Raw genomic sequence first — 288,358 nt, forward strand, 5'->3', positions numbered from 1 at the left:
GCTATTACGGTTACAGAAGTCATCAAAAGAGAGTGCCTGGGGAATAGGAGTGGAGCTAGGCACGGCAGGGCCTGGATTCACCTCTACATCACCAGAGGAAAAGAGGAGGAGTAGGATAAGGGTATGGCTAAAAGCAATGAGAATTGGTCGTCTAGATCGTCTGGAACAGTTAGGCTCAAGTTAGTAATTGATGGTAGCTTTTAAATGCACTATTTCTACACTGATATAAGGCTGTAAAAAATAATTTTGAGAACTTTGAGGGCTTTCAGAGGATAAGATTCAACCTTGCACACTTTCACTTTTGGAATTTAGGCATACTGTTGTCACAGATGGGTTAGGAATAAGTCCGCTGAGTATCCAATCCTCTTGGTGGTGCAGATGTAATATAACACGATTTTGGTATTCACTTTGATTGTTGAGGCAAGACACACCATGCAGCAACAAAATGTATGCAATTTCCTGTTAATCCCATGTCATTTAATTTGCAATGATGTCCAGCTGAACAGAATCACATCCCCACTTGAACCCTACTTCTATTGATATGGAAAACATAAGCATTTACTGACAATGTTTATCCTAGTGCAGCTGTGATATTAGCAATGAGAATGATGGAAGCAGCATAGCGTGTGTTTTCCCCCAGACCATGGTCCAGTGTTTTGCTCAAGCAGGTACAACAATCAATGTGCTGGTAGAATTTAGGTAGCCTTGTTCTCAAATTAGCTTTGTTATTTGCTTTGTTCAACAGTTGTCTCTCCTGCAGGAGTTACAAGATAGAGATAAGACATAACCCCTCTCTTTTTTATCATGCTGTGATGTCACTCTCTCTGTTGTGAACTTAAAGCAGATTAACTTCATAGAGGTTAGATGAGGTCACCATGAAAAATTGAGTCTGTGTGTGGAGCTGATGTCAAAGATAATGGTAGCTGATAGCTGTCAATAACAGATTCTAGTGTACTTTCATTTTTTGCAAAGAAACATGCAAGCTGACAGCTGCCAATAACAGACTAGTATACTTTAAATTTGTACATAAAAGCATGTCGAAAATATGACCTTCGGTGGAAAAGGTCCCAAGAGTGGATATACATTTATATAATCAAGAAACGATCTATGACCTAAATAACTAATATTATTCACTAGCTAATTGTATCCATCGCTTATCAACTAGAACGCAATCTACACAAGAGTGCAAAAGATGCAGCCAGGCTGGAAGTGTAGTCTTCATCGCCTTGACTGTCAGTAGTGCCCCATGCCCCAAGGACCTGGCTCTACACAACAGGGGCTGGGCCTTTTTCTCCCATGCACCACGCCTTAAGAACTCCCTTTCTGACAATCTGAGAGCTGCTCAAACTGCCTTTTAAAGCAGGTCCTAAGCCTCATCTCTATTGGCTGTTCTAGCCTTCCTCTGATACTTTGTTGCTTTCATGAGATATATATATATATATATATATATATATATATATTTTTTTTTTTCTCAACTCCATATCCTCCAAAACAGCAGCCACCCATATGGATCCTCACAGAAGTGCTCAGGCCTGCATCATTCCCAAGAGCTTCTGTGTTTGAGACCATTGTTCGTGAGAGACATCAAAGCAACGGAGGAATTTTTTAGGTCATGGCCGATCAGACACAGCAGCCCAGATAGGGGTCATCCTCAAATGAAATCTGAGATCTGAGATTTGAGATTTGATCACAGCAAGTGTTGGGTTGCTTCCAAGTGACACATGCAGCATCACTGTGGGGTTCCACTTGACCGAGGGAGCAAACCAACCCTGTGGTTCAATGTATGAGGGAGAGGGAGTGAGAAATATTGAGAGAGAGGTTGACAGGAAGGGAGGGAGAAATATTGAGAGAGAGGTTGACAGAAAGGGAGGAAGGAGGGAGAGTTGAGGACATGCATCTAGCCTGCAAGCATTAGAGCAGTGGTGTCAAATTCATTTTGCACAGGGGGCTGCATTCGGTTTTCAATGAGGTCTTAAAAACATGCCCAATTATTGTTTTATTTAACATTGATGGTCCCTAGTTGTCTAGCTTTCATTTCAGTTATTATTAGCGAGCTGGATACAATAAAGTTTTAAATTGGTTTAATTTTATTCATTAAAAAAATATAATTCTAAAATAATATATATTTTATTTATTTTAACTCAAACCACCCGCAGGCCAGTTGGACCCCCTTGAAGGCCACATGTTTGACACACCTGCATTACAGAGAAAGGGAGAATGAAAGAGAAGGAGGGAGAGAGGGGGGGTATTAAAGTATGATAATTTCTTCTATAGATGTTAGTAGCCTATGAGAAACATTCTAGTGTCCAGTGAGGGTCTGACTACTGTACAAGTTCCTAACCGTTTGGGTTGAACACTTCCCTGGTCTAGAGCAGTTTCTCACCGTTTGGGCTGAACACTTCCCTGGCCTAGAGCAGTTTCTCACCGTTTGGACTGAACACTTCCTTGGTCTAGAGCAGTTTCTAACTGTTTGGACTGAACACTTCCCTGGTCTAGAGCAGTTTCTAACTGTTTGGACTGAAAACTTCCCTGGTCTAGAGCAGTTTCTAACTGTTTGGACTGAACACTTCCCTGGTCTAGTGCAGTTTCTAACTGTTTGGACTGAACACTTCTCTGGTCTAGAGCAGTTTCTCACCGTTTTGGCTGAACACTTCCCTGGTCTAGAGCAGTTTCTAACTGTTTGGACTGAACACTTCCCTGGTCTAGAGCAGTTTCTCACCATTTTGGCTGAACACTTCCCTGGTCTAGAGCAGTTTCTCACCGTTTTGGCTGAACACTTCCCTGGTCTAGAGCAGTTTCTCACCGTTTTGGCTGAACACTTCCCTGGTCTAGAGCAGTTTCTAACTGTTTGGACTGGACACTTCCCTGGTCTAGAGCAGTTTCTAACTGTTTGGACTGAACACTTCCCTGGTCTAGAGCTGTTTCTAACCGTTTGGACAGAACACTTCCCTGACGGGGGTATCATCGGATGGGGCCACAGTGTCTCCTGATCCCTCCTGTCTCAGCCTCCAGTATTACTGGTGCAGTAGTTTGTCGGGGGGCTAGGGTCAGTCTGTTATATCTGGAGTATTCTCCTGTCTTATCTGGTGTCCTGTGTGAATTTAAGTATGCTCTCTCTAATTCTCTCTTTCTTTTTCTCTCTCGGAGGACCATGCCTCAGGACTACCTGGCATGATGACTCCTTGTTGTCCCTAGTCCACCTGGCCGTGCTGCTGCTCCAGCTTCAACTGTTCTGCCTGCGGCTATGGAACCCTGACCTGTTCACTGTGATTACTATTATTTGACAATGCTGGTCATTTATGAGCATTTGAACATCTTGGCCATGTTCTGTTATAATCTCCACCTTGCACAGCCAGAAGAGGACTGGCCACCCCTCATAGCCTGGTTCCTCTCTAGATTTCTTCCTAGGTTTTGGCCTTTCTAGGGAGTTTTTCCGAGCCACCGTGCTTCTACACCTGAGCAGTTTCTAACCGTTTGGACTGAACACTTCCCTGGTCTAGAGCAGTGGTTGTAACACATACATAGACTAATAGTGGTTCTAAAGGGGACGTTTCAACCAGTAGCCTTTGAGATAACTTGTATGTGTCCCAAATGGCACCCTAATGCTTCTGTAGTGCTCTATGGGCCCCGGTAAAAACGTGTGTGTTGGGTCTCACCCGAATTGATGGATTTGCAGTGTCGTCCTTTGATCTACAGAGAAAGGTACTTGTCAAGGGAGTCATTTCAGGAGTCGACATTGCTATACTTAAGAATGTTCCTGGAGTGGACAATGCACTAAGGATGAATCATGTGGTAAATGGCAAGAAAGAGAAGAGTGTCTCTTGTTTTATTTTAAATTTTTATGTGTACTGTCCAGTGAGAGCCTTTGTATCCAAACATTTGCAATGTAACCACTGTAAAATGTTTGGACATGTATCAAGTGTCTGCAGAATGGGAAAACGTGAGATATTATTAGCATTTTATTAGGATCCCCTTAGCTGTTGTGAATGCAGCAGCTGCTCTTCCTGGGGTCAAAACATGAAACATGACATAATACAGAACATTAATAGACAAGACAAGAACCGCTCAAGGACAGAGCTTCATAAATGTAAAATGTCACACATAGCCAACATACCGGAGGCATTTATTATTTTACCTTTATTTAACCGGCAAGTCAGTTAAGAACAAATTCTTATTTAAAATGATGGCCTACACAGGCCAAACCCGGACCGATTGTGCGCCGCCTTACGGGACTCCCAATCACGGCTGGTTGTGATACAGCCTGGATTCAAACCATGGTGTCTGTAGTGACGTCTCTAGCACTAAGATGCAGTGTCTTAGACCGCTGCACCACTCAGGAGCCCAATTGTGCCGTGAAGTGTGGCTTTATCTGTTTTTTTAAACCAGATTTGCTGTTCACTTGAAAATCTGAGATGGAAGGGAGTTCCATTCAATATTGGCTCTACATAATATTGTATGCTTTCTTGGATTTGGGAACTGGGAAAAGACCCCTGGTGGCATGTCTGGTAGGGTAAGTGTGTGTGCCAGAGCTGTGTGTAAGTTGGCAATGCAAATGATTTGGAATTTAACACATTGTTTCTTATAAAAATAAGAAGGGATGCAGTCACTCGCTCATCTACTTTTAGCCAAGAGAGACTGGCATGCATACAGTAGTATTGATATTAGCCTTCTGATGACAGTGAAGAGCAAGACGTGCCTCTCTGTTCTGGGCCAGTTGCATTTTTTTCTAGGTCCGCACTGAAATCTAACAGTACAGCTCCCACCATCTTCTTATTATCAATTTATTTCAACCAATCATCAGGGATTTGTGTCAGTGCAGTACATACTGAGTACTCTTCTCTGTTAACATGCTAAAAGTGTTGTTAATTTTGTTTACAAAGAAATTGTATTGTAGCTGTTAAAAAAAATCCCAAAGTGTGCTAAGAGTCAGCAGCAAGCTGATTGGTTGGCTGTTAGAACCAGTAAAGGGTGCTTTACCATTCTTGGGTAACGGATTGACTACGGCTGCCCTTCAGGTCTGAAGACAAACATTTTCTCAGATAAAGAATTACAAATAGGAGTGGAAATGTGGTCCTCTACCATCCTCGGTATCAATAGTAGGTGGTTTCTCATTATTGAAGAACAGTTTTTCCACCTCACCAACTTTACAGAATTCAAAATGACAATGCTTTTCTTTCATGATTTAGTCTTTTATGTATGAATATGATGTCTCACAGCTTGTTGGCATTTCATGTCTAAGTTTGCCTACTTTACCAAATAAATAGTCATTCAAGTAATTGGCAACATCAAAAGGTTTTGTGATAAATGAGCCATCTGATTCAATGAAAAATGAAGTTGAATTAGTCTTTCTGCACATTTAAAGTATTCAAAAGCTTTTTCCATCATACTTTGTCATTTACCTTGGTTTCATAACACAATCTTATTATTGCTCAGTCTACTCACATAATTTCTCAATTGACAGTGACAACTGCTCCAATTTAGATCATTGTGGGAATGACTGACGTATTTTTTTATTTGTCATTTTGCAGATGCTCTTATGCAGAGCAACTTACAGTTAGTGCATTCATCTTAAGACAGCTAGGTGGAACAACCACATACCACAGTCATAGTATGTACATTATTCCTCAATAAAGTAGATATTGGCAAAGTCAGAGTTAGTTAGGGGGGGGGGGGGGTCAAATGTGTGTTAGATCATGATGGACTTATTTATTTTGGCGAAGTTAGGGAGGGGAAGTTCCTCTTGCTGCTCCATAGGGAAGTAACATGGTCTTGTAGTGGATGCGTGCTTCAATTGGAAGCCAGTGGAGTGTACGGAGGAGCAGGGTGACATGGGAGAAAAGTGTTGTAACTGTGGTGAAGACCATGAAGCTAAATCCTTGGAATACCCGAAAACAGTGACAGAAATTGAGGTTGCCAGGGCCTCCCGAGAGGCGCAGCGGTCTAAGAAACTGCATCGCAGTGCTAGAGGCGTCACTACAGATACAGGTTCGATCTTTGGCTGTGTCATAGCCGGCCACTACCGAGAGACCCATTAGGCGGCGCACAATTGGACCAGCGTCGTCCGGGTTAGGGGAGGCCTTGGCAGGCTGGGATGTCCTTGTCCGATTGTGTCAGGCTGGGATGTCCTTGTCCCATTGTGGCAGGCTGGGCTCATGCACCTTGACTTCGGTCGTCAGCTGTACGGTGTTTCCTCTGACACATTGGCTTCTGGGTTAAGCGAGCAATGTGTCAATAAGCAGCGCGGCTTGTCGGGTCGTGTTTCGGAGGACACACGGCTCTCGACCTTCGCCTCTCCCGAGTCCGTACGGGAGATCCAGAGATGGGACATGACTAACTACCATTGAGGAGAAAAAGGGGTACAAAAAAAAATAAAGATGTAAAAAATTGAGGTTGCCAAAGTCAGTTCAGAGAGTCTCGTAGGCGGATGCTGTTAAAAATGTTGATGGAACAAATGGCTCTGTAGGTCCCATGGTGGATGATGGGCTTACACCGCAGACAATAATTCAGAAAGTACTTTGAAACTCATTAATGGCATTGAAACTATACTTATAGTGTACTTGATCATTCACAATCAGTTTCATAAAAAAACAATGCTTCATCTTAAAAACAACTCCAAGTGCATTTTGAACGATTATACGAAATTACTATAAAATTGTATGAAATTGAAGTACACTTTTAATGAGTATGTTTAAGTGTAATGCTAGTGAACATATTGTATACTAAAAGACTGAAAAATAATGAATTTCAACTAAACTTTTAATGTGTTTTGAGGTGAAATTATAGTATATTTAAATATATACTGGAAAAATACATCTCGTAATTGAAGGATTTTATATTACAGTGCCCCTGGAAAGTATTCATGTCCCTTGACTTTTTCCACATTGTTGTATTACAGCTTGAATTTAAAATCGATGAAATTGTACATTTGTGTCACTGGCCTTCACATATACCCCATAATGTCAAAGTGGAATTATGTTTTTCAATAAAAAATGTTTACAAATTAATAAAAAATGAAAAGCTGAAATGTCTTGAGTCAAGTGTTCAACCCCTTTCTTATGTCAAGACTAAATAAGTTCTAGAGAAAATGTTTTGCTTAACAAGTCACATAATAAGTAGATGGCTCTCACTTTGAGAGTATGAGGGAGATATTAAATTACGCTTTGGATGGTGTATCAATACACTCAGTCACCATAAAGATACAGGCGTCCTTCCTAGGAAGGAAACCACTCAGGGATTTCACCATGAGGCCAATGGTGACTTTAAACCAGTTACAGAGTTTAATGGCTGTGATAGGAGAAAACTGAGGAAACTACTAGAAAACATCATAGTAGTTACTCCACAATACTAACCTAATTGATAGTGAAAAGAAGGAATATTCCAAAACATGCATCCTGTTTGCAAGAAGGCACTAAAGCGATACTGCAAATAAATTTGGCAAAGATATTAACTTGTTGTCCTGAATACAAAGTGTTATGTTTGGGACAAATCCAATACAACACATCACTGAGTACCACTGCAGAGATTGAAGAATTTTGAAAAGAATAATGGGCAAATGTTGCACAATCCAGGAGTGGAAAGCTCTTAGAGATGTACCCAGAAACATTGCTGTGGGAATTAGTTTGGGGGTGGGAATGCAGAAAAAAAACAATTGCCCGCACTTAAGATGTCTATATTGGTCACTAATACAGGACTAGTCACTAATACAGGACTAGTCACTAATACAGGACTAGTCACTAATACAAGACTAGTCACTAATACAGGACTAGTCACTAATACAGGACTAGTCACTAATACAGGACTAGTCACTAATACAGGACTAGTCACTAATACAGGACTAGTCACTAATACAGGACTAGTCACTAATACAGGACTAGTCACTAATACAGGACTAGTAACTAATACAGGACTAGTCACTAATACAGGACTAGTCACTAATACAGGACTAGTCACTAATACAGGACTAGTCACTAATACAGGACTAGTAACTAATACAGGACTAGTCACTAATACAGGACTAGTAACTAATACAGGACTAGTCACTAATACAGGACTAGTCACTAATACAGGACTAGTCACTAATACAGGACTAGTCACTAATACAGGACTAGTCACTAATACAGGACTAGTCACTAATACAGGACTAGTCACTAATACAGGACTAGTAACTAATACAGGACTAGTCACTAATACAGGACTAGTCACTAATACAGGACTAGTCACTAATACAGGACTAGTCACTAATACAGGACTAGTCACTAATACAGGACTAGTCACTAATACAGGACTAGTCACTAATACAGGACTAGTCACTAATACAGGACTAGTCACTAATACAGGACTAGTCACTAATACAGGACTAGTAACTAATACAGGACTAGTCACTAATACAGGACTAGTCACTAATACAGGACTAGTCACTAATACAGGACTAGTCACTAATACAGGACTAGTCACTAATACAGGACTAGTCACTAATACAGGACTAGTCACTAATACAGGACTAGTCACTAATACAGGACTAGTCACTAATACAGGACTAGTCACTAATACAGGACTAGTCACTAATACAGGACTAGTAACTAATACAGGACTAGTCACTAATACAGGACTAGTCACTAATACAGGACTAGTCACTAATACAGGACTAGTCACTAATACAGGACTAGTAACTAATACAGGACTAGTCACTAATACAGGACTAGTCACTAATACAGGACTAGTAACTAATACAGGACTAGTAACTAATACAGGACTAGTCACTAATACAGGACTAGTCACTAATACAGGACTAGTCACTAATACAGGACTAGTCACTAATACAGGACTAGTCACTAATACAGGACTAGTAACTAATACAGGACTAGTCACTAATACAGGACTAGTCACTAATACAGGACTAGTCACTAATACAGGACTAGTCACTAATACAGGACTAGTCACTAATACAGGACTAGTAACTAATACAGGACTAGTCACTAATACAGGACTAGTCACTACTACAGGACTAGTCACTAATACAGGACTAGTCACTAATACAGGACTAGTCACTAATACAGGACTAGTCACTAATACAGGACTAGTAACTACTACAGGACTAGTCACTACTACAGGACTAGTCACTACTACAGGACTAGTCACTACTACAGGACTAGTCACTACTACAGGACTAGTCACTAATACAGGACTAGTCACTAATACAGGACTAGTCACTACTACAGGACTAGTCACTACTACAGGACTAGTCACTAATACAGGACTAGTCACTAATACAGGACTAGTAACTAATACAGGACTAGTCACTACTACAGGACTAGTCACTAATACAGGACTAGTCACTAATACAGGACTAGTCACTACTACAGGACTAGTCACTAATACAGGACTAGTAACTAATACAGGACTAGTCACTAATACAGGACTAGTCACTAATACAGGACTAGTCACTAATACAGGACTAGTCACTACTACAGGACTAGTCACTAATACAGGACTAGTCACTAATACAGGACTAGTCACTAATACAGGACTAGTCACTAATACAGGACTAGTCACTAATACAGGACTAGTCACTAATACAGGACTAGTCACTAATACAGGACTAGTAACTAATACAGGACTAGTCACTAATACAGGACTAGTCACTAATACAGGACTAGTCACTAATACAGGACTAGTCACTAATACAGGACTAGTCACTAATACAGGACTAGTAACTAATACAGGACTAGTAACTAATACAGGACTAGTCACTAATACAGGACTAGTAACTAATACAGGACTAGTCACTAATACAGGACTAGTCACTAATACAGGACTAGTCACTAATACAGGACTAGTCACTACTACAGGACTAGTCACTAATACAGGACTAGTCACTACTACAGGACTAGTCACTAATACAGGACTAGTCACTAATACAGGACTAGTCACTACTACAGGACTAGTCACTAATACAGGACTAGTCACTAATACAGGACTAGTCACTAATACAGGACTAGTCACTACTACAGGACTAGTCACTAATACAGGACTAGTCACTAATACAGGACTAGTAACTAATACAGGACTAGTCACTAATACAGGACTAGTCACTAATACAGGACTAGTCACTACTACAGGACTAGTCACTAATACAGGACTAGTCACTAATACAGGACTAGTCACTAATACAGGACTAGTCACTAATACAGGACTAGTAACTAATACAGGACTAGTAACTAATACAGGACTAGTCACTAATACAGGACTAGTAACTAATACAGGACTAGTAACTAATACAGGACTAGTCACTAATACAGGACTAGTCACTAATACAGGACTAGTCACTAATACAGGACTAGTCACTAATACAGGACTAGTCACTAATACAGGACTAGTAACTAATACAGGACTAGTCACTAATACAGGACTAGTCCCTAATACAGGACTAGTCACTAATACAGGACTAGTCACTAATACAGGACTAGTCACTAATACAGGACTAGTAACTAATACAGGACTAGTCCCTAATACAGGACTAGTCACTAATACAGGACTAGTCCCTAATACAGGACTAGTCCCTAATACAGGACTAGTAACTAATACAGGACTAGTCACTACTACAGGACTAGTCACTAATACAGGACTAGTCACTAATACAGGACTAGTCACTACTACAGGACTAGTCACTAATACCGGACTAGTCACTAATACAGGACTAGTCACTAATACAGGACTAGTAACTAATACAGGACTAGTCCCTAATACAGGACTAGTCACTAATACAGGACTAGTCCCTAATACAGGACTAGTAACTAATACAGGACTAGTCACTACTACAGGACTAGTCACTAATACAGGACTAGTCACTAATACAGGACTAGTCACTAATACAGGACTAGTAACTAATACAGGACTAGTCCCTAATACAGGACTAGTCACTAATACAGGACTAGTCACTAATACAGGACTAGTAACTAATACAGGACTAGTCCCTAATACAGGACTAGTCACTAATACAGGACTAGTCCCTAATACAGGACTAGTCACTAATACAGGACTAGTCCCTAATACAGGACTAGTAACTAATACAGGACTAGTCACTAATACAGGACTAGTAACTAATACAGGACTAGTCACTAATACAGGACTAGTCACTAATACAGGACTAGTCACTAATACAGGACTAGTCACTAATACAGGACTAGTCACTAATACAGGACTAGTCACTAATACAGGACTAGTCACTAATACAGGACTAGTCACTAATACAGGACTAGTCCCTAATACAGGACTAGTAAAGGCCCAGTGCACTGTTTTTTGTTTGTTAAACTAGTGTTTTCCAGCATTTGTAACTTGAGTCTGATAATTATCTGTACAAAACAGATAATCTGATAATACTTGTGGGATATAAAAATACTTGCTTGATATGTTTTCTAGTTTCTTGAAATACTTTGCAAATGAAACTTAATTCTATGTGAAAACTGAAATGGTCTATTCATTCCTTTTCCTAGACACTCAAAGCAGAGATGCTGAATTTGTTTTGTGCCCATGTTACAGACTTCTATATTGGTTCGCTAATACTAGTAAAGGCCCAGTGTAGGGCTGTGGTGGTCATCATTTTAGACAGGTGTAAATAAACATGATATAAAGAAAATGGAGTCTATTTCAAAAGAACAGAAAAGCATTCTTTGAGTTGTCCTTATGTTAGGCCCTGATCTGGCTGTGCCATATGCCTGTGAGCTGCACTAGTTAATTTAGCAGACAACATTTGCTTAGAATTTCGTGGCATTATTCTATAGTATTTTATAATATGAAGAATACAATTGAACATAGCTGAATAAAATAGAAAGGCTATTTTCTCCAAACGATTTGAGGGAGCGCACACATGCGGCTATTCTGTGTTGAGCAGTTAAAGAAAGTTATTTATGTAACTTTAGTTGTCACACAAATGTTGGGCTATTTGTTTAGATTTTTAATACATTCTAAGCATGATGCGACTAATGATGATTTGAAAAAAGTTGAGTGAAAGGCATGAGCTCTGTTTTGTTTTTGTGTGCAGGCTGTACACACTTCATCAGTCTCTCACTCACAATTTGACAAGCAATTTGACAACCACGGCTGCATCCCCTTGGTGTGGACATAATGCCCCGTAAAAAAGCCATGCCTTTTGCGGCCAGTGGGCGTTGTGCCCTTCGACTGAATATAATAATAATTATAATTCCTTTCTCCAAACTGCATGAGGAAGTACCTGTCACTCACATGGCTCTCTGTCACGTGATTGGGTCTTTCTCACAGGCTACAAGTGAAGACAGACACATCGGGGATGCAACTTCTTATGTCCTTATCCAAGTCCGAGGAGCATATGAAAGATAAGGAACTGTCCACATTTACTTTTCGTCAGCCAACAAGATGAGTAGGCCTTACGAACAGCAAAAGCATTAGCCTATGTCAATCTACTATCCCCCATAGTACAAAAGTTGACCTATTCTATTCTGTGTGAGAAATAAACATTTCAAACATAGTCTGGGGCAGTTGTGGGATGCGATAGATCCCAAGTTAATACCATTGGTATAAAAAAATGTTTTAAGCAATGAGCCTGACGCAACAGGATGAGAATGTTTAGCTTAAACGCATGTAATGGTTTTATTATAAAGGTGCATTTTTATGGTGAGAATGATCTTCCTCAAACTTGAAACTCATGCTCTGCCAGTTAGGCTCTACTCCCATTGTAAAGCAGATTAATGTACTTCATTTTAAGAAGTTATTTGGCCACTTAAGTTGATTTAATTTAAAAATGGAAAAAGAGATTGAAAAAGAGATTGGAATATATACAAAAAAAGATGAAAAATACTAAAAGTAAACGAGAGGAACCACATCTGCACTGCTACACCATCCTGGAAATCAAATAATGTTTGACGAGAGTGCACAACAACAACAAACTTATCACGGCAACTGGTTTGATACATTCACCTCTGAAAGTAAATAATGTACATTCAATAATCTTGCTCTGATGTATCATCTAGAGAGTCCCGGTTTGTTTTGTTTGATAATATCCATTTTTAAAATTCAGATGTAGGAGCTGAGATCTACAGTTTGAACCCTTGCTGTGTCTGGCTCCACACCCACCCCACCATCTAGATGTGTAAAATTTAGTTTAATAAGCTAATGATCCATCATGTATGACATTCCTGGGAATGTGTAAACTTAAATTTTGTATTACCATATCATTTTTGTATGTTCTCTATAGTTATGTACTTGAAAATGTATCAATTTACCAATTCGGCATATTTGGGTAGACTTGATACAAAATATTATCCAGTATTGCAATGTTTCACTGGATCAATCTGAAACTTTGCACACACATTTGCCATCTAGTGGCAAAAATCTAAATTGCACCTAAACTGCAATATTACATTATGGCCTTTATCTTGCATTTCAAAGACGAAAAAAAAAAAAAATAATAATATACATGTTTTTTAGTTTGTATTATCTTTTAACAGATCTAATGTCTTATATTCTCCTACACTAATTTCACATTTCCACAAACTTCAAAGTGTTCCATTTCAAATGGTATCAAGAATATGCATATCCTTGTTTCAGGTCCAGAGCCATAGGCAGTATGTCATTTTAGGTGAAATTGTAGTAAAAGGGTCCGGATCCTTAAGAGGATTTATAAAGCCGCCGCCACACCTCTTTTGTTATCGTTTGAATTTTCCAAAATGTACTTATTGAATTTATTATTTATTTGAATCTACAGCAAATATGACCTGATTCTAATTTAATTTTAATTGAACCTTTATTTAACTAGGCAAGTCAATTAAGAACAAATTCTTATTTACAGTGACGGCCTAGGAACAGTGGGTTAACTGCCTTGTTCGGGGCAGAATGACAGATTTGTACCTTGTCAGCTCGGGCATTCGATCTAGCAACCTTTCGGTTACTGGCCCAACGCTCCAACCACTAGGCTACCTGCCACCCCTAATATTTCCAAATAGGACAGCAGAATCTACAGCAAGTATGAACCGATTCTAATATTTCCCACTAGGACAGCATTCTCTGGTTGAACTCAAATGCACCTGAGATGAAAAGCATGCTTTGCTTATGTTAAGCTACACAAAAAAAAAGTGATGTGCTTATTTGGAGTTAGGATTCTACCAACAGTGAACTACTGTGTGTTTTTGATTTTCCCAACAGGCTTACAACGAGCACACATGAAACAGTACAATGCCACTTCAATTGTCTCCTAACAACCTCGGTCATCAAGCCAATTTAGGGTATATTGTTAATTTCACTTGAGAGCTGTACCATGATGTTATCAGGCAGCTGGTCATGTGTATGCTTAAACTCGCTACATACAAATATAGAAAAAAATTAACACTAGGGAGCATGTGAAATGAGTCAGAACAATGCTTGGGATTTGCAACAGCTCAGAGCTGTTCTCATGCACGACGCAACACGGAATGCCTGGATACAGCCATTAGCTGTGGTATATTGGCCATATACCACAAACCCCTGAGGTGCCTTATTGCTATTATAAACGGGTTACCAACGTAATTACAGCAGTAAAAATAAATGTTTTGACAAACCTGTGGTATACGGTCTGATATGGCTGTCAGTCAATCAGCATTCAGGGCTCGAACCCCACAGTTAATAAAAAGGAACCGTTCACAGTAGAGGAAGAGGGGAAAGCAGCATCATTCTAACTCTACTAAGTCAGGACAAATATAGAGTCTTAAGAGGAAGTACACCATGTAAGAAAGAGCAACAGCTAACAATACAAACAGTCTTCCATTATATGTATTCTCATAGATCTCTATCTCCATGTCTTTGGGGCACAGACTGGCTCAAGAATGCACAAAGCGTAGGCATTTAAAAGCTAATAAGGTAGGATGACAAGAGATTCATTGAGCCTATAATTCAATGTTAAAATAGATGGTCCGATCACATGGATGTAATCACATTATAGTGCTGTGATCAAATGCCAGAGCAATAACAATCTCCCCTTGGCATCTGAGCATCATCTCAGGCCATCTGGACTGTTGCTCAATTGGCAGTCAGCTATCGTCATCACCCATGAACACGTACGCTCATAAACGCACACATAGGCAGACTTAAAATCACAGTAGAACATTAGAGAAGCATTAGCCATTTATGAAATCACAGTAGAGAACAAGTAAAGATAATTCAAATGTAACCATTAGCCATCTAATGAAATCAGAGCAGTCTTTTAACCACATCCTTCATGCATGCAAACAACTTCATTCACATGAGAAAGGATGTTGAAACGCTCTTTCAAGTATACAGGGTGTGTTTGATTTACCTTTTGAGCATCATCGAGGGCACACTGCCTGCCCTCCAGGACATTTACAACACCCGGTGCCACAGGAAGGCAAAGAAGATCATCAAAGACCGTATGCACCTAAACAACATCAAGAAGGCAGACAGCACAGGTGGTTCAAAGCTGGGGCAGAGAGACTGATGAACAGCTTCTATCTCCAGGCCATCAGACTGTTAAACAGTCATCACAAGCTGGGCTCTGCCCAGAATCCCTTCCCTGAACCTTAGTCACTGTTACTAGCTGGCTTTCTTGAAAGAGAGACATGGTCATTAAACACTGGACACTTAAATAAAGTTTACATACTATTTTACCAACTTCATATGTACTTACTGTATTCTAGTAATGGCTCATTCTATACATATAACTACTGATTAATACACACCTTTTCTATTCATATACCAACCACACACACAATTCACAAACATTTATATTTACACCACTGTTCAAAAGTTTGGGGTCACTTAGAAATGTCATTGTTTTGAAAGAAAAGCACATTTTTTGTCCATTAAAATAACATCAAATTGATCAGAAATACAGTGTAAACATTGTTAATGCTGTAAATGACTATTGTAGCTGGAAACGGCAGATTTTTAATGGAATATCTACATAGGCGTACAGAGGCCCATTATCAGCAACCATCCCTCCTGTGTTCCAATGGCACGTTGTATTAGCTACTCCAAGTTTATCATTTTAAAATACTAATTAATCATTAGAAAACAATTTTGCAATTATGTTAGCACAGCTGAAAACTGTTGTGCTGATTAAAGAAGCAATAAAACTGGCCGCCTTTACACTAGTTGAGTACCGATTACATGTTCAAAAGGGCAAGAAACAAAGTACTTTCTTCTGAAACACGTCTATTCTTGTTCTGAGAAATGAAGGCTATACCATGTGAGAAATTGCCAAGAAACTGAAGATCTCGTACAATGCTGTGTACTACTCCCATCACAGAACAGCGCAAACGGGCTCTAACCAGAATATAATAGAGTAGAAGGCCCTGGTGGACAACTGAGCAAGAGGACAAGTACAGTCGTGGCCAAAAGTTTTGAGAATGACACAAATACGGATTTCCACAAAGTTTGCTGCTTCAGTGTCTTTAGATAATTTTGTCAGATGTTACTATAGAATTCTGAAGTATAATTACAAGCATTTCATAAGTGTCAATTACAAAGAGTCCATATTTGCAGTGTTGACCCTTCTTTTTCAAGATCTCTGCAATCCGCCCTGGCATGCTGTCAATTTACTTCTGGGCCACATCCTGACTGATGGCAGCCCATTCTTGCATAATCAATGTTTGGAGTTTGTCAGAATTTGTGGGGTTTTGTTTGTCCAACCGCCTCTTGAGGATTGACCACAAGTTCTCAACGGGATTAAGGTCTGGGGAGTTTCCTGGCCATCGACCCAAAATATTGATGTTTTGTTCCCCGAGCCACTTAGTTATCACTTTTGCCTTATGGCAAGGTGCTCCATCATGCTGGAAAAGGCATTGTTCGTCACCAAACTGTTCCTGGATGGTTGGGAGAAGTTGTTCTCGGAGGATGTGTTGGTTGGTACCATTCATTATTCATGGCTATGCTCTTAGGCAAAATTGTGAATAAGCCCACTCCCTTGGCTGAGAAGCAACCCCACACATGAATGATCTCAGGATGCTTTACTGTTGGCATGACACAGGACTGAGGTAGCGCTCACCTCGTCTTCTCCGGACAAGCTTTTTTCCAGATGCCCCAAACAATCGGAAAGGGGATTCATAAGAGAAATGACTTTACCCCAGTCCTCAGTAGTCCAATCCCTGTACCTTTTGCAGAATAGCAGTCTGTCCCTGATGTTTTTCCTGGAGAGAAGTGGCTTATTTGCTGCCCTTCTTGACACCAGGCCATCCTACAAAAGTCTTTGCCTCACTGCGTGCAGATGCACTCACACCTGCCTGCTGCCATTCTTGAGCAAGCTCTGTACTGGTGCGGCCCCGATCCCGCAGCTGAATCAACTTTAGGAGGTGGTCCTGGCGTTTGCTGGACTTTCTTGGGCACCCTAAAGCCTTCTTCACAACAATTGAACTGCAATCCTTGAAGTTCTTGATAATCTGATAAATGGTTGATTTAGGTGCAATCTTACTGGCAGCAATATTCTTGCCTGTGAAGCCCTTTTTGTGCAAAGCAATGATGACGGCACGTGTTTCCTTGCAGGTAACCATGTTTGACAGAGGAAGAACAATGATTCCAAGCACCACCCTTCTTTTGAAGCTTCCAGTCTGTTATTAGAACTCAATCAGCATGACAGAGTGATCTCCAGCCCTGTCCTCGTCAACACTCACTGTGTGTTAACGAGAGAATCACTGACATGATGTCAGCTGGTCCTTTTGTGGCAGGGCTGAAATGCAGTGGAAATGTTTTTATGGGATTCAGTTAATTTGCATGGCAAAGAGGGAAATCGCAATTCATCTGATCACTTTTCATAACACTCTGGAGTATTTGCAAATTGCCATCATACAAACTGGGGCAGCAGACTTTGTGAAAATTAATATGTGTCATTCTAAAAACTTTTGGCCAAAACTGTACATTAGAGTCTAGTGTCTAGTTTGAAAAACAGAAAGAACATTTGTGAGACGCAGACCAAATGAAAAGATGCTGGAGGAGTGCTTGAGTGCCATCTGTCAAGCATGGTGGAGGCAATGTGATGGTCTGGGGGTGCTTTGGTGGTGGTAAAGTGGGAGATTTGTACAGGATAAAAGGGAAGAAGAAGGAAGGCTATCACTCCATTTCGCAAAGCCATGCAATACTATACCCTGTGGACAGTGCTTAATTGGAGGCAATTTCCTCCTACAACAGGACAATGACCCAAAGCACAGCGCCAAACTATGCAAGAACTATTTAGGGAAGAAGCAGTCAGCTGGTATACCGTCTATAATGGAGGAAAGTCACCGGATCTCAACCCTTGAGCTGTTGTGGGAGCAGTTTGACCGTATGGTATGTAAGAAGTGCCCATCAAACCAATCCAACTTGTGGGAGGTGCTTCAGGAAGCATGGGGTGAAATCTCTTCAGATTACTTCAACAAATTGACAACTAGAATGCCAAAGGTCTGCAAGGCTGTAATTGCTGCAAAAGGAGGATTCTTTGACGAAAGCAAAGTTCGAAGGACACAATTATTATAACAATTAAAAATCATTATTTATAACCTTGTTTACGTATAAAGGTGAATAAAGATGAATAGAGGTGAAATAAATACATAAATAAAAATGGCTCGACTATATTTCCTATTCATTTTGCAACTCATTTCATGTATGTTTTCATGGAAAACAAGGACATTTCTAAGTGACCCAAAACTTTTGAACGGTATTGTATATTTTTATTTATACATTTGCTAAAATTTCAACAAAAAAATCACTTCATCATTATGGGATGTTGTGTGTAGATAGATGAGGGATAACCGTAATACATTTTAGAATAAGGCTGTAAACGTAAACGTAAAATGTGGAAAAAATCAAGGGTTCTGAATACTTTCCGAAAACACCGTACGTATAGATTGCATTTTGATTACTGTTACAGTGCTATATGGGTTAATTTGATTACTGTTGCAGCGCTATATGGGTTAATTTGATTACTGTTACAGTGCTATATGGGTTAATTTGATTACTGTTGCAGCGCTATATGGGTTAATTTGATTACTGTTACAGTGCTATATGGGTTAATTTGATTACTGCTGCAGTGCTATATGGGTTAATTTGATTACTGTTACAGTGCTATATGGGTTAATTGGAATGGTGTTACAGTGCTATTTGAGTTAATTGGAATGGTGTTACAGTGCTATTTGAGTTAATTGGATTGGTGTTACAGTGCTATATGAGTTAATTGGATTGGTGTTACAGTGCTATTTGAGTTAATTGGATTGGTGTTACAGTGCTATTTGAGTTAATTGGAATGGTGTTACAGTGCTATTTGAGTTAATTGGAATGGTGTTAGTGATATTTGAGTTAATTGGATTGGTGTTACAGTGCTATTTGAGTTAATTGGATTGGTGTTACAGTGCTATTTGAGTTAATTGGATTGGTGTTACAGTGCTATTTGAGTTAATTGGATTGGTGTTACTGTGCTATTTGAGTTAATTGGATTGGTGTTACAGTGCTATTTGAGTTAATTGGATTGGTGTTACAGTGCTATTTGAGTTAATTGGATTGGTGTTACAGTGCTATTTGAGTTAATTGGATTCGTTCCGACATTACAATGTTTTTTAAATAAAAATGTATTCCATGTCTTTGTGTCCTTGGACTCTTGTCCGGAAGTGAAGTTCCTGCAATTCTATCAAGTTTCCCATGGGGGTTTTGTGCTGTGTGTTTAAATACTGTATTGTGGATGTAGCTCATTTAGTTACACTGCTTATACTCACCACATATTTATGGATATACTAGATTATTCTGTCAGTCTAATATATCTACTGCTGTACATATCATTCTTAGTATATCTTGTGTGAATTCATCCGGTGTATATATGTATAGATTGCATTTGGATTTATGTTACAGTGCTATTTGGGTTAGTTGGATTCGTTCCGACATTTCAAGATGTATTACTTTTAGTTTAAAAATATTATTTGTGTGCTTGTTAACATTTTACTGCATTGTTAGGAGCTAGTAACGTAAGCATGTCGCTGCTCCCTCTATCTGCGTATGCGGCCAATAAACTGATTTGGTTCGATTTTGATTTGGAAGGATGATGCTGCGTTGTGGAACCTGAAAGAATTTCCATGATATATGGTCAAAGTATGACATTTAAAACCATCAAGGCCCTGACAGTTAAAATCTGCTTAAATGGAGCTAAAATACACATAGAGCACAATATCCAGGCTAATACCATTGAAATGCAATGTTGAAAAATTATCCATGCAACTAACTACTGTTCCCATGTGAGGATTTTATGAATTCCTCTTTATCACTGTGTAGATTTCCATTCCCATTTAAACGTTCTAACGTGTCAAACCGAACAATGTTTTCAACTGTTTATTCATATTACATAATGTGAAGAAACCATTATTCAACATCATGGTCATGTTGCAGCAGTTCCTACCCTGGTTATAAGCCTTTATTGTTTACATGGGCACGTGGTAAGTGGATGAGGTGATTTTGGTCTAGTCTGGATACCCCTTTAAGCAACAGGAAAAGGAATAAATCCAATTAGCTATTCATATAATGGGATTATGCACACAAAACATTATCAGCCTTCATTATCAGGTACCAATATTCTGTGGGACGGTACATAGTACCTTGGATGTAAAACTCCCTCAATCTTAATCAGAGAGGATGGTGGTTGGGTATACATTTCTGTTACTCACTGATTGATGTACAATTCGTCATCCTGTTCGTTGTAAGTTATTATAAAGCTTATTTCTCACTTTGTAAGCAAAGGTCTTCAGTTGCATGGGAAAGCACTATATCTGTCTGCCTACGTCCTTATTGTCATTCCACCACCGCAGTGGTCTACCTTGCACCCTTGCCTCCTATACCAGAAATACATCACGTTGAGTGCCAATTGACTTAGTAGGTGGGACTAGACTCAAGAGGAAGTGGGTTTGAAACTGAGCCAAACAGTAAGAGTTAAGGGTACAGCAATGTGCCGTGTTACCTCACTGCTTCCACCCTAATCAGGTTGGAGCCTGAGCATGTAATCAAATTTTATCTAACCTACCTTAATATTAATAAAAGATTGATTGATTTAATCATTAATCCTAATGATATTGTGTACTGTAACCTTACCTCCCACTGATAAAAACAGCGCTGAAATCAGAGAACAAGGTTGAGCTGCTACCATATTACTACATGAAGTGCCGAGGGACTGGTGCCAGAAATGAGGGCTAGGAGTTGTTTCTGGTCTAGGCCTGTGTAGTGCATGGGTGGCTCCAGGGAGAGGCCTGCTAGGAGTTGTTTCTGGACTAGGCCTGTGTAGTGCATGGGTGGCTCCAGGGAGAGGCCTGCTAGGAGTTGTTTCTGGACTAGGCCTGTGTAGTGCATGGGTGGCTCCAGGGAGAGGCCTGCTAGATGTTTCTAGTCTAGGCCTGTGTAGTGCATGGGTGGCTCCAGGGAGAGGCCTGCTAGGAGTTGTTTCTGGTCTGGGCCTGTGTAGTGCATGGGTGGCTCCAGGGAGAGGCCTGCTATGAGATGTTTCTGGACTAGGCCTGTGTAGTGCATGGGTGGCTCCAGGGAGAGGCCTGCTAGGAGTTGTTTCTGGACTAGGCCTGTGTAGTGCATGGGTGGCTCCAGGGAGAGGCCTGCTAGGAGATGTTTCTAGTCTAGGCCTGTGTAGTGCATGGGTGGCTCCAGGGAGAGGCCTACTAGGAGTTGTTTCTGGTCTGGGCCTGTGTAGTGCATGGGTGGCTCCAGGGAGAGGCCTGCTAGGAGATGAAGCTCCCTCATGAATACGTCTAGCACTCCCAAGAAGAATGTATTACTACATGCATGCATAATACAACCACCCCTACTCAATGACCAAGCTGTCAGAGGAGGCAGGTCTAGGCACAGTGAGAATTCCCTGGTGCTACCACTGGTGTAATGTGACCATACAATTTTTTTTATACCTCAGTCCATCTGTAGCACATCCTGTTAGCTAGTTTCAGAAACCCCAGACCTAGGTATGCCAGAACATTCTTAATGTGGAAGGCAACTGGTCTGCCTAGGGAGACAAGCTGTTACCAAAAAATTACACATGTAGAGGTGAGATGCAGTCATAAAGTAAACAGCCTTTATTTGAAAACCACAACCCTGAACCCTCCACTACCATCACCCACCCATGAGTCAACACAACCCTGAACCCTCCACTACCATCACCCACCCAGGAGTCAACACAACCCTGAACCCTCCACTACCATCACTCACCCAGGAGTCAACACAACATCTGGGCTGCTATTACAAAAAGGGATATAGCTTTAAAAATGTAAGTGTTTTTGGTTACCATACAAAAGAATGTAGTTCAATGAAAAATGATTAATGTATCAATTAAATTACAGGTGAACATATGTAGGACCAAAGTGATAAATATGGTGATTAAAAATATTTGAAATGTTAGTTGGCTATCTTAGTGGCTGATTGACTAATGTCCTCTGTACAACTGATACCATTACAGGCGAGACAGTTCTTTAAAGGTATGTTTTCAACACTCTTGATTGATTACAATTGTAACACTTTCAGAGCACTTGTATTGCATGATAAAAGATAGCTATGCTAAACGTACCATATATTTCAAGTGGCAAACAATGACAGTACTTAGAGCTTACAGTGCATGTAAAAAATGTACATGCATCTGTACACACACTAACTAGCACAATACGTTGTTTTTTTAGGAGCTCAATGATAAGTAATGAATTATCATGTTGAAAATGCTTTTAGAGTTAAGGGGTCATACCTGTGGCGTAGGCCCCAGGCCAACCATCATATTACACTGACAATGTTTCTCATTTGTTGTTACCAGATTTTCCATTTGAGTAATGGTTACGGACAGAAATGGTTGATGAACAGATGGACACACAGTCATCATTTAGTTAGCGTGAAGAGAAAGGAACAGATTGACACTGCACATGACAGTATCTGTATGTAACTAATCACCAGGATACAAAGATCACAGTACACTGAGGGGTTAAATAAGGTTGTAAAAGCTAAACAACAATAGGCTGGAATAATCGCTTTTTGTTTCCTCATGACATTCCAGGTAGTTCCAACTCAACGACAATCTTCGTGTCCATGAGAATGACAGCCAAAGAAAATCAAGATAGCATCAAAAGGTAGCGCAATCCACTGTTGAAAAAACATTATTCAGATGGTTGCAGATGAGCGCAAGAGCAAGACGAGTGTGGGAAAATCTAGTGATATTTATTACATTCACTGTATGTGTTAGACTTGATGTTCATGAGATGGAGAGAGAGAAAGCGAGAAAGAGGGCGAGAGTGTGCGCGAGAGAGAGGACAAGGTCAACGATGTGAGCTACAGAAGGAGATAGAATCCTCTTTCTTTTACTCTTGTTCTAAGGAACTTAGCCTTAAAATGCTTTTGAAAAAATGGGCCTAGTTCAGTACAAGAAGTGTGCTGTGAAATCATCTCTCATTGAGAGAGGAATCTTCTGGTGTAAATGAGAAACAACACATGGCACAGCTTGAGGAAGAACATGGGGTGAGGAAAGAGGTGGAGAGAGGTGAAGAGGGTGGAGGAGGGGAGAGAGGGTTGAGGAGGGGGGAGCATATGTTAATCCTCACACAAACAATGCTGTTATTACTGAAATAAGATATACAGTATGATACGTGAAGACTAATAGGCAACAAACAGGAAACCATACACCTGTCTTGTGGCGGGTCGGTTGGTGTGTGTGGGTAGGTGTGTGTGTGGGGGTTGAATGAAACAACAGCTCCAAATGGCATCACTGTAAGATAAGGGCTGTGCTATGAGCAAAGCAACACTGACTGCATGGAAATCAGGAAGCACAGGGTGAGATCAATAAGAGAAAATAGTAAGTGGAAGATGTCAGAGGAGGCGGGGCTTGGCGTCTGTCTGCACCGTGGGGTGTAATGTAGTATAATATGCAGGTGCAGCAGCTGTAGTAATGGGTTATTTGGAGATGCATACAACATACAGAGATCCTGCCTGCCTGAAGTGGGCCATGAGGTGTTCTTTATGTCATTTCCTTTAAGTCATTTCCTTTAATTGTTTGTGATGCAATCATTCCTTTAAAAAAAAAAGTGAGTGAGTTACACAAAAATCTAATAAAATCCAGTGATCAACAAGTAGGCTAGTAAACGTAGCAAATCAAACAAGCATAAATAATTAGCATACGATAAAATGCCATTCAGAAAAAAACAACACATAGGGTTTTGCACCTGTAGTGAAGATTTTTTAAAAACTGTGCTTTTCTTGTGCTGTGCAAAAAAAATAAATCCCTTTTAGATTTTTGCAATGGTGTTAAAATAAAAGGGACACAGCAGGTAGGGCAGCCTGTAAGGGAACGCAGCAGGTAGGGCAGCCTGTAAGGGAACGCAGAAGGTAGGGCAGCCTGTAAACATGATAAACAAAACAAACGAACAATCAAAGGAGTTAAAGCATGCATGATGAAATGAGGAGGGCATTTGTTTATGAAAACCAAAACATCTTTATGGCTGTGTCCGAAATGCCACCCTAATTATTATATAGTGCACTACTATGGGCTACTACCCTATGGGCCCTGGTCAAAAGTGGTGCAAGGGGCCTTGCCTGCTGATATAGGGAATAGGGTGCCATTTGGGACGCATCACATCTGTGATTCAGGAGCTGTAACTAGCTCTACCAAAAAGTAGTCCTGCACTGCGGTAAATAACAAGGTTAATCACCGCTTAATATGCGCTCAATCTCCTCCAGTCTCTTCAAGGCGGCCGCCCGTTTCTTTTCTATGTCTTTAATCTCTTTTGTGGATTTGCTCTTAGTCCGCTGCTGCTTATCAGCCTGGCCATCGTCAAGAAGCTCTGACTGGATGTTGCCACTAAGGCTTTCTGCCGAGGAGGATTTCCGTACATTCTTCTTACTCCCGGCCCCAGCACTGCCAGTGGCTCCCCTCCCTTCCTCCTCTTCCTTTCCTCCTCCCCCTTTCTTTTCCTCCTTCATGGATGGCGTAGCTGCGCCCTCTGCTGACGCTGGGCTCAGCGGCTGCCCTGCCACGGACATGGCGGCCATCTTACCGCGCACGATGCCCAGGTGGCGACGCACATACTCCTCATGGGGTGCCAGGGCCAGCGTTTCCTCCAGGCACCGCTCCGCTCTCGGCAGGTCTCGCTCCTCAAAGTAGACCACACATAGGTTGTGTTTCCCCTGCACGTTGGTGGGGTCCATACTGAGGATTCTCTGGAAGCAGACCTTGGCCCCCTGGGTGTCCTTCTTGTGGTTCATCAGGATATCCCCCTTGAGAATCAAACCTTTAACATGCTCTGGATGGTGGCGTAGCAGCTCATCTAATACAGGCAGGGCATCCAGCTCCCGTCGGGACTGCGAGTAGAGCAGGGCCAGATTGAAGAGGGCGCTACGGAAGCCTGTCTGTAGACGGATGGCCTCCCTCATCCAGCGCTCGGCCGCAGTGTTCTCGTTGGCGTCCATGGCCAGCATGCCCAGGTTGAAATAGCCGTTGGCGTCATCTGGCTCCTCCTGGACGTAGGTCAGGAAACGACGATTGGCCTCCGGACGGAACCTGGGCTCACCTGTAGAGCACACACAGACGGCGCGCAAGCACACACACACACACACACACACACACACGTTAGGGTATTTGTTTATTTAACAACAATAATTGTTTTTGTAGCTGGAGGTAGGGGTGATTTGTTAATAAAGGCATTCCAATGGTTAGTAGTTAAAGGAGGGACACGCATTCAGCACATCAATATTTTCACATTTTTTACAGTATTTTATGTATTTGAATAATAAAAGTTCTAAATATGCTTCATAAGGGTGGGAACAAATACATTGTAAGTGGTTTTAATGGGGTTTTGCTCTTCTGATTGTTTTATACTGTTTAATCAAACTTTAACCAAAAATATGTTTCTGCATTTATCTATTTCTGCATATCCTTCACGCATTCGTTATCATTTCCACACTGTAAAACCTTTGTTTTGTCGTTTTATGCCTCTATTTTGTAAGAAAAGTTACTTTTCCTTTATCAGAATAATTATTCAATCAAATCAAATGTTATTTGTCACATACACATGGTTAGCAGATGTTAATGTGAGTGTAGCAAAACGCTTGTGCTTCTAGTTCCAACCATGCAGTAATATCTAACAAGGAATGAATAAGAACATATGGAAGAGCGATGGCCAAACGGCATAGGCAAGATGGAGTAGATGGTATACAGTATTTACATATGAGATGAGTAATGTGGGTATGTAAACATTATATACAGTGGCATTGTTTAAAGTGACTAGTGATACATTTATTACATGCAATTTTAAATTATTAAAGTGGCTAGAGATTTGAGTTAGTATGTTGGCAGCAGTCACTCAATGATGGCTGTCTAACAGTCTGATGGCCTTGAGAAAGAAGCCGTTCTTCAGTCTCTCGGTCTCAGCTTTGATGCACCTGTACTGACCGCGCCTTCTGGATGAAAGTGGGGTGAACAGGCAGTGTGTAGTTGGTGAGCAATGTCCATTAGGATGTAGAGCAACATCATTCCTAAACACCAGATTTATTCATACTGGGTCCATTCCACACTACAGTTGTCCTTGGTGGTTGTCCTTGATGATCTTTTTGGCCTTCCTGTGACATCGGGTGGTGTAGGTGTCCTGGAGGGCAGGTAGTTTGTCCCCAGTGATGCGTTGTGCAGACCTCACTACCCTCTGGAGAGCCTTTTGGTTGTGGGCAGAGCAGTTGTCGTACCAGGAGGTGAAACAGCCTGACAGGATGCTCTCGATTGAGCATCTGTAAACGTTTGTGAGTGTTTTTGGTGACAAGCCAAATTTCTTCAGCCTCCAGAGGTTGACGAGGCGATGTTGCGCCTTCTTCACCACTTTGTCTGTGTGGGTGGACCATTTCAGTTTGTCCGTGATGTGTACGCCGAGGAACTAAAAACTTCCCACCTTCTCCACTACTGTGCCGTCGATGTGGATAGGGGGGTGCTCCCTCCGCTGTTTCCTGAAGTCCACGATCATCTCCTTTGTTTTGTTGACGTTGAGTGTGAGGTTACTGTCCTGACACCACACTCCGAGGGCCCTCACCTCCTCCCTGAAGACTGTCTCTTCGTTGTTGGTAATCAAGCCTACCAGAAAATATAAAAAACGATCGGCCTATATCGAATCTCCATTGCTCTCTAAAATTTTTGAAAAAGCTGTTGCGCTGTAACTCACTGCCTTCCTGAAGACAAACAATGTATACGAAATGCTTCAGTCTGGTTTTAGATCCCATCATAGCACTGAGACTGCACTTGTGAAGGTAGTAAATTACCTTTTAAATGGTGTCAAAACCGAGGTTCTGCATCTGTCCTCGTGCTCCTAGACCTTAGTGCTGCTTTTGATACCATCGATCACCACATTCTTTTGGAGAGATTGGAAATCCAAATTGGTCTACACGGACAAGTTCTGGCCTGGTTTAGATCTTATCTGTCGGAAAGATATCACTTTGTCTCTGTAGATGGTTTGTTCTCTGACAAATCAACTGTAAATTTCAGTGTTCCTCAAGGTTCCGTTTTAGGACCACTATTGTTTTCACAATATATTTTACCTATTGGGGATGTCATTCGAAAACAATGTTAACTTTCACTGATATGCAGATGACACACAGCTGTACATTTCAATGAAACATGGTGAAGCCCCAAAATTGCCCTCCCTAGAAGCCTGTGTTTCAGACATAAGGAAGTGGATGGCTGCAAACGTTCTACTTTTAAACTCGGACAACAGAGATGCTTGTTCTAGGTCCCAAGAAACAAAGAGATCTTCTGTTGAATCTGACAATCTTGATGGTCGTACAGTCATCTCAAATAAAACTGAAGGACCTCTGTGTTACTCTGAACCCTAATCTCTCTTTTCACGAACATATCAAGACTGTTTCAAGGACAGCTTTTTCCATCTACGTAACATTGCAAAAATCAGAAACTTTCTGTCCAAAAATGATGCAGAAAAATTAATTCATGCTTTTGTTACTTCTAGGTTAGACTATTGCAATGCTCTACTTTCCGGCTACCCGGATAAAGCACTAAATAAACTTCAGTTAGTGCTAAATACAGCTGCTAGACTCCTGACTAGAACCAACAAATTTGGTCATATTAATCCAGTGCTAGCCTCCCTACACTGGCTTCCTGTTAACTTGTTGGGGATAGGGGGCAGTATTTTCACTTTGGATGAATTGCATGCCCATAGTGAACTGCATCCTACTCTGTCCTAGATTGCTATATATCTATATATCTATATATGCATATTATTATTACTATTGGATAGAAAACACTAAAGTTTCTAAAACTGTTTGAATTATGTCTGTGCGTATAACAGAACTCATAGGGCAGGCAATCTTCCAAACAGGAAGTGAAATTCTGAATGCGGGTCTAATTTTAAGTCATCGCCTCTTCACTTCCAAATAAGATATGGATCTGTTAGCACTTCCTACGCCTTCCACTAGACGTCCTCATTCAGTAGAACGTGGAATGGAGCCTCTGGTGTGAACTTTAACCGAATGGGAGGGGAATGAGTCACTGTCCTGGCAGAATGCAATTTCCCTGTTGCGCATTTGTCTGTTGATATCACCATCGTTCCATTTGGCTGCAGATGAAAACGTATGCTCCGGTTGGAACGTTATTGGATATATATGAAAATAACATCCTGAAGATGAATTCTCTACTTAGTTTGACCAGTTTATTCGACCTGGAATATATATTTTTGAAGTTTTCGTCCGAGTTCTCGTGGACCAGCGTTAGCTTTTGTGCTAGCAAATGCAGCTAATTGGACACTAGTATTGGACATTATGGAACAAAACAACGATTTACTGTGGAACTAGGATTCCTTGCACTGCATTCTGATGAATGATCATCAAAGGTAAGGGAATATTTATGATGTAATTTCGTATTTCTGTTGACTCCAACATGGCGGAGAAATATATTTCCGTCTGAGCGCCGTCTCAGATTATTGCATGGTAGGCTTTTTTCGTAAAGTTTAAAAAAAATCTGACACAGCGGTTGCATTAAGCACCAGTGTATCTTTAATTATATGTAGAACATGTATCTTTCGTCAAAGTTTATGATGAGTATTTCTGTTATCTGGCATAGCTCTCTGTAATTACTCCGTATATTTTGGAAGCATTTCTGAACATGGCGTCAATGTAAACCGAGATTTGTGGATATAAATATGCATATTATCGAATAAAACATACATGTATTGTGTAACATGTCATATGAGTGTCATCTGTTGAAGATTATCAAAGTGATTAATTTTATCTCTAATTCTGCTTTTGTGACTATCCTTGGCTGGGAAAAATGGCTGTGTTTTTTGTTTGTTGATTTGGTGGTGGTCTAACATAAATATATGTTGTGTTTTCGCTGTAAAACATTTTAAATATCGGACATGATGGGTAGATTAACAAGATGTTTATCATTCATTTGTTGTATTGGACTAATGTGTGAAAGTTAAATATTTCTAAAGAATATTTTTGAATTCCCCGCGCCACCTTTTCAGCTGAATGGGGGGGAGGGGGTTCCCCTAGGGAAGGCCTTGCCATAGCAGGTGGCAAGGGCTGATTTCAAGGTTTTACTGCTAACCTACAAAGCATTACATGGGCTTGCTCCTACCTATCTTTCCGATTTGGTCCTGCCGTACATACCTACATGTACGCTACGGTCACAAGACGCAGGCCTCCTAATTGTCCCTAGAATTTCTAAGCAAACAGCTGGAGGCAGGGCTTACTCATATAGAGCTCCATTTTAATGGAATGGTCTGCCTACCCATGTGAGAGACGCAGACTCGGTCTCAACCTTTAAGTCTTTATTGAAGACTCATCTCTTCAGTAGGTCCTATGAGTGTAGTCTGGCCCAGGAGTGTGAAGGTGAACGGAGAGGCTCTGGAGCAACGAACCGCGCTTGCTGTCTCTGCCTGGCCGGTTCCCCTCTCTCCACTGGGATTCTCTGCATCTAACCCTATTACAGGGGCTGAGTCACTGGCTTACTTGTGATCTTCCATGCCGTCCCTAGGAGGGGTGCGTCACTTGAGTGGGTTGAGTCACTGACGTGATCTTCCTGTCTGGGTTGGAGCCCCCCCTTGGGTTGTGCTGTGGCGGAGATCTTTGTGGGCTATACCCGGCCTTGTCTCAGGATGGTAAGTTGGTTGAAGATATCCCTCTAGTGGTGTGGGGGCTGTGCTTTGGCAAAGTGGGTGGGGTTATATCCTGTCTGTTTGGCCCTGTCCGAGGGTATCATCGGATGGGGCCACAGTGTCTCCTTTGACCCCTCCTGTTTCAGCCTCCAGTATTTATGCTGCAGTAGTTTTTGTCGGGGGGCTAGGGTCAGTCTGTTACATCTGGAGTATTTCTCCTGTGTGAATGAATTCCCTCCCTCCCTCTCTCTCTCCCTCCCGCGGGCCATGCCTCAGGACTACCTGGCATGATGACTCCTTGCGGTCCCCAGTCCACCTGGCCGTGCTGCTGCTCCAGTTTCTGTTCTGCCTGATACTCTCAATGATCGACTATGACAAGCCACCTGACATTTCCTCCTGAGGTGCTGACTTGTTGCACCCTCGACAACTACTGTGATTACTATTATTTGAACATGCTGGTCATTTATGAACGTTTGGACATCTTGGCCATTTTCTGTTATAATCTCCACCCGGCACAGCCAGAAGAGGACTGGCCACCCCTCATAGCCTGGTTCCTCTCTAGGTTTCTTCCTAGGTTTTGGCCTTTCTAGGGAGTTTTTCCTAGCCACGTGCTTCTACACCTGCATTGCTTGCTGTTTGGGATTTAGGCTGGGTTTCAGCTGATGTAAGAAGGGCTATATAAATACGTTTGATTTGAATGGAACATAGGACAAATATGCGCAAACATGACAGATATGGCAAACCTGCAACTCCATATTTGGAAGCGCTTAGGTCACCTGACTTTTGGCAGGGATTTGATGACAAGAAAAAGACAAGTTCTCACACGTAGACAAGTTCTCACAGTTACCACGGTAGAAAGCGTTTAGTATTAGAAGAAAAAAAGTTGATCCCATTGATGCTGTTGACCTGGATCACTGGTTGCTACGGAAAGAAGGGGGTGAGTGTAACCGGTGTGAAATGGGTAGCTAGTTAGCGATGCTCGTTAATAGCGTTTCAATCGGTGACGTCACTCGCTCTGAGACCTTGAAGTAGGTGTTTCTCTTGCCCTGCAAGGGCAGCCACTTTTGTGGAGCGATGGGTAACGATGCTTCGAGGGTGACTTGTTAATGTGTGCAGATGGTCCATGGTTCAAGCTCAGGTTGGGGCGAGGAGAGGAACGGAAGCAATACTGTTACAAAGTCTGATCCCATATCCTACACCTCCCCTCTACCTTTTGCATGCCTCTCCTGGGGAAACGGCTAGAGGCCTCAGGAATACTTATGTCTCCTTAATGTTCATCGTCTGTGCAACATGAGACAGTGGATGGATTATAATCACTTACAATGTATGACAAATCCTTCACAATTTAGTGGTGCTATCACACTGGCCAGCTAATTCAAATATTTTGGTGATAAATGGGTGTACACAGCAATAGTGTTGCAAACATAGCATAATCTAGGGCTAGGGTTTTGATTATTTACGTTGGACATACTATGGTTACACAACATGGTTAAAATATTATGGTTACCATACTATAATTTCTGCCACCTTGAAAGGCAAGCTTCAACATGGACAAATGAGAGGCTGCCAGAGATTTATGGAAATTGCTTTCTATGGGTACAAACCTTTTTCTACGACTACAAAATCACTTTCTACAATAACTTTTTTATTTTCGAGAACTTCTTGTCTACGCGTGAGAACTCAAATCCCTGACAAAAGTCAGGTGACCTAAGTGCTTCCAAATATGGAGTTGCAGGTTTACGCATCTCTCTCCTATGTGCAAATCTTTATGGCATTCATTTTATTTAAGGCCCTCGATTTACAAATACAAATCAAAAGGTGTTTGTTTGTGGAAAGTGATTTCCATTTGTGGATTGGTGATTTCCATTTGCGGAAAGTGATTTATATTTATGGATTGGTGATTTACATTTGCGAATACATTTGGCATGATATTGATCCCATACATTCGGGCTTCCTTGAGATCAGAAGGGCCGCACTGAACATTGATTATCTTTAAATCGCCATCAATTTCCTCTATCCATTGCTTTTGATGCTCCCTGACCATATAACTTTCTTTTGACTGTTAGCAAGTTAGGCAGAGTAAAGAGCGTATAAATGTAGGTTCATTATCATTTCTACACAAGTTCGATTTTGTTTTAGTAATTTCAATGTCGATTGAGCTAATGTTTACCCGAGAAAATTAAAAAAATTACACACTCCCCTACGTATTTATTTGGACAGCGAAGCTAAAACTTTCAAATGTTTAATATGAGGTGACAGTACAGAATGGCTCCATTTATTTGAGGGTATCGTCTGTTCAGAAATTAAAGCACTTTAAGCATCTAGTACCCCCATTTGAAGGTGTCACAAGTATTTGGACAAATTCACTTATAGTGTATTACATATAGTGTTTGGTCCCATATTCCTAGAACACAATGACTACATCAAGCTTGTGACTACAAACTTGTTGGATGCCTTTGCAGTTTGTTTTGGTTATGTTTAGGATTATGTTGTGCCTAATAGAAATGAATGGTAAATAATGCATTGAGTAAATTAGGAGTCACCTTTATTGTAAATAAGAATATGATCTGTTTCTCAAAACTTCTACATTAATGTGGGTGCTACAATGATTACAGATAATCATGAATGGATCCCGGAGCAAAAACCCTGTGCTATCCTGGAGCACAAGTACAAGACATTACAAGGCTGCTTCCGACTTTTCTACGACAGATGTCAGGAGCTGACACTGTTGTAGTCCATGTGGGGTCAAGCAACATTAGGAGGGCTAGCTCAGAACTTATGAAATTGGATTGTAAAGAACTGATTCTAGCACTAAGATTCCAAAAAGTGGCCAAATATTTCAGGTTGTACCATCGTTGGGCTGCGCGTATGAGATTCAGCAGGCTACTGACATTACACACCTGGCTAAAAGATTACTGTAGCTCTGTTGGAATCACTTTTACAGATAACTTTGACACCTTTTGGAAACAGAATGACAAAGTCCATCAAAATCGTCTTGGCTCATGGACTCATTTCAAGGCTGCGTTGACAGTTAATCCCTTCCATTGTGTCGCTGAGTAGTCATAATGCTGCAGCAAATGATCATTATCCAGGGGGCGTTGGCAGATAACGTAAGTAACTTAATTTGTGTCCCACTAACTGCCCTGAATGCCTCTACAGCTATTATATGGAGTAATTATGTGCCTATGAACCAGAGTTACAGTATACTGTTAGCACAGAGGTGGTGTGCCCTAGTAGGAAGTCACCCTGCACAAATATAAACAACATGAGCATGTCTACTTCTGATGAGCTTCCCACTAAAGCAATGAAAACAATAAAGCATCCTAGAAAAGTGATACAATTGCACACATTTTCATACAGCACCAGTCAAACATTTGGGCACAGATTGAAGGATTTGTATTTATTTGTTCTATTTTCTACATTGTAGAATAGAAGTGAAAACATCCAAACAATGAAATAACACATGGAATCATGTAGTAACCAAAAAAGTGTTAACTTCTTAAGGTATAGGGGGCAGCATTTTTACTTTTGGATAAATAGCGTGCCCAATTTCAACTTCCTGCTACTCATGCCAGGAATATAAGATATGCATATTATTAGTAGATTTGGATAGAAAACACTGAAGTTTCTAAAAATGTTTGAATCATGTCTGTGAGTATAACAGAACTTATGTAGCAGGCAAAACCCAGAGGACTAACCGTTCAGATTATTATATTTTTTTTTTTAGGTCTCTGTCTGTTCACTGAGTTCTCATTGGCAAATGCTATTTTGTAGGAACCTGTTTTCAGTTCCTACCGCTTCCACTGGATGTCACCAGTCTTTGGAATGTGGTTGAGGTTATTCATTTGTGCAATGAAGAAGTATGCCATCTAGGAACTGCGTAACACTGTTGAGAGTTGGCCAAGGCATGAAAAGTAGCGTTTGTTTCCTCTCGTCCTCTATTGAAAACAGATAGACCCGTATTCAATTTGATCGATTATTAACCTTTAAAAATACCTAAAGTTTTATTACAAAAGTAGTCTGAAATATTTTGGCAATGTTTATAGGCAACTTTTAAAATACTTTGTAGTGACATTGCGCATTTTGGAAGCTGTTTTTTTCTGGATCAAACGCGTCAAATAAATTGACATTTTGGATATATATGGACGGAATTAATTGAGCAAAAGGACCAATTGTGATGTTTATGGGACATATTGGAGTGCCAACAAAAAAAGCTCAAAGGTAAGGCATGTTTTATATTTTATTTCTGCATTTTGTGTAGCGCCTGCAGGGTTGAAATATGTGGAGGCCAGGTCATCTGATGCAGCACTCCATCACCCTCCTTATTGGTAAAATAGCCATTACACAGCCTGGAGGTGTGTTGGGTCATTGTCTTGTTTAAAAACAAAATGGCAGTTCCACAAAGCACAAACCAGATGGGACGGCGTATCACTGCAGAATGCTGTGGTAGCCATGCTGGTTAAGTGTGCATTGAATTCTAAATAAATCACAGACAGTGTCACTAGCAAAGCACCCCCACACCATCACACCTCCTCTTCCATGCTTCACGGTGGGAACCAAACATGCGGAGATCATCCATTCACCTACTCTGCGTCTCACAAAGACGGTGGTTGGAACCAAACATCTCAAATTTGGACTCCACCGGTCTAATGTCCATTGCTCATGTTTCTTGGCCAAGCAAGTCTCTTCTTCTTATTGGTGTCCTTTAGTAGTGGTTTCTTTGCAGCAATTTGACCATGAAGGCCTGATTCATGCAGTCTCCTCTGAAAAGTTGATGTTGAGATGTGTTTGTTACTTGAACTCTGTGAAACGTTTATTTGGGATGCAATTTCTGAGGCTGGTAACTCTAATGAACTTATCCTCTGCAGCAGAGGTAAGGCTGGGTCCTCCTTTCTGTGGTGGTCCTCCTGAGAGCCAGTTTCATCATAGTGTTTGACGGTTTTTGCGGGTGCACTTGAAGAAACTTTCAAAGTTCTTGAAATGTTCCGTATTGACTGACCTTTATGTCTTAAAGTAATGATGGACTGTCGTTTCTCTTTACTTATTTGAGCTGTTCTTGCCATGATATGGACTAGGTCCTTTACAAAAAAAGGGCCATCTTTTGTATACCACCCCTACCTTATCAATACACAACTGACTGGCTCAAACGCAGTAAGGAAAGAAATTCCGCAAATTAAGGGGGCACACCTGTTAATTGAAATGCATGCCTCATGAAGCTGGTTATACAGGACTAAGATGTAATCCTACTGCACCGGCTCCGACGCTCGTCGGATGTGGTAGGGCTTGAAAACTATTACTGACTACAAAGGGAAAACCAGTCGCAAGCTACCCAGTGACGCGAGCCTACCAGACGAGCTAAATTGCTCGCTTTGAGGCAAGCATCACTGAAACATGCATGAGAGCACCAGCTGTTCCAGACGTCTGTGTGATCACTCTCTATGTAACCGATGTGAGCAAGACCTTTAAACAGGTAAACATTCACAAAGGCGCGGGTCCAGACAAATAACCAAGACGTGTACTCAAAGCATGCTCGGACCAACTGGCAAGTGTCTTCACTGCCATTTAACCTCTCCCTGATCAAGTATGTAATACCTAAATGTTTCAAACAGACCACCGTAGTCCCTGTGCCCAATATAGCAAAGGTAACCTGCCTAAATGATTACCGCCTCTTAGCACTCATGTCGGTAGCCATTAAGTGCTTTGAAAGGCTGGTTATGGCTCACATCAACACGATCATGCCAGGAAACCTAGAACCACTCCAATTTGTAAACCGCCCCAAAAGATCCACAGATGACGCAATCTCAATCGCACTCAACACTGTCCTTTCCCAACTAGAAAAAAGAAACACCTATGTGAGAATGCTGTTCATTGACTACAGCTCAGCGTTCAACACCATAGCACCCACCAAGCTCATCACTAAGCTAAGGACCCTGGGACTAAACACCTCCCTCTGCAATTGGATCCTGGACTTCCTGACAGGCCAACCCCATGTGGTAAGGGATGATCATCAACATAAGTTTCCCTCAAGGGTGAGTTTTTAGCCCCCTCCTCTACTCCCTGTTCACCCACAACTGCATGGCCAAGCACGACTCCAACACCATCACTGTTGCTGACGACAACAGTGGGAGGCCTGATCACCGACAACAATGAGACAGCCTATAGGGAAAAGGTCAGAGACCTGGCAGTGTGGTGCCAGGACAACAACGTCTCCCTCAATGTGAGCACAAAGGAGCCTATCGTGGACTATAGGAAAAGGAGGGCCGAACAGGCCCCCATTAATATTGACGGGACTGAAGTGGAGCGGGCTTAGAGTTTCAAGTTCCTTGCTGTCCACATCACCAACAAACTATCAAACACACCAAGACAAGTAGTGAAGAGGGCACGACAACACCTTTTCCTCCCCAGGAGACAAAAGATTTGGCATGGGTCCCCAGATCCTCAAAAACGTTATACAGCTGCAACATCTTCAGCATCCTAAACGGTTGCATTACCGCATGGTATGGCAACTGCTCGGCATCTGACCGGAAGGCACTACAGAGGGTAGTGCATAAGGCCCAGTACATCACCGGGGACAAGCTTCCTGACATCCAGGAGAAAGGCCCCAAAAATTGTCAAAGACTCCAGTCATAGACTGTTCTCCCTGCTACCGCATGGCAAGCGGTACCGGAGCGCCAAGTCTAGGACCAAAAGGCTCCTTAACAGCTTCTACCCAAACCATAAGACTTCTGAACAGCTAACAAAATGGCTACCCAGACTATTCGCATTGCCCCCCTCTTCTACGCTGCTGCTACTCTCTGTTTATTATCTTTGCATAGTCACTAACTCTATCTACATGTACATATTACCTCAATTACCTTGACTAATCGGTGCCCCCGCGCATTGACTCTGTACCGATACCCGCTGTATATAGCCTCACTATTGTTATTTTACTGCTGCTCTTTAATTATTTGTTACTTTTATTTTTTTATACTTATTTTTCTTAAAACTGCATTGTTGGTTAAGGGCTTTGTAAGTAAGGATTTCACTGTAAGGACTACCTACACCTGTTGTATTCTGTGCATGTGACAAATTCAATTTGACTTCATGGTTAAATAAAGGTTAACTAAATAAACAACCTTCCCCACTGCTAAAAGCCCTGACTGAGCCAGGGTCGTATTCACTAAGAGCGAAACCAAAGCAAACGGGCTGAAACAGGAGGTGGGATCACCTGAACCTGTCCAATATGAAAGACTTGTTTTAATTTCTGTTACATAACATTTAGCTATGGTGCTTACTAATGAACACAACCCTGGGCTGATCAGCCTGAGTAGCTAAGTCACTCACCAGATTCCTGCATGAGCAGGGCAGAGTTGAAGAGTGCCAGTTTGTGGCGTGGGTTGAGCTCCAGGGCATGGTTAAAGTTCTTCAGGGCCTCTGAGGGCTCCTTCATCTCGATGTTGACGATAGCAAGGTTGTACCAGAGGTCAGCGTTGGTGCTGTCCAGCTCCAGGGCCCGCAGGTAGGCGTCCCTGGCCTCCAACGGCTTGTTCATCTTCAGCAGCAGCTCCCCTCTGGGTTTGGAGTTTGCACAGAAAGAAAGGAGAAATTAAGTCTCCATTTTGGTTCTGGGGGGTTGAAGCAGCAGGCGGGAGCATTTCTCAAGCCAAATCTAAGCTCACCTTCACGACTGACTATTAAATTGAAAGAAAAAAAATAGTAAGAACAATTCCAACATCTATCTATTGTTATCCCTTGCTCTTACCTGTTCTTGATTATGGTGATACTATTTATCAAAGTGCAGCTGCCTCTACTCTTAAACCCCTGGATACCGTTTTTCATAGTGCCCTTCGCTTTATCACAGGAGACAGTGTTATTACTCATCACTGCATTCTTTACCAAAAGGTGGGCTGAACCTCTTTGAACTAAGATCACATCATGACTCTCTTTTTGTTTACAAAGCCTGCACCACAAGCTTCCGACTTACTTAACTTCACTGTTAAGAAATAAAATGAGCCAGCCTTTAGTTTTCTTGCTCCACACGTTTGGAATGAGCTCCAAAATATATTTGTAATAGATGTGTTAGTGTCCCTAGGGCAGTTCAGGCAGCGGACAGAGGATTCTTATAAAGAAGAATGTGTTTGTTTTAGTTGACTGTGTTTTGTGTATATTTATGTTTGTCTGTGCAATACACACTACCGGACAAAAGTTCTAGAACACTTACTCATTCAAGGGTTTTTCTTTATTTTTACTATGTTCTACATTGTAGAATAATAGTGAAGACTTCAAACCTATGAAATAACACATATGGAATCATGTAATAACCAAAAATGTGTTAAATCAAAAAACATTTTATATTGGAGATTCTTCAAAGTAGCCACCCTTTCTTTGCCTTGATGACAGCTTTGCACACTCTTGGCATTCTCTAAACCAGCTTCATGAGGTTGAACGCATTTCAATGAACTTTTAAGAAGGCACACCTGTTAACTTGTGGAATTTCTTTCCGTCTTACTGTGTTTGAGCCAATCAACTGTGTTGTGACAAGGTAGGGGATATACAGACTATAGCCCTATTTGGTAAAATACCTAGTCCATATTATGCCAAGAACAGCTCAAATAATTAAAGAGACAAAGGTCAGTCAATACAGAAAATTTGAAGAAGTTTGAAAGTTCAGTCGCAAAAACCATCAAGCGTTATGATGAAACTGGCTTTCATGTGGACCCACAGGAATGGAAGACCCAGAATTAGCTTTGCTGCAGAGGATAAGTTCATTAGAGTTACCAGCCTCAGAAATTGCAGCCCAAATAAATGCTTCACAGAGTTAAAATAACAAACACATCTCAACAACTGTTCAGAGCGGGACTGTGTGGATCAGGCCTTCATGGTCAAATTGCTGCAAAGAAACCACTACTAAAGGACACCAATAAGAAGAAGAGACATGCTTGGGCCAAGAAACACGAGTAATGGACATTGGAGATTTTTGGTTCCAACTCCTGTGTCTTTGTGAGATGCGGTGTGGGCGAATGAATGATCTCCGCATGTGTATTTCTCACTGTAAAGCATGAAGGTGGTGGTGTTATGGTGTGGGGGTGCTTTGCTGATGACACTGTATGTGATTTATTTCAAATTCAAGGCACACTTAACCAGCATGGCTACCACAGTGTTCTGCAGCTATATGCCATCCCATCTGGTTTGGGATTAGTGGGACTATCATTTGTTTTTCAACAGGACAATGACCCAACTCAACTCCAGGCTGTGTAAGGGCCATTTTGCCTAGAAGGAGAGTGATGGAGTGCTGCATCAGATGCCCTGGCCTCCACAATCCCCCGACCTCAACCAAATTGAGATGGTTTGGAATGAGTCGGACCACAGAGTGAAGGAAAATAAGCCAAAAAGTGCTCAGCATGCGGGGGAACTCCTTCAAAACTGTTGGAAAAGCATTCCAGGTGAAGCTGGTTGAGAGAATGCCAAGAGTGTGCAAAATGTATGTTCTGAAATTGTATATGCAGGCCTCCCACGTAAGAGACACTGGTCTCAATGGTGGCTCCCTGATTAAATTAGGGTAATTAGGGTAAATTATACCCCCTAATTAGGGTAAATTATACCCCCTAATTCCCTATTTGAGATATCAAACATAACACTAAAATAGGTGGTCAATATCCTGACAAACTATAATAAATAAATGCACATTGAATGCACACAAGTGGAAGCTTCTTATCACCGTCAGAGAGACATAGGTGAAGGGCAAGAAGGGTGATAATTTAAACAACAACCCATTCACACTACAGTATATGGGAGAACAGAAGCATGCCCATTGCCCTGCCTCTGTCACCTCTAGGACAGCCCAGAGAGGAAGAGAAGTGGAAGAAACAATAACAAAAGGAGGAGAGGGACATTACCTCTTCTCCTGTGATTCCAAATAATTGTCAGTCTGTTTCTGGTGAAGACACCACAGGCGTGTCTATCTACTTGTGCTCTCCAAACTCCTTCCAGCGCTTTGTTCCCTTGTTGAAATGTTTTATTGTTGCTTTCACATGTTAAAAATGACATTTGCGAAATCAATATTATATTACAATAGTTGATAACGTTTCACCATGCCATTCCTTTACCGTTTATTGCAACGTTTAAGACATTTCTGATTCAAGTGAGATACAGGCTAAATTGCTACGTTTTCATTTGCCTTGGGCGGAATGTTTATAGTGACCATGAGCGTTTACAACACTCACGAGGTAGAAGTTCTGATTATTTTTATTACAGTAACATGTAGGCCTATTTGTGTGCTGTTTGGTCCTGAGAGTTTCTCCGTCTCTATTTTGCCACTGTGAACGTGAATAGATGTCGCTGGCCTGAGCACCAGAATAGGTGTGGCCAAATGTGGCCAAGTGCCCATTTTGGAATGTTCCCCTCAGTTCAAGTTTGACAACTCATTGGGGAGGCTGTGTCTGAGCCTAAGAGACCCCACCTATGCCTTGCAATAACGGTTAGGACAGGTTTTGCCTGAGGCTTTTTTTTTTTTGCTGGCATTTTAAAATCAGAGGTCTGTATATACAGTATACTGGACAAAATAGAAATGCAACCATTTCAAAGTTTTACTGAGTTGCAGTTCATTTAAGAAAATCAGTCAATTCAAATGAATGAATTAGGCCCTAATCTATGGATTTCACATGACTGCGCAGCCATGGGTCGGGCCTGGGAGGGCATAGGGCGAACCACTTCGTAGCCAGGCCCAGCCAATCAGAATAGTTTGTTTCCCAACAAACAGGCTTTATTACAGACATAAATACTCCTCAGCACTGTTCCCGCTATGATGCGCACTGGCGCACATTAGCCCGAGCAAAGCCCTGCGACTGCATAGCAGAAGAAATACTGTATCAGCCCAAGAAGAGAAGCACGAGATTGAACTTCACTCAAATTTGTAGAGTTTTCCCTGTTAGTTAACATTTTCAACGTTTTCCTCTACTGTGGCAATTGTGATCGAATCAACGCAATATTATCCACTTTCAATGCAACATACCAAAACAAGCTATCCAAGAGATTTTGTTGTAGGCATAACGCATCGGAGTAGGATTCTATTGCATTTGATTTATTTAACCTTTATTTAACTAGGCAAGTCAGTTAAGAATAAATTATTATTTACAATAACGGCCTAGGAACAGTGGCAGAACAATAGATTTTTACATTGTCAGCTTGGGGATTCGATCAAGCAATCTTTTGGTTGCTGGCCCAACGCTCTAATCACTAGGCTACCTGCCGCCCCAGTCCATACAGCTACCCGGGTTCTCAGTACATTGCGCAGACAGGAATAAACACACAGGACTCAGCCAGTACTCTACACAGACCAGTGCGGCATAACCAAATCTGAGCTGCAGTAGGCCTATATGCAAATAGACCATTGCCATATATGGATCTGTGCCATTTACTTTGATCTGGACTGTGTTTACAGCAGTGGACGTGAGTAGATGAGCTTGTTTTGAGATCAAAGCGAGTGCTGCATGTAGCCACGTGTGCACATTTTGTTCATATCCTTTAATAGTTAGTGATGCGTAAGATGGCACCAACAGACAGGACCAGGAATATGACTTTCCCAAATTGGATCCTTTGTTCGCACCCCCCAGGGCAATTGAAATTATCCCAGGGGCTAGTCTAAGACGCCGCCGGCGGAGAAGAAGTATTCAGAGGACTTCTAGTCCGACTCAGGAGGAGGGCACACCATCCACTGCTTCCGAGTATATTACTCGCTGATGTTCAGTCTTCGGACAATAAAATAGATGAACTCAGGGCGAGGATCTCCTTCCAGAGAGACATCAGAGACTAACATACTCTGTTTCACAGAATCATGGCTTTCACCTGATATACTGCCCCTGCCCATACAGCCATCTGGGTTCTCAGTACATCGCGCAGACAGGAATAAAGAACTCTCTGGGAAGAAGGGCAGTGGTGCATGTTGCATAATTAACCACTCATGGTGTGATTGTGATAATGTACAGAAACTCATGTCCTTTTGTTCACCCGACCAAGAAAACTTCAATCAAATGCCAACTGTATTACTGCCCAAGAGAATTCTCTTTGGGTTATAGACACAGACGTATATACTCCACCTCAAGCTGATAACACAACGCCCTCAAGGAACTACACTGCACTTGATGCAAACTAGAAACTACATATCCTTATCCTCCTACGTTTATTTTATCTGGGGATTATAAAGCAAATTTGAGGAAAACGCTACCGAAGTTCTCTCAACACATTGACTGTAGTACTAACGCTGAAAAAAAAAACGTGACCACTGCTATTCTCTCTTCCGGGATGCCTACAAGGCCCTCCCCGCCAAATCAAATCTTGACTCCATTTTGCTCCTCCCTTCCTATAGGCAGAAACTCAAACAGGAAGTACCCGTGCTAAGGCCTATTCAATGCTGGTCTGACCAATTGGAATCCATGCATCAAGATTGTTTTGATCATGCGGACTAGGATATGTTCCGGGTATCCTCGGAGAATAACAATGTACACAGGGACATGGTGACTGAGTTCATCAGGAAGTGTGTAGGGGATGTTGTTCCCGCTGTGGCTATTAAAACCTACCCAAACCAGAAAAAGTGGATAGATGGATGCATTCACGCTAAACTGAAAGCGCAAACCACCCCATTTAACCATGCAAGGTGACTGGGAATATGGCAGAATACAAACAGTGTAGTTATTCCCTCCCTAAGGCAATCAAACAGGCAAAATGTCAGTACAGAGACAGAGTGGAGTCACAATTCAACAGCTCAGACAAGAGATGTATGTGGCAGGGTCTACAGACAATCACGGATTACAAAGGGAAAACCAGGCACGTCGCGGACCCAGACGTCTTGCTCCTGTACAAGCTCCCGTAAACACTTCTTTGGCCTCTTTGATAACACAGTGCCCGCTCCCAAGGACCGTGGGCTCTCGTTCTCCGTGGCCGACGTGAGTAAGACATTTAAACATGTTAACCCTCGCAAGGCTGCCGACCCAGACAGTATCCCTAGCCGCATCCTCAGAGCATGGCTGGAGTGTTTACGGACAGATTCAATCTGTGGCGGCAGGGTAGCCTAGTGGTTAGAGCGTTGGACTAGTAACAGGAAGGTTGCAAGTCCAAACCCCCGAGCTGACAAGGTACAAATCTGTCGTTCTGCCCCTGAACAGGCAGTTCCCTAGGCCGTTTTGAATTTAAGAATTTGTTCTTAACTGACTTGCCTAGTTAAATAAAGGTAAAATAAAAATAAAATCTCTCCCTATCCCAGTCTGCTGTCTCCACATGCTTCAAGATGTTCACCATTGTTTCCTGTACCCAAGAAAGCAAAGGTAACTGAACTAAATTACTATTGCCCCGTAGCACTCACTTCTGTCATCATGAAATGCTTTGAGAGGCTAGTTAAGGATCATATCACCTCTACCTTAGACCCTAGACCCACTTCAATTTGCTTACCGCCCCAGTAGACCCACAGATGATGCAATCACCATTGCACTGCACACTCCCCTATCCCATCTGGACAAGGGGAAAATCTAAGTACGAATGCTGTTCATTGACTGGGTCCTGGACTTCCTGACGGGCCGCCTGAAGGTAGGAAGCAACACCTCCACTTCACTGATACTCAACAAAGGGGCCCCACAAGGGTGCATGCTCAGCCCACTCCTGTACTCCCTGTTCATCCATGACTGCATGGCCAACTCAATCATGAAGTTTGCAGACGACACAACCATAGTAGGACTGATTACCAAAAATGACAAGAGGAGGTGAGGGCCCTGGTGGAGCGGTGCCAGGAAAATAACCTGAGCTGGACCAGCATCGTCCGGGTTAGGGTAGGGTTTGGCCAGCTGGGATGTCCTTGTCCCATCGCGCTCTAGCAACTCCTGTGGTGGGCCGGGATCATGCACGCCGACACGTATGGTGTTTCCTCCGACACACTGGTGCGGCTGGCTTCCGAGTTAAGCGTGCACTGTGTCAAGAAGCAGTGCGGCTTGGAGGGGTTGTGTTTCGAGGACGCACGGCTCTCAACATTCACTTCTCCTGAATCCATACGGGAGTTGCAGCGATGGGACAAAACTAACTACCAATTGGACATGACGAAAATGGGGAGAAAAAAATTGTAATAATTTTTTAAAAAGTAACAAAAGAGCTGATTGTGGAATTCAGGAAAAAGCATCAACGGGGGCACACTGCCTTCCCTCCAGGATACCTACAGCACCCGATGTCACAGGAAGGCCAAAAAGATCAAGGACATCAACCACCCAAGCCACGGCCTGTTCACCTCGCTATCACCCAGAAGGCAAGGTGAGTACAAGTGCCTCAAAAGCAGGGACCGAGAGACTGAAAAACACTATCACTGGCCTACACACAATACACCATAATGTCAAAGTGGAATTATGTTTTTCAAAATGTTTACCAACTAATAAAAAATGAAAAGCTGAAATGTCTTGACTCATTAAGTATTCAACCCCTTTGTTATGGCAAGCCTAAATAAGTTCAGGAATAAAAATATGCCAAACAAGTCACATAATACATTGAATGGACTTTGAATGTGATTTTTTTATGAGTACCTCATCTCTATACCCCACACATACATTTATTTTTAATGTCACTCAGTCAAGCAGCGAATTTCAAACACAGATTCAACCACAAAGACAAGGGAGATTTTCCAATGCTTTGCAAAGATAGGCACCTATTGGTAGATGGGTAAAAAAAAAAAGAAGAAGCTAACATTGAATATCCCTTTGAGCATGGTGAAGTTATTCATTACACTGTGGATGGTGTATCAATACACCAAGTCAATACAAATATAACAATGTCTTTCCTAACTCAGTTGCCGGAGAGGAAGGACACCACTCAGTGATTTCACCATGAGGCCAATGGTGACTTTAATCGCTATGATAGGAGAAAACTGAGGATGGATTCATCCATTCATCCTGTTTGCAACAAGGCACTAAAGTAATAGAGCAAAAAATATTGCAAAACAATTAACTTTTTGTCTTCAATACAAAGTGTTATGTTTGGGGCAAATCCAAAACAACACATTATTGAATACCACTCTCCAATGTTATTAGTATGCTTGTAATTGTTAAGTACTAGGGAGATTTTCAGGATAAAAAATAAACGGAGCTACGCACAGGAAAAAATCCTAGTGGACAATCTGGTTCAGTCTGCTGGTTCAGTCTGCTTTCCGTGTGTTATTTCATAGTTGAGATCTTCACTATTATTCTACAATGTAGAAAAAAGTAAAAAATAAAGACAAATCCTGGAATGAGTAGGTGTCCAAAATTTTGACTGGTACTGTATGTATATAATAACCAAAAAAGTGTTAAACAAATCAAAACATATTTTAGATTCTTCAAAGTAAGCCACCCTTTGCCTTGATAACAGCTTTGCACACTCTTGGCATTCTCTCAACCAGCTTCAAATGGAATGCTTTTCCAATAGTCTTGAAGGAGTTCCCAAATATGCTGGTCACTTCTTATCCTTCCCTCTGCGGTCCAACACATCCCAAATTAAATCAAATTTATTTATATAGCCCTTCGTACATCAGCTGATGTACAGCATCAAAGTGCTGTACAGAAACCCAGCCTAAAACCCCAAACAGCAAGCAATGCAGGTGTAGAAACCATCTCAATTGGGTTGAGGTGGGGTGATTGTGCAGGTCATCTGATGCAGCATGCCATCACTCTCCATCTTGGTCAAATAGCCCTTACACAGCCTGAAAGTGTGTTGGATCATTGTCCTGTTAAAAAACAAATAATAGCACAAACCAGAGTTCGCCATGCTGGTTAAATGCGCCTTGAAATCAAAATAAATCACAGACAGAGTCACCAGCAAAGCACCCCCAAAACATCACACCTCCATGCTTTGCGGTGGGAACCACATGTGGAGATCATCCGTTCACATACTCTGCGTCTCACAAAGACTCGGCAGTTGGAACCAAAAATCTCAGATTTGGACTCATCAGACCAAAGGACAGATTTCCACCGGTCTAATGTCCATTGCTTGTGTTTCTTGGCCCAAGCATGTCTCTTCTTCTTATTGGTGTCCTTCAGTAATGGTTTCTTTGCAGCAATTCCACAGTTGAAGTCGGAAGTTCACATACACTTAGGTTGGAGTCATTAAAACTCGTTTTTAAACCACTCCACACATTTCTTATTAACAAACTATAGTTTTGGCAAGTCGGTTAGGACATCTACTTAGTGCATGACAAGTCATTTTTCCAACTATTGTTTACAGACAGATCATTTCACTTATAATTCATTGTATCACAATTCCAGTGGGTCAGAAGTTTACATACACTAAGTTGACTGTGCCTTTAAACAGCTTGGAAAATTACAGAAAAGGATGTCATCGCTTTAGAAGCTTCTGATTGGCTAATTGACATAATTTGAGTCAATTGGAGGTGTACCTGTGGATGTATTTCAAGGCATACCTTCAAACTCAGTGCCTATTTGCTTGACATCATGGGAAAATCAAAAGAAATCAGCCAAGACCTCAGAAAATAAATTGTAGACCTCCACAAGTCTGGTTTATCATTGGGAGCAATGATATGAAACGCCTGAAGGTACCGCGTTCATCTGTACAAACAATAGCACGCAAGTATAAACACCATGGGACCATGCAGCCGTCATACCGCTAAGGAAGGAGACGCGTTAGGTCTCCTAGAGATTAATGTACTTTCGTGCGAAAAGTGCAAATCAATCCCAGAACAACAGCAAGCAAAGGACCTTGTGAAGATGCTGGAGGAAACAGGTCCAAAAGTATATATATCCACAGTAAAACAAGTCCTATATCAACATAACCTGAAAGGCCACTCAGCAAGGAAGAAGTACCTGCTCCAAAACCACCATAAGAAAGCCAGACTACGGTTTGCAACTGCACATGGGGACAAAGGTCGTACTTTTTGGAGAAATGTCCTCTGGTCTGATGAAGCAAAAATAGAACTGTTTGGCCATAATGACCATCGTTATGTTTGGAGGAAAAAGAGGGAGGCTTGCAAGCCGAAGAACCCCAACCCAACCGTGAAGTAAGGGGGTGACAGCATCATGTTGTGGGGGTGCTTTGCTGCAGGAGGGACTGGTGCACTTCAAAGTAGATGGCTTCATGAGGAAGGAAAATTACGTGGATAAAATGAAGCAACATCTCAAGACATCAGTCAGGAAGTTGAAGCTTGGTTGCAAATGGGTCTTCCAAATGGACAATTACCCCAAGCATACCTCCAAAGTTGTGGCAAAATGGCTTAAGGACAACAAAGTCAAGGAATTGGAGTGGCCAACAAAGCCCTGACCTCAATCCTATAGAATATCTGTGGGCAGAACTAAAAAAGCATATGCGAGCAAGGAGGCCTACAAACCTGACTCAGTTACACCAGCTGTCAGGAGGAATGGGCCAAAATTCACCCAACTTATTGTGGGAAGCTTGTGGAAGGCTACCCGAAACATTTGACCCAAGTTAAACAATTTTAAAGGCAATGCTACCAAATACTAATTGAGTGTATGTAAACGTCTGACCCACTGGGAATGTGATTAAAGAAATAAAAGCTCAAATAAATAATTCTCTATTATTCTTCTGATATTTCACATTGTTAAAAAAAAGTGGTGATCCTGAATGACCTAGGACAGGGAATTTTTACTAGGATTAAATGTCAGGAATTGCAGAAAACTGAGTTGAAATGTATTTGGCTAAGGTGTATGTTAGCTTCCGACTTCAAATAAATGTATGTATGTATGTATGTATGAATGTATGTATGTATGTATGTATGTATGTGTGTGTGTGTTTGTATGTATGAATGTACACTGCTCAAAAAAATAAAGGGAACACTAAAATAACACATCCTAGATCTGAATGAATGAAATATTCTTATTAAATACTTTTTTCTTTACACCGTTGAATGTGCTGACAACAAAATCACACAAAAATGATCAATAGAAATCAAATTTATCAACCCATGGATGGAGGTCTGGATTTGGAGTCACACTCAAAATTAAAGTGGAAAACCACACTACAGGCTGATCCAACTTTGATGTAATGTCCTTAAAACAAGTCAAAATGAGGCTCAGAAGTGTGTGTGGCCTCCACGTGCCTGTATGACCTCTCTACAACGCCTGGGCATGCTCCTGATGAGGTGGCGGATGGTCTCCTGAAGGATCTCCTCCCAGACCTGGACTAAAGCATCCGCCAACTCCTGGACAGTCTGTGGTGCAATGGAGCGAGACATGATGTCCCAGATGTGCTCAATTGGATTCAGGTCTGGGGAACAGGCGGGCCAGTCCATAGCATCAATGCCTTCCTCTTGCAGGAACTGCTGACACACTCCAGCCACATGAGATTGTCTTGCATTAGGAGGAACCCATGGCCAACCGCACCAGCATATGGTCTCACAAGGGGTCTGAGGATCTCATCTCGGTACCTAATGGCAATTAGGCTACCTCTGGCGAGCACATGGAGGGCTGTGCGGCCCCCCAAAGAAATGCCACCGCACACCATGACTGACCCACCGCCAAACCGGTCATGCTGGAGGATGTTGCCGGCAGCAGAACGTTCTCCACGGCGCCTCCAGACTGTCACGTCTGTCACATGTGCTCAGTGTGAACCTGCGTTCATCTGTGAAGAGCACAGGGCGCCAGTGGCGAATTTGCCAATCTTGGTGTTCTCTGGCAAATGCCAAACGTCCTGCACGGTGTTGGGCTGTAAGCACAACCCCCACCTGTGGACGTCAGGCCCTCATACCACCCTCATGGAGTCTGTTTCTGACCATTTGAGCAGACACATGCACATTTGTGGCCTGCTGGAGGTCATTTTGCAGGGCTCTGGCAGTGCTCCTCCTGCTCCTCCTTGCACAAAGGCGGAGGTAGTGGTCCTGCTGCTGGGCTGTTGCCCTCCTATGGCCTCCTCCACGTCTCCTGATGTACTGGCCTGTCTCCTGGTAGCGCCTCCATGCTCTGGACACTATGCTGACAGACACAGCAAACCTTCTTGCCACAGCTCGCATTGATGTGCCATCCTGGATGAGCTGCACTACCTGAGAACTTGTGTGGGTTGTAGACGCCGTCTCATGCTACCACTAGAGTGAAAGCACCGCCAGCATTCAAAAGTGACCAAAACATCAGCCAGGAAGCATAGGAACTGAGAAGTGGTCTGTGGTTATCACCTCCAGAACCACTCCTTTATTGGGGGTGTCTTGCTAATTGCCTATAATTTCCACCTGTTGTCTATTCCATTTGCACAACAGCATGTGAAATTTATTGTCAATCAGTGTTGCTTCCTAAGTGGACAGTTATATTTCACAGAAGTGTGATTGACTTGGAGTTACATTGTGTTGTTTAAGTGTTCCCTTTATTTTTTTGAGCAGTGTATATACACACATATTATATGTATATATACACACATATATAAATATACATACACACATACACATACATATATATACACACTACCATTCAGAAGTTTGGGGTCACTTAGAAATGTCCTTATATTTGAAAGAAAATCCAATTTTTGGTCCATTAAAACAACATAAAATTGATCAGATATACAGTGTTGACAATTTTTAAAATTGTATTTATTTAATTTAACCTTTATTTAACCAGGAAGGGCTCATTGAGATTTAAAATATATTTTTCAAGAGCGTCCTAGCCAAGATAGGCAGCACCAAGTCATTACAAAAATTACAGACAAACAACATGAAAAACTACAAGTTCAAACTACATCTAGTAAAAACCATAGAATTCACAATAGTATAACAAAATCAAAAACAGCAAATTAAAAACATTGACAGGTCAGGGAATCAGTATCAAGATCATTCATCCGTGATTTAAAAATACCAATCGAGACAAGTTCTTCCAGTTTAAAACTCTTTTGTAAGGCGTTCCAAGACGATGGCGCAGAGTACATAAAAGCCCTTTTACCAAATTCATTTCGGACATTTGTAACAGTTAGCAGGATAAAGTCCAGCAAACGAATAGAGTACCCACCACATTTCTGACCAATAAAAATGCCCAAATTGTTGCTGGAAACAGCTGATTTTTACGGAATATCTATATGGGCGTACAGAGGCCCATTATCAGCAACCATCACTCCTGTGTTCCAATGGCATGTTGTGTTAGCTAATCCAAGTCCATCATTTTAAAAGGCTAACTGATCATTAGAAAACCCTTTTGCAATTATGTTAGCTGCTGAAGACTGTTTTTCTGATTAAAGAAGCAGTAAAACTGGCCTTTAGACTAGTTGAGTATCTGGAGCATCAGCATTTGTGGGTTTGATTACAGGCTCAAAATGGCCAGAAACAAAGCGCTTTCTTAGTCTATTCTTGTTCAGTGAAATTAAGGCTATTCAATGCGAGAAATTGCCAAGAAACTGAAGATCTCGTACAACGCTGTGTACTACTCCCTTCACAGAACAGCGCAAACTGGCTCTAACAAGAATGGGAAGAGTGGGAGGCCCCGGTGCACAACTGAGCAAGAGGATAAGTACATTAGAGTGTCGAGTTTGAGTCGCCTCTTCACTGTTGATGTTGAGACTGGTGTTTTGCGGATACTATTTAATGAAGCTGCCAGTCGAGGACTTGTGAGGCGTTTGTTTCTCAAACTAGATACTAATATACTTGTCCTCTTGCTCAGTTGTGCACCGGGGCCACCCACTCTTTCTATTCTGGTTAGAGCCAGTGCTGATAATGAGTCTCTGTAAGCCCATGTAGATATTCCATAAAAAATCTGCCGTTTCCAGCTACAACAGTCATTTACAACATTAATGTCTACACTGTATTTCTGATCAATTTCATGTTATTTTAATGGACAAAAAAAATCGTTTTTCTTTAAAAAACAAGGACCTTTTAAGTGACCCCAAACTTTTGAACGGTAGTGTATATAATTTTTTACAAATTGATACTTGAAGTAAAATAGCAATATAATATCTTACAAAAATATTATTGCGATACGCAACCATTGATTTCACCCCCCCCCTTTACCTACTGATATATAATGTTAGATAAGGGGCCTTGCCAGCTGATATATGGCTCTAGTAACGGGCCCTTACCTGCTGATATAGGCTTGTTTGAAGTCGGGCCTCATGCTGATGGCCTGTCTGTAGAGCTGGTCAGCCTCCTCCAGCCGTGAGTCGTTGGTACGGATCAGGTTGGCCAGGTTAATGTACACGTTCAGGTGGTTGGGCGCCACACGGGTGGCGTACTTCTTCCCTGGAATGATCTGGAAGAGCATAATCAATGATTATGCCCCTAATTTTAATTTGTTTATTTAACCTTTATTTAAATAGTCAAGTCAGTTAAGAACAAATTCTTATTTACAATAATGGCCTACCCCGGCCAAACCTGGACCACGCTGGGCCAATTGTGCGCCGCCCTATGGGACTCCCAATCATGGCCGGATGTGATACAGCCTGGATTCGAAACAGGGACTGTAGTGACAACTCTTAGACCGTTGCGCCACTCGGGAGCTCTGAGTTTACTATACATGTTTATTATACATGGACGGTATTAGATCACACTATACAACAAGTTTGCATTGTTTTGGTTAGCTCTGATAGGTAAGGGGTACTTGGACATTAGATATTCCAGGTTAACTTTAACCACCAGAGACTGTAGGGAATGTAGATCATGAGAGCCGTGTGAACACGTACTTAAATAAATAAAAACTTTTCACGAGCCTAACCAATGTTTCGGTATGTCCTTATTTTCTCAAGGAAAGCTAGGCAGAGAGAGACATTTTTAAAAAACCAACAGAAAAGAAAACTTAATGAGAAAACAAGTCCCACCATCTTGGAGGGCAAATAATGATTGAGCATATCTAGAATACCAATATAATTCAGATAGAACTTCAAAGTCACTGGAAACCTCTGATGTGGGCAATCTGCTCTGTCATGGCCAACATGGTGTCCCACATTACAGTGGGATTGTCAAGGAAACAAATTCTGTCATACATCTGTCATACATCTATACCCTCCCATTCAGAAAAGACAGTTCTACATTCCTACACTAGCCACACACATAGCTAGAGAGGTAGAAGATATATATTTTTTGTTTTCTTCTATTGAAGAAAACCATCTATCGAATCAGAGTTTACACAGTTTCTCAAATAAATCATGAGACCATGACAGACTGAGGCTAACAAAAGCTACGCTTTTCTATTCAATCAGTGTACATTTCCTCCATCGACAGGATCACAGAAGCTTATAAAACACGTACTAAAGCACCATATCGTTAAGTTTCATTCCATGGGGTTGTCGGTCGTTGGATTCCCAGACATAAGCGGAAATCTGGATATAAATAGTTAACTTATTTGGAAACCCAATAAATAAGAGCTATGATCAACATTAGTGTACTGTATCTAAGTGATTATCATTGGGCCCCACGCGGATATCCTGTTCAGGATCGTCAGCATGGGGCCATGGATACATGATAGCCATAGCCGCCTGCGTGCTTTAGCTGAAAAACCTCTTCAAAAGATACAACAAGGCCTCGCCTGTACTGTTTTGTGACGCTAACATTAAAGAAATCAGCCCCGCTGCTGATTCCCAAAATTGCAATTTGTTTTCAAAGCTGACCCATCGCAAGGGTAGTACAGATCAAATAAGTTTCCATAAATACTTTTTTTTTTACAAGTAGATTGGATCACCAAACTCGTTTCATGTTCATTTTTCATGAATGATAGAATAGTGGGAACTGGGCAGTTACAGAGAGACAGTAAAGAGGCACAGACAGAATGGCCGAGACAGGGCTTGAAGTCTGGAGTTGGCAGCGCTACCGCTAGGCCAGCCTGAGGCACTGCCATTTCCTTATTTTACTTAATTCCTGAGATAAACAACTTTTAGGGATTGGGGAGGGAAATCAGGTCAGCCTCCCATTGATCTCTAACAACATCAACTAATCATAAGAGGCGACAGAGCTGTATGTCTTAGCATTATTTTTTATTTACCTTTATTTAACTAGGCAAGTCAGTTAAGAACAAATTCTTATTTTCAATAATGGCCTAGGAATAGTGGGTTAACTGCCTTGTTCAGGGGCAGAACAACAGATTTTTTAGCTTGACAGCTCGGGGATTCGATCTTGCAACCTTTCGGTTACTAGTCCAACGCTCTAACCACTAGGCTACCCTAAGAATGTGTTCTTGACTTGACTATTTAAATAAAGGTGAGCATGACCTAAGACTATTAAACTGACTATAAAAATGATCAAGTCCTCAAGAGACCTTTAACTGATGATCAACTATCTGTAAAGTGAAGAAGAGCCCCTTTAGTAACGTCACTCCTAAGATGGAGGTTTGGGTAGGAAGTCAGATTGGTATCTAAAAAACATCATAAACTCATTAACATACCAGAGGTAAATTACTTGCAATGCTTAACATTAGACAGCTAAACATGATTTAATGACTAAAAAAACAATCAATTCATGCCAAAGGTAGGCTTTTCAAAAGGCAGGGGTCCTCAGGTGCTCCTTTAAGATTATCCTGGTGCTCAATGATCTATCAAGCTTTGACAGGACGACATTGTAAATTATAATTTGTTCATAACTGACTTGCCTGGATAAATAAAAGGGTTAAATAAATCATATAAATACAAAAGGGTGAATGTAGCTGACAACACAGAAAACACAACACGTAGAGGGATTTAGTTTAAAATCCTGGCCCTGGCACAATGAACAACACTGTTCCTCCCACTCGCTGCTGTTACCTCCCAGCTACCGATTCCTCTCGTCGTCATGTCCTTCAAAGGATGATGAAGGTGAAACAGTGGGAATAACAAACATGACTGATGTTTTCCCTCTTAAATACACCTGGGTGTGTGTGGCCTTGTCACATACCTGTGGCATGAGGGATTTGGCAACCAGGTAGGCGTCCTCAGCCTCCTTGGACTTATTCAGGTTCTTGTAGGTCCTTCCCACATTCATATGGGCTCCAATGTCATCTGCAGGGACATGCCACAGGAGAAGGTACATGGGTTAGCAAAGACAATTTCGCAGGGATATCAAGCCTGCGTGGGGATTAGGGATTAGGAGCATATGCAAAGCCAGTCAGGTGGTGGCTTGGCTGGACACTGGCAGTACATCTGATCTGATGGAGTTTAGCGGAACATTGTGTGTGTGCCAATTGGCACCCTACATTCAATATAGTGCACTACTTGTGGAATGCATCCATTCAATAGGACCACATAATACAGCTCTACTGTGGCGGCGGGTGGCTGTGGGGTTTAGGGTTTAACGAGCGGAGCAGCTTGTATGAGGCATTGACATGATTAAGATTGCCAACGCTACAGGGATGTCACAGGATATGTCATTAGGTTAAAATGGGCATTTAGATTAAGTATTTGCAAACTACACAGCCCTGTGAAAAAGTATTTGCCCCCTTTCTAATTGTCTCTACTTTAGCATATTTTTATAATGAATGTTATCAGATCTTCAACCAGCACCCAATGTTAGATAAAGGAAACCTGAGTGAACAAATAACACAACAATCATATACTTATTTAATCTATTTCATAAACAAAGTTATGCAACACCCAATGCTCGTGTGAAAAAGTAACTGCCCCCTTACACTCAATAACTGGTTGTGCCACTTTTAGCTGCAATGACTGCAACCAAATGCTTCCTGTAGTTGTTGATCAGTCTCAAATCGCTTTTTGGCAAACTTGAATAAACTTTTTGGATGACATGGGTCCCATTACGCATGGCGAAATTCAAACACTGCATTCCACAGTAAGAATCTCATACCAACGGTAAAGCATGATGGTGGTAGTGTGATGGTTTGGTGATGCTTTGCTGCCTCAGGACCTGGACGACTTGCCTTAATAGAAGGAACCATGAATTCTGCTCTGTATCAGAGAATTCTTTAGGAGAATGTCAGGCCATCTGTTTGTGTGCTAAAGCGCAGCTGGGTCTTGCAGCAAGACAATGATCCAAAACACACAATCAAGTCTAAAAAGCAACGAATTTGAAGTTTTTAAATGGTCTAGTCAAAGTCCAGACCTAATCCCAATTGAGATGTTGTGGCAGGATTTAAGATGAGCAGTCCATGCTTGAAACCCCACAAATGTAGCTGAGTTAAATCAGTTCTGCATGCAAGAGTTGGTCAGAATTCCTCCACAGCGATAAGAGACCGTTCAACAACTACAGGAAGCATTTGGTTGCAGTCATTGCAGCTAAAGGTGGTACAACCAGTTATTGAGTGCAAGGGGGTAATTCCTTTTTCACACAGGGAAATTGGGTGTTGCATAACTTTAATTAAATAAAATAAGTATACTTTTTTTTTGTTATTTGTAAACTAAATTATTATTATTTGGCCCTGCTGGTCATCTATGAACATTTGAACTTCTTGGCCATGTTCTGTTATAAACTCCACCTTGCACAGCCAGAAGAGGACTGGCCACCCCTCATAGCCTGGTTCCTCTCTAGGTTTCTTCCTAGGTTTTGGCCTTTCTAGGGAGTTTTTCCTAGCCACCGTGCTTCTACACCTGCATTTCTTGCTGTTTGGGGTATTAGGGTGGGTTTCTGTACAGCACTTTGATATATCAGCTGATGTAAGAAGGGCTATATAAATACATTTGATTTGATCATCATGGTTATGAAAAGCAGACTGATGCTGAAAGACTGGAAAAAGCAGGAAATTCTGATCGGCTTACAGAGATAATCTATGGAAACTATTGAGGGACAAAACTTCGCAAATATTTATAGCTCAACCAAGTTTCCTGCTCAATGACACGACCAGTGAACATGACATGTTGGTAGAGAGGGCTTACCTGGCAGTTTACATAGGGCAACACATTGAGTAAAAATAGATTAACCTACCAGTATATTATTATTTTTCCTCTGCCTGCACTGTCACAGAAGTGAAGTTCTATGAGGACAGCCAAGTCATAACGTCTTAGTTCTACAAAAGTTAACCATGTCACACGCTAACTTGTATGGCAGTCAACCCTGTCACCCTGTAGGGGAGAGTGGGGTAAGTTGAGCCAAAGGGTTTTTGTTGTGTAGTTAGATTAACAACTCTCTCCACATAAACTGACGGGAGGATTCATGAACACCTCTCCTCAGCCAGCAATAACATCTTACTGAACAATTCTTGGATCTGTCCCAAATTGCAACTTTTGACCACAGTCCTTTGAACTATATGGGGGAAAAGGGTGCTATTTGGAACAAATCCCTCATTTCCAAGGCAACATCTTAAAGAAATGCAACTCCTTTTTTTTCCTTCTCCAACATAAAAATATATTATCTGTAGCTGTATAAGCGATTAGCAAGGCTTTGCGTGATTCAATTGAAATATGACTGTTCTAGAGGAGCTCAGAAAATAAGTTCCTTTTCACACAAGTACATCACAATACAAGTACTTTACATTACAATGCAAGTAATGTGCATTATAATGCAACTAATTTTACATTACAAGTACTTTAAGCATTGTTTTTCATAATAACACCATTGAGCAGACTCAATTATATTATATTGATCAGAATCTTGCTATCTTGTCATCGTCTCATCTTCAACCACAGCCTTGAAGCCCACCAGAAAATAATGGGAGATGTCTTACCTGGTTGGACCCGGGTGGCCTGAAGGAAATATCTCAGAGCTTTTTCATAATTGTTTTGATTTTCCAGAGCATGACCAACATTATTCCATAGCTTGGCGTTGTTCTTGTTGACCTGAGGGGAGACAAGGCAATCAATCGAAGAAAAAAAACGGAGGAAAAACGAACAAGGAGAACAATCTTGGTGAGTTTACTGTAAGTTAGGCCAAGAATGAGGAGATGTGGGCGACATACTTTTAGGGCTGAGGTAAACAGTGTATATTCAGATTCCCAGTCCCAGTTTCTGTTGAAGGTCTTGACTGCGTGTGTGGCGAGGAGGACTCCAATCATCAGCCAGGAGATCTTCCTCAAGTGTCTGGTCAATTGAGGGAGAAAGAAAATAGAAAAATGGTGATTCTGTTAAAATACTGTAAAAGACAATAGAAAGCACAAAAAATACCCCACTCAAATTGATAAATGGTGTCTATTGATTAAATGTTTTATTTTATTGTGGCTACAGACAGTGAGGGCTGGTTTCCTGGACACAGATGAAGCATTGTCATGGACGATTGAACGTGCTTCTTTTTATTTTAATTGTATTATTTCACCTTTATTTAACCAGGTAGGCTAGTTGAGAACAAGTTCTCATTTACAACTGCGACCTGGCCAAGATAAAGCAAAGCAGTTCGACACATACAACACAGAGTTACACATGGAATAAACAAACATACAGTCAATAATACAGTAGAAAAAGTATATATACAGTGTGTGCAAATTAGGTAAGATAAGGGAGGTAAGCCAATAAATAGGCCATGGTGGGGAAGTAATTACAATTTAGCAATTAAACACTGGATTGGTAGATGTGCAGAAGATGAATGTGCAAGCAGATACTGGGGTGCAAAGGAGCAAGATAAATAAATAGAGTATGGGGATGAGGTAGTTGGATGGGCTATTTGCGGATGGGCTATGTACAGGTGCAGTGATCTGTGAGCTGCTCTGACAGCTGGTGCTTTAAGCTAGGGAGATATGCGTGTCTCCAGCTTCAGTGATTTTTGCAGTTCATTCCAGTCATTGGCAGCAGAGAACTGGAAGGAAAGGTGGCCAAAGAGGAATTGGCTTTGGGGGTGACCAATGAGATATACCTGTTGGAGTGCGTGGTATGGGTGGGTGCTGCTATGGTGACCAGTGAGCTGAGATAAGGCGGGTCTTTACCAAGCAAAGACTTGTAGATAACCTGGAGATAACCTGGGGTTTGGCGACGAGTATGAAGCGAGGGCCAGCCAACGAGAGAGTACTGTTCGCAGTAGTGGGTAGTGTATGGGGCTTTGGTGACAAAACAGATGGCACTGTGATAGACTGCATCCAATTTGTTGAGTAGAGTGTTGGAGGCTATTTTGTAAATTACATCGCCGAAGTTGAGGATCGGTAGGATGGTCAGTTTTACGAGGGTATGTTTGGCAGCATGAGTGAAGGATGCTTTGTTGCGAAATAGGAAGCCAATTCTAGATTTAATTTTGGATTGGAGATGCTGAATGTGAGTCTGGAAAAATAGTTTACAGTCTAACCAGACACCTAGGTATTTGTAGTTGTCCACATATTCTGTCAGAACCGTCCAGAATAGTGATGCTGGACGGGTGGGCAAGTGCGGGCAGCGATCAGTTGAAAAGCATGCATTTAGTTTGTCTTGCATTTAAGAGCAGTTGGAGGCCCCGGAAGGAGAATTGTATGGCATTGAAGCTCGTCTGGAGAATAGTTAACACAGTGTCCAAAGAAGGGCCAGAAGTATAGAGAATGGTGTTGTCTGCATAGAGGTGGATCAGAGAATCACCAGCAGCAAGAGAGACATCATTGATGTATACAGAGAAGAGAGTCCGCCCAAGAATTGAACCCTGTGGCACCCCATAGGGTAGTTGGTGAACCAGGCGAGGCAATCATTTGAGAAACCAAGGCTGTTTAGTCTGCCGATAAGAATGTGGTGATTGACAGATTCGAATGCATTGGCCAGTTGGATGAAAAGTTCTTAGTCCAACACTAGGTTTATTATCTGTGTCCGTAAACCATCCTTGAGAGTGGTCCATTTTTAAAGCACTTATTTTATGCTTGGGAGACATTTATTACCCCATTACACTCCATGCGAGTAAGTGTTGGAAGGGAACTACTATCTCCATTGGTACCAGATTTGTTTGTGCCGTCTTGCCAACTCCTTTGGTCATTGTTGGAAAGACCACACAAACAGATCTGGGAAGCAGGCTAACTACTGTAATACTCACCTCTTATGGGAAACAATCCTGAAGCCATGTGCCACGAGGACACAGAATCCCATACTGGGCACATAGAGCACCCTCTCTGCCACCACAAAGCCCACAGGGAAGAAGAGGTTTGAGGCTGGGATGAAGGGGAGAACAATCAAAGACAGGGCCTGGAGAAGGAAGAGGAGGAATACAGCCTTGAATGAGCCTACTTAAATACACGTATTGTTGTATTTTAATGTTCTTCTTATGAGTGCACTGGCACAGAGCAATGGGTTAACATAGATTTCAGCTGTTTGGATACGCAGTATATACACAGCACAGAGTAAACACACCATATCAGTTTAAGACTTTCCCTTACATGTTAGCATATCTACATGATAAATATGGCAAGATAGTTATGTGACCAATTCAGGCTGATGGGAGGACACCAGGATAAATCTGTTAGGAGTTACTTATCACTTCACACACCATATCAGTAGAGCACTCTAAATGAATGATTAAGCAAGGTAGAACTTTCCCAGCATGCATGTGACTCAATTCCTTCTCTCTTATCTGTTGCAATTACAGAGTCATTTTTGGAGGAAACCCAGTTTCAAAGCTTTGTACTGGTTGTGAACTAGGGAGGCAAACGAAGGTATAGAAAATAACTTGGCAGGGAATGCAACGCATGTTATGTTACTTTTATTGCCTTACAAAAAATAAAGAAGAAATGCTAATCCAGATTTAACAGAAGCACAGCAGTAGCATAGTAGGTAGGATTTACTATTGAGGCCTGGTCTAAGCCTCGAGGAAACAGAAGAGTAGGTGTGAAGTATGGAATTCAATGACTGTCGTGTTGAGTTCAGCAGTTTAAACTGAGATTGTGTGACTGTGAAATCCAGCAGTGTGCTGTGGTAAATTCTTAGTTCACGAGTGTTGTCAAACATAACGTCTGTAAGCTGTTTACCTGCTTGCAATATGATTTTAAGTGGCCCCCATTTGACACCTCAAAAACTAGCCTGTCAGATTATTCAAAAATAATATTTGATGTTGGAGAAGTACAAAAGGCCAAATGCTGTTCACAATGAAGCAATTGCTTCAGTGGACTCAGAACTTGTCATGGAGCTTTGAATTATGAGTTTGTAGAGGATTATGCCTATATTAGGATAAAACTGTAAAATAACAAATGTTCTATTGTGGTACAGTTTCAGACACAACCCAATAAGGCTGAGCCAAAATCACGCCCTTCATTTACAGATGAAGGTAAATTGCACAACTTTATAACCAGTTATTATGCTGTTACTATATATGCACTTCTGTATGATTTTATACACATTTTGTTTTTCTATCATTTTGATGTAAGCCTATTGCAGTGGTTGGTGATTTTCTTGCCACCCCAAAACTTTTTTTGTAAAAAAAAAAACCATTTTAATTCAATGTAATTCAAGGTATGAAATTATTGTTATTTTCAAAAACAAATCTCTTTTTAGACATAGTTCTGGTCAATTTGCAGTGTACAAATTATTAGAATTATGTTCCGGCCCACTGACCATGAGCTCCAACAAAAATCATCCCGCGGCTGAATCTAGTTGCCAACCTCTGGCCTATTCACAAGATATTCTTCAAGTTCCCCATGCGCCAGTCCGGCAGGCGGTACCCGGTGCATCAAGGCTCAGACAAAAATACTTCTAAACAGCTTCTATCCCCTGGCCATAAGGCTGTTAAATGGCTAACAACTACTGCTCTCCCGTTCCCACAGACTATCCAAACTGACTCTGTCCCCATCCACAGGTCTCTACCCACACCGATACAACCTACTCTGCAGCTAAAATGATTACTGATTAGTATTACTCCATTAAACTGCTGCTCATTAATTATTGATTGCTATAAACATTAGTATTTATCCTGCTACTGGTCACAATTCCTCACGTTTACATGTATATACACTGCTCAAAAAAATAAAGGGAACACTAAAATAACATCCATCCATCTGAATGAATGAAATATTCTTTTAAATACTTTTTTCTTTACATAGTTGAATGTGCTGACAAAAATCACACAAAAATGGAATTGCAAATTCGCCACTGGCGCCCTGTGCTTACAGCCCAACACCGTGCAGGACGTTTGGCATTTGCCAGAGAACACCAAGATTGGCAAATTCGCCACTGGCGCCCTGTGCTCTTCACAGATGAACGCAGGTTCACACTGAGCACATGTGACAGACGTGACAGAGTCTGGAGACACCGTGGAGAACGTTCTGCTGCCTGCAACATCCTCCAGCATGACCGGTTTGGCGGTGGGTCAGTCATGGTGTGGGCTGGCATTTCTTTGGGGGGCCGCACAGCCCTCCATGTGCTCGCAAGAGGTAGCCTGACTGCCATTAGGTACCGAGATGAGATCCTCAGACCCCTTGTAAGACCATATGCTGGTGCGGTTAGCCCTGGGTTCCTCCTAATGCAAGACAATGCTAGACCTCATGTGGCTGGAGTGTGTCAGCAGTTCCTGCAGGAGGAAGGCATTGATGCTATGGACTGGCCCACCCGTTCCCCAGACCTGAATCCAATTGAGCACATCTGGGACATCATATCTCGCTCCATCCACCACGCCACGTTGCACCACAGACTGTCCAGGAGTTGGCGGATGCTTTAGTCCAGGTCTGGGAGGAGATCCCTCAGGAGACCATCCACCACCTCATCAGGAGCATGCCCAGGCGTTGTAGGGAGGTCATACAGGCACGTGGAGGCCACACACACTACTGAGCCTCATTTTCACTTGTTTTAAGGACATTACATCAAAGTTGGATCAGCCTGTAGTGTGGTTTTCCACTTTAATTTTGAGTGTGATTCCAAATCCAGACCTCCATGGGTTGATAAATTTGATTTCCATTGATCATTTTTGTGTGATTTTGTTGTCAGCACATTCAATTATGTAAAGAAAAAAGTATTTAATAAGAATATTTCATTCATTCAGATCTAGGATGTGTTATTTTAGTGTTCCCTTTATTTTTTTGAGCAGTGTACATTTGACTAGTCATGCTTATCAGTCTGTGGGTTAATTGGCATCATTTGGGGAAATTAAATTGCCGCATGTTTAAGAGATAGTATATTCTTTCTATATCTTATCACACACATATAGCATACAGATACAGATACTTTGAGCAGAAAATATGTCGGACAGCGTGAGAGCTGCTGCTACAGAATCTCAAACGGCAACAGAAGGCAAACTTCATCAGCATGTCACACACCACTTTGCAATGAGCTGAAGGCTATGCATTAAGAAGAATATACTTAATTGTTTGAAACCTGAATGTTATAATACATATGAGGCATGTTTTACCTTGCATCAAAGTAGCCTATTAGATCTCCTCTCTTTCTAAATCTCAAACTGACATTTCGTCCACTTAAAACCGCTGGCATTTGCAGAGCCCTTTTGACAAAGGTGTTTTCCTGCTAATTGCATTATGGAAGGAACATCATTGCTGTGCTTATAATGTGAAGAAAAAACAGTTCATCAAAATGTTAAGCTAAACATTTTGATATGTTGCTTCACACTCATTGCTTTTTAACATACACAATATATATGCGACTCGTTTCAAGAAACTAGGCGTATGTCGCAAGTCACTACTTCACAGGAGAGGCATTTTAAATATTTTTTGGGGGCAGAAATGCCTTCTGGAACATGTGAACTTTCATGTGCTTTAATAACAAACTTGTTTTCCATCCATAAATATGAATAAAATTGTTAAAATTACGAGCATAATTTGTTTAGCCACGGAAAAAGCCAGGAAACTTCCCGCTAGCCATGATTGGCTGAGATAATGGATGGGCTGGACATGACGGGAGACGAGTTTGGATTGGTCTGCCATGTAGCATGCTTCCATTTATAACGTGAGCTGTTCAGTATGTGTTCACAATCCTTTCTACCGCACCATTTTTGAAAGATATAACAGCCATCGAGAACCACAAACGTTTTGTTACTTTTCTCAACAACGATTCCCTGAATTTAGCAGCAGCTGATAACAATAGTGACCCATCCACTTAGCTAGATGTGGCTGGGGTTGGTTATAGCATTTCCTTCACATGGAAGTGTGTCTGATAAGCATCATCTAATAATGATAAAATATTTATACAATTTGTTTATCTGGACACTTTCTGTTTTTGATATTGGTGCTATGCAAGTAACCACTTCACTGTACTGTTTACACCTTCTGTATCCTGTGCATGTGACAAACTTAGATTTTATTTGACAAAGCGTGTGTTTACCACATGGACTCACGTGAATCCTTAAAGAGATGGGTGGGGCTAAGGCTTAAGAGGGTGTGAACGATGCTGAATGGGTGTAGACAAAGAGCTACGGTATGTGCGGTATGTATGCGGTATGTGTTACAAAACATTCAAGGGCCATTTTCTCAAAAGCAGTGTATGATATAACATTTTCTAGCTCTTAGTCTCTACTTTTGTCCAATATAAAAAACACCAAATTGTGATACTTAAGACCGAATCGAGGCGGTCTGTCACATATACAAAAGACACACCTTCAAATGAGTGGATTCAGCTATTTCAGCCACACCGGTTGCAGACGTATATAAAATCGAGCACACAGACATGGAATCTCCATAGACAAACATTGGCAATAGAATGGCTTTACAGAAGAGCTTAAATTACTTTCAATGTGGCACCATCATAGGATGTCACCTTTCCAGGTCAGTTCGTCAAATTTCTGCCCTGCTAGAGCTGCCCCGGTAAACTGTAAGTGCTGTTATTGTAAGTAGATACATCTAGGAGCAACAACGGCTCAGCCGTAAAGTGGTAGGCCACACAAGCTTACAGAACGGGGCCGCCGAAGCCTGAATGCTGAAGCCTGTAAAAAAGTCTGTCCTTGGTTATAACACTCACTACAGAGTCCCAATCTGCCTCCAGAAGCAACATCAGAAAATAACTTTGTTGGAAACTTCAATGAGTTTCATGGTGGAGCAGCCTAAGATCACTGTACGCAAAATGCCAAGCATCTGCTGGAGTGGAGTAAAGCTCACCGACATTGGACTCTAGAGCAGTGGAAACGCGTTCTCTGGAGTGATGAATCACACTTCACCATCTGTCAGTCTGATGGCCTAATCTGAGTTTGACGGATGCCAGGAGAACGCTACCTGCCCAAATGTATAGTGCTAACTGTAAAGTTTAGTGAGGCGGAATAATGGTCTGGGGCTGTTTTTTATAGTTTGGGTTAAGCTCCTTAGTTCCAGTGACGGAACATCTTAACACTACAGCATATAGTGACACTGTAGACGATTCTGTACTTCAAACTTTGTGGCAAGTTTGGGGAAGTTCCTTTTTCAGCATGACAATGCCCTGGTGCACAAAGCGAGGTCCATACAGAAATTGTTTTTCCGAGGTCGGTGTGGAAGAACTTGACTTGCCTGCACAGAGCCCTGACCTCAACCCCATCAATCACCTTTGGGATGAATTGGAACACTGACTGCGAGCCAGGCCTAATTGCCCAACATCAGTCGCAGACCTCGCTTCCATTCAGCCACGAGCATTAGCAAGTCCCCGCAGCAATGTTTCAACATCTAGTGGAAAGCCGTCCTGTTGTTACAGCAGCAACATGGGGACCAACTCCATACTAATACCAATGATTTTGGAATGAGATGTTCGACGAGCAGGTGTCCACATACTTTTGGTCATGTAGCGTTTTTTAAAAATTATGTAGCCTAGGCCTACTGGTTGTAGGAATTTGGGATTTATCCACATCTGTCCCAGAGCCTGTTTGGAATAAGCTCTTTATTTATATGGTCCTAGTCGACAATTACCCTGAGTTATCCCCCCCTTCCTATGTGTTACAGTCATAATATGATATATATAACAAACAGCATGATTGCTTCGGCAGCGCTTCAGAGGGCCCAGGAAGACAGTTGGAGGGTGTGTGGACCTGCAGACACCTAGCTAAAAGAAGACACAGGGCCGGGCTGCGTGAAATAACGCAAGGTGTTTTTTTGTTGTTGTCTATTTTCACATACTCGGGGAGATCCAAGGGCCAGTCAACTTGGATGAAAGGGTTTGAAACAGCTACATTACAAAATATGCATTATGTAATAAACTCTCATTTAATGTTAACGGTTAACGCAGCATGACTTAGGGCTACACTCCTCATCTTCCATGGGTGGAAATAGAACATCATGTTGCTGTCATCACAGCAGGTGGCTACAAAGTCCAAATAGATGCCAGGTCCTATTAAAAAGGTATTTAAGACCTGAAGTAGACCTATAAATAATAACAACTGCCACATTTGTTTTCTTTAGTTTTTTGTTAATGTGGCTCATTTTCTTCTCTACCCATTTCCCCCCATCATGTTATATTTCCTTCCTTTTGGAATTTGTATTGGTGAACAACAAGCTTGGTAATTCCACCAATTCTTTGCTCATTGCAAAACAACAAGCTTGGAAATGCCACCAATCTGGAACATTAGTTAAGTAACTCTAGTAAGTGTTCCAAATTGAGAAGTCTGTAGTAGCCTAGAATCTACAACACCCCTGGGAACAATGGTGACCCATCATTCAGGGCCCCACCTGTTTTGAGACCTACCTGTTTTGCATGTAATTCTGTCATTATTTGGCATCACATGTCAGTTTAGCAAATGTAAAAAACAAAACAAATAATCCTTGAGTTAATAAAGCCTAGCTCAGTGCTATCTGTGGTGGAGGGACAGTCAGCGAAAGCACAGAGCTTAGGTGTTGTTAATCTTCTCTGGTTGCGCCATGATTGGCTCAGGGTTCTGTCACTCATTGGAACACTCAGTCACTGCAGAATCTACGGGAGAGCAAGGCAGTTCAAGCCCCCCTAGGGTGCTACCATAGATTTACAGTAAATGTCCATCCAAGAAGGCTCAAGGTCATTGGCCACAGATAAAACGATGTGAAATCACGTTCTCTCTCCCGTAGCTTTGATTGGACTGATGACCACTATATATCTCCCGTAGCTTTGATGTAAACATCATATTTTCTAAATCTTAGCTAGCAAACTAGATAAGCAGTCATCATGAATGACGTCGACAATCTACTCCCAAAGCTGACTCTCTCCCCTCTGTTCTCATCTTCCTAGATCAATCTGCTGCCGTCGACTCTGTGAACCATCAGATCCTCAGATCCTCAGGCTCTGCACACTCTAGAATTGCATCCTACCTTGCAGGCCGCTCTTACTATGCCTGTGATATGGTTGTCCCACCTAGCCATCTTAAGATGAATGCACTAACTGAAAGTCACTCTGAATAAGAGTCTGCTAAATGACTAAAATGTAAATGTGAGAAAACAACTCAAACGTTCATCGACCACTGGACATAAACAATACACACCAAGTCGGAAAATCTCAAATTAAAAAATGATCGATTTGGAAGGAAGCAGTGGCTAACTGCGAGAGTCGCAAATAAATAACTATTTTGCTTCCCCTGCCTGTTATTCAGTGGAGAGGGTGTGTGGTCCAAGTATGGGTTTAAGGACTTAAAACATCTGTCTGAAAAGGTCTCAAAACATGAGAATTGTGTATCACATGTAGACAATGCTGTTTAACACGGATAATTGGGAAATCAAACATTGTGGCTCAGCTACACACCGCATATAACGAGCCATCGACCTTTATAACTAACAAGCGGAGGAGAATAGGTATGTGCTTGACAGAATTACAGCATGCATTAAATTGTGTGGTTGAAAGAATAGGCTTATAGGTTATGTCTGTTTCTTAATCTAAATTATGGCTTTTATCCGTTTCTTCGTTCCCTTATGCCATAGTTTGTACATCTCCTTTGTTATATTGCTTATATACTGTAGATATATCTTATTCATAATTTTAGGCAATATTCCAATTATGCATTTCATTATTTTGCTCACTTTGTGTATTAATTAGCTCATGTGCTTTTCACCGCCAGGAGGAAGTCTATTCCCATTCAAATATTTTTGTTAAAACAAAACTTTCAGGAATAGGCCCATGTAATTTCAGTTCATAATGCGAGGGTTGTTTAGTTTGTGCAATGTGCTATCTGTGTCAGTATATTGTGGATCCTCATGATTGTATTTTCCATCCTTTATAGACCACATAATAGAACACTTCAAAATGGTAGGCTAACCACTGACTCTCACCCCCTCGCTCTGTCTCTCAACTTAAAGACTAAAGTTTAAGGTCTTAACATCTTTCTGAATTTATCTGAACTAAGATTTATTTAAATGTCTTTTGCTTTCCATTTCGTAAGTGCCGAACGAATAGGTCTACTTCGTTAGAGATCGTTGGCTTGCACTAGCTTATAACTAGAGCTAAGTGTTAATGACATATTAATACAAATATTATGAATTTACTGAACATAAATGTAATAAAGTTTGTGTATGGTTCAAAAGTCAAAACTCATGTTTTGTTATTATAGAAGGAGAATGTGGTTCTTATCGACTTACACAAATCCCCAAGGAATCAGCAGAAACCATGTTTATTTAAGCAAGTCAGCTATATCAGCTTTGGGTTTTAAAAAGGCAAGTAAATGAGGCGGAATGAACTGTTTCACTGCCAGACGAGGCCCCACTGATAGCCAGGTGTAGTGGTGGTAAGGTTTCACTCCATGGTGCTGAAGGAAAGCTCGGCTGCTGGGACAAGCTTTATGTAGGCCCTAACAGTTTGTGGGAACCGTTTTTCACCGCTTTCGTGAATTGAATGTATTGTTTAGCGTTGTGTAGTGTAGTGGCGTCGCTGGTATGCATCTAAAAATATTGGTTGAATTTGACCCACCAAGATTTACATGCTAAAATTGCCACTGCCTGGGAAGAAGGCAGTTGATTACCAGCATCCCTTGCAGACAACACAAAAGCTCATTCAAATTTCACACCTTAAAAGGGCTCGGTGGTTTCCCAGACCCAGATTAAGCGCTTTCAAATGGAGAAAGTGTTCAGGAGTGCAAGTGTAGCCTTATTAATCTGGGTCCCGGAACCCAGCCCATAAGGGACAATTCAGAGTTCTAGGCCTAATTCTATATTAGGATATCTCCGATGTTCTAGATTATCATGCAGCCTCAAGTGTAACAAAAACTGACATTTAATGTAATTAAATGTAATTAAATAATTTCCATTATTATCAGGACATACATTCTGAGTTCGGCAACAGTGGTGGACTCAAATAGTTTGGTTTGGAAGACACTACACGAAGAACAGAAACAATCCATCAATATAGCCAAAACAATGTTTCCTATTGGTCTAAAATAAGTAGGCTATGGGGGATTTCTGCAGTGGGGATAAAAAAAGAACAAAAAAACTCATAATAATAGCCAAACCAAATAGGATCTAAATGTAGTCTCATCATATCCTTAAGCTAGCTGTTGAGCTATGAGCTTTCTTTCTCTTAGAAATCAGAGTAACCATTTCTTCTACATTATTGTGATTTGTCGTGGGGAGGGTAGGGAGGGTAGGGTAAAAGCAACATTGTGAGCAAGTTCACTGACCCGTGTTGATTCGGAGAGAACACACTAAGGAAGAAGTCATTGGTCTGTTACTCTGTTACACTCCGTTCTATCACTTTCTCTTCCGCTATCTATGGGCACGCAGAGGATACAGTAGAGCAGATTCAGGGCAGGCATCCACACTGCTGAACTTTCCACTAAATTTCATTCAGGAGAGAACAGAAGTGGTGTAAGCCAGGCTGAGGATACAGAGAGATGCCATCTGTTGTGACAAAAGAGTAAAACAACATCCCAGGCTTCCATGGTATGTTGTACAGAATATGAATTGTCTTGACTTTATAAACACAGAAGGGTTAGGCTGTGTGTAAAGTAGATGGCACAGTGAGTGAAACTCAACGCCAAGAGGTCATCATTCACTCTACAAGTCGAACTTATTGGCCCAATGTGGGAATTTCCACAGTGATGTTTTGATGTCTTTGTCGTGACTGCAGTTAGGTTATTGTCAAGCAAATAACTGCCGGTCTTACGGTAATTGAGAAGTCTGTATAGCCTTCAAGCCACTGACGCAGACCTTGGGACCGTCTACATTTTAAAAAGTCTAATAAGTCAATTTAATATAGCCTACACAAATCACAATAAATCCATGATTTATTTTAGACAAGTCTACATAAACATGATATGAAGGAAATGTAGTCTATTTCAGAAGAAGAGAATAGCATACTCTGAGTTGTCCTTATGTTAGGTCCTGATCTGGCTATGCCATATGGCTGTGAGCTGCACTAGTTCATTTAGCAGACAACATTTGCTTAGAATTCTGTGGCATTATTTCGTATTATTTTATAGTATGAAGAATATAATTGAACATAGCTTGCTAAAATAGAAAGGATATATTCTGGCAACAATTTCAAAGGAAGTGCACACATGCGCACAGACGGTTATTTCAAACATGAACATATGCTTTATTCTGTGTTGAGCGGTTAACAAAGAAACTGGTCCTCCTATATGCTTAATTTAGAGGTATTTATGCAACTTTAGTTGTGATACAAACGTCGGGCAATATGATTGGATTTTTAATACATTCTAAGGCTGCATGATGGGATTCTAATGATGATTTGAAAAAAGTCGCAAGCTGCACACACTTCAGTCTCATTCACAATCTGACAAGCACTTGATAATATTCTCACCAGGTCTTGAATTTTCCCAGTGGCACCCCCTTGTGTAGCCGTAATGCCCCATAAAACAATCCATGCCTTTTGCGGCCAAAGTGGGTGTTGTGCCCTTCGGCTGAATATAATAATTATAATTCCCGGCTGCTGTGCTCTGAAGCACTTCTCACTCACATGGCTCTCAGATGTAGCCAATGCCCGTCATGTGATCGGGTTCCTTCTCACAGGCATTTCAGCTAAGAAGTAGGCTTCAAGGGAATGAAGACAGACACACTGGGGACGTTACTGCGCATATTGAACATGATAGAGCTGTCCACATTTAGCCTACTTTTAGTCAGCCAGCAAGATGAGTAGGCTTAACGAACAGCAAAAGCACTGTCCTATGTCAATCTATTATCCCCCATAGTAAAAAAGTTGGCCTATTCCTTCGGTACAATAAATAAATATACCAAACACTCTGGGACCGTTGTGGGATGGAATAGATCCCAAATGAATACAACCCCTAGCATGAAAAAAAAGTTTAAAAGCAATGAGACTGATGCAACAGATGAGAACTTTTAGCTTAAAATGTTGTGCCCGGGTTGTGCTGTGGCGGAGTTCTTTGTGGGCTATTCTCGGCCTGGTCTCAGGATGGTAAGTTGGTGGTTGAAGATATCCCTCTAGTGGTGTAGGGGCTGTGCTTTGGCAAAGTGGGTGGGGTTATATCCTGCCTGTTTGGTGCTGTCTGGGGGTATAGTCGGACAGGGCCACAGTGTCTCCCGACCCCTCCTGTCTCAGCCTCCAGTATTTATGCTGCAGTAGTTTATGTGTCGGGGGGGTAGGGTCAGTCTGCTTTATCTGGAATATTTCTCCTGTCTTATCCGGTGTCCTGTGTGAATTTAAGTATGCTATCTCCGATTCTCTCTTTCTTTCTCTCGGAAGACCTGAGCCCTAGGACCATGCCTCAGGACTACCTGGCCTGATGACTCCTTGCTGTCTCCAGTCCACCTGGACATGCTGCTGCTCCAGTTTCAACTGTTCTGCATGCGGCTATAGAACCCTGACCTGTTCACCGGACGTGCTACCTGTCCCAGACCTGCTGTTTTCAACTCTCTAGAGACAGCAGGAGCGGTAGAGATACTCTGAATGATCGGCTATGAAAAGCCAACTGACATTTACTCCTGAGGTGCTGGCCTGTTGCACCCTTGACAACCACTGTGATTATTATTATTATTATTATTTGGCCCTGCTGGTCACCTATGAACATTTGAACATCTTGGCCATGTTCTGTTATAATCTCCACCCGGCACAGCCAGAAGAGGACTGGCCACCCCTCATGGCCTGATTCCTCTCTAGGTTTCTTCCTAGCCACCGTGCTTCTACACCTGCATTGCTTGCTGTTTGGTGTTTTAGGCTGGGTTTATGTACAGCACTTTGTGACATCAGCTGATGTAAGTGCTTAATAAATAAATTTGATTTGATTCTTCACATTACAAATACAGCAGTGCACACAGGGCAGTAGGCTATAAGTGCAAATGTTCCAAAATGCAATCAATTAGCGGGAAAACACTTCTCGAAAGTGACGCTAAATGTGATTATGCATGTAATACTTTATTACAAAGGTGAATTTTTAATGGTGGAAATTATCTTCCCCAAACTTGAAACTCATGCACTGTGTATATTATGCCAGTTAGGTATCGGTTATAAAGCAGATTAATGTCCTTTAATTTGAAGAAGTTATTTGGCCACTTTGGTTGTGATACAAACCTAATCAAAACATATAGGCCTATGGGCTAGGCTACATGAGGTGTGATACTAACCTTATTAAAACATATAGGCCTACGGGCTAGGCTATATGAGGTGTGATACTAACCTTATTAAAACATATAGGCCTACGGGCTAGGCTACATGAGGTGTGATCCTAACCTAATCAAAACATATAGGCCTACGGGCTAGGCTACATGAGGTGTGACACAAACCTAATCAAAACATATAGGCCTATGGGCTAGGCTACATGAGGTGTGATCCTAACCTAATCAAAACATATAGGCCTATGGGCTAGGCTACATGAGGTGTGATACTAACCTAATAAAAACATATAGGCCTATGGGCTAGGCTATATGAGGTGTGATACTAACCTAATAAAAACATATAGGCCTATGGGCTAGGCTACATGAGGTGTGATACTAACCTAATAAAAACATATAGGCCTATGGGCTAGGCTACATGAGGTGTGATACTAACCTAATAAAAACATATAGGCCTATGGACTAGACTACATGAGGTGTGATACTAACCTAATAAAAACATATAGGCCTATGGGCTAGGCTACATGAGGTGTGATCCTAACCTAATCAAAACATATAGGCCTATGGGCTAGGCTACATGAGGTGTGATCCTAACCTAATAAAAACATATAGGCCTATGGGCTAGGCTACATGAGGTGTGATACTAACCTAATAAAAACATATAGGCCTATGGGCTAGGCTACATGAGGTGTGATACTAACCTAATCAAAACATATAGGCCTATGGGCTAGGCTACATGAGGTGTGATACTAACCTAATTAAAACATATAGGCCTATGGGCTAGGCTACATGAGGTGTGATACTAACCTAATAAAAACATATAGGCCTATGGGCTAGGCTACATGAGGTGTGATCCTAACCTAATCAAAACATATAGGCCTATGGGCTAGGCTACATGAGGTGTGATACTAACCTAATAAAAACATATAGGCCTATGGGCTAGGCAAAAAAAGGCATGCGCTGTTCCTTGACTTACTGCTCAAGCTGAGTATCATTCAAGGGATAGGCTAATATTGTCACCCACCAGACTACTCTAGATTTAATGTTCTTTACATACAGTGCACAAAATAATATATGTGTGAAATGAGTTTAGATTTAGAATGGACCATGATCATGCACCTGTCGGGGTATAGGGGTATTGTTGGAAAAAATACATGTATTTAAACAGCGAAAGGAGGATGCTTTTAATGTGGTTCATTTTCATGCCAGCCATGTAGGCCATACTCCTGTTGTAAAGCGAAGCAATGTGCTTAATATTAGGAAAGTTGATAGATAAATAAATATAGTAGCCTATAGAAAGCTGATGGGATCCTCTTTTTAATAGATGTCATCAAAACTCTGTTTTCTCACGCAATTGCATAGCCGATAGAAAGATTTCACAAAATGAGCTCATGGGCAATAATGAACTATTTGATTAGATTTCAGTACATTTGCATTGACGTCAGAGTGATTAGAGGGACAATAGAGTGCTGAGTACCAGGCAGTTAGAAAGTTTGGTGGGTTACTAATGATCAGCAGCATCAGAGCTTGGAGAAGCCTATTTACGTGACTAAACAGTCATGTGGAATTTGAATGCTGTTATGACCGCTGGTGTGGAGGTAATACGGTAAGCCGTAACAGCCCTAGTTACAACTGGTAACTTCAGGTCAGAAACAAACCATACTAGTGCAGAAAAATTCCACACCACAGATAATAATTTCCATGACAGCTGCCAAAAGCACATTGGACAATGCAACGTGTAATAGCAAAAGAAGAAAAATAAATGTATTTTGATCTGGCAAAACCACAACCACCAATAAAAAAAGGCAGCGAGATTCACTTATGCACGGTATCACAAGTCTTTATAAACCACAAACTCTAACTCCACTAACCATGAGGACGGTCTTGGCGGAAGAGTGTGAGTGGCGGAGGCTGTGAAAGGCCAGCAGGCCCAGCAGGCTGTAGAAGGCCAGGGTGGCCAGGTTCCTCAGGTCTAGAGGGCTTTCCACCAGAGGAATGGTACCCATGGTCCAATCACAGCAGAGCTCCGAGGGGTTCAGAAGGAGCCAGGCATTTAATGGCAGCAGGTAGTTGAAGGTCAGCTGCCGGGCCGGAGTCGGGCTGACAGCCGCGGGGTTGTCAAACCTGGAGAAGAGAGGGGAAATGATGTTAGGGACCATATAGGATGGAATCACAAGCTAGAATATAAAATACATTAAATCTGCTCGCCTAAATGGAGATGTTCTATTTCCGGTCCTTGTTAAAGGTAACAATCCTTAGTGGAAGTGCCTACTATTAGGCACATTATTCGTCAATTGTGGGAATTTATGAAAAAAACTAAATGTAGTACAACCGAGGCAAAAGGGTTATAAATGCTAATGGCTGCTAATCTGGTTTTATCCTGTAAGTGGCACTTCGTGCTCTTTTCAAGGAATGGGACCCAACTTCTTAAAGGCTCTAGGATCCATGTGTACAGGGGTGGTCTGCCAGTCAAAAGGACGACAACCCTACATGGGATGGGGAAGGTTTTTGTGGGAGGGAAAATGGAGGACAACTTAGAGCCAGCTGGAGCTACAGTATGCTTAGCAGGGCATCTATCAAGGTACAGCTTCGTGGATAACGGAAAGGCGTTGATTCTGGTGGTACTGGTAGATATGAATAAGTATCTCAAATTAGTGGCAAGGATAGTGGTAAGTACACTACATGACCAAAAGTATGTGGAAGCTTGTTCGTCGAACATCTCATTCCAAAATCATGGGCATTAATACAGAGTTGGCCCCCCCTTTGCTAATATAACAGCATCCGCTTTTCTGGGAAGGCTTTCCACTAGATGTTGGAACATTGCTTCCATTCAGCCACAAGAGCATTAGTAAGGTCGGGCACTGATGTGGGGCAATTAGGCCTGGCTCGCAGTCCGAGTTTCAATTCATCCCAAAGGTGTTTGATGGGGTTGAGGTCAGGGCTCTGTACAGGGCAGTCAAATTATTACACACCAATCTCAAACCATTTCTGTATGAACCTTGCGTTGTGCACGGAACTAAGGGGCTTAGCCCGAATCATGAAAAACAGCCCCAAACCATTATTCCTCCTCCATCAAACTTCACAGTTGGCATTGTGCATACGGGCAGGTAGCGTTCTCCTGGCATCCACCATACCCAGATTAGTCCGTTGGACTATCAGATGGGAATTTGGGGCAGAAATTTGACGAACTGGCTTGTTGGAAAGGTGGCATCCTATGACGGTGCAACATTGAAAGGCACTGAGCTTTTCAGTAAGGCCATTCTACTGCCAATGTTTGTCTATGGACATTGCATGGCTGTGTGCTCGATTAAATACCTGTCAGCAACGGGTGTGGCTGAAATAGTTGAATCCACTAATTTGAAGAGATTCTGAATATTATGGACACTTTGGAATTGACTGATATTTGGAGGCTTAAAAACCCAGATCTCGTAATATATAATTGGAGGAGGCTTAATCAAGCTAGTCAGATTTATTATTTTCTCATATCCTTTTCAATGGTGGCAAAAGTAAAGAAAAGTATTGATTGAGGAAATATGATCATCAACTTATATACCTCCATATATCTATGACAGACTTTCCACGAGGAAGGGGGCATTGGAAATTTAACTAAGGTTTATTGACTGACAGTACTTCCTTGGCAAAAACTAAAGAATTCATATAACTTTTTCTTGCACAATACAGGAACAGCAGACCCACTTATTCCATGGTATGGCTTTAAAATGTGCCTTTAGGGTCAATTCAATTACATTTCCATTGCAAAAACGGTATCGGTCAATGTAGACAAGACTTACAACAGAAATAGAAAATCTAACATTACAAAAAGCAAAACAATAGGACGTTATTGAGGAAAGATAGGGTTTCACTTATCTAAAACCAGCAAAGTTTTTCCTAAACCATTAAAATAGAAACGCAACCAAAAATAACCTACAGAAAATAGACTTAACAAAAATATAAAACGCACCACGCAACAATCAACAATTTTACTGAATTACAGTTCATAAGGAAATCCGTCAATTTAAATAAATAAATGAATAAATGAGAAATCTATGGATTTCACGACTGGGGAGGGGCGCAGCCATGGCTAGTCCTGGAAGGGCATAGGCACACCCACTTGGGAGCCAGGCCAACCCACTGGGGAGCCAGGTCCAGCCAATCAGAATGAGTCCCCCCCCACCCCAAAAGGGCTTCATTACAGACATAAATACACCTCAGTCTTATCAGTTGTCAGACGAGCCCACGGGTGAAGAAGCTGGATGGTCCTGGGCTGGCATGATTACACATGGTCTGCGGTTGTGAGGCCGGTTGGACATGTCGCTAAATTCTCAAAAACAAGGGAGGCGGCTTAGGGTAGAGAAATTAACATTAAATTCTCTGGCAACAGCTCTGGTGGACATTCCTGCAGTCAGCATGCCAATTGCATGATTCCTCAAAAGTTGAGACATCTGTGGCATTGTGTTGTGTGACAAAACTGCACATTTTAGAGTAACCTTTTAATGTCCCCAGCAAAAGGTGCACCTGTGTAATGATCATGTTGTTTAATATGCTATTTCTAAACTTTCTTGCCTAGCTAAAATGTTAGAATCGTTGATTCCTTCTCAGCTAAGAATTTTCTTATCTTTGAAATATGTTATAAATGTACATCAGTCAGTTTTAGACCAGGCCATAGCACTATCTCTGCTGTATCCCAAGTTATAAACAATGTGGTTAACTGTATGGATAAAAGGCAACATTGTGCTGCCCTCTTCATTGACCTTCCATACTGTTGATCACTCACTACTAATTCAGAGGCTTTCCTCAATTGGTCTAGATCAGGCTAAATTGTAACTGGTGTAAAAGTACTTGACAGATAGAACTGTGTATCTACTGATGGTATAACTACTGACCCCCTGCAGGGGTCAATACTTTGTCCTTCTTACGATTTACATTACCAATATTGACTAGTCTGTAAAAATGAAATGAATTGAATTCAGGTAAAACTAAGTATATATTGTTCTCTAGAGCACATACAAATAACTGACGATTTCAACATACAGTTGAAGTGGGAAGTTTACATACACTTAGGTTGGAGTCAATAAAACTCGCCTTTCAACCACTCCACAAATACTCCACACATACTTTTTCCAACAATTGTTTACAGACAGATTATTTCACTTTTAATTCACTATCACAATTCCAGTGGGTCAGAAGTTTAAATACACTAAGTTGACTGCACCTTTTAACAGCTTGCAAAATTCCAGAAAATTATGTTATGGCTTTACAAGCTTCTGATAGGCTAATCGACATAATTTGAGTCAATTGGAGGTGTACCTGTGAATGTATTTCAAGGCCTACCTTCAAACTCAGTGCCTCTTTGCTTGCCATCATGGGAAAATCAAAAGAAATCAGCCAAGACCTCAGAAAACAATTGTAGACCTCCACAAGTCTGGTTTATCCTTGGGAGGAATTTCAAAACGCCTGAAGGTACCACGTTCATCTGTACAAACAATAATACGCAATGGGACCATGGGACCACGCAGCCGTCATACCGCCCAGGAAATAGACACGCTCAGTCTCCTAGAGATTAATGTACTTTGGTGCGAAAAGTGCAAATCAATCCCAGAACAACAGCAAAGGACCTTGTGAAGATGCTGGAGGAAACAGGTACAAAAGTATCTATATCCACAGTAAAACAAGTCCTATATCAACATAACCTGAAAGGCCGCTCAGCAAGGAAAAAGCCACTACTCCAAAACCCCCATAAAAAAGCCAGACTACGGTTTGCAATTGCACATGGGGACAAAGATCGTACTTTTTGAAGAAATGTCCTCTGGTCTGACAAAACAAAAATAGAACTGTTTGGCCATAATGACCATCGTTATGTTGGAGGAAAAAAGGGGGAGGCTTGCAAGCCGAAAAACACCATCCCAACCATGAATCACGGGGGTGGCAGCATCATGCTGTAGGGGTGCTTTCCTACATGAGGGACTGGTGCACTTCACAAAATAGATGGCGTCATGAGGAAGGAAAATTGTGGATATATTGAAGCCAACATCAAGACATCAGTCAGAAAGTTAAAGCTTGGTTGCAAATGGGTCTTCCAAATGGACAATGACCCAAAGCATACCCACAAAGTTGTGGCAAAATGGCTTAAGGAAAACAAAGTCAAGGTATTGGAGTGGCCATCACAAAGCCCTGACCTCAATCCTATAGAACATTTGTGGGCAGAACTGAAAAAAACTTATGCGAGCAAGGAAGCCTACAAACCTGACTCCGTTACACCAGCTCTGTCAGGAGGAATGGGCCAAAATCCACCCAACTTATTGTTGGAAGCTTGTGGAAGGATACCCAAAACCTTAGACCCATTTTAAACGGCAATGCTACCAAATACTAATTGAGTGTATGTAAACTTCTGACCCACTGGGAATGTGATGAAAGAAATAAAAACCGAAATAAACCATTATCTCTACTATTATTCTGACATTTCACATTCTTAAAATAAAGTGTGGATCCTAACTGTCCCAAGTAAGGGATTTTTTTACTATGATTAAATGTCAGGAATTGTGAAAAACTGTGTTGAAATGTATCTGGCTGTGTATGTAAACTTCCGACTTCAACTGTATGTACTTTCGGATGGTGTCCAAATTTTGGTGTTCCTGCTTACAAATATTAGGGCATCTGGATAGATGAAAATCTGTATTTATTTTTTTTAAAGCATATTGATGAGTTAAGGTGAGAATAAAAATGGTTATCTTGTATAGAAATAGGCCATGCTTCTTGCTAAAATGTTTGTTTTTTATTACAATTTATTTATTACTATTTTATCTTTCATTATGTATTAATATTTTGAGGTGTGTCTTTTCTGTAATTTATATAATTCAGGGCTCATTTGTAAAATAAACCTTGGTGTCAGTATGTCTCCCTGATAAAATAACGGTTAAATATACATATTTTTTTTATTCTCCTACCTCAGATGACGATGAGTTTCGTGACATCCTTCTCCCCCAAAATAATGTTAAACTGTCTGCGACACACAAAACATTTTTGTTCAGGCCTAATTACATTGGATAATTAAAGTTGAAAATGGATTCCTTTCAGATAGGGAAAACCCCTGGCCTTGATGGCATTCAAATAGATATATCAAACTTTTTATGAACCATTTTAAGATCCATTATCATCATCATCATCATGATTTAATTACTCTTATATAAATGTCAAACTGCCGGACAAACAAAAAGAGGGGCGGATCTCTCTCCAACTGAAGCAGGAGCCAGGGGTGGCAGTACAAAAACCCAGTATCTTAAAAAAAAATTGAATACCCCTCACACTTCAATGTTGGGATGCTAAAATATTGGCAAACTGTATTGCTCACAGAATTAAAAAGATTGGGATGAAACATTTCACGTGTAATCAGACAGGATTCTTAAAAGGAAGATATATTGGAGACAGACAACTACAAGAAATAATTGAAAACTATGAAAATGCAGGGAAACCAGGTATAATCTTTATAGCAGATTTTGAGAAAGCTTTCGAGACAGTACATCTAGAATCTGTTCAAAAGTGCCTGGTTTTATACATTTTTTTACTTTGGAGAATCTCTCATAATATGGGTAAAAGTCATGTACAACAATACTTTGTCAAATAAAAAAACATTACTTCTCTGACAACTTTGAATTGTCAAGAGGATGACAACCTTAATTAAAAACCAGTTGAGTCTATGGGGGCGCTATTTCATTATTGGATAAAAAACGTTCCCGTTTTAAACGCAATATTTTGTCACGAAAAGATGCTCGACTATGCATATTATTGACAGTTTTGGAAAGAAAACACTCTGAAGTTTCAGAATCTGCAAAGATATTGTCTGTGAGTGCCCCAGAACTCATTCTACAGGCGAAACCAAGATGAAACGTCAAACAGGAAATGAGCAGAATTTCTGAAGCTCTGTTTTCTAATGTCTCCTTATATGGCTGTGAATGCGACAGGAATAAGCTTAGACCTTCTGCCGTTTCCCCAAGATGTCGGCAGCATTGTGACGTATTTGTAGGCATATCATTGGAAGATTGACCATAAGAGACTACATTTTCCAAGTGTCCGCCTGGTGTCCTGCGTCGAAATTGGTGCGCAACGCCAGGTGCAAGTATTTTTCCATTTGATAGAGAGGAGAAACCAGGCTTCCACGAACGATATATCATCAAAGAGATATGTGAAAAACACCTTGAGGATTGACTCTAAACAACGTTTGCCATGTTTTCAGTCGATATTATGGAGTTAATTTGGAAAAAAGTTTGCGTTTTGAGGACTGAATTTTCGTTTTTTTTTGGTAGCCTAATGTGATGTACAAAACGGAGCTATTTCTAATACACAAAGAATCTTTTTGGAAAAACTGAGCATTTGCTATCTAACTGAGAGTCTCCTCATTGAAAACATCCGAAGTTCTTCAAAGGTAAATTATTTTATTTGAAGGCTTTTCTTGTTTTTGTTGAAATGTTGCCTGCTGGATGCTAACGCTAATGCTAACGCTAAATGCTACGCTAGCTAGCTACTGTTACACAAATGATTGTTTTCCTATGGTTGAGAAGCATATTTTGAAAATGTGAGATGACAGTGTTGTTTACAAAAGGCTAAGCTTGAGAGATGGCATATTTATTTCATTTGTGATTTTCATGAATAGTTAACGTTGCGTTATGGTAATGAGCTTGAGTCTGTATTCACGATCCCGGATCCGGGATGGGGAGATCAGAGAGGTTTTAAGGGGCAAAACATTTATGATTAGAGACAAAAGTATTAAATGTACGCTGATGATTCATGTTCGAGTCATCAATCTTCAACCTTGAAGGGCATTAATGAGGACCTGGATAATTTCTCCAGTTTCTCTGGACGAAAACCCAACGATGATAAATGCTATATTTACATAAGTATTCAGAACCTTTACTCAGTACTTACTCAGTACTTTGTTGAAGCACCTTTGGCAGCTATTACAGTCTCGAGTCTTCTTGGGTATGATGCTACAAGCTTGGCACACCTGTATTTGGGTAGTCTCTCATTCTTCTCTGCAGATCCTCTCAAACTCTGTCAGGTTGGATGGGGAGCGTTGCTGCACAGCTATTCTCAGGTCTCTCCAGAGATGTTCAAGTCTGGGCTATGGCTGGGCCACTTGAGGACATTCAGAGACTTGTCCCGAAGCCACTCCTGCATTGTCTTGGCTGTGTGCTTAGGGTTGTTGTCCTGTCGGAAGGTGAACCTTCACCCTATATATCTCTTTGTACTTTGCTCCGTTCATATTTGCCTCAATCCTGACTAGTCTCCCAGTCCCTGCCGTTGAAAAACATCCCAACATCATGATGCTGCCACCAACATGCTTCACCGTAGGGAAGGTGCAAGGCTTCCTCCAGACGTGACGCAATGCTGTGTCGGAGCTCTACGAACAATTCCTTCGACCTCATGGCTTGGTATTTGCTCTGACATGCACTGTCAACTGCGGGACCTTATAGACAGGTGTGTGCCTTTCCAGATCATGTCAAATCAATTGAATTTACCACAGGTGGACTCCAAATCAAGTTGTAGAAACATCTCAAGGATGATCAATGGAAACAGGATGCACCTGAGTTCAATTTCGAAACTCATAGCAAAGGGTCTGATTACTTATGTAAATAAAATAGTTTCTAAAAACCTGTTTTCACTTTGTCATTATGGGGTATTGTGTGTAGATTGAGTAGTATTTTTATTTATTTAATCCATTTTAGAATAAGGTTGTAACGTAACAAAATGTGGAAGGGAAGAGATCTGAATACTTTGCGAATGCACTGTATATCAACAATCACACCAAGAGTCTAATTAAATCTGTCTTTTAAATCTGCAACGAACCGTGTGTGATTCGGGCAGACACACACCACACAGCTAGTGGGTAGGGTTAAGCTGCATTTATATTGGTATGACCTGGGCCAATTAAGTACCATCAATTATCTGTGAATTAGAGTTTGGAGCAGTGTGCCCATAAGTCAAATGCATTTTTGTCCAATTCCCCGAATCTGAATTCCTTGTCGAACTGACATGCTATCATGGTACATTTGCTTGCGCCATTGGGGACCACTGACGACACCGCTGAAAATAAGCTTGGATAAAGAGAGCAGCCCATGAGGAGGACAGGGAGGGGGAGGAGAAGTAGGAGGAGGAGGAGAGCAGGAGGCAGTGCCAGGAAGGGGGGGGGGGGAACCAAGGCAGTGCCAGGACAGTGAACTTAAAAGTGAATTCACTTGGCTGTCTGGTTAAACAATAAATCAGGTCTACAGAGCTACAGTGCCTTGCGAAAGTATTCGGCCCCCTTGAACTTTGTGACCTTTTGCCACATTTCAGGCTTCAAACATAAAGATATAAAACTGTATTTTTTTGTGAAGAATCAACAACAAGTGGGACACAATCATGAAGTGGAATGACATTTATTGGATATTTCAAACTTTTTTAACAAATGAAAAACTGAAAAATTGGGCGTGCAAAATTATTCAGCCCCTTTACTTTCAGTGCAGCAAACTCTCTCCAGAAGTTCAGTGAGGATCTCTGAATGATCCAATGTTGACCTAAATGACTAATGATGATAAATACAATCCACCTGTGTGTAATCAAGTCTCCGTATAAATGCACCTGCACTGTGATAGTCTCAGAGGTCCGTTAAAAGCGCAGAGAGCATCATGAAGAACAAGGAACACACCAGGCAGGTCCGAGATACTGTTGTGAAGAAGTTTAAAGCCGGATTTGGATACAAAAAGATTTCCCAAGCTTTAAACATCCCAAGGAGCACTGTGCAAGCGATAATATTGAAATGGAAGGAGTATCAGACCACTGCAAATCTAGCAAGACCTGGCCGTCCCTCTAAACTTTCAGCTCATACAAGGAGAAGACTGATCAGAGATGCAGCCAAGAGGCCCATGATCACTCTGGATGAACTGCAGAGATCTACAGCTGAGGTGGGAGACTCTGTCCATAGGACAACAATCAGTCGTATATTGCACAAATCTGGCCTTTATGGAAGAGTGGCAAGAAGAAAGCCATTTCTTAAAGATATCCATAAAAAGTGTTGTTTAAAGTTTGCCACAAGCCACCTGGGAGACACACCAAACATGTGGAAGAAGGTGCTCTGGTCAGATGAAACCAAAATTGAACTTTTTGGCAACAATGCAAAACGTTATGTTTGGCGTAAAAGCAACACAGCTCATCACCCTGAACACACCATCCCCACTGTCAAACATGGTGGTGGCAGCATCATGGTTTGGGCCTGCTTTTCTTCAGCAGGGACAGGGAAGATGGTTAACATTTATGGGAAGATGGATGGAGCCAAATACAGGACTATTCTGGAAGAAAACCTGATGGAGTCTGCAAAAAAATTGGGCGTGCAAAATTATTCAGCCCCCTTAAGTTAATACTTTGTAGCTCCACCTTTTGCTGCGATTACAGCTGTAAGTCGCTTGGGGTATGTCTCTATCAGTTTTGCACATTGAGAGACTGAAATTTTTTCCCATTCCTCCTTGCAAAACAACTCGAGCTCAGTGAGGTTGGATGGAGAGCATTTGTGAACAGCAGTTTTCAGTTCTTTCCACAGATTCTCGATTGGATTCAGGTCTGGACTTTGACTTGGCCATTCTAACACCTGGATATGTTTATTTTTGAACCATTCCATTGTAGATTTTGCTTTATGTTTTGGATCATTGTCTTGTTGGAAGACAAATCTCCGTCCCAGTCTCAGGTCTTTTGCAGACTCCGTCAGGTTTTCTTCCAGAATGGTCCTGTATTTGGCTCCATCCATCTTCCCATCAATTTTAACCATCTTCCCTGTCCCTGCTGAAGAAAAGCAGGCCCAAACCATGATGCTGCCACCACGTTTGACAGTGGGGATGGTGTGTTCAGCTGTGTTGCTTTTACGCCAAACATAACGTTTTGCATTGTTGCCAAAAAGTTCAATTTTGGTTTCATCTGACCAGAGCACCTTCTTCCACATGTTTGGTGTGTCTCCCAGGTGGCTTGTGGCAAACTTTAAACAACACTTTTTATGGATATCTTTAAGAAATGGCTTTCTTCTTGCCACTCTTCCATAAAGGCCAGATTTGTGCAATATACGACTGATTGTTGTCCTATGGACAGAGTCTCCCACCTCAGCTGTAGATCTCTGCAGTTCATCCAGAGTGATCATGGGCCTCTTGGCTGCATCTCTGATCAGTCTTCTCCTTGTATGAGCTGAAAGTTTAGAGGGACGGCCAGGTCTTGCTAGATTTGCAGTGGTCTGATACTCCTTCCATTTCAATATTATCGCTTGCACAGTGCTCCTTGGGATGTTTAAAGCTTGGGAAATCTTTTTGTATCCAAATCCGGCTTTAAACTTCTTCACAACAGTATCTCGGACCTGCCTGGTGTGTTCCTTGTTCTTCATGATGCTCTCTGCGCTTTTAACGGACCTCTGAGACTATCACAGTGCAGGTACATTTATACGGAGACTTGATTACACACAGGTGGATTGTATTTATCATCATTAGTCATTTAGGTCAACATTGGATCATTCAGATATCCTCACTGAACTTCTGGAGAGAGTTTGCTGCACTGAAAGTAAAGGGGCTGAATAATTTTGCACGCCCAATTTTTCAGTTTTTGATTTGTTAAAACATTTCGAAATATCCAATAAATGTCATTCCACTTCATGATTGTGTCCCACTTGTTGTTGATTCTTCAAAAAAATACAGTTTTATATCTTTATGTTTTAAGCCTGAAATGTGGCAAAAGGTCGCAAAGTTCAAGGGGGCCGAATACTTTCGCAAGGCACTGTACTTGCCTAAGCCTCCCCTCCACCCAAATCCAGACAGCAGATGTTCTGAAAGAGCTGCAAAACCTGGACCCCTACAAATCAGCTGGGCTAGACAATCTGGACACTCTGTCTAAAATGATCCTCCGCCATTGTTGCAACCCCTATTACCAGTCTGTTCAACCTCTCTATCGTATTGTCTAAGATCCCTAAAGACTGGAAAGCTGCCGCGGTCATCCCCCTCTTCAAAGGAGGTGACACTCTAGACCCAAACTGTTATAGACCTATATCCATCCTGCCTGCCTTTTTAAAGACTTCGAAAGCCAAGTTAATAGATCACTGACCATTTCGAATCCCACCGTACCTTCTCTGCTGTGCAATCCGGTTTCCGAGCTGGTCACCGTTGCACATCAACCACGCTCAAGGTGCTAAAGGATATCATAACCGCTATCAATAAAAACAGTACTGTGCATCAGTCTTCATCTACCTGGCCAAGGCTTTCAACTCTATCTATCACCGTATTCTTATCGGCAGACTCAATAGCCTTGGTTTCTCAAAAGACTGCCTCGTCTGGGTTCACCAACTACTTCTCAGACAGAGTTCAGTGTGTCAAATCGGAGGGCTTGCTGTCCGGACCTCTGGCAGTCTATGGGGGTACCACAGGGTTCAATTCTGGGGCCAACACCTTTCTCTGTATATATCAATGATGTTGCTCTTGCTGCAGGTCCTGGAGTGGCCTAGCCAGTCTCCAGATCTCAACCCCATAGAAAATCTTTGGAGGGAGTTGAAAGTCCGTGTTGCCCTGATCCACCTCCACACAGATGACACCATTCTGTATACATCTGTCCGTTCTTTGGACACTTAACTAACCTCCAAACAAGCTTTTTTTAACATTACGGAAAAAGCCTAACATTGCAATAATCTGAGACGGCGCTCAGACGTAACAATATTTATCCGCTATGTTGGAGTCAACAGAAATACAAAATTACAACATAAATATTCCCTTACCTTTGATGATCTTCCATCAGAATGTAGTGCAAGTAGTCCTAGTTCAACAATAAATAGTTTTGTTTCATAATGTTCAATTCTAGTGTCCAAGTAGCAGCATTTGCTACCACTTTCAGCTCAAATGCCCAAAAAATGACTTCAGGACCAGGATAACTTTGCATCAAAACTTCCAAATTACATATTACAGGTCGACGAAACTGGTCAAACTAAGTGCAGAATCAATCTTCAGGATGTTATAATCATACAGATCGAATAGCATTCCAACCGGACCATTCATGTTCATCTGGGGCTGATTGGAACAGCCGAAGCACTCGAACGCAAACGCGTCTCAAGCACATGGAAATATTTTTCGACACTTACTACTTTCCTTCCCATTAGGTCAAAGTTCACAGCAAATGCTCCATTACACTTTCTACTGAATAATAACAATATGCATATATTAGCAATTTAGGACAGATTTTGATGCAGTTCATTATGGGCACGCAATTCATCCAAAAGGGAAATACTGCCCCCTGGCCCCAAGAGGTTTGAAGAGGCTCCTCTGTCCTCCACTCGTTACCTGTATTAATGGCACCTGTTTAAACTTGTTATCAGTATAAAAGACACCTGTCCACAACCTCAAACAGTCACACTCCAAACTCCACTATGGCCAAGACCAAAGAGCTGTCAAAGGACACCAGAAACAAAATTGTAGACCTGCACCAGGCTGGGAAGACTGAATCTGCAACAGGTAAGCAGCTTGGTTTGAAGAAATCAACTGTGGGAGCAAATATTAGGAAATGGAAGACATACAAGACCACTGATAATCTCCCTCGATCTGGGGCTCTACGCAAGACCTCACCCCGTGGGGTCAAAATGATCACAAGAACGGTGAGCAAAAATCCCAGAACCACATGGGGACCTAGTGAATGACCTGCAGAGAGCTGGGACCAAAGTAACAAAGCCTACCATCAGTAACACACTACGCCGCCAGGGACTCAAATCCTGCAGTGCCAGACGTGTCCCCATGCTTAAGCCAGTACATGTCCAGGCCCATCTGAAGTTTGCTAGAGAGCATTTGGATGATCCAGAAGAAGATTGGGAGAATGTCATATGGTCAGATGAAACCAAAATATAACTTTTTGGTAAAAACTCAACTCGTCGTGTTTGGAGGACAAAGAATGCCGGGTTGCATCCAAAGAACACCATACCTACTGTGAAGCATGGGGGTGGAAACATCATGCTTTGGGGCTGTTTTTCTGCAAAGGGACCAGGACGACTGATCCGTGTAAAGGAAAGAATGAATGGGGCCATGTATCGTGAGATTTTGAGTGAAAACCTCCTTCCATCAGCAAGGGCATTGAATATGAAATGTGGCTGGGTCTTTCAGCATGACAATGATCCCAAATACACCGCCCAGGCAACGAAGGAGTGGCTTCGTAAGAAGCATTTCAAGGTCCTGGAGTGGCCTAGCCAGTCTCCAGATCTCAACCCCATAGAAAATCTTTGGAGGGAGTTGAAAGTCCGTGTTGCCCAGCAACAGCGCCAAATCATCACTGCTCTAGAGGAGATCTGCATGGAGGAATGGGCCAAAATACCAGCAACAGTGTGTGAAAACCTTGTGAATTACAGAAAACATTTGACCTCTGTCATTGCCAACAAAGGGTATATAACAAAGTATTGAGATAATCTTTTGTTATTGACTCAATACTTATTTTCCACCATCATTTGCAAATAAATTCATTAAAAATCCTACAATGTGATTTTCTGGATTTTTTTTCTTCTCATTTTGTCTGTCATAGTTGAAGTGTACCTACGATGAAAATTACAGGCCTCTCTCATCTTTTTAAGTGGGAGATCTTGCACAATTGGTGGCTGACTAAATACTTTTTTGCCCCACTGTAAATGGACATTTTGGATATATCGACGGAATAAAATCGAACAAGGACCATTTGTGATGTTTATGGGACATATTGGAGTGCCAACAAAAGAAGCTCGTCAAAGGCATGAATTATATTTTTATTTCTGCGTTTTATGCCGCGCCTGCAGGGTTGACATATGCTTTTATCTCTTTGTTTACGGAGGTGCTATCCTCAGATAATAGCATTGTTTGCTTTCTCCGAAAAGCCTTTTTGAAATCTGACATGTTGGCTGGATTCACAAGTGTAGCTTTAATTTGCTCTCATGCATGTGTGATTTAATGAAAGTTTAATTTTACAGTAATTTATTTGAATTTGGTGCTCTGCATTTTCCCTGGCTAGCATCCCACATATCCCAGAGAGGTTAAACGCTAGTAAAATGAAATGCATGCTTTTCAACCGTTCGCTGCCCGCACCCGCCCGACTAGTGTCACTACTCTGGACGGTTCTGACTTAGAATATGTGGACAACTACAAATACCTAGGTGTCTGGCTAGACTATAAACTCTACTTCCGGACTCATTAAACATCTCCAATCCAAAATAAAATCTAGAATCGGCTTCCTATTTTGCAACAAAGCCTCCTTCACTCATGCCGCCAAACATACCTTCGTAAAACTGACTATCCTACGGATCCTCGACTTCGGCGATGTCATTTACAAAATAGCTTCCAATACACTACTCAGCAAACTGGATGCAGTCTATCACAGTGCCATCTGTTTTGTTACTAAAGTCCCTTATACCACCCACCACTGCGACCTGTATGCGCTAGTCGGCTGTCCCTTGCTACATATTCGTAGCCAGACCCACTGGCTCCAGGTCATGTATAAGTCTATGCTAGGTAAAGCTCTGCCTTATCTCAGCTCACTGGTCACGATAACAACACGCGCTTCATAGCACGCGCTTCAGCAAGTATATCTCATTGGTCATCCCCATATTGTTTTTTACCTTTCTACTCTTTTGCACACCAGTATTTCTACTTGCACATCATCCTCTGCTCATCTATCACTCCAGTGTTAATTTGCTCAATTGTAATTACTCCGCTTCTATGGCCTATTTATTGCCTTACCTCATGCCATTTGCACACACAGTATATAGACTTTCTTTTAATTTCTATTGTGTAATTGACTGCACGCTTATTTATTCCATGTGTAACTCGTGTTGTTTGTGTCGCACTGCTTTGCTTTATCTTGGCCAGATTGCAGTTGTAAATCAGAACTTGTTCTCAACTAGCCTACCTGGTTAAACAACGGTGAAATAAAATAAAATAAACACTTTAAAATTCCCCGAGCGGCACCAGAACATCTAACTGTAATTAGTTTAATTGTTCAGTGATGTGCATTAAAACAAAAAGTGGATTTATTTAATTTGGTGGAGACTCGAGGAACCTCAAGGGTTAACCAACCCTGCGAATAGATTTGGTAAATCACGTCAGAAGCTTGTGTAGTAGAGTTTTGAAAACAAAAGGGAATAGTGAAGATCTCCGGGACTTTAAATGAGGACCAGCCGACCTTTTTAACTAGCTCATCAGTATGTTTTTTAAACATTAAATACTTGTCAATCCAAATGCCCAGATATATATAGGCTGGAACCCAATCAATGGGATAACCATTCAGTAAATAAATATGTAGTCTTATCTGAAAAATGTTTGCAGGAATTAGAGAACATATACTCAGTCTAGTCCACATTATACAGCTTTTGTAAGGAAACAAAGTCAGAATGCAGCTCTAACAATGCCTGGTCTACATTTGGGGCAATGGCATACATAACAGTATCGTCTGCATACAGATGAATATTACAAGAGATAGACCAATATTTTTGTAAATGGTAAAGAGAACAGGTCCCAATATTGACCTCTGGGGTAAACCTTTCAAAAATATCCAGGAAACTAGACTTAACACCATCAGAAATCAGTGTCCTGTGACAGATATTCTCAAAAAAATTGCAAGAAGCCTGATCCAGGCCTATTTAATTCAACTTTTGAATGTGAATGTGATGGTCAAGTGTCAAAGGCCTTGGAAAGGTCTATAAATAAGGCAGCACAATGATTTTTATGATAAGCAATTTAACACATCTAAAACAATAGTAGCAGCTGAAACAGTGCTATGTAAAACCGGTAGGGCTGTCCAACAAAAATAATAATCTTTGACGACAAAGTCTGTTCTTTCTTTCCAATTGAAATGTTTAAATGTTTTTTTTTCCATATATTGACACATCCTATATGTTTTAATCAAATCAATTATATTCACTGAGCTTGTTTGATGCTAAAGCACATGTTTTGATTAAATAATTAAGATACACAAATGACTAGAGGGAGTCCGACCAGCAATTGATTAGATTGTGCCGGGCTGTGCTCAGACTTGCTGGGCTGTTAAAAAAGACAGCGAGTGACTGTGACTAGCACCAGTTGTCTTTCTCCTCCCTGCTGCAGCGACCACCACAGAACATCAACAGTATTAAATCGCTCTCTTCGTGTTGCTGAAGCTGCAACATAATTACGGCCATTTCTGCCTGAAAAGTTAACAAAATACTTCATTTGTTTAGGAAAAACATTCCCTATTCCCTCAACCCTTGCTCGCTTTACATGACACACGTATGCATCGCATGCACGTGACAAAATACCTATTCGAACGGGACAGGTATTACTAGAGAACGTTGGTTCTGTAATTCTTACTCTAGAATGTCCATTATTCCATAGGACGAGTCGGACAGGATTAGTTTTTTCCAAACTGCCCCTTGTAATTTTGATTTTTTTCCCCAATAAATTGACAGTTGTCATGACGTTGGCCTGATGGGGGGGATGTTTATGACCACCATAAATATCTTTCACCTTTTCTCTCTCCCTACTCTACAGTGTGACTCTTGGAATGTCCTTTGTTAACATAGTCTTATAACATCAAAAGGGTGGGGAAAGTAACCATATTTCGGTAATCCAACCAGCTAAAAATATGCATTGGTATTTAAAGAATATGATGCCAGATCAGTTGTCATGAGACATTATTAATTAATGATAGGATGACAAACTGTATCTTGGAAAGTCTACACATTATACTTATCAGATTCACATGTAATTGTTGTGCAATTTAAATGTTTAAATATTAAACTATTTGTGAAAAGATGAAATGTAATTTAGCTTCTTAATAAGAGAACGGTTTGTCATAGAGTAAACTCTGCCAACTCAGTGGCTCCGCCCATGTGAACAGACAGTGGTTGTAAACTATGAAACACGGCCCTCTCTCCCAATCCTATACAAGCCCGTTGACGAAAATGTAACTTCCTGTTCCAAGGACTGGCAGTCCCCACGTTGAAAGGACAAAGACCACCTACAGAACTAAGCCAACATCAGCAAGAACCTAACGCAACTGGCATCGAATTTCAATGTGAAGGTGATGACCTACACGCCGGAAGGATGAATTAACTATACCAGCCAGAATATAGCATGAGCTTTAAGTATGGCAACTTGGTGTGAACTTTGAACTCTTATTTACTAAAGAAGCGCTACCTCCTCCGCCCGCTAAACGTGGGCTAGGAGAGGACGGACGGAGTATCCATTCTACCATGCTCCAGTTCACCACAAGACAGTCTACAGAGGACCAGAGATCCATGCTGGACTCCCGGCCTCCCATCTTCGACCAACAGATCGAAGCGCAGCTCAGAGTAAATATTAATTGCATTTTCCTTTTCCAAATGGGAGGTTATTTAGAATGCATAAGATACTGTATTTATGATAGGGTAGCTGCCTACGGCCCAATAGACATAGCTTCTCCCTTTATTCCTCAGTCTTCCCGCTCTTTCATTCAAACCCAACCCCCTTTTCTTTGTGTAACCAGCCGTCATGTCGGCTCGTCCACCAGGGACGTTTTCTTTATGACATAATTTGTAATCAATGTATGATCCATTCTGTGTAGATGTAATTCTGTGATTATTTAGTAAATAAATAACCCAATTTTGTATTGCTGATTCAACTTGTTAGCCAGGGTTCGTGAAGATAACCAAGAATTTACAACTTTCAGATGAGACTAAACAAGGTGACGATTAAATATTGACTGCTATTGATGTAAAATATTACTAGGTCTTTAAGAGTTTATTCGGAAGATAACAGCTCTATAAATATTATTTTGTGGTGCCCCAACTTTCTAGTTAATTACATTCACCTGATTAGCTTAATCAGGTAATATGAATTACAGAGAAATTATTTTTATAGAATAGCATGTCATATCACTTAATCCGGCATAGCCAAAGACACGACACAGTTATGACTCAAGCCTGGAAGTTTTTATTCTAGGCGTGAAGATACAGTATTGATGGGGCAAAACTGATAACTCTAGCTTGGTTCCCAAGTTTCTAAACCATACTTCCTATGATCATAATCATTAGGATATTTTAGAGATCCGCAGTATGTTCTAAATGACTCCCAGCCTTCAGACGTGAACTAAACAGTGCAATTGCACTTGAGATGCATTTTAAGGCTATGGATGAGAAAGTTAACCTATCATTTCCAAACATTTAGGTCAGTTGTATGCTGCTGCTTTGCAATCTATTAACAGCAAGGGTTGCATTAAATAGGCTCAATATTTTTTACTGATGCATTTGGTAATATTCAATTCATACGCACAAAACATGTGAAAGTTGATAGGCTACATGTAGGCTATTTAAACATAGATTATGCGCAGCACTTAGTTCAATTGATCAAATCAGTTATTGTTTTCTTGCGCTAAATGCGAGCAACACCTGTCAAACTCAGGCAGTTCTCTCAAAACACAAGGATGTCAATTCCCAGGGGACTAACATTATCAGAGGACATTGGAGTTCGCCAGAAAACGGTAGGTTATTTTTGCTGTTGTTACTCTTCTGCCATGTAAAAATTACTGCCAAATTACTGCCATGGGACAAAAATTACAGGTGTGACCTACAGCCGGACGTTGAAAATATGTCTAAGAGGTATTTTCGACGTTGAAGTTACATTCAAATTAGGATCTGAATGAAAAGGTGAAAAAGTATTTTCTGTATGTTTAAATTATTTATTTTCCAGGATGCTGAAAAAGCATCTTTTCCGGACGTTGAATAAAACTGATTTTCGGGACAATGAAATCAGGTTCATTTTCTGTTCTGATAAACAGTTGAAAATACTTATTTCCCTGATATTGAAAATACTTATTTTACAGATGTTATAAGCAGGCTCATTATTGGTTCTGAATGAAAGTTGAAAATATGTAATTTATAGACGTCTATGTTTGGGCCATTGCATTGGCTTTATTAGTCTGGATTCCAGTGAATAATCAATTTGGCTATTTAAGCTCTGAATATTAGCTACACAACTTTATCAGGAGTTATCGCTTGCATATTGGCAATGTGTTTACTCAGCGGCAATGCAGAAGTATTTTATTTTTCGCTATGAAACCACTGATCATGTCAATGGGGTAAAAACTCCTGGACAACAGTTGATTGTCCATTTTACTTTAACCTGTCCTGTTTTTAGGATATGTTGCTTTGTTAACATGACAGCTAATGTTTTTTATTTGATTGAACGGCGTTGAGGTTAGGCTACATAATTGGAGAATCCTGCATTATGTAAAATGTGTCTCTCATTACATTGTCATACAATTTATCTCCAGCCTGAAGGCTTCAGAAAAGGCCACATTCTTTCTACCATATCCTATATCGGCTACAGAATTTATGTTAGGTCATTTTTTCCACTGAATGTTGCGTCTCTACAACAGCAACCTGGAGAGGAGTGCTGGGAATGGACATGCAAAATATTTACGCCCCTGCCTTTGACAAAGTGTGCACTGCTTGTCAAAGGGCGGCATCAGCGCTCACCTAAAAAGCCCATATGCCACTGGTTGAGAGAAATGGTCATTGTTTTTCGGCAGAATTATGAGAGGTTTTATGTGTTGTTGGAGGTACGTAATGGTCAGTTTAGCTCAGGAAATGCCACCCTCGTCAATCTGCCGCCACAGGCAGCCGCCTAATCCTGCCAAATGAGCGGGCAGGCAGTGCCTATAGCATAATCACATCAATGAATTGGTTATAAACTCTGAACACCGTAACATGTTTTTTAATTTTATTTCACCTTTATTTAACCAGGTAGGCCAGTTGAGAACAAGTTCTCATTTACAACTGCAACCTGGCCAAGATAAAGCAAAGCAGTTTGACAAAAACAACAGAGTTACACATGGGATAAACAACGTACAGTCAATAACGCAACAGAAAAATCTATGTACAGTGTGTGGAAATGTAGAAGAGTAGGGAGGTAAGGCAAAAAATAGGCCATAGAGGCAAAATAATAACAATTTAGCATTGACACTGGAGTGATAGATGTACAGATGATGATGTGCAAGTAGAAATACTGGGGTGCAAAAGAGCAAGAGGATAAGTAACAATATGGGGATGAGGTAGTTGGGTGTGCTATTCACAGATTGGCTGTGTACAGTAAGCTGCTCTGACAGCTGATGCTTAAAAAGTTAGTGAGGGAGATAAGTCTCCAGCTTCAATGATTTTTGCAATTAGTTCCAGTCATTGACAGCAGAGAACTGGAAGGAAAGGCGACCAAAGGGAAGTGTTGGCTTTGGGGATGACCAGTGAAATAAACCTGCTGGAGCACGTGTTATGGGTGGGTGTTGCTATGGTGACCAGTGCGCTGAGATAAGGCAGGGCTTTACCTAGCCAAGAATTATAGATGACCTGGAGCCAGTGGGTTTGGCGACAAATATGTTGGGAGGGCCAGCCAACAAGAGCATATAGGTCGCAGTGGTGGGCAGTACATGGGGCTTTGGTGACAAAACAGATGGCACTGTGATAGACTACAGACAGTTTTCTAACTAGTGTGTTGGAGGCTATTTTGTAAATGACATCGCCGAAGTCAAGAATCGGTATGATAGTCAGTTTTACGAGTGTATGTTTGGCAGCATGAGTGAAGGAGCCTGTGTTGCGTCACATCGCTGACGTGGTCTTCCTGTCTGGGTTGGCGCCCCCCCTTGGGTTGTGCCGTGGCGGAGATATTTGTGGGCTATACTCGGCCATGTCTCAGGATGGTAAGTTGGAGGTTGAAGATATCCCTCTAGCGGTGTGGGGGCTGTGCTTTGGCAAAGTGGGTGGGGTTATAGCCTGCCTGTCTAGCCCTGTCCGGGTGTATCATCGAATGGGGCCACAGTGCCTCCTGACCCCTCTGGTCTCAGCCTCCAGTATTTATGCTGCAGTAGTTTGTGTCGGGGGGCTAGGGTCAGTCTGTTATATCTGGAGTATTTCTCTTGTCTTATCCGGTGTCCTGTGTGAATTTAAGTATGCTCTCTAATTCTCTCTCTCTTTCTTTATTTTTCTCTTGGAGGACCTGAGCCCTAGGACCATGCCTCAGGACAACCTGGTATGATGACTCCTTGCTGTCCCCAGTCCACCTGGCCGTGCTGCTGCTCCAGTTTCAACTGTTCTGCCTGCGGCTATGGAACCCTGACCTGTTCACCGGACGTGCTACCTGTCCCAGACCTGCTGATTTCAACTCTCTAGAGACAGCAGGAGTGGTAGAGATGCTCTGAATGGTCGTCTATGAAAAGCCAACTGACATTTACTCCTGAAGTGCTGACTTGTTGCACCCATGACAACTACTGTGATTATTATTATTTGACCATGCTGGTCATTTATGAACATTTGAACATATTGGCCATGTTCTGTTATAATCTCCACCCAGCATAGCCAGAAGAGGACTGACCACTCCTCATAGCCTGGTTCCTCTCTAGGTTTCTTCCTAGGTTCTGGCCTTTCTAAGGAGTTTTTCCTAGCCACCATGCTTCTACACCTGCATTGCTTGCTGTTTGGGGTTTAAGGCTGGGTTTCTGTACAGCACCTTGATATATCAGCTGATGTAAGAAGGGCTATATAAATCAATTTGATAAATATGAAAACAGAATATTTACAATATTTACGTAAGTATTCAGACACTACGCTAGGAGAATCGAAATTAAGCTCAGGTGCATCCTGTTTCCATTGATTAACCTTGATGTTTCTACAACATGATTTGAGTCCACTTGTGGTAAATTCACTTGATTGGACATGATTTGGAAAGGCACACAACTGTCTATATAACGTCCCACATTTGTCAGTGCATGTCAGAGCAAAAACCAAGCCATGAGGTCGAAGGAATTGTCCGTAGTACTTGAGACAGCATTGTGTCGAGGCACAGATCTGGGGAAGGGTACCAAAACATTTCTGCAGCATTAAAAAGGTACATAATAACACAGTGGCCTCCGTCATTCTTAAATGGAAGAAGTTTCAAACATTCCTAGAGCTGGGCACCCGGCCAAACTGAGCAATCGGGGGAGAAAGGCATTGGTAAGGGAAGTGACCAAGAACCCGATAGTCACTCTGACAGAGCTCCAGAGTTCCTCTGTGGAGATGGGAGAACCTTTCATAAGGACAACCATATGTGCTGCACTCCACCAATCAGGCCTCTATGGTAGAGTAGCCAGACGGAAGCCACTCCCCAGTAAAAGGCACATGACAGCCCGCTTGGAGTTTGCCTAAATGCACCTAAAGGACTGACCATGAGAAACTAGATTCTCTGGTCTGATGAAACCAAGATTTAACTCTTTGGCCTGAATGCCAAGTGTCACGTCTGGGTTAAACCTGGCACCATCCCTACGGTGAAGCATGGTGGTGGCAGCATGCTGTGGGGATGTTTTTCAGCGGCAGGGACTAGGAGACTAGTCAGGATCGAGGGAAAGATGTACAGAGATCCTTGATGAAAACCTGCTCCAGAGCACTCAGGACCTCAGACTGGGGAGAAGGTTCACCTTACAACAGCACAACGACCCTAAGCACACAGCCAAGACAACGCAGGAGTGGCTGAATGTTCTTGAGTGGCCCAGCCAGAGCCCACCACTTGAAACCGATCAAACATCTCTGGAGAGTAGAGGTCACCCGATTATGATTTTTCAACGCCGATACCGATTATTGGAGGACCAAAAAAGCAGATACCGATTAAAATCGGCCAATTTTTATTTATTTATTTGTAATAATGACAATTACAACAATACTGAATGAACACTTATTTGAACTTAATATCATACATCAATGAAATCAATTTAGCCTCAAATAAATAATGAAACATGTTCAATTTGGTTTAAATAATGCAAAAACAAAGTGTTGGAGAAGAAAGTAAAAGTGCAATTTGTGCTATGCAAGAAAGCTTACGTTTCAGTTCCTTGCTCAGAACATGAGAACATATGAAAGCTGGTGGTTCCTTTTAACATGTGTCCTCAATATTCCCAGCTAAGAAGTTCTAGGTTGTAGTTACTATAGGAATTATAGGACTATTTCCCTCTATACCATTTGTATTCCATTAACCTTTGATTATTGGATGTTCTTATAGGCACTTTAGAATTGCCAGTGTAACAGTAGAGCTTCCATCCCTCTCCTCGCTCCTCCCTGGGCTCGAACCAGCAACACAACGACAACATCCACCATCGAAGCAGTGTTACCCATGCAGAGCAAGGGGAACAACTACTAGAAGGCTCGGAGCGATTGACGTTTGAAACGCTATTAGCGCGCGCTAACTAACTAGCCATTTCACTTCGGTTATACCAGCCTCATCTCGGGAGTTGATAGGCTTGAAGTCATAAACAGCGCAGTGCTTGACGCACAACGAAGAGCTGCTGGCAAAACGCACGAAAGTGCTGCTTGAATGAATGTTTATGCGCCTGCTTCTGCCTACCATCGCTCAGTCAGATACTTAGATACTTTTATGCTTGTATGCTCAGTCAGATTATATGCAACGCAGGACACTCTAGATAATATCAACCATGTGTAGTTAACTAGTGATTATGATTGATTGATTTTTATAAGATAAGTTTAATGCTAGCTAGCAACTTACCTTGGCTTACTGCATTCGCGTAACACTCCTTGTGGAGTGCAACGAGAGGCAGGTCGTTATAGCGTTGGACTAGTTAACTGTAAGGTTGCAAGATTGGATCCCCCAAGCTGACAAGGTGAAAATCTGTCGTTCTGCCCCTGAACAAGGCAGTTACCCCAGCGTTCCTAGGTCGTCATTGAAAATAAGAATGTGTTCTTAACTGACTTGCCTAGTTAAATGAAGGTATATAAAAAAAAAGGCAAAAAAAAAAATACAGATTTCCGATTGTTATGAAAACTTGAAATCGTCCCTAATTAATCAGCCATACCGATTAATCGGTCGACTTCTACTGGAGAGACCTGAAAATAGCTGTGCAGTGATGCTCCCCATCCAACATTACAGAGCTTGAGAGGATCTGCATTGAAGAATGAAACTCCCCAAATACAGGTGCCAAGCTTGTAGCATCATACCCAAGATGATTCGAGTCTCTAATCACTGCCAAATGTGCTTCAACAAAGTACTGAGTAAAGGGTCTGAATACTTATGTAAATGTACCATTTCAGTTTTATTTTATACACCTGTAAAAAACTGTTTTTGCTTTATGGGATATTGTGCATAGATTGACGAGGGGACAAAACATTTAATAATGCTGTTAGTTCCTTCTCCAAGCTACAGGTATCGTCATATCGCGAAAACCCTAGTTGAAATGAAAATAAAGTATGCCAGTTTAGTGCATCATGCGCTACATTCTATTCTGAATTGACTAAAGGACTCCCTCCAGTGGAATGAGATACATTTTCAGAGACTACATTTTCAAACAGGTGGCAAGCTGAAGCAAAATGATTATTAATATCCCCACAAAATTCCATTTTGGTCTAGTATGGGACCAGAGGCTGACAAAACCTGCTGGGTAAACAAGGGGGTGGAGACTTGTTTCAAATATTTAACCACTTTCCAGAAATTAGCACCGGTCTCCGAAATACACAATTCAAGAAATATGTTGATTTTGCTTTTCTAACCAGACATCTATTTCTCAAATGTGTGAAGGACTGTCAGACATATAATCAGTCAGTCTAGCCTTAGACCAAGCTAAATGTATTTCCTGTAATTTCACAGGCAATTTATTTGTGAACTAAGGATTAGATCTCTTTTACCCTTAGCTTTTTGTACGGCACATGATTATCTGTAACAAAGTTATACAGGGAAATAAAACAATTGGGGGCCTGATCCAAGTCAGTGATAGCTGACAACCTACCAGTCACTCAACCCCAGTTAAGAGAAATGTTTCTCATAAAAATTCCCTAAATGTCTCTGTAATAATGCATAAGCGAGATGTAGGCATCTTACCATTTCTTATGCAAGCAATGGGACAATGGTCACAGAACTCAAATATCCCATTGGCTATAAACTTTTATAAACTTATAAGCATTTGTTGGGGTGAGTTGGTTTAATTATCAGCCAAGTTAGATTCAGCTCAGTACAAATATCTTTCAGTTGATCGGATTTAGCATAGTTAGACAGCAGGTCAGACAATTTACTAAGAGCATATAATGAGGCTTAGGGAGGGCAATAAATTCCCACTAGCATCAGATGGACATTATTACTAAGGCCCACATTCAGGACTAGACATCCAAATTGCTTAGATTTAAGTTGCTCTGTATGTACAGTATATGGCGACGCCCCCTTCTCTGTCAGACCTAAAAACATTGTAAGAGACGCATACATTGTCAGAGACGCATAGACTTCTTTAACCAAGGTTCAGTTATAAACAGAGTATCTGCATTGGTTTGAAATCAAACTTCTGCCATTTACGTCAACCAGCCCAATGACGCAGATGACAGATATTTCATGAGGACGTGGATTAAAACAAGAGTAAATGAGGGTTAGCTGTTGTGGGCAAGTACTGATATCCTATCATTGGCAGCAGTCATTTAGCTGTGGCGCCGTGGTATGGAAAAACCATTGTCGCCACGCCCCAAAAACATAGAACATGGAGAAATATTTCCGCTGAGGTCGATTTTGAAGATGCTGGAAGGGTCCACATTTACTTTGAAATATTCCTCTCGAAGCGCATTCCAGTTGTGAGTGCCAGAGTGAGGGAATTCCCAGAATGGAATATAAGCTGCAAAAATAGGCTAAATAAGCTGCAACACACGTTTACATTTTATATGGCCTATGTATGTTCTAATGGACGACAGCCTGAATTAATTAATGGTTGTTAAAAAGTGTACCTTCTTGATTATTTTTTTTTCTTCCAACCTGCAATGTAATTGTTCTGAACCACAAGCTGAAAATGTTTTCATTACACCCGCTACTCTACTAATGACTAGCCCAATAGGGTAAAAATGCAGATAGACAAGCCCATGCTTCAGCCTATTTATTTATAGCCATTACACTGCATCAGATGGGCTACAGTTGATAATGATTATTGCTAATAGCATACCATGCATAGGCTATATGCATGGTCCAATATGTTAAAATAATTTTTACAAACAATTTAACCAATATATTGTTTGCCTCATTTCTGGAAGTGGAAATTATATTTTAGATATCAGCATAATTGTATTTCCATTCATTTTGGAGTAGAATGCCGTTTTAATGTTCTACCCGTGGAGTCTGACTTCAGAAACCACTACTAAGAAGCGCTGTTTCAGAGACGGCCAGGGTGCCCTGATGAACAGCTATGGACCAGTCTGAAACCCCCTGGATGTGAGCCCCCTCCGTTTCAACTCCAAACTACCTCTATTGTAGCTTTCCCCCTGGGGCTGAATGCTCAAGCCATGAATGAACTACCCTGCCTGCCATGATTGTCTATTGACCCATTTGTCTTGTTTTCCAAAATTGCATGTCTTTTTTCCACGCTTAAAGCGATTTGAGAGTTTAAAAAAAGTGCTATAAAAGTTAAACTCTTAACACTACAATGGCTTCAGTATATATATTTTTTAGCCTTCACCACCTCCCATTGACCCTCGTTTGGTTCCAAAGAAAATAGCCTCTCATGACTGTGGCATTCATGATTCACATACCTCAGGACCACGAGATTTATGGAGTTATAGTCTACATGGCTCTAAGGAGGAGGCACCATTCAGACGTCATCAATAAGGGATAAACCAATGACTATTAGCTCACACACAAAGATGGTGATTATCCAAATATGCAGCATTATTATGTCTAGGAAATTGTTATTTTTCCGATAACACTAATTCAGCGATACAATCTGGAGACAGCCAGTGGATAAACTGCTCAAGAATTACAACAAAAAACGAATCTTTAGGAATGTTATTGACATGATGCCATTAAGTTGTTCCTGTCTGTGGATTGACAAGTTCTTCTGATGCAGTTGAGCCGGACACTCCCTGACCCTGTTAAGGTTTAAAACCTGGAACAAAAAACAATATTTCACATTCCACTGAGGAATTATACAATAACCATGGATTTAGTTTAAATCCCTGGATATCCTAAAAATATGTCTGCTACGTATCCACATTTTGTCTGTGCGTGTGCCTGGACTCCCGGAATCCAAATGTGTTCCATCATACCTGGCATGAGTAAGCAGGGGGTTGGATTAACCAATACATTCAACGACCACCGCACCGGCCTCCCTCGGTCACAGGACCACAATGACTGACTACTCTCTCGTCCACCACTCACGCTGCGATTGTACAGCCAACCACTGACCCCATGCATATTAACGTTAACATACACTGGACAGTTGTTACCTCTGTGCGGGGGTGGGGGTGCATTGCTATTAGCACAATGACATGCTATCTGTTCCCATAGACTTCCAGTCATTGAGCCAACAACCATCCATTTAAAAGCTTAGTCTAGGCACAGCTATTTTCAGGTCTCTCTAGAGATGTTCGATCGGGTTCAAGTCCGGGCTCTGGCTGAGCCACTCAAGGACATTCAGAGACTTGCCCCGAAGCCACTCCTGCGTGGTCTTCGCTTTGTGATTAGGGTTGTTGTCATGTTGAAAAGTGAACCTTCGCTCCAGTCGGAGGTCCTGAGCGCTCTTGGTGCAGTCTCAAAAACCATCAATCACTATGATGAAACTGGCTATCATGAGGGACACCACAGGAAAGGAAGACCCAGAGTTACCTCTGATACAGAGGATAAGTTCATTAGAGTTACCAGCCTCAGAAATCAGCAAATATCAGACACATTTTAACATCAACTGTTCAGAGGAGAAGCGTGAATCAGGCCTTAATAGCTGAATTGCTGCAAAGAAACCACTACTAAAGGAAACCAATAAGAAAAAGATACTTGCTTGGGCCAAGAAACATGAGCAATGGGCATTAGACAGGTGGAAATCTGTCCTTTGGTCTGGAGTCCAAATTTGAGATTTTTGGTTTCAACCGCTGTGTCTTTGTGAGACGCAGAGTAGGTGAACGGATGATCTCCGCATGTGTGGTTCCCACCATAAAGCATGGAGGAGGTGTTATGCTGTGGGGGTGCTTTACTGGTGACACTGTCTGATTTATTTAGAATTCAAGACACACTTAACCAGCATGCCTACCACAGCGATACGCCATCCCATCTGGTTTGCGCTTAGTGGGACTATCATTTGTTTTCCAACAGGACAATAACCCAACACACCTCCAGGCTGTGTAAGGGCCATTTGACCAAGAAGGAGAGTGATGAGCGCTGCATCAGATGACCTGGCCTCCACAATCACCCGACCTCAACCCAAATGAAATGGTTTGGGATCGCAGAGAGAAGGAAAAGCAGTCAAGTGCTCAGCATATGTGGAAACTCCTTTGAGACTGTTGGAAAAGCATTCCAGGTGACTACCTCATGAAGCTGGTTGAGAGAATGCAAAGCTGTCATCAAGGCAAAGGGTGGCTACCTTGATGAATCTAAAATATATTTTTTTATTTAACACTCGTTTGTTTACTACATGATACCCTATGTGCAATTTAATAGTTTTGATACCTTCACTATTATTCTACAGACGTAGAATTTACTATGTAGATAAAAGTAAATATAAAGAAAAACCCTTGAGTAGGTGTGTCCAAACTTTTGACTGGTACAGCAAATGGATGATTTATAAAGCCAGGCACATTTAACTATTGATTATAGACCCTTTTTATTTAGAGTTTCCTCTCTCCTCTCTTGTCTTAAACGATAAGACAAGGGCAGTTTTCTCATCTCCCCATTCTGCTGCTGCAACCGCCGCATTGTTCTCAACACCAATATACTGGTTAACTTTGCTATTAAGCACATGGTCTAAGAAAAGGCACTAATTCAACAGCGCACTATTGTGTTTCAGAACTGCGGACAGCAACCACTACGTAAAGCGGGAGGAAACGCATTTGTTACAAAATAATATAATTTTGGCATCTCGAGTGGTGCAGTGGTTTAAGGCACTGCATCCCAGTGCTTGAGGCGTCACTACAGACCCGGGTCGATCCCAGGCTGTGGGGTTTAGACGGTGTTTCCTTTGACACATTTGTATGGCTGGCTTCCGGGTTAAGCGAGCAGTGTGTTAAGAACCAGTGTGGCTTGGCAGGGTCGTGATTTTCAGAGGACACATGGCTCTCGACCTTCGCTTCTCCCGATTCCGATGGGACAAGACTAAGCAACCAAATTGGATATTACTATGTAATATAACCATTTACAATTTCAGTAGCACATATCTTAGACTGATAGAATGTGCCATCCCCACAGCCTCCACAATGTATTAGTCCACTCAGACAGGTGCGAATCAGACTGCTGTCTTGAACACAATTATATATATATTACACACACACTGTTCAAAAAAATAAAGGGAACACTTAAACAACACAATGTAATTCCAAGTCAATCACACTTCTGTGAAATCAAACTGTCCACTTAGGAAGCAACACTGATTGACAATAAATTTCACATGCTGTTGTGCAAATGAAATAGACAACAGGTGGAAATTATAGGCAATTAGCAAGACACCCCCAATAAAGGAGTGGTTCAAGGACATTACATCAAAGTTGGATCAGCCTGTAGTGTGGTTTTCCACTTTAATTTTGAGTGTGACTCCAAATCCAGACCTCCATGGGTTGATACATTTGATTTCCATTGAGCACATTCAACTATGTAAAGAGAAAAAGTATTTAATAAGAATATTTCACTCATTCAGATCTAGGATGTGTTATTTTAGTGCTCCCACAGTGAGTGAGTGAGTGAGTGAGTGAGTGAGTGAGTGAGTGAGTGTGCGTATATATATATATATATTTTTATGCTATTGCTCGACTAAAGAAATCTTGGTCGACCAACAGCCTATGGACCAAACAATCGGCCAGTCAACTAAATGGGGTCCTCCCTATTAGCTAGCTAATAAGGTATCTTACTTTACAAATTGAAGACCAAAGGTAAACGGCCCGTGAGTAGTTTTAGAATGGCCCACGACATGGTTTATGAATGAATGACAAATTAATGCAAAAAAACAACACTTTGAAACCTTTTCAGCGTGATTAGAATGAAACACTTCCTTCGTTGCGGAGGCAAAGTTTTGGCGCATTCCATGTATGAGGGGTTAAGAGGGAGCCTAAGATGATGCATCTCAATTGGTCTACCGGTTTTGGAGTGACAGGTCAGGCTCACCCAATGATCCAGTTTGTTTACATCCTAGCTAGATGTAGGTCCTGTAATTTCTGGACTTTTAAGCGCACCTGAATATAAACCGCACCCACTGAATTTAAAAAATATATGTATTTTGTACATAAATAAGCCACACATAACTCTAAGCCGCAGGTGCCTACCGGTACATTGAAACAAATGAACTTTACACAGCCTTTAAACGAAACACGGCTTGTAACAAAAATAAAAAAAATAGCAGTAAACAGTAGCCTACCAAGAAAGTCATTGGTCACCATCTTCCTCCTCCTGTGCACTGAAACCACTGAAGTCATCTCCTTCGGTGTCGGAGTTGAATAGCCTCAGAATTGCTTCATCCGATGTTGGATCGCTGCCCTCTTCAACACGCAGCAGTCCAGCCTTTCGAAACCCGTTGATGATAGTGGATTTTTTGACAATGCTCCATCCTGTCAGCAGCTCTATTTCCTTTTCCAACAGCCAGATCGATCGCCTTCAACTTGAAAGCTGCATCATATGCATTTCTCCGTGTCTTTGCCATGATGAGGGTGACAAAATGACTATCGTAATCAGAATGATGGGAAGTTTGAGCGCGCTCGATTTATGTCACATTATGTGACGGTGCTCAGTTTTTTGGCGGCATGAATCTTGTGAAAGCGGGAAAAATCCATAAATTAGCCGCGGCATTGTATAAACCGCGAGGTTCAAAGCCTGGGAAAAAAGTAGCGGCTTATAGTCCGGAAATTACGGTATGTAATATTAGACAGGATACAGTGCAATCGGATAACTTGCTAGTAACTGGTGACTGCCGGTGTGGCGGTAATAAGTTCAACGCAACAGCCCTAGTCAGTCCCAGTGGGCCACTGTGCCCTTTTTTAGCCTAAATGTAAAAGTAAAAGGAATCGAACATAGCTGTACTGGCCATCATTATAAGCTGCTAGCTGGGATATATAATTAGGATGAACCGTCATTCCAAAAATCGGTTGACCAATAGAATCATTACACCTCCCTCTAAACCCCTCATTACACCTCCCTCTAAACCCCTCATTACACCTCCCTCTAAACCCCTCATTACACCTCCCTCTAAACCCCTCATTACACCTCCCTCTAAACCCCTCATTACACCTCCCTCTAAACCCCTCATTACACCTCCCTCTAAACCCCTCATTACACCTCCCTCTAAACCCCTCATTACACCTCCCTCTAAACCCCTCATTACACCTCCCTCTAAACCCCTCATTACACCTCCCTCTAAACCCCTCATTACACCTCCCTCTAAACCCCTCATTACACCTCCCTCTAAACCCCTCATTACACCTCCCTCTAAACCCCTCATTACACCTCCCTCTAAACCCCTCATTACACCTCCCTCTAAACCCCACCTAAATGGAATGAACGTGCTAAAACTTTGCAACTGCAAAAAAAAGGCAGCGAAAGCAAAGGGCAGGGTAACGTAACCCAAAAATGTTTTGCATTAATTTACAATTCATTTGTACTTGCCTTTGCAATGCGTTTCTCACTATATCTAGGCCTACACTTTTAAGGTCGAACATTACACTGATTAGGTAATAGACTATGTCAACCTTCAAATGGTGGGGCTACCATGTGCAAAAAAATGGATTCTAACATAAACAAAAATATGCACACCATCTTTTCTGCCAAATTAGCAGCTCCACGCACCTGGTAAAAACAGGAAGCTGTGATTGGATGACCTGGACCCTGATGATGACCAGCAGCAAGGTGCTGATGATGAGGACGATGAGCTTGAGGAGCGTCTGCAGGACAGCATAGGGGAAACCATCTTTACCCCTCAGCACCTGGAGGAGTGTATCCAACAGCATGGGCAGTGTGAACTGAGAGAGGTGGGGGGAGAGAACAAGAGGTGGGGAGAGAACGAGAGGGAGATTGAGAGAAACAATTTAATTTTTTTATTTTACCTTTATTTAACTAGGCAAGTCAGTTAAGAACAAATTCTTATTTTCAATGACGGCCTAGGAACTAGTGGGTTAACTGCCTGTTCAGGGGCAGAACGACAGATTTGTCAGCTCGGGGGTTTGAACTTGCAGGTAACTAGGTTACTAGGACTAGTAACTAGGTTACTAGTCCAACGCTCTAACCACTAGGCTACCCTGGCGCCCCATTAAATGACTTATCTGTACACAGGATTCACAATGGTGTGGGAGAGGTCAGTTGTGTCGATTTTTCATTCTAGTCGACCTCCAGTTGAGAAACACTGATCAGTTAACAATGTTTTCTGGATACAAGGCCTAGCCTTGTCTGAATACTAAGCTTGAAGGCAAATCAACAGAGTGAAATCAAGCATTTAATCCAAACAGTGGCTGTTCTATGAAGTGCAAACAAATCCTCAACTAATATAACCAGATGGATCAAGATCCTTAAATATTTGGGGGCAAAAATAGACTAACGAGTTACATGATACAAACGCATCAGGGAGCCAAAGCCAAGACTCCTCTTTATATGCAAGCAGGAGCCTTATCGTTGATAAAGTGTCCGAGACGAGGGAGAGATGCCAAAACAGCTGCTCACCATCATTCCTTTTCAAGTAACCCTTTTGTAGTAAAAATGGGAGCTAGCCAGTATCATAAAAAAAAAAATCATCCAATAACTCAAATCCATTACTGGGTTTCGTAAGCGAGGGCGTGACCGTGCAGGGTGAGTAATTGTTGAAGCGATGGAGAGTGTTGCACTGTGGAGCGAGGTTACGGGCATGGCCTGCCTTAGCCGTTGTGCAATTTTGTCCAATCCCATTTTGTTGTCATTCTGATAAGGGTCATTGACGGTGTAAACATCCTGTTTTTGACCTAAATTACACTATGTTAATAAAGTATTACGTGTTTAATTGTAAGTGAGCGTTAAGCCTTCTTTTCAAAAGCTCGTATCATGTTATGATTGCACCTTGTTTCACATTGGTTGAGCGCCTACTTCCCCTCCAAAACGTACCCCTTGTGCAACAAACACCTCGTGGACACAGCAGATGGCGATGACTGTGATGCCTTGCTCCTTGCATAAAGTGGCTGCAGCCACCAGAACAACAGTCACAGCAATGGGAGTCCACACTAGAGAGAGAGAAAGAAAGGTTGAAAAAAATAAGGAAAATAGAGAATAGGATATTGCCAGGGGTCATATTCATACACACAATCATATTCTACAAAAATGTATGCATTTCCACACCACTTGATTTATGCCTTATTCTACCTCATTGCTGACTATACCAAATTCAGCCAGAATGATGCAAAACATCAGCTTGCTTCTTATTAGCGTTGCAAAGCTACCAGTAATTTACCAAATTTAACAAAATCGTCAGTCATTTTGGTAATTAACAGAAAATATGGCAATCTTTGGTCATTTATACTTGAAAAGCCATATATATATATATATATATATATATATATATATATATATATATATATATATATATATATATATATATATATATACATATACAGTGCCTTGCGAAAGTATTCGGCCCCTTGAACTTTGTGACATTTTGCCACATTTCAGGCTTCAAACATAAAGAAAGAGGTCCGTTAAAAGCGCAGAGAGCATCATGAAGAACAAGAAACACACCAGGCAGGTCCGAGATACTGTTGTGAAGAAGTTTAAAGCCGGATTTGGATACAAAAAGATTTCCCAAGCTTTAAACATCCCAAGGAGCACTGTGCAAGCGATAATATTGAAATGGAAGGAGTATCAGACCACTGCAAATCTACCAAGACCTGGCCGTCCCTCTAAACTTTCAGCTCATACAAGGAGAAGACTGATCAGAGATGCAGCCAAGAGGCCCATGATCACTCTGGTCAGATGAAACCAAAATTGAACTTTTTGGCAACAATGCAAAACGTTATGTTTGGCGTAAAAGCAACACAGCTCATCACCCTGAACACACCATCCCCACTGTCAAACATGGTGGTGGCAGCATCATGGTTTGGGCCTGCTTTTCTTCAGCAGGGACAGGGAAGATGGTTAAAATTGATGGGAAGATGGATGGAGCCAAATACAGGACCATTCTGGAAGAAAACCTGATGGAGTCTGCAAAAGACCTGAGACTGGGACGGAGATTTGTCTTCCAACAAGACAATGATCCAAAACAAAGCAAAATCTACAATGGAATGGTTCAAAAATAAACATATCCAGGTGTTAGAATGGCCAAGTCAAAGTCCAGACCTGAATCCAATCGAGAATATGTGGAAAGAACTGAAAACTGCTGTTCACAAATGCTCTCCATCCAACCTCACTGAGCTCGAGCTGTTTTGCAAGGAGGAATGGGAAAAAATTTCAGTCTCTCGATGTGCAAAACTGATAGAGACATACCCCAAGCGACTTACAGCTGTAATCGCAGCAAAAGGTGGCGCTACAAAGTATTAACTTAAGGGGGCTGAATAATTTTGCACGCCCAATTTTTCAGTTTTTGCTTTGTTAAAAAAGTTTGAAATATCCAATAAATGTCATTCCACTTCATGATTGTGTCCCACTTGTTGTTGATTCTTCACAAAAAAATACAGTTTTATATCTTTATGTTTGAAGCCTGAAATGTGGCAAAAGGTCGCAAAGTTCAAGGGGGCCGAATACTTTCGCAAGGCACTGTATATCAACATAACCTGAAAGGCCACACTAGGCAAGGAAGAAGCCACTGCTCCAAAACTGCCATAAAAAAAAGCCAGACTACAGTTTGCAACTGCACATGGTGACATAGATTGTACTTTTTGGAAAAATGTCCTCTGGTTTGATGAAACAAAAATATAACTTTTTGGCCATAATAACCATCGTTATGTTTGGAGGAAAAAGTGGGAGGCTTGCAAGCCGAAGAACACCATCCCAACCGTGAAGCATGGGGGTGGCAGCATCATGTTGTGGGGGTGCTTTGCTGCAGGAGGGACTGGTGCACTTCACAAAATAGATGGCATCATGAGGCAGGAAAATGGAGATAATGAAGCAACATCTCAAGACATCAGTCAGGAAGTTAAAGCTTGGTCGCAAATGGGTCTTCCAAATGGACAATGACCACAAGTATACTTCCAAAGTTGTGGCAAAATGGCTGAAGGAAAACAAAGTCAAGGTATTGGAGTGGCCATCACAAAGCTCTGACCTCAATCCTATAGAAAATTTGTGGGCAGAACTGAAGAAGTGTGTGCGTGCAAGGAGGCCTACAAACCTGACTCAGTTACACCAGCTCTGTCAGGAGGAATGGGCCAAAATTCACCAAACTTATTGTGGGAAGATTGTGGAAGGCTACCCGAAACGTTTGACCCAAGTTAAACAATTTAAAGGCAATGCTACCAAATACTAATTGAGTGCATGTAAACTCCTTGGGAAGTTTGGAATATAAAATAAATAACTGAAATAACTCACTACTATTATTCTGACATTTCACATTCTTAAAATAAAGTGGTGATCCTAACTGACCTAAGACAGGTAATGTTTACTAGGATTAAATGTCAGGAATTGTGAAAAATATTTTCCCTTCAGCACCTGGAGGAGCCAGAAGAGGACTGGTCACCCCACATAACCTGGTTCCTCTAGGTTTCTTCCTAGGTTTTGGCCTTTCTAGGGAGTTTTTCCTAGCCACCGTGCTTCTACACCTGCACTGCTTGCTGTATGGGGTTTTAGGCTGGGTTTCTGTACAGCACTTTGAGATATCAGCTGATGTACGAAGGGCTATATAAATACATTTGATTTGGAGGAGAGTACCCATTGACTTTTCACAACTGCCACCAGTTTCATGCAAAAACAGTAAAATATATATTTTTTAATATGTAAGTGTGTACAACAACAAAAATAAGTATTAATATTCCATGCTGAAACTCATTAAACACCAAACGGTATTCAGTAGGTTGATGGTTTATATTTAGGATTATGTTTTACAGCTTTTATAATTGTTTCATATATTTTTCATGTCCACACAGAGGGCCAGAGATGATTACAGATACCTGTAATAATCTGATGTGCCCAAAAGGGCCACTAGATGTCTTGTGAGACTACATAAAATGCTTGAAAGATACCACAATTCTGGTAGTTTATTGGTCAACTTCAAAAGTTTCCAATAATATACTCTCACTTGGCAACCGTACTTGTTAAACAGTGTAAACACACCTCCGCCTCATCACCAACTTCATCCTGCAGCCATCGTCTGCATTATGGGAGTCTATTGTCAACCAATCATTAGGGTGTTTTTGTTTGACTCGTGAACATGACGAAAGACAAATGACACAGGAACCAATTTGCCGCAATTTGTGTGTACAGTGGATATATGCTATTGGAAAACCAGTGGCCTACTTTCAGCTGTTGCATCTCCCCTGACTTCACTCTAAAACTTTCGTCTAATTTGTTGCTTTAGCCTTACCTTTCAAAATGCGCCCGTTGCTGCTTGTGGCAATGTCGTCTAGCTGAGTCTACGTATGAGATTGACTTCATAATTTAATGTGAAATGCCAGATTCAGAAGCTTGAAAACCCCATTAGATTTTAACCCCCATAAAAAACTTAAACTGAACATAATTCTGGATTGTTTATATTTTAGTTGGAGTCACTACATTTTTAGTTTCTATAACAGGTTTGTTTATTATTTTATTTCAGTTTACTAAATTGTTTATGATTCGCTTAAGTTTTAGTTCGTTAAAATAACCTTGGTGTCCTCAAATCATTCCTTGAGTTGATATCTACCTTGTTATTTTCCTTAACCAATTGACACATTCTTTCAGACACTTAACTTCCCCATTCTGACAGTTGTCCTCATGAGAACTGTAATCTTTCAGAAATCAAACCCTAAGATGATTCAATGGGAATTAATTGCATCTTCAAATGTAATCTTTCACAACGTGAAGCCTTTATCTATCAACACGGCCGCCTACACAAAGCCTGTAATAATAACGGTTGATCTGACATTCCGAATACTTCCAAGGTGTGCGGTGCAAAGCGAGACTTGGTGATGAATACTACCCCAACCGCCTATGAGGGTGCCATAACGAGTCAGGGCATGGGTCTTGTTGTCTTGTTGTTCTCTGAAGGCTCGCAACCAACAGGGGGAGGGGTACAGAAGACTCACTGAATAACAGGCTAGCAAGTAGGAGCATGCATCTCATTGTCCTGTTTTCCTCTGAAACCTGTGTGTGTGTGTGTCAAACAGGGGGACAGTATTGGTGGAGGTCTACAGTAAAAGTAGTTTCACCGATGGATTGGTCAGCTCCATTAGATCTGGTGTAGGCCAGGAACGCCGCCAGGAGGAAGATGGAGGACAGGAGCTCCGCTCTTCCTACGACACCCGTCACCTGTAAGAGGAACCAAAAGTAAAAAAGTTCAAAGTCAACATTTCTGGCACAAATATGTTATTCTCTCACCAATCAATCGAGGAGGTCCTCACTCCCCATGGCACCCATCACCTGTCAGTCCATGGTATCAGGGACCCTTTGGATGTCCCAACACCATCAAAATGTAAAATGGTTAGGGTAGGTGTTAAGGTTAGGTTAAGGATGTCCTAAGGAACCCGGAGAGCACAAAATGTACAGTCAGGGGGGTACAAAGTTAAAAGAAAATGTTCAATGTCAACATTTCCAGGACAAAGATAGTTTTCTCATGAATCATTCTGATCACTCAACAACCTTTAAAACACTTCCTCCTCAGTCTCCATGGAAGTTCACACCTCTCAACATGTCTACCAGGTATGCCTGGAATCTTCTGCAACCTGATTCTCCGTCCACCTAACTGTGAAAACCACAAGCTGTGTGAATCAGATCGCAGCAGAATCCAGGCTGTGAAAACAATCAAAAAGATGTCCGGCACCTAGCCTAGGCATCAGAGCCTAAAATCAACACCCGCCAAATGCAGGTAGATTTTGGCATTTGTATTTATTAGGGATCCCCATTAGCAGCAGCTACTCTTCCTAGAGTCCAAACACATTAAGGCACTTACATTACATATAAAATAGTACATCATATAACATTATTACACCACTACATATCTACAATACAAAATGTATAATACCAACAACAATATTACAATGTATGCATGTGTCTGTACCTTTGCGTGTCTCTTCACAGTCCCTGCTGTTCCATAAGGGTGTATTTTTACCAGTTAAAAAAAAAAAAAAAAAAAAAAAAAAAAAAAATCTGACTCTACTGCTTGCATCAGTTACCTAATGTTCCATGTTGTCATGGCTCTATGAAGTACTGTGCGCCTCCCATAGTCTGTTCTGCATTGGCAGGTAAGATGCCCATTTCACTAGCCACGTTGGGTGGTCAAGGTGTGAGCATTTCTCAAGTGAGAGCATTTCACTGGCAGTTGTGAATACAAATAGTCAAGTATGATCACATTTAAAATGCATTCGGAAAGTATTCAGCCCCATTTACATTTTGTTACGGTACATCCTTATTCTAAAATGTATTAAAATCTTCCTTCCCCCCTCAAATCTACACTCAATATCCCATAATTACAAAGAAAAAACAAGTTTAGAATTGTGCAAATTTATTATAAATACAAAAATGGAAATATGACATCTACATAAGCAGTCAGACCCTTTACTCAGTACTTTGTTGAAGCACATTTGGAGGTGATTACAGCCTCGAGTATTCTTGGGTATGACGCTACAAGCTTGGCACGCCTGTATTTGGGGAGTTTCTCCCATTCCTCTCTACAGATCCTCTCAATCTGTCAGGTTGGATAGGGAGCATCGTTGCACAGCTATTTTCAGGTCTCTCCTGAGATGTTCGATCGGTTTCAAGTCCGGGCTCTGGCTGGGCCACTCCAGGACATTTAGAGACTTGTCCCGAAGCCACTCCTGCGTTGTCATGGCTGTGTGCTTAAGGTCATTGTCCTGTTGGAAAGTGAACCTTCACCCCAGTCTGAGGTCCTGAGTGCTCTGGAGAATGTTTTTTTTCTCAAGGATCTCTCTGTACTTTACTCTGTTCATCTTTCCCTCGATCCTGGCTAGTCTCTCAGTCCCTACACCTGAAAAACATCCCCACAGCACAATGCTGCCAGCACCATGCTTCACCATAGGGATGGTGTCAAGTTTCCTCCAGACATGACACATGGCATACATGTTCCATCTTGGCTTCATTAGGTGCATTTTGGCAAACTCCAAGCGGGCTGTCATGTGCCTCTTACTGAGGAGTGGCTTTCGTCTTGCCACTCTACCATAAAGGCCTGAATGGTGGAGTGCTGCAGAGATGGTTGTCCTTCTGGAAGGTTCTCGCATCTCCACAGAGGATCTATGTAGCTCTGTCAGAGTGACCATCGGATTCTTGGTCACCTCCCTGACTAAGGCCCTTCTCCCCCGATTGTTCAGTTTGGCCGGCAGCCAGGAAGAGTCTTGGTAGTTCCAAACTTACTCCATTTAAGAACAATGGAGGCCACTGTGTTCTCAGGAACCTTCCATGCTTCAGAAATGTTTTGGTACCCTTCCCCAGATCTGTGCCTCGACACAATCCTGTCTCGGAGCTCTACGGACAATTCCTTCAACCTGATGGCTTGGTTTTTGCTCTGACATGCACCGTCAACTGTGGGACCTTATATAGACAGGTGTGTGTCTTTCCAAATCATGTCCAATCAATTGAATTTACCACAGGTGAACTCCAATGTTGTACAAACATCTCAAAGATGATCAACGGAAACAGGATGGACGGGAGATCAATTTCAAATCTCTTAGCAAAGGGTCTGAATAGTTAAGTACTTTTACATTTTTATATATTTGCAAAAATGTCTAAAAACCTCTTTCGGCTTTGTCATTATGGGGTATTGTGTGTAGAGGGCTGTGTGCTCTTGAAGAACTAAGTGAAAGACAGATTTTTAGAAGCACGGTTGTTACAGGCATAAAAGTTGGTCTAATTTACTTGAAACTAATGAGGAAATCAGTCAATGGAAATACATTCATTAGGCCCTAATCTATGGATTTCACATGACTGGGAAATCAGATACCCAGATACAGTACCTAAAAAAAAAAAAAAATGGGCCTCAGGATCTCATAACGGTATTTCTGTGCATTCAAATTGCCATCGATAAAATGCAATTGTGTTCATTGTCTCTAGTTTATGCCTGCCCATACTTTAACCTCACTGCAACCATGGGGCACTCTGTTCACAACGGTGACATCAGAAAAGCGCTTGCCCACACGATGCCAAACACGAGGTCAGCTGACCGTACTGACTAATTCTTTAATACGTCTGAGGTGGCTTACGGTAGAGAAAATGTTGATCACTGGCAACATCTCTGGTGGACATTACTGCAGTCAGCATGCCAACTGCACACTCCCTAAAAACTTGGCACAGTGTGTCGTGACAAAACTGCACATTTTAGAATGGCCTTTAATTGTCCAAAAGGCTCCTTAACCGCTTCTACCCCCAAGCCATAAGAATGCTGAACAATTAATCAAATGGTCATTGGACAATTTACATTGACCCCGCCTGCCTCCATTTGTTTTTTTACACTGCTGCTACTCGCTGTTTATTATCTATGCATAGTCACTTCACCCCTACCTACATGTACAAATTACCTAGACTAACCTGTACCCCCGCACATTGACTCGGTACCCCCTGTATATAGCACCGTTATTGTTAGTTTATTGTGTTACTTTTTATTAATTGGTTATATTTTAATTCAGTATAGAAAAACATTGTTTTAAAAACCTTAGAATGCACACTTCGGTTTCTTTGTGTTTTATTGGTGTAATTTTAGCAGCTGGTTCATTTTTCTTCTTTCCATCTACCTGCTACAGTGGCTGGTGGACTAAAATGTTTATTTTATGCCCTGCCAGGCATAAATCATGGAGGGAGACCACAGAGGTGGCTCGCAGTGGCTCTTGCAGTACAGGGGCCTCTAGCAGAAATATGTGAATGCTGACTGCCACCTTATGCGAGCACATGGAACTGCACGTTTTCTTTGCACAGGAGCGGCTGGGCTAGGAGATCCTCCACCATGAAGAGAGCATGTTGAGAAAACATTTGGAAACGCCTTGAGGTACTACCTGGACTTGTCCAATAAGAAACAGATGTGTGTTGCAAAATATTTTTGCTTTGCTGAAAGTGGTCCGGCTGAGGTTGACTCTCTTTCTATTTAGGATGTCATACAAATGTAGTTCAATCTAAATATGTTCACTATGTTGAGATACCAGACACAGATTCAGCACAAATACACTGAACTACACATTCAGAAAGACAGACACTAAGAGGCTCACAACAGTCTCTTTGTCAGTGTTGATCATGAAGGGGACCTTCAGTACATCAAATGAAAAACAAATGATCCGTTGAGAGAGAGATTCCACATCAAGATAACGTGATTGCATTGGTCGTCCAGGGGCTTCTTTTGGACTACGAGTGAAATGGGCCCTTTCAAAGGACTGTCAGGCTGCACTCAGCTGAAGGAGAGAACACCATGAGGAAGATGAGAAGCAGTTTGAGGGAGCACTGAGCTATGTAACATTACCACTCCCTTTACCAGAGCAGCAGAATGTTGTCTTTGTTCTTTTTCTATCCTGTTTTTCTGTTCTATTCTTCTAAGGCCTGTCTGGTCGCCGGTGCAACTCAATTGAATGGGGCAAAATGGGGGGGTAAAGGGGTTAAGTAAATAGGCGAGAGGAGAGAAGTTGTTGTTGAGGTAGACAGTAATGACATTGATGGGTTAAATTCGAGTTCATTCCCAATTCATGTATTGAAAAGCACATATCAAATGACCAATTCAGTAAAAACAAATTTTGTGAAGGAACTGACGGCAACTTCAGAATTCCAGTATTTTCATGTCACTAACTACATGCAGGTCTGTACAACTCATATACAACGCCTACTACATAAAGTTATGCAACTCTTGCTCGCCCTCTGTGCCATTGATCTTCTAAACTTGGTGGAAAGGACAAACTTTGGCATGGGAGCTTTCGGCCATGAACTTCTATGCTTCTGTTTAAATCTGTGCAACCCTTTCCTTTAGTTATTACAAAGCACACCCCGCCTAATAGTTGGGGTAAGGATTTGGGGAGAGTAAAGACCTTCCCACACTGTACATCTGATTCAGTCTTTTACAATTATTACATGTAACACTGCGCGATGTGACCATTTACAAAAATCGTAGCGCATTTATCGGAGTTGACACATTTGAGAAAATACACTGATTAAAAAAAAAATCTTCTTTGGGATAGGGGGCAGTATTTTCATGTCCAGATGAACAGTGTGCCCAGAGTAAACTGCCTGTCACTCAGGCCCAGAAGCTAGCATATGCATATAATTGGTAGATTTAGATAGAAAACACTCTAAAGTTTCTAAAACTGTTAAAAGTATGTCTGAGTATAACAGAACTGATATGGCAGGCAAACCCCAAGGAGCTCCTGATGTCCACCAGATGCAAACACTTTGATACAAAAAACAATTAAACACTTGAGTTTATCCATTTAAATTATTATACACAATTCTTGCCACCAAGAGAATGCTATATATATATATATATATATATATATATATATATATATATATATATATATATATATATATATATATATATAGGTCATACAACAATCTCAGCTCTGTAGATTTTGCTGCGAAGAGACAATCACTAGATCATTTATTCTGGCATTGCCCCTATGTAGCTCGTTTCTGGTCACTGTGTTAGGAATGGTAAAAAAAAATATGTATATATATAAAAATCACAAAATTCACTTAAAATTAACCATCCAAATAGCAGTGCTGGGCAATTTGGAAAGCCATAGTCAGTCAATAAATAATACTTGTAGGAAAGGTTTTCATCTTTTGCTCATATGAATATAAAAAGTACCATGCATGTGTATGCAAATGTATGTAGTAGAAAAGAAGATCTGTCCTCCGAAGAGGGGGGGTGGATGGGTTAATAAAAAGTCATGCTCCAGTGCATTTGTCTTGAGTTGGCACATCTGAGAATAAACCCTGATATGCTAAAATCTGAGTTACTCAGCCGTCCCTCAGGCACAGGGTGTATAGGGCTTTCCTCATGCTCTTGAGGAAGACTATAGTCAACGGTGACTGCAGTGGCCACAGGCAGAACATCACTACCGGTTTCCACTGATTTTGCTGCCAAATCGTAGAGGGTGAAGTATGAAGTTTTTTTTTCCTACACTCGTGTGGCAATGATGTAATCCAGATTTATTTTTAAATTCACTATGGGGTAAGGGCTTGAAAAGCGAGCTTGCAACAGTGACCCCAGTATGGGCAACAAAACCAGGACTTGCCCCCACATCGAAAGTGCAGTTTCTGGCCTTTTAATTGTACCAAACTTTCAATTTTGTTTGCGCTTTCTCCAGATTCTCAGAGGCAAAGTCACGCACCGGGTGAAATCTCTATTGAAAATCATTAACAGATTTGGTTTTGTATTTAAGGTGTTGACCTGCAACAAACTCTCTCAGCAAGCTCAAAAGAACTCAAACTCATTCTGACTAAAACCGCAAGATTCCTAAAGAACCACCCACACTGCAAACAGCACAAGAGGCACCCCTCCATCCCAATCTTTCTCAAACTCGAAGCAGTAAGATTTCAACATAGACTTCAAAGTTTGATTAAATCTCACAAAAGCACCTTGAGACTGAGTGGAAGGCACTAGAGGGGCAATAGGTAACACCCAACTGCTGTAGGACTTGCTTATATTTGAACCTTGGTCTGACTTCACAACCTGCGGATGTCCAAATATTTAAAATAATTTCACCAAGGCCTTAACAATACTAGGAGCCGTGATTTTCCTCAGTTTAATGTTCTCTGGGAAACGAGTGGCAGCGCACATGATGGTCAAGAGAAACTGATTGCCACTCTGCGTTGGGCAAATGACCAACACATTCCACCAGGACTCCGAAACGTCAGTCAAAAGCAGGAATAAGCTGCAGAGCTGCAACACGTACAGCTTGATTTGGTTTACCTGTCTTACGTCAAACAGTAAGCCACAACATCCTGATTCAGACCAAGCCAGAAGAAGTTATGCAAGATAGTCATAAGTCCTGTTGACCCCAAGATGGCCCGCCATACTACCATAGTGAGCCAACCTCAGTATCTCTTCTCGAAGTGTAACTGGAACAACAATTTGAGATACACTGGGCCACTCGTCTTGCCCAGAAGTGGCACGAGAAAGCCATTTCCTCACGAGAACACCATCTGTCAAAGTAACCCACAAAATACGAACCCCTCTGGATGAATCTCAGCAAGAAGATGGGAGACTGTTCAGCAATCAGCTGCTTCCTAGACATCAAACTGTCAACTTTAGGGATCCTCCTTTCTCTGGTCCTACAAACTCACTCACCTTTGGGGTTTTCAAATGAGAGGTCAACTCAGGAGGTTTATCGAAATCTGGAACACAAAGATGTCTCAGACAGATCGATCATGGTGGGATCGCTGACATCCTCAACACTAAACTTGCTCCCGGCAACTTTCTGAGACAAAGCACATGTAACGGCACACGCTGGGAACACTCTAGGGTAATTATCTGATAATCCATCAGGTTCCTCTACTCTGGGTTCCTTACAAACGACAGGATTTGGCACAACCTTCCCTCTATCCAAATTGTTTCTGAAAATGAATGAGACGCCCTCCTCTCCCTGTTAGACTAGGCCTCACTCCAAAGACAACGGAACCAGAAACAAGATCAGACGAGTTCCACCTTATGCAAAAGGAACTTCCATGCAACCCATTCCCACACCTTGTACTAACAAACTGTAACCAGCTGCTGAAGCATCAGACAAAGACAAAACACTCCCTGGGCTGCCCCAGTGTTTTGCAGTACCTTCACCGGCTGCATAACAGAATTGCCACTTGTTTTCAGAAAATCCTTATCTTTGGGCATTCTAGAAAAAAACAAATTAAATACCTGCAGTTAAATGCGTTACAAGATGAAGCAGATCGCCTTCTTCATTTCACCTGTCACATTATGAAGCTTAAAAAGTTCCACAGAACAGTTGAGCCAGTCATGGGTTTGAAAATAGCACAATGGGAGAAGGTGAGTCCAGCTGTGTATTGGCAGGTGTCATATTTATATTGAACATCTGTGTGTGTGTGTGTGTGGGGGGGGGGGGGTCCAAGAGTGATCAGGGGCATGCAACTATAGCTTTCCTTCAAAGAAAATACACAGAAGAAAAATATAAAACGCAACATGTAAAGTGTTCATCCCATGTTTAAAATGCTCTGAAATAAAAGATCCCAGAAATTCACTCACGTAAAAACATTTAAAATGTTGGGCACAAATTTGTTTACATCCCCGTTACTGAGCATTTATTTCTCCATTGCCAAGATAATCCATCTACCTGACAGGTGTAGTAAATATTAAAAAGCATGATCTTTGCGCAGGTGCACCATGTGCTGGAGACAAAAGGGCACTCTAAAATGTGCAGTCTAGTCAAACACCACAATGGCATAGTTTAGAGGGGGAGAGCAATTGGCATGCTGACTGCAGCAATGTCCATCAGAACTGTTGCCAGAGAATTGACAGTTAATATCTCCTCCATAAGCTGCTTCAGACATCGTTTTAGAGAATTTGGCAGTACATCCAACCGGCCTCACAAACTCAGACCACGTGTATGACGTTGTGTGAACAGAGAGCTCCATGGTGGCGGTGGGGTTGTGGAATGGGCAGGCATATTGTTGTGTCTAGAAAGCCAGCATCCCAGAGTCGCCTCTTCAATGGTGACGTTGAGACTGGTGTTTTGCGGGTACTATTTAATGAAGCTGCCAGTTGAGGACATGTGAGACGTCTGTTTCTCAAACTAGACACTAATGTACTTGTCCACTTGCTCAGTTGTGCACTGGGGCCTCCCACTCTTTCTATTCTGGCTAGAGCCCGTTTGCGTTGTTCTGTGAAGGGAGTAGTACACAGCGTTGTACGAGATCTTCAGTTTCTTTGCAATTTCTCGCATGGAATAGCCTTCATTCCCCAGGTAAAGAATAGACTGCTGAGTTTCAGAAGAAAGTTCTTTGTTTCTGGCCATTTTGAGCCTGTAATCAAACCCACAAATGCTGATGCTCCGGGACTCTCAACTAGTCTAAAGAAGGACAGTTGTATTGCTTCTTTAAATCAGGACAACATTTTTTAGCTGTGCTAACATAATTGAAAAAGGGTTTTCTAATGATCAATTAGCCTTTTAAAATGACAAACTTGGATTAGCTAACAACATGCCATTGGAACACAGGAGTGATGGTTGCTGATAATGGGCCTCTGTACACCTATGTATATATTTCATAAGAAAACCAGCCGTTTCCAGCTACAATAGTCATTTACAACATTAACAATGTCTACACTGTATTTCTGATCAATTTGATGTTATTTTAATGGACAAAAAAAGTGATTTTCTTTAAAAAACAAGGACATTTCTAAATGATCCCAAACTTTTGAAAGGTAGTGTACATTATTGCAACACAATCGACAAAAAATAGCTTTCATCTAATTTTCATTAGATAACAGAAGTGCAACGGTATTTGGATGGCAGCCACACAAATAAATTAGCTTACAATGAAAAGGCTGTTGTTGCAGAAACGATGCATGGTCATCATATTTCTAATGTTTTGGTCTATCAGTTTGGTCAACTGAAGCACAAAATGAGTCTGATGCCTAGCAGAAATGACAATAAGAAGCTTTTTAGATCTGCATTTACAAAATGCAGCAAGATTTCTCATGCATTCGATTTTTTTCCTACATGAAAAACACAGAATTCAAGAGAAACTTAGGGGTCATGTTAAACTTTATATCTAAGTAAGTGGCTGAAATATTAAGGTGACTGGGCATCATATTGTGTTAGCTTTCTGCCGTGTTTGAGAAGTCAAAGCGCTTTGGATGCGTTATCTATACAGCTGCCACTGCCATCTTGATTTCCTTGCGTTTTTCCTCCTCTTCATTCTCGGCAGTCTGCTGCTCCTCCCACTTCTCTGAGCAGAGCAGGCAGGCCCGTTGCCTTAACGACTTCAAAATCCACAGACACAGCATGTAAGCATGCTGATGGAGAGCCAGTACTGTTCTTCCTTCAGACTGGCATGGTTTCACGTATACTTGTAAAGGTCAAAACTCACCAATAATGAAATTCAGTGCCCCACAGTGCATTTGGCAAGTATTGAGACCCCTTAGCTTTTTCAAAACAATTTACATAGCCTTATTCCAAAATGTATTCAATTGTTTTTTCCCCTCATCAATCTACACAATATACCATAATGACAAATCTTCACAAAATAATTACTGAAATATCACATTTACACAAGTATTCAGACCCTTTACTCAGTACTTTGCTGAAGCACCATTGGCAGCGATTACAGCTTTGAGTCTTCTTGGGTATTACACACACCTGTATTTGCAGAGTTTCTCAATATTCTCTGTAGATCCTCTCAAGCACCGTCAGGTTGGATGGGGAGCGTCGATGCACAGCTATTTTCAGGTCTCTCCAGAGATGTTAGATTGGATTCAAGGCCGAGCTCCAGCTGGGTCACTCAAGCACACTCCGAGACTTGTCCCGAAGCCGCTCCTAAGTTGTCTTGTCTGTGTGCTTCGGGTCGTTGTGAACCTTCGCCCCTGAGCGCTCTGGGCAGGTTTTCATCAAGGATCTCACTGTACTTTACTCTGTTCATCTTTTCCTCGATCCTAACTAGTCTCCCAGTCTCTGCCACTGAAAAACATCCTCACAGCATGGCGTTGTCGCCACCATGCTTCACTGTAGGGATGGTGCCAGGTTTCCTCTAGACATGACGCTTGGCATTCAGGGCAAAGTTCAATCTTGGTTTCATCAGACCACAGATTCTTGTTTCTCATAGTCAGAGTACTTTAGGTGCCTTTTGGCAAGCGGGCTGTCATATGCCTTTTACTGAGGAGTGGCTTCCGTCTGGCCACTCTACCATAAAGACCTGATTGTCGGGGGGCTGAAGAGATGGGAGAACCATCTCCACAGAGGAACTCTGGAGCTCTGTCAGAGTGACCATCGGGTTCGTAGTCACCTCTCTGACCAAGGCACTTCTCCTCCAATTGCGCCGTTTGGCCAGGTGGCCAGCTCTAGAAAGTGCCTTGGTGGTCCCAAACTTCTTCTATTTAAGAATGATGAAGGCCACTGTGTTCTTGGGGATATTTTAATGCTGCAGAAATTGTTTGGTACCCTTCCCCAGATCTGTGCCTCGACACAATCCTGTCTCTGAGCTCTACGGACAAATCCTTCGAACTCATAACTTGGTTTTTGCTCTGACATGCACTCAACTGTGGGACCTTATATTTATTTAAGCTTTATTTAACTAGGCAAGTCATTTAAGAACAAACTCTTATTTACAATGATGGCCTACCATCATTATATAGACAGGTGTGTGCATTTCCAAATCATGTCCAATCAATTGAATTTACCACAGGTGGACTAATGTTGTAGAAACTCAATTAAAATCGCACAAAATCAAAGAACAAATCCTATATAGCCAACCCACCTCATGCTGCAACACTCCCTGGCTGAGGGCTGTGTGGTCTTGAAGAACTAAGTGAAAGACATTTTTAGAAGCGCTGCGGACAGGCATAAAAGTTGGCATAATTTACTTGAAACTAAAGTCTACTGAAGTGAGACTTTGTCCTTGTGGTTCTTGGCAATTTATACTGAAGCTAAATATAAAACAACTATTTCAAAGATTTTACGGAGTTACACTTCATGAGGAAATCAGTCAATTGAAATAAATTAGGCATTAATCTATGGATTTCACATGACTGGGAATACAGATACGCATCAGTTGGTCATCGATACAGTACCTTAAAAAAAATAAAATGGGCCTCAGGATCTCGTAACGAGATTTCTGTGCATTCAAATTCCATCGATAAACTGCAATTGTGTTAGTTGTCCGTAGCTTATGCCTGCCCATACTATAACCCCACCGCCACCACGGGGCACCTGTTCACCCGTTGACATCAGCAAACCTCTCGCCCACACGACCTCATACACGTGGTCTGCAGTTGTGAGGCTGGTTGGACGTACTGACAAATTCTCTAAAACGTTGTTTATGGTAGAGAAAGGAACATTTAGATCTCTGGCAAAATCTCTGGTGGACATTCCTGCAGTCAGCATACCAACTGCACGCTCCCTCAACTGTGACATAGTGTGTGACAAAACTGCACATTTGAGAGTGGCCCTTTTATTGTCCCTAGCGCAAGGTGCACCTGCGTAATGACCATGCTCTTTAATCAGCCTCTTACTATACCCCACACCTGTCAGGTGGATGCATCATCTTGGGAAAGAAATGCTCGCAACAGTGATGTAAACAAATTTGGGTACAAAATCTGAGAGAAATAGGCTTTGTGTGCATGGAAACTTTCTGGGATCTTTCATTTCAGATCATGAAAGATGGGACTAACACTTAACATGTTGCGTTTATATTTTAGTTCAGCTTAGTAATACATTTGTTTTTAAAACATTACAAAGCATGCTCATCTGTTTTTTGTGTGTTTTGTTGGTGTCTGGATACTGCCCACCCCTAGAAGGTAGTTTAATGTGTCAACACAAACTCATCTGCAAGGACTGAAGCTTTCTCAAGAGTGAGATCCTTGTGCTCATAAACGTAGGTAGCAACCCTTTCGTGAAGGCAATTCTTGAAATGCTAGAGAAATACGAGTGTCAAAGTCCTTAAGGTCCTTGACCTCTTGAGAACCACACGACCGATCAAAAATACATACTTGTTCCCTTGCTAAATCAACATGGCTTTGTGACTCTGTCTTTCGTAATTGACAGAACCATTGTCTGTATGCCTCTGGGACCAACTCGTAAGCCCGAAGGATAGCAGCTTTAACAGTGTCATAATCTGAACTCTGATCAAGAGATAAAGCAGCATACCCTTTCTGAACTTGTCCCACAAGAACACTTTGGAGGAGCAGTGACCAACGATCTTGCAGCCATTTTAGGAATGTGTCAATCCGCACAAATAAAATGTACATCTACCCCCTTTTCGTTGAAAGGTGGTACAAAGCCGGCTGTTCCGACCAACATCAAACTTTGAGGGAGCAAGATAGCCTGACATGATTTGGAGTACTTCCAGATCTATTTTAATCTAATGGCATGCACCCGATCTTCTTGTTCTATTCTGGCTGCACATTATCTTTCCCTTGTGTTCAAGCTCAAATTTCTGTTGTTCCCATTTTGTCTTTGGTTCTACCTCTCGCAGTTGCACGTCTATGGTGTGTACTCTACCACTCGTACGACCCTTTTCATCATCCTCCCTCTCCGGAAGGACTTTCTCCTTCACCAAAGCAAGATAGACCAAATGACTACAGCTTTCGAATCAGCAAGGGCCACTTTGATGTCATAATGCTTTGCAATGACGAGCAGATTCGCCTTCATACATTTATCTAGTATCTCCCATGTAGGGTTTTCCACAAATGCGTCCAACTTAAAACCTCTTATGGCTGCGATCCCCGTACAGGGATCAACATCAGGGGAAATTTCAGAGTGACAACTAAAAATACAACGTCGTAACATTAAACATTCTTGAAAATGCAAGTGTCTTACACCCTTCAAAAGATTAGGATCTTGGTAATCAAACTGCGTTTTCCGATTTAAAATAGCTATTACAGAGAACAAATACCATGCTTTTGTTTGAGAAGAGCAATCAACAACAAAAACATTTTCCGCCATGACAGTTTTTACACATTCACATCTGAAGGTAAAATTATGACTTACATTCTGATATCATGCTCTTATTTCTCTTCCTGAGGGTCCCAGTGATCAAATAAAGTGCCATTTTCTTTGATAAAATCAATTTTTTACCCTAAATCGAAACATTTTGTAACCCATTTGTGCCGTGAATTCCGTCTATTATTTTTTTACGGAGCATTCGACATAATTACACACGGTAAACAAATCGTTTATCTAGTCATGGTTGGTTTCAGTGCATTCCTCTGGATGTTTGCAACACAGCCAAACATCATTGTTTTTTTTGCGGGGAGTATTGACCGAAGTGAACTGATTTGAAGACAACGAGCAATGACTACCTTGCGCACCAATAATTTTAGCGAAGCTTCGTTGATTGACTGTATTTCTGCCCAATGACCACTGATCTTCTTTAAATCTAGCTGGGTAGATAGCCAATGAGCTGAGGTAAACGCCAGTATGTAATGGTTTTGGGTTGGACGACCATTCCTTGTATGTAAAGGCACGCGTAACGAACTCCATTCTCGCCTTGACTCTCAGAGGAGTTGCTGTGACGCTTGTTACGCGCAGCAGTATTTCGGAAAGTTGCATTTTCAATGATTTCATTGAAGACATCATGGCGAATAAATCAGGAAAAGCAAAGTCTAAAGTGAAAAAGTGAAAGTCAGACAGATTTTTTTGTTTGAGGAATCTTTGAGTGTTATGATTCAAACAGGAACTGAGGAGCTGTTTCTGCAAGGACAGGACGTACTTCTGAACGGGTAAGTGCTAATGCCGTTTTATGAAATGTAAATATATACACTGCTCAAAAAAATAAAGGGAACACTTAATCAACACAATGTAACTAAAATAACACATCCTAGATCTGAATGAATGAAATATTCTTATTAAATACTTTTTTCTTTACATAGTTGAATGTGCTGACAACAAAATCACACAAAAATGATCAATGGAAATCAAATTTATCAACCCATGGAGGTCTGGATTTGGAGTCACACTCAAAATTAAAGTGGAAAACCACACTACAGGCTGATCCAACTTTGATGTAATGTCCTTAAAACAAGTCAAAATGAGGCTCAGTAGTGTGTGTGGCCTCCACGTTCATGTATGACCTCCCTACAACGTCTGGGCATGCTCCTGATGAAGTGGCGGATGGTCTCCTGAGGGATGTCCTCCCAGACCTGGACTAAAGCATCCGCCAACTCCTGGACAGTCTGTGGTGGATGGAGCGAGACATGATGTCCCAGATGTGCTCAATTGGATTCAGGTCTGGGGAACGGGCGGGCCAGTCCATAGCATCAATGCCTTCCTCTTGCAGGAACTGCTGACACACTCCAGCCACATGAGGTCTAGCATTAGGAGGAACCCAGGGCCAACCGCACCAGCATATGGTCTCACAAGGCGTCTGAGGATCTCATCTCGGTACCTAATGGCAGTCAGGCTACCTCTGGCGAGCACATGGAGGGCTGTGCGGCCCCCCAAAGAAATGCCACCCCACACCATGACTGACCCACCGCCAAACCGGTCATGCTGGAGGATGTTGCAGGCAGCAGAACGTTCAGCAAACCTTCTTGCCACATCTCGCATTGATGTGCCATCCTGGATGAGCTGCACTACCTGAGCCACTTGTGTGGGTTGTAGACTCCGTCTCATGCTACCACTAGAGTGAAAGCACCGCCAGCATTCAAGTGACCAAAACATCAGCCAGGAAGCATAGGAACTGATAAGTGGTCTGTGGTTATCACCTGCAGAACCACTCCTTTATTGGGGGTGTCTTGCTAAATGCCTATAATTTCCACCTGTTGTCTATTCCATTTGCACAACAGCATGTGAAATTTATTGTCAATCAGTGTTGCTTCCTAAGTGGACAGTTATATTTCACAGAAGTGTGATTGACTTGGAGTTACATTGTGTTGATTAAGTTTTCCCTTTATTTTTTTGAGCAGTGTATAGCCTGTGTGTGTTTATGCAACTTTAAAAATGATTCCACCAATCTTATAACCCTCGGGGTGACAAACTACCACAAAAGTGTCTGTTGAACACTCAAATATATGGGCACAGCAGAGCCTCAGAGTAGGGAATTAGAGCGACTACCATACTCCTGGGAAACAAGATCCCGGGCGAGCCCCATTTTTGTTATATTCTCCAGCAAGAAAATCAAAAACAAAGAGTCACTGACTGTTTTAAGAGAGGTTCTGAAAGACACATGAGGGTGTCCACTGAAAGCAACAAAAACTGGAAATTAAAAGACACCCACTAAATTTGCACAAGAAGTGGCAAACAAAATAAAACACACCAAATGTAAAAACTGTCAGAAAAAAACAAAAAGTGGAGCGAAATGAAAAACAGGGACGATCAGATCAAGGATTGTTTTAGAACTCAAATGGGGACCGACAACTAAAGGTGTTCACCCTCCCTCCACATCTCTCAAGACAACTGGAGCACTGGCCAGACAACTGCAGCATAGGTGAAATGCCTTCTGACTAACGAGATGACAAACCAGCACAGGTGTAAAACATACTGACACCAATCGGTGCGCCTAACGTGTTAATGTCCAACCTTGAAATGTAAATGGAAAAAACCAAGGCCTGTAACTTCTACCCAGTCACACATTTATACTGACTCTACACACAATAATTTAGCCTAGTCACCTTACCCCTCTACATATAGTATTTACCTCTATCACTCCAGGATCTTTGCACATTGTAAATATGGTATTGCAACTGACCTTGTATATAGCTTCTTATTTTCTCGTTTTCCTTAGTTCCTATTTCTTGTGTGATTTGTTCTACCTTGTTATTTTTTGTGCTTCGCATTGATTACTGCATTTTGGGGTTTGGAGCTGGCAATAAAGGCATTTGACTGTACTTGTGCATGTGACATTAAAATTAAGATTATCCTAGATCTGTGCCAACAGTTGAGCAGACTTCCAGCCTTTGTGTGGACGGGGTGAACAGCAGAGTTAATCTGATCCTAGAACAACAGACTTACGGCCTCTGTGTGGATGGGGTGGACAGCGAACAGCAGGGCCGCAACCAGGCTGGAGGTCTTGTCCAAGAACAGACGGCAGAACCTCAGAAAAAGCACACACACCACAGAATGCAGCCCCACGTTGAGCAGGTGGTAGGATGCAGAACTCAGCTCACTGAAGAGATAGTTCAGACGGAAGGTGAGCACTGTCAGGGGCCGGTAGGATTTGTGGCTCCGCTCCTGTAATGAGACAAAGATATGACAGGGAGTTATTAGCTTCAAATGCATAAATACTGATTGAGGATAGTTGAGACATCAATTCAAAACGATTTTAGCGTTAGATACAAGTCAACCCTGCTGTCAACTACAAATTACTTTTCACTCTAGGAATGTAGTTCTGGTACCAGGTTCTGTCAGTGTCTAAGAAGAGATGAATTGACTAATCTTGAACATAGTATAGCAATTGGTTGTTAAAACCACCTTAAGCCAACATAGGGATAGAGGATGGTAATAAGAGCTAGAGAAAGCTCACACCACTTGTGGGTGTGATGTGCTGTAACGGACTCAAACAAGAGAACGAACATCTTGAACATCTCCTACAATACTTCAGGTTTGTGTACCAACACTAAAGGGGACCACGTGACGGCACTTTGTGGCACACTTGTGCTACCTAGGGAATAACGGTCAGGAAAATAGGGCTGTTGTGAATATAGGTGATTTTGTAGGAACTTGAAGTTCAACTCCTCTGACAATTGTTATGATGCGAAAAATCATAATCAGCAATATTGACAGCCATTGAATAATTGACCATAAAACATATTTGAAATTCTCTCAGCTCAAATTTAACTAATTCCTATTCACTTGTTCAAACGCATTTTTTGCTTGGGGAGCATAAACAAAGTATGACATGGTGCATGCAGAAGAGAACGGACTGCCCCCTCTGAAGTCACAGATGTTCAAGGCGGTACTGCAGGCATTGTTAGCAGAAAACAGAATAGGCCACTAAAGTGAATAGAAAAATGTCAATCTTCGTGTAAATAAAAAACATTTGCAAAGACAATCATGGTACCAATAATTGGGTCAAATAGACCAGATGTATGTCCTTGAAACGATTATTTTAAAATCGCACCCTGAAGAAGTTAAGGATAATTTAGTTGTTAACGGCAGCTTGCCGTAACCAGGTCGGCCTTAAATTGCGCTACTCAATGAGGGTGAAGAACAGCGCAAGGCTGCAAAGTTACTTCCTGTAATAGCTCAAACTGCACATGCTATATGTCTCCATAAGACACCATCTTAACCAACTTCATTTAGCGTCAAAGCGCGACTGAGTCAAAATACAGAACAGTATGAAGATGGGCAGAAACTGCTTCTCAAATATAAATCAAGCTTGTAGGTGATGGCACAACGTTGTCTAGCTAAGCTCATGCGCAGAAACCAATGATGTACATGAACCCTAACGCTATGTATATTAAGCCACCGGACGGTCAAATTGGCAATCTCCAGTAGGAGAGGTCCTCCCTAGGAATTCTACAGCATTTCAAATAAATGTTTCAAGGACAGAATGACATGTATTTAAGTATTTTTCTGCTGTAGTGGGGACAGTAACATTAGTAACACACATATATGTGTGTGCGTATATACTTATTTTCCACCATAATTTGCAAATAAATTCATTAAAAATCCTACAATGTGATTTTCTGGATTTTTTTCCTCATTTTGTCTGTCATAGTTGAAGTGTACCTATGATGAAAATTACAGGCCTCTCATCTTTTTAAGTGGGAGAACTTGCACAATTGGTGGCTGACTAAATACTTTTTTGCCCCACTGTACCTCATTCACATATTGTTTTATTGACTTTTCTGCTCTTTTGCACACCAGTATCACTACTTGCACATCTGCTCATCTATCACTCCAGTGTTAATTTGTTAAATTGTAATTACTTCACTACTATGGCCTATTTATTGCCTTACCTCATGCCATTTGCACACACTGTATATAGACTTTATTTTTTCTATTTCGTTATTGACTGTACGCTTGTTTATTCCATGTGTAACTCTGTGTTTGTGTCGCTTTGCTTTATCTTGGCCAGGTTGCAGTTGTTCTCAACTAGTTTACCTGGTTAAATAAAGGTGAAATAATGTGTTTTTTAATTCAGGAGACTAAAAAGATTTGGCATGGATCCTCAAATAATTAAACAGCTGCACCATTGAGAGCATCACTTTCTGGTATGGCAACTGCTTGGCCTGTGACCGCAAGGCACTCCAGAGGGCATACGATCATTCATATCACTGGGGCCAAGCTTTCTGCCATCCAGTACCTCTATACCAGGCGGTGCCAAAAATTGTTTAAGACTCCAGCCAAGGACTGTTCTCTCTGCTACCGCACAGCAAGCAGTGCCGGAGCGCCAAGTCTAGCTCCAAAAGGATTCTAAACAGCTTCTACCCCCAAGCCATAAGACTCCTGAACATCTAATCAGAAGGCCACCCGGACTATTTTCCTTGCCCCCACCCCCCCACCCTCTTTTACACTGCTGCTACTCTCTTATTATCTATGCATAGTCACTTTAATAACTCAACATATACATATTACCTCGACTAACTGGTGCCCCCGCACATTGACTCTGGACCGGTACCCCCTGTACATAACAATAGTGAGGCTATCTTACTGCTGCTCTTTAATGTTTAAAGGCTTGTAAGTAAGCAATTCACTGTAAGGTCTATACCGGTTGTATTCGGCACATGACGAACAACATTTGCTTTGATTTGAGTAGGTGTTCTAAAACTTTTGACCGGTAGAGAGAGTGAGAGACCGGTACCGTTCAAAAGTTGGGGGTCACTTAGAAATGTCCTATTTTTTAAGAAAAGCCCTTTTTTCTCCATTAAAATAACACAATGTATCAGAAATACAGTGTAGATAGACATTGTTAATGTTGTAAATGACTACTGTAGCTGGAAACAGCAGATTTTCTATGGAAAATCTACATAGGCGTACAGATGCCCATTATCAGCAACCATCACTCCTGTGTTCCAATGGCACATTGCGTTAGCCTTTTAAATGATCAACTTGGATTAGCTAATTGGTCATTGGAAAACCCTTTTGCAATTACGTTAGCACAGCTGAAAACTGTTTTTCTAATTAAATAAGCAATAAAACTGGCCTTCTTTAGACTAGTTGAGAATCCGGAGCATCAGCATTTGTGGGTTTGATTACAGGCTCAAATTGTCCAGAAACAAAGACCATCCCTCTGAAACTTCTCAGTCTATTCTTGTTCTGAGAAATAATGGCTATTCCATGTGAGAAATTGCCAAGAAACTTACGATTTTGTACAACGCCGTGTACTACTCCCTTAACAGTACAGCGCAAACTGGCTTTAACTAGAATAGAAGGAGTGGGAGGCCCGCAAATCACCAGTCTCAACGTCAACAGTGAAGAGGTGACTCCGAGATGTTAGCCTTCTAGGCAGAGTTCCTCTGTCCAGCGTCTGGTGTTCTTTTTTCCCCATCTTAATCTTTTATTGACCAGTCTGAGATATGGCTTTTCTTTACAACACTGCCAAGAAGGCCAGAATCCCAGAGTCGCCCCTTCACTTTTGACATTGAGACTGGTGTTTTGTGGGTACTATTTAATGAAGCTGCCAGTTGAAGACATGTGAGGCATCTGTTTCTCAAAGGGAGCAGTACACAGCGTTGTACGAGATCTTCAGTTTCTTGGCAATTTCTCGCACGGAATAGCCTTCATTTCTTACAACAAGAATAGACTGATGAGTTTCAGAAGAAAGTGCTTTGTTTCTGGTCATTTTGAGCCTGTAATCGAACCCACAAATGCTGACGCTCCAGATACTCAACTAGTCTAACGAAGGCCAGTTTTATTGCTTCTTTAATTAGCACAACATTTTTCAGCTGTGCTAACGTTATTGCAAAAGGGTTTTCTAATGATCAATTAGCCTTTTAAAATGATAAACTTGGATTAGCTAACAACGTGCCATTGGAACACAGGAGTGATGGTTGCTGATAATGGGCCTCTGTATGCCTATGTAGACATTCCATGACAAAATATATGTCTACACTGTATTTCTGACCTCATGGCAAGCGGTACCGGAGCGCCAAGTCTAGGACCAAAAGGCTCCTTAACAGCTTCTACCCCCAAGCCATAAGACTGCTGAACAATTACTCAAAAATGCCACCGGACTATTTACATTGACCCCCACCCTCAATTTGTTTTGTACACTGCTACTACTTGCCGTTTATTATCTATGCAGTCAGTTCACCCCTACCTTCATGTACAAATTACCTCAGCTAACCTGTACCTCACACAGTGACTCGGTACCGGTAGCCCTTGTTTATAGCCTTGTTACTGTTATTTTATTGTGTTACTTTAGTTTATTTGGTAAATATTTTCTTAACTCTTCTAGAACTGCACTCTTGGTTAAGGGCTTGTAAGCATTTCACGTTAAGGTTTACACTTCTTGTATTCGGTGCATGTGACAAATAAAGTTATATTGATTTGCTTTAAGAGCGGCTTGAATCTAGGTTGTGCCCTTAGTTGTTTATTTTCTAAATCTACGGAAGAATGTTTCGCTTCTCTCATTGACGTCTCAAACCCCGGCCTCTTCGGCTTGGCAAGCTTTCTCAAAAGTCTTGCGATGTTGCATCTTTGGGTGTAGAAATTCTTCACATAGTAATGAATGGTGTCACATAGTCAGTGGCTTTGTCCATTCATATATACAGTCATTGGTCACATGATATGTCATGGGTAATCTAGTGCACCAAACAGATTCAAATCACCTCAGCCATGGGCGTGCCCCAGAAGTCATTGAGGAAGAGGTTGCGGAGAGGGGTGGCAGGCCGCAGGTCCTTGTTGTCCAGGATGGCTGAGACATCATCGAACACAAAGCCGCAGGACAGACTGTTCCAGTAACATCCCACCACCAGTCCAGTCAAAAGCAAGATCTCCATCCACGACACGACAGCCATTGCTGACCAACGGCTTCATTGATCACTGTGATAGAGGACAGAAGAGATCAGACTAGAGGATTTCTTTGTTCATTATCACATTATGGTTCACACATACAATGTGTCCAGCCCAGATTTGCTAATGATTTGCCAATGACACAGCCTGGTGACAAGAGACTGGCATCACAACAATGTATGCCTTCTAGTAAACTCTGATTCATGTTCCCATTCAACGCAGACAGATTCGATTAATACTAACGATGATGACCAGGGAGATCATTTTAAAACTTGAAAGGCTACAATGTAGTGTGCTAGCTTTAGTCCCTGGCATTAGTTAGCTTAGTTCCTCACTAGTTAGCTAAGCTATCCATCGAGAACACGATTCGATTGGAATCATGCCGTTTCAGTCATGTTAGTTATACATGTTACATTTAACATCGATAAACGTCAAACATTATCATGTAGCTAGACAGTAATTGCGACGAATTAGACGCAAAACAACTACTAACGTTAGCTAGGACCGTAGGTCTTTCTACGCCTGCTAGTTCTACGTCGGTTAAACTCGGTAAAATGTTTGGATATCTAGCATTTGACTTATCTCGTTTACAAACTACTGATAAAAATCGCTTGCATTTCCTAAAATGTTATGTTCAATAACAATGTTAGAATTAGTGTGAAAATACAGAAACATACGTGAATTAGAGTATTTTATCGGCCATTGACATTCTAATGTGGCATACGCTAACAACTAGGAACATAAAAACTCCCAAAAAGGCTGGCAATAAATCCCAAAACATTTCCGGGGCAAAGTTGAAAAAAAAGTGACATTGATTTCTGAAACAGCCGTGACTATAATGTTGTTGTCACACATCTAATGACACTATAAAAATATAAAAAATAAAGTGGAGAATACAATGTATTTTCTATAAAACTTGAAACGTGTTTTAAAGAGGACGGAACGCGCTTTGGCTCGCTGAATAGCTTTTGCAGCAGTGACACGACGTTATCAGCCGTAAAGTTGTAGGTTGTACGAATTGACCAGCTGAGGGCAAAGATCCCCGTTGTATGTAACTCTCGTCGTTTGAGTCATTATCTGTTCTTTTGAGTTTTGAAATTGAGTCTTTGCCTGACAAAGTGAAGTTAGGATATATAAGTTATCCTGTACGAGCGTATGTGCCGAATACATTAAGACGCTACAGGTGTTAAGCTTATGGGCATGTGGCAGCAGTGTGTAGGCGGTAGGGTCCAAGGTGTGAGAAATGTGCAGAAGGGCATGAGACAAAGTAATGTGTAGTATTGGGGAAAGTATTGGAATGTGTTAATTGTAGGGGTGCCCTTGGAGCTGGAGATCAGAAATATCCCATGCAAGAGAGGCAGGTGGGGTTTCCAGGGGTAGAGCAGAAGTTGTCATATGTTGAGGCAGATTAGAAAGTAGAGGAAGATGGGTTAAGGGGGAGGAGTGAGGAGAGTAGTAGAGATATACCAGTGCAGAGGGATAGGCCAAAAAGTGAAATAAGTTTCAGTAAGATTGGATTTTTAGCATTTATATCAATGGTTATCAATTGTACTGCATGGATGGATCGGCGGAAGTCTCAGAAAATTGAAGTTGTGGTGGCAGCTGCAGAGAGGTATTTGTGTGTGTGAGACTTGACAGCAGAAGAGTTACAGGATTTAAAAAATATATATATGTATTTCACCTTTATTTAACCAGGTAGGTTAGTTGAGAACAAGTTCTCATTTACAACTGCAACCTGGCCAAGATTAAGCAAAGCAGTGCAACACAAACAACAACACAGAGTTACACGTGGAATAAACAAACATAGTCAATAATGTAATAGAAAAAAAGTCTATACACTGTGTGCAAATGAGGTTAGATAAGGGAGGTAAGGCAATAAATAGGCCATAGTGGTGAAGTAATTTTACACTGGAGTGATAGATGTGCAGAAGATGAATGTCCAAGTAGAGATACTGGGGTGCAAAGGAGCAAAATAAATAACAGAATAGGGATGGGCTATTTACAGATGGGCTATGTACAGGTGCAGTGATCTGTGCTTAAAGTTAGTGAGGGAGATATTCATGTAATATCATTTTGAAATTAGTGAGTATAGTGTTAGATGGTAGGGTATTTAGTACATTTTGATTTTTCAAGTAAAGTATAAGGGAGTTGTACTCCCGTGTAGTAGGTGGCGGTAATGCAACAAATTGGATGCCAACTGCCGTTAAACGTCATAGACGAAGAAGAAGTTGTACTAATCGATTTACGACTGTTGTCAACGGTAACTTAGCAACTGGAGTAGCCGTTGAAGATGGCTAGTTAAAATAGCCAGTGAGCTAGCCAAACAGTACGTTGTAGCGGGTATATGAAAAAAAGGTTAGGTAAAAGTTAATGTCTTACTGATAAAAGGAAAATAATACATATCGCCATATGTTATTCATATACATTTTTGAATGTATTTTTGCGCCGCCCAATGCAAAACATCTTGAAGCAAATAGCAGAAGCAAATAGCAGAAGCTAACGTTAGCTAGCTACATAGCCACAAATAAAATGCATTTTGCAAGGATAATAGCCATAGCTATGTTGTCCCTTTACAGCATTACCCTAACTTACAATGTGTGTCTGTCCATCTATTTGTTCCACAGTTCCTGTTAGCTAACACAACTGTCACAATTGTCAAAATGCCTCCTCATCTTGACTGGAGAATGGTGATGGATGCTGACCCAGAACAGCTGCAGGAGAGTGGAGATGCAGAGATAATCAACCACATGTTTTTACAGGTACGTTACTGTTCCTAGGTGTCCATGCATGCACCTCAAATGTTATAATCTGATAGTACTGTTTCCCAAGTCTGATCAATCAAATATTCCAATCTTGTGAGTGGTCCGGCTGTCCCTGACAAAGGCATCATACTGACTGGGAGTATGGCTAGACTGTACACTGTCCTTCTCTCAGCACATATCAAAGCTGCAGGCTGAAGTTAAATCTAGACTAAATCTTCACCCCAGCTGCCAAACTAACCCTGATTTAGATTACCATCCTACCCATGCTAGATTACGGAGACATAATTTATAGATCAGCAGGTGCTCTCGAGCAGCTAGATGTTCTTTACCATTCGGCCATCAGATTTGCCACCAATGCTCCTTATAAGACACATCACTGCACTCTATACTCCTCTGTAAACTGGTCATGTCTATATACCTGTCGCAAGACCCAATATATTATTCTTATTTAGAAAACCCTCTTAGGCCTCACACCCCCCTATCTGAGATGTCTACTGCAGCCCTCATTCTCCACATACAACACCCGTTCTGCCAGTCACATTTTGTTAAAAGTCCCCAAAACAAACACATCACTGGGTCGCTCCTCTTTTTAGTTTGCTGCAGCTAGCGATTGGAACGAGCTGCAACAAACACTCAAACGGGACTGTTTTTATCTCAATCTCTTCATTCAAAGACTCAATCATGGACACTCTTACTGACAGTTGTGGCTGCTTTGCGTGATGTATTGTTGTCTCTACCTTCTTGCCCTTTGTGCTGTTGTCTGTGCCTAATAATGTTTGTACCATGTTTTGTGCTGCTACCATGTTGTGGTGCTACCATGTTGTTGTCATGTTGTGTTACTACCATGCTGTGTTGTCATGTGTTGCTGCCTTGCTATGTTGTCGTCTTAGGTCTCTCTTTATGTAGTGTTTTGCTGTCGCTATCAGCGGAGGCTTGTCTGACAGCGAAACAGTTCATTCAGCCTCATTTACTGCCTTTTAAAAAACATAAGGGGACGACAAGTGGATAAGAGACAGTCCGTAATTTCGATTAAGATATTAATGAGTGAGCTAGGACAAACGTAGTCAATATATTTGTTAAGCACTTTTGAAATGTACAGCGACAAAATTCAGAAAATGGGCCATTCTTACAGTGTTCTCCCTGTACATCAAGTTAGAACCGTAGGATAAATAAAGGCGGCATATACACTACCGGTCAAAAGTTTTAGAACGCCTCATTCAAGGGTTTTCTTTATTTGACTATTTTCTACATTTTTGGAATAATAGTGAAGACATCAAAACTATGAAAAAACACATATGGAATCATGTACAGTCGTGGCCAAAAGTTGAGAATGACACAAATATTAATTTTCACAAAGTTTGCTGCTTCAGTGTCTTTAGATATTTTTGTCAGATGTTACTATGGAATTCTGAAGTATAATTACAAGCATTTCATAAGTGTCAGGCTTTTATTAACAATTACATGAAGTTAATGCATAGAGTCAATATTTGCAGTGTTGACCCTTCTATTTCAAAACCTCAGCAATCTGCCCTGGCATGCTGTCAATTATCCTGACTGATGGCAGCCCATTCTTGCATAATCAATGCTTGGAGTTTGTCAGCATTTGTGGGGTTATGTTTGTCCACCTGCTTCTTGAGGATTGACCACAAGTTCTCAATGGGATTAAGGTCTGGAGAATTTCCTGGCCATGGACCCAAAATATCTATGTTTTGTTTCCCGAGCCTCTTAGTTATCACTTTTTCCTTATGGCAAGGTGCTCCATCATGCTGGAAAAGGCATTGTTCTTCACCAAACTGTTCCTGGATGGTTGGGAGAAGTTGCTCTCAGAGGATGTGTTGGTACCATTCTTTATTCATGGCTGTGTGTCACGCCCTGACCATAGAGAGCTGTTTATTTTCTATGTTGGTTGGTGCGTGATAGTGACTATAGTGGGTCATCTAGGTGATTAGTGATTTATGTTGGCCTGGTATGGTTCCCAATCAGAGACAGCTGTTTATCGTTGTCTGATTGGGGATCGTATTTAGGTAGCCATTTTCCCCATTGTGATTTGTGGGATCTTGACTATGTTTGTGTGTAGCTTCACGTTTCATTTATTTGCTTTATTGTTTTTGTGCTTTAAGTTTCTTCTAAATAAAAGGATGGAAACATACCACGCTGCATCTTGGTCCACTCATTATGACGAGCATGACACTGTGTTCTTAGGCAAAATTGTAAGTGAGCCCACTCCCTTGGCTGAGAAGCAACCCCACACATGAATGTTCTCAGGATGCTTTACTGTTGGCATGACACAGGACTGATGGTAGCACTCACCTTGTCTTCTCCGGACAAGCTTTTTTCCGGATGCCCCAAACAATCGGAAAGGGGATTCATCAGAGAAAATGACTTTACCCCAGTCCTCAGCAGTCCAATCCCTGTACATTTCGCAGAATATCAGTCTGTCCCTGATGTTTTTCCTGGAGAGAAGTGGCTTCTTTGCTGCCCTTCTTGACACCAGGCCGTCCTCCAAAAGTCTTCGCCTCACTGTGTGTGCAGATGCACTCACCTTCATGAGCAAGCTCTGTACTGGTGGTGCCCCGATCCTGCAGCTGAATCAACTTTAGGAGACAGTTCTGGCGCTTACTAGACTTTCTTGGGTGCCCTGAAGACTTCTTCACAACAATTGAACCTCTCTCCTTGAAGTTATTGATGATCCGATAAATGGTTGATTTAGGTGCAATCTTACTGGCAGCAATATCCTTGCCTGTGAAGCACTTTTTGTGCAAAGCAATGACGACGGCACGTGTAACCTTGTCAGAGGAAGAACAATGATTCTAAGCTCCTTTTGAAGCTTCCAGTCTGTTATTCAAACTCAATCAGCATGACAGAGTGATCTCCAGCCTTATCCTCGTCAACACTCACAACTGTGTTAACTAGAGAATCACTGACATGATGTCAGCTGGTCCATTTGTGGCAGGGCTGAAATGCAGTGGAAATGTTTTTTGGGGATTCAGTTCATTTGCATGGCAAAGAGGGACTTTACAATTAATTGCAATTAATCTGATCACTCTTCATAGTATTCTGGAGTATATGCAAATTGCCGTCATACAAACTGAGGCAGCAGACTTTGTGAAAATTAATATTTGTGTCATTCTCAAAACGTTTGGCCACGACTGTAGTAACCAAAAAAGTGTTAAACAAATCAAAATATATTTTATATTTGGATTCTTCAAAAAGACCCCCTTTGCCTTGATGACAGCTTTGCACACTCTTGGCATTCTCTCAACCAGCTTCATGAGGCAGTCACCTGGAATGCATTTCAATTAACAGGTGTGCCTTAAAAGTTAATTTGTGGAATTTCTTTCTTTCTTTATGTGTTTGAGCCAATCAGTTGTGTTGTGACAAGGTAGGGGTAGTATACAGAAGATAGCCCTATTTGGTAAAAGACCAAGTCCATATTATGGCAAGAACAGCTCAAATAAGCAAAGAGAAATTACTTTAAGACATGAAGGTCAGTCGATATGGAAAATGTCAAGAACTTTGAAAGTTTCTTAAAGTGCAGTTGCAAAAACCATCAATTGCTATGATGAAACTGGCTCTCATGAGGACCGCCACAGGAGTGGAAGACCCAGAGTTACCTCTGCTGCAGAGCATAAGTTCATTAGAGTTACCAGCCTCAGAAATTGCAGCCCAAATAAATGCTTCACAGAGTTCAAGTAACAGATACATCTCAACATCAACTGTTCAGCGGAGACTGTGTGAATAAGGCCTTTATGGTTGATTTGCTGCAAAGAAACCAATACTAAAGGACACCAATAATAAGAAGAAGAGACTTGCTTGGGCCAAGAAACATGAGCAATGGACATTAGACCGGTGGAAATTTGTCATTTGGTCTGGAGTCCAAATTGGAGATTTTTGGTTCCAACCGCCGTGTCTTTGTGAGACGCGGTGTGGGTGAACGGATGATCTCTGCATGTGTATTTCCCACCGTGAAGCATGGAGGAGGAGGTGTGGGGCGGGGGGGAGGGTACTTTGCTGGTGACAGTATCTGTGATTTATTTAGAATTCAAGGCACACTCAACCAGCATGGCTACCACAGCATTCTGCAGCGATATGATATGATATAGGCTTAATGGGACAATGACCCAACACACCTTCAGCCTGTGTAAGGGCTATATGACCAAGACGGAGTGCTGCATCAGATGACCTGGCCTCCACAATCCCCAAACCTCGACCCAATTGAGATGGTTTGGGATAATGCTGGTTACCTGTAGAGTGAAGAAAAAGCAGCCAACAAGTGCTCAGCATATGTGGGAACTGCTTCAAGACTGTTGGTTGAGCTGGTTGAGAGAATGCCAAGAGTGTGTAAAGCTGTCATCAAGGCAAAGGATGGCTAGTTGAAGAATCTCAAATTTAAAATAGATTTTGATTTATTTAACACTTTTTTTTGGTTACTGCATGATTCCATATGTGTTTTTTCATAGTTTTGATGTCTTCACTATTATTCTACAATGTAGAAAATAGTAAAAATAAAGAAAAACCATTGAATGAGTAGGTGTTCTAAAACTTTTGACCGGTAGTGTAAGCAGACAATGAAAGGTCTTACAATATTCGGTGATTACATATCTCTAAAACAGGCTATAGTCTTCATGTGCACCACCAAGTCAGAACAGTAGGCGAAGTAAAGAGGGGAAAATAGACTTACTACACAACATACACTTAGTATTACTTTCTTATTTACAGTATACATATACAGTGGGCCAAAAAAGTATTTAGTCAGCCACCAATTGTGCAAGTTCTCCCACTTAAAAAGATGAGAGAGGCCTGTAATTTTCATCATAGGTACACTTCAACTATGACAGACAAAATGAGGGGGAAAAATCCATAAAATCACATTGTAGGATTTTTAATGAATTTATTTGCAAATTATGGTGGAAAATAAGTATTTGGTCACCTACAAACAAGCAAGATTTCTGGCTCTCACAGACCTGTAACTTATTCTTTAAGAGGCTCCTCTGTCCTCCACTCGTTACCTGTATTAATGGCACCTGTTTGAACTTGTTATCAGTATAAAAGACACCTGTCCACAACCTCAAACAGTCACACTCCAAACTCCACTATGGCCAAGACCAAAGAGCTGTCAAAGGACACCAGAAACAAAATTGTAGACCTGCACCAGGCTGGGAAGACTGAATCTGCAACGGGTAAGCAGCTTGGTTTGAAGAAATCAACTGTGGGAGCAATTATTAGGAAATGGAAGACACACAAGACCACTGATAATCTCCCTCGATCTGGGGCTCCACGCAAGATCTCACCCCGTGGGGTCAAAATGATCACAAGAACGGTGAGCAAAAATCCCAGAACCACACGGGGGGTCCTAGTGAATGACCTGCAGAGAGCTGGGACCAAAGTAACAAAGCCTACCATCAGTAACACACTACGCCGCCTGGGACTCAAATCCTGCAGTGCCAGACGTGTCCCCCTGCTTAAGCCAGTACATGTCCAGGCACGTCTGAAGTTTGCTGGGGAGCATTTGGATGATCCAGAAGAAGATTGGGAGAATGTCATATGGTCAGATGAAACCAAAATAGAACTTTTTGGTAAAAACTCAACTCGTCGTGTTTGGAGGAAAAAGAATGCTGAGTTACATCCAAAGAACAACATACCTACTGTGAAGCATGGGGGTGGAAACATCATGCTTTGGGGCTGTTTTTCTGCAAAGCGACCAGGACGACTGATCCGTGTAAAGGAAAGAATGAATGGGGCCATGTATCGTGAGATTTTGAGTGAAAACCTCCTTCCATCAGCAAGGGCATTGAAGATGAAACGTGGCTGGATCTTTCAGCATGACAATGATCCCAAACACACCGCCCGGGCAACGAAGGAGTAGCTTCGTAAGAAGCATTTCAAGGTCCTGGAGTGGCCTAGCCAGTCTCCAGATCTCAACCCCATAGATAATCTTTGGAGGGAGTTGAAAGTCCGTGTTGCCTAGCAACAGCCCCAAAACATCACTGCTCTAGAGGAGATCTGCATGGAGGAATGGGCCAAAATACCAGCAACAGTGTGTGAAAACCTTGTGAAGACTTACAGAAAACGTTTGACCTCTGTCATTGCCAACAAAGGGTACATAACAAAGTATTGAGACAAACTTTTTGTTATTGACCAAATACTTATTTTCCACCATAATTTGCAAATCAATTCATTAAAAATCCTACAATGACCCTGGGTTCGCGCCCAGGCTCTGTCGTAACCGGCCGCGACCGGGAGGTCAGTGGGGCGACGCACAATTGGCCTAGCGTCGTCCGGGTTAGGGAGGGATTGGTCGGTAGGGATGTCCTTGTCTCATCGCGCACCAGCGGCTCCTGTGGCGGGCCGGGCGCAGTACGCGCTAACCAAGGTTGCCAGGTGCACGGTGCTGGTTTCCGGGTTGGATGCGCGCTGTGTTAAGAAGCAGTGCGGCTTGGTTGGGTTGTGTATCGGAGGACGCATGACTTTCAACCTTCGTCTCTCCCGAGCCCGTACGGGAGTTGTAGCGATGAGAATAGATAGTAGCTACTACAACAATTGGATACCACGAAATTGGGGAGAAAAAGGGGTAAAATTCAACAAAAAATAATAATAATAATTTCCTACAATTACAGGCCTCTCTCATCTTTTTAAGTGGATGAACTTGCACAATTCGTGGCTGACTAAATACTTTTTTGCCCCACTGTATCCCTGGCATATAACATAATTTATGCAGCAGCATACAATACATTTTTGGACTCACCTTGTTGTGCTTTGCTCATTTGAACAGGAAGGTGGCAAGGTGGTCCTTCATGGGCAAATTTTGTCATCAAAGTCTGGCATTCTATGGATTTATGGTGCTTTCAAGACAGCTGGGAACACTGAAAAAGGTTGAATCATGATATATCATGATCATATTTATGCAAAAATAACATGCAACAGGTAACGTGGCTCTGTCCCAACTGCCCTTAATGATGAGTCACCACTGGACAGGAACATGCATAAAATACCAAGCAGTACTTGTTCCTGGGTCTTGACAGACTGTTATGCTCAGGGTTTACTTAATTTTGCACGAAGCAGTACTGTTGTTGCTGTGTTTCTGCCTGAGGACAATTTTGCTTTATGTTTCATTGAAAAGCAATGGTGCTCTATTTCTCTACAGGTCAAACGATGGGAGCGGGAGTTGAAAGATGGAAGCCCAGAGAAAATTGTTCACCTCTTGCGAGTCGTTCAAGGCCTTCTGAAGGTGTCCAATGCTATTATTACCCAGACACATCCAGAGATGCATTACTCAAGCTCACTAAAACTGTGCTGAAATGATTTTATCCAGTGTTAATATCAGAGTGGAATACATTACGTAGTTGCTTTGAAGGAATAAGCTCTACACAGTGTGGTATAATTAATATAGAAAAGTTTGATTATATTTGCTTCAGATACTTGACCTGCTTTTGGGTGGATTTACAGTATTCATCTGTTATAGTCTCAGTTTCATGTAACATACAGTTGCGGTCAAATATATTGGCAGCCTTGCACTTTTCTTAATTAAATAATTCCATATTTCTTCTAAAACAAGTTGAAATTGAAAATAACTTTTGGTCTCCACACCTTGTTATTGGATGTTCAACATTGCAGAAACCAGTTACATTTTTGTAAACTTAAGTTTACAATTTTGATTTAGGAAATCAAAGTAAAATGGCATGGACAAAATGATTGCCACCCTGGAGCTAGTACTTGGTTACACAGGCTTTGGCCACGATAACTGCCACAAACTCTTCTTGTAGCCATCAATGAGCTTGCTGCACCTTTCTACTGGCAATTTGGCCCACTATTCAGCACGGAACTGTGCTAATTCTTCAATGTATGATGGGTGCACTCCACCAACTACTGTTTCCAGCTCTCGTCATAGGTTATGGATGTGATTCAGGTCATTGATGGTTTGTGTTTGTCTGCAGTTATCTTGGCCAAAGGCTGTGAAACCAAGTACTAGCTCCAGGGTGCCAATAATTTTGTCCATGCCATTTTTCTTTTTTTTATAAAAATTGTGAACTAATATTTACTCAAATAAAATTATTTCTGCAATGTTGAAAATCCAATAACAAGGTGTGCTGACCAACATTTTCTATATAAGGTACACCGCCCAAGCTTACTAAAATTGTTTTATTTGTTTGCAGTTGAAGAAAGAGGAGGTTACTATGGCATTTGAACTCATCGATAATGCCGGGACAGAACAAGCTAGATCAGGTAGGTGCATAAAGCATTGTTTTCTATCCAGTTGTTGGGACGAATATTTGAAATGAATGGCCCGCAGTAGATACTACAACAGTATCTCTTTCATGTCTTACAGAAAATGAGTGGAAGGCCAAGGAGTTAAAGTGGGAACAAGAGTTAGAGGTAAGGCTTGGTGTGAATGTTGTCATTAAATTGAACTGTGAAGCATTAGGGTCCAATCAAAACTGCAGTTTCTGGAAAGCAGTTTTGATTGAATTGGAGCACAGGTCATTTCAACTCATGCTCAGTTTTCTTCAATAGGACTTAGTACACCTCTCAACCAATAGTAAAGTCCCTCACTGTCCACAAAGGAGATTGTAAGCTGTGACCATAGAATGACGGCACTTAAGGAGATTAGAGTGCTCTGCTACGCTGCAGTTTGTTGAGCTGTTCTCTGCGTTTCCTGAACAATAATCTGGCCCTGGGACTTCTTTCACACGTTCATAGAAGCAAATGGAGACATAACCGAATCTTGTTTTTCGAGAGACTGGTGGTAGTTTAAGTACATGAGTAAGTGTTGTAAACAGAGGGGGCCTGAGAGTTTGTTGTCTGCTTGATTTCCTGTCCAGATGGCCAAGAAGTCGGGCGTTGGCGGCGGGCCAGATACTCGCTTCCTGCGGGACGAGATGCGCACACTGGAGGCCCAGTTGAACCGTAGAGAGAAGGATATCCAACAGTTGGAGAAAGAGACGAGCAAGGAGAAGAAAATCAATGAGGAAGTATGACCTTATGTTATGAGACGTCATTAATTCCATAGTGAGCTAGTGTTAATGTGTGTCATTGTGTTCTCAACACTATACTAAGATCTTCCTACTTTGTGCAAAATGTTCAATTGATTTTATTGTATGTAGCCTATACAAAGTAATCTCCCATTGTGTTCACAATTCCAATGCAACTAATATCTCCCATGTGTTCCCACAGTTGATGATTCGGGCAGAGGAGGCTGAGGATGAGAGCAGGAAGCTGAAAAGAGAGGTTAGTGACAACATAGTCGTGTCTGAATTGGGGAGGCACTACCTGAACACTCATTTTTGTTTACGTTTCAAAATGTTTTGCTACGTTGTGCCCAAATTATGATAATACCCTTTTTAGTGTAAGAGCTGTTTGAAAAGACGGCCTGAAATTTCTGCCTGTTTTGGTGGAAAGGAGCTTTGGCCTGCGGTACATTTCATAATAGATCAATAAGAAAGAGAGTTCCAAACCTCTCTGACAATAACAGTTAGTTTTCTGTTTTCCCCTCCCCACTCAGACCACTCCCAGACAGTGGTAGCAAAATTCTTGTTTGAGAAATTGCTTTTTGCCAATAAGCTATTTTAGTTTGTTTTTGACCATTTTAAATGAAAACAATCACATTACGTATACGTATATGACAGTATACACCAATATAAGTGTGTGTTAACTGTGTGTTAACTGTTCATAATACGTATATGACAGTATACACCAGTATAAGTGTATGTTAACTGTTCATAATACATGTATGACAGTATACACCAGTATAAGTGTATGTTAACTGTTCATAATACGTGTATGACAGTATACACCAATATAAGTGTGTGTTGTAGTATGTGGTTGGACAACTATATGATGATGCAGTAGTTAACCTGTGAGAGTAGATTAGGCACTGGGTCCCACTACTCCTCTCTAACTGTGTCTCCTCTCCTGCGGTGTGTGTCAGAACGAGCAGCTCCAGCAGGATGTAGACTTCTACAGGAGGGAGCTGGACCAGAAGGAGCCGGTCCAGTCCAGAGAGGAGAGTACTGAGACACAGAGGAGACTCAACTCAGCCAACAGACAGCTCTACCAGTGCATGGAGGACGTTCAGGTACTGCAGACCCCTTTCATACAATTTATTTATTTTATTTAACCTTTATTTAACTAGGCAAGTCAGTTAAGAACAAATTCTTATTTACAATGACAGCCAACCCCGGCCAAACCCTAACCCGGACGACCCTGGGCCAATTGTGCGCCGCCCTATGAGACTCCCAATCACTGCCGGTTGTGATACAGCCTGGAATCGAACCAGGGTCTGTAGTGACGCCTCTAGCACTGAGATGCAGCGCCACTCGGGAGCCCGAAACTTCCCTGATTTGGATATTACCCTAATGCGTAACCAGGCCAGTGCAGTACAACTCGCCTTGACTTGGCTAAGTAGTGTCAAAGGGGTATTAAAGACAAGTCGTGACTTGAAAAACACATGGACATGATATCATTGCATGATTTACAGTACGTTTCTTACTGTACTAACCCCAGACCTGTGTCCTCATTCCTCTACCTCTAGCGTGCGGAGGAAGAGGTCGCCCACCTGAAGACACAGAACGATCAGATGCAGAAGAGCCTAGAGGAGTCAGTGAAGGAGATGGAGACGATGACGGACGAGTACAACAAGATGAAGATCGTTGTGCAGCAGACAGACTCCATCATGGACCAGCTTAGGAAGGAGAGGGACCACGCCAAGCTACAGGTAACCTAGAGGGACAAAATTACAGGTTGCAATCTGGTTTTCCGGTTATACGGACAAATGTAAAGGTTGAACCTGGGAAAGTTTCAGCACGGCTTTGCATAGACTTTATGAAGCATTTCTAATATTGAATCATTATTGGGAATTGACAGTGTAAATAACATACATTCATTGGTGTTGAATAAAAACAATATACTGCTGTGTTCTTCACTTCAGGTCAGAGAGCTGACAGAGCAGATTCAGAGCCGGGCGGAGGAAGATGACCCAGTCATGGCAGCCGTGAATGCCAAGGTGGACGAATGGAAGGTGGGTGTTCACACATTATTTACCTGGCTGAGAGAAAAGGCAGCAGGCGATACACTGATTGTATCAAGTACTGCATGCTGCTGTCTGTATGTTTTCTGAATCATTAAAGAACTTGACAGCACACAGCTAATTACAGTACCAGTCAAAAGTTTGGAGACATCTACTCATTCAAGGGTTTTTCTTTATTTTGACTATTTTATACATTGTAGAATAATAGTGAAGACATCAAACTATTAAATAACACATACGGAATCATGTAGTAACCAAAAAAGTGTTAAACAAATCAAAATACATTTTATATTTGAGATTCTTAAAAGTAGCCATCCTTTGCCTTGATGACAGCTTTGCAAACTTTATCCAAACTTTTGACTGGTACTCTATGTAGAGAGGAAATATTTACATTTATTCTTCACACTTCAAACATTAGTAGTCAATCAGCATAAATTAAAACATTTTAGCTCGGGGCCTGTCCTCATCAAAGCATACTGCCTGGTTAGTTGCAGCTGTGTTGTTTTGTCAGTGGCCCTGGTGATCTCTGCGTTTTTCTGAGTGGCCTTGATTGTGTCTGTGTTTTGTGATTTTCAGAGAGTGCTGGCTGGGAAGGATGAGGAGATCATGGAGTACCAGCAGATGATCCGTGAGCTAAGGGACAAGCTACGCTCGACCCAGATGGACACGGACAAGAGCAACATCATCGCCTTGCAGCAGGTCCGTCTCAAAGCTGAAATCCTTATCTTTATGTAAATACATACATATTAATACATCTAAGGAACTTGGCTAGATCTGAATTTTACATTTACATTTTAGTCATTTAACAGCCGCTCTTATCCAGACCGACTTACAGTAGTGAGCAACTTACAGTACGTTTTCAAACTTCAATTGTTCCTGTGAGGGAACTTTTTGTGCAGTATTTGGTACATACAGTACATGCAACGACAAATTACTTTAAAAACGGTGGCATTTTATACTATATTAGGAAATCTCTAAATCTATCTGTTCAAACAGTGTGTTTTTTGTTTATCTTCATCTTTGAAATATCTGTCTGTTGAAAGATATATATTTCAACTGTGAAAATATTTAACTTAGTGCCAGGGGCTAAGTTTCTACTAAGATAACATATGGAATTGTTTTAAGATGGTCATACCAAGGATCATTTAGCTATTTGATTTAGAATTGTAGTATCCCTATAGGTATAAAAAATATATATACAGTACCAGTGCAAAGCTGTAATTTGTTTAACACTTTTTTGGTTACTACATGATTCCATATGTGTTATTTCATAGTTTTGATTCTACAATGTAGAAAATAGTAAAAATTAAGAAAAACTTTTGAATGAGTGGGTGTGTCCAAACTTTTGACTGGTACTGTATATAAAGACATTGAATTGGGCTTTTCGGCTATCAGCCCATAGAAACACATTGAATAACAGATTCATACATGGAAAAATAGATATTTTAAAATTATTTAAAAGGAAGTATGTTTGGAAGTGGCTGTCCTATATCTGAAAGATATAAGAAGTATGTATTTATTTTTTACCGTGGAATGACCACCTTTGACTTGGAAATGCCCTATTCACTTCCATTCATTTTTTGGCCCAGTACCAGATAAACTTCAGACAAGTCCTGTGACACTTGTGGGGGTTGTAGGTAAAAACTGAGAACACCATCTTGTTCATGAGAGTCTCACCTTCTATGGAGGGGTCATATTAGTGTGTAGCCCAAACCATTCAGACACTACAGGCAGATGTTGGCACATCGGCGGTACCGACTACAGACAAGATACTGTATCTTTGTGTTCCATCTGTCATTTCCAATGCAGCTTCTCTTCTATTCATTCTGTTCTTTTCTCCTGTTTTCTCCTGTCTTTACTTGCACTCCCGTCACTAACTCGTGGCCAGGTCATATATGAGCTATGTGGTGTAAGTTACTCGGTCCTCCATATTTCTTGTCTATTTTACAGACCTCTCTCTGCTTTCATTTAATTTCACAAGATCTCATGTCTTTTATTACACGTTATTGTACACAAATCACAACCTGCTGTGCTCTTCCGTGGTTGTCCTTGTACTAACGCTGGTTCCAAACTAATAAAATGTTTGTGAATGTCTTCAAGGCCGTGCTAGAGAGAGACAATCAAATCAAGATGCTGACAGAGCAAGTGGAGCAGTATACGGGGGAGATGGAGAGAAATGCCCTGCTCATAGAGGAACTCAAGAAGCCCCTGAAGAAAGACAGAGGTGCGTGTCAAATTGTCTTGTTGTAAAAGCACATGGATCTGGATGCTGTTAACAAGGAATGTTGTTCTGGTGTCAGCCAAGGCTGCTATGCACCGACATTGCTATAAGATTGAAAAAGTGTGGGTGTTCTCTGCAGGTTAGTTGGCGCCAACTTTACAGTATATTTTTTAGCTTCAGACAATTTAGCTAAATTTTTTCTTAAAGGGAAGACATTTAGCACGTTAGGATTAGCATTTGTATCTCTAGTGTAGCACAGAGCCATAAACTCTGATTTAGCATTATTAGCAATAGCTTATAGCTCAAAGTTTTTCCCCAGGTCTGCCCTCAGCCATCCAGCAGAGGAAGCTGGACGAGCTAACCGCTAAGCTGCAGGCCACAGAGACAAGAGCACAGGAAGCAGAACGTGTGGCTGAGCTAGCCGAGACAGACGCCAGGGACAAGGACAAAGAGCTCAGTGACACATTAAACAACATGAGACTCTATGAGTCTGTAAGTCTGCCTAGCCTGCCCAATTTCACAAATGCTCAGTTGCTTAAGGTCCTCCAACATATTAAGTCCCCAAAAACTATTTTCCCCCATCCCTGTGGTGATTCTCATGACTCATGCAACAGGCTTTGTTTTTGAGATGTCTGGTCTGTCAAATCTTGTATCCTAGATTAAACAAAGTATGAAAGCCATGGCTGATCTCTCTTGGCTCTCTTTACTGTCCTGCAGGGCACTGATGGTCTGCAGGTGGCCATCGCTGAGATCAAAGAGTGTAAGAATCAGATGAGAGTGCGAGACCGTGAGGCGGAGGCTATGACCAGAGAGATCAACCAGCTGGAGATGAGAATCAACAACCTTCTGGATGAGAACGAAGATCTTAGGGAACGACTCGGTAAGTCACACACAAAACAAATGTAATTAACAAACTTCAAGTCACATTTTATTTATGTTAATTTCACAATGTCTCAACATGTTACAGATATAAATTTAAAATAAGAACTGGAAACAACAACAAAGAAATCAAAAACAGGGAGACCGCAGACGCAAAATTAATTTCCTGTTGGATTGTGTTATATTTCATAAAGTTAATGAATGATGTCATTAGCTAGACATTTTTTCATTGTTGAATATCCTTTCATTTAATAACAAATAACAAGCAACAAACAACAAAGACATAAAAAACAGAGAGACAGCAGACATATTTGATTTCCTTTTGGAAGGTGTTATATTTCATAAAGTTAGTGAGTTACCTTATTAGCTAGACATTTTCATTGTTGGATATCCTCTCATTCAGGATCTGTATTCATCCATCATCCTCTTTCATAAGGTCTGGAGCCCAAAGAGGAAGTGGATCTGACAGAATTCAGAAGAACCAAATCCCTGAAACAGAGGCAGTTCCAAGCAGAGAACCAGGTTCTCACCAAAGAGGTAGATGGAGATTGGAAGGAACCTCTTGACGTCAATTTGACTGTGTCCCATTTAGTACCTTGTTCCCTACATAGTGCACTAAAAGAAGTAGTGCACTCTACTATGGGCACTGGTTAAAAGTAGTGTACTATATAGAGAATAGGGTGCCATTTGGAACGAAACCTTTAGCTCAACCTGTGGCCCTGTTTCCCTTACGACCCCACTTGACTCCACAGATCGAACGACTGGAAGAGGAGAGACTTGAACTGAAGAAACAAATCAGGCGAATGGTAAAGGACAAAGGTAAATATCCGCTCCATGCTACACAACTATAGGAGGGAGATATGAGTTGGTTAGCCAGCATGCCATACAAGTACTGATAACAAGTTAGTAGTATTTCATCCCCCATTTAACTAAGTCTATCTCTATTTTTGTGCTGACAAACCCACTTTTCTCCATCATAGGGATCACAGTGACCAGCTCATTGCTAGAGGATGATGCCAAGCCCACCAGATCCATCAAACTGACACCAACACCAACGTTCAGTTCTGCAGATGAGGAGGAGATCAAAAGCAAGGTCAGATGACAGAAGGAGATGTCAGAATTCTGGTAGTTTAAAAGACGTTTAAAAATGGCCTTTATAAATCAGTATATGACCTAACCATGACATCACCGAAGACATCACCCTGACATTTTTTTGCCAGTTTTTTCCACTGTATGGTTTATGTGGGCTATATCCTGTCTTATATACATCCTTTCCCACTTGTTTCACAGTATGAGCATCTGAGGAGAGAACTGAACCATAAGGAGAGAGACTTGGAGCATCAGAGGACCCAGTCATCTCAGTTTAAATCCAAATGTATGTACAAACTGGCAGTATATTGTATAGTAGGAAATGTTGAAGTAGTTTTATGGCTACTCACAGCATTTCATTCTATACGCTGTCAGAAATGCACACTATGTCTTCCTCAATACTATTTCCTAGTAAAGGACTAGGTAGTGTCAATGCATTGAGTGAGAAACGTGGATGTCCAAAGGAATCCCTGAACACAGTTGGATAAGCGCTGCTCTCTTCTCTTTGTGTCCCTTAGTGGAAGACTTGTTTAAGGAGAACAAGCAGCTGGAACAAGGTATGAAGGAGATCCTTCAGGCCATCCAGGAAGCTCAACAGAAAAACCCCACCTCACAAGCTGCAGTCTCTATCCCCAGTCTGGAGAAGCTGGTCCGTGTAAGTGTAACCAGTAGCATCATCACAGCTGTCCACATTTTACATGTCGTCACTATTGTTCTTAGAATGTTCATTCATGCCCTGAATTGAAATGGAATTGACCCCAATCCTGCTCCGCCATGTTCCATGTTCCAGGCAATAGAGATGAAGAACTCTGATGGGAAGTTTGACACCAGCCTCCACCTGAAGGCCCAGGTAGACCAGCTGACGGGAAGGAACGACGAGATCAGACAGGAAATGAGGGCAGCTCGGGAGGAAGCTGCCAACACCATGAGTCAACTGGTCAAAGCCAAAGAAAAGGTATCCAGCTGGCTGGTTGTACTTACTGTACAGTATGTAGGGCAAGTTATGAGAAAGCCACATAATTATATTTTGCTGTTGTATGAGTGTATATACATTTTCCACAAAGGGCCAAATAATGTCTGTCCATTTCTTTCTTTTGTCAACTTGTTATATATTATTTTTGCCACATGCAGACTGTTTTTGAAGGCAACAATGTAGTGTTGTTAATGGCAGAAACAATCAAGTACCTGCAGGCTATGAATAACTCAATGTTAAGTAGTAATGGCATCCAATCCATATGAACCTCATACCTACTGGCACTGTAATTCCATTCCACCTCAAAAGCTTAAAGCTGGACTCCTTAATTGGTGAAACTGCCACGTCCATCTGCAATATTCCAATAACAAAGAGGTTACTGCAAACAACCAGCACTGTTTCTTTTCTCCTCTGACATCGTTGCCCGCGTGATAGAACACCAGAAGATGTAATGCATGTATTTTTACCATGCTCCTCACCTCCGCTTCGTCAACAAAACAAAAACAGTAACAGCGGTGGTGGGGCGGACAGTGGCGCTGTTTCCCTTACTTTGATTCCATCGTTAAATTGTTCCATGGATATTGTTGCATATCTGTGTCTTTTTCATTGCAGTCTTTTGAATGTCTAGTAAATAGGCACTGTACTGCTGCCATTGATACCATTTAAGACTAAATCTGTAATAGAGGATACCATTTAAGACTACATCTGTAATAGGGGATACCATTTAAGACTACATCTGTAATAGGGGATACCATTTAAGACTACATCTGTAATAGGGGATACCATTTAAGACTAAATCTATAATAAATCTATAAAAAATTAAAACTGTTTCCCTTCTATCTCTGTTGGTCAGGTGACCCGTTTGGAGGCCGATATGGAGGCGCTGAGAAAGTCCAAAGGGGGCGGGGTAATCTTTAGGACCCTGAATCTCCCTGACGACATGGCCCTATCCAGCACTGAGGTTATCAGCTCTCTGAATGAGTATGCCGTTCGACTGTTACGGGTCAGTCTCGCCCATCACTGTTAGCCTAATCGATTGTGTTTGAGATTGACAACAAAGCAGTTGGCGACTGCAATGCAGTCGATCTCAAACACGCACTATTTTCTTGTATTATTCTCTGTAACTCGTCTCCCAAATGATCTGAGAGACATTTTCACATATAATGTTCTTTTTTAGGAGATTAAAAACAAAGAGGAGTCAAGCCAGCAGCTGGTGGCAGCCTTGGAAGAGTACAAGGGGAAGTTTGCTGTGATTCGCCATCAGCAGGGACTCCTCTACAAGGAGTACCAAAGGTACAGTAGGGTAGTTGGTTGAGATCATCTGCAGCTAGAGGACCAAGCTTACTGTACATCAAATGTATTTATAAAGCCCTTCTTACATCAGCTGATGTCATAAAGTGCTGTACAGAAACCCAGCCTAAAACCCCAAACAGCAAGCAATGCATGTGTAGAAGCACGGTGTACAGTATGACAGTGGTGCTGCGTACCTACTAGAGGTCGACCGATTATGATTTCTCAACTCCGATACCGATTAATCGGCCGATTTTTATTTATTTATTTGTAATAATGACAATTACAACAATACTGAATGAACGAACACTGAATGAACACTTATTTTAACCTCAAATAAATATGGAACATGTTCAATTTGGTTTAAATAATGCAAAAACAAAGTGTTGGAGAAGAAAGTAAAAGTGCAATATGTTCCATGTAAAAAAGCTAACGTTTGAGTTCCTTGCTCAGAACATGAGAACATATGAAAGCTGGTGGTTCCTTTTAACATGAGACTTCAATATTCCCAGTTAAGAGGTTTTAGGTTGTAGTTAATATAGTATTTATAGGACTATTTCTCTCTATACCATTTGTATTTCATATACCTTTGACTATTGGACGTTCTTATAGGTACTATAGTATTGCCAGTGTAACAGTATAGCTTCCGTCCCTCTCCTCGCCCCTACCTGGGCTCGAACCAGGAACACATCGACACCAGCCACATTCGAAGCAGCGTTACCCATCGCTCCACAAAAGCCGCGGCCCTTGCAGAGCAAGGAGAATAACTACTCCAAGTCTCAGAGCGAGTGACGTTTGAAACGCTATTAGCGCACACCCAGCTAACTAGCTAGCCATTTCACATCGGTTACATCAGCCATTAGGCTGATAGGCTTGAAGTCATAAACAGTGCTGTGTTTGCGAATAGCTGCTGGCAAAACGCACAAAAGTGCTGTTTGAATGAATGCTTACGAGCCTGCTGCTGCCTACCATCGCTCAGTCAGACTGCTCTGTCAAATCATAGACTTAATTATAACATAATAACACACAGAATACGAGCCTTTGGTCATTAATATGGTCGAAGGGGTAAACTATCATTTTGAAAGCAAAACGTTTATTATTTCAGTGAAATACGGAACCGTTCGGTATTTTATCTAACGGGTGGCATCCCTAAGTCTAAATATTCTTGTTACATTGCACAACCTTCAATGTTATGTCATAATTACGTAAAATTCTGGAAAATTTGTTCGTAATGAGCCAGGCTGGTCAAACTGTTGCATATACCCAGATTCTGCGTGCAATGAAAGCAAGAGAAATTACACAATTTCACCTGGTTAATACTGCCTGCTAACCTGGATGTCTTTTAGCTAAATATGCAGGTTTCAAAATATATACTTCTGTGTATTGATTTTAAGAAAGGCATTGGTGTTTATGGTTAGGTACAGTCGTCCAACGATTGTGCTTTTTTCGCAAATGCGCTTTTGTTAAATCATCCCCCAGCGCTGCATCAATTATATGCAACGCAGGACACGCTAGATAAACTAGTAATATCATCAACCATGTGTAGTTATAACTAGTGATTATGATTGATTGATTGTTTTTTTATAAGATAAGTTTAATGCTAGCTAGCAACTTACCTTGGCTTCTACTGCATTCCCGTAACAGGCAGGCTCCTCGTGGAGTGCAATGAGAGGCAGGTGGTTAGAGCGTTGGACTAGTTTACTGTAAGGTTGCAAGATTGGATCCCCCGAGCTGAGGCAGTTACCCCACCGTTCCTAGGCCGTCATTGAAAATAAGAATGTGTTCTTAACTGACTTGCCTAGTTAAATAAAGGTATAAAAATAAAAAATAAACTTTGTTTTTTTAAATCGGCGCCCAAAAATACAGATTTACGATTTCCGAAAACATGAAATTGACCGTAATTAATAGGCCATTCCAATTAATCGGTCGACCTCTATTACCTACCAAATCAGAGCACCCCCTTATGCTTGAAAATATCAACATGGACACCCCCTTATTGTTCAGATTATTTACCCTAACCCAGCCCCCTATTTTTAGGGCACCAGAAAAGTTAATGTGTCATTTGAACCCGGTCCTCCCTACACACCTGCGTACAGCAAGACTGATACCCACAAAGCTGAATAGAACACAAAACTCTTAACTTATCTTTGAGTATTATGATGGTGTAGTGAGAAGGAGGTCTGGCAGAAGGAAAAGGAGGCACTCAGAGAGATGAAGAACAAGCTGGAGGAGCAGAAGCTGGTGGACACAGTAAAGATCAAAGAGTTCAACGTGAGTGACAGAGCCAAACATTGCTCACTGTATCTCTAAACTCTCTGCATTATATTCAATGTATTTCTAATCCCCACTGTGTCCAATAGCACTGGCTGGAGGCACTGCAGAAGGATCCAGAGGAGCTGCGGAGGCAGGTGGCGGAGGCGGCCCGGAGGATGACGGTTCTGCGTGTGAACGAGAAGTCTCTAACACATCGCTACACCACCCTGCTGGAGCAGGAGCAGCACCTCCGCAAGGACAACAACAAACTGAGGGATGACTTCAGCACCATGCAGGCCTCTGTCACACAGAGGATGGGATACCTGACCAGATACAAGGTACACTTGCCCTCTGATTGTCTGAAATGTTGCCATATTGCATACACCTATCCAGGAACAATAAAAGAAGGGTTAAGGGTAGAAGAGTTCACTTGACTGAAAAACGACCAAGAAATAACTTTGAAGTGTATACTTTTAATGACTGGTATAGACAATAATTTAACTCCCAATTCAATCGTTTTCGTCACAAGACTTGATATAGCATTTTTTGTAGGACATGGCAGCATATAAGCTGGCAGCGCTGCAGAAAGCCCTGGATGACAGCGTCCCCTCATCAGAGCTGGAGAGGGCCAACAAGCAATACACAGAGCTGACGGTGAAATACAGGGACATGCTCCAGAAAGACAACCACCTGGTGCAGAGGACCACCAACCTAGAACACCTAGAGGTAGGTCTTCCTCTCCCCGTCTCCTTTTCAGGACTGGTGGAATCTCAAATGACTTCATATTAGTGCAAATGAAGAAAAGGAACTTTCGTTTAGTAGTTAACAGTGAATGTGTCGAATTAAACCTTTTATTAGTGGATAATTATTGACGGTATGGCTCCTCTTTCGTTGATTGAGTTCTCTATAGAGCTTTTTGTGGACTCATACCGTATCTGTCTTTTTCCCTTCTACTTTTAGGGTGAGAACATTTCTCTCCGTGAGCACATCACTGCCCTCAATAAAGAGCTGGAGATTACCAAGGAGAAACTCCACACTCTGGAGCAAGCCTGGGAGCACATCAACACATTAGGTAAGCTTCACAACTCAGGATTGAAAATACTTCACTTTTAGAGTCTGTATTGTCTCTCCAAAGCCCTATAATTTCTGACAAGGGTTGCAAAATTCCCTGAACTCTCTTGAAGTTTCCGAGTTTTTCAGAAATCTCATTTGGAAGATTCTTTGAATTTTCCAAATGGATTTCTGACCCTGGAGCGTTTTTCTATTCCCAGGTGGCGAGAGCAGCATGGACAAGGCAGCAAAGGCAGTGGCCAATAGTGAGATTATATCAACGTCCAGGAGGATCACCACCTTGGAGATGAAGGAGCTGAATGAGCGGCAGAGGGCTGAGCATGCCCACAAGATGTACGAACACCTCAGGAACTCTCTCAGACTGGTGGAGGAGCGCAACGTGGAGCTGGAGACAAAGTTTGCAGAGGTAGGAGAGAGCTATCTACATAGTGTAGGAGTTAGGGAAAGGACAAAGCATCTATTCCGCCATAAGCAAACAGGAAAATGCTCACCCAGAGGCTGCACTCTTAGTAGCCGGGGACTTTAATGCAGGAAAACTGAAATCCGTCTTACCAAATTTCTATCGGCATGTTAAATGTGAAACCAGAGGGGAAAAAACTCTGGACCACCTTTACTCCACACACAGGGCTTGCAAACCAGTACAGACTACAAAGGGAAGCACAGCCGAGAGCTGCCCAGTAACACGAGTTTACCAGATGAGCTAAACTACGTCTATGCTCGCTTCGAAGCAAATAACACTGAAACATGCATGAGCGCACCAGCTGTTCCGGAAGACTGTGTGATCACGCTTTCCGCAGCTGATGTGAGTAAGACCTTTAAAAAGGTCAACATTCACATGGCCGCAGGGCCAGACAGATTACCAGGACGTGTACTGCGAGGATGCGCTGGACAACTGACAAGTGTCTTCACTAACACTTTCAACCACTCCCTGTCCGAGTCTGTATCACCACCATAGTCCCTGTGCCCAGGGACGGTAAGGTAAGGTAACCTGCCTAAATGACTACCGACCCACTCACATCTGTAGCCATGAAGTGCTTTGAAAGGCTGGTCATGGCTCACATCAACACCATTATCCCAGAAACCCAAGACCCACTCAATTTGGCATACAGCCCCAACAGATCCACACATGATACAATCTCTATTGCATTCCACACTGTCCTTTCCCACCTGGACAAAAGGAACACCTATGTGAGAATGCTATTCAATGACTACAGCTCAGCGATCAATACCATAGTGCCCTCAAAGCTCATCAATACTTCCTGACGGGGCGCCCCCAGTTGGTAAGGGTAGGTAACAACATCCGCCACGCTGATCCTCAACACAGGGCCCCTCAGGGGTGCGTTGTCGTGGAAATTTCCTGTAATACGACAGCGTGCTCAGTCCCCTCCTATACTCCCTGTTCACTCATGACTGCACGACTCAAACACCATCTTTAAGTTTGCCAATGACACAACAATGGTAGGCCTGATCACCGACAACGACGAGACAGCCTATAGGGAGGAAGTCAGAGACCTGTCCGTGTGGTGCCAGGACAACAACCTCTCCCTCCACATGATCAAGACAAAGGAGATGATTATGGACTACAGGAAAAAGAGGACCGAGCATGCCCCCATTCTCATTGACGGGGCTGTAGTGGAGCAGGTTGAGAGCTTCAAGTTCCTTGGTGTCCACATCACCAAAAAACTAACATGGGCCAAGCACACCAAGACAGCTGTGAAAGGGCACGACAAAATCTATTCCCCCTCAGGAGACTAAAAAGATTTGGCATGGGTTCTCAGATACTCGAAAGGTTATACAGCTGCACCATCAAGAGCATACTGACTGGTTGCATCACTGCCTGGCAAGGCAACTGCTTGGCCTGCGACCGCAAGGCACTACAGAGGGTAGTGGGGCCAAGCTTCCTGCCATCCAGGACCTCTATATCAGGCGGTGTCAGAAGAAGGCCCTAAAAATTGTCAAAGACTCCAGCCATCCTAGTCATAGACTGTTCTCTCTGCTACCGGATGGCAAGCGGTACCGGAGCGCCAAGTCTTGGTCCAAGAGTCTTCTAAACAGCCTCTACCCCCAAGCCATAAGACTCCTGAACATCTAATCAAATGGCTACCCAGACTATTTGCATTGGCCCCTCTCTTTTACACCGCTGCTACTCTCTGTTGTTATCATCTATGCATAGTCACTTTAATAATTCTACCTACATGTACATATTACCTCAACTAACCGGTACCCCCGCACATTGACTCTGTACCGGTACCCCCCTGTGTATAGTCTCGCTATTGTTATTTTACTGCTGCTCTTTAATTACTTGTTACTTTTATTTCTTATTCTTACTCATGTTTTTTTGTTTTTTTTACTGAATTGTTGGTTAGGGGCTCATAAGTAAGTATTTCACTGTAAGGTCTACTACACCTGTTGTATTTGGCGCATGTGACTAATAACATTTGATTTGATTTGAAAAGACACATCTCTGTTTCCTGTGGCAATAGACAATCATTTCAATTTCATTTGATAGTTTATTGGATAGGGACAGATGCAAACACATGGAAGCATTGAACAACTAATAATATTTTTCACTGCATATATAGTGTGTTGATCATGGCAATTCTCAACACCTGTCCCTAGTAGAGAGCATGGCTGGACAAGGCCATGCAGTATCCTGGACTATGTCTTATAGTGACACAAAGCCCCTAACCTGAAGTGTTGTTGGTCCCCAGCTAACAAAGCTGTACCTGGGGGCCCAGAGAACGGAGCGGGAGCTGAGAGATGAGCTGGCCGACAGTGTCTCTAAAGACGGCAGCAACGCCGACCGCGCCAGGATCACGCAACTGGAGAAGGCTGAGGCCGAACTCAAGGTGGAGGCCTCAATGTATGTACTAAATCCACTCATGGAATATGTGATAATTCCTCCTGTGATCTAGTTACATTTACGTGTGTATGTGATTCTGTCTAATGAAACTGGACTAATGCCCTAGCCTAAATGCAATGTGCCCTGATCCCATCCCTGATTTAGTAAGCTTTACTACTGCTGCCCAGTAAGCTTGCGTTTTATAATGGCAGTTGGTAATGGGATAAGGTGCTAACCCCATGCTGTGTATCCAGGTTGAGGGAGGTGTCTGACGTGGCTAAGATGCAGGTGTCCACCCTGGAGGCCAGACAGCAGTCCAGAGAGAAGGAGGTTGAAGCTCTAAGGAGGCAGGTCCTCGACTATCAGGTAACGCAACACAACACGGACGCTATTCAACCCTATTTAACCTTATTCATATAACTGATCCTCATTCTACTCAAGTAACTCAACCACGAGAGATGAGAAATCTTCTTATTATCAATAGTTGATAAAGTTTAGCAATGATACCATTGCAAGAATGACTGGCTATTCATTGTGCATACAGTTAGAATAGCTAACTACCATGTTGCTCAAATTGATCTCACTACTAGCATTGTTGCTAATGCTAACTTTTCCCTCCTGTCCTGCTCTGCCTTGTTTGCCCACCCAGTCCCAGTCAGACGAGAGAGCCCTGATCGCCAAGCTCTACCAGCACATTGTAGCGCTGCAGCTCAGCGAATCAGCCGCCGTGGGGAAGCTAGAGGCCACCGCCACCCGGATCCAGCAGCTTGAGGCCTACTTGCTCCGTGCCGAGCAGAAACTGGACGCCAGCGAGAAATCCCTGTACCACGCTCGCCAGGAGAGCCGGAACCGAGCCAGGCACCTCCAACAGTCCATCCAGTCTCTCCGCAGGCAGTTTGCCGGGGCTCTGCCCTTAGCCCAGCAGGAGAAGTTCTCTCAGACCATGATGCGCCTGCAGGAGGATAGAGGAACTGCGCAGGAGGAGAAGAGGAGAGCGGAGGAGGAGAGGAGGAGGATGGAGGGGAAGGCCCAGGAGCTGGAGCTGAGGCTGAAAGGGTTAGAGGAGCTCATAGCTACGCTGAAGGATGTGAAAGGAGCTCAGAAGGTGGGTGGGCAAGGACCAATGATGTATATAAACCCTGGATTGCTGATGCTATGTAATGGCCAGTGAAAGGCTTTGAAGCCACCAGCCGCCATATTGGTACTCCACAGAAGGAGTTAATGGAATTCTACAGTATTTCAATCAAATGATTAATGGACTAAATTACATTTATTTAAGTATTTATTTGTTGTAGTGGGGACAGTAATATTAGTAGTCTCTAAAAAAACATGTTTTATATAATAAAAAATATATATATATATGTTCAGTTCACATAATATCATTTAAAAGTAAGCATTAAGGCATATGTAACAGAATATATTTGTAAAAAAATGATCTAGACATTAATAAATGCATTTCTATAACTTCCAAAATATTTTTTTACAGTGGAGGACGAGTACCTAAAGGGGTGCTAAAATTCCAAATCAAATAGCAAAATAACCATGGCAACCCACCCAGACCTCTTCATAGCCCTTCACTCCAGAGCTCGTCATTTGTGTTGAATTGTAATCGCTTTATTGTTATTGTTCAGGTTTATACACTATATTACCAAAAGTATGTGGACACCTGCTCATCGAATATCTCATTCCAAAATCATGGGCATTATTATGGAGTTGGTCCCCCCCTTTTCTGCTATAACATCCTCCATTCTTCTGGGAAGGCTTTCCACCAGAACAGGGGTACTCAACTCTTACCCTACGAGGTCTGGAACCTGCTGGTTTTCTGTTCTACCTGATTATTAATTGCACACACCTGGTGTCCCAGGTCTAAATCCCTAATTAGAGGGGAACAATGAAAAAATGCAGTGGAACTGGCTTTGAGGTCCAGAGTTGTTCCAACACTAGATGTTGGAACATTGCTGTGGGGACTTGCTTCCATTTAGCCACGAGCATTAGTGAGGTCAGGCACTGATGTTGGGCGATTAAGGCCTGGCTCTCAGTCGGCGTTCCAGTTCGGTTTGGGGTCAGGGCTTTGTGCAGGCCAGTCAAGTTCTTCCACAACGATCTCGACAAACCATTTTTGTATGGACCTCGCTTTGTGCACGGGTGCATTGTCATGCTGAAACAAGAAAGGGACTTCCCCAAACCGCTGCCCCAAATTGAAAGCACAGAATCGTCTAGAATGTCATTGTACTCTGTAGCATTAAGATTTCCCTTTACTGGAACTAAGAGGCCTAGCCCGAACAATGAACAACAGCCCCAGACCTTTATTTCTCCTTCACCTAACTTTACAGTTGGTACTATGCATTGGCGCAGATAGCATTCTCCTGGCATCTGCCAAACCCAGATTCGTCTGTCAGACTGCCAGATGGTGAAGCGTTTCTACTGCTCCAGAGCCCAATGGCGGCGAGGTTTACACCACTCAAGCGGACGCTTGGCATTGAGTATGTTGATCTTAGGCTTGTGTGAGGCTGCTTGGCCATGAAAACCCATTTCATGAAGCTCCCGACGATCACAGTTCTTGTGCTGACATTACTTCCATAGGCAGTTTGGAACTCAGTAGTGAGTGTTGCAACCGAGGACAGACAATTTTTACGCTCTACGGGCTTCAGCACTTGGCTGTCCCGTACTGTAAGCTTGTGTGGCCTACTAAATTCGCGACTGATCCGTTGTTGCTCCTAGTCGTTTCCACTTCACAATAACAGCACTTATAGTTGACTGGGGCAGCTCTAGCAAGAATAAATATATATATAGTGTAAATGATCCTTGGTATGACCATCTATTGCAATCCTTCTGTCATTGTATAGCTTTTCTTCCCCTCCTCACCAAACTCCAGTAGTGGAACTTTCCCTCTTCACCAAACTCCAGTAGTGGAACTTTCCCTCCTCACCAAACTCCAGTCTATTGTCTTCCATGGGAAAATGTGTTTTTCCTCATGTTGTCTACTCTATATGAATGTTCTCAGGTGAACGAGTGGCACAAGAAAATAGAGGAGGTCAGACTGCAGGAGCTGAGACGGGGCCGGGAGCTGGGGGTCCAGAGAGAGGAGATCAGTTACCTGAGGAGCCTGGTGGCCGAGCAGGAGAGAACCATCCGTACCCTGGAGGAAGACAGCGTACAGCAGCACACTGTGAGAAGAGAAAATACACACTTCAGACAGACACAACATCTAGTGAAATTGTATTTGTCACGTGCGCTGAATACAATGGGTGTAGACTTGCTTTCTCATGAGCCCTTCCCAACGATGCAGAGTTAAAAAATATTAATAAAAAGGAAAATAGTAACACAAGGAATATAATAGACAAGAATGGAGCTATATACAGGGAGTACCAGTACCAGATCAATGTGGAGCTATATACAGGGAGTACCAGTACAATGTGGAGCTACAGTGGGGAGAACAAGTATTTCATCCACTGCCGATTTTGCAGGTTTTCCTACTTACAAAGCATGTAGAGGTCTGTAATTTTTATCCAGAAAATCACATTGTATGATTTTAACTTCTTGAGTGTAGGGGGCAGGATTTTCGTTTTTGGCACAAAAAAAACATACCCATTTGAAACTCTATTTCTTGGGCTCAGAAACTAGAATATGCATATAATTGTCAGATTAGGATAGAAAACACTCTAAACTTTCCAAAACTGTCAAAATACTGTCTGTGAGTATAACATAACTGATATTGCAGGCGAAAACCTGAGGAAAATCCAACCTGGAAGTGCTGTTTTTCCTGAAATCTCTCTGTTCCATTGGATGACTTTTCTCCATTTAAAGGGATATCAACGAGAGTCTTTAGACATAGTTTCAGGCTTTTATTTTGAAAAATGAGCGAGAAAGATCACATCGCGTCAGTGGATAGCTGGGTGTTCAGAGTTTTGCTTGCGCAACAGAGTGGGGCAACCATTGTCTCTTCCTCTCCTACTGAAAAAGATACAGTCCTGGTTGATATATTATAGATTATATATTTTAAAAACAACCTGAGGATTGATTATTAAAAAAAAAAGTATGACATGTTTCTGTGGACATTACGGATACTATTTGGAATTTTCGTCTGCGATGTCGTGACTGCTCGAGCCTGTGGATTTCTGAACATAACGCGGCAAACAAATGGAGGTATATTGGATATAAAAAATAATCTTTATGGAACAAAAGGAACATTTATTGTGTAACTGGGAGTCTAGTGAGTGCAAACATCCGAAGATCATCAAAGGTTAGCGATTTCATTTATTGCTTTTCTGACTTTTGTGACCAATCTACTTGGCTGCTAGTGTTTGTAATATTTTGTCTACTGAGAGAGATGTTCTTACATAAACGCTTGTTGTGCTTTCGCCGAAAAGCTGTATTTAAATCTGACACGCCTGGTGGATTAACAACAAACTAAGCTGTGTTTTGCTATATTGCACTTTTGATTTCATGAAAATTAAATATTTTTAGTCATTTAATTTGAATTTGGCACACTGCAATTCAGCGGGTGTTGATGAAAATGATCCCGCTAACGGGAAAGGGTGCGTCAAGAAGTTAAGTAATTAATTTGCATTTTATTGCATGACATAAGTATTTGATCACCTACCAACCAGTAAGAACTCCGGCTCTCACAGACCTGTTAGTTTTTCTTTAAGAAGCCCTCCTGTTCTCCACTCATTACCTGTATTAACTGCACCTGTTTGAACTCGTTACCTGTATAAAAGACACCTGTCCACACACTCAATCAAACAGACTCCAAACTCTCCACAATGGCCAAGACCAGAGAGCTGTGTAAGGACATCAGGGCTAAAATTGTAGACCTGCACAAGGCTGGGATGGGCTACATGACAATAGGCAAGCAGCTTGGTGAGAAGGCAACAGCTGTTGGCGCAATTATTAGAAAATGGAAGAAGTTCAAGATGACGGTCAATTACCCTCTGTCTGGGGCTCCATGCAAGATCTCACCTTGTGGGGCATCAATGATCATGAGGAACGTGAGGGATCAGCCCAGAACTACATGGCAGGACCTGGTCAATGACCTGAAGAGAGCTGAGACCGCAGTCTCAAAGAAAACCATTAGTAACACACTACGCCGTCATGGATTAAAATCTTGCAGCGCACGCAAGGTCCCCCTGCTCAAGCCAGCGCATGTCCAGGCCCATCTGAAGTTTGCCAATGACCATCTGGATGATCCAGAGGAGGAATGGGAGAAGGTCATGTGGTCTGATGAGACAAAAATAGAGCTTTTTGGTCTAAACTCCACTCGCTGTGTTTGGAGGAAGAAGAAGGCTGAGTACATCCCCAAGAACAACATCCCAACCATGAAGCATGGAGGTGGACACATCATTCTTTGGGGATGCTTTTCTGCAAAGGGGACAGGACGACTGCACCGTATTGAGGGGAGGATGGATGGGGCCATGTATCGCGAGATCTTGGCCAGCAACCTCCTTCCCTCAGTAAGAGCATTGAAGATGGGTCGTGGCTGGGTCTTCCAGCATGACAATAACAAGAGACACACAGCCAGGGCAACTAAGGAGTGGCACCATAAGAAGCATCTCAAGGTCCTGGAGTGGCCTAGCCAGTCTCCAGACCTGAACCCAATAGAAAATCTTTGGAGGGAGCTGAAAGTCCATATTGCCCAGCGACAGCCCCGAAACCTGAAGGATCTGGAGAAGGTCTGTAAGGAGGAGTGGGCAAAAATCCCTGCTGCAGTGTGTGCAACCCTGGTCAAGAACTACAGGAAACGTATGATCTCTGTAATTGCAAACAAAGGTTTCTGTACCAAATATTACTTTTCTGATGTATCAAATACTTATGTCATGCAATAAAATGCAAATTAATTACTTAAAAATCGTACAATGTGATTTTCTGGATTTTTGTTTTAGATTCTGTCTCTCACAGTTGAAGTGTGATAAAAATGATAAAAATTACAGACCTCTGCATGCTTTGTAAGTAGGAAAACCTGCAAAATCGTCAGTGTATCAAATACTTGTTCTCCCCACTATATACAGGGAGTACCAGTACCAGATCAATGTGCAGAGGTATTTGAGGTAGATATGTACGTGAAGGCAGGGTAAAGTGACTAGGCATCAGGATAGATAATAATAAGGTATTTGAGGTAGATATGTAAATGAAGGCAGGGTAAAGTGACTAGGCATCAGGATAGATAATAATAAGGTATTTGAGGTAGATATGTAAATGAAGGCAGGGTAAAGTGACTAGGCATCAGGATAGATAACAATAAGGTATTTGAGGTAGATATGTAAATGAAGGCAGGGTAAAGTGACTAGGCATCAGGATAGATAATAATAATGTATTTGAGGTAGATATGTAAATGAAGGCAGGGTAAAGTGACTAGGCATCAGGATAGATAATAATAAGGTATTTGAGGTAGATATGTACGTGAAGGCAGGGTAAAGTGACTAGGCATCAGGATAGATAATAATAATGTATTTGAGGTAGATATGTAAATGAAGGCAGGGTAAAGTGACTAGGCATCAGGATAGATAATAATAAGGTATTTGAGGTAGATATGTACGTGAAGGCAGGGTAAAGTGACTAGGCATCAGGATAGATAATAATAAGGTATTTGAGGTAGATATGTACGTGAAGGCAGGGTAAAGTGACTAGGCATCAGGATATGATAAAGTAAAATAAAGAACCGAATAGCAGCAGCATACAGACACTTTCTACAGACAGAGAGAGAGACATAAATTGAATGAACATTCACATATTCACAAATTTTGGTAATTATAAATGTGAGTGGAGCAATTTCATGTGTTTAAAATTTTCATTTGTCTTCAGTAAATTGATGAATCTGTTTATATTTGTCTTCAGTGAATTTATGAATCTGTTTACAATTTGTCATCAGTGAATTTATGAATCTGTAACGTCATCGCCCCATGACATTGGACTTTATAGTGTAACGTCATCACCCCCATGGCATTGGGCTTTATAGTGTAACGTCATCGCCCCATGACATTGGGCTTTATAGTGTAACGTCATCCCCCCCATGGCATTGGGCTTTATAGTGTAACGTCATCACCCCCATGACATTGGGCTTTATAGTGTAACGTCAACACCCTCATGGCATTGGGCTTTATAGTGTAACGTCATCCCCCCCATGGCATTGGGCTTTATAGTGTAACGTCATCACCCCCATGACATTGGGCTTTATATTGTAACGTCATCACCCCCATGACATTGGGCTTTATAGTGTAACGTCAACACCCTCATGGCATTGGGCTTTATAGTGTAACGTCATCACCCCCATGGCATTGGGCTTTATAGAGTAACGTCATCGCCCCCATGGCATTGGGCTTTTTAGAGTAACGTCATCACCCCCATGACATTGGGCTTTATAGTGTAACGTCATCACCCCCATGGCATTGGGCTTTATAGTGTAATGTATCTCCCCATGAGAGTCAGTCATAATCAGAACAAGAGGAGAACATAGAGGACTTGTTGTCTCTATTTATGTGTTTGATGTACAGATGGTTTAGTTTTATGCCCCTAAAAATACAGTGCTCCAGATGGACTCCCTAAATACTAGTACTGTTGGCTTCAGACCATGTTCTCCAGATCTTGCTATGCTAGGACAATGGTTGTGTCCAAAAGGGCACCCTATTCTCTATAAAGTGCACTGCTTTTTACCAGAGCCCTACATGGGCCCTAGTCAAAGTAGTGTATATAGGAAATAGGATGCCATTTGGGACACAGACAAAGTCACAATGGCATGATGACAGAGCTCTGTTTAACAGACACTCACAAAGACAGACATTCACACAGTCTGTGTCCCCCCTCCCCAGGTTCAGGAGGAACGTCAGATGTTGTGGGATCAGAGAGAGGTGGAGTTGGAGCGCCAGCTGGATCTTTATGAGAAACAGCAGAACCTAATCATAGGCTCTGCCCAGAAGGTCCTGTCTAACACCAAACAGACACACACTGGTTGTGCCCCAAATGGTATTCTATATACTGTAGGGTATAGGGTGCCATTTGGGACACAGACTCTGACATTCATTTACTGTACACTAGCCTCCCCACTGTCTGCCAATCGGAATGAATTTAACGTTTTGTTTCTGGTTGTTTTATTTATATTTTTTATTTTAACTTAATTTAAGAATGGCAAGTTGGTTAATAACAAATTATTATTTACAATGACGGCCTACCCCAGCCAAACCCTAGCCCGGATGACGCTGGGCCAATTGTGCGCCGCCCTATGTATTTCCCAATCATGGCCGGTTGTGATACAGCCTGGAATCAGGGTCTGGGTCTGTAGTGATCTCTAGCACTGAGATGGAGTGTCGTAGACCGCTGCGTCACTCGGGAGCCCAGGTTAAAGAAGGATATTTAAGCCTTGATACAATTGAGACATGGATTGTGTATGCGTGCCATTCAGAAGGTGAATAGTCAAGAACTGCAACGCTGCTGAGTATTTCACATTGAACAGTTTCCCATGTGTATCAAGAATGTTCCACCACCCAAAGGACATTCAGCCGACTTGACACAATTGTGGGAAGCATTGGAGTCAACATGGGCCAGCATCCCTGTGGAACGCTTTTGACACCTTGTAGAGTCCATGCTCCTATGAATTGAGGCTGTTCTGAGGGAGGGGGTATAACTCAATATTAGGAATGTGTTCCTAATGTTTGGTATACTCAGTGTATGTACTTGAATGCTCAATATCAACTGTATTTTCAATAAATAATCTAGTCACACATGATTAGGGTTGCAAAGCTACCAGTAATTTACCAAAGTTACTGAAATCTTCAGTAATTTTGGTAATTAACAGAAAATATATGGCCATCTATCGTAACTTTGGTAATTTATAAAAAAAATAAAAAAATGATAGTATTCATTTTTTATATCTGTGTCCATGTTATCCATGCGTTTCTAGACCACATGGTTCAAGAGAAAATAGCCTAATTAATGAAAAAAGTATCTAGTCAACAATGGCATTATTTTCAATTAACTTTGCAACTCTTCCAACTTTTGCATTTTTTCACGACTGCCACCAGTTTGATGCCAAAACATTGACAGCAAATACATATTGACCGTTTTTTTTTTTCTTCACTTTTATTTATTTTACTAAGTAAATACCAATTGTATTCACTAATTTGATGGTTTATATTTAGGATATGTTTAACAGATTTGTCATTTTATTTTATAAAAAAATTATAAATGATTTCATATATTTTTCATGTGATAAGGCCACACAGAGGGCCCGAGATAATTAGACACCTGTAATAACATTCTTGAAAGATACCAAGATTCTGGTAGTTTACTGGTGAACTTACACATTTTCCATCTTTGCTTTGTAACCCTAGATTTGATACTGTATATTACTCATAACTCACACGGTCACAAACTGCTTGCTACCAAGTCAACCAAGGATTTGGACTCCTCCTCTCAGTTAATCCCAGTGTGTATTGTATGTAGTTTGAGGAGGCTACCGGAGCCTTGCCAGACGCAAGCCTTCCCCTGGCCCACCAGCTGGACTTTGCCCTGAGGAAAATCAAAGAGCATGTCCGCACCATCCTGGAGACCCAGGCCACCTGCAAAACTCTAGATGAGGTGATTATACTGTAGCATGTATTTGTTTACAATATTATTACTTACCCCACAGTTGACACACAGGAAATGCCTTAAACACACATTATGGTGGACGATCACACCACATGCCTTAGAGCACCATCCCTTGTAAAAGATTGTAAAAGGCAAGTATAAAAGTAAGTCTAAACGTGATTCATCTATGAGGCTGTCTCTCTTCTGTTCCACTCTCCCTGAGCAGAAGCTGAAGGAGAAGGAATCTGCCCTGTGGAAGGCAGAGCAGAACATCCTCTCCAGGGACCGGGTAATCAATGAGCTGCGTCTGCGGCTCCCTGCGGCTGCAGACAGGGAGAGGCTCTTGGCAGACCTGGCCAAGCACCAGGAGGACCAGAGGGAGAGCCAGCCGGCCCTGAAGGTGGCCCACCAGACCATCAACAACCTGCAGGGACGCCTGGACCAAAAGGAGGAGGTCCTTAAGAAGTACCAGAACCTACTGGCCCGGGCTAGACAGGTACAGCAGGGGGTAGAGAACTATAGGATTTCTAGGAAGCAACAAGCCTGCTAAGTGTATCTGCATTTGATGCACAATTTGTGGTTGATGTTCAGATTTAAACACCAAATGGCCATTTAGACATATTAGAAAGTGTTAGAGAAAAATGGGGTGCGAGAAGTTGTTTTAACTGTCTCCGTGTGGACACCTGCTTGTCAAACATCTCATTCCAAAATCATGGACATTAATATGGAGTTGGCCCCCCATTGTTGACATAACAGCATTCCACTAGATGTTGGAACATTGCTGCAGGGGACTTGCTTCCATTCAATCACAAGAGCATTAGTGAGGTCAAGCACTGATGTTGGGCGATTAGGCCTGGCTCGCAGTCGGCATTCCAATTCATCCCAAAGGTGTTCGATGGGGTTGAGGTCAGTGCTCTGTGCAGGCCAGTCAAAGTTCTTCCACACCGATCTCGACAAAACATTTCTGTATGGACCTCGCTTTGTGCACTGGGGCATTGTCATGCTCAACAGGAAAGGGCCTTCCCCAAACTGTTGCCACAAAGTTGGAAGCACAGAACAGTCTAGATTGTCATTGTATGCTGTAGTGTTAAGATTTCCCTTCACTGGAACTAAGGGGCCTAGCCCGAACCATTATTCCTCCTCCCCAAAACATTACAGTTGACACTATGCATTGGGGCAGGTAGTGTTCTCCTGGCATCCACCAAACCTAGATTAGTCCGTCGGACTGCCAGATGGTGAAGCATGATTCATCACTACAGAGAACGCGTTTCCACTGCTCCAGAGTCCAATGGCGGCGGCTTTACAGCACTCCAACCCGACGCTTGGCATTGTGCGTGGTGATCTTAGGCTTGTGTGCGTCTGCTCGACCATGGAACCCCATTTCATGAAGCTCCCAACGAAGAGTTATTGTGCTGACGTTGCTTCCAAAAGCACTTTGGAACTCAGTAGTGAATGTTGCAACCGAGGACAGAAGATTTTTACACTTCATCACTCAGTGGTCCCGTTCTGTGGGCTTGTGTGGCCTACCAACGGCTGAGCCATTGTTGCTCTTAGACATTTCCACTTCACAATAACAGCACTTGACCGGGGCAGCTCTGATGAACTGACTTGTTGGAAAGGTAGCATCCTATGACTGTGCCACGTTGAAAGTAACTGAGCTCTTCAGTAAGGCCATTCTACTGCCAATCTTTGTCTACAGAGATGCATGCCTGTATGCTCGATTTTATACACCTTTTATACACCTGTCAGCAATGGGTGTGACTGAAATTGCTGAATCCACAAATTTGAAAGGGTGTCCACATACTTTTGTATATATAGTGTATCCTTATATGGCTGTGGTGTGTACTGTTGGTTATATTGGTTCTGACTGCTGTGGCCTCCTAAATTAACCCCAGGAGCAGGAGGATATCACCAGGAGACATGAAGAGGAGATGAGGACGCTGCACCAGAAACTGGACCTGCACACTGACACCTCCCTTGACCGCTTCAAACAGACCGCACTGGTATGTAGCCCAGCCTAGCTCTACCATGGCTCTCTCTTGGTCTGTGTTAGGGTTACAACGTTTCAGAAACTTTCTCTGGCTTTTCAGATATTCTGGTCTTAGGATTCGTATTTGGTAGGATCATTGATGTCTACCATCAATGCAAGATTGCTATGGACTTTTATCATGTTACTCACTATTCTTTATTTGTCCCGGTAAAAAGATCATTCCAACAATTCTGTACCTTTTGAAAGTGTAACTTGGTCAAAATAAACATTTGCTTTCACCTTATTTTAACACTCTGTCATAAAAAGCACATGTTCAGCTTCATAAAGAACATGTTTTCCCATCTCAAGAGGTTAAATAAAAAGACTATAGTATGTGTTTATGAAGTGCCAAATAAAGTAACAGGGTTGACCGCTCAGTTTTTCATCACAAAACACCAGAAAATGTCCAAAAAGCGTCTAACAAGCCCACCTGCTTTCACACTATTATTTGACTATTAGATGTTCAATGTTTCTTTTGAAAAAAAACAGTTTTTTAAGGAATATTAGAACGAGAGTTTTGTTCATGTAACAGGGTTGACCTTAAAATGAGGGATCTGGTTTCAGAGCTGGTCATGGGTGCACCTCAGCCACGCTCAAGGTTCTAAACGATATCTTAACCGCCATCGATAAGAAACAATACTGTGCAGCCGTATTCATTGACCTGGCCAAGGCTTTCGACTCTGTCAATCACCACATCCTCATCGGCAGACTCAACAGCCTTGGTTTCTCAAATGATTGCCTCGTCTGGTTCACCAACTACTTCTCTGATAGAGTTCAGTGTGTAAAATCTGAGGGCCTGTTGACCGGGCCTCTGGCAGTCTCTATGGGGGTGCCACAGGGTTCAATTCTTGGGCCGACTCTCTTCTCTGTATATATCAATGATGTCGTTCTTGCTGCTGGTGAGTTTCTGATCCACCTCTACGCAGACGACACCATTCTGTATACTTCTGGCCCTTCTTTGGACACTGTGTTAACAACCCGCCAGACGAGCTTCAATGCCATACAACTTCCGTGGCCTCCAACTGCTTAAATACAAGTAAAACTAAATGCATGCTCTTCAACCGACCGCTGCCTGCACCTGCCCACCCGTCCAGCATCACTACTCTGGACGGTTCTGACTTAGAATATGTGGACAACTACAAATACCTAGGTGTCTGGTTAGACTGTAAACTCTCCTTCTAGACTCACATAAAACATCTCCAATCCAAAGTTAAATCTAGAATTGGCTTTCTATTTCGCAACAAAGCATCCTTCATTCATGCTGCCAAACATACCCTTTACCCTCGACTTTGGCGATGTCATTTACAAAATAGCCTCCAACACCTTACTCAACAAATTGGATGCAGTCTAGCACAATGCCATCCGTTTTGTCACCAAAGCCCCATATATTACCCACCACTGCGACCTGTACGCTCTCGTTGGCTGGCCCTCGCTTCATACTCCTCGCCAAACCCACTGGCTCCAGGTCATCTACAAGACCCTGCTTTGCAACCATGGCCTATTTATTGCCTTTACCTCCCTTACCTCACCTCATTTGCTCACATTGAATATATACTTATTTTTCTGTATTGACTGTGTGTTTGTTTTACTCCATGTGTAACTTTGTGTTGTTATATGTGTCGAACTGCTTTGCTTTATCTTGGCCAGGTCGCAGTTGTGAATGAGAACTTGTTCTCAACTTGCCTTCCTGGTTAAATTAAGGTGAAATTTAAAAAATAATAATAATAATTTTCAGGAATAACTTTGTCAAAGCATCTAAAATAACTACTAGTGCTTTATAATGATAGACATTTTAGATTAAGTGGGTTGAAATCTTCCTAGAAGTGACACAGTGTTGGATGGACAGGTCAAAATGCTGAATTTTGGCACTTTAGCAAGCCGTTATTTATATAAGAAACCGGTTGTATTGAATTTTCCATGTGTTCTATATTAAAGGACACTTCATTTAATATAACAGGCTTTTGCAATTAAATATTGGTGCACAATTTCTACTTAAATATCAAAGAGATGCAAAAGGCACTGTTTTCCTGGAACGACCCAAAAATCTCTTCTGTTAATCTCCTTGTTGTCCCCAGGAGTTAATGAAGAAGCCCACCATAACGGTGCCGACCACCAAGCACCTGGTTCGCCTAGCTGAGATGGAACAGACGGTGGTGGAACAAGACCGCTCTCTGTCCTCCATGACCGACCGGCTGAAGGGCCTCATTGCAGAGCTGGACAGGCAGAGAAACCTCACAGCCATGCAGGCCAAAGAGCACGCCTCAGAGAGGGCTAAGTAAGTCACTGGCTGGCTTAAGATGCACACCAAAGATACTCAGTGCTAAGCTACATACATTGTTTACCTGATCTGTCATGTAATTGAGAATTGAGATCTGCATTTACGTTGGCCTACTGTATGTGATCAGGAATAGTGAATTTGATGGCATCCCAGGCCTAGGAAAAGTTAGAAAGAAACAATAAATGATAAAGCTATATGTAAACTAGGATTAGGCTTGTTTAACTCACAAAATGTTGATTCTTTAGTTGTCTTTGTCAATAATTTCATCCTATCTATACAAACTGTGTTTAACCAATTTGACCTGTGCCCTGTGTTTAGCTTAACCCCACTGTGTGTGTTCCAGGCTGGAGGAGCGTCATGCAGCCCAGGCCAAAGCTATGTCAGGGGAGGCTGAGGAGCAGCGGGCTCAGCTGGGTCAGATGGAGAAGGAGCTGCACTACCTCCGCACAGAGCTGGAGGCCCAGAAACAGGCCAACATCCGCTCGCCCAGCAACACCATGAAGAACCTGGTGGAGAGACTCAAAGCACAGCTCAACCAGAAAGAGAAACAACTGAAGGTGAAGACTAGGAAGATACAGTTGTGGCCAGATATATTGGCACCCTTGCACCTTTCTTAAATAATTCCCTATTTCTTCTCAAATAAGTTGATGGTCATGTACTCTTATAATCTCCACCCGGCACAGCCAGAAGAGGACTGACCACCCCTCAGAGCCTGGTGCCTCTCTAGGTTTCTTCCTACATTCCTGCCTTTCTACGCTGGATTTTCTAGGGAGTTTTTCCTAGCCACCGTGCTTCTACATCTACATTGCTTGCTGTTTGGGGTTTTAAGCTGGTTTTCTGTATAAGCACTTTGTAACAACTGCTGATGTAAAAAGGTCTTTAAAAATAAATGTGATTGAATTTGATTAATTGAAAACTTTTGGCCACCACACCTTGTTATTGGAATTTCAACATTGCAGAACAAATGGCATGGACAAAATTATTGGCATCCCAGAGCTAGTACTTGGTTGCACAGCCTTTGGCCAAGATAACTGCAGACAAACACAAACCATCAATGAGCTTGTCTACTGACAATGTTGCCCACTTTTCAGCAGCAAACTGCTAAAATTCTTCAATGTTTGACGGGTTCCTTCCACCAACTACTGTTTTCAGATCTCGCCATAGGTTATGGATGTGATTCAGATCTGGACTCTTCGCTAGCCACTCCAGAACAGTCCAGCATCTCTTAACCATTCCTAGGTGGTTTTTAATGTGTGTTTGGGGTCATTGTCCTGCTCTAAGACCCGAAACCTTCAATGGAGACCCGGTTTCAATGTTCAACTCAGTGTCCAAAAACTGGGTCGCCTTTGAAGGTTATGGGTCTTCCAGCAGGACAGCAACCCCAAGCACACATAAAAAGCACTCTGGAATGGTTCAAAAAGAAACGCTGGACTGTTCTGGAGTGGCCAGTGAAGAGTCCAGATCTGAATCACATCCATAACCTATGGCGAGAGCTGGAAACAGTAGTTGGTGCAGTGCACCCTTCAAACATTAAAGAATTAGAGCAGAGTGGGCCAAATTGCCTGTAGAATGGTGCAGCAAGCTCATTGATGACTACAAGAAGCATTTGTTGGAAGTTATCTTGGCCAAAGGCTGTGCAACCAAGTAAAGGCTCCGGGGTGCCAATAATTTTGTCCATGCCATTTGTGAAATTAAAATTGTCAACGTAAGTTTACAAAAATAAAATTGGTTCTGAAATGTTGAAATTCCAATAACAAGGTGTGGAGACCAAAAGTGTATTTAAAAAAAATGGCAGCTCATTTTAGGAGAAATAGGGAATTATTTGAGAAAAGTGCAAGGGTGCCAATATATTTGGCCACTACTGTGTTTGTTGGTCTTATGGTCTGCTCTCTATAGAACTGTGTTAGTGTAATTATAGCATCTTGGGAGCATGAACATGACTGCCAAACGTCACAATAGACTGACTAAACAGACCGGAACTATATTATGCCTCTCCACTTCATCCTATCTATCTCCCTTTCCCTTTTTCCCCCTTTCTCTCTCTTTCTCTCAGGCTCTGAGTAAGGCCCTGTTGGCGCTGAGGGCAGAGATGACGTCCCATGCGGAGCAGCAGATCATAGCCAATGCATCTCACAGAGAGGATAGCCTCAATGTCCAGCTGCTGGTAGACAAGCATACCAAGGACCTCAAGGTTGGTCCCCATCATTCTCTCAGTCTCATAGCATATTAGGTACCGTGCTATTAATGAACTAGTGCTTACATAATTTCAAACCCTTAAAACACAATCTGCTAACACTCGTAAGTGATAGAGGGTTTATCTTTCCTGATAAGTGTTAAGAATTCCAGTCATGACACATAATCAGCATGTTATGCTGCACATGTTTTTATATCCCAATTATCAATACAGAATAACTTTTGTCAAGTCGCACAGTATCCCTTGAATGCATACCAATCTGGTTATTTCCATCAGGCTCGTGTGCAGGAGCTAAACGAAGAGCTCCAGGGGGCGAAGGAGGCTGTGAAGGCAGGGAGGGGGAGGGAGAATAGCCTGAAGGAGGAGGTAGAGGGCCTGAACAAGGACCTCCAGAAGAGCCTGAAGACCCACAGCAAGCTGCAGGGGGAGAAGGAAGAGAGAGACGAGGAGATCCAGGAACTCAAACAGCGAATCAAGAGGCTCAACAGCGGACTGCAGGTCAGTGACACAGTCCGACTTGTTTCTGTGTCCAATCGGAAAGCTGGGGAGTAGGAATATGCTTATTTCATTATTATTATTATTATGTAATCCAATTGGATGGACAATAGTTGTGTAATTTATCAATAGATTGGGGGGTGACTCTGTTAGTGTGTTTGATTGATCATCTATTTGTGTTATCAATCTATGTAATTGTTTAAATTGTGTATGTGGGAGCGTGTCTGCATGTACGCATATGTCTGTGTCAAAAAAAAATGTCACTGTAAATGATTATGACTGTGTGTGTGTGTGTGCAGGGTCAATCTGAGCCTGAGGGAAAGGGGCCCACAGTAGAGGCACTGCAGAAGAAGATCCGTAAGTTGGAGTCGGAGCTGGAAAGGAGAAGTGTACCAGAGTCAACAACAGAAAGGAAAGGTCTTGGCCTAAAGGATGACAAGGTGAGTACATACTCTTTTACCCACTTCAGGTACAGTTGAAGTCGGAAGTTTACATACACCTTAGCCAAATACATTTAAACTCAGTTTTTCACAATTCCTAACATTTAGTCCTACTAAAAATGTCCTGTCTTAGGTCAGTTAGGATCACCACTTTATTTTAAGAATGTGTAATGTGAAATAATAGTAGAGAGAATTATTTATTTCAGCTTTAATTTCTTTCATCACATTCCCAGTGGGTCAGAAGTTTACGTACACTCAATCACTCAATTAGTATGTGGTAGCATAGCCTTTAAATTGTTTAACTTGGGTTAAATGTTTCGGGTAGCCTTCCGCAAGCTTCTCACAATAAATTGGATGAATTTTGGCCCATTCCTCCTAACAGAGCTGGTGTAACTGAGTCAGGTTTGTAGGCCTCCTTGCTTGCACACACTTTTTTTAGTTCTGCCCACAAATGTTTTATAGGTTTGATGTCAGGGCTTTGTGATGGCCACTCCAATACCTTGACTTTGTTGTTTTTAAGCCATTTTACAACATTGGAAGTATGCTTGGGGTGATTGTCCATTTGGAAGACCCATTTGCAACCAAGCTTTAACTTCCTGGCTGATGTCTTGAGATGTTGCTTCAATATATCCATGTAATTTTCAATCCTCATGATGCCATCTATTTTGTGAAGTGCACCAGTCCCTCCTGCAGCAAAGCACCCCAACCACATGATGCTGCCACCCCCGTGCTTCACGGTTGGGATGGTTTTCTTCGGCTTGCAAGCCTCCCCCTTTTTTTTCAAAACATAACAATGGTCATTATGGCCAAACAGTTCTATTTTTGTTTCATCAGACCAGAGGACATTTCTCCAAAAAGTACAATCTTTGTCCCCATGTGCAGTTGAAAACCGTAGTCTGGCTTTTTTAGGGCGGTTTTGGAGCAGCAGCCTTTCAGGTTATGTCGATATAGGACTCGTTTTACTGTGGATATAGATACTTTTGTACTTGTTTCCTCCACATCTTCACAGGGTCCTTTGCTGTTGTTCTGGGATTGATTTGCACTTTTCGCACCAAAGTACGTTCATCTCTAGGAGACAGAACGCGTCTCCTTCCTGAAAGGTATGACGGCTGCGTGGCCCCATGGTATTTATACTTGCGTACCATTGTTTGTACAGATGAACATGGTACCTTCACGTGTTTGGAAATTGCTCCCAAGGATGAACCAGACTTGTGAAGTTCTACAATTTTTTTCTGAGGTTTTGGCTGATTTCTTTTGATTTCCCCATGATGTCAAGCAAAGAGGCACTGAGTTTGAAGGTAGGTCTTGAAATACATCCACAGGTACACCTCCAATAGACTCAAATGATGTCAATAAGCCTATCAGAAGCTTCTAAATCCATGATATCATTTTCTGGAATTTTCCAAGCTGTTTAAAGGCACAGTCAACTTAGTGTATGTAAACTTCTGACTCACTGGAATTGTGATACAGTGAAATAATCTGTCTGTAAACAATTGTTGGAAAAATTACTTGTGTCATGAACAAAGTAGATGTCCTAACCGACTTGAGAAAACTATAGTTTGTTAACAAGAAATGTGTGGAGTGGATGAAAAACGAGTTTTAATGACTCCATTCTAAGTGTATGTAAACTTCCAACTTCAACTGTATATACTGTATTCTAGTCAAGGCTCATCCTCTATAACTACTACTGTACACAACTTTTCTATTCAAATACTGTCCATAATGTCAATACACACCTTCATATATGTACAGTATATATTTATATTCTGGACTCTGACATTGCTCATTCTAGCATTTCTATATTTCTTAATTCCTTTATATAAATGTTTTGGATATTTTCGTGTATTGTTAGGTAGTACTGCACTGAAACATAAGCATTTTGCTACACCCGCAGTAACATCTGCAAAATATGTGTACACGAACAATAACATTTGATTTGATTTGATATGGCAACTGCTCAGCATAAGGCGCTACAGAGGGTAATGCCCAGTACATCTTTGGGGACAAGCTTACTGACATCCAGGACTAGAGGTCGACCGACTATGATTTTTCAACGCCGATACCGATTATTGGAGGACCAAAAAAGCCGATACCGATTAATCTGACAATTTTTTTATTTGTAATAATGACAATTACAACAATACTTAATTAACACTTATTTTAACTTAATATATATATATATATATATTTACCTTTATTTAACTAGGCAAGTCAGTGAAGAACAAATTCTTATTTTCAATGACAGCCTAGGAACAGTGGGTTCAGGGGCAGAACGACAGATTTGTACCTTGTCAGCTCGGGGGTTTGAACTTGCAACCTTCCGGTTACTAGTCCAACACTCTAACCACTAGGCTATGCTGCCGCCCCTAATACATCAATGAAATCAGTTTAGCCTCAAGTAAATAATGAAACATGTTCAATTTGGTTTAAATAATAAGTGTTGGAGAAGAAAGAAAAAGTGCAATATGTGAGAAAGCTAACATTTGAGTTCCTTGCTCAGAACATGAGAACATATGAAAGCTGGTGGTTCCTTTTAACATGAGTCTTCAATATTCCCAGGTAAGAAGATTTAGGTTGTAGTTATTATAGAAATTATAGGACTATTTCCCTCTATACCATTTGTATTTCATTAACCTTTGACTATTGGATGTTCTTATAGGCACTTTAGTATTGCCAGTGTAACAGTATAGCTTCCGTCCCTCTCCTCACTCGTCCCTGGGCTCGAACCAGCAATACAACGACAATTAGCGTGCGCTAACTAGCTGGCCATTTCACTTCGGTTACACGAGCCTCATCTCGGTAGTTGATAGATTTGAAGTCATAAAAAGCGCAATGCTTGACGCACAACGAAGAGCTTCTGGCAAAACGCACGAAAGTGCTGTTTGAATGAATGTTTACGCGCCTGCTTCTGCTACCACCGCTCAGTCAGATACTTAGATACTTGTATGCTCAGTCAGATTATATGCAACGCAGGACACGCTAGATAATATCTAGTAATATCATCAACCATGTGTAGTTAACTAGTGATTGTGATTGATTGTTTTTTATAAGATACGTTTAATGCTAGCTAGCAACTTACCTTGGCTTACTGCATTCGTGTAACAGGCAGTCTCCTTGTGGAGTGCAACGAGAGAGAGCCAGGTCGTTATTGCGTTGGACTAGTTAACAGTAAAGTTGCAAGATTGAATCCCCCGAGCTGACAAGGTGAAAATCTGTCGTTCTGCCCCTGAACAAGGCAGTTAACCCACCGTTCCTAGGCCGTCATTAAAAATAAGAATGTGTTCTTAACTGACTTGCCTAGTTAAATAAAGGTATAAAAAAATAGATTAAAAAAATTGCGCCCTAAAATAACGATTTCCGATTCTTATGAAAACTTGAAATCGGCCCTAAATAATCGGCCATTCCGATTAATCAGTCGACCTCTATCCAGGACCTATATAGTAGGTGGTGTCAGAGGAAGGCCCAAAAAATTGTCAAAGACTCCAGTCACCCTAGTCATAGACTGTTCTCTGACAGTCCCCTCCCTTTGTTTTTACACTGCTGCTACTCACTGTTTATTATCATAGTCACTTTACAAATACTGTACCCCCGCACGTTGACTCGGTACCGGTACCCCCTGTATATAGCCTCCACATTGACTCGGTACTGGTACCCCCTGCATATAGCCTCCACATTGACTTGGTACCGGTACCCCCTGTATATAGCCTCCACATTGACTCGGTACTGGTACCCCCTGCATATAGCCTCCACATTGACTTGGTACTGGTACCCCCTATATAGAGCCTCCACATTGACTCGGTACTGGTACCCCCTGTATAAACCTCCACATTGACTCTGTACTGGTACCTCCTGTATATAGCCTCCACATTAACTCTGTACTGGTACCCCCTGTATATAGCCTCATTATTATTATGTACATTTATTGTGTACATTTTTGATTGATTAGATTTGTTTTACTTTAGTTGATTTAGTAAATATTTCAATAACTCTATTTCTTGAACTGCATTGTTGGTTAAGGACTTGTAAGAAAGAATTTCACAGTAAAGTTTACACCTGTATTCAGCGCATGTGTCAAATCAGATTTGATTTGATCCCTCCCTCCCTGTCCCACTGCATGTTGGCTCCATAGAGATCCTATAATTATATTCCTGTATTTCATGGACATTCACAAATACAAGGTATTTGAGTATTGAAAGGAACCTATGTGTGACATGCCTCATCATCACACTATCTATCCTGCAGACAAATAAAGAAGAAATAGTGCGGTGGGAGGAGGGCAAGAAGTGGCAGGCCAGGATGGAGAAAGTGAGGAACATTCTGAAGGAGAAGGAGAGGGAAACCGAGTCTGTCTCTAAGCAGCTGAGTAGTCTCAAGGAGCTCTACGCCAGGTTAGAACCAAGACACTCATGGTGCAAGGGGTTTAGCCACACACCATAAGAAACATACACATCCCACACACTTCATGAAGACATACTAAGTACAGACATTTTGACTGACACACACGGACGCACATGCACACGGACAAGACCAACAAAAGGTTCACAGAATCACATGACCCTGCTTACTCATACACAATAGATATCGAACACTCACTCACTCCTTCACTCCAATACTCCTTAGCCATATGGTCTTACGTTGTGCCATGTCCCTGGTTGTCCCTCTGTGTTCAGACTGGAGCAGGAGAAGGCAGGTCTGCAGAGGAAACTGAAGGGTCGTGGTGTGACGGCAGATCAGGTGGTGGGGGTGAGGACACAGGAGTCTGAGAAAGAACTGGTTGAGCTGAAGAGGAGGAACGCTGAACTGGAGCAACAGATCCTCACCATAAAGTAGGTGTTTCAGACATTGTAAACTGTGCTGCTGTTGGTTCGTTTAATAGCAACTCTTTTTCTTTAGAAGCTCAAAATCATAGGGCTTTTTCTGGTGGACAAATAAGATGGTGGGAACACATCAACAGCACTATTATGTATTGTGTTTGCAGTATAACCAGACCAACCCTTGTAGGACTAACATTTTCCTCTCTGTCCATTCCAGACAGCAGCAGGCCCTACCCAGAGATTCTGCAATGGAGGACATGAACCTGAGGAACCACTACCTGGAGGACAGGCTTCACTCCCTGGAGAGCCAGAAGTCCTCTGTAAGACTACACACTGACTGACTCAAATATGATCTGAGACTGCACTACCTTTTACACACAAACACAACAAGACAGGAAAACATACTTAAACTGCCGGGCTTGACGTTGAACGTTTGTGAAAACTCACTCAGACACAACAGACAACCACTGTTTACAAATATTGCCAACTGTCTTTCATCTCACTATGTACGTATGTTTGCATTAATTTCACATTTAAGTCATTAGGTTTCTACACTTTCTTTATTCTCTTTTCTACTTCTCTCTTTCACCCACTCCTCAATCCCATTCGATGCACGTGAAGGAGGGGAGAAGTTTGGTCTCCCCGTCCGTGTCCTTGAAAGAGCTTCGTTCGCTGACGTTTGATGTTGGTGACGTACATGAGAAAAAGAGGGTCCTGACCTTCTTAGCCAATGACAGTGTAGCCTGTCAGAGAGATGGCGCGTCAGCCCACAAGGAGGGGGCACTACACCCAAACCAAGAACAGAAAGAAACCCAGACAGTCTTTGATGGAACAAATGACTGTGTACCTGAGACCGAGCAGACAGAGAAACCAAGCAGGACAGAGCGTGGAGAACAGGAAAGAACAGATGAGACTGGAGAGGGAGGACATGAAGAACAGACTGAAGATACAGAAGAGGGAGATGGGGAAACAGAAGAGACTGACAGAGAGTCCAAGCAGGAGAACCTGGAAAAAAGTGGCGCAGAGTCAGAGAATGTCAATGAGGTGGCTGTTGCTGAACTAGTGGACATAACCACAGAGGAGAATCTCATTGTCAGACAGGATTCCACAAGTGACACTGTGCTGGATTTGAGTGTACCCAAACCATAGAAATAGAATGAATAGAACAGGCTTGGAACCTCTAACCCTGGCAATTTGACTGGTGAACTCATTGGTACACTCGCACTGGCTGCCTGGTATTGTGATGCAATAATTTCCATTGTAATATAGAATGTTCCTTCAAATTATGTTAACTGATGTGGCTCATGCAATATAATGGAATTTTTGTAATGTCAGTTGAGTATAATCAACATATTACAGCACATATTGATGAGTACACAATAGGAGCAAAGCAGGACGTTAAATAAAAAGTGCACCGTACACTTCCTTTTTTCTTCCATTATTTTTACTTCCTGCTTTGCTCCTATGGATACACTCGCAATGACCACAGTCCACCCATTATGCCATAGTTTACTTGAATGGGGACATTCTTTCTATTCATTATATTTCTACGATCCAAACCTCCTAAATCCAGAATGAGCCATCAACCTCTGAGAGGCTTGAGTCAGCGAAACCTGCATCTGAGCAAGGAGAGGTGACAGCAGTCAAGTAGTGTGATGGATACAGATAATGCAGAGGATACAGGGGGAGACAGAGATGGAGGAGATGGAGACACAGAGGGAGGTGGATATGGAAATTAAGTGGGACAGTGGAGGAAACGTCAGGAAAGAAGAGGACTTCATAATGGAGGTCATCGCTGACCCCAGTGCTGACCTCATTGCCGGCGAACCTGACAGTTTTGTCATCAAGGAACTCGACATTGACGATGTCACAGACAGGAAGCTCGAGTTTGTTTCGGAGAGTACCCGTGGTGCCGAGCTTGAGGTCATTACCAATGACATTGAGAAGATAAGACAAAAGCTCAAACCTATGTCTCCCAAAACTCATAAGGTACCAAAGGCTGCCCCTGGCTTCTACCCTGACAAGATGCTAGTGCAGTGTTTGAGCTAGCAGAAAGTGTGTAGTGTTTGGCTTGATAGGCTCCCAGTCTGTGTTTTATTTTTATTTTTTTACCTTTATTTTAACTAGGCATGTCAGTTAAGGACAAATTCTTATTTACAATGACGGCCTACCCCGGCCAAACCCTGTGTATAGTACCTCCTTCCAGTCCTAGGCGCTACGTTTTTGTATGTTAATCCATGTGGTCACCACCTTACACTTCCTTTCTTTGCTCCCTTCATCTCTTCCCTCTTCTCTCCTAATAAATTGTTATTTTTGTGCTTCGTCACATTCTGATTGCGTAAGCGTGACGGCTGTTATTTCTTTCTTCTAGACATCAGGCACCCCCTCGCAGAAAGAGTACGAGCTTCAGAGAGAGAACCTAAAGCTTTCCTCCGAGAAGCTGGAGCTCTGCTTTCAACTGGAACAGGCCAACAACGACCTACCCAGACTAAAGGTATGGTAGATACATTATGGGGGGGGGTTTGACTAAAAACATAGCTGTAGATCATTAGCTCCCTTTCAACTGGGGCCTTGAAGCCCAATAACTTAAGCCATGTTAAGCAACCGGTTAAGACCTCAGTGGATAGGTGGATTTTAAGACCTTTGGTCTGTTAATACCTGCCAGAGATGTTTGTTTTCCAGCTTATCCAATGATACCCTCTCTACTTTACTGATAGGACCAAGTTGCAGACCTCAAAGAGATGTACAACGTTCTGAAGAAGGAAAAGGCGGAGGTGGAGAAAAAACTGGGCCACGTCCGTGGGGTAGGTCAATCCTAGTCTTGTGCAGGGGTTAAAGTTCTCAGTCTCTGCAACGGATTTTAGTCATATGGATGACGCATTAGGTTTGAGTCTAAAATAATATTTTTTGTGGGGGGTTATTATTTAGGGTTAATATTTATATATATATTTTCAAATAACTGCCCATTTTTCTGGCCCGTAAACCCATTTTGACAAACAAATCAGTCATTAAAAAAAGGCTGTCCGTTAAATTTCAAAATCCTGATGTGGTTCTAGAGCCAAAAGGTTTGCCATGGAATTTTTTGACTGAAAAAGTTTAAATCATGGGATTTTTTTTGTGCTTTAATGCCTGCTTGTGTACGCTGGTGACTAGGTATCTACACTGAGTATACAAAACATTTAGAACACCTGCTCTTTTTTTACATTTTATTTCACCTTTATTTAACCAGGTTGAGAACAAGTTCTCATTTACAACTGCGAGCTGGCCAAGATAAAGCAAAGCAGTTTGACACATACAACAACACAGAGTTACACATGGAATAAACAAACATACAATCAATAATTGTATTTTCCATGACATAGACTGACCATGTAACTACTTAATGTATAACCTAGAGCAGGGGTTCTAAATCTTTGTTTCGTGACCCGCCAATTGAGGTGTCTTTTGATTCACGACCTACCATAAGGGTTAAGCGGTGAAAAAACATACATAGACCAAAGACTCTTTCCATGACACAGACTGACCAGGTGAATCCAGGTAAGAACTATGATCCTTTATTGATGTCTCTTGTTAAATCCACTTCAATCCGTGTAGAGATGAAGATGAGCAAGACAATATTAGGAAGGTGTTCTTAATGTTTTGTAAACTCAGTGTATACAGATGTCGTATTCCCATGTGGTCAGGCTGTAATTCTACTCTATCCACCTGTCTGTTTTCACTCTTGTTTTACTGACATGGCTCGTAGAGAGGTTCTCACTTTACAGTCAATTTAACCATCTAGTAACAGTGTATTATACAACAACTGGATCACATGACTGAATGAAACTCTTTCCTGTCCACTGTAGGCGGGTCGCAGCGGTAAAACTGTGCCAGAGTTGGAGAAGACCATCGGGCTGATGAAGAGGGTGGTGGATAGGGTGCAGAGGGAGAACGAGACGCTGAAGAAAACTCCAGCAGCACTGAGTCAGGAACAGCTCACAGCTCTGGAACGCAAGCATGAAAAACTCAAGGTGAACTCTAGTTGAACTACTTGTGTAATAGGGCATGAGTTGTCCTATTACATGTTTAACAACCAGTGGAGCTGTTATAGCCCTTCAAAACTGCTCGAAGGTTATGCTGTTCAAGTTCAAATGTTTTTAAGATGTATTTTGTCCTCTGGCTCTCCATCTTCTCTAGAATGATTACGAGAAGCTCAAGAGAAACACAGAAACACAGCTGAGCTCCAGACTAGAGACCAAAACCAAAGGAGTGGAGAAAATTGTGATGGAAAACGAACATTTACGGAAAGAGATTAAAAGGGTATGTGTTCCGCCCCGTCCCCTTCTCATGGGATGCATAATAGTTACAACATTTAGTCAAGTCTCAGGACTCATTTAAAAAAAAATGTGTTGCAGGAGACTGAGGCTACAGAGAGGCTGAGGATGGCCAAGACCAGTCTAGAGATGACCAATGAGAAGCTGGAGGCTGAGCTGGAGGAGGCCAGACAACAGCTAGTGGCAGCCCAGTCCAGGGTCATCCCTGAGGGGGTCGAAAGTAAGACCTGGAAGGCCACTGTGGTAACAAGGTGAGGGATCCGTTGAAATTAACGAAGTCAACCACTCAGTCCTCACTCCTGTTCTCATCTGACTAAAAGACACGAGTGAACTCACTAACCCTGTTTCTTGGACTGTAACTACTTAATGTATAAGCTAGAGCAGGGGTTCTAAAACTTTGTTTCGTGACCCGCCAATTGAGGTGTCTTTTGAGTCACGACCTACCATAAGGGTTAAGCGGTGAAAAAACATACATAGACCAAAGAATAAGTAAAAATATATATATAATCTTGGCAGCAGAAAATGTTGTAGTTAAGCTAATTTCCTGCAATTCTACACATTTTACCATGGTTAATGCTGTGTTTATGCTCAAACATTATAACAAAATCAATGGGGGCCTGATTGTCTAGTGTTTCTTTTGTTGATTGTAAGTTCTCCAAGATTATAGGCTATTATTTAAAAATATATACGCTACCTTTCAAAAGTTTGGAGTCACATAGAAATGTCCTTGTTTTTGAAAGAAAATAAAAATTTTTGGTCCATTAAAATAACATCAAATTGATCAGAAATACAGTGTAGACATTGTGAATGACTATTGTAGCTGGAAACGGCTGATTTTTTATGGAATATCTACATGGACGTACAGAGGCCCATTATCAACCACCATCACTCCTGTGTTCCAATGGCACGTTGTGTTAGCTAATCCAAGTTTATAATTTTAAAAGGCTAATTGATCATTAGAAAACCCTTTTGCAATTATGTTAGCACAGCTGAAAGCTGTTGTTATGATTAAAGAAGCCATAAAACTGGCCATCTTTAAACTATCTGGAGTATCAGCATTTGTGGGTTCGATTACAGGCTCAAAATGTCCAGAAACAAAGAACTTTCTTCTGAAACTCGTCAGTCTATTCTTGTTCTGAGAAATGAAGGCTATTCCATGCGAGAAATTGTCAAGAAACTGAAGATCTCGTACAACTCTGTGTACTACTCCCTTCACAGAACAGCGCCAACTGGCTCTAGCCAGAATATACAGAGTGGGAGGCCCCGGTGCACAACTGAGCAAGAGGACAAGTATATTAGAGTGTCTAGTTTGAGAAACAGATGCCTCACAAGTCCTCAACTGGAAGCTTCATTAAGTGCTACCCACAAAACACCAGTCTCAACGTCAACAGTGAAGAGGCGATTCAGGAATGCTGGCCTTCTAGGCAGAGTTCCTCTGTCCAGTGTCTGTGTTCTTTTGCTCATCTTAATATTTTATTTTTATTGGCCAGTCTGAGATATGTATTTTTCTTTGCAACTCTGCCTAGAAGACCAGCATCCCGGAGTCGCCTCTTCAATTTTCCGGATTGACTGGCCTTCGTATCTTAAAGTAATGATGGACTGTCATTTCTCTTTGCTTATTTGAGCTGTTCTTGCCATAATATGGACTTGATCTTTTACCAAATAGGGCTATATTCTGTATACCACCCCTACCTTGTCACACCACAACTGATTGGCTCAAACTCATTAAGAAGGAAAGAAATTCCACAAATTAAAAACAAAGCACACCTGTTAATTGAAATGCATTCCAGGTGACTACCTCATGAAGCTGGTTGAGAGACTGCCAAGAGTGTGCAAAGCTGTCATCAAGGCAAAGGATGGCTACTTTGAAGAATTTAACACTTTTTTGGTTACTACATGATTCCATGTGTTATTTCATAGTTTTGATGTCTTCACTATTATTCCACAATGTACAAAATAAGAAAAACCCTGAAATGAAGTGTGTCCAAACTTTTGACTGGTACTGTTCAGAAAATTGCAATGCACAACAGTTTTTATCCCGCAACCTGCATGGACCCCTGCCACAACCTACAAGTGGGTCCCGACTGACAGTTTGGGAACCACTGACCTAAAGAACAAACATCTAGATCTGGTAGAATACCAAGCCAATGTAGACTACAGTGGGGTGTCTTGAAACTAGATAGCTGACTGAAAAGGGGTTGGTTTCCCTCCCTTCAGGATGTTTGAGAGTAAGATGAAAGCACTGGAGCAGGACATCAGCCAGAAGAACTCCAGTCTCTCAGAGCTCAGGCTGCAGCTGCGAGAGGCCAGTGAGAGGGAGGAGAAAGCACAGCGAGTCGCCAGCCAACTACAGGAGCAGGTAAGCGTAAGAGCTCCACACAGAGAAAAATTAAGAATCGCACAGTGATTTCACAGTCTACGCAATCAGAGCTATGTCGGATCTGTTGCGTAGACTGTGAAATCACTGTGCGATTCTTAATTTTTCTCAATGGTTGAGCCTCAAATGGCACCCTGTTCCCTATATAGTGCAATACTTATAACCACGGCTCATAGGGCTCTGTTCAAAAGTAGTGTACTACATACAGAATAGAGTGCCATATATGATGTACTATTGTCGTTCTGGGCCAATCAAACCAGATTGTTTATATAAAGACAATGAAGTAGCATTCTAGTACTATGCTACATTATTTTCATGGTGGTGAAAACTGTTTTTGTTTGTTCTGAAGGTGAAGCTGTTAAACAACTTTCCCACCACAGCAAACACTGAGTCAGGCCTCGCCAAGGAGTTCCAGTCAACGAGGTGAATATATCCTATAGGCCAGCTCTTCAATGTAGACAAACTTGTGATACATCTAACCTGATTGCCTTTGCATACAATAGCATTACAAACATATGGTTCACACATAGCTAACATGGGAATGCGTAATCAAAATGTGTTAGCTATGTGTGAACCATATGTTAATGTAAAACCAAAGTGAAGGAAATTGAAAACAGCATTTATGTTTGTAATATCCATTACTACACCAACGGGTCAAATTTGGTGATGAAAATTATACATTTGATTTGCCATCCATTAGTCACACAGGAATGTCTATCCCATTTTGTCTTTAGATTGACCAATAACCAGCTTGAGAGGGAGAAGGAAGAGCTGGTACAGAAGTGTAGTGACTACACTAAGAAGTATGAGACAACCTCTGCTAGGCCAGGTGAGACATGTAAAAGCAAAGTGGTCCTGTTTGACAACTTTCCACTTCAAGGTGGAAGATGTGCATTATTGATGTGTTCATGCATGTTCTGTGACGTCAAACAAAACATGTACTGTTCAGGAATGATGCAGAACCTAAACAGGCGCAGTAACTAACTAGCACAACTTGCACATCAACAAGTGTCATGTTTTTGTCGTCAGGGTATGAGGAGCTACAAGCCCTGCTGAAGGCCACTGGAGAGGAAAAAAAACACTTGCAGGTATTGTGACTTCTCCGATCTATTACCTCATCTATTTGGGTTGTTTTGAGTGTAGAAAAGTAAAAACATTAAAACAAATTGTATCTATTCCTCTGTGAACATATTTTTGATTACCTTCCCGATTCCAGGCCGAAGTAAAAAAGATGAAGATGGAACTGGAGAACTTTGACCCGACATTCTTTGAGGAGATTGAGGATCTAAAGTTTAATTACAATCTGGAGGTGAAGAAGAACATTGTTCTGGAGGAGCAACTGAAGAAAGTGTGTGAACAGTTTGGTGTAGCAGCTGCAGATATCCCTGATGTGTCCATCAGCTAACACAGGATGGATATTGTGCCTTTTAAACCATTAAATGTCTTAAATATATAGTATTTATATGGTTTTAATGTGAATGTCGTCTAGAAGATGAATGTAATTGTGTTTCTCCTCCTAAGGCAGTTTTGTTCAGACAATGTAGCAGGGATTTTACATGTCAAACAGTTTTGTACATTTGTATACAGTGCCTTCAGAAAATATTCATACCCCTTATTCCACATTTTGTTGTGTTACAGCCTGAATGTATTTTATTTATGTTGATCCATCTACACACAATTCACCATAATGACAAAGTGAAAACATGTTTTTAGAAATGTATTGGAAATGAAGTACATATATCTAATTTGCATAAGGATTCACACCCCTGAGTCAATCAATCAATACATGTTAGAATCACCTTTGGCAGTGATTACAGCTGTGAGTTTTTCTGCGTACTTCTCTAAGAGCTTTGCACACCTGGATTGTACAATATTTGCACATTATTGTTTTTACAATTCTTCAAACTCTGTCAAGTTGGTTGTTGATCATTGCTATAGACAATTTCAAGTCTTGCCATAAATTTTCAAGCTGATTTAAGTCAAAAATGTAACTAGGCCACTCAGGAACATTCAATGCCTTGAAAAGCAACTCCAATGTAAATTTAGCCTTGTGTTTTAGATTGTCCTGCTGAAAGGTGAATTTGTCTCCCAGTGTGTTGGAAAGCAGACTGAATCAGGGTTTCCTCTAGGATTCTGCATGTGCTTAGCTCTATTCTGTTTATTTTTATCCTAAGAAACTCCCTAGGCCTTGCCAATGACAAGCATACCCATAACATGATGCAGCCACCACCATGCTTGAAAATATAAAGAGTGGTACTCAGTGATGTTGGATTTGCCCACAAAGCTTTGTATTCAGGACATAAAGTTCATTTCTTTGCCACATTTATTTTGCAGTTTTACTTTAGTGCCTTATTACGAACAGGTTTTGCATGTTTTGGAATATTTTTATTCTGTACAGGCTTTCTTCTTTTCACTCTGTCATTTGGGTTAGTATTGTGGAGTAACTACAATGTTGTTGATCCATCCTCAATTTTCTCCTATCACAACTGTTTTAAAGTCATGGTGAAATCCCTGAGCAGGTTTCCTTCCTCTCTGGCAACTTAGTTAGGAAGGATCCCTGTATCTTTGTAGTGACTGGGTGTATTGATACACCATCCAAAGTGTAATTAATAACTTCACCGTGCTCAAAGGGATATTCAACGTCTGCTTTTTTATTATTTACCCATCAATAGGTGCCTTTTTTTCCCGGTTGAATCTGTGTTTGAAATTCACTGTTCAATGTCATTGCTGGGGGGTGCTAGAAAGTTAGCTGTCAGAAATATTACAACTTAAACTTGCTTTAATGACATCTGTCTGCATATTTCAAGACATGCCATATGGGGGTATTGTGAGATACACAATGTGCTGGACGATTATTTTCTCATTTTTTATTAAAAGCTTGGAAGTAAATCAATCCGCCATCATTGACACAATGGACACATCTAATTATCTATTATTGAAATAGCATGGGTGACTGAGAAGAACAAATTGGTGCAATTTAGGCCCAGGTGGCAAGTGATGATGCAGGCACTGGGAATGGGGGTGTGAGCATGCATGTCTGGGCAGAAGAGATTTGGTTACTGTTTGTATGTAAATACGTTTGTTTTGTTTTGGAGGAGAGAAAAGGGACAAATAAAATATTTTAAAATTTAAATTAACTTCTCAACTAAGGGACATTACAGATAATTATACCTGTGGGGTACCGAGATGAGGTAGTAAATCAAAAATCATGTTATAAAAAAAATCTATTCAACTTTTGAAAACATTCACTTTTTTTCCATAACAAAGTGGTTGAATACTTAAGACATTTCAGCTTTTCTTTTTTAATTTAAAAACATAATTCCACTTGGACATTGAGGTATTGTGTGGAGGCCAGTGACACAAAATCTCAATTTAATAAATTTTAAATTCAGGCTGCAACACAACAAAATGTGTAAAAAGTTAAGGGGTGTGAATACTTTCTGAAGGCACAGTATGTTGGCTAGATTGTGTTTGATACGTTTTCTATTGCGTTACTTCTATCAATAAAGTAGATTTAATGTGCATATGTGTACATCAGTGGCCAAACTGTGCTTTTAATTTAAGGGCAAAAACCATTTGGAATAGCTTTTGAAATAGATATTTGGTCAAAATATATGTACATTTACATGATACTTAGGCTGCACATATTCAATATATTTACAGGCTTTTTATTGGGCAGGTTCGTTCATATTGGAAGACATATAGCCAGGTTAAACCAGATTGAACACTGCACTCACCATTGTGACTGGTGACCCCACTATTTAGTCTGGTTCAACCATACTAATGGTAATACAGTATGGAAGCTTACAGTCCTGGAGCAAGGCCCCTAAATCTGGACCGTCAGGCTCTCTTGTGGTGACGACATCTCAGTGATTTCTTAAGGTCTGTCCCTCGAGTTAGAAAATGTGTGATAGTAGTACAGCAATGGTAGCTTTCTCTGCGTTCCATCAGAGACATTCTTAAGAGTGTTCAGGACCATCACAGGATTCACGCATGAACCCCACATAATTTTTTCCCCCAACATGGCCGCCAAACAACTAAAAAGGGTCTTATTGGATAAATGTTGCATTACCATACCTGTATGAAAAAAATGATATTATTCCCAATATCTTGAAATGTTCTTAGTGATGTAGAATACACAACCAAATTAGCCAGGTGTGCTATAACATATAACAATGTTAAATGACTTGACATAATTGTGGTTAGAATATGCCCAAGAAGCTGTTATGATCAGTAATTGCTATATTTAATCTTCAAACATGGATATGTACATGTGAATAGACGTGGATGTGAGCTGATGAAAATTATATTAACTGTTTTCATTAACAGACGACTGCATACATTACAATGTAAAATTCCATAGGAATGCCAATACGTTTTAACCTAATATCTGGATGATGAGAGCAGCAAACCATTACACATAGTTAGTCTAAATCAAGATGTATTCTAATACAATTATATTCCATACAGGTATGGTAATGCAAAATGTATCCGATAACACCCAATTGAGTTGTTTGGCGGCCATATTGGAAAAAGGCTTCAGTGAGGTTAATGCTGTAGTGGCCCTGTATCTACAAATATGTTTTAAACCCTGTTCTAGCTGAGCGTGTGAAATGTGGTGTTCCTATCACCGAAGATACAATCCAAAAGCGTAGCTGCCCCATTACATGTAATTCAATGGTTAAGCTTAAAATGTTCTAATGTCAACGGCACAATATGGGTGATTTTATTTTTACAATAGTTGTAGCTAGCGCATTCAAAGTAGGTAATATTATATATCATTTGAAATGTAATTTCATGACTTGTTAAACAAAGTTTTAAATGTATGCGGATTTCCTTTTTAAAGCAATTTATACAGGTCCATCTAATATGTACCATAGAGGTCAAAGTTCTGTTGACCTGAACATTGCGAGAATGTATCTGATGGATAGCTGTGAATCTAAGCTTTCTAATGCTATATGATTACAGGGTATACGTGAGCAATAACTTGTTGTATACTGACATTGTCTGTCATAGGGTAAAATCCCTATGGGAAAAATTAATGGGATGGAGGGATGAATGAAAGTGATAACACAGAAAGCTGCCATTGCTGCACTGCCATCTCACATTTCCAACTCTAAGGACATAGACCTTCACATAATCACTATGAGACATTATTACCCCAAGTGAGCCTGACCGACCCATGAATTATTACAAACAGGAATGTTTCTTAAGACTCCGGGCAGCTCCTGGTGGATTTAGGGATAAAGGTCTTCTGACCTAAATAGGACTTCCTGGTTAAATAAAGGTTAAGGGTCAAACTGGATGTCCTGCAGTCTGCTGAAGCGATGTCCGTTTAACTGGGATAGAGATGTAAACAAGTCCTTGCTGGTGATGTCATACTCTCGTATGGTCCCGTCGACGTGGACGACCACAGGCCGAGCGTTCAGGATGGTGTCGCCATCCGGCCATCTCAGCCCCAGGTGATGACGATGGAGCTACAGCCAAACAAACAAACACTGGTTTTACCACTTAAATGTCAAAGCTTCTGACCTAGAGGTAACAAAATAACACACTTTTCATAATTTCATTATGATGTGACGAAAGAAAACTAACAAAGAAAATCTGAAGACATACCACAGTCCAAGTCTCAATTTAATTGCATAATAGGAGGAGCCTCTGATGGGTTCTAGAGCGCTTACCTTGACCAGTGTCCCGTCATTACAGTGCCAGACAATGCCCTCAACACGGCCCTCCTGGCTGTCCTGGAACCAGGAACACAACTGCTGGTAGTCCACCGGGGGAGGGTTCCTGATGTGTACACTCCCATGGGCAACCAGGACGTGGACAGGCTGCTTTTTACTTCCCAACCCTGTCAGAAACGACACAATATTTAGATGATCTTGCTAAAAGGCCACGTTCAGAAGTGCATGTATACATGTACAGTGGAGGACTTGGACTGTATGTCACATTTACCATATGGGTTCCCATTGACGTTGGTTCCAATAAGCTCCAGGGTTTGCTCCAGGAGATCAGCCAGTGGTACCATGGTGATCTCTAGCAGGTCTTCATTCTCAGCACTGGGCCTCAGAACCAGCGCTACACCAGCATCATAGTCCACAACAGACGAGTGCCAACAGTACTGCTTGTTGTCTTTCTCCACTGGAACCCAACCTAAACATACATTGAAAAAGTACAATCAGTATTTTAGTTTCCATATAAAGGACATACTGTTTGTAAATAGAAAATAGTGAAAAGCGAGTGACAGGCCTTTTAGTTAATCAGTGTCCGGGAAACCAGCTCGAGGAGTGTGTCCATATATTAGTGTCCCACCTGGGATGTGTCCGTGGTCATCTGGTACAGGCTGTCCATTGTGGTGCTGAACTCTGTGTGCCGGGACCCAAGACTCTGGAACCGTCTTAAAGTCTTCTTTCACATTCCAGGTGAAACCTTTGTAACTTTTGTGGGAATACTGATGCTTCTTGAACCTCTTGTCTGCCTGCTTGGTGGGCTTCCGATCTAGTCGAGCCCAGAGGTATGATTGCCCTGGAAAAGAAAGAAACCATTTACAGTGTAGACATTTCATTGAGGGAGCTTCATTTTTTCCATAACGAGGGCATAAAGGCCCAGGTGTGTGGACTGCAATGTTAATTTATGCAGTGTTAATTTATGCAGTGTTAATTTATGCAGTTCAACGCTCACCTTTATAAATTGAAACATAGCAGCAGGTGCCATCCAGCTTTTCTGTGGCAAGTGCACAGTCAATATTCGATTCCAGTGCTATAGGGTTCACATTTTCAGTGGCTACAACCTGAAATTGCTGTTAGAAAAAAAGATAACAAAGAGGGACATGTCATTACAGCGAAGATTTCCTGCATAGTAGGTGCAACTGACTGTCTTTTTTTAGCAGCTACCGGTAAATCAAAGTTGCTAAAAAATATATATATCAATCATAACCTAAAAACTATGGTCATATTTAGTTGTATTATGCAATATCAATTTAAATGTGTTTGTTGTCATAGAATATACATGAAGATATGTGCATCTTATGGTGTTTTCACATATATTCCTCTAACTCTGGGGTAAAAAAGGAAAATAACTGTTCTCTTTGTATTCACACTTCCCTTGCCTTTGAATGAGGACTCAGCTCTTGCCAGTTCCTTTCACCTATTTTGTGATTTGAGTTCTCCTTGCCTTCACATTGCTATGTTTAGAAAGTTACCAAGATATTTTTCTAACAATCCACTCTGGGTTTTTACCTTGTGCAAGACAAGCCATTCTATCAGAATGTGTTATCAGACAGCTAGATATACTAACTTACATTTTGGAGGTTAATAGATTGCATTTAGTTAAAAGATGAGAGAATAATTGTAATCAGAAGATACTATGAACATGTAAATATAATTGGTAACAGAATAAATAGCCGTTTATTCTGTAACACCGTTTCCCCTGCCATAACCCCTCATATTGGTGCCACAAAAGAGAGAAGATGGTGAAATCACCCTTACATTGGACACATTTCAAGAGCTCAACTGGGCCGCGTTCAGCAGGACAACGTTGATAGAAATGTATGATGTAGCTAGAGCAAACATATCTTTGGTATATATAATATTAAATCACGTCAGCTTTAGTCATGGCATTTCTATCTGCAACGTTCCACGTTTTCGTACTAAACATGGCTCTGGTTTTCATTCAATGGGGTAACATTAGACTGCATCACTAACCAATAAACTGCTGCTGTGTTGACGTATTAGCTAGTTAGCATTAGCTTAGTATCCACCTAACTATTGTGCAGAGTAAGAATCATAACAAAACGTAGCTATTAGGACAACAAATACAACATTAATCTTCAAAACCATTAATGTATACAGTAGTATTTAGGATATATTCCAACTGTTAATTTGAGTTATTTTACCTGTTATTTCACCTAACTAGTTTGCAACGCACGTTAGCTGCTAACTGCAGTAATTCATACTCACTTGACATTCGCGTTTTCTGGATTGTTCCTCTTTCACCTCAGTCAAAAACACACAAGATATCTTTTGCTGCACAGAACCGAAACGTCGCATTATGGCAGACTTCCGTTAATACGGAATAATTCAGATCAAAGAGAGAAGTAATGTTCTGCCTCGAACTCGTTATTTTCCGGGTATAGTAACCACTAGATATTATTGAGCATGCGCAAAGCCAAAATCGACAGTAGGAACACCGTGTTGTGTTTATTATGGATCCCCATTAGCTGCTGCTACTCTTCCTGCGGTCCAGTAAAATTAAGGCAGTTTATACATTACATTACAATACATTCACAATGTCTCTTCTCCACCGGTACCACATATCTAATAGTACAAAATCCACGTGTACATGTGTGTATGCATGTGTCTGTGCCTATGTTTGTGTTGCTGCTTCACAGTCCCCGCTGTTCCATAAGGTGTATTTGTATCTGCTTTTCTGCTTTTTTAATCAAATTTTACTGCATGCTTCAGTTACTTGATGTGGAATAGAGTTCCATGTAGTCATGGCTCTATATAGTACTGTGCGCCTCCCAAAGTCTGTTCTGGACTTGGGGACTGTGAAGAGACCTCTTGTGGCATTTCTTGTGGCGTATGCATGGGTGTCTGAGCTGTGTGCCAGTAGTTCAAACAGACAGCTACAACTCGGTGCATTCAACACCTCTCATAAATACAAGTAGTGATGAAGTCAATCTCTCCTCCACTTTTCGCCAGGAGAGACTGACATGCATATTATTAATATTATTAATATTAGCTCTCTGTGTACAGCCAAGGACCAGCCATGCTGCCCTGTTACGAGCCAATTGCAATTTTCCTTAGTCCCTTTTTGTTGCACCTGACCACATGACTGAACAATAGTCCAGGTGTGACAAAACTAGAGCCTGTAGGACCTGCCTTGTTGATAGTGCTGTTAAGAAGGTAGAGTAGCGCTTTATTATGGACAGACTTCTCCCCATCTTAGCTACTGTTGTATCAATATGTTTTGACTGTGACAGTTTACAATCTAGTGTTACTCCAAGCAGTTTGGTCACTACAACTTGCTCAATTTCCACATTACTTATTACAATATTTAGTTGAGGTTTATCGTTTAGTGAATGATTTTTCCCAAGTATGCTTTTAGTTTTAGAAATATTTAGGTCTAACTTATTCCTTGCCACCCACTCTGAAACGAACTGCAGCTCTTAGTTAAGTGTTGCAGTCATTTCAGTCGCTGTTGTAGCTGACATGTATAGTGTTGAGTCATCCTCATACATAGACACACTGGCTTTACTCATTAAAGAAGCCTCTCCTGCCAGTAGATGGCAGTGAAACGCAACCCTTACAAAAAAAGATTGCAGTTTTAAAACTGCAGTAAAAGTGCAGAATCTGCAGTCAACTGTGGTATTTTGGATGCAGTAATTATAGAATAACTGCAGTATGCTTTTGGATGCAGTATGCAGTATTTTCAGCAAACTGCAGTTACAGTATACTGCACTCTAACTGTAGTTATACTGCACTCTGACGGCAATATTTTTTTGTAAGGGAACAGTCTCCACCAACCCAAAACGTATTCTCTAGGCCAGTGGTTCCCAACCTATTTAGGTTACTGTACGCAGAGGCATCATTCCCATAGGGGGCACAGGGAGACATGCCCCCTTAGATTTGTCCTGTAACAATAATAATTTACAATTATATTTTTTTGGTTTTGTTTCTCTGTAATACTGCTATAGTCACCTTGCAATTTTATGAAAGCCCATTTAGGTTCCCAATCTCCCAACCTCATAACTAATGTTAGCTACCAAGAAGCCATTTCAAGCTATCAATTAAGTTAGATTCACTAGCTTGTCTAACTATCTTAGCTGGCATGCCTACTGGCAAGGTTGGTAGACTTTAGAAAAGCATGCAATAACTAAATGTACTGAATAAGACTCATATTCCTTTCTGTTACACGGATTTTATGTAGTTTCTGTAAAAAATAAAAAAAAACACCAGTCAGGAGGATACAGACAGCTCAAGATGTATGCTTAGATATGCAGAATTTTTTTTATATATATTTTCTGACATACACTGCTCAAAAAAATAAAGGGAACAGTAAAATAACACATCCTAGATCTGAATGAATGAAATATTCTTATTAAATACTTTTTTCTTTACATAGTTGAATGTGCTGACAACAAAATCACACAAAAATTATCAATGGAAATCAAATTTATCAACCCATGGAGGTCTGGATTTGGAGTCACACTCAAAATTAAAGTGGAAAACCACACTACAGGCTGATCCAACTTTGATGTAATGTCCTTAAAACAAGTCAAAATGAGGTTCAGTAGTGTGTGTGGCCTCCACGTGCCTGTATGACCTCCCTACAATGCCTGGGCATGCTCCTGATGAGGTGGCGGATGGTCTCCTGAGGGATCTCCTCCCAGACCTGGACAGTCTGTGGTGCAACGTGGCTTTGGTGGATGGAGCGAGACATGATGTCCCAGATGTGCTCAATTGGATTCAGGTCTGGGGAACGGGCGTGCCAGTCCATAGCATCAATGCCTTCCTCTTGCAGGAACTGCTGACACTCTCCAGCCACATGAGGTCTAGCATTGTCTTGCATTAGGAGGAACCCAGGACCAACCGCACCAGCATATGGTCTCACAAGGGGTCTGAGGATCTCATCTCGGTACCTAATGGCAGTCAGGCTACCTCTGGCGAGCACATGGAGGGCTGTGCGGCCCCCCAAAGAAATGCCACCCCACACCATGACTGACCCACCGCCAAACCGGTCATGCTGGAGGATGTTGCAGGCAGCAGAACGTTCTCCACGGCGTCTCCAGACTGTCACATCTGTCACATGTGTGCAGTGTGAACCTGCTTTCATCTGTGAAGAGCACAGGGCGCCAGTGGCGAATTTGCCAATCTTGGTGTTCTCTGGCAAATGCCAAATGTCCTGCACGGTGTTGGTCTGTAAGCACAACCCCCACCTGTGGACGTCGGGCCCTCATACCACCCTCATGGAGTCTGTTTCTGACCATTTGAGCAGACACATGCACATTTGTGGCCTGCTGGAGGTAATTTTGCAGGGCTCTGGCAGTGCTCCTCCTGCTCCTCCTTGCACAAAGGTGGAGGTAGCGGTCCTGCTGCTGGGTTGTTGCCCTCCTACGGCCTCCTCCACGTCTCTTGATGTACTGGGCTGTCTCCTGGTAGCGCCTCCATGCTCTGGACACTACGCTGACAGACACAGCAAACCTTCTTGCCACAGCTCGCATTGATGTGCCATCCTGGATGAGCTGCACTACCTGAGCCACTTGTGTGGGTTGTAGACGCCGTCTCATGCTACCACTAGAGTGAAAGCACCGCCAGCATTCAAAAGTGACCAAAACATCAGCCAGGAAGCATAGGAACTGAGAAATGGTCTGTGGTCACCACCTGCAGAACCACTCCTTTATTGGGGGTGTCTTGCTAATTGCCTATAATTTCCACCTGTTGTCTATTCCATTTGCACAACAGCATGTGAAATTTATTGTCAATCAGTGTTGCTTCCTAAGTGGACAGTTTGATTTCACAGAAGTGTGATTGACTTGGAGTTACATTGTGTTGTTTAAGTGTTCCCTTTATTTTTTTGAGCAGTGTATAATTAAGCATAATCAGTGCAGGAGCTCACCGGCACCTCAAATGTTCTACTGCTTGAGCTCCTGTTCCTCTTATAGAATATTAGCTCAAACATACCTGCAACCAAAATTGGGGCGGTAGGTAGCCTAGTGGTTAGATTGTTGGGCCAGTAATCAAAAGGTTGCTAGATCAAATCCCTGACCTTACAAGGTAAAAATATGTCATTCTGCCCATGAACAAGGCAGTTAACCCACTGTTCCCAGGCTGTCATTGTAAATAAGAATTTGTTCTTAACTGACTTGCCTAGTTAAATAAAGGTACATAAATAATGAGTACCAGAACCTGTCCAAGTCCATCACTGAGCATCATGCTCTGAAGATTGCAGTATAAAGTTGTTTCAGGTGTTTGAAAAACCTACATTTATCCAACTAGGCCCCCCAAACCAACTCCAGCCACCCTCAAGTACTTTGTGCCCCCTCAGATTTTTGGGGTGCGTGATGCCCCTGACTGTACCACCAGCTGCATTTTTTTTGACTGTACCGCCAGCCCTGAGTTCCTCGGAAGTACCCCCTCATGTGCATTGTACCAGTAAGCAAATACAAATCAGCCAGGCTAGACAATCTGGACCCTTTCTTTCTAAAATTATCTGCCAAAATTGTTGCCACCCCTATTACTAGCCTGTTCAACCTCTCTTTCGTGTCGTCTGAGATTCCCAAAGATTGGAAAGCAGCTGCGGTCATCCCCCTCTTCAAAGGGGGGGACACTTGACCCAAACTGCTACAGACTTATATCTATCCTACCATGCCTTTCTAAGGTCTTCGAAAGCCAAGTCAACAAACAGATTACCGACCATTTTGAATCTCACCATACCTTCTCTGCTATGCAATCTGGTTTCAGAGCTGATCATGGGTGCACCTCAGCCACGCTCAAGGTCCTAAATGATATCTTAACCACCATCGACAAGAAACACTACTGTGCAGCCATATTCATTGATCTGGCCAAGGCTTTCGACTCTGTCAATCACCACATCCTCATCGGCAGACTCGACAGCCTTGGTTCCACCTGTCCAACATCACTACTCTGGATGGCTCTGACTTAGAATACGTGGACAACTACAAATACTTAGGTGTCTGGTTAGACTGTAAACTCTCCTTCCAGACCCATATCAAACATCTCCAATCCAAAGTTAAATCTAGAATTGGCTTCCTATTTCGCAACAAAGCATCCTTCACTCATGCTGCCAAACATACCCTTGTAAAACTGACCATCCTACCAATCCTCGACTTTGGCGATGTCATTTACAAAATAGCCTCCAATACCCTACTCAACAAATTGGATGCAGTCTATCACAGTGCAATCAGTTTTGTCACCAAAGCCCCATATACTACCCACCATTGCGACCTGTACGCTCTCGTTGGCTGGCCCTCGCTTCATACTCGTCGCCAAACCCACTGGCTCCATGTCATCTACAAAACCCTGCTAGGTAAAGTCCCCCCTTATCTCAGCTCGCTGGTGACCATAGCATCTCCCACCTGTAGCACACGCTCCAGCAGGTATATCTCTCTAGTCACCCCCAAAACCAATTCTTTCTTTGGCCGCCTCTCCTTCCAGTTCTCTGCTGCCAATGACTGGAACGAACTACAAAAATCTCTGAAACTGGAAACACTTATCTCACTCACTAGCTTTAAGCACCAACTGTCAGAGCAGCTCACAGATTACTGCACCTGTACATAGCCCACCTATAATTTAGCCCAAACAACTACCTCTTTCCCTACTGTATTTATTTATTTATTTTGCTCCTTTGTACCCCATTATTTTTATTTATACTTTGCACATTCTTCCATTGCAAATCTACCATTCCAGTGTTTTACTTGCTATATTGTATTCACTTTGCCACCATGGCCTTTTTTTGCCTTTACCTCCCTTATCTCACCTCATTTGCTCACATCGTATATAGACGTGTTTATACTGTATTATTGACTGTATGTTTGTTTTACTCCATGTGTAACTCTGTGTCGTTGTATGTGTCGAACTGCTTTGCTTTATCTTGGCCAGGTCGCAATTGTAAATGAGAACTTGTTCTCAACTTTCCTACCTGGTTAAATAAAGGTGAAATAAAAAATAAATGAATAAAATAAGTCTATGGTCTCGAGTCCTCTCAAGAACACACTGTGGATAGGCCAAGTACCCCCAGGGGTCCTAGTACCCTTGGCTGGGAACTACTGTGGATAGGCCAAGTACCCCCAGGAGTCCTAGTACCCCTGGTTGGAAACCACCGCACTAGACCCTACCCAATAAATCAACATTTTTGTAGCATTCATTTTTTGATTGAACAAAAGTGAAGATTTGCTGCAACTCAAAACAAAATGTGACTTAAAACTGTACAAAAATACAAGTTGGACAGACAAATCAAATAAATCAATAAAAACAACTGAAATAAATAGATGACAGTGAATCTAGGCAAAGGAAAATATTTTAGTTCAATCATTTATAAAACAAAAAATACATTGAATTATCAGAAACATTATCTGAAAAAAACCTCTGCAGAGCTCTATTATTTTTACAGTTCCTAATACTTATTTCTGCAGTTCCTGTTAGTCAACAATATATTTAGCTAATGTATTTTTCAGCACTGTAAATCCCCCTCAACATGGCCATATACAGTGGGCCAAAAAAGTATTTAGTCAGCGACCAATTGTGCAAGTTCTCCCACTTAAAAAGATGAGAGAGGTCTGTAATTTTCATCATAGGTACACTTCAACTATGACCGACAAAATGAGAAAAAAAATCCAGAAAATCACATTGTAGGATTTTTAATGAATTTATTTGCAAATTATGGTGGAAAATAAGTATTTGGTCAATAACAAAAGTGCAATACGTCAATACGTTGTTATATACCCTTTGTTGGCAATGACAGAGGTCAAACGTTTTCTGTAAGTCTTCACAAGGTTTTCACACACTGTTGCTGGTATTATGGCCCATTCCTCAATGCAGATCTCCTCTAGAGCAGTGATGTTTTGGGGCTGTTGCTGGACAACACGGACTTTCAACTCCCTCCAAAGATTTTCTATGGGGTTGAGATCTAGAGACTGGCTAGGCCACTCCAGGGCCTTGAAATGCTTCTTACGAAGCCACTCCTTTGCCCGGGCGGTGTGTTTGGGATCATTGTCATGCTGAAAGACCCATCCACGTTTCATCTTCAATACCCTTGCTGATGGAAGGAGGTTTTCACTCAAAATCTCACAATACATGGCCCCATTCATTCTTTCCTTTACACGAATCAGTCGTCCTGGTCCCTTTGCAGAGAAACAGCCCCAAAGCATGATGTTTCCACCCCCATGCTTCACAGTAGGTATGGTGTTCTTTGGATGCAACTCAGCATTCTTTGTCCTCCAAACACGACGAGTTGAGTTTTTACCAAAAAGTTATATTTTGGTTTCATCTGACATTCTCCCAATCTTCTTCTGGATCATCCAAATGCTCTCTAGCAAACTTCAGACGGGCCTGGACATGTACTGGCTTAAGTAGGGGGACACGTCTGGCACTGCAGGATTTGAGTCCCTGGCGGCGTAGTGTGTTACTAATGGTAGGCTTTGTTACTTTGGTCCCAGCTCTCTGCAGGTCATTCACTAGGTCCCCCCGTGTGGTTCTGGGATTTCTGCTCACCGTTCTTGTGATAATTTTGACTCCACGGGGTGAGATCTTGCGTGGAGCCCCAGATCGAGGGAGATTATCAGTGGTCTTGTATGTCTTCCATTTCCTAATAATTGCTCCCACAGTTGATTTCTTCAAACCAAGCTGCTTACCTATTGCAGATTCAGTCTTCCCAGCCTGGTGCAGGTCTACAATTTTGTTTCTGGTGTCCTTTGACAGCTCTTTGGTCTTGGCCATAGTGGAGTTTGGAGTGTGACTGTTTAAGGTTGTGGACAGGTGTCTTATACTGATAACAAGTTCAAACAGGTGCCATTAATACAGGTAACGAGTGGAGGACAGAGGAGCCTCTTAAAGAAGAAGTTACAGGTCTGTGAGACCCAGAAATCTTGCTTGTTTTTAGGTGACCAAATACTTATTTCCACCATAATTTGCAAATAAATTCATTAAGAAATCCTACAATGTGATTTTCTGGATTTTTTTTCTCATTTTGTCTGTCATAGTTGAAGTGTACCTATGATGAAAATTACAGGCCTCATCTTTTTAAGTGGGAGAACTTGCACAATTGGTGGCTGACTAAATACTTTTTTGCCTCACTGTATCGCTACTAAGGGCCATTTGTTGTGGTCTCTGGATTACTGACGATGATGTCACTGGTGAACTTCCTGTCTCCGTTCTCCTCTCCTCCTTCTCTCTGTTGTGGGTCCTGCAGATCCATCTCACTGTCCGTGTGTCTCCACATCTCAGTCTCTATGTCATCCTTCAAGTTGTGCTGTCCTCTGCGCCAGAATTGGATTGGGAATACACCCCTGGTCCTTTGAATTAAATTTAAAGGAAACATGGAGAGAAGAAGAGCAAATGGTAACATGTTACACTAACAGTTCTAGTGCATTTTTACCACAGACCGAAGATGCAACCCAGACACGTCAAAGGGGGTATAAAGCTGAAGCATCCGTTTAGTATATTTTCTCACCACCAAATTTGGTAGTGAGAAAAAGTCCAGTCACGGGTAGTGGGAGAGGATGGAACTAGGTGAAACTGAGCCGACATTCTGCTAATTTTCTCATCGATGAAACATCTGATCTCAATACATTTTTCTTTTCCCAAAACTACACTCTGTTACGAACAAAATTCACTACGTTTTATAGACTTGACGCTTTGCCAAAGTTTTTAAAAATTGCGTTGTTTCGAAGGAGTGCAAGGTCGAATTGAGTTTGTGCACATGCGCACTTCACAGAGGAGACGTTCCGTAACGGAAATATGCAAATACATGCTACAACGCGCCAATAGGATCTCTCTAGCTCGTGCTAGGCTTTGCCCACCTCTGCTTGTTCTGCATACCATGCTTCATTTGCTTCCACTGTAAACGACACAGATAAACTATTTTTGGTTAGTTATAAATATCTTCACGTATAATCATGTATAAAATCCTTATAATCAACGTCTAGTATAATATGTATAACATGCTTATGATCAAAGTACACAGCAATATAAACATAAGACCCACGTTTTGTAGTAACACACTGCTACTGCCGCAGCCAGCAAGGGTAGAACGACAAGGAGCGCCGTAGATATTGCTGAAAGGATAAAGGTGTGTCAAATATATTATAACAATCTAAAATGGAAGCTGATCATAAATGTAATTGACAATACAAAAAAAGCAATTTGAGGATTACCACCTACCTCCGACTGGGCTCTCGATGTGGTTGGAGGTGTTTTGAGAAGGAGAGGAAACGAGGGAGGAAGAGGTGAAAGACAAAAACGAGATGAGAGGTGGAGATGAGGGAGAGAAAGAGCTGGGGAGAGAGCGAGATGATGTGGGAAGTAAGTGAGAGAGGGAAGTGGGACAAGGGAGGGAGGAGGGGGATGGGGAGGGAGGAGGAGAAGTGGAGATGAAGCTGGTTGTTGACTGGACCAGGTAAGTAGTGGTCGTTGTTGTGGTAGTGGGGGCCAATCTTGAGACTTGTGTTGTTGATTTAGGTGCTGGAACTTTAGGTGTTGTCTTGACCCTGTTTTTCACAGTTCTGGTAGTAGTTGGTGCTGATGTTGAGACTGTTGTAGTGGTCATAGTTTTTGTTGTGGTCTGGACTTTAGGTGTTGTGATATCCAAAGGATTCTCTAAATCTGCATGGGGTGAGCGAAGGCATTTTCAAGTCAATTTTCTAAAGTAAAGCACATTCAAACTATTTTTCAAATGCATTTTTCATTGCAACATGTTTATGATCAATGCTTTGCTTTAGTTAATTTAACATTCATTATAATTAAATATATGCAAGTTATATGTACCTGTTAAATTGAAACAAAACACATGAAAGGGTTTGTTAATCGGTGCTCTCCATATTATTAACCCAATGTTATTCCTGCCACATTTCATGCTCTTCACAATGCGAGGGATAACTGCAATCTGTTCATCTATCCAGCCATATCTGTTTGAAAGACCACACATGAGATTATTTTGTAGTGGATATTTAAAAAAAGAGATATTTTATTTGTGCTGTGCTTTTTACAAATGTATTGGTAAAATGTATAATGTCTCTAGGAGATGTACAGTACAGATCTCCATCTTTAACAATACAGGAATTGTTACTTCTTGGAATTTATATTAATAAATATTTTACTATTTTGGTTAAACATGTAGAACTATCAACGTAATTTACCTATTACCTCCACAATCCTGTATATGCACACATACACAATTTGCACTCCCTTAAAAGGGGACATACCCAGTGGGACATTTCTGCCACCACGCCACCCTACAGTGTTCAGCATACCCGCATGTCTCCAGTCCATGTTGGTGAGCAGTATGGACCTGTTCCCAGGTCGCTATGGTGATGTTCAGGAAGAGGCACATAGCTCTAGCCTGAGAGGCGTTCAGGGCATATTGATTCCCGTAAGACACCATGGACACTCCAGAGTTTCTGCCAACCTCAGGGAAAACTGCACAAGTCAAATCCATCAGATGGAATGTATTGCAATAAGAGTAGACTACACACAAGAGTACTGAAAACTGCAAAAAAATAAATAACATTACTCTTATTTAAATAGATCTATGTGTAATGCATTGTAAGACTTGTCATAAGTTGTTGACTTTGAATAACTTGTTATAATGTCTTACTATCATCTAAAAATTATCCTAAATGACTTAATGTTTCATCCATTAAAGAAATTCCACATAGAAATACATGATATTATAAGCACATAAGACTTATGAGTGCTCATGCAAGCTTATAACAAACAATAAAGCATTATATCTGATTGCTTCAGGGAAGTGTAATCAAAATGGTTATAAATATGTATTGCCCGGGCCCATAGCAATGCAACGAAACTCTAAACATTTGCAGCATCCCTTCTTTCATATTGATACATTTACATTTTTTTAAATCCCATCATATCAAAAAAGGTGCCTTACCTTTAATGAGATTGAATTCAAAAGTCAGTACATACACAGCCATGGTGAACAGAAAGCAAGAAAAGAGCCAGACCCTTGCCATGGTTTGTCTGGTAACATTTAATATCAGACTCTTAATGGTGCACTATAGTGAAGATGCTACCAGAATGAAGAGAGTGAGCGGGGCAACTTTCACCAAACAATGTCCACTTCCAGGGGTGACGACAGAGGTTGTGTCCAAAATGCCCTCTTATATGTATGGGCCCTGGTCAAAAGTAGTGCTCTTTAAAGGGAATTAGGGTACCATTTGAGACATAGTCAGAAAGGACACTGGGAAAGAGGAAACAGGAAGAGGGGCCAAATCTGTTTGGAGCCCCCGAATCGGGGGCCACACATACCTTTAAAAACCAAATGGGGGCATCTCTGGAGCACAGCCTGTTCTGGATTCACCTCACACACATATACGTTTTTATTATTACATAATAACATATGGATTGTGAAATAACATCTTTTATTTGTAGAATATATTTTGGGTTCAGGAGGAGGGCGAATGTGAGCATTTGACCCAGGGTGAATTCATCATGAGATGTGATGAAATGTCATAACAAACAGCCAATGCATTGTCTACAAATGCACATAATATCATATGTAGCGGTTGATTTAGACCACAGTATCTGCCAGACAGGAAAACAATCAAGGACCCATTACTCATTTCGACAGGACCGGTTTTCAACCACTTCTGTTTTTGTTTCGCCAGCACTTAGTTCTAGCAGAGTTATGGTTGGTGTGACAGGCCAATCTATAATTGGAGGAGGCTCTTCTTCACAACATAGCACTGATTCTCAAGGGGTTTCCCCCCTGCTGCCTTTTGACCTGGTGATTGGAAGCTCTTCCCATCTCTTTAGATCAACATGGAACTGTAGAATACCTGTCGCCAGGCACTCACATCAAAAGAATACAGGCTACAGCGTGTTCACATAACCCAGTGAGGGTCAGTGGGTGCAACCAATTGATTTTTAAAGGGAGGCTTGGCTGAGGAAGATGTTGTGGCTTCGTTGTCGGGTTACTGCTTGAGATCGGAAACTATGTTTTAAGAATGGGACACGTTAACGAGTGATGTTCGGAATCAGAATTTTTTTCTCTCACACAACACAAAATAATTGCCAATTCCCCTTCCCATAATGACATCAAGAGAGTCATTAAGAAGACAGGAGGAAAGCCATTGTTGAATGAAAACAATTCATCAAACTACTAAACGATGCCACACTGCCTCCATCTTCCTGATAAACAACATAAACACACACAGAGGAAGTGTTAAAAAAAAATCCCGTATTTTCTCTGCGTCAAAGATTTTATGGTCTCATCTTCTGATCTGTAGATTTCCACGGCAAAACACCACATTTGATAGGTCCCATAGGAAACACAGGAAGCGGGTCGTAATGCATGGGATATTAGTATTGAGTCTTGTGATGTAATGCACGGTTCATAAACTGAGGATTGGAGGGGAGGGGGGGATCCTATCCTTTAAAACAGTTGCCACACTGATACAGTTGTGTTGAAATCTACACTGGATTGGTGTATAGCAGGGGTTCCCAACCTTTTTCAATTACTGTACCACCAACTGTATTTTGGCCTGGAGTACCCCTCTGGCTTTGTACCCGACTTACATATCTTAGACCACCTTTTGCAAAACTTTAAATACAAATGTCATCAGTGAATACACTGTTGTGTTTTGTTCACAGAATAGTAAGACATTATTTTCATCAGATAGGAAATTTGTGCACTTATGTTAACGGTTTCCGGCAGTCAGTAAATACTACTGCACAAAATTATAAATCATCCCATCAGTGTCATACCATGTACAATATAGGAAATATCTAGGCAATGGGACTGTCTAATGTTTATTTGTTACAATATCGTGGACATGCATAGATGCAGAGAATGAAGTTGGGTTAGTTCTAAGTAACTTTGGGTTACTCGGAAGTCATCATCCCCAACATTGTGACCTTCCATCACAGAGCTTTACTTTGTTACTTTGGTGTGGATTGAGGCCTATACATTCATATCAGTTGTGTTCCTTCACTGTATTCATCTTTCCTTATTTCTATTGTGGATTGTGTTTCTGTGCACCAATGGTCTACAAAACTATGAGCAAACCAGCCTATGTATTGAATACATGGATTTGGATGATACCGATTATTGAATCCAGCACACAATGTGCTTATTTTTTATTCAAATATTTATCAGGAATAATATTTGTTTTGATGTGTATGAAATATTTTGGTAAAATATGCATGAAAGGAGAGTAATTCTGCACCTTAGAATATTAATACTTCCAATTTTGATCATAATGATTTAGTGACTGCATTTTTTTTTTAAATCTATCTACTGGGATTTTAACTTTGTTTTGTCTGCTTGGACTTGATCGATAGGTATGATTTTGTTGATCTTTTTTTGGAGGCAGTCGAGTTCTTTTGATGAATGTATTTGCAATTTTCACATTATAATATATTTTTGATTAATATATGTATCTTTTGATACTGCATTTACTGTTTTGAAAATCGACGTTGTTCCAAAAAATGCTTGTACAGAGTGATAAAAACAGTAAATTGTACGTCATCTGAATATCTCAGTGTTAAAGACCTTGTCAAGCACATCCTGCCTGTTCAAGGTTACTGTAAAATACGGCCCTACACAGGTCTTGTGTCAAGGCCATTCTTTCTGGATACCATGCCAACCCCCAAACAATGCATCCAAAGCGCGTCATTCATAGAATACAGGAATTTCCCCAATTAAAATTTGTATAGATATAGTTTTAGTTATACAGGTTTTTCTCATTGAGATACTATCTCTTTTCCAAGAGAGACCTGGTCCAATAGCAGCAGGGGGAACAACGTTTCAGACAAAACAACTTACATACACTAACATAACATTAAACAAAACTATAAACACATACAGTACAAAAATGACATATTACGTTAAAAACACAAAAGTCTTGACTAAAAACAGCTGTCCTAAAGACAATTACACTATCATATATACATCGATCAAGTGCTTAAACTCCACCAACAAAACTAGATCATCAAATTTTAAAATGTCCAGGAGAGAATTCCAGGACCACGGAGCTAAGTAACTAAAACTATTTCTACCATGACCTGTTCTAATTTTTGGTACTGTTAGAAGCAAATGAGAAGGTGACAGTAATTTTTATTTATCTACTGACCTGACTAAAAAAGAACAGAGATAAAATGGCATGTTACCCAATATGGCCTTAGAAATCAGTGTATACCAGTGTTTAAGCCTACGCAAGGTCAATGACGACCAGCCAACAGTGCTGCAGAGATTACAATGTGTTAGACGTTATTGATTTGTAACGAACCTGAGGGTTGCATGATACGCTGAATCAAGTGCTCTCAGGGTAGTGGTTGAGGCCTGCATATATAAAACACTAAAATCTAAAGCCGCCAGTAATGTACAGTTGAAGAGCGGTATGACGGCTGCGTGGTCCGATGGTGTTTATACTTGCGTACTATTGTTTGTACAGATGAACGTGGTGCCTTCAAGCGTTTGGAAATTGCTGCCAAGAATGAACCAGACTTGTGGAGGTCTACAATTTTTTTTCTGAGGTCTTTTTTTCTGATTTCTTTTGATTTTCCCATGATGTCAAGCAAAAAAGGCACTGAGTTTGAAGGTAGGCCTTGAAATACATCCACAGGTGCACCTCCAATTGACTCAAATGATGTCAATTAGCCTATCAGAAGCTTCTAAAGCCATGACATCGTTTTCTGGAATTTTCCAAGTTGTTTAAAGGCACAGTCAACTTAGTGTATGTAAACTTCTGACCCACTGGAATTGTGATACAGTGAATTATAAGTGAAATAATCTGTCTGTAAACAATTGTTGGAAAAATTACTTGTGTCATGAACAAAGTAGATGTCCTAACCGACTTGAGAAAACTATAGTTTAACAAGAAATTTGTGGAGTGGATGAAAAACAAGTTATGACTCCAACCGAAGTTTATGTAAACTTCCCACTTCAACTGTACAAACATTTTTATTTTATTTTATTTCACCTTTATTTACCGAGGTAGGCTAGTTGAGAACAAGTTCCATTTACAACTGAGACCTGGCAAAGAATAAAGCAAAGTAGTTTGACATATACAACAACAGAGTTACACATGGAATAAACAAAACATACGGTCAATAATAGAGTTGAAGAAAATCTATATACAGTGTGTGCAAATGAGGTAAGATAAGGGAGGTAAAGCAGGTGGAAAGCATGGCCAGCGGTAGAAAAATGCTTATTGAAATTCTCAATTATAGTGGATTTATCGGTGATGATATTGCTTCCTAGCCTCAGTGCAGTGGGCAGCTGGGAGGAGGTGATCTTATTCTCCATGGATTTTACAGTGTCCCAGAACTTTTGGGAGTTTGTGCTACAGGATGCAAATTTCTGTTTGAAAATGCTAGCCTTAGCTTTCCTAACTGCCTGTGTATATTGGTTCCTAACTTCCCTGAAAAGTTGCATATCACGGGGAATATTCGATGCTAATGCAGAACGCCACAGGATGTTTTTGTGCTGTTCAAGGGCAGACATGTCTGGAGTGAACCAAGGGCTATATCTGTTCCTGGTTCAAAATTTTTTGAACGAAGCATGCTTGTTTAAGATGGTGAGGAACGCACTTTTAAAGAATAACCAGGCATCCTCTACTGACGGGATGAGGTCAATATCATTCCAGGATACCCCAGCCAGGTCGATTAGAAAGGCCTTCTAGCTGAAGTGCTTTAGGGAGCATTTGACAGTGATGAGGGGTGGTTGTTTGACCACGCAATGAGGCAGTGATCTCTGAGATCTTGGTTGATAACAGCAGAGGTGTATTTGGAGGGCGAGTTGGTTAGGATGATGTCTATGAGGGTGCCCGTGTTTACAGATTTGGGGTTGTACCTTGTAGGTTCATTGATAATTTGTGTGAGATTGAGGGCATCAAGCTTAGATTGTAGGATGGCCGGGGTGTTAAGCATGTCCCAGTTTAGGTCACCTAGCAGCACGAGCTCTAAAGATATATGGTTGCCAAGGCACAGCTGGGGGCAGAGGGTGGTCTATACGGTGAGAGACTTGTTTCTGGAAAGGTGGATATTTTAAATTAGAAGCTCAAATTGTTTGGGTACAGACCTGGATAGTAGGACAGAACTCTGCAGGCTATCTCTGCAGTAGATTGCAACACCGCCCCCTTTGGCAGTTCTATCTTGGCGGAAAATGTTATAGTTAGGGATGGACATTTCTGGGGTTTTGGTGGTCTTCCTAAGCCAGCATTCAGACACGGCTAAGACATCCGGGTTTGCAGAGTGTGCTAAAGCAGTGAATAAAGCAAACTTAGGGAGGAGGCTTCTAATGTTAACATGCATAAAACCAAGGCCTTTACGGTTACAGAAGTCAACAAATGAGAGAACCTGGGGAATAGGAGTCGAGCTAGGCACTGTAGGTCCTGGATTAACCTCTACATCACCAGAGGAACAAATAATGTTATCATGATGCCACTTTGATTGAACGACGTTGTCATGGATGTTGTGTCTATTCATTCTTTGTAGTGATTCACGTGGAACCAAAGCAGGGCAGTGGGATTTGTTCTACTTTGACTGCTGTGTGTAAATAATACATCCAAAGAGGAGAAGGGTTAGTTTCCTGTTCTGGGGTAAAATGGATCACTGGAGCTCAGTGTTTGTAAAGGATACGACGAGAGCCTATCAGAAAGTGTAGTAGAGGCTAATTGGCCACACTTCCTAAGTCAGGAGTGACCACCAGTCTTTTCCAGTAGTGTCGGTGAAGAGTGTAGAAACAAGTGTGGGATATTATGTCACTCTATAAAAAACACATCCAAGCGTTCTGGTAAATAGTGTGATAATTGTTTGTCTGTAAAGTCAGAGTCCCCTGTTCTCACTTTCCTGATATTCATAAATCTAAAGAGAAGTTATATGATAATCTGATCCTCCATAGTGATTCCTTCATAGAGGATGATATCAACCACCTCTAAGTAGTCTCTAAGTAGCAGTGTAATTAATCAAGCTAGCAGGCCCCCACCCCAGCACTTCTGCCACCTGTTAAGGTTTCCAAGCACCAATGGTAGAGTACGGTTTCTCTCCAGTCCCTCGTGCTGACCTATCACATTACCCAATGAATATTTCATCCATTCCTCCAGTGATAGGATCCTTCACCTCCCAGAGACCAGTGGAGTAAACACAACACTAGACAAGGACTTAATTCCTGAAGTAAGGAGAGTATCTCTTGGTGGGATTTGGCAGTTGATGAGTTCCATCCATACTCGAAGCCTAGTATACCTACTTGTCTACTTGTAAGGTTGAATCAGGTGGAATCGGACCACATCTCTGGATGTGGATTCAACATGTCGCTGAGAGCCACATCTCACAGCAACCTGCAGTGCCTCTCCTCACCAAAGCCTCTGGCGTTGGACAACGGGATATACAAGACTTTCTCCCTGAGCAGCAGCAATATGAATGGGAACGGGGGAGGTGGCGGGAGGATAGTGTTTGGGAAGGAGCAGGTGGAGGAGGTGAAGGGGTTCTCTACGCCACACAGGAGGCCTGTGCGGGCGGTCAGACCGGTTAGTGCCCACAGCGTTAACGTCAGCGGATCCTTCCTACAGATCAACCATCTGCAAGGAGAGCTGGTGAGGAAGAGAAAGGTACGGTCTAGGAGGGAAAGGGGGATACCTTGTCAGCTCTAAAACTGAATGCATTCAACTGAAATGTGACTTCCGCATTTAACTCAACCCCTCATCGGTGCCCTGGAGCAGTTGTTGTTGGAGGTTAACTGCCTTGCTCAAGTGCAGAACGGCAGATTTTTCCACCTTCCGGCTCAGAATTCAAACCAGCGACCTTTTGGTTACTGGCCCAATGCTCTTAACCACTCGGCTACCTGACGGCAGTGTGTGCATGCATGTGTTGATTGTATGAAACCCAGAAATGTAGAAGTGAAACTGTGTCTGTCTTGTTTCCATGTTTATGTAAACCTTAGGAATGTGAAGACCTAAAGAAGGAAAATAAGTATCTATCCAATGAGATCCACATGGAGCGGATTATGATGCGGACAGAGAATGAACTCACCATGAGGAACCTGAGAAACCTTAACCAGGAGCTCCAGGCCCAGGTCAAAGAGGTACTGTCCCTCTTCCTCTCTCCAACACAGCAGAAAAGACAGGCCCTATTTAACGGCGATGCAGTAGAAAACACGAGCTAATTCAACACATTGAGCAGTACTTCCAGTTCTCATAGGTCATTTGCCAGTGCCACTATAGCTTTTCAACTCCACTTGAAAATCATCATTCTTAAACTGGTCTAATCCTGCATCGTCAAATTACAGCTGAGAACAGTAACATTCCTCCTCTGTGTGTAAAACCCATTCGCTCTGGCCTCCGCAGCTGAAGCACAAGGTGTACCTGGCCCAGCAGAGGGCGACGTTGTGCACCCGAGTGGCGGATGAGGCGACCGATGCGCGGGGCGAGGCAGAGAAGCACAGGGCCCTTGCAGAGGCCCGGGCCCACAGCCTAAGGCAGGACAGAGAACTGACAGAGGCAGACAGGAGCCAACTGAGCGAGGACCTGCTGAAGCTAAAAAAACAGGTATCTAAAGACACGCAGGAACACAGACATTCTCTCAGTTTGCGACTAATTACAGTCCTATAGTAGTGCAACAAGTAATAGTACACACTAACCTTTGGCTCAGTCAGGTTTGCCCTATGTAGAATACAAGAGACCCAGTAGCTTGTGATGATGTCTATGCTGTCTCAAACAGCACCAAGACGCTCAGCTTCTTCTGGCACAAACGGAGAAGAACTATTTTGAGACAAGGCTGAAGCTAGACAGGATATCAGGAGAGAAACAGGCTCTGCTGGAAGAGAACAGATGTCTGGAGGGGGACAGGGATGCTCTGAGGCACAAACTCAGACAAGTGATGGATGAGAACACAAAAGTCAACGAAAAGTAAGGCTACAGATGTGGCATCATGTAGTTATGTTATATATTCTATGTATACGCAGTATAATGCATTCTGTAGGAGAATGACAACTCGATAAGACTGACACACGTCCTGCTGAGCATGTCCTAATATGGACACCATAACCGTACATGCCATGCCAGGCTTTAAGGCTCTCCTATAAAATAGTCGTAGACCACACAGTTGGTGAATTAGACTATCCACTGTGATGTCTGTCTGCAGGGAGGCGAGTTCGAGGCGCAGGGCGTTGGTAGCGGAGGAGCAGAGTGAGAAGGACAGCCAGGCGAAGCAGGAAGCTAACCAGGAGAGGCGGCTGGTGGAGAAGGAGAGGCAGGAGCGCACAACCGAGTGTCTCAACTGGAGGGAGAAACATCAGGCTCTGGCAGACATCTTCAAAGCCCAGGAGGACCTCAAGTCTCAGAGGCAGAGCAAAGCAGTGAGTCAGACTCAGACCCCTTCTGCAGCACCAAATGTATCAGCAACAATCCCACTTTTGTCTTTCAGTGGGCTATAGTCTAATGAATATCTGGGATGTCAATCAGGTCCCATTACAATAACAGAGGTAGTTGAGATGAGACAATAGCGCCATCTAGCTGTTGACCAGGCCTAGGATAAATTGTCAGGCCTAGGATAAATTCTTACTCACTAGTTGTTAATTTATGTTGACTTTTCTCTCCCCAGTGTCAAGCTACTATCAAAAGCTTTTTCCTCTGCATGACAGAAAATGACCAGAGGGTGAAGATTCTGAAGAATCAAGATGGCACTCCCAGGAACTTCACAGTGAGAGGGTTTAACCATCATTGCACATATCACACTATAGGTCAAGTGATGTTGGTGCAAACTGAAGGCTATTCTATACTCTTCCTTGCCCTGCTGCAATCAATTTCACTCTCTCTTGCAGGAAGGGGATCCAATCTTCATCTCCACACCAGAGCATGGGGCTGAGGATGATGACAGGAGCTCATCCAGGTAACCAAGGACTTAGGATGCCTTGACCATTTTTATTTTTCTAGAATCCCAGTGGGTGTTTTTTTCCAACCCTTGAATAGGTTGTTCCAAGTCAGGTTGAGCTTGAAATAGACAGTCAGAGGTACAGTACTAAACATGTTCACACTTGAGTGACTGCTTCCTTTTCCCAGGAGCATGTTCAGAGTATCTGCCCCGCGAGTGGGAAAGGACCTAGGCCCATCTCACTTTGGTGATCTGTCTCCCGGCCTGGGAGGGGAGCACGAGGCCGGGCATCCACGGAGAAGCAGGAAAACGGTGGAATATTTCTGGATCCCAACAGATGAGGAATGACGGCATTATGCACATTGTTCACTGACGAGTTACAACCCATTTTGGAATAGCCTGTTTTGTTTGTTGATGCTTTTCTATTTACCAAGGGAAAAATGGAATGTGTCGTTTAAATGTAAAGAGTAGTCAACTTTCATGATGCGAAAGATGAAATGACAATCATGGGGCGGCAGGGTAGCCTAGTGGTTAGAGCGTTGGACTAGTAACCGAAAGGTTGCAAGTTCAAATCCCCGAGCTGACATGGTACAAATCTGTCGTTTTGCCCCTGAACAGGCAGTTAACCCACTGTTCCTAGGCCGTCATTGAAAATAAGAATTTGTTCTTAACTGACTTGCCTAGTTAAATAAAGATAAAATAAAAATAATCAGCACGGGAAAGTGAACACCATTTATATAGACATTTGTAATAGTTTGAATTAAAAAGTGCAAAGGACAACAAGTTTCAGTGCTCAAGTATTGGACTTTATTGACAGTTATGCAATAGGTGCACAATAGTCATTCCTTGAATACAACATGATCAAAATCTTTTTGCTTTCTAAATACACATGGCTTGAGAGCACATTAGCTAATCTTGTTGGGCAAAGTTAAAATTGTATTTCTCATGATTTCATTAAGACTTGAGTTACTGGTCTGTTGAGCCTTTTTTTCCTGATCTACAAGGGGACGACCGAAGCAAGAGTACTTTCTCTATGTAAACCTTTATTCACCAATAAAGACAGGATAAAATGTATTTGGTTCCAAATTTCTGGTTTGAGAAACAAATCAAATAGATCGTTCTACTTTCTTAAACTCAATATGCTGGGGAGAATATATTCCTGAACCACAACTTTGACAAATTGCAGGCAAAAGAGATAGGGAACAACAACGAGTTATCCAATTCAAGTTAAGTGTATTTTTCTTACGTTCTTAAACACTAGAGAACCGCATAAGGGGAGCTCCATTGGAAGTCCAATCCAAGGTTGTATTGTGGAAGTAGACCGCGATATTCATTTCGAAGACTTCTGCATTTGCTTGGGCTTTTTAGTATAAGTCTCTCTAAAAAAGATCTTCTGTATCCCAGCACAAAACACAAAGCCCATCTAACTAAGAGGTAGAAACAGACAACTTTTGAAACGTTACGGCAGCACACCAATGATTAACTTACAGTTTATATGATTCCATGTTAACGGAGTCTTGCAGCAACTCAGGTATGACAGAAGGATGTGTGTCTTAAGTCTACAGCTTTGCTTGAGGAATAGGTTCCCCATATACACAAAATGTAACATGTTCCTCATCAGCGACAGGGCATTGAAGAGCACTTTGGTTAAAAAAAAAATAATGGGAGAATGTATTTCAGATAAGCGTCGGTTGACCAAGCACACAAAATCCATGGTTTTACTAAAGTTGACCCACTGTCTAGATTGGGCATCTTTTGGATGACCTTTAGGGGAAATACTTGAAGGCTAAAACAGGTGTCAAATACAAGCCTTTTCTTCAAAGGGGATTAGAAATAATACCACGAGGAAATGCAATACTGCTGTCACAATGAGTAAATATGGCAAAACTAACTACATTGTCACAGTAGGAGAAAACCTACAAAAGTACAGATGTCGTTTGAGTCAGTCCATAGGCAACATTCAACTCCTATTGCAGAAACAGGACCCAAAACAAATCAACCTTTAAAGGTGAAATGGAAGGTACTATAAAAACAGAAGCTTCAGTAGCCTCTCTAGACCACAGAGACAGACAGTTATCTACTATGCCCTGATAACATGCTTGGCTTTATATTGCAGGACATAAGCAGTCTCTGGCAGTGGTTATGTTCAGTAGTTTAATAATGGGGGGAGGTGATGGTGGTAACATATCTGTACTGAATGTTAAAGTATGTTTCTCTGCTCTATGGTGCCTGGCAGTTCTGGTTGGTTTCTCAGTCGGCCTCTTCTTCAGACTCCTCTTCCTCCGCTGTTTCCAACCAGGTTAGCCACTGGTTGACCTAACAGGGGAGAAGGGTTATACAGGGCCATGTTAAGCAAAGGATAACGAAAATCTGTTACTGGACAAGTTCAGGTAGTAGGCTACCTCCCCGTTTCACACCATTTCAACATGCTTTCCACCAACTGAACGCAACCCTGTTGTGGTTGCTAGCATAAAGACTTGATTTACTCGCATAATTAAGGACTGGGTCCACATGGTTCAGTGTATTAGCTACCCATGGGTGAAATGTTGGATCTTTCCCAAAACAAGTACCTGGAATAAAGCTTTTCCTTTTCCAGGGAATTCTTGGGTAATATCTTCTTTCCATGCTAGGAAGGCTTCTTCTTCAATGATCTCCATGTCGTAGAAGTGGACATAGTAGCGCAGCAGCATGCCTGAAAAACACAACATTATGACATTTCTACCACAGTATGCCGCGGCAGAGACAGTTGCACTGAGGTCAAGACAGTAGAATATCCTACTTCCATGTCCAAAAACAATTAAAATCTTGATCACTGACAACTGAAGGAAAACAAACAGGTGAATGGGTTTCCACCACATTGACACCAAATGATTCATTTCGAATGGACAGCCTGGTCAGTGACGTGGGCCAGTAAACCTACCTTTGGGGAAGTGGCTGGCGTTACAGTGCACTTGCAGGGCGTACAGGGCGGAGACCTGCAGCTGAGGCTGGTCATGTAGGAACTTTTGCATGACTGGTTTGAAGGACAGCAGCAGCTGCTTCTCCTGGTCAAGCTGTTCTTTGGAGGGCCCTGCCACCTGCTCTTCTCCACCACTGCCCTCCTCCTCTTCCTCCTCCACCACCTCCACACAACACAGCTCCCCTGAGATGTACTGCAGGAAACTGAGGAGAGGGGAAGTAAGAACATGTTCAAATAGAAATTGATACCATTTGTGTCTTTTCCACATTCCATAGGTGTATGCATGTCTTGCCCCCCCCCCCCCCCAGGGTACATGAAAGTAAAAAAATAAAAATTGACTGCTTGAAAGGGAGATTCTACATTGTGACAAGTACAGTCCAGACTGTCATATTGGGCTCGAGCCTTGAATGAATACCTTTATTCAACCATAAGTAGTCTAAATACAGCCGAATTAAAAAGCATTCTCCATCCTGGAGGTTCAGTACCTACCTGGTCATGAGGATGTTGACAAAGCCCTTGTCAGTGTGGAGCTTGGGGGAAATGTTGTCTTTGATCCACTTGTAGATGGCCTGGGGAGAGGGGTCAGCCTTGATCTGCAGCAAAAGGTCCTTCTCCAGCTTCAACAGGGGGAACAAGAAGCTCAGACCCTTACCCTCCAGGATCTCCAGCATGCGGTCCTTGTTCTGGTCTATCTCTGGAAAACCACAACGGACAGACAGGTCAGATCAGCCATAGCGTCACTGATATGGAAGATGAATGTGCTGCAGTCTCTAATGATCACAAGATGTCATCACATGACAAATTAAACATCACAGTGAAATGAAAAACATTTCAGTCAATGAAGCGCCTTTACCGGGAGTATGTAGGAAGGAGGGTCGTCTACCTACCGGGTAGCATCTTCTGCATGTTGACCTTGCTCTGTTGAAAAAGGTCAGTGAGCCACTCCTTGTCCTTGAGTCTGGCAGTCTGCTGCAGGCAGAGCAGGAAGAGGGGGAAGTGGGTTCCATTCTCCAGTGGTTGGGCCAGCTCGGCCACGCTCACGAGCTCAGATATAATGGCCCGTGCTGCAAACTGGGCCAGGTACGACTTGACCAGGGGAACGTCCACCTCGATCTTAGGACACTGGTCCAGCACGTTGAGGAAAGCCTAAGTAGTGATGGAGGGTGAGAGACTAATAAAGTTAGGCCAAAGATATTGGTGAGAGAAAAACAAAGCTTTATCAAGCGCATGATATTAATTTGACCCACGTAAGCAAAACTAAATCCTAGTGATCACTGATCCTATTCCAAAATGAACATGGACAGACAGAATCAGACAATCATGTCCTAGTGAATGTGCTGTAGCATTAGCTGTAATCCGCTAACTGAAGACACGTACCTGCATGAAGTTCTCCCCGGTGATGAGGCCCTCGGTACGTAGTGTGTGGATGAGGGTGCTGGCGTGCTCCTTGTCGTCGTCAGACCGGTCCAGCGACACCACGATGACCTTACCCAGCATCTCTGCCAGAAAGTGCTTGGGAGCCTTCATGTCTCTGATGCCGTTAACAGCTTCATCAATGTGCTTACCGTTCAGGTACTCTGTCACAACTGTCTCCTAAAGGGGAGGATTGTGTTAGTGTTGCATCAGTGCCAATGGTAGGTCACAATAAAGCCTCACGATACCAATGATATCTACATTTTAGAAAACAGTACCGTTGCATAAGGTTTCATTCTAAACTCTGCAAAAAAAGAAACGGCCCTTTTTCAGGAGCCTGTCTTTCAAATATAATTTGTAAAAATCCAAAATAACTTCATAGATCTTCATTGTAAACAGTTTCCCATGCTTGTTCAATGATCCATAAACTATTAATGAACATGCACCTGCACATTTATGAAAACTTAGGACACTAAAGAGACCTTTCTACTGACTGAAAAACACTAAAAGATGCCCAGGGTCCCTGCGTGAACGTGCCTTAGACATGCTGCAAAAAAGCATGAGGATTGCAGATGTGGCCAGGGCAATAAATTGCTATGTACATACTGTGAAACGCTTAAGACAGCACTACAGGGAGACAGGACAGACAGCTGATCATCCTCGCAGTGGCAGACCATGTGTAACACAATGCACAGGATCGGTACAGCCGAACATCACACCTGCTGGACAGGTATAGGATGGCAACAACAACTGCCCGAGTTACACCAGGAACGCACAATCCTTCCATCAGTGCTCAGACTGTCCGCAATAGGCTGAGAGAGGCTGGACTGAGGGCCTGTAGGCCTGTTGTAAGGCAGGTCCTCACCAGACATCACCGACAACAACATTGCCTATGGGCACAAACCCACCGTCGCTGGACCAGACAGGACCGGCAAAAAGTGCTCTTCAATTATGAGTCGCGGTTTTGTCTCACCGGGGGTGATGGCCAGATTCGCATTTATCGTCGGAGGAATGAACGCTCATCATACACCAAGGCCTGTACTCTGGAGCGGGATCGATTTGGAGGTGGAGGGTCCATCATTGTGTCACAAAATCATCAGACTGAGCTCGTTGTCATTTCAGGCAATCGCAAAGACATCCTCCTCCCTCATGTGGTACCCTTCCTGCAGGCTCATCCTGATATGACCCTCCAGCATTACAATGCCACCAGCCATACTACTCGTTCTGTGCGTGATTTCCTGCAAGACGGGAATGTCAGTGTTCTGCCATGGCAAGCGAAAAGCCTGGATCTCAATCCCATTGAACACTTCTGGGACCTGTTGGATCGGAGGGTGAGGGCCATTCCCCCCTGAAATGTCCGGGAACTTGCAGGTGCCTTGGTGGAAGAGTGGGGTAACATCTCACAGCAAGAACTGGCAAATCTGGTGCAGTTCATGAGGAGGAGATGCCACCAGCTGCATTAAGTACTGCAGTGCCACACCAGATACTGACTGTTACTTTTGACCCCCCCCCCTTTGTTCAGGGACACATTACTCCATCTGTTAGTCACATGTCTGTGAAACTTGTTCAGTTTATGTCTTAGTTGTTGAATCTTGTTATGTTCATACAAATATTTCCAAGTTTGCTGAAAATAAATGCAGTTGACAGTGAGAGAACGTTTCTTTTTTTTGCTGAGTTTGTCAGTCACAGGTACAAAATGGTTGCCTACTGTTATTTTTAGCAGCTCTTCCCTAGCCGGCGGTGGTTTCTTGCTGCTCTTCTGAGGTTTCTCCTGAATGGGAAGAGGGTTGCTTTTGAGGCCGAGCTGTGGAGACTGGGAGAGAAGAGGGAAGCCCAGGTCAACTACATCGGACCATCCAACAGGACAAGCACCCAAAACCCCAGTTGGAATCAGTAGGGGGTCAATTCCTTTTCAATTCAAGAAAATTATATTCAATGTTCAAATGAGGAATTTCAGTTTTCTTCCGGATTTGAAATTAAATTACCCCAACAGTTAGAAATGCTGGGGTGTTAAAGTTGAGGGCTTTTGCTGTGCTCGGTCTCACCTGTCCCATTGGAGGGGTGTTGGTGCTGGGGGGGATCATAGTGGGCATCTGGGGCTGCAATTTGGGAACCTGGTTCTTGTTGAGGAGGAAAGACTGAGCCGGTCTCAGGCTGATCTACAACATAGAAGGTCGATGTGAGGGGAAACAGTAGCAGAATGGTTATAACGCATGGCATCTTGGAAAGGACAATATTCTGAGATGAGCATAACACCATGCCCTCGTGTCTCACAGTCAATGGACCAGAAGAAGCGATGTAGCGTAGGAGAGCAGGGAGTAGGAGACAAGAGACAGTTTAATTCAGTCGTTTTATAATCTGCTTGCTTTGAGTAGACCAAAAACCACAGAACTAATGTCTTCCCTCACAGTAAGATGTTTAGGGCTGATTTCATGGACTAAATGTAATCTTAGACCACACTCTCCCAATGGAAATTCTACATTAAATGCTTTTTAATCCATGACTAGGCTTATTCTCAGTCAGGCAAACCAGCAGTGTTCAACTTGTGTTCTATAGTCAGAGGGGTTTTTCCTCTGACTAGGAATGTCGCCAGACTGGTGGTAGATTCCTGTACCTCATCTAAGTTGAGTTGTCCCTTCTTGCTGAAGCGTGGAGGCATGTCCTTGTTGGACTGGACCTGCTGGTTCTGGAAATGCTGATTCTGCACCTGGAAAACAGACCAGACAAAGAGTATCAATAGGTGGCACTAGCAAGAAGTGTAACAGGTTTCCTTTCCACAAGCAGGAAGGAGAGACAGCTCATCTCGGTTGTGTATACATGCCCTGAAAACAATGTTTTATTTATGCTGAAAGTTGACTAAACCATCAATCTGGCCAACTCGCTCCTGTTCTTAAAAACATTAAAACTGCATTAAATCAAAGTAGCTGATCAGATCCAATGATTTACTGCTAGTTTGATAATCATCAAGGCTGTAAGATTACCTGGTTGGACTTGATGAAGGGCTTGTTGGAACCCATTTCGAACTGAGACTGTGGTTGGGGGGCGGTGTTGTGGCTGTTGTGTCCGTTGCCGTTGTAGAGCGGATTGGAGCGATGACGTCCCATAGTGGGAGAGAACCGGTCCTGAATGACCCCCGGGCCCGTCCCGATCCCACCGCCTGAGAGTGCAGGAAGTGACAAAACTACTTTTTGCTGTCACAGTTTTAAAGTGCTGATCAGGATAAACGATCCCCGCAAACACTGTCAGACAACTAGTGTTTAATGGAGGAGCAGGAGAACACTCCGTTTGGAATGGGTTATCTACAACAGGGGGTTCTCAAACTTTTTGGGCACGGGGACCCATTTTGTGATAGAATATTAATCAGGGACACACTCAATCAGAACACAACTCCAGTGAGAATAACATACAACTTTTACTACGACATCAGGACTGCATGAAACATTAAAGCCCACACCTACCTGGCATTTGCCCAAACATGTCAGCCAATCCCCCGAGAGTCTCCATTTTCATTCGGTTGGGCATGAAGGGGCCTTCCAAGAAGAAGTCCATCTTCATCCCCTGAGCCATGGTCGCTGGAATGAAAACACCCAAATCCTGTGGAGGGAGAAGACACATACCAATGAGCTGGGCTCAAAAAGGCCCAAAACACATCGTATTTGTTGGTTCTTGATGCTGTAGTAATATAGCCATGGGCATTCTCTGCCACTTACCACTCTTAGTAGATGCTTACTCAGTGCATCTAATGGAAGCATGCGATCATTCAGAAGACAGATTTTCTCTGGTGTATAATACATTGCAAGTTTCTTTTAAAAGAGAGACCCGGTGGGGTTGCCAGGAAGCATCAGTTATAAAACAAGCCTAGGGCTGCTGTAGCAACTGTAGTTTGGCCTGAGAGACCACAGGTAGGGCATCACAGGTTCAAAGACATTGCACCAACCAAATGCTACTTTGCCTTAAGATGTTTGTATACACAAAATTCCTCAATTTGTGTCCCCCTTCCCCCCCCCCCCCCCCCCCTCACCTGAGATGGAACAACAAGACTCTCACAGTCCATAGTGTGGACAAAACTGGAACTGACTCACTTTCACTGCCTCCTGGCGGATCTGGTTGATGGTCTTTGGTCCATTGTCGATGAATGCTTTGCGGGGGACCCAGTTGTTGTCCCGCAGCTCCACCGTGTCCTGCAGCAGGAAGCGGATCCTGGCAGGCAACTCCTTGTTGTTCATTAAGGATAGCATACGGCCAAAGTACTGGTCCATTAAAGACTGGGAAGATGGACAGTGGTGTTAGGAGACGGGCACATACACACTCACAAATCGCATTGGGCCAAAGTACTGATTGATTTAAGACTGGGGGAACAGCGGTGTCATGACAGAGAGAAGTTGAAGTGGGAAGTTTACATGCACTTCGGTTGGGAGTCATTAAAACTCACTTTTCAACTACTCCAAATTTCTTGCTAACAAACTATAGTTTTGGCAAACCGGTTAGGATATCTACATTGTGCATGACATGTAATTTTTCCAACAATTGTTTACAGACAGATTATTTTACTTCTAACTTCCTGTATCAGAATTCCATTGGGTCAGAAGTTTACATACACTAAGTTGACTGTGCCTTTAAACAGCTTGGAAAATTTCAGAAAATGATGTCATGGCTTTAGAAAATTCTGATAGGTTAATTGACATAATTTGAGGTGTACCTGTGGATGTATTTCAAGGCCTACCATCAAACCCAGTGCCTCTTTCCTTGACATCATTGAAAAATCAAAAGGAATCAGCCAAGACCTCAGAAAAAAAACGATTGTAGACTCCCACAAGTCTGGTTCATTCTTGGGAGCAATTTCCAAACGCCTGAAGATACCACGTTCATCTGTACAAACAATAGTACACAAGTATAAACACCATGGGACCACGCAGCGGTCATACCGCTCAGGAAGAAGACACGTTAGGTCTCCTAGAGAGTAATGTACTTTGGTGCGAAAAGTGCAAATCAATCTCAGAACAGCAGGAAAGGACCTTGTAAAGATGCTGAAGGAAACAGGTCCAAACGTCTCCATCTACAGTAAAACGAGTCATATATCGAAATAACCTGAAAGGCCGCTCAGCAAGGAAGAAGCCACTGCTCCAAAACCGCAATAAAAAGCCAGACTACGGTTTGCAACTGCACATGGGGACAAAGATAGTACATTTTGGAGAAATGTCCTCTGGTCTGATGAAACAAAAACAGAACTGTTTGGCCATAATGACCATCGTTATGTTTGGAGGAAAAAGGGGGAGGATTGCAAGACGATAGAACACCATCCCAACCGTGAAGCACAGGGGTGGCAGAATCATATTGTGGGGGTGCTTTGCTGCACTTCCTAAAATAGATGGCATCATAAGGCAGGAAAATTATGTGGATATATTGAAGCAACATCTCAAGACATCAGTCAGGAAGTTAAAACTTGGTCAAAAATGGATCTTCCAAATGAACAATGACCCCAAGCATACTTCCAAAGTTGTGGCAAAACGGCTTAACTTCTCTAGGGTAGGGGGCAGCATTTGGATGAAAAGCGTGCCCAAATTAAACTGCCTTCTACTCAGGCCCAGAAGATAGGATATGCATATAACTGGTAGATTTGGATATAAAACACTAAAGTTTCCAAAACTGTTAAATTAGTGTTTGAGTATAATAGAACTGATTTGGCAGACGAAAACCTGAGAAATCCATTCAGGAAGTAGGATTTTATTTATTTATTTTTCCTATTCAATGCCATTACAGTATCCATTGACATAGGACTAAAATTGCAGGTCCTATGCCTTCCACTAGATGTCAGTCTTTAGAAATTGTTTCAGGCTTGTATTCTGAAAAATGAGGGAATAAGTGCAGTCTGAATGAGTGGACCCTGCCGTGTCACAGAGCTTTTTCATGCACGCGACCGAGAGAGTGCCTTTCTTGCTTACCTTTTATATTGACAACGTTATTGTCCGGTTTAAATATTATCGATTATTTCAGATAAAAACAACCTGAGGATTGATTATGAACATCGTTTGAAATGTTCTACGAACTTTACGGATGCTATTTGGATTTTTTGTCTGCCTGTTGTGACTGCGTTTGAGCCTGTGGATTACTGAACAAAATACGAACAAAACGGAGGTCTTTGGATATAAATTTATTGAATAAATTAATGTCTTCTGAGTGCAACCATATGAAGATCAAAGGTAAGTGATTCATTTTCTCTATTTCTGACTTGTGTAACTCTTCTACTTGGCTGGTTACTGTTTGTAATGATTTGTCTGCTGGGTGCTGTTCTCAAATAATCGTATGGTATGCTTTTGCCGTAAAGCATTTTTTAAATCTGACACCGTGGTTGGATTCACAAGAAGTTCATCTTTAAACCCACGTAAAATAGTTGTATCTTTTCTGAATTATTATGAGTATTTCTGCATTTGAATTTGGCGCTCTGCAATCTCACTGGACGTGAGTTTAAATGCATTTGGCTAAGGTGTAGGTAAACTTCCGACTTCAACTGTACATGAGACATACTGCTTGGCTGTGTGCCAAGTGGAGCAGCAGGGACCACAGCCAGACTGATAGGGAAAAGAGAACGTACCTTAGCTTTGTCATGGTCGAGTCTAGGGCCCACTGTTCTCATTATCTGACAGAGGCACTCCACATCCTCCCCCATATCCTTGAGCTGGACTCTCTTCTTCTTTTCCAAAAGCTGGGGAGAGGAAGATGACGGCGTTATACAAGTGGCATATTAGGGACCCGTGCCAGTAGAACATGTAACTAAGATTGTCAAGCATAGCAGAAATCAAATGTATTCAGGGACAAAGTTGTAATCGGAAGTTGTCAATCAATGATAAAAAATAAAAAATCCAAAAGAACTAGACTGAACGTACTGTTTTGATGCACTTATGAAGGATAGATTCATGGATGAGGTCGAGTTTGCCAAGTTCCGAGATGAATTTAATGTTTCCAAGCATCTTGATCTTGGCAATGGCACGCTGCTCCTCCTCCTCAGAAGTAAGAGGGTTGTCATGTTTGTCATAGACTACGGGAAGAAAAACAGAGTTAGTGTACAATGGTGAGTCAATGGGTGGTTGGACTTTTTCCAAAGGAGCCGTGTAGGGGAGATCTAGTACTCACTTTCAACATTTCTGCTGCGATTTTCAAATTCATCTTGAAGCTTGGAAATTAGAAGTCTTCTGAAGGTCTGCAAAAATCAGGAAAACATTTGAGATTGAACACCAGGACCAGTGACATTCTATACAGCCACTTGGACATTAAGAAAATAAATATTGCATTTTCTAGACGCTAATGTACAGCAGTTTTAAGTTGATTAGAAGACAGAACCTTGCAGAATAAAAGCTATCCAAATGTGATGCTTACAGTGCTCTGCTTTTGGGATGTTTGGATTTCGGATGAAGGGCCATCAAAGTTTGGTGCGTCCTCTGCCAAACGCAGACATAGCTGAGCATAGAGCGAGCTATATTTGGGCTCTTCTAGGGCTTTGTCTACAATCTGGACAGGAGGGAGGAGAGAAAAAGGCCATTTAAAAAAACAAGTATGAGTCATGCATGGAGGATGCCAAGGAATTGTGGAATACATTTGCAAAGAGCAGACAGTTAAGGGGAAACAGAGCCTTACTTACCAGCAAGATGATTGCTTTAAGGACGAGTTTTGTATCTACGCCCACGTTGAGTAGCTCAAGGCATAGCTTGTCAAACTTCTCAGGCGTGAGCTTGTTGAGTATGCTACAGAGGAGAAGAGCAGGGAAAGGAAAGAACAGGAAAATGTCAAGTCAGGGGTACATGCCTAATCAAGAGGGGTTGAGAAAGCAACAAGCTTTGCTTGTTAGCCAAATAAAAGAGTTGCAGTTCTCTGCTGTAGTAAACATCACCTGATAGAGAAGCATGTGCTCATGCAGGCAACAAGCATGATAAAACCAAATCACACAACTGAGAACATCTTGTCAGTGAGGCGATTACACTTAAACCAATTGGTGGCCAAATTGCATTTCTTGACACTGACTTACCCCCTCACTTTCCTGAAGATTGCATCGTGTCGCTCTTTTTCATTGCTGGAGTTGGCATCTCGTCTAGTGCTTCGTGAAGGAACCCATTTCGGAGCGCTGTGCCCTGGGGGTTTCCCCAGGAACTCGCTGGAGTAAGAGAAAGGAGACTGTTGAGCTACGGCTCCAAGTGATCACACTGGCCACCAGTACATAAAGGTGACAGAAAACACACAGAGGATGACATTTATCATTAAAGAGCATCATCAACTCCACTCAAACACATAGGCCCCTAGTTGACATACAAAAAGTGTATAGGGCTCCCGAGTGGTGCAGCAGTCTATGGCACTGCATCTCAATACTAGAGGCGTCACTACAGACACCCTGGTTCAAATCCAGGCTGTATCACAACCGGCTATGATTGAGAGTCCCACAATTGACACAGCGTTGTCCTGGTTTGGCTGGTGTAGGCCGTCATTGCAAATAAGAATTTGTTCTTAACCGACTTGCCTAGTTAAATAAAAGGTGTTTAATTATTATTTATTTTTTATGTTTTAAAGGCCTTATAGCTAACCACTAGGCTACCTTAGTGGTTAGAGCGTTGGACTAGTAACCGATAGGTTGCAAGATCAAATCCCCGAGCTGACAAGGTAAAAATCTGTCGGTCTGCCCCTGAACAAGGCACTGTTCCTAGGCCGTCATTGAAAATAAGAATTTGTTCTTAACTGACTTGCCTAGTTAAATAAAGTTAAAATATTTTAAATAAAAAATAAATAAAAAAAACATTTTAGGATTTAAATGGGGAAAATGACCCCTGTGCAGAGTTTATTATTTGAGGACCCTTAGGGAGAGTTTCTGGGGATCATGCCTGTGTGGTAGGCCTACCTGTTGCCGACAGTCTTGGGATTGTGCTGAGGTGCACCCCTAACACCTCCTCCTCCCGAAGAAGCACTGTTAGGATAAAAAGAGAACGTTATTCATTATGCAAGACCATCGCACATGAATTGTCAATGTTTTACTAATTGAAAATATTGCTAGCAGCTTCACACACCCCTCTATATTCCAATAATGTCCTGTAAGTGGAAGCTAAAAAGTGCTTGTGATTTAAGGACCATACAGTTGGTTCCCCAAGATATGTCAATACATTGTTACCCAGAGCCTTATATATATATATATATATATATTAATTAAAAAAACAAACATATACACACACACACATACGGCTCCGTTGTCATCTATTCATCTAGGACTTTAGCCTACTTCAAGCTTAAGTTACCACTGTTACTGTCAAGGAGAATCTGGAAACACATTGGCCTATGTCAGCCATAAAGATATGACAAATCACAATGGATTGACATAGGACCGTGTTATCATCACCATAGTAATATCACCACTGTGGATCGGAACACTTATTTACATTCAACATTTTGAGCATAAAGAGTAACCCACTTTTCCTTGATTTTGCTTTGTTGAAGCCATTCTTGTTGCATAATATCCACGGTCTTAATCTTCATGGAAAGCAAGTACATTAATTATCACATTAGGCAGATCACATTATTGGGATAACATAGCCTACCCCTGGATGGGTAAGCCAGTGAGGCCAAATAAACAAGTCATAACGATTAATTGCAATATTGACTGTGAAACAATGGTGGAAATAGGGAGAAATTCAGTCTTGCCATCCCTGGTTCCAGCGTAACCAAAAAGGGGTGTGGTGCAGATTTCAATATCAGTACATCCGAAATGGTAGTGGCGTTTTAGTGACCCTGAAATCTTTATGAATAAACATTGGTAATTACAATTGGCAACATACAGAGGACACAAAACATTTGTCACTGTCAATTGTTTGGGAGCAGGAGCTGGCTGGTACGACATTGTGCACATTCAGAGTAGGAAGAATAATCTTATCAGTCAGTGCTATACTATTTTATGTTATACAGTGTCAGTTTGACACATTTTTGAGTCATAGCTTTGAATGTGGTTTGACAGCATCCTGACCCTAAAGCCCTTGGATGACATCAATGTCAAGTGACATGTTTGGAAGATCTCTGTGGGGCAGAGACTATACGGTTGGATTGCTGTACTATTGTGTAATAGTTAAGAGCCAGGGACCATTGAAAAACGTATGCTAAACATGTGTTCCTGACCAATAGAATTTGATTTGAGAGCAGCGGCTTACTGATCCATTGGGGTGGGTAGTTTCTGATCATCAACGGACAGTACTCAACGTACTAGCCATGTACTTCCATACAGCTAAAGGGTGGGTTATGAGGAACAAATGCCACAGCACAGAGAGCAGATGCTGCTGATGAAACCCTATTGTGTGAGTAGCTATTTGGAAGTGTCCATTCATTTTCTAAAAGGGATTCCTACCAAGGGAAGAACATACCTGAAACGAGAAGCACCCCCTTCTGCAATCACACTCTCCACTTTGGCGGCTTGACAACGATGAATCTTTAAAATAATAATAGGGAGGGGTGGAGAAAACGGTGCTGTAGGAGAGAAAGATATGCATCATACACTAACGTTAACATCATGAGTTGCATACTCTACCAACAAATACAAGGGTTGTTCACTAATTAGCCTGCCGGTAAAGATGTCTTCGACGGCAGTCTTTGTCAAGCGCAACAAAGCAAAGGCTAGCTGGCTAATTAGCTAACGTTAGCTACGCCAGCACTCCCTGTCAAGGCAAGTTTCTCCAGTTGACGTTAAAACCTGCTACTTTTAGCAATTTGTTCAAGACACACACGTTTGTTCATTGTGGAATAGTGAATGTGTACATCATCTTAGTAAAGTGAGATCAGAAATGTGTGATATTAGATAACGCTAGATTGCGCTAGCACTAATCATAGAAAAAAAGTATGACTAGAACGGGCTTGGAACATTGAATGGGGACGACGGTTCTATTTATTCTTATTTCTATGGCTCTACCGTTACCTAACTAGCATGCTAGCCCCTTGGCTTGAACGTAACGAGCTAGTTAGCTAGCTAAAAGGAAGTATAATGTTCTGTATATTGTGTTGAACTGTTGATCATGTGTCAGACAGTGTATAACAAAGATGTTTGTAATGTTTCAATATTTGTCTATAATTAGCCGGTAACCGCATGGCAGCATTAAAACATGACCATGTTATTCCATCACGACGCCATTTTATGCAGTAATCAGCTGGCGAGGCTATCTAGCTAGCATAGGGTAGCCATTTTAGAAAAACTGGTGCAAATGTGTAAGGAAATTTGAATCTTACCTTTACTAAAAGAACTTCAGTGTTGTATTTTTGGTGGGCACAAAAGAAGAAATGTAAAATAAAAATATAAAAAAAGGTTATTTGAAAGCGTGAGAGAGCCAATGATATCAGGTACGACAGAGTAGCTATCTGAACGTACACTTTTCCTTCGTGCTAGAGAAGACTAAAAGGTAGTCTATCTACGACGTCATTCTTGAACTCGATCTGTAGCGGCCGAAATGTCACAATATGCATTGTTCACGCAATTCGTTGCTATGTTTCTTTTAGCGAATCACAACTAAGACATATTTGAAGGCAGTGCCTACATTTAATATTACCCAATGAGAGTGGCTTTCAGCTAAGGGTAACCGCCCCTTGTAGTTGATTGACGTAAATTTCACTCAGCCGCAGTGCAGGGAAAGAGATTTGACGTTTATGAAATATACAAGAAACAGCAGCCGTCCAAACCTTCCTAGGGGCAAGGATGAGTAAAATGCACACTGCAATTTTTTTGTGCATGCTGAAGGTGGATAGGATACTCGTGAACGCACACTTCGAGTATCAGAAGTGTTCATTTAGTTCAGCCTAAAACTAGAAATGAGCCTGATTTATAGAATAAGAAGTTGTCTGTATCCCTGTCACCATCACTAGTGGGGGGTAGGGCAGAGATAGGTCAACTAGTCTATCTCTGGCTCGGCTCCAAATGACAAATTCAACTGTTACTGTGCTATATTATCAAAATGCATTGAAACCAATGTCTGATAGGCCCACATCTCTTCAGTGGAGCAGAAGAATATCATGGTGCTACCTAGTCAAATCAAATTTATTTATATAGCCCTTCGTACATCAGCTGATATCTCAAAGTGCTGTACAGAAACCCAGCCTAAAACCCCAAACAGCAAGCAATGCAGGTGTAGAAGCACGGTGGCTAGGAAAAACTCCCTAGAAAGTCCAAAACCTTGGAAGAAACCTAGAGAGGACCCAGGCTATGTGGGGTGGCCAGTCCTTTTCTGGCTGAGCCGGGTGGAGATTATAACAGAACATGGCCAAGATGTTCAAATGTTCATAAATGACCAGCATGGTCCAATAATAATAAGGCAGAACAATTGAAACTGGAGCAGCAGCACAGCAAGGTGGACTGGGGACAGCAAGGAGTCATCATGTCAGGTAGTCCTGAGGCATGGTCCAAGGGCTCAGGTCCTCCGAGAGAGAGAAAGAAAGAGAGAAAGAGAGAATTAGAGAGAGCACACTTAAATTCACACAGGACACCGAATAGGACAGGAGAAGTACTCCAGATATAACAAACTGACCCTAGCCACCCGACACATAAACTACTGCAGCATAAATACTGGAGGCTGAGACAGGAGGGGTCAAGAGACACTGTGGCCCCATCCGAGGACACCCCCGGACAGGGCCAAACAGGAAGGATATAACCCCACCCACTTTGCCAAAGCACAGCCCCCACACCACTAGAGATATATCTTCAACCACCAACTTACCATCCTGAGACAAGGCCGAGTATAGCCCACAAAGATCTCCGCCACGGCACAACCCAAGGGGGGGCACCAACCCAGACAGTAAGATCACATCAGTGACTCAACCCACTCAAGTGACGCACCCCTCCTAGGGACGGTATGAAATAGCCCCAGTAAGCCAGTGACTCAGCCCCTGTAATAGGGTTAGAGGCAGAGAATCCCAGTAGAAAGAGGGGAACCGGCCAGGCAGAGACAGCAAGGGTGGTTCGTTGCTCCAAAGCCTTTCCGTTCACCTTCACACTCCTGGGCCAGACTACACTCAATCATATGACCCACTGGAGAGATGAGTCTTCAGTAAAGACTTAAAGGTTGAGACCGAGTTTGCGTCTCTCACATGGGTAGGCAGACCATTCCATAAAAATGGAGCTCTATAGGAGAAAGCCCTCCCTCCAGCTGTTTGCTTAGAAATTCTAGGGACAATTAGGAGGCCTGCGTCTTGTACGTGTAGGTATGTACGGCAGGACCAAATCAGAAAGATAGGTAGGAGCAAGCCCATGTAATACTTTGTAGGTTAGCAGTAAAACTTTGAAATCAGCCCTTGCCTTGACAGGAAGCCAGTGTAGGGAGGCTAGCACTGGAATAATATGATCAAATATTTTGGTTCTAGTCAGGATTCTAGCAGCCGTATTTAGCACTAACTGAAGTTTATTTAGTGCTTTATCCGGGTAGCCGGAAAGTAGAGCATTGCAGTAGTCTAACCTAGAAGTGACAAAAGCATGGATTAATTTTTCTGCATCATTTTTGGACAGAACGTTTCTGATTTTTGCAATGTTACGTAGATGGAAAAAAGCTGTCCTTGAAACAGTCTTGATATGTTCTTCAAAAGAGAGATCAGGGTCCAGAGTAACGCCGAGGTCCTTCACAGTTTTATTTGAGACGACTGTACAACCATTAAGATTAATTGTCAGATTCAACAGAAGATCTCTTTGTTTCTTGGGACCTAGAACAAGCATCTCTGTTTTGTCCGAGTTTAAAAGTAGAAAGCTTGCAGCCATCCACTTCCATATGTCTGAAACACATGCTTCTAGCGAGGGCAATTTTGGGGATTCACCATGTTTCATCGAAATGTACAGCTGTGTGTCATCCACATAGCAGTGAAAGTTGACATTATGTTTTCGACATCCCCAAGACATCCCCAAGAGGTAAAATGTATAGTGAAAACAATAGTGGTCCTAAAACGGAACCTTGAGGAACACCGACATTTACAGTTGATTTGTCAGAGGAAAAACCATTCACAGAGACAAACTGATATCTTTCCGACAGATAAGATCTAAACCAGGCCAGAACTTGTCCGTGTAGACCAATTTGGGTTTCCAATCTCTCCAAAAGAATGTGGTGGACAGATACCACAAGGACAGAAGCAGAGCCTCGGTCTGATGCCATTAAAAGGTCATTTACCACCTTCACAAGTGCAGTCTCAGTGCTATGATGGGGTCTCAAACCAGACTGAAGCATTTCGTATACATTGTTTGTCTTCGGGAAGGCAGTGAGTTGCTGCGCAACAGCCTTTTCTAAAATTTTTGAGAGGAATGGAAGATTCGATATAGGCCGATAGTTTTTTATATTTTCTTGGTCAAGAGAGGCTTTATTACTGCCACTTTTAGTGAGTTTGGTACACATCCGGTGGATAGAGAGCCGTTTATTATGTTCAACATAGGAGGGCCAAGCACAGGAAGCAGCTCTTTCAGTAGTTTAGTTGAACCCTAGGTAGCTGTGTTCTAGGATTGAACACTTGAGCAGGGCTCTCCAACCCTGTTCCTGAAGAGTTATAATCCTGTAGGTTTTTGCTCCAACCCTAATCTAGAATCTAGCACACTTTATTCTAATAATTAGCTGGTTAATAAACTGAATCAGGTTAGTTACAACTAGTTGGAGTGAAAACCTACAGGAGGATTGGAGAGCACTGCACTAGAGTAAATTAGCCTACAAGACAACCATGAGCACAAAGTTCTTAAAAAACTATCATGTGTAGCAGGTGAAATCCATGCTTTTAGTTATTAATAATAATTTAGGTTTGGCATTTGGATTTATGCGTTTGACTAGGGTATGATAGAAGCTGTTGCTTTGGTAACATGGGATATGTTGGAATTGGAAAAGCGGTAGAGTAAGCAGAATGTTTGAGGATGGGTCTTGGCAGTAGGCCTACAACAGCAGTGGTTTTAGCCAATATCTCAGGTTGCATAAATACATGAAATTAATTCAGAGTATATGCAAATGTCAGCAGAGAGCATAGGTGTAGTAGAGTGAGTGGATCAGGAAATAGCAGGGGGCACCACTCAAAATGTACGTCAGCTCTTCATCAGTGGTGGAAAAAGTACCCAAATGTCATATTTGAGTAAAAGTAAAGGTACCTTAATAGATAATGACTCAAGTGAAAGTCACCCAGTAAAATACTACTTGACTAAAAGTCTAAAAGTATTAGGTTTAAAATATACTTAAATATCAAAAGTAAATGTAATTGCAAAAATAAAAGTATCAAAAGTAAAAGTATAAATCATTTCAAATTTCTTACATTGAGCAAACCAGATGGCCTTATTTTTACGGATAGCCAGGGGCAAACTCCAACACTCAGACATAATTCACAAACTAAGATAGGCAGTAGGGATGACCAGGGATGTTCTCTTGATAAGTGTGTGAATCGGATCATTTTCTGTACTGCTAAGCATTCAAAAGTACTTTTGTGTGTCAGGGAAAATGTATGGGGTAAAAAATACATTATTATCTTTAGCAATGTACAAATACCCCCCAAAAAACAAATTAAGTAGTATATTTACTTTACACCACTGCTCCTCACCTGAGGGATGAAATTAGTTCACAAACTCTTACATGGAGTTGCTCTCTCTCTGTATGTGTATGTATATCATCTGAGGGATGAAATGAGTTCACAAACTCTTACACGGAGTTGCTCTCTCTCTGTATGTGTATGTATATCATCTGAGGGATGAAATGAGTTCACAAACTCTTACACGGAGTTGCTCTCTCTCTGTATGTGTATGTATATCATCTGAGGGATGAAATGAGTTCACAAACTCTTACACGGAGTTGCTCTCTCTCTGTATGTGTATGTATATCATCTGAGGGATGAAATGAGTTCACAAACTCTTACATGGAGTTGCTCTCTCTCTGTATGTGTATGTGTATGTATATCATCTGAGGGATGAAATGAGTTCACAAACTCTTACATGGAGTTGCTCTCTCTCTGTATGTGAATGTGTATGTATATCATCTGAGGGGGGAAATGAGTTCACAAACTCTTACACGGAGTTGCTCTCTCTCTGTATGTGTATGTGTATGTATATCATCTGAGGGGGGAAATGAGTTCACAAACTCTTACATGGAGTTGCTCTCTCTCTGTATGTGTATGTGTATGTATATCAACTGAGGGATGAAATGAGTTCACAAACTCTTACATGGAGTTGCTCTCTCTCTGTATGTGTATGTGTATGTATATCATCTGAGGGATGAAATGAGTTCACAAACTCTTACATGGAGTTGCTCTCTCTCTGTATGTGTATGTGTATGTATATCATCTGAGGGATGAAATGAGTTCACAAACTCTTACATGGAGTTGCTCTCTCTCTGTATGTGTATGTGTATGTATATCAACTGAGGGATGAAATGAGTTCACAAACTCTTACATGGAGTTGCTCTCTCTCTGTATGTGTATGTGTATGTATATCATCTGAGGGATGAAATGAGTTCACAAACTCTTACATGGAGTTGCTCTCTCTCTGTATGTGTATGTGTATGTATATCATCTGAGGGATGAAATGAGTTCACAAACTCTTACATGGAGTTGCTCTCTCTCTGTATGTGTATGTATATCATCTGAGGGATGAAATGAGTTCACAAACTCTTACATGGAGTTGCTCTCTCTCTGTATGTGAATGTGTATGTATATCATGCGTGCATACCCATAGCCAAGGAAAGTAGTTTTGCTGTGGGGGTATAATGTGGCGATGCAGATTATTATTATTATTATTTATTTTGTTACATCCGTCTATTAATACAAGACTAGTAAAGCCCCAGTGTACTACTTTTGTGAAAACAAAAACACTCCCCTACTTGCTGCGGCTTTTTACATTTGTCTATTAATACAGGACTAGTAACTACTTTTGTGAAAACATTTTTTTTTTCAGGGGGTGCTTCAACTCCCCTACTTCCTGTGGCTTTTTACATCCGTCTACCTGTACAGAGAGTATCTCCTTCTTCTGTCCTCCATTAGAATTCCAGCTCTGTCTGAAGCTCCCCTGAATCCCATTACCTTCTCCATCCCACCACTGACTTAAACCCTCAAGACAAAACAAGTGATTGTCTGTCGTACCCTTGACAGCAGTTCTCCCCCCCTTCCAGGTGTAGTCTCTCGTTCTCTCTCCAGGTGAAGTAGTCTCTCTCTCTCTCTCCAGGTGAAGTAGTTTCTCTCTCTCTCTCTTTGTGAAGTAGTCTCTCTCTCTCTCCAGGTGAGGTAGTCTCCCTCTCTCAATTCAATTCAATTCAATTCAAGGGCTTTATTGGCATGGGAAACATGTGTTAACATTGCCAAAGCAAGTGAGGTAGAGAATATACAAAAGTGAAATAAACAATAAAATCAACAGTAAACATTACACATACAGAAGTTTCAAAACAATAAAGAATTTACAAATGTCATATTATATATATATATATACACTGGTTTAACAATGTACAAATGGTTAAAGGACACAAGATAAAATAAATAAGCATAAAAATGGGTATTTACAATGGTGTTTGTTCTTCACTGGTTGCCCTTTTCTCGTGGCAACAGGTCACAAATCTTGCTGCTGTGATGGCACACTGTGGAATTTCACCCAGTAGATATGGGAGTTTATCAAAATTGGATTTGTTTTCAAATTCTTTGTGTATTTGTGTAATCTGAGGGAAATATGTCTCTCTAATATGGTCATACATTGGGCAGCAGGTTAGGAAGTGCAGCTCAGTTTCCACCTCATTTTGTGGGCAGTGAGCACATAGCCTGTCTTCTCTTGAGAGTCATGTCTGCCTACGGCGGCCTTTCTCAATAGCAAGGCTATGCTCACTGAGTCTGTACATAGTCAAAGCTTTCCTTCATTTTGGGTCAGTCACAGTGGTCAGGTATTCTGCCGCTGTGTACTCTCTGTTTAGGGCCAAATAGCATTCTAGTTTGCTCTGTTTTTTTGTTAATTCTTTCCAATGTCTCAAGTAATTATCTTTTTGTTTTCTCATGATTTGGTTGGGTCTAATTGTGCTGCTGTCCTGTGGCTCTGTAGGGTGTGTTTGTGTTTGTGAACAGAGCCCCAGGACCAGCTTGCTTAGGGGACTCTTCTCCAGGTTAATCTCTCTGTAGGTGATGGAAGGTTATGGTTGTTATGGAAGGTTTGGAAATCGCTTCCTTTTAGGTGGTTATAGAATTTAACGGCTCTTTTCTGGATTTTGATAATTAGTGGGTATCAGCCTAATTCTGCTCTGCATGCATTATTTGGTGTTCTACGTTGTACACAGAGGATATTTTTGCAGAATTCTCCGTGCAGAGTCTCAATTTGGTGTTTGTCCCATTTTGTGAAGTCTTGGTTGGTGAGCGGACACAAGACCTCACAACCATAAAGGGCAATGGGCTCTATGACTGATTCAAGTATTTTTAGCCAAATCCTAATTGATATGATGAAATGTATGTTCCTTTTGATGGCATAGAATGCCCTTCTTGCCTTGTCTCTCAGATCGTTCACAGCTTTGTGGAAGTTACCTGTGGCGCTGATGTTTAGGCCAAGGTATGTATAGTTTTTTGTGTGCTCTAGGGCAACAGTGTCTAGATGGAATTTGTATTTGTGGTCCTGGTGACTGGGCCTTTTTTGGAACACAATTATTTTGGTCTTACTGAGATTTACTGTCAGGGCCCAGGTCTGACAGAATCTGTGCATAAGATCTAGGTGCTGCTGTAGGCCCTCCTTGGTTGGTGACAGAAGCACCAGATCATCAGCAAACAGCAGACATTTGACTTCGGATTCTAGTAGGGTGAGGCCGGGTGCTGCAGACTTTTCTAGTGCCCGCGCCAATTCGTTGGTATATATGTTGAAGAGGTTGGTTGGGGCTTAAGCTGCATCCCTGTCTCACCCCACGACCCTGTGTGAAGAAATGTGTGTGTTTTTTGCCAATTTTAACCGCACACTTGTTGTTTGTGTACATGGATTTTATAATGTCGTATGTTTTACCCCCAACGCCACTTTCCATCAGTTTGTATAGCAGACCCTCATGCCAAATTGAGTCGAAGGCTTTTTTGAAATCAACAAAGCATGAGAAGACTTTGCCTTTGTTTTGGTATGTTTGGTTGTCAATTACTGTGTGCAGGGTGAATACATGGTCTGTTGTACGGTAATTTAGTAAAAAGCAAATTTGACATTTGCTCAGTACATTGTTTTCATTGGGGAAACGTACGAGTCTGCTGTTACTGATAATGCAGAGGATTTTCCCAAGGTTACTGTTGACGCATATTCCACGGTAGTTATTGGGGTCAAATTTGTCTCCACTTTTGTGGATTGGGGTGATCAGTCCTTGGTTCCAAATATTGGGGAAGATGCCAGAGCTAAGGATGATGTTGAAGAGTTTTAGTATAGCCAATTGGAATTTGTTGTCTGTATATTTGATCATTTCATTGAGGATACCATCAACACCACAGGCCTTTTTGGGTTGATGTGTTTTTATTTTGTCCTGTAACTCATTCAATGTAATTGGAGAATCCAGTGGGTTATGATAGTCTTTAATAGTTGATTCTAAGATCTGTATTTGATCATGTATATGTTTTTGCTCTTTATTTGTTATAGAGCCAAAATGATTGGAGAAGTGGTTTACCCATACATCTCCATTTTAGATAGATAATTATTCGTGTTGTTGTTTGTTTAGTGTTTTCCAATTTTCCCAGAAGTGGTTAGAGTCTATGGATTCTTCAATTACATTGAGCTGATTTCTGACATGCTGTTCCTTCTTTTTCCGTAGTGTATTTCTGTATTGTTTTAGTGATTCACCATAGTGAAGGCGTAGACTCAGGTTTTCCGGGTCTCTATGTTTTTGGTTGGACAGGTTTCTCAATTTCTTTCTTAGATTTTTGCATTCTTCATCAAACCATTTGTCATTGTTGTTCGTTTTCTTCGGTTTTCTATTTGAGATTTTTAGATTTGATAGGGAAGCTGAGCGGTCAAATATACTGTTAAGATGCTCTACTGCCAAGTTTACACCTTCACTATTACAGTGGAACGTTTTACCCAGGAAATTGTCTAAGAGGGATTGAATTTGTTGTTGCCTAATTGTTTTTTGGTAGGTTTCCAAACTGCATTCCTTCCATCTATAGCATTTCTAAATGTTACTCAGTTCCTTTGGCTTTGATGCCTCATGATTGAGTATTGCTCTGTTTAAGTAGACTGTGATTTTGCTGTGGTCTGATAGGGGTGTCAGTGGGCTGACTGTGAACGCTCTGAGAGACTCTGGGTTGAGGTCAGTGATAAAGTAGTCTACAGTACTACTGCCAAGAGATGAGCTATATGTGGACCTACCATAGGAGTCCCCTCGAAGCCTACCATTGACTATGTACATACCCAGCGTGCAACAGAGCTCTCTCTCTCTCTCTCTCTCTCTCTCTCTCTCTCTCTCTCTCTCTCTCTCAATTCAATTAAATTCAATTAAATTCAATTCAAGGGCTTTATTGGCATGGGAAACATGTGTTAACATTGCCAAAGCAAGTGAGGTAGACAACATACAAAGTGAATATATAAAGTGAAAAACAACAAAAATTAACAGTAAACATTACACATACAGAGGTTTCAAAACAGTAAAGACATTACAAATGTCATATTATATATATATATACAGTGTTTTAACAATGTACAAATGGTTAAAGGACACAAGATAAAATAAATAAGCATAAATATGGGTTGTATTTACAATGGTGTGTGTTCTTCACTGGTTGCCCAGGTGAAGTTGTCTTTCTCTCTCTCCATTTGAAGTATCTCTCTTTCTCTATCTCCAGGTGAAGTAACTCTCTCTCTCTCCAGGTGAATTAGTCTCCCCCTCTCTCTCTCTCCATTTGAAGTATCTCTCTTTCTCTCTCTACAGGTGAAGTAACTCTCTCTCTCTCCAGACGAAGTATCTTTCTCTCTCCAGGCGAAGTATCTCTCTCTCTCTCTCTCTCTCTCCCTCTCTCTCTCCAGGTGACAGTGTCTCTCTCTCTCTCTCCCGCTCTCTCTCCAGGTGAAGTCTCTCTCTCTCTCTCTCTCTCTCCAGGTGACATAGTGTCTCTCTCTCTCTCTCCCCAGGTGAAGTTGTCTCTCTCCAAGTCTCTCTCACTCTCTCTCTCTCTCTCTCTCTCTCTCTCTCTCTCTCTCTCCAGGTGACAGTGTCTCTCTCTCTCTCTCCCGCTCTCTCTCCAGGTGAAGTCTCTCTCTCTCTCTCTCTCTCTCTCTCTCTCTCTCCAGGTGACATAGTGTCTCTCTCTCTCTCTCCCCAGGTGAAGTTGTCTCTCTCTCTCTCACTCTCCAGGTGAAGTAGTCTCTCTCTCTCCCTCTCTCTCTCTCCAGGTGAAGTAGTCTCTCTCTCGCTCTCCAGGTGAAGTAGTATCTCTCTCTCTCTCTCTCTCTCTCTCTCTCTCTCTCTCTCTCTCCATTTGAAGTATCTCCCTTTCTCTCTCTACAGGTGACGTAACTCTCTCTCTCTCTCTCTCTCTCCAGGTGAAGTTTCTCTCTCTCTCCAGGCAAAGTATCTCTCTCTCTCGCTCTCTCTCTCTCTCTTTCTCTCTCTCTCTCTCTCTCTTTCTCTCTCCAGGTGAAGTAGTCTCTCTCTCTCTCTCTCTCTCTCTCTCTCTCTCTCTCTCTCTCTCTCTCTCTCTCTCTCTCTCTCGCTCTCTCTCTCCAGGTGAAGTTTCTCCCCCCCCCTCTCTCTCTCTCCATTTGAAGTATCTCTCTTTCTCTCTCTACAGGTGAAGTAACTCTCTCTCTCTCCAGGTGAAGTTTCTACCTCTCTCTCTCTCTCTACAGGCGAAGTATCTCTCTCTCTCTCTCTAGGCGAAGTATCTCTCTCTCTCTCTCTCTCTTTCTCTCCCCAGGTGAAGTAGTCTCTCTCACTCCAGGTGAAGTAGTCTCTCTTTCTCCCCCTCTCTCTCTCCAGGTGAAGTAGTGTCTCTCTCTCTCTCCAGGTTAAGTAGTCTCTCTCTCTCTCCAGGTGAAGTTTCTCTCTCTCTCTCTCTCTCTCTCTCTCTCTCTCTCTCTCTCACTCTCTCTACAGGCGAAGTATCTCTCTCTCTCTCCAGGTGAAGTAGTCTCTCTCTCTTTCTCTCTCTACAGGTGAAGTAACTCTCTCTCTCTCCAGGTGAAGTTTCTCTCTCTGTCTCTGTCTCTCTCTCTCTCTCTCTCTCTCTCTACAGACAAAGTATCTCTCTCTCTCTCTCTCCAGGTGACGTAGTCTCTCTCTCTCTCTCTCTCTCTCTCTCTGTCTCTGTCTCTGTCTCTGTCTCTGTCTCTGTCTCTGTCTCCAGGTGAAGTAGTCTCTCTCTCTCCAGGTGAAGTAGTCTCTCTCTCTCCAGGTGAAGTAGTCTCTCTCTCTCTCCAGGTGAAGTAGTCTCTCTCTCTCCAGGTGAAGTAGTCTCTCTCTCTCCAGGTGAAGTAGTCTCTCTCTCAAATTAATGTTCAAGCTGCTTTTTTGGCATGAAAAACATACATTGTAATAAAATAATGAATAATAATATAAAATGGTTGTAAATAGTAATACAAATAAAGAAATAGCTAAAGAAAATAACAACAATAAAATGGTAACAGTCAATAGTAGAAATATAATAAATATAAAAGGCTAAACATAGTTATAGTTTTATTTTCTAACTGTCATTCTCACCATTACATCAGTACTACAACTTCCATCATTAAACTGCTATTATTGCCATCTCCCCTACTACCCCTACCACTACTATTTTGAATATTAATAATAGTCATAACAATAATACAAATAATAAGTAAGTAACTGCTTACTATGCAGATGTTATTATTCAGTATCCTTCAGGTTATGTCAGGCAAATGCATATTTGACTGCAAGAGGAGACGTTGCTGCTTCGCCCATGAGTATTTTTTGTTTTTCCTCTGGGTTTAATAAGTTAATCTATCTCTGTCTGTGTGTGTGTGAAGTAGTGCACTAGCTGAGCAGCACAGACAGAGCATTGATATCAGTAGCCTGATGGGGAGTAGAAACCTCTGTGTTTTATGAGGAGAATGAACGGCCCTGAACCCAATTATCTTTCTTTGTTAAATAAAACTCTGCTGGCCCTCATTTCAACATGCCCCCCCCCCCCCCCCCCCCCCCCCCCCTCTCTGCTGTTTTTACACTACAAAGTGATTACAGATTTAATTAGCTGAGGACCTTGCTTCAGGGAGACTCATGAATCTATATTGATATTTCTGCAGAATGTGGAGATAGGGCCTCATCCTCATGATGAGCTATGGAGACGCTACTGGAGAAAAAAATAAAGGAGGATGAAGTGATGATTTGGAACTTTCACTCTCCTGTTTACTTTTTCCTCTGAGGCTAATATTTTTATTGCTCTATGAGGATGAGCAGCATGGCTGAATTATGCAGAGCATGGCAGCAGCAATCAATGCTGTCTCACTGTGAGTAGCTTGGATTAAAAGAGGCCTGCTGTCAGGAGAGCAGCATTTCTCCTAATGATGAGGATCAGTAATCACAGTTATTGATTTTGTTAGACAAGCTCAGTCTTGAGATATCATCATTTACAGCGATATTCAATGCGTAATCACACGCGCACACTTACTGCACACACTTGCAGGTGTACACTCACTCACACACGTCGCATTTAAAGCAATTGTTCAACAATACAGCAATTGGCCTCTGAGTGGGGCTGATGATTCAAGAATGGGATCAGTGAACGTCACATCTTTATGGCACACCTGCCCAAAAGAGACTAAATGGATGGCTTATTCCAAACTACTGTGTCATTTAAGTGGTGATCAGATTGAGGGATCAAAATCAATTCAAGACAATGTTATGAACTCCCTCTGGGGCAATTCAGAGGGCATTGTCAGACCACAAACACAATGACATATATTCTCAATATAATATCTGCAACCTACATTCAAACTGTACAGGTGTAAAATAAAGGTTGAATAGAAATAATAAAAAAATAGGGGAGAGACAATACGGACACTTCTGGTGCTTAAATATACTCTCTCTGTAAATAGGCTTTAAAGGACAGGTTCACTTCTGGTGCTTAAATTTACTCTCTCTTTAAATAGGCTTTAAAGGACAGGTTCACTTTTTTTCACCTAATCTGTATTTTGAATGTAAATGGCATGTTATAGAAGTGTCCAGACACTTTTCTTTTGTGATTTCAGAAACGCATTGGTTTTGAGAAACTTACCCCACCAGCGATAGACTTCCTCATGCTCGTTCTGCAGTTGCAGTGCCACAGATAAAACATGAATAAAGTCTCCAAAAACAACCAAATACTTCCTGTTAGAAACAAAACAATGATCCTCATGAAGTAGCTAGGTTTGCTTGCTAGCTAGCCAACAATGTGATACCTCTGATTACACAGTCTGAGATACAAGTAAATGACTTGTATTTGTTAGGAACATTTCCTCCCGCGAGCTCTAAAAGCCAGAATGTTGAATTTACTCTACTGGTTCCATTATCTGTGTGGTTCGTCCTTTTTGAGAAAAGATGTCCACAGGAAAGTCTTATTAAAGTGACTTTTCAGAACACTGGTCCTGCCGTTGACAATTCTATCACCTGGCACATGCGCGAAACCATGTAAACACCTGCAAGACCTTGGTTAGTATGCATTCATCACGTGCATGTACTTCTGTAAATTTTTGCTTCATGAAGTAATCCAAAAATGTATATGTCACCCTCTCAGAGTATTTTTCTCTTCTCTCATTGATTGAAAAGATGGGTACTCCAAAGTGCTGCACATCATGTGCAAGACTCAGAAATCAAGTGTCGCTTTTAATGATACTCACCTATCTCAATAAATGAGAGAAGACAAAGATAATTGAAGATGGCAGCATATACAGTAGCAGTCGAAAGTTTGGACACACCTACTCATTCAAGGTTTTTTAAATTTTTTACAATTATTTTCTACATTTTAAATGAATAATGAAGACATCAAAACTATGAAATAACACCTATAGAATCATGTAGTAACCAAACAAGTGTTGCACAAATCAAAGTATATTTTAGATTTGGATTCTTCAAAGTAGCCACCCTTTGCCTAGATGACAGCTTTGCACACTCTTGGTGTTCTCTCAACCAGCTTCACCTGGAATGCCTTTCCAACAGTCTTGAAGATCCCACATATTCTGAGAACTTGTTGGCTGCTTTTCCTTCACTCTGCAGTCCAACTCATCCCAACTCATTGAGGTCAGATGATTGTTGAGGCCAGGTCATCTGATGCAGTACTCCATCACTCTCCTTCTTGGTCAAATAGCCCTTACACAGCCTTGAGGTGTGTTGGGTCATTGTCCTGTTGAAGAACAAATGATAGTCCCACTAAGCACAAACCAGATGGGATGGCGTATCGCTGCAGAAATGCTGTGGTAGCCATGCTGGTTAAGTGTGACTTGAATTCTCAATAAATCACAGACAGTGTCACCAGCAAAGCATCATCACATCCCCTCCATGCTTCATTGTGGGAACCACATATGCAGAGATCATCCGTTCACCTACTCTGCGTCTCACAAAGACACGGCGGTTGGAACCAAGAAATCGCAAAAAATCTTCTTCTTATTGGTGTCCTTTAGTAGTGGTTTCTTTGCGGCAATTCGACCAAGAAAGCCTGATTCACGCAGACTCCTCTGAACAGTTGATGTTGAGATGTTTTTTTGGGCTGCAATCTGTTGTGCTGTTAACTCTAATGAACTTATCCTCTGCAGCAGAGGTAACACTGGGTCCACCTTTCGTATGGCGGTCCTCATGAGATCCAGTTTCATCATAGCTCTTGATGGTTTTTGTGTATGCACTTGAAGAAACTTTCAAACTTCTTGAAATTTTCTGTATTGACTGACCTTCATGTCTTAAAGTAAACGGACTGTCATTTCTCGTTGCTTATTTGAGCTCTTCTTGCCATAATATGGACTTGGTCTTTTACCAAATAGGGCTATCTTCTGTATACCACCCCTACCTTGACACAACACAACTGATTGGCTCAAACGCATTAAGAAGGAAATAAATTCCACAATTAACACGCATACCTGTTAATTGAAATGCATTCCAGGTGACTACCTCATGACGCTGGTTGAGAGAATGCCAAGAGTGTGCAAAGCTGTCATCAAGGTGGCTACTTTGAAGAATTTAATATCTAAAATATATTTAGATTTGTTTAACACTTTTTTGGTTACTACATGATTCTAAATGTGTTATTTCGTAGTTTGATGTCTTCAATATTATTCCACAATGTAGAAACTAGTAAAAATTAAGAAAAACCCTTGAATGAGTAGGTGTGTCCAAACTTTTGAGTGGTACTGTACATTGTTGGATTGCTTCATGGAGGAAAAACATATTTAATTTACTTTCAAAATTCCATCGTTCCACCTGCAACAAGCCATGGGAGTTTGGAAGGCACCAGTGACTTCCGAATCGAGAACAAAGAAAGTATTACCAAGTAAAGGTTCTGATTGTGGCTAAACAGAAGCATCTTATCAATGGCTATCACAAGCTAATTCAATTAATTCGCTAATGATGATAATTGTTTGATTTGATATAGACTAGCCAACAGTGTGTGATACAAAATTATCATAACTAACCCCTTTCAACTGTGGTGTAGTCTTAATAATCGCTAGAGATCTAACAATGCTGTCATCCCTTATGAAAAAAAATTGCAGTCAGATTGCAGTATAACTGCAGTATTCTTCAAATACTGCATCCAAAATAAAAACATTTTACTGCAGTAAGTTTGCAGTGTAACTGCAGTTACAGTGCATCATAACTGCAGTTATTTCTGCAATTACTGCATCCACAATACCACAGTCGACTGCAGTTGCTGCACTTTTACAGCAGTTTCAAAACTGTAATGCTTTTTCGTAAGGGATGTTTTGAAGTAGGTTTGGAAAATCTCCTTAAACGAAAACTGACAACAATCTTGTTAATATGTCAAACTATTTACAAAATAAAGGTAGTGTGATTCTCAGCAAGTTGTACCAGAACTGAATGTTGAGATTAGATGAAACAGAAATGATTAAGCCTATGATTGAGTCTGTGTTCTTCCCCCTACCAACTGAGCCACACTTGAATGCCTGCTAATGGTCTCTTCTCACCGCCGTTGTAGGTTGTGAGATGAAATATGCTTAGAACTCTTTTATTCATTACTCCTCAGGTTCATTGTCCTATGTCTCCGTGTCTCCATGTCCCTCTCCCTGGAGTAGTGTGGAATATCTTTATTAGTCTGTTGTTGTCTCTCCTATTCCCACCAGCCAGTTTACTCATTGTTCCTGGCAGCCTAGACGTCCTCTATCTGTTCGACAGGGTCATTCACTCTGCCAATAATACACAACCATCCTACCTATTTCCTCCTCTGGACACCATAGACACCTGAACTTAATACAAACGTGAAGAAAACACCCAGAGAGTGTCTGACACTTCTCACACTCCCAGTCATTCTGATGTAATGCGGTGGAGATATATCTTTGCTATTTCGCAATATGGATTTTTTTTCTTCAATACTGGGTCATAGTAATGGGGATTGGAATGGGTTGTGGTTCAAAACTTCAATATTGCCGAAGATGGACTGTGTGCGACCCCTTACTCCTTCCCCCTGTCCCCAGAGTCTTGTTGAGAATCACTGGGAACAGTGATCGTCAGGCTGTCTGGCTGCAGAGAAACTGATAAAGTGCAGAAGGTTGACACGTGGCCCTTTTTACAGGTGGATCAATAATGTACAATGATCTCATTTTTATTTCTCTTGGTAAATTACATTTTACATGACAGGCTCATGTGATGGGAAATGATGTCTTCTCTTTACCTGGCCTTTGACTGTTGGTTGTTCCTCAGATAAGAACTAGGCCTATTATTTGTGTTTTGGACTGTTAGAATTTGAAGAAGTAAAGCAAGATGATTTTGTCAAACCTCAGGCTTCACATCGACTGTGAAAAGAAAGGGAATTCACATGTTAAAATCAATAAAATCAACGGATTTCTGCCTAGACTTCGGGCTGTTGATTTATCAAAGAAAGTGCACTGATGGGAACAATTGATTGGTTGTTCAAAGCTGCTGCATTGTGTCAGACAGATGAATGATACCCCAACACTCAACTATATTTCAGCAATGAAACAGTAAGATTTCTTCCCTGATCACTGAAGTTGTAGTTTCCAAAGTTGTGTTGGTATTGCAGGTAACCTTTGCCCACTTTACACTGGGGTCAACAACAGTGTTCCTCAACCTCTGTTCCCTGCTAGGATGATTCTGTTTAGTCCCTGAAATGGTTCTGACAGCCTAACACTAATGTAATTGTTTTAAGATGGTCATACTATGAATTATTTAGCTATTTGATTTTGAATTTTAGGACCCCTTTAGGTATCCCAAAAATATAGAAAAAAATGAATTTGATAAAATATTGATTTTGGCCATAACTACTAAATCCTATACAAAGACGTTGAACAACACATTCATAAATGGCAAAAAGGACAGTCAAAAAATAAATAATAAAAACAAGGTGTTGATGTGTCTGTTCTAAATATAGGAGATATACTGTATAGATATATATATATATATATATTTTTACACATATTTAACTCCTTTTTTGGGGTAGGCACAAATCTACCTTCTAACTTCCATAAATTGTTTTTCTACTGGTACCGGTTACCTTCAGACAAGTCCCACTTGTGGGGGTATTAGAGCAAAAATGGAGAACACCATCGTGTTCATAAGCAATGTTCCTACACATTTCTTGGGGCACTGAGCAAATTTTTGGTATTGTGAGTGGAAACGTGAAAGTTGTGAGAATTTTGTGCAACTTCCGGTGTGCGTTTACAGTAAACACTGAGGCTGTGCCCTTACAATTTTAGAAAGTAGCCAATAGGCTAATGTGGCTATTTGAGCATAATGTAGGCCTACCAACAAAACCAATGGAGCAAAAACCATAACATTTTCACGTGGAAATAGTTTTGATTTCTATGATATAGCCTACAGTAACCTATATGTGGTGTTCAATGCAGGCCTACATTGCACGAGACTTAAAAAAAAAAATGTTTACATTATGAAGGGCTTGATATGAATTAATGATATTTTACTTGATCTGTAACACCATGGGCCAAATAGGTGACTGTAAATTGTGTTGTATACTGAAAGAAACTACTTTACAAATTGTAATCAATTATTACCATACAGATAATTAGACAATGTAGGCTACCCCTCTGCCTACATATTCAAGCCTTTCTGAAAATATAACACTGCCCCTTTAATTAAGATGTAAGCTTTTTACCTGACTGGCTTTTCAAAGACAGCTTGAAATGTAGCCTACAAGTTTGGTACTCTTGTAGGAAGCGTAACTCCCCATTGCTGACCTACACTTTGTTGAATTGAAAAAGGGCTGATAAAATGTTGATTCAATCACAGACTAAATGTTGATATATAGTGCAAGCTAACGGGGTGAACTCAGTGCAGTTCAATCGGGGCATGGCATTTCTTCTATGTGTCAGTCCTGGAGGAAGTGCACGGCTGCCATGCCCCTTTCCACATTGGGGTCCCATTAGTTTGTAGCCTAAACGGTTCAGACGCTACCAAACAGAAGTTGGCACATTGATGGTACTAACTTCAGACGAGTCTTCTGACACTTGTGGGGGTCGTAGAGAAAAACTAGGAACATGACCATCATGTTCGTGAGTGTCTCAACCTTTCCATAGACTGGTCATAAGTTTCTAGGTCAAACCGTTCATACGCTACAGACGTTTAGTTTATGTGAGAAGACTGATTTTCGAGATGTCTCATGGTCTGTGACAAACACCCCACTTTCACGCAGATGCGGAAGTGAGACACTGGCGGATGTGGTGGATTGAGACGTATCCAATGCAAAGAAACCATATCTCTAGCTTAATCTGACAGATTTTAATGCAGATTATTTTCTTATGTAATTTAGATTGACTCACCGGTGCATGAATGGACTCTAGGGGGAGAAACACTAATTATTTTAATAGTCACCATTGGCCTCATGGTGAAATCCCCGAGCAACTTAGTTAGGAAGGATGCCTGTATCTTTGGAATGACTGGGTGTATTGTTACACCATCTAAAGTGTAATTAATAACTTCACCATTCTCAAAGGGATATTCAATGTCTGCTTTTTATTTTTTTTACCCATCTACCAATAGGTGCCCTTCTTTGTGAGGCATTGGAAAACCTCCCTGGTCTTTGTGGTTGAATCTGTGGTTGATATTTGCTGCTCGACTGAGGGACCTTACAGATAATGTGACTTGTTAAGCATATTTTTACTCTTGAACTTATTTAGGCTTGTCATAACAAAGGGTTTGAATAATTATTGACTCAAGACATTTCAGCTTTTCGTTTTATTAAATTGCAAACATTTCTAAAAACATCATTCCACTTTGACATTATGGGGTATTTTGTGTAGGCCAGTGACACAACATCTCAATTCAATTCAATTCAGGCTTTAACACAACAAAATGTTAAACAAGTAAAGTAGAGTGAATAGTTTCTGAAGGCACTGTATAGGCCTACACTGTACAGGCCTACACTGTACAGGCAATGATAACATCTGTGGCCAATAACTTTTCTGAGCTATGCTCTAACAAAAACAATTTCTGGGAGGAAACGCTGAAATATGTTTGCTTGTTTGTTTTTCTTTTCACCGAATGTGTTTCTGTCATGGGAGCGAGGGATTCAAATATTAGCACTTCCTATTCAAATGCTTTCCCTCCACTTCACAACAGTATAGATATGAACTTCATTATGTAAAAATGTTCAAAGCAACTTCAGTCCCACGGGGATGCCTCTCACTAGGAGGCTTCTACACTGTTTGGACTTGGGGATATGTCCTCCTGAAGTAATGAAAGATTCTGATTGAAAGTAAATGTTTTTCAAGTCTTCTTTTTAAGTGAGGGGTGAGTGCCATGTTGTTGGTATAATTGAATCAATGAGACTTTATATTTCATTTAAAGGTGTTTTGTTCCTTGGTCTTATGTTTGGGTAATTTCGGCTCGCAGAGTCTAATAATTGAGGGACATTAAAGGGAAATCCTTGCATTGGTATGTAATTGATCTCTATACACAAATGTTTTGTTTGTATTTTGGGAATATACTTTATCAGGAACTGATTGCGGTTCAGAAGTGTTCACATGCATGATATAGTTGTGACATAGCCTTGGCCTATATCATTAGTAAGCAGCCTTGCTAAGACAAACTGCTACTCCTTTGAGCCAATCTGCTGTTTCTGTAGCATGAGGTGCAAGTACACCGCCTGGACAGGATGCTAGTCCATCGCAGGGCCTTAACCCCAATCTATCTCCTTAATGCTGAGTGCAAAGCAGAGACGTATTGGGTCCCATTTTTATAGTCTTTGTTACAACTTCGCTGGGGATCAAACTCACAACCTTCCAATCTCAGGGCGGACTCTCAAACCTGACTAGTGAAATTGTATCTGTCAGCTGGATAGAAAGAGGGATAGAAAGAAGGAGCATCAGAGAGGTGGCATTCAGAGGTTAAGGCTAAGAGCATCAGAGAGGTGGCATTCAGATGTTAAGGCTCAGAGGAGCAGAGCATCAGAGAGGTGGCATTCAGAGGTTACGGATCAGAGGAGCAGAGCATCAGAGAGGTGGCATTCAGAGGTTATGGCTCAGAGCATCAGAGGAGCAGAGCATCAGAGAGGTGAGGTGGCATTCAGAGGTTACGGCTCAGAGGAGCAGAGCATCAGAGAGGTGGCATTCAGAGGTTAAGGCTCAGAGGAGCAGCTCCGTATCGACTGGATGCTAATCAGATCCTAATCAGACGAGGTTATTAATTCAAGGTTTTAGTAAAATGGCTTGCTGAGTTTGCTGCCTGGATCATGACATGAGCAGACATGCACACTGAACACAATGTAAGCTACAGTGGGTGTGAGAAATAAGCTACCAAATTAAAGATCATGTACTGTATTTCCATCAGGCCTTCTCCTCTCTGCTGTCCCTTCACTCAGTTAGTACAATCTGTTTATTGTGACATCTCGAGATGGCAGCCAGTAGTCTCATACTGTTGGTACCCTCTCCTGGGCGAAAACCTCCTGGAAGACCACATGAAACCTTCCTGGACAACATCTGCCGGGGCACTGGTCTCAGAACAGAGGCACTTCCAGGTGTCATGAACAACAGAGAGCTATGGCATGTCATCATCTGGTCATTGCATCGCCATAAGCAAGGAGACTTCATATTGAGACTTCATATAGGTATAACTATAGAGATGTGACCTACAGACAGACAGAACCCACACACAAGCAGAAATCATGTCTGCATACAGTTTGCAGTGCAATCAGCGACATTAAACATGCCTGTTAAAGAAATAATTATAAATGTGAGTGCCAAACCTGGTCCAGAAATGGTGGGTCTGTATGATTGCAGCATCTAATATACAATACAGGAGAGGGTCCATTTGCAATACAGGAACAAGAGATGAGGAAAAAAACATTAACACCATCATTAGAGTTATATTCAAATGAGCTGTACACAAGAAAATTGGATTTTATATTATCTTCCAAAGGCATTGTTCTTTTTATGTTAACATTCATCTCTGTGGATCAGAGGCAATTCCTCATTCTGCAGCACAGAGAAAGGTACATCCACAAAGAAACATCATGCACCAAAATTAACATCAGCCCCATTGTCAAAACCTCATCTCCTTCTCTTCTGCAAGGAGGTGCTAAGCTAACACAATAACCCCTGGCCCTTTAAGAAATATATTATTTTGACATTTACACATGAAATATACTCTTTATTTTAACATTAACTTCAAAGCAGAATACATGTAGGACAGAACTGGGTGAAATCTCTTCATGGGGCAGAAATAAAGTCATTCAGTTTAGTACCCCTGAGGAGGACTTGGACCAAGACAATGTTGTGTCCTAAATGGCACCCAATTCCCTACATTGTGTACCCTATTCCCTATGGGCCCTGGTCAAAAGTGGTGCACTATGTAGGGAATAGGGTGCCATTTGGGATGCAACAAATAATGAGATGGTTGACATCATCCATCCCTCAGTGCTCTGTCACTGTTGTGATGATGTCATTCTGAAAAGAGTCATTATGATGCAAGATTACCTGTTGTGATGGATAGAGAGTAAATGGCTGACTACATGGCAGAAAAAGATGACCTGTTGTGATGGATAGAGAGTAAATGGCTGACTACATGGCAGAAAAGATGACCTGTTGTGATAGATAGAGAGTAAATGGCTGACTGCATGGCAGAAAAAGATGACCTGTTGTGATGGATAGAGAGTAAATGGCTGACTACATGGCAGAAAAAGCAACGTAAAAATGTATTCAATGTAATTAGTATGACACTGCTTTGACAGCTTTGTGGAAGTGTCAGTATCTAGTTAGTTATTGTTTAGCCTAAAGGATGACGGTCGTGTCATCATGCTATATGCTGCCTGTGTCATTATGGAAGTCATTGTTTGTCAGTGGCTAGGAAAAACTGATAACTCATGTTACTGTAGGTCTCGGTAAATAAATTAAGAGAACTCTGAATATATAAGGCCTATGTAATGAAGTGCATGGATACGCCTACAGAAGCTTGCATGTCAGTGACTGTATCCATTAGGTAGTCTATAATTTCAGCTTTAAAGTGTCAATGGTATTGTAGTGGTGACTGTTCAATCCAATAACAAATGCAAACACAGCAGCGCAAAGATAAGGTTTGATTACATTTACTTTTTCAGTGTTGCATCCTCTTTCGTCTTTTCATGTGAAAATGTGTCTGCTGGGCTGTATATTGATATCAAGTTCCTCGTAAAAAAAAAAAAATTCATCCACACCGAAGCTGAGCAACATGAAATTCGTATGTTTAATTTATGTTTATCTCTTTCAATATTTAATGAGGCCTCCAGATAGTCTTTGGAAAAACACAGACCGGAAACTAAAAAATGAATATGCAAATGAAAGGACAACATAAACAAATGTGATGCTAGAAGTCTCCCCCTTAAAACAGTACAGATCACACAGTCACACAGTCCAACAACTCCAACCTCTGAAGAAATACAAATACGCTCCAATTTAATAATCCATCTAATGTTTCCTGTTTTGTTTGTTGGCAAAAGCCATAGTTCTGAGCCAAGATATTCCATCAGTGTTGGCACACACTGGTCCGGCGTTGCCTCAAAATCTAATTGATTTACAACCCAGACCGGGGAGTGTGTTGAGTGCTGCTGGTGACTTAATTGTAATAAGGTTAATTAAGATAATGTGTAATTATTCTCCTCAAACAACAGGGAAACGTCAACAGTGGATTGGCTGTCAGTGAAAAGAGGAACTGGATTACAGCTGAATGATGTAGTGGTGAAACAGTGATGTCTGTGCATGTCTGAATTAGACTGAATTTGGGAGGTTGGAAGGCATTAAGTTGATGGCTGATTAGTGATAGGTTTCTCATTCATTCAATATTATTTTGTAATAATAATTAGTAACCTATTATGTATAGTATTATAAAATAATGTTAGAAATATTGGAAATATCAATCAGCATGTAAATTATACTTGATCTAATAGCAGGTTTGGATCAAACGTTATATGTTAGATATCTGTGTGCAGTTCAGGTATACTGTAGAGGTCTCTACCTGGAGATATAAAGGGAAAATTCGAAGCATTTCTAAATGTAACCATTCGCCAGGGCTGAGAAGTCCTTTCAACTCCCACACCCACAACCTTGATGGAAGAAAGGGAGTCAGAATAATGACATTCCAGGGAGAAGCTGAAGAGTGGAGTGGTGCATTGTAAATCATTGGTGGAAGAGCCACCAAGGGCTTGTTATGGTTACACTATATAAAGTTTGATGACTCACAGCCTAATCATGTCACTCACCATGGATACATAGAGGTCCACAGTAGCAACAGCACTATGTAGCCTACACTATGTAGTGCAGATATTCCCAAATGTCGTCGGGGGTAAGCCAAATACAAATGTGATTCAGGTTTGAAAAAATATGTATATACATATTTTTTCTTCACATTTTCAAACTGTCCATTTATATTTTCCAACGGGGCTATACATTTGGATGAGTTTTTTTTCTTGCCCAAGTAGCTTTGTTCACTGCCAAAAATAAAATTAAACCATCTAGTGTTCAGCGAAACAACAACACAATGTCAAACACAGGTAGCCTCGTCAAATAATTAACATCCAATCATAGAAACCGCTACTCTCGTGGGAATTCCACTAACGGTCCGTATGTAGCCAAACGTAGTTGCTGCTCATGTTGGAATCTGTACTTATGGTGCAAAAGCCATGACAGAGAGACATAGTGGAGTGGTAACACGTGTGCAAGCAGTTGCTCCTGACGCCACTTGGGTACATTGCAACATCCACCGAGAGGCTCTTGCTGCCAAGGGAATGCCTGACCGCTTAAAAGACGTTTTGGACACTACAGTGAAAATGGTTAACTTTGTTAAAGCAAGGCCCCAGAACTCTCGTATATTTTCTGCATTATGCAATGATATGGGCAGCGACCATGTAACGCTTTTACAACATACAGATTTGTTTGTGTGCAAATGAACTCAAGCTCACAGACATTGTCAAATGTGATAGAGCAAAGCACCTGAGTGAGTTGGGTGCGCAATTACGCAGGTACTTTCCTGGAACGGACGACACAAACAACTGGATTCATTATCCCTATCATGCCCTGCATCTAGTCCACTTACCGATATCTGAACAAGAGAGCCTCGTCGAAATTGCAACAAGTGGTTCTGTGAAAATTTAATTTAATCAGAAGCCACTGCCAGATTTCTGGATTGGGCTGCGCTCAGAGTATCTTGCCTTGGCAAAACGCGCTGTTAAGACACTGATCCCCTTTGCAACCACGTACCTATGTGAGAGTGGATTCTTGGCCCTCACTAGCATGAAAACTCAATACAGGCACAGACTGTGTGTGGAAAATGATTTAAGACTTTCTCCAATACAACCTTGCGAAAGTATTCACCCCCTTAGCATTCAAACCCCTTACAACATGGAATTAAAATAGACTTTGGGGGGGATTTGTATCATTTGATTTACACAACATGCCTACCACTTTGAAGATGCAAAATATTTTTTATTGTGAAACAAACAAGAAATAAGACATAAAAGCTGAAAACTTGAGTCAAGTCAATCATTTGTAGAGACAACTTTTGCAGCAATTACAGCTGCAATTCTCTTGGGGTGTGTCTCTGTAAGCTTGGCACATCTAGACACTGGGATTTTTCCATTCTTCAAGGCAAAACTGCTCCAGCTTCTTCAAGTTGGATGGGCTCCGCTGATGTACAGCAATCTTTAAGTCATACCACAGATTATCAATTGGATTGAGGTCTGGGCTTTGACTAGGCCATTCCAAGACATTTAAATGTTTCCCCTTAAACCACTCGAGTGTTGCTTTAGCAGTATGCTTAGGGCCATTGTCCTGCTGGAAGGTGAACCTCCGTTCCAGTCTCAAATCTCTGGAAGACTGAAACAGGTTTCCCTTAAGAATTTCCCTGTATATAGCGCCATCCATCATTCCTTCAATTCTGACCAGTTTCCCAGTCCCTGCCGATGAAAACATCCCCACAGCATGACGCTGCCACCACCATGCTTCCCTATGGGGATGGTGTTCTCAGGGTGATGAGAGGTGTTGAGTTTGCACCAGACATAGCATTTTCCTTGATGGTCAAAAAGCTTAATTTTAGTCTAATCTGACCAGAGTACCTTCTTCCATATGTTTGGGGAGTCTCCCACATGCCCTTTGGCGAACACCAAACGTGTTTGCTTATATATATTTTTCTGGCCACTCTTCCGTAAAGCTCAGCTCTGTGGAGTGTACGGCTTAAAGTTGTCCAATGGATAGATACTCCAATCTCCGCTGTGGAGCTTTGCAGCTCTGAAGGCAGAGTTATCTTCGGTCTCTTTGTTGCCTCTCTGATTAATGCCCTCCTTGCCTGGTCAGTGAGTTTTGGTGGGCGGCCCTCTCTTGGCAGGTTTGTTGTGGTGCCATATTCTTTCCATTTTTTAATAATGGATTTAATCGTGCTCTGTGGGATGTTCAAAGTTTCTGATATTTTTTTACAACTCAACCCTGATCTGTACTTCACCACAACTTTGTCCCTGACCTGTTTGGAGAGCTCCTTGGTCTTCATGGTGCTGCTTGCTTGGTGGTGCCCCTTGCTTAGTGGTGTTGCAGACTCTGGGGCCTTTCAGAACAGGTGTGTATATACTGAGATCATGTGACAGATCATGTGACACTTAGATTGCACACAGGTGGACTTTATTTAACTAATTATGTGACTTTTGAAGGTAATTGGTTGCACCAGATCTTATTTAGGGGCTTCATATAGGGGGTGAATAAATATGCATGCACCACTTTTTTTTTTTGATAGAGAGAATATTTTGAAACAAGTGATTTTTTTCATTTCACTTCACCAATTTGGACTATTTTGTGTATGTCCATTACATGAAATCCAAATAAAAATCCTTTTAAATTACAGGAAAAACACCAAGGGGATGAATACTTTTGCAAGGCACTGTGTGTGCATCCTTTCAAGCACACCCTTCTCATTAACCTGTGGTGAGTTATTCACAATTTTCAATGAACAAATAAGGTTTTATATGTAAGATGGTTAAATGAAGAGCAAAATTATTGATTATTATTATATTATTATTTGTGCCCTGGTCCTTTAAGAGCTCTTTGTCACTTCTCACGAGCCAGGTTGTGACAAAAACACTCATTCTTATGTTTAATAAATGTATTGTATAGTGTGTGTGTGGCAGGCTTACAATGATGGCAAAAAACAACATTTGAGAATGCACCGACTCTGGTGCTAGAGGGGGTACGCAGCTGGAGGTTGAATGTTTGAAGGGACTATTAAAGGTTTGGGAACCACTGAGGTAGTGTATTAAATACTGTAACACTTTGTCCTGTTTTGAATCCAAAGTATGAAGGAGAGATCCACCTCCATTTTTTCCTTGTGTTATGTCAGCACATGGTACGTATTGAATAGAATGGGAGCAAACAGAAATTATGCAGTTTTAAGATGTGGCACACAAACAAGATTAGTCATAGGGCAAATGTGATTGGCCAATTACATTGAGTCTTTCCAAGATGTGTTGAGAGCACTGTGGTTCCCAGCACGATAGACAATCGAAGAAATGGCTCTTGTTGGTAATTAGCCGTTATGATGAGTCTTCCCTCAGTTAACAACACACTGAATGGTTTTCTGCTTTCCTCTTGTGATTAATCATCTGATTTGACTGTATGTGTCAGCGCAGGGAAAAGGTTGGAAGGTTCCCCTCTCTGTAGTTGACATTCAGGGCAGTGCGTTCTCTTTCACTCTCTTACTCTACCCCCCATCTCCCTTTCTCTGCACAGCAGCTAGGTCCCTTCTGTAGTTGACATTGCAGGGCAGTTCTCTCTTCTTCACACTCTCCCTCTCTCTCAGCTAACACCTCTCCAAAACAAAATCCTTGTCAAATGTGATGATCCTTGTGAGAATGGATTTCCCATGTCCAAAATGCTATTTGATTTAAACCCAAATCTACCAGTCACCATTGTGACATTTTGGTTCTTATACCAGCCAGTGGGGGCTGCGTTTTTATTCAGAGCGGTAATGATTGCCCTTGACATCCTGTGTCGACACCAGGTTTTCATGTCCTCGTTTTCTGCTCCCTCGTCTCTCTGTTGGTTCTTTCTACGCCCTGCTGTGTCCCAACACAATACAACAGCCCTCCAGTGATCTAGGCAGGGACCCGACTCCAAACATAAATAAGAAAACACAAACTGGTTTGGTTTCCCAAATGGAGGGAGAGAAGATGACAGAGACTGACTGCTCTGATATGAGGCTCTCTTAAAGGCCTGCTTGGGGTTATGCTGTTGATATTAACTGAGCACTGCACTCTTGTCACAGCAAGCTAAGTGCATCTGTATGCATTTTTAGATTCACCTACTTTAGAGATCGTCTATCTGTAAAATGACATGGAGCAGTTGTACTTGCACCAATTACAGAATATATTCATATTTTCTGACTTTTTCTGTACTATTTTTGGAACATGGCAACACTGCACACTTTGCATTTATCGTCCTTTTCTTGGAGTTCTAACCTCCATTACATCAGCCTTTTCATCGCAACACTTCCCCTCTACTTTATTTTCTCGGAGCAGATAGATACTGCATCATTATTCATTCATCTCTCCTCTTCTTCCAATAAGGTTGTTGCATCTGACAGCGTGCTCCCAGGACATCATCCCAGGGAATGATGGGATTGTAAATGTGTGTGTGTGTGTGTGTGTGTGTGTGTGTGTGTGTGTGTGTGTGTGTGTGTGTGTGTGCAGAAAGTGAGCCCTGTGGGAACCTACGAAGGCCTCCTGCTTTGGCAGCTGATGACTTACTGAGAGAGAGAGAGAGAGAGAGAGAGAGAGAGAGAGAGAGAGAGAGAGAGAGAGAGAGAGAGAGAGAGAGAGAGAGAGAGAGAGAGAGAGAGAGAGAGAGAGAGAGAGAGAGAGAGAGAGAGAGAGAGAGAGAGAGAGAGAGAGAGAGAGAGAGAGAGAGAGAGAGAGAGAGAGAGAGAGAGAGAGAGAGAGAGAGAGAGAGAGAGAGAGAGAGAGAGAGAGAGAGAGAGAGAGAGAGAGAGAGAGAGAGGCCCCACAGGCAGAAATATATTCAGTGGCAAAAACGCTCCTCGGTGACTCAAGTCCATGCTCCTCAGCTAACAACCTCAAATACATAAATGTCAAACTCTACTGGCTGCCTCACTAATGAAAAAAGGCTTCATTGACTCCTCACAGCATCTCTAGACAAGACTAGCAAAATTCCTCAGTTCCGTATAGTCATCCTGAGATTACTTCACAAATAAAATGCTCAGAGCTTTTAATTGGCCATACCTTGGAGGATCTCTGACGAGTCTGTTCTCCTGTCTCCTGTTGTCTTCAGGCCAAATATTGTAGATGTGATGTCATGTTACAACTAATTAAATATGAAAAGCCAGTAGGGGGCTCTAAATGTCACACTGTACAAACTAGTGTACATTAACCTGGGGCAGAGTCCTGGGCAGAGGTGCTACAGAGTTTAGCTTCCTGGTCAGACCAGACATACGGTTGCTAAGCATTCACCGTCATTTTCCAAAGTATTTGAGAAGTTTCCAAAGTATTTCCACCATGTAAATGGTGCGTGACTTTGATAGAGGTACAGAGAGAACTGTTCCATAGCGATACAAATGTGAGTGGTAATCGTTGTTGACAGTTTCACCCAACTGGAACATCTTTTAGGGTTCTACCCCTACTGAGAAAATGGGTTCGAAACAGCTCTCCATCCTTTTACTGGGCCAAAGAAACATAAATCAATGAAATTCTCATATCCTAGAGCCTCTAATGTTTCAGTCTGTAAGAATGGATACTTTAGAAAGTTTAGGTTAGATGGTCAATTCCAGACCACACCACCCTAAGATCCTCACAAACTTCTACAAATGTACCACTGAGAGCATTCTGTTGGGCTGCATCACCGCCTGGTACGGCAACTGCCTCGCCCTCAACCCCATGGCTCTCCAGAGGGCGGTGTGGTCAGCCCAACGCATTGTGCTGCCTGCCTTTCAGGACATTTACAGCACTCTGTGTTAAAGGAAGGCCAAGAAGATCATTAAGGGCCTCAGCAATGGTCTGTTCACTCTGCTACCATCGAGCTGACAGAGACTACTAATGCCATATGTATGGTCATTGAATATTGGTCGCCTCATATTTCTCTTTATAAAGTGTTGTTTACTCACTGTACTGTGTTCTCCACGTAGCTCATCCTAATATACCTACAGCGAGGGAAACATGTATTCCCCTGCTGATTTTTCACGTTTGCCCACTGACAAAGAAATGATCAGTCTATAATTTTAATGGTAGGTTTATTTGAGTGACAGAATAACAACAAAAAAATCCAGAGAAATGCATGTCAAAAATGTTATGAATTGATTTGCATTTTAATGAGGGAAATAAGTATTTGACCCCCAAAAAATAACTTAGTACTTGGTGGCAAGGCCCTTGTTGGCAATCACAGAGGTCAGACGTTTCTTGTAGTTGGCCACCAGGTTTGCACACATCTCAGGAGGGATTTTGTCCCACTCCTCTTTGCAGATCTTCTCCAAGTCATTAAGGTTTCGAGGCTTCTGTCTCTCACTGTTCAAATAAACCTACCATTAAAATTATAGACTGATCATTTCTTTGTCAGTGGGCAAACGTACAAAATCAGTAGGGGATCAAATACTTTTTTCCCTCACTGTACATACACACATTTTATTTTCCAAACGATGTACTGTCAGGAGCAACACACATCTTAGACCAAGAGGGAGATTCTTATTGGGCCCAGGGCAGATACTGCTTTTAAAGTTTGCATGTCTGCTACATATACACACACCACATATTTATATTCTGGATTCTCACACATGCTCACTCTAATATATCTACTTGAATATATTAATATTTTTTATATTTGTTTATTTTATTGTATTTGCGATTTTACTGCACTGTTGGAGCTAGTAATCTAAGCATTTTCCTGTCATAACACCTGCAAATCTGTGTACGCGACCAATAAACTTTTATTTGATTGGAAATCACTCCAACTGTAATGAGCAAAAAGTTGGCAACTTATGCCTTGAAGTTCACTTTTCACCTTACAACAAATTGAATACTTTGGCTCATTTATGCAGAGGTTCTCCATCAACTACTTTAGGCTACATCAGATGGAATATCTAGCCACCCCGATGAGAACATCTGTCTTGACTTAGAATATCTGATTTGCATCACCCCAATCTTTCTAAAGTTCTCTGAAGGAATGTAATGAGCAAACCAGTCCCTTAATTAATCAGCAATTCAATTAAAAGAGCAAAGGTGTTTGCATTATCTATGCTACTTTGGATAAAGTGGGGGAAGCAATTTAAAGAGGGATGAACACTCGGATGTGCTTCTAATGTGGAATGCTAGCTAGCGCTAATCACATGGCTGAGGCTAGAAGCTCTCAGTGAAACCCCAATGGACACAGAGGTGTGGGAAATACAGAGTGGTGCTGAATTGCTAGAGGAGATTCATCTGTAGGATCTATCTAGTGCTGAATTTAGCTTGCTAGCTTATGGCGGCACAATATGCCAGATGATGGCGTGCCATAGCTCTCTGTTATTGACAGCTGGTAGATTCAGAATGGACTTAACTTGCAAGAGGGGATACAGAGGCTATGCTAGTAGTCCTCCTGAGTTTTACATTGCTGACTGTCTGGTTCCATGAACTACATGTTACAGATAGATGTAAGATCTTAATTTGACCAGTTTTTTCACAGCAGGACAATAATCCTGCAGCAACAGGAAATGTGAATTATTGTGTGGATTATAATTGATGGACATTATGGGTTGATACATTTTTAGTTACAAACTTTACAAACTTTAGAAGCATTTTAAAACCTTGAATACACTACAAGTTTGCATTTCCTGATCTGACTTCTGTAGGCATCCAGAGATCTGTCACCCATATGCTACATCTGTCATCCATGTTCGACATCTGTCACCCATATGCTACATCTGTCACCCATGTTCTACATCTGTCATCCATGTGCTACATCTGTCATCCATGTGCTACATCTGTCACCCATGTTCTACATCTGTCATCCATGTGCTACATCTGTCACCCATGTTCTACATCTGTCATCCATGTGCTACATCTGTCACCCATGTTCTACATCTGTCATCCATGTGCTACATCTGTCATCCATGTGCAACATCTGTCACCCATGTTCTACATCTCTCACCCATGTTCTACATCTGTCATCCATGTGCTACATCTGTCATCCATGTGCTACATCTGTCATCCATGTGCTACATCTGTCATCCATGTGCTACATCTGTCATCCATGTGCTACATCTGTCATCCATGTGAAATATACATCTCTCTTTATGGTGTATCATTTATCCAGTCTCAACTTGAATCTTATAGGAATTAAGTTCCCATGATGGACTAAATGGAAAAATCATGAAGTGACCTGAAATGTGATTGTAATGTCATATCATAAGGAGAGTACACACACAAAGTACTATGTTCAACAGTACAGTCAAACTGGGTTTGAGGTCCTTTGGCCAAGACAGTGGTCTAGGTATTTGGTTACCATTCCAGCCACCCGATGTCAATACGGTCGCGTTCACAAAATAAAGAAGCAAGGGCCTTTGGAAAGGAAGGCAGAATCACATGACCTCAATCAATACACTGGCTAGCCTATTTTACCTCTGTTAAAATACCCACCCACCATTTCAGTGATCTGTAATGCAGAAAACCCTACATGGGTAACCAGGTATAGTTACTGATATCTGCTCATTAATGATTGGACAATTAATACATCATGATTGGTCTTCCGCTGCATGACTAATGTACTGTTCTGTTCTCTCTAAGGATTTGAGGAAAAGTCTTAAAATGTCTTCAGCAAAAACAACACTGAAAGAGAAGAATGAGGCTATGTAAATGTATGACATTTTAAAAGATGTCAATGCCGTTAACAAGTCCAGAACTGAAGATGTTATCTTCTGAGAGACAAATCAATAGAGTCAATCTCACACCCAGGAGAGCTTACTGCTCAAGCCTTTATTGATGCTTTTTCAGGCGCCGCCACCCCTCTGCCATGGCTCCCTCGCAGCCCCCACCGCACACACACACACACACACACACACACACACACACACACACACACACACACACACACACACACACACACACACACACACACACACACACACACACACACACACACACACACATAGATTCAAAGAAAACCTTCAATACATCATGTCTGGATATACTGTGGAGTTTTCTTTTGATTGTTTTCCTTTAATCCCGCTAAACCATTCTTTTAAAAATATTTTACGTCAATTGAAGCACGTAGTTTAGCGATAGATGAAACGTGAAAGTGGCTTTCTGTTCACTAAAAGCCTGGGTTTATATCCCTCTCTGCCTGGGAAACTCTCAAAACTCTCCCAGTTAATCAAAATAACAATTTAAGACCCATTGGATGGGGAAGAGGAGTGAAGGATGACAGAATACTGTCTCTGTGTAAAGTGCTGCAAAAGGGAGCAGCGAATGGGCACGGTATAGTTTGTGCTGAACTGAAGTCAGGACAATTGTGGTAACAATCTCTTTTCTTGGGAGGGACCGACATCCCCTTTTTCTTCAAGAGCAAATAAATAGTTAAGACCCCTGTGTTGTTCCTTTTGACAAGCTGAGAGGCTCTGATAATTAACTATTTGTTTATTATGAGATTTGGGTATGACTGCCTACCTGGAGCCTGATCGCAGACCTACTTCTGCTGTCTTGACAATTCATATCAACGGAGGCTGCTGAGGGGAGGACGGCTCATAATAATGACTGGAATGGAGCCAATGGACTGACATCAACCACATGGAAACCACGTGTTTGATGTGTTTGATACCATTCCATTGACTCCATTCCAGCCATTATTATGAGTTGTCCTCCCCTCAGCAGCCTCCACTGATTCCCATGGTTCTTGTTATAGACAAGCCTATCTGTCCCTCTGCAGCCAAACTCCCAGAGCCAGGTTGCCTACAGGAGGCAGGATTTAACTGCAGGGAGAGGCGGCTGTTTATCAGCCGACCTGGTATTTAACTTTGTAGGACACATTTGTATTGATTGGTCTTTGTAATTTTCTATGTGGTAGACTGAGCCCCTCTTCACAGGCTGGCTGTGTGCATTAAAACTAACAGCCTTGGCTGCGACGCTGAGTCATTCTGGGCCTTAGAGACCCACTCCACATTATCATCATAGTGGTTTAGTTGATAAGGAGGGTCTCACTAGACTAACAAAATTGGGGGTTTGTTCAGTTGAAGAGACACACACACACACACACACACACACACACACACACACACACATTACATGTTTGCTTACTAGGCCTAACCAGCAGTGTATCAATTAAATTGTGTGGCCTTTCAGTAGTATAACCACACATTTGTATAAATCCTGTGTTAGAAAATACTAGAAAACAGATCTCAACTAGAGCCAGTTTGCTACAGCAGGAAAGTATTTCTGCAGCAACAGAACATTTTGAATTATTACGTGGATTATGATCAATGGACATTTTTGTAGGGGTTGAATCATTTTTCGTAAGAGAATATTAAGTCTGAAATTTCAAAGTGGAAATTACAAACTTCATAAACCATTTAAAACCTCAAATAAACATGTTTTAAGTGTTCGGCATTGCAGGAAAGTTGTTTTTCAACTGGATGATCAAATTAAGATCCAAAATCTGTACATCAACTCCGAAAAAGAGTGCAGTGGGTCAACCAACCTCTTTCAATTGCTTAAATACCATGCAATTTATATCTGATAGCTTCTGTAGCATAGCCATTGTTTAAAAGAACAAAACATTTGAATAACCAGCTCTAACTCTTAAAGTAACACAACTAAAAAACAATGACGTATTTGTGCGACTTCATGTCTACTTTGACTTTGCTAAAATGTCTGTCAATGTATGTGTGTCTGTTGCTTTATACAGCTTGTGTGTGTCACAGACTTCACACTGTTCAGCCCCTGTCACTTCCCTCAGTCCTTCACAGTTGGCTGCGTTATTCCAGCTGATTCCCATCCTGTGGCATCGGCGCAGAAGGCTGGTTCTCTTCCATAACAAAGTGAAAGACACTCCTAATGCACACTCCAGGCTCCCTACGGAGAATCATTATCTTTATTCCCGCGGTCACGCTAAAGGTCACACATTTCTACAGTCATACATGCTACTCCGGTGGGTCACTAAGTCAGAGAGATTAATCTTCCACTTCATTCTCAATGACTGAGGTTTCCTTTGTTGGGCACCAGTGAAGTGTAGGCAACAAAACATGAGGCCTATTTCTAAAGAACAAAGCTATTTCTTGAGGCCAAGAGTGTTATCTAGACTGGTGGGATTTGTTCACCTCCCTGTACTATTTGCAACACTGTTATTCTACTTATTAACTAGGTGGTTCGAGCCCTGACTGCTGATTGGCTGAAAGCCGTGGTATATCAGACCATATACCATGGGTATGACAAAGCATTTATTTTTACTGCTCTAGTTAAGTAGGTAACCAGTTTATAATTGTCACATGGAATGATGCTAGTAAGACGAAGCAGGTACGGGGAGTAACACATTTAATAAATAACGGACATGGAACGAGACAGGAACAGCGTCAGCTAACAGGTAACAAAGACAAAAACAATTAATGCAGCAGCGGGGAACTGACAAATATAGGGAAGGACATAAACAAATGATGAGTGAGTCCAGGTGAGTCCAATATCGCTGATGCGCTTGATGAGGGAAGGCAGGTGTGCGTAATAGATGCTAGGAGTGAGTGATGCAGGGCGGCCTGGCGCCCTCAAGAGCTGGGGGGGGGGCAGAAGTGACAGTACCCCCCACCCCCCCCCACCCCTAGGGGCGCCATCTGGCGTCCCACCTGGGCGAACCGGACGAGACATGGGCGCTGGGCAAGCCGGTTGGGGTGTGGGATCCCAACGAACTGGCAGGAGCGTGAGAGCCTGGCGAGCCGGCTGAGGCATGGAAGCACGAAAATCCGGCTGAGGCAAGATGCCTGTCGATCCCGCTGCAGAGAGGGAGCCTGAAGATCCGGTGGAGTGTGACGTGGGATGGAAAGCTGCAGAGCCAACCGAGCCAAGGAAACCTCTCGAGTCAGCCAGGGCATGAAAGCCCGACGGGCCGGCTTAGGTACCCCCAGTTCCATCGGCAGTGGAATCCACTCCGACGTCACCAACAAAACAAAAAATAAAAAACTCCTGTACCAGCTAGGCGAACAAGAACTGACGAACTGGCTGAGGCCCGACATGGGATGGGCGCCATCCGAGCCTACCAGAGTAAGGAAACCTCGAGACAGCTAGGGAGTGGAAGCCTGACGAGCTGGCTAGGCACCTCTGGTTCCATCGGTGGTGACCCAGAGCCGATGTCCCCATACCAACCGGAACGCCAGTACTCCCCGATGCTTCGTATGTGGGCTGCTGCATTCTGTCACATGGAATGACGCTGATGAGACGAAGCAGATACAGGGAGTAACACATTTAATGAATAACGGACATGGAACGAGACAGGAACAGCGTCAGCAAACAGGTAACAAAGACAAAAACAATTAATGCCGCATCGGGGAACTGACAAATATAGGGAAGGACATAAACAAATGATGAGTGAGTCCAGGTGAGTCCAATATCGCTGATGCGCTTGATGAGGGAAGGCAGGTGTGCGTAATAGATGCTAGGAGTGAGTGATGCAGGGCGGCCTGGGGGGGGGGGGGGGGGAGCAGTTGTGACAATAATATTAATTTGGCACCTTAGCCGTGGTTTATTGGCCATATACCACACCCCCTCGGGCATTATTGCTTAAATATACTATATGCCACACTGCGGATTACAAAGGTGAAACACAAGCTTTTTTCATAATTATCTGTCAACTTTTCTGAGCGTGATTTGTTTTCAGAGTATGACAAGCTTCAAAGCAAGCAAAACAGTCTGGCAATGTACCCAGCAAGTCTACATGTTAGATAATTACCTTGCATTTCTTGTGTTTACATCACCCTTTTAACTAGCCTAAAGAGTTCATTAGGACTTGATGAAAGGTATTTGTATGCTTATTACATAGACTATTAGTGAAACTTCAGTGGAAGAGAATGACTAAACAACAAGTGTTTTCTCTCACTGTCTGTGGTGACAGATAGCTATCTCCTGCGTAGAGTCAGAAGCAGAATCACTGTGGTGCCAGCTATCTCCTGCGTAGAGTCAGAAGCAGAATCACTGTGGTGATAGCTATCTCCTGCGTAGAGTCAGAAGCAGAATCACTGTGGTGACAGCTATCTCCTGGGTACAGTCAGAAACAGAATCACTGTGGTGACAGCTATCTCCTGGGTACAGACAGAAACAGAATCACTGTGGTGACAGCTATATCCTGGGTACAGACAGAAACAGAATCACTGTGGTGACAGCTATATCCTGGGTACAGACAGAAACAGAATCACTGTGGTGACAGCTATATCCTGGGTACAGACAGAAGCAGAATCACTGTCATGAAAGCTATCTCCTGCGTACAGTCGGTCACAACCAACAGAATCACTGCGGTGACGGTCTGGTAGTAGTGTTTCGTCCCCACAGACAAACACATAGGGTTGTGCTTTGCGGGTGTTGTTGTTTGCTTGAATAATTCATGATTTTTCTCAAATGTACTTCAGTCTCCTTTTAAATGTAATCAAGCCAGGCTGTAATTATCTCCTACGGAGGACCTTTCAACATACCTTCCAGGCACTTATTGGGAATTTGTATTTATAATTGCTTTGCCTTCTTGCTGGCTGTTGTAGCCGTTCCATGATTTGGAGAACGGCAATAAAGAAAATATGTCCCTTAGTGGCGGAAAATAGTCAGAACCAATGAGTTTATATGGAACAGACTGTTGGAGGGGCGAGCCCCCTGGTGAATTAGGCTACATCAATGCCTGTGTGTTGCCTAAGGCTGGTTGTGTCACCATATTCCCTATATAGCGCAATACAGAGCCCTCTCATCAGTGTGCTGCATGGGTTGCATTGGCCTCATTAACGTCTCAAAGGCATCACATCACCTGCATTCGAAACATCTACTAACGTTATACGTACGTCTCTTAGTTCTAATGTAGTCGTGGGCTGACATCCTCATTTATTCACCATCTCTGCTCAGAACAACCTGGTAGCTGAGGAGACAATGAGCTTGACCTTACAGTGATAGCTAAGGTAAAAGTTCCATAAAAAATTGTGTGCAATGCCTGGATTCTGCCATCCCTCTACTCAGCTTCTATAACAACAAGGTACGTGTGCATTGCTTTCTCGAAAGAGGTTACAGAAATCCCCAAGGTTCTTACAATACAAGGGTGGTCCCCTGTGTGTGTGTGTGTGTGTGTGTGTGTGTGTGTGTGTGCGTGTGTGTGTGTGTGTGTGTGCGTGTGCGTGTGTGAACACATGCGTGCATGTGTGTGTGTGCGCGTGTTTGCGTGTGTGTGTGTGTGTGTGTGTGTGTGTGTGAACACATGCGTGCATGTGTGTGTGTGCGCGTGAGCGCGTGTGCGTGTGTGTGTGTGTGTGAACACATGCCTGTGTGCGTGTCAGTCCTGGGTATAGGAAAGGAACTCCACTAATAGCCTGTCGTCGCTGCTCTCTTCCAAGCTCTGCTGACCTTGAGCAGGGCTCTTAAAAGATGATATGCCCAGCCTTTACACACGCTATGCCAGGAAGTTGGAGAAATATCGTGTAAACCATTCCATTAATCATGCAACTCCTGGGTCATTAAGCCTCCTCTCCCTGAGCTCCATCTGACTTACAGACACGCTCGCTATCTACCACAATGGCCAGGAGCTGTGACACTGCTCTTAATAACAAACCTACCGCCATCTGCACAGCACACCGTACTCCCTAAACCCATCTCTGTTTGGGAGCAGTGGGTTAGCAACCCGGATACACCCGAGTGATACGCCGCAAATATTTTGAGACACGTAAATCAGAGGGTAATGAAAAAGATGAAATCTCTTCTCCCGGACTCCCAGTGTAGTGAGTTAATATGTCACGGAGGAGCAACTCTGCCATTTAATTTAGTTTCACCATCAACCTTTCATTTGACCGGCACCTCACCTTGTTGAACAGAAGACCAAGGGCTTAAAGGAACATTAGCAGTCATTTTCCTTGTTGTTTTAACGTGTTAGAACATCTAATTGGATTATTATTATCATTACTTTTACTTTTTAATTTCTTTCAAGGGGGTTAACCCATCATTGTGTTTTAATTACATCTCAGAGAGGAAGACTGTTGCGGATAGCAATGGGCGACGTGTATGAAATTGTGGGACTTCCAGGCTAGCCGATGGATGCTTCCGCGGAGTTAGCTTGTGACAGGAGTGACATGTGTGTTTTATGAATGAGTTGTACAGGGGCTCTTGGGGGGAATCTCTGTCCAAGCACAGCCCCTCAAGGATTGAATTAGCCTTTTGATCCGCTAATTTGGAAAGGGAGGAAAAATTTACGGTGGAATTTCCTGTCTCTCTCTCGCAGACAAGCAAATGCATCACTCTTGCTGCATTTAATTCCCTTGTTGGTAAAAAAAACACTTTACTTGAAGCGTAGCGTCATAACACTGTCATAACCATGTCATAACACTGTCACAACACTGTCATAACACTGTCACAACACTGTCATGACACTGTCATGACACAAGCATTTCGCTACACTCGCATTAACATCTGCTAACCATGTGTATGTGACAAATAAAATTCGATTTGATTTGATTTATATTTAGACCTGTTGTGACATATATATTGTGTTATTTTATATCTGGTTACATATGAGCATCATAAGAGTGTGAAAACCCACAACACCTACCACTCAAGGCAAACCATTAGCCATATTATTACCATTGTAATTGCACACACATTGATGTCCAACATGGACCTACCTCAATGCTCTGTTTATGATGACTGGGATGAATGCAGGAGCAGGATTCAGGAGCAGGACAAGACACCCTCTTTGTGGCTCCTATGGCATATTTAAGGTATTATCATACTGATAATGAAATATTAAAATGTGCCAGGCCGCGCACAAGAATGGAACAGGTAATTCAGTAACGATGACATAAACCTCTGAAAGAAAGAAATGTGATCCACGGGGAATGAATCCGAGCTGCACCAGTTCTCCACATGCCTGTTGATCAGGGCAGAAAGTAGGTCAGAACCACAGGTTGGCTGCTCAACTGGGCTGAGATACAAAACCCAGAAACAATCCTATGATACTGTGTCTGAGTCCTCTTCACCAAAAGTTGATTAATTAGCATTGCTAAGACCAGGCCAACAGCTCTGTCAACGATAGTGACTCATATTAACTAATTTGGAGAGAAAAAAATAGGCTTGAAAACCCAAGAAACTCAACTAAACAGAAACTACATTTGAAAATAGTTGTGTCTGGGGAGACTCAAACCTCAGTCATGTGATGACCTCAGAGGTAACCGACCATGGAATCTCAAAGGAAGTCTTACCTGCCAAACAGAGGATGTCTCCCCAAGCCAAAACAATAAGTGCATCATACATTAAACATGAGAGTGGTGCTCAATTTGAATAATTTTTAAGGAATTCATTCATATTTTAAATCACACCAGTGGTGCAATTAATCATAGCAGTGTTTAGGGTGAGAGTGATGAATATTCAGCTGCCCACCGTAGACACCAGAGCTGTGACCCTGATTTCCCTCAATTTAATTCTATTCAGTTATATTCCTCCGCTTCGCTGTGGAATCGCTACTATTTGCTTCTCTGCACCCCAGCCTCCCACTCCAGTCATTAAACAAAATGACACAACCACAGGTATTGAAACCCCCTCAATGTTGGAAAATTTGTTTAAATGCAGATGCCTTTATACAACTCCCCGGTGTGAAATCCCTCAACCTTCACTGGCTCACTCCCTAAAGCCCAGAATGTCATAAATCACTGTGTGATCTCTGGACTGCTGAGAACTTGCTTCAGAGTTGTGCCTCTGAAAGCGTGTAGCCCAAACCTGTCCTATAAAACACTCTTGCATATGGTTTAGCACTTACTTTAGGGTGTGGAGGGTTTAGTCATAATGATGGATTGAGTTTATATACTGCAGCAGCACCATACAATCCATGTCCACTGTTTGGTAGAAAAAACAGCAGAAACACTGGAGGCCAGAAACGGCTCACAGACATTAAGGGAATTTCTCATAACCCCTATCCTTTACCATTCCGCCATCCTTTAAGCATTCCAAGATATATGTGGATGTGATATCCATGACCCCGCATTCAGTTTGCTTATGATAGATAAATATCGATCAGCACCGGGCGCAGTTGAGAAATTACTCAGAGGCGAGGGACAAAGCGATCGTCTTTCACAAGATCGAGCGTCATCCATAGATCCAGTATTACAGGGTCGGATCAATGTGTGTGAAACATACATCATCATCTTTTCAACACTGGGAAGGAAAGTCAGAGGAGAACGAGAAGAGAATGTCAATCTCAGGAAGTGAGGACGAAGCAGAAATAACAACAGAGAGATTGGCATGTCCATGGAATGGAAGGAACATCTTTCAAGTAGGACTTCACAAGGACACTGGGAACAAAAGAAAATCATTGAGGGAAAACATTTTACAGCCTGTTACAATGTGAGATTATAGACATCTAGTAATAGAGAATATTCTCTTCTCAGAACACAATAATTGCCAACAAAATTATAGAAGCTTATTACAGCAGGGAATTACACAGACACCAATCTACGTCCATGCCAAGACAAGAAATCATAATTCCAGATTCCCACTCAATTGTGAGTAGAGCAGCCAAGGTGAGTAGAGCTCAAGGGACCACCTCTCATATGGCTTACACACCTAGATGAGCAGAGAATGGAGCTCGCAGGCGTACTTGCTCGCTTGCCCTTCACCAGATTCACTTGGACGCCCAAAGAGGAATACTGCTACAAGTAACAAAAGGAATAAGGAGTCAATATCCTCCTCAGACAAAATGGAGAACATTGATCTGCTCCATTATGAAGTCCCAAAATGAATAGGGCCGGACTAAGCTGCTTACATGCACTATCGGTCCAGTTGATTAGACAGGAATTAATATTCACTGGGCCGCGGCTCTCAGAGAACATTTTAGTCTTCGCTTTTTAAGAACTGCCAAGCATTTCAAGACAGCAATTTAGCCCTTTAGTTCCCCTTGCCACGCTGCCTGAGAAATTACGGAGCTGGGCCGCTGGAGACGGAAGTTTTAAAGGAGAGCTCCTCCGGAGCGTCTCATTGGATGCCAGGGATTCTATATGCAGATGAGGCCAGATGGCAGGAGGACCCTGCTGAGGCCTGGTCAGGTGAGGAGCAGAATCCACAATCAGGACAAGAGGGAGGTGAGATAGAAGACAGAAACAGAGCGCAAGTGAGACAGAAAGAGACAAAGAGAAGCTCCCCATCGCACAAGCAAAGTAACACCATGTCTAAGATACAGTTCCTCATCTCTAGCCTCTAGAAACAGTGAAGTGTTCGCTCCAATTCCTTCCTCAGACAGCACAGAGTAACTGTGACAGTAGGAGGTGTCGGCAGGGGCCTGAAGACAATTGAAGGCTTTGGCTTCCTTGATGAAGTGTCTAAGGGAGAGGCCCATGAGTGTAGCTACATCACAATAACAGTGTGTATATGGACAAGGACCTGGCTGGGAGGAGGTGTTGATGATTGGCAAACCCACTGGGGGAGGTGGATGATGGGCTGACAAACATATTACTTGGCCTTTCTGTGCGTAGATCAACGGAATGAATTGTTCTACCTCTTTATAAAGAAAGTGTATCAGTTTTAAGGTGGATATGGCAGACAGTCCCGTTCTCCCACTCAGCAGGTGGTGTCCCTGACGCTGTGTTTGCCCTCACCCCCTCCTATAGAGTGATTCACCTGGCTAATAAAAGGCAGCAGCAGCTGATGAAGTCATTCACGGCCCCAGCCAGCTGGGAGGCATCAGGCTCAAGAGGTGCATCATATCCCCCCGAAAACTAAAACCTCACTTCCTGTTCATAACAGGTTCATTACCCGCTCTGGACCCAGCATGTCCCCCAGGCACTGGTCGAGACGCTTTCACCTCAGCACCCTTTATGCTGAAAATCATGAGCAGCATAAATAAAAAATATTTTTTAAAATCATTGCAGAGCCTGTGGCAGAAATAGGCAGAGGCTATTTTCTACCTAGTACAGCCCAATTATAGCATTGCTCACCTCTAGCAGTTCCACCTCCTGACTGTTACCTTCCATGAAGACATTGATACTCCAGATGCACATGTCAGAGTCGAGGCCTTACCCTGGTTTTCTCCAACGACCCCTTTGTTTCCTGGTGCTGCGGACAGGTATATTAAAACTTTACCAATACACCTTATAAAGTATCATCAATTCAAGACAACATCAAGTACTCATAACCCCTTTATAAATGTACGCTTCTCATTTAAAGTGGCACAAAAAAAGGATGCTATGATTTAAAATAAATGCATGGCTTCACTTCAATACCTGAAGAGATACTGCACGGAATATTTGATCCCTTTGGATTTGAAGATTTTCCCCAAAAAAGTTAGTATTTCTAACTGAAAGTCATTTAAGAAACTTTTCCTATGGAAAATAAAAGCTTTGAGAAACTAAACCACCATTGTGGCTCTCTGACAGCATGTCTAAAGAACAATCTTCATGTGCAGACAGAGTTGAGGTGAAGAGAGCATCAGTGCTGTTGAAATCTTTGAATGTTGCCACAATAATTGAAAGGAGCGCTCGGAGGACAAAGAAACATCAGCTGTTTGTGTATTTGGAGATCTAGAAGCCAACTTCTAGAAGCCTCAGCAACCTTAAAGTGGCCTTCACAGCAGCATAACTCTTTCTCTTGGAGATCCTTTTCACCTTTCGATGTAAAAAGCCAGTTAAAATTTGGCAAATGGTACCTTGTTGGGCAATTGCACAAAATGGTCTCCAAGCACACCTCTACACACTGAACGGAAATAGACGTAAACTCATACCCAAATTGAAGGCGTAGATCAGTGTGAATATACCTATTTCTTATTTTCTCAGGTAAAGCTCTTCAAGTGGGAGCTATTGAATCACTCTTAATGAGATTCTCCCCTCTATTTTCAACTGCTCTAACAGTTTAGTCTATTAGGATGTGATTCAAGAGTAGCAAATGAGTGGTTTTAAGAGTCAATTCAAGACTCCATCAAGGTTAACCACTCAAAATCAGAGGCATTTATTCCAAGTCCTTGTTCTATTCGATTTTGTGTGTACTGGAGCAAGCAGGCTGCGTGCGCTTCCTTCACGGCATTACAAACACCTTCCTCTACGGCATTACAAACACCGTCACCTACGGCATTACAAACACCTTCCTCTACGGCATTACAAACACCTTCCTCTACGGCATTACAAACACCTTCCTCTACGGCATTACAAACACCTTCCTCTACGGCATTACAAACACCTTCCTCTACGGCATTATAAACACCTTCCTCTACGGCATTACAAACACTTTCCTCTATGGCATTACAAACACCTTCCTCTACGGCATTATAAACACCTTCCTCTATGGCATTACAAACACCTTCCTCTACGGCATTACAAACACCTTCCTCTACGGCATTACAAACACCTTCCTTTATGGCATTACAAACACCTTCCTTTATGGCATTACAAACACCATCCTCTACGGCATTACAAACACTTTCCTCTACGGCATTACAAACACCTTCCTCTACAGCATTACAAACACCTTCCTCTACAGCATTACAAACACCTTCCTCTACAGCTTTACAAACACCTTCCTCTACAGCATTACAAACACCTTCCTCTACAGCATTACAAACACCTTCACCTACGGCATTACAAACACCTTCCTCTACAGCATTACAAACACCTTCCTCTACAGCATTACAAACACCTTCACCTACGGCATTACAAACACCTTCCTCTACAGCATTACAAACACCTTCCGTTATGGCATTACAAACACCTTCCTCTACGGCATTATAAACACCTTCCTCTACGGCATTAAGAACACCTTCCTCTACAGCATTACAAACACCTTCCTCTACAGCATTACAAACACCTTCACCTACGGCATTACAAACACCTTCCTCTACAGCATTACAAACACCTTCCGTTATGGCATTACAAACACCTTCCTCAACGGCATTACAAACACCTTCCTCTACGGCATTATAAACACCTTCCTCTACAGCTTTACAAACACCTTCCTCTACAGCTTTACAAACACCTTCCTCTACAGCATTACAAACACCTTCCGTTATGGCATTACAAACACCTTCCTCTACGGCATTATAAACACCTTCCTCTACGGCATTACAAACACCTTCCTCTACAGCATTACAAACACCTTCCGTTATGGCATTACAAACACCTTCCTCTACGGCATTATAAACACCTTCCTCTACGGCATTACAAACACCTTCCTCTACAGCAGTACAAACACCTTCCTCTACAGCATTACAAACACCTTCCTCTACGGCATTACAAACACCTTCCTCTATGGCATTACAAACACCTTCCTCTACGGCATTACAAACACCTTCCTCTACGGCATTACAAACACCTTCACCTACGGCATTATAAACACCTTCCTCTACGGCATTACAAACACCTTCCTCTACAGCATTACGAACACCTTCCTCTACGGCATTACAAACACCTTCCGTTATGGCATTACAAACACCTTCACCTACGGCATTACAAACACCTTCCTCTACGGCATTACAAACACCTTCCTCTACGGCATTACAAACACCTTCCTCTACAGCATTACAAACACCTTCCTCTACAGCATTACAAACACCTTCCGTTATGGCATTACAAACAACTTCACCTACGGCATTACAAACACCTTCCTCTACGGCATTACAAACACCTTCACCTACGGCATTACAAACACCTTCCTCTACAGCATTACAAACACCTTCCTCTACGGCATTATAAACACCTTCCTCTACGGCATTACAAACACTTTCCTCTACGGCATTATAAACACCTTCCTCTATGGCATTACAAACACCTTCTTCTACGGCATTACAAACACCTTCCTCTACGGCATTACAAACACCTTCCTTTATGGCATTACAAACACCATCCTCTACGGCATTACAAACACTTTCCTCTACGGCATTACAAACACCTTCCTCTACAGCATTACAAACACCTTCCTCTACAGCATTACAAACACCTTCCTCTACAGCTTTACAAACACCTTCCTCTACAGCATTACAAACACCTTCCTCTACAGCATTACAAACACCTTCACCTACGGCATTACAAACACCTTCCTCTACAGCATTACAAACACCTTCCGTTATGGCATTACAAACACCTTCCTCTACGGCATTATAAACACCTTCCTCTACGGCATTACAAACACCTTCCTCTACAGCATTACAAACACCTTCCTCTACAGCATTACAAACACCTTCACCTACGGCATTACAAACACCTTCCTCTACAGCATTACAAACACCTTCCGTTATGGCATTACAAACACCTTCCTCTACGGCATTACAAACACCTTCCTCTACGGCATTATAAACACCTTCCTCTACAGCTTTACAAACACCTTCCTCTACGGCATTACAAACACCTTCCTCTACAGCATTACAAACACCTTCCGTTATGGCATTACAAACACCTTCCTCTACGGCATTACAAACACCTTCCTCTACAGCAGTACAAACACCTTCCTCTACAGCATTACAAACACCTTCCTCTACGGCATTACAAACACCTTCCTCTATGGCATTACAAACACCTTCCTCTACGGCTTTACAAACACCTTCCTCTACGGCATTACAAACACCTTCACCTACGGCATTACAAACACCTTCCTCTACGGCATTACAAACACCTTCCTCTACAGCATTACGAACACCTTCCTCTACGGCATTACAAACACCTTCCGTTATGGCATTACAAACACCTTCACCTACGGCATTACAAACACCTTCCTCTACGGCATTACAAACACCTTCCTCTACGGCATTACAAACACCTTCCTCTACAGCATTACAAACACCTTCCTCTACAGCATTACAAACACCTTCCGTTATGGCATTACAAACACCTTCCGTTATGGCATTACAAACACCTTCCTCTACGGCATTACAAACACCTTCCTCTACGGCATTATAAACACCTTCCTCTACAGCTTTACAAACACCTTCCTCTACAGCTTTACAAACACCTTCCTCTAAAACATTACAAACACCTTCCGTTATGGCATTACAAACACCTTCCGTTATGGCATTACAAACACCTTCCTCTACGGCATTATAAACACCTTCCTCTACGGCATTACAAACACCTTCCTCTACAGCAGTACAAACACCTTCCTCTACAGCATTACAAACACCTTACTCTACGGCATTACAAACACCTTCCTCTATGGCATTACAAACACCTTCCTCTACGGCATTACAAACACCTTCCTCTACGGCATTACAAACACCTTCACCTACGGCATTACAAACACCTTCCTCTACTGCATTACAAACACCTTCCTCTACAGCATTACGAACACCTTCCTCTACGGCATTACAAACACCTTCCTCTACAGCAGTACAAACACCTTCCTCTACAGCATTACAAACACCTTCCTCTACGGCATTACAAACACCTTCCTCTATGGCATTACAAACACCTTCCTCTACGGCATTACAAACACCTTCCTCTACGGCATTACAAACACCTTCACCTACGGCATTATAAACACCTTCCTCTACGGCATTACAAACACCTTCCTCTACAGCATTACGAACACCTTCCTCTACGGCATTACAAACACCTTCCGTTATGGCATTACAAACACCTTCACCTACGGCATTACAAACACCTTCCTCTACGGCATTACAAACACCTTCCTCTACGGCATTACAAACACCTTCCTCTACAGCATTACAAACACCTTCCTCTACAGCATTACAAACACCTTCCGTTATGGCATTACAAACAACTTCACCTACGGCATTACAAACACCTTCCTCTACGGCATTACAAACACCTTCACCTACGGCATTACAAACACCTTCCTCTACAGCATTACAAACACCTTCCTCTACGGCATTATAAACACCTTCCTCTACGGCATTACAAACACTTTCCTCTACGGCATTATAAACACCTTCCTCTATGGCATTACAAACACCTTCTTCTACGGCATTACAAACACCTTCCTCTACGGCATTACAAACACCTTCCTTTATGGCATTACAAACACCATCCTCTACGGCATTACAAACACTTTCCTCTACGGCATTACAAACACCTTCCTCTACAGCATTACAAACACCTTCCTCTACAGCATTACAAACACCTTCCTCTACAGCTTTACAAACACCTTCCTCTACAGCATTACAAACACCTTCCTCTACAGCATTACAAACACCTTCACCTACGGCATTACAAACACCTTCCTCTACAGCATTACAAACACCTTCCGTTATGGCATTACAAACACCTTCCTCTACGGCATTATAAACACCTTCCTCTACGGCATTACAAACACCTTCCTCTACAGCATTACAAACACCTTCCTCTACAGCATTACAAACACCTTCACCTACGGCATTACAAACACCTTCCTCTACAGCATTACAAACACCTTCCGTTATGGCATTACAAACACCTTCCTCTACGGCATTACAAACACCTTCCTCTACGGCATTATAAACACCTTCCTCTACAGCTTTACAAACACCTTCCTCTACGGCATTACAAACACCTTCCTCTACAGCATTACAAACACCTTCCGTTATGGCATTACAAACACCTTCCTCTACGGCATTACAAACACCTTCCTCTACAGCAGTACAAACACCTTCCTCTACAGCATTACAAACACCTTCCTCTACGGCATTACAAACACCTTCCTCTATGGCATTACAAACACCTTCCTCTACGGCTTTACAAACACCTTCCTCTACGGCATTACAAACACCTTCACCTACGGCATTACAAACACCTTCCTCTACGGCATTACAAACACCTTCCTCTACAGCATTACGAACACCTTCCTCTACGGCATTACAAACACCTTCCGTTATGGCATTACAAACACCTTCACCTACGGCATTACAAACACCTTCCTCTACGGCATTACAAACACCTTCCTCTACGGCATTACAAACACCTTCCTCTACAGCATTACAAACACCTTCCTCTACAGCATTACAAACACCTTCCGTTATGGCATTACAAACACCTTCCGTTATGGCATTACAAACACCTTCCTCTACGGCATTACAAACACCTTCCTCTACGGCATTATAAACACCTTCCTCTACAGCTTTACAAACACCTTCCTCTACAGCTTTACAAACACCTTCCTCTAAAACATTACAAACACCTTCCGTTATGGCATTACAAACACCTTCCGTTATGGCATTACAAACACCTTCCTCTACGGCATTATAAACACCTTCCTCTACGGCATTACAAACACCTTCCTCTACAGCAGTACAAACACCTTCCTCTACAGCATTACAAACACCTTACTCTACGGCATTACAAACACCTTCCTCTATGGCATTACAAACACCTTCCTCTACGGCATTACAAACACCTTCCTCTACGGCATTACAAACACCTTCACCTACGGCATTACAAACACCTTCCTCTACTGCATTACAAACACCTTCCTCTACAGCATTACGAACACCTTCCTCTACGGCATTACAAACACCTTCCGTTATGGCATTACAAACACCTTCACCTACGGCATTACAAACACCTTCCTCTACGGCATTACAAACACCTTCCTCTACGGCATTACAAACACCTTCCTCTACAGCATTACAAACACCTTCCTCTACAGCATTACAAACACCTTCCGTTATGGCATTACAAACACCTTCACCTACGGCATTACAAACACCTTCCTCTACGCGGCATTACAAACACCTTCACCTACGGCATTACAAACACCTTCCTCTACAGCATTACAAACACCTTCCTTTATGGCATTACAAACACCTTCCTTTATGGCATTACAAACACCTTCCTCTACGGCATTATAAACACCTTCCTCTACGGCATTACAAACACCTTCCTCTACGGCATTACAAACACCTTCCTCTACAGCATTACAAACACCTTCCTCTACAGCATTACAAACACCTTCCTTTATGGCATTGTAAACACCTTCCTCTACGGCATTACAAACACCTTCCTTTATGGCATTGTAAACACCTTCCTCTACGGCATTACAAACACCTTCCTTTATGGCATTGTAAACACCTTCCTCTACGGCATTACAAGCAGAGCTACACTCATAGTAAGGTTTTGGGTGCTGCTGGAATGCTTTAAGGTAGAACACAACATTTGGGGTCATAGGGGTCATATTACGCCCGTTGAATGTTTAAAAATATGTTTGCGTAGGTAAATTTCACTCCAACACATATCCTTTTGGATAGAGGTGTAGAGACAGTAGAGTATGGTGCCATGCATAGCAGACAGCGCTATGGTATTGACATTATTCAAGGCCAGTGCTGAGTAAATACTGGACAGTGCTTGAGGACAGCGGTATGGTGCTAAAATTATTTGAGCCCAGTACTGAGTAAATACTGGACAGAGCTTGAGGACAGCGGTAAGGTGCTAAAATTATGTGAGCACAGTACTGAGTAAATTCTGTCCAGCTGAAAATCAAATCAAATGTATTTATATAGCCCTTCGTACATCAGCTGATATCTCAAAGTGCTGTACAGAAACCCAGCCTAAAACCCCAAACAGCAAGCAATGCAGGTGTAGAAGCACGGTGGCTAGGAAAAACTCCCTAGAAAGGCCAAAACCTAGGGAGGTTCCTAGAGAGGAACCAGGCTATGAGGGGTGGCCAGTCCTCTTCTGGCTGTGCTGGGTGGAGAATATAACAGAACATGGCCAAGATGTTCAAATGTTCATAAATGACCAGCATGGTCAAATAATAATAATCACAGGCAGAACAGTTGAAACTGGAGCAGCAGCATGGCCAGGTGGACTGGGGACAGCAAGGAGTCATCATGTCAGGTAGTCCTGAGAAATGGTCCTAGGGCTCAGGTCCTCAGAGAGAGAGAAAGAAAGAGAGAAAGAGAGAATTAGAGAGAGCATACTTAAATTCACACAGGACACCGGATAGGACAGGAGAACTACTCCAGTTCTAACAAACTGACCCTAGCCCCCAACACATAAACTACTGCAGCATAAATACTGGAGGCTGAGACAGGAGGGGTCAGGAGACACTGTGGCCTCAGCCGATGACACCCCCAGGCAGGGCCAAACAGGAAGGATTTAACCCCACCCACTTTGCCAAAGCACAGCCCCCACACCACTAGAGTTATATCTTCAACCACCAACTTACCATCCTGAGACAAGGCCGAGTATAGCCCACAAAGATCTCCGCCACGGCACAACCCAAGGGGGGGCGCCAACCCAGACAGTAAGATCACATCAGTGACTCAACCCACTCAAGTGACGCACTCCCTCCTAGGGACGGTATGAAAGAGCCCTAGTAAGCCAGTGACTCAGCCCCTGTAATAGGGTTAGAGGCAGAGAATCCCAGTGAAAAGAGGGGAACCGGCCAGGCAGAGACAGCAAGGGCAGTTCGTTGCTCCACAGCCTTTCCGTTCACCTTCACACTCCTGGGCCAGACTACACTCAATCATATGACCCACTGCAGAGATGAGTCTTCAGTAAAGACTTAAAGGTTGAGATTGAGTTTGCATCTCTCACATGGGTAGGCAGACCATAAAAATGCTCCATAAAAATGGAGCTCTATAGGAGAAAGCCCTGCCTCCAGCTGTTTGCTTAGAAATTCTAGGGACAATTAGGAGGCTTGCGTCTTGTGACCGTAGCGTACGTGTAGGTATGTATGGTAGGACCAAATCAGAGAGATAGGTAGGAGCAAGCCCATGTAATGCTTTGTAGGTTAGCAGTAAAACCTTGAAATCAGCCCTTGCCTTGACAGGAAGCCAGTGTAGGGAGGCTAGCACTGGAGTAATATGATCAAATTTTTTGGTTCTAGTCAGGATTCTAGCAGCCGTATTTAGCACTAACTGAAGTTTATTTAGTGCTTTATCCGGGTAGCCGGAAAGTAGAGCATTGCAGTAGTCTAACCTAGAAGTGACAAAAGCATGGATTAATTTTTCTGCATCATTTTTGGACAGAAAGTTTCAGATTTTTGCAATGTTACGTAGATGGAAAAAAGCTGTCCTTGAAACAGTCTTGATATGTTCTTCAAAAGAGAGATCAGGGTCCAGAGTAACGCCGAGGTCCTTCACAGTTTTATTTGAGACGACTGTACAACCATTAAGATTAATTGTCAGATTCAACAGAAGATCTCTTTGTTTCTTGGGACCTAGAAAAAGCATCTCTGTTTAGTCCGAGTTTAAAAGTAGAACGTTTGCAGCCATCCACTGCCTAATGTCTGAAACACATGCTTCTAGCGAGGGCAATTTTGGGGCTTCACCATGTTTCATTGAAATGTACAGCTGTGTGTCATCCGCATAGCAGTGAAAGTTAACATTACGTTTTTGAATGACATCCCCAAGAGGTAAAATATACAGTGCCTTGCGAAAGTATTCGGCCCCCTTGAACTTTGCGACCTTTTGCCACATTTCAGGCTTCAAACATAAAGATATAAAACTGTATTTTTTTTTGAAGAATCAACAACAAGTGGGACACAATCATGAAGTGGAACGACATTTATTGGATATTTCAAACTTTTTAAACAAATAAAAAACGGAACAATTGGGCGTGCAAAATTATTCAGCCCCTTTACTTTCAGTGCAGCAAACTCTCTCCAGAAGTTCAGTGAGGATCTCTGAATGATCCAATGTTGACCTAAATGACTAATGATGATAAATACAATCCACCTGTGTGTAATCAAGTCTCCGTATAAATGCACCTGCACTGTGATAGTCTCAGAGGTCCGTTAAAAGCGCAGAGAGTATCATGAAGAACAAGGAACACACCAGGCAGGTCCGATATACTGTTGTGAAGAAGTTTAAAGCCGGATTTGGATACAAAAAGATTTCCAAGCTTTAGACATCCCAAGGAGCACTGTGCAAGCGATAATATTGAAATGGAAGGAGTATCAGACCACTGCAAATCTACCAAGACCTGGCCGTCCCTCTAAACTTTCAGCTCATACAAGGAGAAGACTGATCAGAGATGCAGCCAAGAGGCCCATGATCACTCTGGATGAACTGCAGAGATCTACAGCTGAGGTGGGAGACTCTGTCCATAGGACAACAATCAGTCGTATATTGCACAAATCTGGCCTTTATGGAAGAGTGGCAAGAAGAAAGCCATTTCTTAAAGATATCCATAAAAAGTGTCGTTTAAAGTTTGCCACAAGCCACCTGGGAGACACACCAAACATGTGGAAGAAGGTGCTCTGGTCAGATGAAACCAAAATTGAACTTTTTGGCAACAATGCAAAACGTTATGTTTGGCGTAAAAGCAACACAGCTGAACACACCATCCCCACTGTCAAACATGGTGGTGGCAGCATCATGGTTTGGGCCTGCTTTTCTTCAGCAGGGACAGGGAAGATGGTTAAAATTGATGGGAAGATGGATGAAGCCAAATACAGGACCATTCTGGAAGAAAACCTGATGGAGTCTGCAAAAGACCTGAGACTGGGATGGAGATTTGTCTTCCAACAAGACAATGATCCAAAACATAAAGCAAAATCTACAATGGAATGGTTCAAAAATAAACATATCCAGGTGTTAGAATGGCCAAGTCAAAGTCCAGACCTGAATCCAATCGAGAATCTGTGGAAAGAACTGAAAACTGCTGTTCACAAATGCTCTCCATCCAACCTCACTGAGCTCGAGCTGTTTTGCAAAGAGGAATGGGAAAAAATTTCAGTCTCTCGATGTGCAAAACTGATAGAGACATACCCCAAGCGACTTACAGCTGTAATCGCAGCAAAAGGTGGCGCTACAAAGTATTAACTTAAGGGGGCTGAATAATTTTGCACGCCCAATTTTTCAGTTTTTGATTTGCTAAAAAAGTTTGAAATAACCAATAAATGTCGTTCCACTTCATGATTGTGTCCCACTTGTTGTTGATTCTTCAAAAAAAATACAGTTTTATGTCTTTATGTTTGAAGCCTGAAATGTGGCAAAAGGTCGCAAAGTTCAAGGGGGCCGAATACTTTCGCAAGGCACTGTATAGGGAAAACAATAGTGGTCCTAAAACGGAACCTGGAGGACAAACCATTCACAGAGACAAACTGATATCTTTCCGACACGAGGACAGATGCAGAGCCTCGTTCTGATGCCATTAAAAGGTAATTTACCACCTTCACAAGTGCAGTCTCAGTGCTATGATGGGGTCTAAAACCAGACTGAAGCATTTCGTATACATTGTTTGTCTACAGCCTTTTCTAAGATTTTTGAGAGGAATTGAAGATTGGATATAGGCCGATTATTTTTTTTAATTTTCAGGGTCAAGGTTTGGCTTTTTCAACAGTGGCTTTATTACTGCCACTTTTAGTGAGTTTGGTACACATCCCGTGGACTGAGAGTCGTTTATTATGTTCAACATAGGAGGGCCAAGCACAGGAAGCAGCTCCTTCAGTAGTTTAGTTGGAATAGGGTCCAGTATGCAGCTTGAAGGTTTAGAGGCCATGATTATTTTCATTATTGTGTCAAGAGATATAGTAATAAAACACTTGAGTTTTCTCTTGACCCTAGGTCCTGGCAGAGTTGTGCAATTTGTCCATAATTTGCTTTCTAATAATCCTGATCTTTTCCTCAAAGAAGTTCATTAATTTATTACTGCTGAAGTGAAAGCCATCCTCTCGTGGGGAATGCTGCTTTTTAGTTAGCTTTGCGACAGTATCAAAAAGGAATTTCGTATTGTTCTTATTTTCCTCAATTAAGTTGGAAAAATAGGATGATCGAGCAGCAGTAAGGGCTCTTCGATACTGCACGGTACTGTCTTTCCAAGCTAGTCGGAAGACTTCCAGTTTGGTGTGGCGCCATTTCCGTTCCAATTTTCTGGAAGCTTGCTTCAGAGCTCGAGTATTTTCTGTATACCAGGGAGCTAGATTCTTATGAGAAATGTTTTTAGTTTTTAGGGGTGCAACTGCATCTAGGGTATTGCGCAAGGTTAAATTGAGTTCCTCAGTTAGGTGGTTAACTGATTTTTGTCCTCTGGCGTCCTTGGGTAGACAGAGGGAGTCTGGAAGGACATCAAGGAATCCTTGTGTTGTCTGTGAATTTATAGCACGACTTTTGATATTACTTGGTTGGGATCTGAGCAGATTATTTGTTGCAATTGCAAACGTAATAAAATGGTGGTCCGATAGTCCAGGATTATGAGGAAAAACATTAAGATCCACAACATTTATTCCATGGGACAAAACTAGGTCCAGAGTATGACTGTGACAGTGAGTAGGTCCGGAGACATGTTGGACAAAACCCACTGAGTCGATGATGGCTTCGAAAGCCTTTTGGAGTGGGTCTGTGGACTTTTCCATGTGAATATTAAAGTCACCAAAGATTAGAATATTATCTGCTATGACTACAAGGTCCGATAGGAATTCAGGGAACTCAATGAGGAATGCTGTATATGGCCCAGGAGGCCTGTAAACAGTAGCTATAAAAAGTGATTGAGTAGGCTGCATAGACTTCATGACTAGAAGCTCAAAAGACGAAAACGTCATTTTTTTTTTGTAAATTTAAATTTGCTACCGTAAATATTAGCAACACCTCCGTCTTTGCGGGATGCACGGGGGATATGGTCACTAGTGTAGCCAGGAGGTGAGGCCTCATTTAACACAGTAAATTCATCAGGCTAAAGCCATGTTTCAGTCAGGCCAATCACATCAAGATTATGATCAGTGATTATTTCATTGACTATAATTGCCTTTGAAGTAAGGGATCTAACATTAAGTAGCCCTATTTTGAGATGTGAGGTATCATGATCTCTTTCAATAATGACATGAATGGAGGAGGTCTTTATCCTAGTGAGAATGCTAAGGCAAACACCGCCATGTTTAGTTTTGCCCAACCTAGGTCAAGGCACAGACACGGTCTCAATGGGGATAGCTGAGCTGACTACACTGACTGTGCTAGTGGCAGACTCCACTATGCTGGCAGGCTGGCTAACAGCCTGTTGCCTGGCCTGCACCCTATTTCATTGTGGAGCTAGAGGAGTTAGAGCCCTGTCTATATTGGTAGATAAGATGTGAGCATCCCTCCAGCTTGGATGGAGTACGTCACTACTCAGCAGGTCAGGCTTGGTCCTGTTTGTGGGTGAGTCCCAGAAAGAGGGCCAATTATCTACACATTCTATCTTTTGGGAGGGGCAGACAACAGTTTTCAACCAGCGATTGAGTTGTGAGACTTTGCTGTTGTGCTCATCACTCCCCCTAACTGAAGAGAGACAGAACACGACATCATCCACATAATCAGATTGGCAGTAGTCACCTGTACTCTAATTAGATTTACGTTATCATGAAATGAATACCAAGTTGATATGCATGACTCTGTAAAGAAGTGTAGAATGTCACACAGGTCACGAGTTGTGTGGAGAATGGATTTGTGTGGAAAATGGAATTTGTCTCATGCATATGCCCCCTGCCCCAATATGGTCTCTCCAAAGTCCCTGAGTTACAACATCTTTACACAGACTGTAGCCCTCTCTGCCTTCTGTAATTGGTCATGAGGAGATGTAAACTCAGCAAAAAAAGAAAAGGCCCTTTTTCTGGACCCTGTCTTTCAAAGAGATTTTGTAAAAATCCAAATAGCTTCACAGATCTTCGTTGTAAAAGGTTTAAACACGGTTTCCCATGCCTGTTCAATGAACCATAAACAATTAATGAACATGCATCTGTGGAACGGTCGTTAAGACACAGTTATGAAAACTTAGGACACTAAAGAGGCCTTTCTACTGACTCTGAAAAACACCAAAAGAAAGATGCCCAGGGTCCCTGCTCATCTTCGTGAATGAGCCGTAGGCATGCTGCAAGGATGCATGAGGACTGCAGATGTGGCCAGGGCAATAAATTACAATGTCCGTAATGTGAGACCCCTAAGACAGCACTACAGGGAGACATGACGGACAGCTGATCGCAGACCACTTGTAACAACACCTGCACAGGATTGGTACATCCGAACATCACACCTGCGGGACAGGTACAGGATGGCAACAACAACTGCCCGAGTTACACCAGGAATGCACAATCCCTCCATCAGCGCTCAGACTGTCCGCAATAGGCTGAGAGAGGCGGGACTGAGGGCTTGTAGGCCTGTTGTAAGGCAGGTCCTCACTAGACATCACCGGCAACAACGTCGCCTATGGGCACAAACCCACCGACGCTGAACCAGACAGGACTGGCAAAAAGTGCTCTTCACTGACGAGTCACAGTTTTGTCTTACCAGGGGTGATGGTCGGATTCGTGTTTATCGTCGAAGGAATGAGCGTTACACAGGCCTGTACTCTGGAGCGGGATCAATTTGGAGGTGGAGGGTCCGTCATGGTCTAGGGCGGTGTGTCACAGGATCATCGGACTGAACTTTTTGTCATTGCAGGCAATCTCAACAACGCTGTGCGGTACAGGGTAGACATCCTCCTCCCTCATCTGGTACCCTTCCTGCAGGTTCATCCTGACATGACCCTCCAGCATGACAATGCCACCAGCCATACTGCTCGCTATGTGCGTGATTTCCTGAAAGACAGGAATGTCAGTGTCCTGCCATGGCCAGCGAAGAGCCCGGATCTCAATCCCATTGAGCAAGTCTGGGACCTGTTGGATTGGAGGGTGAGAGCTAGGGCCATTCCCTCCAGAAATGTCCGGGAACTTGCAGGTGCCTTGGTGGAAGAGTGGGGTAACATCTTATAGCAAGAACTGGCAAATCTGGTGCAGTCCATGAGGAGGAGATGCACTGCAGTACTTAATGCAGCTGGTGGCCACACCGGAAACTGACTGTTACTTTTGATTTTGATTCCCCCCCCCCCCCCCCTTTGTTCAGGGACACGTTATTCCATTTCACATGACTGTGGAACTTCTCCAATGTTGAATCTTGTTATGTTCAAACAAATAATTACACTTGTTAAGTTTGCTGAAAATTAACACAGTTGACAGTGAGAGGACGTTTATTTTTTTTGCTGATGTATTCCCACTTTGTTCCTGGACTATTTCATTTCTTTATGGCCAGCTACACAGGGAGACCAACTGATGTATTCCCACTTTGTTCCTGGACTATTTCATTTCTTTATGGCCAGCTACACAGGGAGACCAACTGATGTATTCCCACTTTGTTCCTGGACTATTTCATTTCTTTATGGCCAGCTACACAGGGAGACCAACTGATGTATTCCCACTTTGTTCCTGGACTATTTCATTTCTTTATGGCCAGCTACACAGGGAGACCAACTGATGTATTCCCACTTTGTTCCTGGACTATTTCATTTCTTTATGGCCAGCTACACAGGGAGACCAACTGATGTATTCCCACTTTGTTCCTGGACTATTTCATTTCTTTATGGCCAGCTACACAGGGAGACCAACTGATGTATTCCCACTTTGTTCCTGGACTATTTCATTTCTTAATGGCCAGCTACACAGGGAGACCAACTGATGTATTCCCACTTTGTTCCTGGACTATTTCATTTCTTTATGGCCAGCTACACAGGGAGACCAACTGATGTATTCCCACTTTGTTCCTGGACTATTTCATTTCTTTATGGCCAGCTACACAGGGAGACCAACTGATGTATTCCCACTTTGTTCCTGGACTATTTCATTTCTTTATGGCCAGCTACACAGGGAGACCAACTGATGTATTCCCACTTTGTTCCTGGACTATTTCATTTCTTTATGGCCAGCTACACAGGGAGACCAACTGATGTATTCCCACTTTGTTCCTGGACTATTTCATTTCTTTATGGCCAGCTACACAGGGAGACCAACTGATGTATTCCCACTTTGTTCCTGGACTATTTCATTTCTTTATGGCCAGCTACACAGGGAGACCAACTGATGTATTCCCACTTTGTTCCTGGACTATTTCATTTCTTTATGGCCAGCTACACAGGGAGACCAACTGATGTATTCCCACTTTGTTCCTGGACTATTTCATTTCTTTATGGCCAGCTACACAGGGAGACCAACTGATGTATTCCCACTTTGTTCCTGGACTATTTCATTTCTTTATGGCCAGCTACACAGGGAGACCAACTGATGTATTCCCACTTTGTTCCTGGACTATTTCATTTCTTTATGGCCAGCTACACAGGGAGACCAACTGATGTATTCCCACTTT

The 288,358-nt window shown here is 41.9% G+C and overlaps 6 protein-coding genes across 12 annotated transcripts; 2 read left to right on the forward strand and 4 right to left on the reverse strand.

Annotated features, from left to right (window-relative positions):
• Positions 1 to 22,020: 22,020 nt before the first annotated feature.
• Positions 22,021 to 132,733, reverse strand: tmtc3 (transmembrane O-mannosyltransferase targeting cadherins 3). 2 transcript variants are annotated; one of them, XM_036958924.1, is made up of 15 exons: positions 132,452 to 132,733; positions 131,591 to 131,804; positions 126,828 to 127,046; positions 110,433 to 110,532; positions 106,210 to 106,325; positions 104,929 to 105,101; positions 73,045 to 73,297; positions 58,834 to 58,982; positions 56,819 to 56,939; positions 56,588 to 56,699; positions 53,869 to 53,972; positions 51,090 to 51,259; positions 37,413 to 37,639; positions 24,651 to 25,508; positions 22,021 to 24,337 (listed from the first exon to the last, which is right to left on the reverse strand). In XM_036958924.1, exons 2-15 carry the CDS (start codon positions 131,777 to 131,779, stop codon positions 24,228 to 24,230), a joined length of 2,901 nt encoding a protein of 966 aa, XP_036814819.1. In that variant the 5' UTR covers positions 131,780 to 131,804; positions 132,452 to 132,733; the 3' UTR covers positions 22,021 to 24,227. The 2 variants fall into 2 exon arrangements, with proteins under 2 accessions (XP_036814819.1, XP_021432398.1); XM_021576723.2 differs by having other exon boundaries at positions 22,021 to 25,508; positions 132,452 to 132,732.
• Positions 132,734 to 132,750: 17 nt separating this feature from the next.
• Positions 132,751 to 188,559, forward strand: cep290 (centrosomal protein 290). 4 transcript variants are annotated; one of them, XM_036958919.1, is made up of 53 exons: positions 132,751 to 132,821; positions 134,399 to 134,533; positions 141,681 to 141,764; positions 142,690 to 142,759; positions 142,863 to 142,909; positions 143,356 to 143,505; positions 143,708 to 143,761; positions 144,462 to 144,608; positions 145,065 to 145,247; positions 145,461 to 145,550; positions 146,136 to 146,258; positions 147,660 to 147,783; positions 148,100 to 148,272; positions 148,498 to 148,660; positions 149,096 to 149,196; positions 149,412 to 149,478; positions 149,640 to 149,752; positions 149,950 to 150,034; positions 150,267 to 150,403; positions 150,539 to 150,703; positions 151,575 to 151,724; positions 151,899 to 152,014; positions 154,180 to 154,282; positions 154,372 to 154,602; positions 154,817 to 154,990; positions 155,225 to 155,336; positions 155,536 to 155,741; positions 158,047 to 158,198; positions 158,432 to 158,543; positions 158,827 to 159,282; positions 161,182 to 161,346; positions 165,983 to 166,090; positions 167,613 to 167,747; positions 167,965 to 168,234; positions 169,634 to 169,741; positions 171,843 to 172,042; positions 172,389 to 172,602; positions 174,099 to 174,236; positions 174,516 to 174,737; positions 175,034 to 175,174; positions 179,417 to 179,562; positions 179,845 to 180,000; positions 180,206 to 180,308; positions 182,360 to 182,482; positions 182,706 to 182,792; positions 183,834 to 183,998; positions 184,165 to 184,287; positions 184,383 to 184,552; positions 186,519 to 186,660; positions 187,028 to 187,101; positions 187,413 to 187,507; positions 187,708 to 187,766; positions 187,895 to 188,559. In XM_036958919.1, the coding sequence occupies exons 2-53, from the start codon at positions 134,435 to 134,437 to the stop codon at positions 188,081 to 188,083; spliced, it is 7,320 nt and encodes a 2,439-aa protein (XP_036814814.1). In that variant the 5' UTR covers positions 132,751 to 132,821; positions 134,399 to 134,434; the 3' UTR covers positions 188,084 to 188,559. The 4 variants fall into 4 exon arrangements, with proteins under 4 accessions (XP_036814814.1, XP_036814808.1, XP_036814799.1 ...); XM_036958913.1 differs by lacking the exon at positions 132,751 to 132,821 and adding an exon at positions 132,847 to 133,386; XM_036958904.1 differs by lacking the exon at positions 132,751 to 132,821 and adding an exon at positions 133,998 to 134,129.
• A 1,397-nt stretch (positions 188,560 to 189,956) lies between these two features.
• On the reverse strand, positions 189,957 to 194,860 carry c2h12orf29 (chromosome 2 C12orf29 homolog). The gene is made up of 6 exons (XM_021576729.2): positions 194,637 to 194,860; positions 193,360 to 193,477; positions 192,991 to 193,203; positions 192,634 to 192,831; positions 192,360 to 192,529; positions 189,957 to 192,155 (listed from the first exon to the last, which is right to left on the reverse strand). The coding sequence occupies exons 1-6, from the start codon at positions 194,724 to 194,726 to the stop codon at positions 191,967 to 191,969; spliced, it is 978 nt and encodes a 325-aa protein (XP_021432404.1). The 5' UTR covers positions 194,727 to 194,860; the 3' UTR covers positions 189,957 to 191,966.
• A 7,527-nt stretch (positions 194,861 to 202,387) lies between these two features.
• On the reverse strand, positions 202,388 to 205,494 carry lyve1b (lymphatic vessel endothelial hyaluronic receptor 1b). Of its 2 annotated transcripts, XM_021576734.2 has the most exons (7): positions 205,306 to 205,494; positions 204,668 to 204,833; positions 204,183 to 204,322; positions 203,580 to 204,020; positions 203,404 to 203,473; positions 203,219 to 203,256; positions 202,584 to 202,711 (listed from the first exon to the last, which is right to left on the reverse strand). In XM_021576734.2, the coding sequence occupies exons 1-6, from the start codon at positions 205,385 to 205,387 to the stop codon at positions 203,244 to 203,246; spliced, it is 912 nt and encodes a 303-aa protein (XP_021432409.2). In that variant the 5' UTR covers positions 205,388 to 205,494; the 3' UTR covers positions 202,584 to 202,711; positions 203,219 to 203,243. The 2 variants fall into 2 exon arrangements, with proteins under 2 accessions (XP_021432408.2, XP_021432409.2); XM_021576733.2 differs by lacking the exon at positions 203,219 to 203,256 and having other exon boundaries at positions 202,388 to 202,711; positions 205,306 to 205,492.
• A 5,260-nt stretch (positions 205,495 to 210,754) lies between these two features.
• LOC110499641 (microtubule-associated tumor suppressor 1 homolog) lies at positions 210,755 to 215,027 on the forward strand. Its single transcript, XM_021576732.2, has 8 exons — positions 210,755 to 211,984; positions 212,317 to 212,457; positions 212,720 to 212,920; positions 213,093 to 213,280; positions 213,516 to 213,729; positions 213,975 to 214,073; positions 214,195 to 214,262; positions 214,433 to 215,027. Exons 1-8 carry the CDS (start codon positions 211,685 to 211,687, stop codon positions 214,590 to 214,592), a joined length of 1,371 nt encoding a protein of 456 aa, XP_021432407.2. The 5' UTR covers positions 210,755 to 211,684; the 3' UTR covers positions 214,593 to 215,027.
• Positions 215,028 to 215,033: 6 nt separating this feature from the next.
• On the reverse strand, positions 215,034 to 230,131 carry eif4g2b (eukaryotic translation initiation factor 4, gamma 2b). Of its 2 annotated transcripts, XM_021576730.2 has the most exons (22): positions 229,858 to 230,131; positions 229,002 to 229,104; positions 228,062 to 228,120; positions 227,498 to 227,563; positions 226,637 to 226,762; positions 226,253 to 226,355; positions 225,991 to 226,122; positions 225,748 to 225,814; positions 225,501 to 225,652; positions 225,209 to 225,319; positions 222,699 to 222,881; positions 222,075 to 222,210; positions 221,598 to 221,773; positions 221,231 to 221,323; positions 220,662 to 220,775; positions 220,325 to 220,429; positions 218,581 to 218,796; positions 218,091 to 218,349; positions 217,693 to 217,897; positions 217,165 to 217,406; positions 216,815 to 216,936; positions 215,034 to 216,560 (listed from the first exon to the last, which is right to left on the reverse strand). In XM_021576730.2, exons 3-22 carry the CDS (start codon positions 228,100 to 228,102, stop codon positions 216,495 to 216,497), a joined length of 2,715 nt encoding a protein of 904 aa, XP_021432405.1. In that variant the 5' UTR covers positions 228,103 to 228,120; positions 229,002 to 229,104; positions 229,858 to 230,131; the 3' UTR covers positions 215,034 to 216,494. The 2 variants fall into 2 exon arrangements, with proteins under 2 accessions (XP_021432405.1, XP_021432406.1); XM_021576731.2 differs by lacking the exon at positions 228,062 to 228,120.
• Positions 230,132 to 288,358: the final 58,227 nt, after the last annotated feature.

Source organism: Oncorhynchus mykiss, chromosome 2 (assembly GCF_013265735.2).
Source record: "Oncorhynchus mykiss isolate Arlee chromosome 2, USDA_OmykA_1.1, whole genome shotgun sequence".
Classification (NCBI taxonomy): Eukaryota; Metazoa; Chordata; class Actinopteri; order Salmoniformes; family Salmonidae; genus Oncorhynchus; species Oncorhynchus mykiss.

Bases quoted from the DNA above. Each gene is read 5' to 3' on its own strand.
- tmtc3 (XM_036958924.1), bottom strand. From the start codon at position 131,779: ATGGCTGTCGTGTCGTGGATGGAGATCTTGCTTTTGACTGGACTGGTG. The intron at 73,298-104,928 runs GTGCGTGGAGCT...TCTCTTCTCCAG, and splicing joins CAGCTTCCTGTTTTTACCAG to GTTTGACAACCCCGCGGCTG. The intron at 37,640-51,089 runs GTAAGGGCCCGT...CTCCAAACCCAG, and splicing joins AAACAAGCCTATATCAGCAG to AGGGGAGCTGCTGCTGAAGA.
- cep290 (XM_036958919.1), top strand. From the start codon at position 134,435: ATGCCTCCTCATCTTGACTGGAGAATGGTGATGGATGCTGACCCAGAA. The intron at 150,404-150,538 runs GTAAGTGTAACC...TCCATGTTCCAG, and splicing joins GTCTGGAGAAGCTGGTCCGT to GCAATAGAGATGAAGAACTC. The intron at 159,283-161,181 runs GTGGGTGGGCAA...GAATGTTCTCAG, and splicing joins ATGTGAAAGGAGCTCAGAAG to GTGAACGAGTGGCACAAGAA.
- c2h12orf29 (XM_021576729.2), bottom strand. From the start codon at position 194,726: ATGCGACGTTTCGGTTCTGTGCAGCAAAAGATATCTTGTGTGTTTTTG. The intron at 192,832-192,990 runs GTGGGACACTAA...ATGTATGTTTAG, and splicing joins TGACCACGGACACATCCCAG to GTTGGGTTCCAGTGGAGAAA. The intron at 192,530-192,633 runs GTAAATGTGACA...CGTTTCTGACAG, and splicing joins CGTCAATGGGAACCCATATG to GGTTGGGAAGTAAAAAGCAG.
- lyve1b (XM_021576733.2), bottom strand. From the start codon at position 205,387: ATGGCAAGGGTCTGGCTCTTTTCTTGCTTTCTGTTCACCATGGCTGTG. The intron at 204,834-205,305 runs GTAAGGCACCTT...TGACTTGTGCAG, and splicing joins TGAATTCAATCTCATTAAAG to TTTTCCCTGAGGTTGGCAGA. The intron at 203,474-203,579 runs GTAGGTGGTAAT...TTATCCTTTCAG, and splicing joins CATCGAGAGCCCAGTCGGAG to CAATATCTACGGCGCTCCTT.
- LOC110499641 (XM_021576732.2), top strand. From the start codon at position 211,685: ATGTCGCTGAGAGCCACATCTCACAGCAACCTGCAGTGCCTCTCCTCA. The intron at 211,985-212,316 runs GTACGGTCTAGG...TGTAAACCTTAG, and splicing joins AGCTGGTGAGGAAGAGAAAG to GAATGTGAAGACCTAAAGAA. The intron at 212,921-213,092 runs GTATCTAAAGAC...TGTCTCAAACAG, and splicing joins TGCTGAAGCTAAAAAAACAG to CACCAAGACGCTCAGCTTCT.
- eif4g2b (XM_021576730.2), bottom strand. From the start codon at position 228,102: ATGCAACAAGAATGGCTTCAACAAAGCAAAATCAAGGAAAA. The intron at 220,430-220,661 runs GTGAGACCGAGC...CTTCTCTCCCAG, and splicing joins ACACCCCTCCAATGGGACAG to TCTCCACAGCTCGGCCTCAA. The intron at 216,561-216,814 runs GTACTTGTTTTG...CTCCCCTGTTAG, and splicing joins AAGGAAAAGCTTTATTCCAG to GTCAACCAGTGGCTAACCTG.